Raw genomic sequence first — 266,053 nt, forward strand, 5'->3', positions numbered from 1 at the left:
GATTTTCTTCCTCTGTCCTCCATATTTCTTATGAATTGAAAGTAAGAGCTAAAGATTTGATTACATTAACATCAAAGTGCCTCTATTTTTGAAGATATCAATTTTCCGCCATTTCTCTATTATAAGTAATTGAACAAACCCCTGAAATTGACTTACAAAGAATAACAGAAAAGGCTAGCAGGTGGTGTGGGAAGAAGGAAGAATATCCCAATTACATCACTGCATTCCAGGATCTGGTATTTAGCTATGGTCCTCAGAACTTGAAAGGATTTAAAGAGACACACAAAGGGAATGAAATACAAACCAGAATGTTACCTTTATTATTTGTAATGAGATATGTAAGCATTAAACCTACTAGAATATTACCATTGGTAAGAGTGGTACATTTCCCCCTATAGGCAGTGGTTTTGGGGACTACTTACATATTAGAATTATCTAGTACTCTTAAAAAAAAAATACTACTCCATAGATTCTGATTTAATTGGACTTGGGTGAAATTGGGCACTGATACTTTTTAAAACCTCCCAAGGTAGTTCAAAAATGCTACTAGGGTTGGGAAACACTGCTGTAGGTAAGTCCAAACCAGAAGCCAAATTGTTATCAGAAAGTTGTTTTGGAAACATAAAATTAGAATTTGGGATGTTAATGATATGAATAAAGAGAGTTGTAAGCGACAATACCAGGGGCACCTGGGTGGCTCAGTGGGTTAAGCATCCCACTTCCCCTGGGGTCATGATCTCAAGGCTTGTGAGTTTGAGCCCCACATTGGGTTCTGTGCTGACAGCTCAGAGCCTGGAGTCTTCTTTGGTTTCTGTGTCTCCCTCTTTCTCTCTCTGCCCCTTCCCCCCTCAAAAATAAATAAACATAAAAAAAAAACCCAAAAAACAAAGAGACAATACCAGTCAGTTGTATCCAAACATCTGAAAACATAAGAGTCATTGGAATATGCTTACATTTAAAAAAAGAGAGGAAGAAAGAAAGAAAGAAAGAAAGAAAGAAAAAAAAAACTAGATCTCTGCTTCCCACTTCACTCTCATCTTCTCCATCCACATTCAGATTTTGATTAAAGAACTCTAGGGTGGGCCCCCAGATGCTATGGTAGCAAACAACAAAGGTGATTCTGATGCAGGTAATCCATGGTCCCTGCACTAAGGAATACCAGTCTGTAACCTCTGGGATACACTTGCCCTGAGGAGTAGAGAAGACCAGTGTTGTTCTCAAACTTAACTACATCAGAATGAATTACAAGGCATGTTGAAACTCACCTACCTCCTAGTTTCTGACTCAGTAGGTTTGGGGTGGAGCCCACAGTTTGCATTTCTAACAAATTTAAGGAAGTGGTTCTCAACCAGGGAGATTTTGCCTTCCAGGGGACATTTGGCAGTATCCAGAGACATTTCTTTTTTTAAGACTTAATTTTTTAGAGCACTTTTATTCACAGCAAAACTAAGTGGAAGGTACAGAGATGTTTTCACACACCTGTGCCCCACACATGCATCACCTCCCCTATGATCAGCTACTCCACCAGCAATATTTTGTCATTTCAAGCTCCTCCTTCTAATTTTTTTCATCTACTTTTTGAATCTCAGGGTATTGGAGACCTCTTCAAGGAACATGCCTCCATTTCTCCCTTTTGAGAATCCTTTACAGAACCTTTATGTAGAAGAGGTTTGTGTTTTCTGTACTTCCTCTCAGAAGCCAACTCCCTCATAAGTCCTGATCCTGGAATAACTGCTAGTTTTGTTCAGAACTGTTTGGAATGCTTTCATCTATATAGCATATAAAAAAGAACTTAAGACAAAATTATTTAGAGACAATAATAGTATTTATAATCGTATTTATTCTTTTAATTTTTATTTTTTTTCTTATGCCACCTGTGCCACAATAGTGATTTCTTAAAGATAAAAAACATCTTCTTAAAAGTCTAATGCACATATCTATTTTATGTTAGAGCATGATATGAGGTTTCATAAAATAAGAAAGGGTGGAACCTCTTTTTGAAGTCAAGAGCTCTTTTCACAGAGACGGGAGAACAAGTCCTACAGGTTTGAAGACAGCCCAGAGGGTGCACAGCCTCAAAGGAGCACAGGGTTTGAGGGTCATAATCATGACCTGAGTACTCCAAAGTGCAGGAGCAAGGCCTGACATTTCTTGTTTCACCTTGAGTGAGATATTCCCATTATGATTTGTTATTGTTCTGATTTAGTGTTAATGCTGGTTTATTATTGTACCCACACTTCTCATAGTGCCTAAGAAACAGGTATTATAAGAGCTTGTGAAATCACCCAAAGAAAAACACAATCTAGTAAAACAGACTGACATGTGCCCAGTAAGAAAGATTGACCATTACACCAATAACTCTGAAACAGACAGAAAACTCAAGGGTTCTAGTAGACACAAGCTATGAGCTGTGGTTACATTTGATTTGAATAATTACAGGAGGCTTCACAAAGGAATTGTCTTGAATGGTGCCTGGGATTTGAAAAGTAGAACTGGTAAAGAACATTTCAGGCTAAAAGAACACTATAAGCAAAGATCTTTGTGTATCTGTAGCTAGACAATGCAATAGTGCAAGAGTTAAATGCATCTTTTAGAGCTGCTGGGGCTCCAGTGATGAATAGAAAGACTTAGTGGAGATTAAAATGGAATTTCTCATTGACCTGAACTAAAGAGAAACAACCATCTGGCCATTAATTCTCATTTTAAGAATGACTTTGAGTCCAGCTATGCAGTAAGGATTTGGGGGGAGGGTACCTTGGTTTAAAGGTCTCTAGAAACTGTTGTTATTTTCTGTGCTGCCTCCATAGGGTAGATAGGAAGGGAGTGAGATATTGTAGGCCCAGGTCTACCTACCCTGGAAATCCAATTGAGCTCACTCTTAAGGAACACAATAAAAGCCTCCCCTCTGGGTTGGACTACAGTTTGCACCATTGGTATGCCAAGAAGCTTCAAAGCACACCCTTGTTATCTTCATTATTTGTTGGATTTTTCATTTGGGAGTTGTTTTCTTTTTTAAATGTTTTGCCTACATATGCATATTACATTATGTGAAATGTAGCTAAATTTCCAGTTCCCAGCTGTAAATAAATCACTACTTATGAAACTTTTCAAACCACTGCCTGTTGACTTCTATCCCAAACATACTTTCTATGACAAGGATGGGAATCTTTTAAGAAAGAGAAAGCTGGAGGACATTCAGTCACGTATTTCAAGAACTTCTAGTAAGCAATTGAATTAGGCCTTCACCTTACGATGTAAGCAGACTCTATGGTCCAAGTAGCCACCCTGAGGCAACCGAAAGAAGCCCAGTCAGCCACTGGGTTTGAGCAATTCCAGGGTGACTCCCTTATAACAGTGGTATTCTGATGATGGAATCAGTGAAGAATGAACTCCCAGAAAGATCTCAGAAAGTCTGATGTCATTAAAGATCTCAATTATCTAAGTAAAAGAAGAAGAATGTAAAATGGGAATTTCCCGTCATCTCCTTGGCACAGACCCAAAGGATCTGAATGTGCCACAAAAGGAAGCAGTTCTTCCTTTAATACTGTGATATTTCCTTCATCAGGCAGGGCCATGTGAGTGTGGAACCTTGGATATATAAGTCAGTCAGAAAGGATTCCTGGAGATCAGAGCTGGTTTCAACATGGGTCCTCCTACAATATACTTGGGAGTGTGAGGATGGAACAGAAGAGGTTTGTGATGGAAGAAGCAGACTTTAGAATCAGAAAGCTGACATTGAAACTCCTCAGCCACCACACCTAGCCATGTTACTCGGGCTTAACTTCTCTGAGTTTCATTGGAAAATGGCGTGTGGGAGGGAAAGGTATTGATTAACACTGTTTGTAACAGTACAGTCTCAAGAATCAAATGGATCTGAAAATGCCCCATAGGCCAGTCAGTCTCACACTTAAATATGTACACAGATCACCCAGAATCTTGTTAAAATGCAGATTCTGATTTAGTAGCTCTGAGGCAGGGCTGGGGAATCTGGATTTCTACCAAGTTCTCAGGTGATGTTCCATGAGGCTGGTCCATAGAGCACACTTTGAACAGCATGGTGGTAGAGAGTAAAGCATCAGATGGTAATGGGTTGTTTTTAGCCAATTTTAGCAAGTTTTCTGAAAAGGATAATTTCTAGTTTTTATACTTTAATTTTTTCCCCATCTTCACCAACTCCTATCCCAACCCTACATATCAGCCTACACTCTAGTAATCATACAAATGCTCACTTAATACCATTCCTGCTCAGAATGATAACCAACAGTTATCATTGAAGTACTCTCATCACTGAAGAGTAGGATTAAGGGAAAACTGGTTTTTCACAGAGTATTTATGTAGAATTATTCACAGTTATCTTCATAGACAGCAGATATTTGGGAATTATGATAAGGATAAAAAATTTTTTTCACAACTGCTTGAAAAGTTGACAAAAAGACTTGGAGTGGATTTTATAGAAAAGATCCCTTGTAAATCCTATAATATTTGTATACCATGTATATTTGTATAATCTATACACTTGTGTAATATTTTATATAATATTTTACCATTTTCAGGACACTTTCACATATATGGCTTCACTTATGCTTCAGAAAATGGTAGGATGGATAGACACCATTAGGCCTATTTTACGGATGACGAAACTAGAACTCAGAGAGATGAAGCGAGTTGCTCAAGGATATACTCAGCCAGTTGCTACAGCACTAAGACACAGTCCCTTTCTTCTGATTCCTAGTGTCGTGCTCTTTCCTTTGTGTCCCCGTCCACAGAGCTTACCACCCTGACTCAAAAAAGTTATGGTTTGGTTTGTTGAACTCTGCTTATGAGTGAGGCTCTGGATAGCAGAACGTGAAAGGTGTTGGACATCGTGGATTTGGCTACTGTGGGTACACTGTCAGCAGGGAGCCCGGGAACATGGGTATCTCTCATACTAATCGCATGAGAACTTACTCCAACCCTGCATTTTCAGATGATTCATTTGCTTGTTTCATTTCCAGCCAAGAATGCAATGTCCTATTCATTTTGGAATGCTTACAGATGAGAGTTGTAAGTGCTGGGGGTGGAGGACAACTTGATCATTACAGTCATCTCAAATGGTGCTTGGCTTTCTACTCTTCAAAAATATCCTTCTTACCTTCTCTATGATATGCCTCTGACCACTCCAACTCCTAGTGATCTCAAACTCCTTTTTTCCTGTTCATTATTAACTCTGTTGTGAGTAACACTTGTCAGGCACTTGGCATCATATACTGGTATTTTGCCTGTAGGGATGTCTTACTCAGGGATGTGTGTGTGTGTGTGTGTGTGTGTGTGTGTGTGTGTTATTTCCTTGCCAAATGAAACTGGGGTTTCTTTGAGGGCAGGGACAAACTTTTTTTTTACATTTTATCTTATATTGAATGCTGAAAATAAGAAATGGAGATACATGGTGAAACCTATATTGAATTTGAATTCAGATCATGTGGATCAACTTCCCATTAGCTATGCAATGCTGAGAAAGACGCTGGAACTGGGAACTTTGGCCGCCTCTTGTAGAAAATGAGACTATTAGTACCTATCTCATACTATTGTCATAAAAAGTACATGAAATAATCTGTGTGAAAGTAACTTACAAACTCATAAGAGCTGTACAAATGTAAAGAATGTGTTTGTACTTACTTTCAGGATAATGTACACTAAAGGGAGGAGTCAGCTGGCACCACCAGTCATATACAATGCATTGGCTTCCTCCCAGAGGCAGTTCACATTTTTATGTCCTGCTATGCAAAGAAATATAGCCACATGGAAACGATATTATTAATTTGTTTTTGCAAAAGTGGGAAAGATAAAAGATCTATGATTCAAGGAAAGCTGATATGATCCAGATGCCAAAAATGTTCATTAACAGCTGTCAACATTGTAGTTTCATGGAACCCAGATCCTAGAAGTTCAGCTTTCACTTAGGAAATTATCTTTTAAATTCCCAGTATTTGGTGGGAATGTTAAGAGAAATGGCATGATGGGGAGGAAAATGATTCACTTTCCAGAATGGGGATGCTAACCTAAGCATAACATATACCTACTAGCTTCCCCAAAAGTGATTCTAAAAACCCAAACCCACCCTTCCCTTCCTACTTAACCACTTTCTACTTAACCACTTTCTGTTGGTACCACATCAAAATGCTTCCTGTTTCTGGTCCTGAGACCATTCCATAACATTCCCTTGTCCTCTCTTACCCCACCACTCATGTAATGACAGTTGCCACATATTTAATACCTACTAGGTGTCAGGAGATACACGGGTGATCTTCATTATTTGAAATCTTCAAATATACCTTGCAATAAGTTTTTCATTGTTCCAATGTTGTAGAAATCAAGATCTCAATTATCAAGTATGTTGCTTATAGTCCTTCGTGGATCAGGTGGGGCCAGAGTTCAAACTGGGTCTCTATGATACATTGTCCATGTTCTAACTCACCACATCCACCAGTTCACAAATTTAAGACCAGTTTTTCCCCTAATACTCACAAAACTTACAGCATAACTTAAAAATGTCTATCCCTGTACCCTGTACCCCAATCAAACTTTGGGAAACAAGTTTTCCAAAGGCTACTGGTGCTCTACAAGCAAACCTGTCCCCATAACAGAGAAGACAAAGGCAGCCTGTGAGGGAAATTCCAAGGGAGAATGAAGCCAGCACTGTGTCTGTCCTCACTTTCCACCTCCCAGTTTCCCTTCAACACCCGCCCAACTCACCAGGTCTACCCATCTACTCCATTCTGGAATTTCCCACCACCATCATCTTTCAAAGTCCTTTTCTGTGTGCTATATGTGGACAATTTCCTTTCATGTCCAAACACATGCAAGATAAAACACACACACACACACACACACACACACACACACACACACACACACATTAAGGAAAGACTTTAAAAAGCATGGGGTTTTGGTTGTGCCCAGTCCACAGTCTGTTTGAAGTAGGTGCTTTCTTTTCTGTACTGCATATTCTTCTAGATATCAGAACATTCTACACTGCTCACTACTAGAAGTCATTCTGGCCTTGGGTCCCTGAGCAGCATGATGTTGAACAAGACCTCATTTTCTCTTTCTGGTTGCTTGGTTGGGGAACAAACACAGTTGGGGATCAGACTGAACTGGTTACTTTTCCAGCCAGTCCTGTGTCAGCAATTAAGTGATTTAGCAGCTCTATGCCCCAGTTATTTATATGTAACCTGGGGACATTTTTTAAAGTGTTGTGAGGTTTTTTGGTGATATTTAAATGGAATAACATGGGTAAATGCCTAACATAGCATTTGTAGAATTCTTATCAAACATCCTTTCTCCTTCCAGTATCTGAAACAAAGTTACTATCTGGCTGTTATTGCTGGTTCCACTCTGCAAGAATATTGTCTTCTTTAGTTACACTTAGACTATACTTCTTTCTACGCCCAGTGAGAGGCACTGGCCCCATTAAGGTCTCTCTGCCTTATGTCAGCTCCCTGGGGAAGACCTTCATACCAGAAATCTGATTTCTGAAGGACTTGCCATTTTGTTTCTGTTTCTGGCCTATGGCAAGCTAGTTTAAAAGCAGAACTGATTTGACTTACCATGAATGTTTAAACCTTTTCTGGCTTGAAAATCCATAATTCCTTTCTGATAATCTATCCAAGTACACACTACCACTCACAAGAGACAAAATAATTCACATGTTCCGTAGCAATAACAAATACCCACTCATATATTTGGCAAAATGTTGATATTTATCGGCAGGCATATGATGGGCACATGGAGGTTCGTGGTACCACTTGACTCTGATGTAGGTTTGAAAATGTCCCTAGTAAAATGTAAAAGAATGATTCTTTTTCATAAGTTTCTAAATTTCTACTTGAATCAATCTAAAACTACAGGTGTTTCTCCTACCACTTCCCTCAAAATATCTCCAAAATAGTTTGCTTTGCCCCAACTCCTATTGTTTATTCTGACCAGCAGACTTATTCACCTTCCTATGTAAATGAAGCAGTGGAATTGTCTAGGGAGCTCATACGTATCCTTTCTCCTTTGCATGACCTGCTGCCCACATTCCTGGACAATGGATTGAACCACTTTTCTTCTGAATGCTGCTAATGGCTTCTTCCATGAAGGTTTTCGACTGCGTCCTATGGACTGAGTCTATCTCTCTGTGGTCACAATGTAAAAGGATGTGTGCGACGTGTCTATGACAACCTCTGTCTTCTTTTTCCAAAGGGGTCAGTTCCACCTTCACTTTGGTTTTAAGTTCCTCAAGAACAAAACGGATGTTTTCTACTTCCTTAATAATTTGCCACAAAATCGAATGCAGTATCTTTTGCAATGAGAGCCCTCAGGACATGTAAACTCAAGTTTTTGTTTTCCTGTTGAGAGATCTAAAGAAAGCTATGACTTCTCCAGGGAATCAAAGTGACAAATTTCATAGAATGAAAACCAGAGTAGAAGTGATGTTGGGGGTCTGATATCTGGATAGCTTACATGAGAAAGGCCATTTTTTGACCTCATCTTTCCTTTTACTTTAAATGTGCACATTTGTTTTTTATCCTATATCATTACTATCGTCATCCGTCGTTCCTTTTTTCCCCCCTTCCCACTGACTTAATAGCTGCGAGTGGAGAAAAGGAGAGAAACATTTAACATGCAATGATAGTACCTTGAAGGTGCTTAGGAGGTATTTGCTGAGCAAAGAATCGAATTGTCATCACCATCACCCCATCCCCCATTTTTTTTTTTTGCCCCTTTGCAAAAAGGTGAGTCTTCTGTAATGGCACTGAGAAGTAAAGTTGTGTTTAGTATATTGAATATGAAAAGAAAAATACTCTCTTGAGAGGGCAAGAAGCAGTACAGCTTATAAAGGAAAGAAATAAAACTTTTTTTTCCCCGTTAGGATCCTGTGACATATGTAGTCAATTGGGAAAGAAAAATTTCTGATGAACCCTGAAATCACCAAAACTTTAGTTTCAAAAATCCAGGCAGAAGGGACTAGAGTAGAGCATCACAAGGATCCTTTCAAGTATAAAAGTCAGACTCATATTTTAGCATAAAAATATATTTCAGCAATACATTTAATACTCTGAAGGAGAAGGGAAAGAGAAAGAAGGAAGGGACATATGGAGAAAGAAACAAGGAAAGACAAAACAGAAAGAAAAAGAAATAACCAAAGAATGGTAAAGAGGAATTGACTTCTCTGTTAAAGAGAAAAAAAGAGAGAGAGAGAGAGGAAGAGAGAGAGAGGTGTATTTGCCTGAGGCATGATTTAAGGTTAAATAAATAATTAAATGAAGTAATTCTAAAAATTATGTTCATGTGGCTCCACCTATAGGCATAAAGATTGTTTTTCAGATCCTCAGTCATTGAGGACTTTCAAGTGACAGTTGAATTCTGACAGTTTAAACCTTGGAGCAGAGCTGAGAGGGTTATAGTCTTCTAGGAAAATGTGTTACACACTGCCCTGAATAATGAGATGAGCTACTTAGCTTATAAATATCTGTGAAATCATTACTGATTTTAGTTTTAAGAGCTACATTAAAAGGCCTTGTATTATTGAGACACTGTAATAAAATTTTAACAAGACCACATGCTCTAGAGGCCATATTAAAATACAATTTTTGTTATGATTTCTTTGGAGTCCATTTTCAGCTATGCTGGAAATAACCAATAGCCATAAATATTTATAACAAAATAACATCTTCTATAGAATGAAGATTTTATGAAGCCATTTTTTATTAGTTAATCCTTTGAATAGAGCAGAATTAAAAGATTGCCATCCTTTCAAATGAATAAATGTCAAAACCAAAACACAAAGAAAGACCATTATACTAATTTGAATGCAAATTAGTAGCTGAAATTCAGGTATCACAACACTTCAACACAGAGTTGAAGAATTTCCTATTGAAGAATCAATCCCCTTAGTTTCTTGAAAGTGGTTGAAATGTTTTCCTCCCATTTCTGCCTCTGAAAATTATGATGATACATCAAGGCTCTGATATATTACAGCCTTTCCCTGATTGTCAGACTCAGGAAGTAACATTTGTTTTTCAATTCTTATATTCCCATCACATTTTACTTTTACCTATTTTATGATCCATTTAGTATTTACATGTGAGAATTATTGAATTTATATCTATACAGTCATCTCCTTGTAGGCAAGAGCCACATATTCTTATTTTTTGACTGGCCCAAATTTTCACTAGGTTGAAAAGGAGTATCGTTAACTAACTATAGGTTAGTTACTTCATTTACCTTAAGTATTCCCTACAAATACATAGCTGTCTCTTCTCTTCTTTTTTCTTCATCTTTTAAGTGTTTGTTACATGGTTAACCAACTTGGTAATAAACTCATGTTTTACATTTCTTTCCTACCTACTGTATCAGTCAGTGTTCTCTAGAGAAACATAGCCAATAAAATGTGTGTGTGTGTGTGTGTGTAGACATACATACTAGAGGAGAGGGGAGAAGGAGATGGGAGAAAGAAGAGTAGAGATTTAAAAGATTTGCTTTTGTAATTGTGGGAGTTGGCAAGTTTGTATAATATAGAACAGGCCAGAAGCACGGAGACCCAAGCTGGATTCCTGTTAAGGTCTCATTGAGGCAGAATTTCTTCTTTGGGAAATCTCAGCTTATGCTCTCTCAAGGCCTTTGACTAATTGGGTGAAGCCCACACACATTATCAAGGATAATCTCCCTTAAAGTCAACTGACTGTAAAAAAGTTAACCACCATCTACAAACTACCTTAACAGCAATATCTAGACTAGTGCTTGACCAAATAATTGGCACTATAGCCTACCCTGACACATAAAATTAGCCATCATATCTACCTTTTCTCAGGCTCTGGTTTTAGAAGAACCCAGGCTCAGAATGTAGTAATTAATTTAAAAAGAAACCCATTACCTTTGGTTCTGTGATTTTTCTCCAGCAACAGGTGGTCAAGGAGCTGGCAGATGAGAGCTTTGAATGTCTACTTGGATCCTGAAGACATCAAAAATAAGTCTTTATACTGAAAGACAGGATAAGTAAATAGTTTAGAACATAGCTCTGGAGCTAGACCACAGGGGTTCAAATGCCAATTTTGCCACTTACAAGCTATGAGACTTGAAGCAAGTGGTTAACCTCAGTCTGATTTTTTCTTTTCAAAATGAGAATAATAATGATTTCTGCCTCTTTGGATTTTGTGGGAACTGCATTAAAACCTATAAAATGCTTAGGGCAGTGTATGTTACATAATAAGTGCTACAGGTATTATCTGTGACAATAATAATGAGAATGAGCATGATGTGATGATGGTGATGGTGATGTCGATAATTACTAGCACAGGAAAGATGGAAAGGTAAAGAGTGATCCAGAAGATAAAGATTTCCATGAATAAGGCCAGGAGGTGATAGTTTTGTGGAAGCCTTGTGAATGACACAGACAGATGGTTTAAACTTGGGAAGAGCTGAGCTTTTGAAGAAGGAAGAAGAAATCTTTAAGTTACGGTTAAGAGGAGGCAGGCAAAACACCTGTCTTCACCTGAGCTTCTTAGAACATATACTGAGACAACACTTTAGTGTTGAGATAAATAGGAATGTGAGATATATTGAAATTAGCCGAGACTGTTTTTCAGAAAATAAGGTATTAGATCAAGAACATAGCATTCTGAGGACTTCAGAATGATTGCTTTTTATTTAAATCTTTCTTTGTGACTTCCTTTAAAGTAAAGATGGAGGATAGAATGATATGGGACAGGAAGTTAGTGTGTGTGTGTGTGTGTGTGTGTGTGTGAGGGGGGAAGGGAGCTACATGTACAAGAGCATAAAGTAATGACTGTCTCAAGTAATTACTGTCATTATATTTTAAAAATAAAATTAAAATAATATTTTCAACTTAAATCTTGCCTTTTTCATTTAATATTCTGTATTGAAAATTATGCCATTAAGTATTCCTCAAATTTATTATTTTACTGAGGATTCAATGTTATATTATACCAATGTTTCACAAGGTCTTTAAGCCATTTAAATATTTTATCATTTTAAGTCATATAATTGATAATAAATAAACTCCATTGTTTAAATTTTGATTACATTTACAAAGTAATTTTCTTTAGTAGTTTAAATTGTTTCCAATGTTTTATGTTAAAAAATATCTTGATATTTTTATTGAATTTTGATTATTAGAGAGATTGAAATTTTATTTCACGTGGGAATTGATATGTCATATTTCTTTTTTTTGAGTTTGTATCTTTTGCTTATTATTCATTTGGAGAGAAAAAGTATTTTTCATTGATATAAATGAGACTTTTGTGTGTTGATTATATGAACATTTCACCTGTCATATACAATGCAAATATTCATTCCTAGGCTGTCTCTTCTTTTTAATACTATCTATGAAGTTTTGGTACCAATATTTCAATTGTCTGTCCAAATTGAGTGATATTTTTACTTGCTAATTTAATTTATTACTTTCAGATTTAGTAGAGCCTCCTTTATCCTGTAAGGGTAAAGACAAAAGTAATTGCAAAAGATGAGTAAATACAATTTTTAAGACATATTTTAAATTTGCAGTAATTAGAATAGTGTGAAATTTTTATAAGACCTTAACATTTCACTTAGTCCTTAATATGAAGATCTGATTGGTGTATAAAGCAGTTAAATTTCTGGTATTTTGTTGCCATTTATCAAGATTTTTTCCCCTAAATTTTCTGGCTTCTCCTGTTGGGTCTTTCCTATTAGAATAGGAGGATGTATTCCTGGAAAATTTGGAATTGATTATTATATTTCAAATGAGTAATGCAGTCTTTTTTTTTTAAAGAAAAACTATAATATTGTTTTTGAACTGGACCACACCTGTTAGTCTAAGGGTTCTATAGTGAAGGTATAATAGTTCACCTTCTATTCATTCCTATCTCTGAAATTATTACATTTCTTTCTGTATTAACTTTAAATAAATGTGGAAAATACCGTACTAATTAGAGAAGTAGAATATTGTCTTAACTCTGCATCTCATAAAACTTTGTAGTAATTTCTTTCTAACCTAGAAATGGCTTTATTGCTTCTATGCAGAGGAAATTTTCTATCTCCAGGGAGGCAGGGAGAAGGGTACTGATTTCTCTGACTGATTATCTTACTTCACTTTGTTATTTTGTTTTTGTTGACATTGTTTTCACTACTGCTGCTACTAATATTCAATATCAAAAGCATGACAGAATTCAAACACAAATAAAAATTTCTCTGCTTTTGTAAATTTCCGTTTTGATAAATGTGCATGCATGAACACATACCCATGTCATAAAAACAGCCATTCTCCTTTTTCCTTTGGCAAATATATTGTGATGCCTCTTTCGGGTATTTTTAAAAAAGATTTCAAGTACAGCTAAGGGCTACTTTATATACTCTTAAAGAAACTTTCTAAAATATATTTTAATAAATTATATCTAAGGTACTAAGGAAAGAAAGCCCAGTTTCAGACTTCTTTTCAAACATCTACTAAATCTCAAATATCATGATGTTCTGTTAGAAGATCTATTGGCCAAGTACTAAACTCATCCATGGCTCTTCATGTTGCTAGATCAACACTTACAACCTAATGTCACAGTGTTTGTGGCTGTGTATTTAGAAAGACACTTTCTATCTGTGGGATTCTACTTCTCTATGTGTAAGCTGAGTCTAGGTCTACCCAAGGTTCTTCACAACAAAATGGGGAAGAAAAATGAGATAATGTCTGTAAGTGTGTTAAAAGTCTAGAACTCACTGTCCAATACGTATAGATCATTAGGCATGCAAGATAAAATTTTTTTTAAAAAAATTATTTGTTTTTTAATCATTGAGATAAAGAGGAGGACAAGGGTACAGAGCATATACTTCCATCCATTTATTCATTTATTAGTTCACTCAAAATGTCATTGAGAGCCTACTCTATCCGAGGCATTGTATGAGGACTGCTAAGTCGAAATGGTATAGCCCTTTAAGGAAAATACCATCTAGGGAGAGGAACAGAAATAGGTACAAAGAGCTGTAACAGAACACGTGACGTGATGAGGTTGAAAGTGACTGTCAACAGTATGGGATAAGAAAATAGCAATTGTATAAAGGGAGAGGCAAGTTTGCTTCAACTGACTTTCATTATGTAAAGCTATTGGCAATATTCTATATTTACAAACTGCTCTAAGAAAAAAACACAAAAGATGATATCAGCACTATAATATCAGAGTCTGCAAGTACTTCTCTTAATTAATTTTTCTTACCTCAATAATTTTTCTTAACTAACGTATAAAATTTAACCAGGAATTTAAGTATACAAAATTATCTGAGCAGACTGTGAATCCCTTATTCCATGTCTCCCAGCCACCACTCCTCCACCCCACCTCAAAGGTACCCACTATTCATGGCTTTGTACAAATTCTTATAGCCCCTTTCTACGAATTGATGCACATATGCAAATATATTCAATACATATTTCAGAGATACATAAGAAGCATTGTTAAGCAGCTTGTGGGTTGTTTTCAGTTACAATTATTTCTTGAAGAAATCTGCATTCTTTCATCATCTTTTTAAATCACTATTGTAATAGAATTCCACAGTAGAATTCCACAAAAATAGATTTATCTTTAGAATTGGGCATGGGCATCTGAGTGCCCAGGGTTGTTTATACCTAGACTTTCCAAGAATGTATGGGAATGGAAAAAGGAAATGATTTCCAGATCTTCAACTTTCAAATGAACGTTTACCTAAAATTGATTTGCCTGAGAATGATCCTATTGACTGAAAGTTCTCCTTTCCTCCCTCCACATTTGCAATCAAATAATCAATCGATCAGATCAATCACCATTCACCCATTTAACAGCAGAGAAGTACACCTCTCACCAATCCTTATCTTTCACTATGATGCAATTGCCTCAAGATAGAAATGATTTTGGGGTGCAAATCAAAAGACAGTTGGAAAATGCATAGCTTCTTGAGCAAAGGGACTGGAAGAACAAGGGACAGAAAGTTTTAACATATTGAGAGATAACATTGATTTTATTCAGGCAATTGGAATAGCATAGAATTGGAAATGACATGGTTGTCCCAGCTATTTGTATGCTGTTTAAACTGAAAATGAAGTCAAATGTTTTTGACACAAATGCAAGAACTATCTTTGCTATTTGGATTATATGGCAGACATTTTCCATAAATTGAATGAGTGAATTTAGAACACCTAGATTTGGATGAAAATATCTTTAAATCATGTGCACAATATTAGAAACATTAGAAATCATATATTTTGCAATAAAACATTGTGATTAAAATAAAGTTGAAGTCATAGTTTCTCAAAGTGCTTTTGAAGAATAGGTAAACAAAATTTTAAAGATCATTGTCTAATGATACTCTCCTGTTGATAGACTTCTATCATTCCTTCAATCAACAAATCCTTACTGAACACCTACTGTGTGCCCAACAATTTATTTTAAGAGCTGGAGGTACATTGGTGAATAATAAATTACAAAATTATCCAACTAACCAAACAAAAAAAACACTTAAACACCAATGTTAGAGGAGGCAGGAAATAAATACACAAATTCATAAAAAAATAAAATACACACTATGTTAAATGATAATGATGAAGTGTGCCCTTTTATATAGGGTAGTCAGGAGAGGCTTAGTGACTTTTGAGTGAAGGCTTGAAATAGGTCAGGGAAGAAGTGATAAAACACAGGCAAAGGGAACAGGAAGTGAATGGGCCCTATGCCAACATTATGTCTGGAGTTAGAAGATTTGAAAGGATAGAAAAATGTCTCGAGTAGGGTGAGCCAAGAGAGAGTGTTGGTTGGCGGTGGGTGGGGAGGGGAGAAAGGCAAGGAGAGGGAGCACTGGGAGGAGAGGAAATTATATTGAGGTAAGGTTTATATGACATTGTAAAAATAGTGGCTTTTGCTGTGAGGGAGAGGGGAAGCCGGTGAAGAATTCTAAGCAGGAGACAGACAGGATCTGATTTTCATTTTCAAAGAATCACTCTATCTGGCCTATTAAAAGTAGACCACGGGAGGGAGTGGAAGTCTGGAGACCAGTTAGGAGGCTGTTTCAATCATTCAGGTAGGAGATGGTGGTGGCTTAGACCAGAGTAGTTAGAATGGAGGAGGTGAACAATGAGTACAATTTTCATGTTTCTAAACTTTGTCTAAATAGACAAAATAGGGCTGTACAAATTTCTGGCAAATTAAATAGAGATAACGGGTTTCAAATATGCCTTCTAGAATTTTGGCCTGAGCTCCTGGAATGATGAAATTTCAACTTACTGAGATCTAGAAAATTGAGACAGGAACAGATTTGGAAGAGATCGATCGAGAGGTTTGTTTTTTGTTTTTGTTTTTGTTTTTTTTGTTTTTGGGGTTTTTGTTTTGTTTGGTTTGGTTTTTTTTGCATGTTATGTGTGGGATGCATACAAAATACAGAAAAGGAGACACCAGCAGGCATCTGGAGGTCAGAGGAGGAATGTATGAGGAAGAAAGTGTGGAGTGGAGAGCAGCAGATGTTAAATCAGAACCAAGAGGCCAGATCCAAGAGGCCAGAGGAGGTCACCAAAGAAATGAGGATAGATGGAAAGAAGTCTTAGGATTGAGTCCTGGGGACCTAAAACAGGAGAACTGACAGGAGATGAAGAGGAATAAAGAAAGGAGACCCAATCTGAGTGGCCATGGAAGCACGATGTTTTGGAAAGCGAGAGAAATTATTTTGCTTTAAAGTACTTCCTATTTTTCACTATTATTTTAAAAAATGAAGCAATGAAGATATGTGTTTGTGAACATATGTGAATATTTCCTGAGGATTCATTCCAGAAGTAGAATTGCTATGTCAAAAATATGTACATTTCGAAATTTTATAGACTCTGCCAAACTGCCTTCCAAAGCTGCTTCCACAGTTGATTACCCTTCCAGAGTGTTTGAGAGTGCTCACTTTCTCGCATTATTACACATTCTTAGTATTTCCAAACTTTAAAAATAAGTAAAAATATCTGATTTTGATTGTGATTTGCATTTTTCTGATTAGTGTTAGTGTGAGCATATTTTTATCACTTTATTGGCCATTTGTATTTCTTCAATGAATCCTGGTCCACACCAATGGCCCAGTTTTTATTGACCTGTTTTTTAATCGATGCGTAGATGTAGAAGCAGTTTTATATTCTGAATATAATTTCCTGTCTGTCACTTGTTGTTCAACTTTGTTTACGGTGTCTGTCAGCACAGACAAATTAAAAAATTTTATGTAGTTAAGTGTGTCAAACCTTTTCTTTCTGGCTCTGGGGTTGTGTTTTGCTTAGATTTTCCCCACCATATGGTTAGAAAAATTACCCTGCATTTTCTCCTTAACACTTTTATAATTCTGTTTTTTTTTTTAAATTTACCTCTCTAAGCCATAAGGAATTTATACTGATATGTGGCTTGAAAATATTTTTTTCCAAATGCTTAACACATTTTGGCAACACCATTCATTGAATACTTGCTCTTTTTTCCCACCAATTTGAAATGTCATTTTAATCATCAGCTTAATTTCAATATTTTCATAATTCTGTTTCTGGACTCTGTAGCCTATTCAATTGGCCTATATGTCTCTTTCTGCATAATTTTACATATTTTAGTAACTATTATTTTATGATACTTTTTTACATTTTAAACAAGTTTTTTATCTTATCTTTTGGGAGGTTATTGTTTCACATTTTCCCTTTCATTTAAACATTAAAACCAATGGGTGGATTTTCCTGGGATTTTATTTGACTTATACCTAATCTGAAAAAAGTGTGCATGTTTCTAATAATGAATCTTCCTTCAATAAGCACAACATACTTTTCCATTCTTCTGTATTCCTTGATAGGGTTCTAGAATTATCTTAATGAAAGTCTTACTCATTTTATGTTAGGCTTATTCCTAGTTAATGTATGGTTTTTCCTAGAATTTTGTGAGAAGGAATATTTTGAAAAGGTGGCCAATCTCAACATTAAGAGTCTACCTCGGATTTTCATATTCGTAGCCCTATTGACTCGCTTTCAGTCAATACAATTACATAGCATTCTAAGTCTTTATGGGGTGCCTGGGTGTCTCAGTCAGTTAGGCATCCAAGTCTTGATTTTGGCTCAGGTCATGATCTCATGGTTGTGAGAAAGAGCCCTTGTTGGGCTCTGTGCTGAGTGTGGAGCCTAAGATTCTCTTGCCCTCTCCTTCTCCCCAACCCACACTCTATCTCAAAAAAAAAAAAAAAAAAAAAAGTGTGTTTGCTAAAATGTTTTGGGTTTTCCAATCCAGTACTTGTCAATTTATAGCTGACAGTGTAATAAAACAGTCCACTAGATGGCAGAACAAACCGTCTTTCCTGTACTCTTGTAACCCTTTTCCGACAAGAAACTTGATTCACGACCCCACTGAGAATAAATTATTTTTAGCCCACAGTGCACCAGCATACACTGGTGAGTTATTTAAAAAAACAACATAAAATAGATCAATAATCCCTGATTCCAAACAATTGCCATAAATTATACTTTATTAAAGTCCTCAAATCAACATTGTGTTTTTTTGGTCTTTCATTCAGCTTTCTGCATCCAGTGCAGAACTGTGGGTATTCTATACAGGTCAATTTTTTACTTTCTCCTTAATTCAATTTTTTCTCCCTCCAGATAACTACCAAATTGTTTCAACCATCACCCTGTGCCCAAAACCCCCAAACTGCATTCTTGACTCTGAACTCGCTTTCATCCTCAGGTCTCATATACTTTTTTTTAATGTTTATTTATTTTTGAGAGAGAGAGAGAGAGAGCGCAAGTGGGAGAGGGGCAGAGAGAGACGGAGACATAGAATTTGAAGCAGGCTCCAGGCTCTGAGCTGTCAGCACAGAGCCCAATGCAGGGCTCGAACCCACCAACGGTGAGATCAGGACCTGAGCCAAAGTCAGATGCTCAACCGACTGAGCTACCCAGGTGCCCCTCAGGTCTCAGATTCTTAATAATGGACCAGCATGTCTCATAGGCTAAGGAAGATAGGTTGCTAGTACTTACCTTCCCTCAGTGACCTCTTGGCAAATATTTTTCAAACAGCAGGTTGTGGCCCATTAGTGGGTTGGGAAATTAATGTAGTTAATTGCATCTAGCAATATAAAAAATGAAATATAATAGAAAAATAATGGGGACCTGGGTGGCTCACGCTAATAGATCAGAGCCTGGAGCCTGCTTCAGATTCTGTGTCTCCCTCTCTCTGTCCCTCCCCAGCTCTCTCTCTCTCTCTATTTCTCCCTCAAAAAATAAATAAAAGCCAATAAAAATTTTAAACAAAAACAAAAAAGAAAACTATCAAAACATAATGACATAGTAAACGAAAATATTCCTTCTATGAGATAGTTGTGTTAGCTAAGTATATGCATCTATAGGAACGTGAGTACTGGATTGTGATTAAAATGTATTTTTTACTGTGAGTCACAGTCCGAAAAGTTTGAAGAAGAAAAAAAAATCCTACTAGAATCTCTCAGACTTTACCTTACCTAATATAATAGAGAAACCCAAGGCTACCCCTTCTGAAATTTAACAGGTCACTTCGTGTCTAGACCCTCAGTCTTTGCACAAATATGAAACTCCTGCAGTATATCTCCAGGTGCATGGAACCATGAAATCTACCTAGAAGTCTTTCTAAAGTCTTTCTAAAGTCCCAGCCTGTCCATAGGTGCTCAGGCATCAGGTTCCTTCCACTCTTTTGCCATAATCAGCTTCAGCGTTCCTGCAGGCTGTCCTCTAAGCATCTGCTATCTCTTTGCCTGGCTTGTTTGCAAGGGCAGGTTTAAAACCTACTCATGCTCGAATCCCATTGGACATTCACATTCACTTACATGTCTTACTGGCACTGAAAAGTGAACACGTTTGAATCTTAACTCATTGTATTTGTCCCAATGAATATCTTGATTTTTATGGTATTTTTAAATTTTTTAAGTGTATTTATTTATTCTGAGAGAGTGTGTGAAAGTGGCAGAGAGAGAAAGAGAGAGAGAGAGAAAGGATCACAAGCAGGCTCCGCACTGCCAGCACAGAGCCAGATGCAGGGCCCAAACCCAGGAACCACCAGGAGATCGTGACCTGAGCCAAAATCAACAGCCAGACACTCAGCCAACTGAGCCACTCAGGCGCTCCTTGAGTTTTACGGTATTAACGGTTTCATCTCTGGTAATTACTTAGGCTTGAGATCTTAAAATGACTATTAGAATAGACGTTAATAGCATTATCTTTGGACTTAAAAGAATCTGCCTTTGAATATCAGCTTAACCACTTTTTCTCCTCATGTCTTTATGCAAGTTACTTAGCATCCCTAATTCTTTGTCTTCCTTATCTAGGCACTAGGAATGGTGCCCATGTCACAAAGGCATTGAGAAGACTAATGTGATGCTTTCAAAGCTCTTTAACACTGTGTTTGGCAAAAAGTGAGAACACAGTAAAGGTGAATTATTGTTTTTGCTGGTAGTAGTAGAGATAGCAGCAGCAGCAATCCTGAAAAAACTCAGCAGAATCTTTCATTCACTTTGGTATGATCTGAATTCCCCCTTTTTTTAAAAGCTGAATTCTTTTGAGTGTTTGATCCTGCATAGTACCTAGCTTAATGTCTGCTACGTGGAATGCACTCGGTAATAAGGGATGCCTGTGAGAAATCTTTTTTATCTTATTATTCTCTAATTATTCATTATATTTAACTAATCTTTTAATAGTATGTTCCTCAAGTATTTATATTTGCCTTTTATATTGGAGAATTAATATTTTCTAAAAGTGCTGTTAATACTCTACAATTTTGTAGTGAAAATTGTGAGGTATTAGTGTCACTACCTTAAAAAAAAGAGAAATATATGTATGCTTTGTGTTTATAGAGACGAGACTAATAAAATACATTTTTCCTCATTATGAACTTCATGTTTAAAACAATTTAATGTTTATTTATTTTTGAGAGAGAGAGAGACAGAGACAGAGAGAGAGACAGAGCATGAGCATGGGCAGGGAGGGGAAAAGAGAAAGGAAAACACAATTTGAAGCAGGCTCCAGGCTCTGAGCTGTCAGCACAGAACCCAATGTGGGGCTCGAACTCACAAATAGTGAGATCATGACCTGAGGCAAAGTCAGACACTTAACTGACTGAGCCACCCAGGTGCACCTATGAAGTTCATGTTTTAAATGTAAAATAAGAATCAGAGCCTAAATATTGGAAAGCTACTCTCAAATGACTTTGAGGTCTTCCCCCAAATATTTGATGTATTTTGAAAAATTTAAATGATCTGGCTCCTTGAAATTCTCAATATATTCTGGAAAGAATATGCCTTCAGTGTAGCAGAAAAAGAGATAAGATGTTTGGAGACACTTTGTTCACTATGACACCCCTACATCTAATCCAGTACCGAGCACGTTGCTCAACTGTATTTATTGAAGGAATGCGTAAATAAATAGAAGCAGTCACATTCTGAACTTGCTAAATAATATACTGATAGTAGTTAAGCTAGTAATCTCTAGGACTTAATTTTACTCTTCCTAAAATGGAGAAGGACTAGCTTACAGGACTAGCATCATGTGCAAGGAGAAATGTATGAAAGTGCATGATAGATAGTAAACGTATCGTTAGTTTCCTCCCCCTTTTATTGATGGAATGATAAAACTTACCTACTCAAATGGCCATGTTGGTCTTATTAATAGAGGTTTTATTGTTTTGGTAAGGCTATAAATGCATAGGACCAATTGTAATTAAAGACTGCAATTTAAGCCCTGAATACCACAGCTAGCCCTAGAAAAGATTTTAGGCCATCTAATCTTATTACTTCCTTTTATAGATGAGGAAAGGAAGGCACAGAGAGGTGGAGATATATCTTTCCCAAATTCCCTCAGTAAGTTAATGGCTTTAGTGAAACTGCATTTCAGATATCTTAATTCCCAGTAGCACACAACACAATCTCTTCTTTCTCTCTCTCACTGTCTTTCATTTCCCCTCCTTCCCTGTATTTATTTATTTATTTTAACATTTATTCATTTTTGAGAGACAGAGAGAGTCAGAGTGTGAGCAGGGAGGAGAGAGAGGGAGGCACAGAATCCGAAGCAGGCTCAAGTCTCTGAGCTGTCAGCACAAAGCCCCAAACGGGGTTCGAACCCACGAACCATGAGTTCATGACCTGAGCCGAATTTGGACACTCAATTGACTGAGCCACCCATGTCCACCTCCTTCCCTTTCCCAGGCAGCTTTCCAGGATTGGCGTCAGATGATCATCGGCCAAGAGGGACCCACCAGAAAAGCCAGTGAGACAGCAGGCAACGTTAAGACACAGCATCTGTTAATGTTTTATTCTCATGTAAAACATCAGCTAGAAACTTAGGCAGAGCTCTCTGGGGTGGCCAGCTCACGTGCACATACGCCATCCACCATGGCCTTTGAGACTCTGGAGAAGTGATGGGAAGCTATGAGGAAATGCAATAGTGAGCAGTTAGTCAAAGGACTTCTCCATATGTGGCTGGCACCTGTGTTCAATAAATCTTTAGTTCTTACATTTGTTAAGTACTTAGATATTTCGTTAGCTGTTTTTCCAACTCTTTCTGATTTACTTGTATTTATGTCCAGTATTTTAACAATATGTTCCTATATTACAGATGAAAATATGTCTTTATTTATAAAAATAGTTTCTAAGAAATAAGTAATTATTTAATAAAATTATTCAAAATTTATCTTCTTAGGAGCGCCTGGGTGGTTCAGTCGGTTGAGCATCCGACTTCAGCTCAGGTCATGTTCTCACAGTTTGTGAGTTCGAGCCCTGCTTGGGGCTCTGTGCTGACAGGTCATCAGAGCCTGGAGCCTGCTTCGGATTCCCTCTCTCTCTCTCTGCTCCTCCCCCATTTGTGCTCTGTCTCTCTCTCTCAAAAATAAATAAACATTAAAAAAAATCTTTAAAACATTATCTTCTTAGAATTGCATTGATGTGTCAATTGAAATATGTTTTGCTTATGTAACCATTTCCCTTCTTCAGATTTTCAAAAAAATGTTGACATCTATAAAAAAGGTGTCTGTAAAATTGTTTTAATGTTTATTTATTTTTGAGAGAGAGAGAGCATGAACAGGGTAGGGGAAGAGGGAGAGGGAGACACGGAATCTGAAGCAAGCTCCAGGCTCGGAGCTGTCAGCACAGAACCCGACGCGGGCTTAAACTCAGGAACTGCAAGATCATGACCTGAGCCGAAGTTGGGCGCTTAACCGACTGAGCCACCCAGGCACCCCAAATAAAGGTGTCTGTAAACAAAAAGTATAGTTCACATCATCTTTAAGTTTTAACTTTTCTCTTTAAAAAATCAATAAATTATTACCTTTAACTGATTTTGAATAAGTCGATAAAATCAGTACCATCATTTTGAGAATTTTTAACCTCATTAGGAACTGAAATTGGATCTAAAAAAGCAGAATTAATTATATTTTCAAATGTCAATCATTTATTCAATCTATAGTTTATTATTTAAAAAAAAATTTTTAATGTTTTTATTTATTTTTGAGACAGACAGAGACAGAGAATGAGTGGGGGAGGAGCAGAGAGAGAGGGAGACACAGAATCTGAAACAGGCTCCAGGCTCCGAGCTGTCAGCACAGAGCCCGATGCGGCGCTCCAACTCACGGACTGTGAGATCATGACCTGAGCTGAAGTCAGATGCTTAACTGATGGAGCCACCCAGGCGCCCCTCAATCTATCATTTATTGAGCATTTCTTATTTTTCAGGCCCCTGCAACCATATCTCCTGTTGTATCCCTTGTCACAAAAAGGCTTCATTAAGCCTTTTGTGAAAGGCTTCACAAAAAGGTATTATTGGTTCCATATTCCAGATGAGTAAATGGACATGTAAAGAGGCCCAATCATGTGAGAGGCAGGGTAAGATTCAAATGCAGTGTGTTTGGGGCTTCTCTCATTGTCCCGTGAAGTGTCAATCAACTCAAAACATTCAGCATTTATTGAGCAGTGGCCATGTGTCAGATGCCATCGTAGGTATTGTCTGTTTCTCTCATGCCACCTCACACACAGCTAAGCATTACACCAATCTGAAACAGAATCTCAAAAAGATCAAATTTACTCTCCCTAGAGAGATGTTGATAATTTGATTCTCAGTCTGATTCTCAATACTCCACATTTTTCTAGGAGTTGTCAAGGATGTGAGATAGAATTCAAAACGTCCATCAACCTGGATGGGAAAAAAGTAATCATTTTCAAGCTAATCTTTAATAAAATTTAACACTGTCATCAACTATGAGTGATGACAAAAAAAAAAAAAAAAAATCACAATAGTCCTGGAGTTCAAGGTAGCCGAAGGTATCCAGCATGTAAAAATGATTAAGATTCAAAAACTCCCATACTGGCTTTCAAAAAAGTCATTAAATGCCTACCATATGTCCAACGCTGGGCTTCATGGGTCAACAGAAGAACTTACCCCAGTGAGCTCAGAGATTTATGAAGGAAATAGGCGTGTGAACGTTAAGCATATATAGAGGGCTTAGGTGGTAATGAAGATGGTTGGAGAAAGATAAAATCACCAACTTCACCCCAGACAGCTCCTCAGGGACAGAGGCCACCAGGAGGCATTTCTTCAAAGAAGAGTTCCTTGAGCTACAACTTTGTGAAACATAGCAACTCACCTTGCAACAACAGTTCAGGCAATGGGTGCGAAGTCTCGGTAAAAAGAACAACTTGTGCAAAGGCACTAAAAGCGATCGGCGAGGTGTGTTTGGAGACCTGAACACAGTGCAGGACGAGTGGGTGCAAGATGCACGTGAGGCTGTAAAGCCAGGCCGGGGCGGTCATACTGGTCACTCCACCTTAATATAGTGCCGAGTTTCCAGAAGAGGGAAAAGCTTTGAGAAATATCCATTTCCCATGAGAATTAGCCATGTGTTTATCAAACAAGTGGTCAGGGCTGATTTCTACAAGTCTTCATTATTCCCTGACTGTAAGCACTGCTTTGCCTCAAACCTGCCTTGAGTTTCAGGTGCTTGATTTCCTGGAGGTGCAGCAGAGACAGCTGAGGTTGACGAGACGCCAGAGAGAGAGAGAGAGAGAGAGAGAGAGGCGGGCGGGGGGTGGGGGGATCAGGGTCCTCTTAGTGTGGGGTCCTGGGCTCTGGAATGTTAACCAGATGTTCAGACAGAGCTCCAGTTTGTTTTCCTTCTGAATGTGGTTCTCACTTTATCTGAGAACAGGGGCTGGAAATGGGGGGGGGGGGGGGTTGCAGGAGTTCTAGGAGCCGCAAAAGGAGGAAGATGAAAGCATTAGCTCTTCAAATCTTGACTTCTGTTCCAGAGACTAGTGCGAATCTTCTTGCACTGCTCCAAGAGGAGTCCCCAGCTTCAGTTGGGAAAAATAACATTTTCCAAAGCTTTTGAGCCGCACCAGTGGGACTAAAGTTGGGAGAGCATTGGGCTTGTGCGGCAGTGGGGGCCAGAGATTAAAATTTATTGCAGTAACAGCCCTTTCTGTGTGTCAAGCACTATGCTAAACATTTTACAAATATGAGGTCATTTTTTTCCTCACAGTAATTCCACAAGGTGGGGATTACTTTCCCTAGTTTGTTGATTAGAAAGCTGTGCTTTGAGAGGTTAAGTGGTTTCTCAGACTTCATCTTACAGTTTGCCTGTGTAAGAGCCAAGATTTATACACAGGTCTGGCTGACTCCAAAAGCCCATGCTCTATATGTAAAAAGGCAGTTTTACATAGTGGAAAGAGCACTTTTTAAGGAGTCATTTTGGATCTAGCTTCTCACTCTGCCACTTAAATTACTGTGAAATCTGGGTTAAGCCATTTACTCTGTCTCTTGGTGTCCTTAGATGCAAAATGGGATTAATAATGATTTTATTTGCTACAGATACTTGTGGAATTCGATTGGATTCATGTCTGTAAAAGGGCTTTTGATGTTGTGAAATCCTATGTAAAAGAATTTATCCATTTGTATTTCTTGCAAAGCCTCAGTTTTCTTACCTACAAATTTGGGATAATAGCGGTGCTGCATATCTCACATGGATGTTGGAAGAAACAATGAAGATGATCTATGAGGAAGTACTTTTATAAGCTGTAAAGTATTATACAAATGAAGTAATGTGCAAGCAATCACCTTATAATTCTAATAGTCTGTAAGGGATTATAGTGATTACTGTCAGTTCCTCTGAGACTAATAACATGTATCACTAGTTAATATTCTCTCACTTTTATTAGGTTCCTTCGATTGCTGTGGCATATATTTTCCAAGTAACTTGGCATAGAACTTCCTCCTATCCAATTCTCCTCCTCCCAGCCTCTCTGCCACTATAAAACAAGATGACGCCATTATAAAAGCAACAGCCTGTTCTTTGAATGACCTGCCCAACTCAGAGCCTCATGCATTACGTATCCTAAGATCTGCACATGCATTAATACTATAAAAGAGGTTTTGTGAGAGAGACAAATACAAACACCATGAGGTCACTTCTTCCAGAGTATAACAGGATGCAGACTCTTGGAAGAAAATAGTATAAATGTCCTTTTGGAAAATTTTGTCTCTGAGCTCAGAACACATTATAAATTTTTCCAGAACCCTCCAACATACAGTACATCAAACAGTGTGCCTTTTCTTTTCTTTCTTTTCTTTCCCTCTCTCTTTAAGTACTATATTCAGAGAATGGAGGAAAAGCTGGGAGGAGGTTTTAGTGGTTAGTGATTTCCAATGTCAGTGCCTGCTCTTAAGGCCCCAGTCTGTTTGCAGAGAGAACAGTGTTGTGGGTCCAGAATCAAGGTCTCAGGCCCACTTTCCCAGCTGGGTGAATAGTTCAGTTTTTCAGCCATCGGCATCTGCCAAGGAGGTCAGTATGACATGCCATTAAGTAAATACTGAGGTGGAAATCAGGACTGCTGGCTTGGCTATTCTACCAATGATTGTAGTATGACAAAATCACTGCTTTTAATGAGGTCTACTGAGTTCCTGACACCACTTGGCAGAGGCGTAAGAAACAGTTGTTGAATGATGGAAAAAAAAATATATATATAATAATATATATAAAATAGGTAGTAATCAGTGAGCAAAATTTCATTGGAAGCATTCTGGTCACTGTACTTCTAGACTTCTGACAGTGCTGGCTGTAGTGTATGGCTTGTTTTTCAGAGGATGTCTCCAGAGAGAAGGGGTAAGAGCTTTGAGGCGAACTCCCGTCTTTTGTCTCCACTATACTGTACTACCTCCTATGGTGAGTGAATTGCCCTCTCTGAGCCTCGATTTCCCCATGTATAAATGAATCTAGATAATCTAGGCTACATCCAGTTCTGGAAGATCACTTCTGGCTCTGTGAATCTCCTTCGACCGTACAAGTCATAACGATTCAACCCTAGACCTAGAATACTCAGTAAACCCTCAAAGCTAAATCTCCATTCTCAGAAGAGATCTCAAACACACAAGAAGTTGTATAGTCTCTTCTGACAGACAGAAGTACCATGGTTTCTTTTGGTGTCTTATTCAAGCATTTGGCTGCTTGATTAGCTATCGACTCCATATTCAGAAAGGCTAGGTAGTAAATTTACATCTTTTGCTCTCACAACAATTAATTTTTATTAATTAGTATTAATAATTAATCAATTATTAATTATTATCGATAGATAATTAATTATTAAATTGTATTAAAAGACTCAAAGACAATTGCAATTGTTGATCTTCAGTCTTTTCTCTAGACCAATGGCTTTCATTCATCATTGCATATTAATGTTAACTATGGAGCTTTTATTTTTTGAAAGTTTATTTATTTATTTTAGAAAGAGAGTGCAGGGGCGCCTGGGTGGCGCAGTCGGCTGAGCGTCCGACTTCAGCCAGGTCACGATCTCGCGGTCCGTGAGTTCGAGCCCCGCGTCAGGCTCTGGGCTGATGGCTCGGAGCCTGGAGCCTGTTTCCGATTCTGTGTCTCCCTCTCTCTCTGCCCCTCCCCCATTCATGCTCTGTCTCTCTCTGTCCCAAAAAATAAATAAAAAACGTTGAAAAAAAATTTAAAAAAAAAAAGAAAGAGAGTGCAGGTGGAGGAGGGGCAGGGAGGCAGAGAGAATCCTAAGGAGACTCCACATTGTCAGCGCAGAACCTGACATGGGGTTCAAACTCGGGAACCTTGAGATCATGACCTGAGCCAAAATCAAGAAATGAACGCTCAACTGACTGAGCCACCCAGGTGCCTTTCCATGTAACTTTTAAAACAGATGGATTCAGGGTGTATTCACTGAGATTTTGATTTAATTGGTCTGATTTAAGCAGGGCGGAGTACAGGCTTTTTTTTTTTTTTTTTTTAAGCTATTCAAGTGATTGTACTATGTGGTCAGGGTCGAGAAATACTATACTAGAGCAGTCTCTCTTAAATATGAATGTGCAAATGAATCACCTGGGAATCTTGTTCAAATGATGATTCTGATTCTATAGATCTGAGGCAGTGTCTGGGATTCTATATTTCTAATAAATTCCCAGGTGATGCTGATGCTTTGACCCTTGCCACTAGAAGTGTGGTCCATGGACCAGTAGCATTAGAATCATCTAGAAGGATGTTAGGATGCAGAATCTCAGACCCCACCCTGACCTACTATATTACAGTTAGCCAGAGAAGCAGAACCAACAGGAGAAATATACAGATAAATAGATTCATTTATAAGCAATTAGCTCATGTGACTTTGGAGGCTGACAGATTCCAAGACATGCAGTGAGCCAACTGGAGACCTAGGAGAGTCAATGGTATAGTTCCAGTATGAATCGAAAGGCCTGAGAACCAAGAGAGCTAACGGTGCAGTTTTTTTGTTTTTGTTTTTTTTTGTTTTTTTTTTGTTTTTGCATATTTTTAAAATTCTTTTTTAATATTTATTTATTTTAGAGAGAGAGAGAGAGAAAGAGACAGGGCATCAACAGGGGAGGGACAGACAGAGAGGGAGACAGAATCTGACGCTGACTTCAGGCTCTGACCTGTCAACACAGAGCCCGACACAGGGCTTGAACTCATGAACCATGAGATATGATCTGAGCTGAAGTCTGACACTTACCCAATGGAGCAGTTCTAGTCTAAAAGCCAACAAGCTGAGGCTTGGAAGAACAAATGTTTCCCTGAGTTAAAAGGCGGGAAAAACCAATGTCCCAGCTCAAGGCAGTCAAGACTGGAAGAGTTCACCCTTACTCTAGGGAGCGTCAGCCTTTTTGTTCTATTCAGACTTTCAAGTGATTGGATAAGGGCCACTCACATTAAGGAGGGCACTCTGATTTGCCTAGTCTAGGAATTCAAATGCCAATCACATCTGGAAAAACCTCACAGATACAGCCAGAATTATTGGGTATTTGACCAGATGCCTGTCCACTACTGGGCCCCATCAAGTTGACACATAAAATTAACCATCACATCTACTTACCCAGAGTATATCTTTTAACATATAATGTATATGCATACATTTAATACACAAATGTGAGTATGAGAAATAATGTACTACAATGACAATTCTCAATCTTTTGGTCTGTTGACTCCTTTACGCTCTTAAAATATTATGGATCCCAAAGTACTTTTGTCTCTATGGTTTTATCTATTGATATTTCCTATATTACAAATGAAAAACTGAGTATTTTTGAAATTATTTATTAGTTTGAAATAACAATTTACTCTATGTTAACATAAATAACACATTTTAATGAAAAAGTAAGCACATTTTTTTTAAAAAAACAAAGACTTGTGAGTAAAGTAGCATTGTTATACATTTTTGCAAAACTCTTTAATGTCTGCTTTAATAGAAAGCAGCTGGATTCTTGTACTGGATACTTGCTTGTGAATTTAATATGTGGCAGTATTGTACATCATGTAGACTCCAGAGAACTTTACTGTATTCCCATAAAGTAACGAGTGAAAAAAGGCAAGTAGTACCTTAATATTATCATAAAAATGGTTTTAATCTTGAATACTCCGGGGCTGAAATGTCTCCGGGGCTTCCAGGGTTCCCTGGAAGACACTGTGAGATTGCTGTTGTGGAGACAATCTAGAGAATCTATATAACTCCTTCCAGAACAGTCAACCTTGGATTCCATCTGAAAACTTGCCACAATTCTACTGAAATCTGGGACAATTACAGCACTTTCTAGAGGAAGCCAGCTCCTTTTTCTACCAGCAAATTGCACAGTACTGCCAGGAGTTTCAAAGACCAACAATTAGAATGTCAGTTTTGCAAGTCTACTAACCCCTCACTGTACACAAATTTTTTCAACCTTAGCACTGTTGAGATTTTCAGTCGAATAATTATTTGCTGTGTGTGTGTGGGGGGGGGGGGGTGGTTGTACTATGTATTGTAGAATGTTTAGCAGCATCCTTGGCCTCGATCACTAGATACCACCACCTTCTTACTAATGTGACAACCAAAAATGTCTCCAGACATCACCAAATGTCCCCTGAAAGACAAAATTACACCGACCTGAGAAGCACTACATAGACCAAGAAAAACAATGGGAGGGGGTGAGGGTAGGAGACAAGAGTTTTGGCTTTGGTTTTGTCTTCTGTGTGGATAGGGAAGCCTTTAACTAGAATAAGGGAATAAAGGGGGAAGAGAAGTCTTGAGAGGAAACACAACAAATTCAATTTTGTGATGTTGATTTTGAAATATCTAAGGGCTCTCTCTTCATGGTTAGAACGCGGATAGAGTCATCAGACGAACTGCCACCAAAAGACTGAAAGCAGAGGTTCTCTAGTCACGATGTAACTTTCAGAACATGTTGCGTGATTTGATTAAAAAAATTTTTTTTCATTTGTTTATGTTCCAGGAACTTCATAAGATCTCTTATAAATAGCTGTTATTCTCTCTAGAGGGACCCTTCTACTGATGAGACACTGTGATTGAGAGAAGTCGAGTAACTACGCAAAGTAAAAAACGCACAATGGCTTAGTTTGGTCTAACTCCAGAATCTAAGGGCTTTTTATGACCCCTTTCTCTCCTTCCTCTCTCTCTTCTTTCTTTTTTTCATCAAATACAAATGGCCACCATGTTCCAGGGGATATGTATGGTTCTGGTATACACTAGGGTAATGGAAACATATAGTCTTTTCCTCCTATGGAGCTTTTGTTCTAACAGCAAAGATAAAAAAACTAAACAAGAGATGCTAAACTGTATTAATTGCCTTGGCGAGAAATCACAGTGCCATAGGATCCCATGGCAAGATCATCTATTCTAGTCTCCAAAGGGGGAGCGGTCAGAAAAGGCTCCCTACAGGAAGTGATGTTTAAGATAAAATCTTAATGATGAGTAAGAATTAGAAAAAAAGGAGGGGAATGAAGATTTGAATGTGTGAAGGATGCCTCTCTCTATTTTTTTTTTTTTTGCTGTTTATAAGTCTAAATTCTTCTATTTTCTTTCATCTTTATGCCCAATGACATTAATAGCATTTGGCTAATACATAACATAAATATGTGGTTGTATTTATTGAAAGCACCTTTCTTTGAATTTCAATTAAATTACAGCAGGAGCAGCAGTACAGCACAGTGAAGCTTTGAAGCCTAGATTCAAATCTCAGATCTATAATATTCCAGGGGTGAGACATTCAGTAAGGCATTTCCCTCTGGAATTTCCACTGGTTTTCACTTGTAAAACGGCAATGGGCTATTGTAAAAGCCATATAAAATAATATATATGGAGATGCTTTTGCAAATGTAGGCTTTTATTAATAACTGGACTATTATTCTGCCAGGTCAAAGGATCAACATAAGGAAAGTCATGGCCCAAAGTCATGTTTGAGAAAAAACAAATAATTCATATTAGCTGGAGCCTTGAGATTTGATGCAAAAGACCAAAAAGCAAGTTTAATCAGTCTGGTTGTGGGTCTTAAATATCAGAGGGCTTACTAAATTTAATAGATGATCTATCCCATGTAGATTATCACTCTTTATTGCTTTGACACCAGAGCAAGAGCCAATATTCTCTGAGAAACTTTATTGCATCTGGCAGTATCTAAAAGCTTTTATAAATGACAATATATTTATATGCTGTCATTTTCACAACTGATTCAGAAGCAGTGTAAATATTTCTTCAATTTCCAAGTATGCTTGATTTGAAATTGGGTTCCAGAAAACTGTCTAGTAGATGAATAACATTTCTAGGGTGCAAAAAGAAATATAAATAGTAGACTAAATTTAGAAATGTTTTGGGATTTTCCAAACTGTGCTATGTAGATGTCCAGCCAAGCAGCTTGTGTGTGCGTAGGGGGGTGAGAGGGTCACAACAACCAGAGCTACAGGGACCAAGAAGTGGCCTTGGTGAAGTTGAACGATGTAACGTAGGACACTGAGGTGAGCAAGGGGGGAAGATCTGGAATCAAGAGTCCCAGAGAGAGGACACCTAGAGGCCACAGGATGTACTGGTCTCAGACACAGAAAAGATCTCTTTGGGGAATCAACAACAACAACAACAACGAAACACTTGAAAAAATGTCTAGTACAGAGGGAGACATTGCCATTGCCAAAAGTTCCAGGGTGGTTCTGGGAAGTCTCCAAGAGACCAGGAATGCACCTTATGTTGTGTAAAGAGCCTGAACAGATGCTTCTCAGAACACATGCTTCTCAGGCCCAGCTGGTAACTATAAGCCAAAATCTTCCACAGGTCACTTCACCAACCTGAGACTTAGTCTCACCATCTGTAAAATGGAACAGAACTAGAACCTTATTCATAAGCTTGTTTTGAGAAAGGAAAAAAAAAATGTTACATCTGTAAAAAGTTCTATGCATATGAGGTAGTATTCAAAATATAATACATAAAATATAAGTTGCAGACAAGGGAACTCAATAAACAATGTTATTAAAACAGGAAATGATTAATTTTGTTTGAACTTTTTAATAGTATATATGGTTTTTTTTGGTATTTGGAATACCTTGGTTTTTTAAGCTCTAAGCTACCTAAATTTTATTGTAAACACCTATAGTTTCTAATAAAACAAAAAGAAAATTCCCCTTTGAAAAGTATGCTAAATCTCAAATAAAAATGTAATTTAGTAATTAAAAAAAAGAGGAGCATGATTTGAGGGTTTACAGTACATAACAAGCCAAACACAGGGTTAGATATGCCCAACATATAGTCTTTGCACAAAGTGCGGTTTAGAATTTAGAATTCTTTCTTTTTTTAAAAAAAAATTTTGTTTGTTTATTTATTTTTGAGAGAGAGAGACAACATGCAAGCAGGGGAGGGGCAGAGAGGGAGACATAGAATCTGAAGCAGGTTCCGAGCTCTGAGCTGTCAGCACAGAGCCCAATGCGGGGCTCAAACCCATGAACCATGAAACCATGAGATCATGACCTGAGACGAAGTCAGACACTCAACCAACTGAACACCCAGGCGCCCCTAGAATTCTCTTTCTAATGAGCGAGAGAGGAAGAGCCTAAAGTTCAGAAAGTATTTAAAATCAACTTTAAAAGACCTTTCCATTCCAGGGATGTACGTTTCGTGCTGCACCTCCTTCACTGTGAAATGAGTTCCTGGGACAGTCAGAACATGGGGCCATAATATTTTCCATCTAGAAACTAAATGTCTGGAAGTGAATCTGAGACAAAATGTATGAGACACTTACTAGAGTTTTACGTACATAGTCAAACTGATTACTAGGAAGCTTTGACTATTTTAAAGTCTCACTAGTCCTAGAGACTGTCCATTTCCTCACTGTCTTGCCAACATGGGACATTAAAAATCTTTCTTTAAATTTTAACATTCTACTAGAATATAAACAGAATCTTACTATTGTATTGTGCATTTCTTTGAAAATAAATGGATTTTTAGCCTGAAGAATTTTGCTCAATGTTGTGAATAAAACTATTTGGTCAGTGGATATTCACATACTTCATTCATAAGATATTTACAAATCTTTCCTCACCCTTTTGCAAATAGTGGGAAAGTGTCTGTTTTCACGTATCCTGAGTATTATATTTTTCAGTCTGCACCTGAAATATTAAGAGGAGAATCTGACAAGAAAAAATGGTTTAATTTCTTTCATTAGTAGGTATTTGAAGGAAATTGGATAAATATCTCTAACAGTTAACTTATGAGAAATAAAAAGGGACAGGATTAGACTATCTGCAGAATGAATTTATGGGGTGGGTAGAATGAAAGTAAATATAGATAGGAATTTCAAGGTGAATTTAAAAGCCAGAACTTTTGTGGGGCACCTGGGTGGCTCAGCCCTCTGTCGGTTGAGCATCTCACTCTTGATTTGGGCTCATATCACCATCTCATGGTTCGTGAGATCAAGCTCCGCCTTGGGATTTGCACTGACAGCACAGAGCCTGCTTGGGACCCTCTCTCTTTCTTTCTTTCTCTCCCTCTCTCTCTCTCTCTCTCCCTCTCTGTCTGCCTCTCTCTCAAAATAAAGAAATAAACTTAAAAAATGAATAAAAGCCAGAACTTTTTAAACCAAGTACACATCATATAATAATGCAAGAAGCAGAATTGAGGAAATACAAAAGCGGGATTAGGAAAAATAATAAAACTGACCATCTACAATTTATTCCATGTGCCCGATTACCAATAAAAGAAAGGTACAATATTCCAATAGTAGTTTCCAGGACCTTTTCTTCTTTCATGATCTGGTGCTAGGCCACTTTCCATTCTGCACTTAACCCTTGATTTCGTTTCCATCTTGTGACCTCTCTCCTGCCCTTTGGACCTGGCATGGGAACTCGGATTCCTTGGCTTTGTCCTTGGTTGAACTCTGCAGACTTTGACTCATACCCACCTTTCCAATTCAATGCTCTCAGATTCCTTGGGTAATATTCTTTGGGTAATAACTTTGCCCTTATTTCTGACCACAACGTTCAAATGCAGCACTCACACTGGGGTACTGCGAGGGTATATCTGGATAGTTTGGGTAAAGAAGGTAGTGATAGGTAAAAGTGTAGGTGTTGTTGATGGAAACGATTACCTAAGCCTTGAATCTTTTCTTCATTTTTGCTTCTGCCTATAGATAGCAATGACTCTTAATAGTAATAATTATGTCTCACAATCCCCCAGCATGACTCTGTATCTTCATCACATGAAATGATGAAGATGAAATGAAAGATGTTTCCAAGTGAAAACAAAGGCCTTCAACCACCCATTTACTCAACCAGATCTTTAAGATGTAGCTCGAAAACGACCTCCTTTATGCAGCCTTCCTTGATTCACCGAGGATGTTCGATTTTCTCTTCTTTGCCCTTCTACAGTTGTTTACAGAAATGAATAGTAAATGCAGTGTTATTTAGTAATGTTTCCAATTAAACAAGGATCTCCACAGCGATACTACAAACTCCTTCTGCTTCACCAAACCTAGCAAACTGCCCTGTCTGTCGTAAGCCCTAGGTAAATCCTTCTAAATAAATGTTTGGTGATGCCAGTGATGAAAGCAAAACAAGAAGTGCCATCTTCATTCCATAGAATGGATGAAGTAATTGAGCTGTAACAGACACAGAGGCCTACCCAAGGGTCAGCTAAACAGCTAGGAAACATCAAATCAGGGGCTCAAGTCCAAATTCTCTGATACCAATCTTGGGAAGTTTTTTCCCCTCAAAATACTATTTTCAAATTGAAATGAGATATTAGAACACCTAAACAGAGTAGTCCTGAGGACCAGGTGGCCAAAAGCTTAGACATGCTCATCAGGACATGAAAAGTGCTCTGTGTTTCGTTTCTAGTTCCTTCTAAGGTTAACATTTTACTTGCTTTTAATTATGTAAGAAAAAATATTATATTCTCCCTGAGCTTATGCTGAGGGATAAGGTAGGAAACACTCAGTTTGTAAAACTCAGGACTTGCGGCTTCAAAGAAGTTCCAAACGGGTGAGGAGTTTCACAGATTAGGAATTTTTTCTTTTTTTATGTTTTGCAAGTCTGTTGGTATGCATTCATGGTTATGTTCAATCTGTATAATGTATTATGCATATTTTAAATGGACATTCTTTAGGGAAGCTGTACAAAGAAGCTGTACAAAAAACATAATATTTTTCCCACTTCACAAATTCAGAAAAACATGCAGAGGTTATAGAGCAACTCAGGGGCAGAGTCTTCGTGTTCAGAGCTTTCCTTGGTTCACTGAGCTGGATAACGGGACAAAGGGCTGTTTTATGACTATGCTTCCTCTTCAATCCACTGTGCCTTGCAGGCTCTTGTGCTATGCAATGGAGCATGTTCATACAGAAATGTCTGTGGAACATTCAAGCAGAGCTGGTGCTCTCACAGCATGCCTTTGAAGAGCAACAGACCCCTGGCCTTCAAACCAAATCCCCACATTGAAGCTAAAACTCCATCACTGATATCTTTCACCCACCGCTGCCCATTCTTTGACTCCCCACCCACATCACACGGCATCTCTTACATTTCTTCTCAGTGAACCCACACCCATAGGTTGTTCCAAGACCCAACTTAGGTATCATCTTAGACTTTTTTTTTTCCCATCCTACAGCCAATATTATATCATTCCTGCCACTTCTCAGCACTTAGCCCCTTGAAGCCATCCTTCCTTCATTCCCCTCTGGGATTTGGTTCGGGACACAGTGCTTCTGTTGGCCCTTCCTGCCTCCATCCTTGTCCCATTCCAATCAGTGATCCACAGGCCAGCCAGACTAACAGAAATAAGACTGTGGCCATTTTGATGCTTTAAGCCTCTTCAGCTCTTTCTGGCTGACACCCACCTCCTATCCTCCTCTTCACCCTAATTTCGTTCACCCATTTTCTAGGATAAATTTCAGACACCTTAATATGGCTCAGGAGGCCTTTGTGATTTGTCCCTGTCTCTCATCACCTTTATCTTTCCTCACTCCTTTTGTATTCTGTGCTCCTTCCAGACTGAACAACTTAGAGTCCCATGCAAGCACCTTGCTACTGTCCTGCCCTGTTCCCTGGCTCATGGAAATGCAATTTCCTTTACTTGGAATATCCTCTTATCCTATTCCCCACTCCATTCCTTCTCTTTGCACTTTTAGCCTGAATAACTCTTGTACTTCTGGCCTCAGCCAACATACCATTTCCTTCAGAAAGCCTGCTAAACCCTGTTAGCCGAGTTAGGGCTCATATGCTGGCCTGGTTGACAACTGGTGTTTACTCCTAGTTAATACAAATGGCATAGTTTTAAAATTGCACATTGTTTCTCCTATTACACTATCAGCAATTTGAGTCCAAAGACTGCATTTTAATTCTTTGTGTGACTCCACAATAGCATAATCGCACATAGTAGGCCTTCAACAAATATTAGTTGAAAAAATAAAGGGCTGCTATCATGGAGATCTCAGTAAATTAAAACTATACTGGTTATATATATATATATATATATATATATATATATATATATATAAAATCTAGTAGGATTAACATATCTAGGAGGATTGACACCTCCCTAGCCCTTGCTGACTACGTATCAATATCACAGTATAGGGGAATTTGATCACATAATGGAACCTTTGCAAATGTTTATTTTTTGTGTTTTTTTATTGGGAGTGGAGCTGAAGACCACACTGGAGCTGTGATGAACAAAGCAGCTCAAAAGCAATTCTTGGCATTTCTCTCAACTTCATCAATGCTCAGGTTTTACTCTGACTTTGTCTTTAGATGGTATCAACCTATGGAACCCCTGGCCAAAGTGTTTTGGCACTGGTTAAATAGCCACATTTTTATTAAATGAAAAGTGAGTCGGAGTCTATAAAGTAGTTTCTGGTAATGGTTTAGTGACATGCTTCTCAAACTTTAGCATGCATAAGAATTCTGGAGAAGTCTGGACATCCTCTAGTCTGCACACTAAAAGATACTTGGGCTATGTCTCGTGAATTTTTATTTCTAGCAAGCTCTCAAGTGAAGCTGATGCTAGGAGTTCACAGAGCATTGCCTAGAACAGGTTAGGCAACAATCAACAGTTATTTATTAAGGCTCACAGTGTGAGAGACACAAGTAGGGCAAGATCCTACCCAAAGGGTATCCAATCACTTCCACAAATATTTATGGAGTGTCTAGTGTGCCACCAAGTACTGGCATACACATTGGGGCTCCCAGTGTAGTGACAGAAGCTGACACTGGTAACCGAGATTCTGACACAGACTGAGGTTGTTGAAATAAGTAGTTTGGCTGATGTATATGATGGACAAAAATAGAAAGGGAATTTCAGACCAGAGGAGAAGGGCTTTGAATCTCATCTTAAGGAACCTATTCATGTTTATGTTTGCCATTGGGAAAACAATATTTTTTAAGAAGGAGAATAATATTAATATTTTCTTGGAACACTGACAGTAATTTCTAATAGCATTTTGCATGGCTATATGGATGGACTGAGGGTAGAGACAAAGAGACTAGTGAGGATTGCTCTTGTTCCAGCAATAAGTAATGAAAACAAAGTGGGGAATGGGAGTAAAATCTCAATTTGAATACAAATATATAGCCCCCTGGAAGCACAGTGAGAGAAGTCCTGGGGCTTTCCTGCTCCTCGAGAATATTTCAGGCCCCGTGAAGGCCTTATAAACCAATTTGTTGGCTCTTTCTTCATGCTGAAATAAAGGGAGAAATCAAATTTATTTTGTTTATTAATGTATTCCCGGCACATGATAAAGTTCCTGGTACATACTGGTGCTAAATAAATACGGATTGATTGCCAAGATGGAAAAGCTCTAAGTGTTATCTAAACTTACCCATTTATTATTTGTTCATAAACAGTGAAACCAGAGACCAAAAAAGAGGAATTGACTAAAATCATACATCTGGTTACCAGTAAAACCAGGACTAGAATCAACATGTCTTGATTTCTAGTCCAGTGCCTTTAAACATCACACCAAGCACCAATCAGGCTTCTATTAAAACTGATATTATGTTAGGGATAATGAGTTACTCCTGCATGACCTCATTGTTTTCTGTTTGTCTGCCACATGCTGTGGTCTGGCAGACAGCAATCCATTTAAGTCATCTGCTTCCAGCCAATGGCATTCTTGACTAAAACAATAAAATGTGTTTTTCTCCAATCTGTATCCCACTTCGAGCAGTTTGTTTTTCTCTACTCTGTATTTCACCAGAAGCCATTGCAACTTAATTCCACAAGTCTTTCAAATAGAGAAAATAAAATGGTTTAACAAGCAAGAACTGCGGAGAGATATTAAATTCTCAAACCACATCTTCGGTGAAAAAGTATCACACGGAAAATGCGCTGGAGTCTTTCGGCCAAACCTTGTAAAAAGTCTCTGTTGTGAATGTCCCTTGCCATGTCCCCGCTTAAGCTCTTCAATAAACACATTGTCCTCCCCTACAGTGTGTGTCCTGGAGATAATAAAGAGGAAGGGAGTAGTGGTACTAGAACTCCCAGGGGGAAATTGGCCAGGTTCCTACCATTTGCAGTCCACCATCTGTGCAATGGCATGGCCATATACGTGCTTCAGAGTAATACAGAGCTTCTTGTGTCTAAGATAAGAAGAAAACACTGGGTTTTAATTCCAAAGTCATAGATGTTGGTCACTACTCACAGAATGTGTGGCCTTAAATCCACTTGAACTCTTTGCGTTAAATTTTTCGAAACCGTAATCTCTCACTGATTCAGAAAGAGCATTTAGGAAGAAAATGTATCTGACAGTAACAGGGAAGTTCTGAAACAGTCATGTGTTTATTTTATTTTTTTTATTATTTTTTTAAACGTTTATTTATTTGAGAGACAGAGAGAGAGCATGAGCATGGGAGGGGCAGAGATAGGAGGAGACAGGGAATCTGAAGCAGGCTCTAGGCTCTGAGCTGTTAGCACAGAGCCCAATGCAGGGCTCGAACTCACAAACCGCGAGATCATGACCTGAGCTGAAGTCAGACGCTTAACCGACTGAGCCACCCAGGTGCCCCTATAGTCAGGTGTTTAAACATTTACTAAGACCACCTGGATCATTTCTATGTGGTCTTATCATTAATTGTAGAGCGTGAAGGTGAATGATCTTTGTTAGTAGTAATGTGTCCAAGGCTTTCTAACAACATCACCAGCTTATATGTTTATATTTCCTTCTAACATGAGTGTTTAGTGCTATAAAATTCCCTTTAAATATTGCTTTCATGACATCTTGTAAAATTTGAGGATGTTTTTGTTTTTATTCAATTCAAAATACTTTCTAATTCCTTTTTGAAATCTTTGACTCAGGCTATTTAGAAATGCATTATTTGGTTTCCAAATACGAAGGACTTTTGCAGATATCTTTCAAAACTCTTTCATATCTAATTTAATTCCACATTAGGTTTAATTTTATTCCATATTAACATATGCTGTAAGGCTTGCATCCTTTTAAATTTGTTCATATTTGTTTTATGACCCAGAATATAGTCTGTCTTAGAAAATATTTGTGTACAACACATAACACATTCTGTCCTTTTTAAGTAGAGTATTCTACAAATGTCATTTCAGGGGCACCTTGGTGGCTCAGTTGGTTGAGCATCTGACATTGACTCAGGCCATGATCTCAGTTTGTGAGTTTAAGCCCTGCATCAGGCTCACTTCTGTCAGTGCAGAGCCCACTTTGGATCCTCTGTCCCCCTCTCTCTCTGCCTCTCCCCTGCTTGTACTCTTTCTCTCTCTCTCTCCCTCTCTCAAAAATAAATAAACAAAACAAAACAAAAACAAATGTCAGTTAGATCAAGTTGGTTGATACTGTTGTTGAAGTCTAATATACGTTTACTCACTTTGTGTCTATTCTATCGCTAATTGAAAGAGGGGAATTAAAATTAAAATCTTCAACTAACTGTAAATTTGCTGACTTCCCTTTACCTTTCTATCTTTTTTTTCTTTCATTTTGAAGCTATGTTATTAGGTACATAAATGTATAGGATTGTTATGTCCTCTTGATTAGTTCAATCCTTTATCATTGTGAAATGGCCTTCATTTTTCCTGATAATATTCTCTGTTCTGAAATCTACTTTGTCTGGTATAGATATAGCCATTACAACTTTCTTCAGATTTGGTATTAGCTTGTTACATATTTTTCTATCATTTTGTTTTTAACCTTTTTTAAAAAAAATATTATTATTATTTATATTTTAGCTAATATACAGTGCAATATTGGTTTCAGAAGTAGAATTAAGTGATTCATCACTTACATACAACATCCAGTTTTCATCACAAGTGTCCTTCTTAATACCCATCACCCATCTAGCCCATGTCCCACCCATTTCTCTCTCCATCAACTTTCAGTTTGTTATCTACTATTAAAAATCTCTTGTGGTTTATTTTTCTCTTTCCCGCTCCTTTTCAATATATTCATCTGTTTTGTTTCTTAAATTCCACAGATGAGTGCAATCATATGATATTTGTCTTTTTCTGACTGACTTATTTTATTTAGCAAAATACGTTGTAGCTCCATCCATGTTGTTGTAAATTGCAAGATTTCACTTTTTGATCACCGAGTAATATTCCATTGTATATATATACCACATCTTCTTTATCTATTCATCGGTCGATGAACATTTGGGCTTTCTCCATAGATTGGCTATTGTTGATAATGCTACTATAAATATTGGGGTGCATGTACCCCTTTGAATCTGTGTTTATGTGTCCTTCGGGCGAATACCTAACAGTTCAATTGCTTGATTGTAACGTTGTACTATTTTTAGTTTTTTGAAGAACCTCATTACTATTCTCAAGAGAAGCTGCATGAGCAGTGCAAGAGTTCCCCTTTCTCTGCCTTCTCGCCAACACCTGCTGTTTCTTGTGTTGTTAATTTTAGTCATTCCAACAGGCATAAGGTGGTATCTCATTGTGATTTTGATTTGTATTTCTCTAATGATGAGTGATGTTGAGCATCTTTTCATGTGTCTATTAGCCATCTGGATGTCTTCTTTGGAAAAGTGTCTATTCATGTCTTCTGCTCATTTTTTAACTGAGTTGTTTGTGTTTTGGCTGTTGAGTTTGTTAAGTTCTTTATACATTTTGGATACTAACACTTTATCAGATATGTAATTTGAAAATACCTCTCCCATTCTGTAGGCTGCCTTTTAGTTTTGTTGATCGTTTCCTTTGCTGTGCAGAAGTTTTTCATCTTGATGAAGTCCCAATACTTCATGTTTGTTTTTATTTCCTTGCCTTCAGTGATGTGTCTAGTAAGAAGTTGCTCGGGCCAAGGTCAAAGATAACCTCTGTTTTTATACTTAAAAGCTTTTTTTTTTTTTTTGGAAGCATATAATTGGCATGTATTTTTTTTATTTAAAAATTTTTTTAATGTTTTTATTTATTTTTGAAGGAGAAAGAGAGACAGAGCAGAGAGAGAGTGGGGGAGCAGAGAGAGAGAGGAGGAGTGGGGGAGGAGCAGAGAGAGAGAGAGATACAGAATTTGAAGCAGGCTCCAAGCTGTCAGCACAGAGCCCAATGCGGGGCTCAAACTCATGAACTGTGAGATCATGACCTTAGCTGAAGTCGGACGCTTAACTGACTGAGCCTCCCAGGCGCCCTGGCATGTATTTTTTTTAATCCAACTTGAAAATCTTGCCTTTTAATTGGTGTGTTTAGACTATTTACATTTAACCAGATTGTTGATATTTTCAGGCTTTTTTCCATCTTGCTTTTTGTTCCCTGTTTTCTCATCTGTTCTTTATTTCTTTCCCCTTATTTTTCTACCTTCTTTTATTTGTTATGATTCCATTTTCTCTCATTTGTTGTCTTATTAACTACAAAATTTTGGTTATAACAGTAGTTTCTTTACCTCATCACAATCTACACCTCTCAGTGATGTTATACTATTTCATATGTGAGAACTTTATAAAAGTATTACTTTCATTTCTCCCCTCCTGGCATTTATGTTATTGCTGCTATACACATTACTTATATACATATTATAAACACCAACCTATATTGGTGATGTTTTTGTTTAAACAGCTAATTATCTTTTAACTAAAATTAAGAAATAATTTCACAAAATCACATGTACTTAACTCATACAGTTATGATTTCCAGGCTTCTTGATTCATCTCTTTTAATCTAGTATCATTTTTTTTTTCTTCTTGAAGAACTTACTTTACCACTTCTTGTTCAAGTCTACTAGCAATGAATTCCTTAGGATTTTATATGTTTCAAAAAGCTTTAATTTGTCTTCATTTTGAAAGATACTTTCATAAATATAAAATTTTAGGTTGACATTTTTCTCTAAATACATTCAAGATGTGGGGCATCCGGGTGGCTGTCGGTTGAGCATCTGACTTCGACTCAGGTCATGGTCTCACACTCATGGGTTCGAGCCCCGCTCTGTGCTGACAGCTCAGATCTTGGTGCCTCCCTTCAGATTCTGTGTCTTCCTCCCTCTCTGCCCCTCCCTCACTTGTACTCTGTCTCTCTCTCTCTCTCAAAATAAATAAACATAGGGGCGCCTGGGTGGCTCGGTCGGTTGAGTGGCCGACTTCGGCTCAGGTCATGATCTCGCAGTCCTTGAGTTCGAGCCCCGCGTCGGGCTCTGTGCTGACAGCTCAGAGCCTGAACCCTGTTTCGGATTCTGTGTCTCCCTCTCTCTGACCCTCCCCCATTCATGCTCTGTCTCTCTCTGTCTCAAAAATAAATAAACTTAAAAAAAATAAATAAACATAATAATAAAAAAAATGTTTTGAAGACATTCAAGATGCTACATCATTGTTGTGCTTTTTGCATTGCTCCCTACAAGAAATTTTCTGTTTTCCTTCTTTGTTCCTGTGTACATAAACTGTCGTTTTCCTCTGTATTTTATGAAAATTCTCTTTTTTTGATTGGTTTGGTGCAGTTTGATTTTTATGTATCTCAGTGTAGCTGTCTTCATGATTCTTATGTTTGAAGTACACTGAGCTTATTAAATTTGTTAATTCATAGTTTTCATCAAATTTGAAAAATTTTGGTTATATTTGCAAATATTCTTTTTTAAATATTTCTTAAAATTTATTTTGGGAGAGAGAAAAAGACTGTGAGGATGAGCAGGGGAGGGGCAGAGAGAGAAGAGAGAGAATCCCAAGCAGGCTCCACACTGTCAGCACAAAGCCTGACTCAGGGCTTGATCTCACAAACCATGAGGTCATGACCTGAGCCAAAATCAAGAGTCAGATGCCCAACTGACTGCACCATGCAGGCACCCCTGCAAATATTCTTGTTTGTCCTACCTTTCTTCTCTTCTAGGGCTTTGAGTTATATGTCAACTAAGTAGCCTGACATTCTCCTACAGCCCACTGATGCTGTGTCCTTTTAATTTTTTTTTTACTTTTTTTCCCCCTTTACATTTTATTTTGATAGTGTCTATTCTTAAGCCTTAAGTTCACTAATATTTTACTCTGCCATATCTGATCTGTCATTAATCTACACAATGTATTATTTTTAAATCTCAGACACTATAATTTAATCATTAGAAATTCAATTTGGGTTTTTAAAAAATATCTTCTTTGACTCTAACTAATATAACCAGGATTTCCTCTAACTTTTGAACATATAAAACACAATTATAATTATTTCAATGCACTTTTTAATAATTTTAAAACCTGTTTCTTTTCTGGGTTGGTATTGACTGGTGAATTTTTCTTTTCATTACAGGTCACATATTCCTGCTTTGTTTTGTTTTGCATGCCAGGCAATTTTTAACTGGATGCCAGACATTGTAAATTTTACACCATTGAGTGCATGTTATGAGTTTGTCTTCCCCAAAAAGGATATGTTGAAGTTCTAATCCTTAGTACCTTAGAATGTGACCTTATTAGAAAAATATTTACAGAAGCAATCAAGTTAAAATGAGGTCTTCAGAGTAAGCCCTAATGTTATGTGACTGGTGTCCTTATAAAAAGAAGAAATTTGAGCACAGAGACAAAAATGCACAGAGGAAAGACAATGTGAAGACACACAGGGAGAACACCATATGAAGACAGATTGAAGTGATGCATCTACAAGCCAAAGAACACTCAAGACTACCAGAATTGAAGAAAGAGTCATGGAATAATTTCTTCTCTATCACCTTCAGAGAAAGCACAACCCTGTTGATTTGATTTCAGACTTCTAGCCTCCGGAACTATAAGACAATATTGTTTTAAGCCACACATTTTGGCACTTTGTTATGGAAGCTCTAGGAAATGAATATAGTGCTCAGTGTTTTGTATTCATGTAAAGATTCTTGAGCTTTGGTATGGAATGCTAAGTGACTTGGAAGCAGTCTGATCCTTTTGAGTCTTGCTTTTAAGCTCTTCTAAGAGAGTAGAGCAGTACTTACTCTAGAGCTAATTTTACCTTGCTACTGAGACAAGACCTGTCTTCTGAGCATTCCATCCAATGCCCCCATAAATTAGGAGTTTTCCTAGTCTGGCTGTGTAGAAAGATACATTCTTCTTGCCTCCTGTGAGCTTCAAGTACAATTATTGCTAATCCTTTCAGGTGGTTGTTTCCCTGGCCTCAAGCCATTTTCTCATAACCATTCATTTATTTGTACTCTCCTGAATACTTGAGGGAGACTGCAGATTTCTGGAGTTCTCCTGCGTATAGCTGTCAGCAACATGGCTGTACTGCCAACATCTTCCCAGACTTTCAGTTGGGTATGTCAGTCATGGAGTCTGAAGGCTCCTTCTGTGTCATAGGCCAGAGCAATAGTAATGCTCATTTGCTTCTCCCTAAGTGATTGCTGCTCCTTGTTGCCTGAGGTCCAGTGTGTTGAAAACAATTGTTTCAATATTTTTTGTGTGTCATTTTGTACAGATGTTTCCTTATCTCAGGTGTGTATGGTAGAGGGAGGAAAAGTAAATTTAAACTTTGTAACTATACTGGCCAGAAGCAGAATCCAATCATTTCTCTAGCATAATTGATCAAACTTTGTCTTCTTTATTGAGTTCTAAGAAATGTTTTTCAACCTTACAACTCAGTATTGGATATGTGAACACATATTAAAAATTCAAATGCTTTGGAAATTGCCTGATGTGTTATACTGGGTTACATAATTGTATGATCGCATAATTACTATATTGCATATACTGACTTATTGATGGAAAAATGCAGGGGATTTGTCACAGGAATACTTTTTGCTTCAGTCCATTTCACTGGGTCAAAGGCAATTTTGCATACTATTTCATCTGGAAGCTCCAGACTTGTGAGGTCAAAGTGAGACAGAAATGCTAAGACATGCTTCCATATGTTGGGATATGTGACATGAATATTCACTCACAGATGTACTCACTATTGTAGTAGTGCTACAGATTTATTCTACAATATCCAGATATTATATGGCACATTCTGTTTTGCATAGTTCTGAACTGAATTTTTAAAGAAAGATGATGTTTATAATTGCATATCCTATAATATTAGATATATTTCTTTTTTTTAAGATTAGGTTTATTTCTGCAAGGAGAGGTTTCCTTTTGTTCAGGTATTGATGAGAACTTGAATGGCTGTCATAGTTTACATGTTTGATGTCTAGAAGAATTTCCTCCACACTATCTTCTGAATCAATGCATTTCAAACCTTGTTTTGCTTTCCATTACCTTTAGGCCATTTGCTGGCTGTCACAGGACCTATTTTTATGACAATATGAGCTCTGGTCCTGCATCTATATTCTCCATTGCGAGATGGATGGACACAATGGCTGTAGGAGTATGCCTGAAAATTATTCCTAGGAAAATATTATCACTAGACTACTTTTTCCTTTAAAGCTTTGAATTTGGAAATAACTAAATTTACAGAGAAGTTTCAAAAATGAAACTTGTAAAAGAACAATTGCATATAACCTATGCCCTAATTCCCTCATTGTTAATATTTTATCCCTTTTGCTTTATTGTTTTTCAGCCTTTCTCTCTTTTTCTCCAATCATTTACTTATTTATCAGCATGTGAACTCATGAATTTCTTGAACCCACATTCTTATGTGTCCTGGTACATGACTTTATACTTTTTTTAGCACTTTACTCTCAGGACTAACAAATCGTTCATCCAGCTCATTTTGACCTGCTCCGACACTGGTCCATCCATGACTTTGGCATCCTTGATTCCTGTCAGTGGAGATGGTATTAAAGGCTGAGATCTGTGTGCTGCGTATGCTCAGTGCTAATAGTTTATATCACTTGAATCCTTTTAACTTAAGTAATTGCATGCCACATAAATATATTCCACTGAACCCAAATTAGATGTGTTCCCTCCCAACTCAAAGTGCTTTCTTCTGGAAGTATGATAAAACGTGGTGCCTGTATTTTGTAGGCCCTGTTTCCAGAAATTCATTTTGATTTTGTTTTTCTGAGTATCAGTATTTGACAAATGGGCAGTGAGTTGAAAACACCAAAAACTTGGTCCTTTCCGCAGAAACACAGAGCCAAATGGACCCCAAAGAGGCATTTTTATTCTAATACACTCTACCACTTTATGATTCTAAGACACTTCTTTATAAAAACAGCAATTGTCTAACTCTCACTTTCCTCTAAACTAAGCAATTTATAAGAGCACAGGAAAACACATCTTTCGCCAAAGTTTTTGCCGTTTGCCAACCAATTTTGATTATGAAAGACTGTCTAGGCTAGTCATGTAGTAGCTAATTTGGACCTGTCCAGACAAAATCAGAAAAGGAATTATGAGGCTGGCTTTGGTACGAAGCAATGAATAGAACACGTGCTATGTTTCCAGTTATTTCAGGAGAAAACTTTCTTTAATTCTAGTTCAGGAAGCAATGCCAAATTTCCGAAGGGATCTGCTCATTAATGTTTAATGCAGAAAAATTGGAAAGATATTCTTGACTAAATGCAAGAGACCAAGTTGCTCACATACTCTAGCATTCAAGAAATCAAAAATGTATGGATACTTATGCCTTTATGGTGTCTTCTCTGAAATATATATAAAATAATCTTATTTTACTGTGTAAATAGTCTGTAGATTTCTAGTTGGCATAGGTATTACTGAACAGAAAAATCACAAGACTGAAATTAAAAACAACTCTAGCTCCATTTCTGTCCATGATAATCATCTACCTCTCCAAGATATGGAGGAAACATAAGTTAAATGAGGGAATTAAGCAGATAAATCTACTTCCATTTCTAATAATTGGTGTCCCCAAATCATTTTCTGTTTCTCATTTTTTATTAGGAATTAACAAGCAATTTACCCATATGTTATTAGAAAATGAGTAGTTAATACAACAACAACAAAAGTAGCTTAATCGTTCTATTTTTAATTCTTTCTAAATGGTGAAGCCCAAAATAAAAATACCAGAAAAGTGGTCTGTTTTTGTGATTAACGATGACGTTACTAACCATTGCTTGCAGGTAGCGTGTACATTCTTATTGTAGAGATGTGTTCAAACAGATGTTAGAACGGGGGCAGCTGAGCGTCTAACTTGTCCCTGGAGTTCTCCAGGAAGCCTGAAAAAGCCAGAGAGTCCACTATAGACTGATGGGAGAGTCACCGGGTGCCGTGTTCTCAGATCCTTTGGAATCAGTTGAGTTACACTCATCTTCGTCTAAATGGACCCTTGACCGGCTGCCCTCTGCCAAATCCTGTGAAGATCAGAGACCGCATTTGGATCATCATTCCCCTCCAAGGCTAGAAGGCATATAGGAGTGTTTTTGAGATCCCTCAAAAACACTGCACTCCCTTAGCTTGAATTAACGGAAGGGATTTGAAGAAGGACACTGAATTAGCAAGTTAAACCAAGCTATTAAGTACTGTGGATATCATATTCCATGCTCCCAGACCAAGTTACAATTAGAGAGGTAAAATCTATTTCTAGATGAGGGCCCCGGAACCCAGAAAGGCGAAGCAGGTTTATAAATAATTCATGGGATAAAAAAATGTAACTAAGGCAAGCTCAAAGGCCTCTGACACCCAGAGCGGTGCTCTTTCTACAGTGTGGGGAGGGAGAGGAGGGCGGGGGCTGAAGAAAAAAAAAAATCTGTCTCAGCCAAAATGTCACTCCAACAAGTACCAATACCACTCAACAAGTGCTCTCAGGGTCCTTGATTGTTTATTTCAAATCCTCAGTTTTCCTGTGGAGGAGCCAATCTTGTTTCTACTCCAGCCAAGGTGACCCACCCTTTGGCAGGTTCACCAGAATCTTAAGGGTGCAGTTACAAAGGGCTCCTGTTTACAGTAGAACCATTCAAGAAATCTGGTTTTGCTTCACAAACAAATAAAACTTTTTGCCTAGAGAGTGTGGATTAAATATTTTTTATTTACTCATTATAAATGAGGAATAGTCAACAGAAAGCTTTCTCTACTGGGTGAAGAGCAACTTTGTGCTCTACTTTTCTGGTTATTTTGAGCCTCACTGTTGACTTCTTGCTGGGGTTGCCATGAGCAGACTAATCTTTCCACCTCTGACTTTCAGTTCACCTCTGAAATTTTGAAGCTATATTTATAGTGACTGACCTGGAAGTGAGTCTATCTAAATACTCTCGATCATCCAGTAATGTATGGTGAGTATCTATTATTTGGATTCTTGCAATCCTTCCTCCAGATTAATGTCAATTCAATCTATCTTCCATAGCATCAATATTATTTTACTGAAATGTACCCTTGTACATCAAACTTCTTAATAAGGAATTCTAAACTCTTTATGAAGTAGCCCCAATTTATAGGTCCATTTACTGCTATTTACCTCTACAATCCATAGGGCCCAATAACACAATACTAAGCATTGTTATTAAAACTACCCTCAGGTTTTTGTTCTTTATGACTTTTCATTCACACTATTCTACCTTCCTGAATACTATTTCTTCCTTTGCCTGCTATAAAAACTACTCTTCCTAATGGCCAATCTAAAAGGTCCTATCTACACTGTATGTTTTTTTGGGGGGGGGTTGTTTTTGTTTTGTTTTGTTTTTTTGCCCCCCTTCCTTAGCAATCTTCCTTTGTATCTCCTTTACATGTATTTCCATAAGAGTTTACACTTACCTTAATAAGTGTGTGTGTGTGTGTGTGTGTGTGTGTGTGTGTCTGTGTGTGTGTTCTTTAGATATTGTGTACTCCTTGGGAGTATGAACCAAGTCTTGTTGTCTTTGACATTCTCAATGTTGTATATGATATTTGATAAATTGAGTTAATAAAATTCACCAAGTATTGTGAAGAACATCTTGTGATTAAACTTTTTTGTTTGCATATTTATTTTTTGGTTGATTTAAGATCAGTGAAGCAAAAATATGTGTATTAACAGCACCCATGAGCCTACAAAACTCATAATAAATTATCATATATGCTTCAAATTTTTCTTTTTTAGAGACAGAGCAAGCATGAGCATTAGAAGGAGAGAGGGAGGATCTTAAGCAGGCTCCATGCCCAGTGAAGAGCCCAATGCAACCCTGAGATCAAGACCTGAGCTGAAATCAAGAGTTGGATGCTTAACTGACTGAACTGGCCAGGTGTCCCTATGCTTAAGATTTAAAAAAAAAAATACTACACATCAAATTGTAATGCCATCCCAAACCTCAATTCTCTCTCCAGAGGCAATTGTTCTTATGGATTTGGTGCATATGCAATTTATGTTTTCATATCTTTTCTAAATACATATATGCATCAATAAATGAAATCTATGACTCTTTTATATGTTTTTTAAAGTATATATAAATAGTACCATATTGCATGTATCCTCTTTCAACTTGCTTTTTCACTTACTATCTGTAAATACCAATTCTTAGAGTCTAATTTTTTATTTTGACATATGGTATTCCCTCACATGAATGTATCATAATTAATTTGGTAATTCTTCAAACACTGGGACTATTTCTAACTTTTTGCTTTTACAATCAACAGTTTAATGAGCATCCATGTAAATTTCTTCCTGTATATATATATATATATATATATATATGCAAGAATTTCCCTAGGGGTTATCCCTAGAAGTGGAATTTTCAGGTCATTTTCTGAGCCAAATTGCTCTTCAAGGGGATTTTTATAAACTAGCAGTGCATGACAGTTGTGTCTCTATAATCTTGCCACATCAGTATTTGTTTTATTGTTATTTTATTTATTTTTGGTCAATATTATGGCATATCTTCCCTTCTAACTTTCCTGGCCCATAAGTAATAACTCCATGGATCTGATGCCATCAGATCCCTCCCTGAGAATAATGACTCTCTGAGGTATTCTTTAGTCATTTGGCCTCAACAAGTTTTGTTTTTGTTTTTTGTCTTGGTAACACTGAAGGATTATCCCTTTGCATTTTCTGCTACTAATCCTCTATTTTAGGCTAGCCGTGATTGTCATCATATATAATCTTTACAGTTCTACCTTTGTCAAGTAGCCTGAGATCAAATACCACCAGCATCTATCCCTGGACTGGATTATTTTTTTTCTCTGCTAAAATGTGACCAAATTTTTTTTTTTCTGATGCTGTCCCTGGTGCCTCAACTCCAGATCCTGCTCTGCTTGTTTTCCTCACGAAGAGAACCATGGGATACATGTCTCGATTCCTGTCACACTTCTTCTGTGCCCTATCAGGTCCCTAGCCAGTCTCCCACTTCTCCAGTACCCCGATGTTTCCCATAGATTTTTCTGACCATAATCTTGCACTCCATCACTGATTAGTTTATTCATAATATTTTCAGTGTGTCTTTTCTTTGGAACCTCTGGGCCATGGCCCAGGCACAACAAAATTCCCTCTGCTGCCTCCACGCACTTTTAGTCATCAATATCAACCATGATTCTTGGTATATCCAGTCTACACAGGCTCCTGACACACTCACGTCCTGGCAGTTTAAACTCCGATGACTTCCAGGGGTGTTGGCTTTTTAACACCTGGATAAAAAATGTGGGTGGAGTGCACATACTGTGGTTTGTCTTTGATCAGGCACTCCCCATGACAAATACCTCTAGGAGACTCCAGTTACCTGCCCCACCCAAAGTCCCCAGAAGGAACAATGTTATATTTCACATTTCCCGGCTTCTTCTTCTCCTCCCCCACCATCACAGATGGATATCTGCTCAAAAGTGCAAAACCACTGGATGGACAGATATATAAGACTTCTGTGGCCTGGTTTCAAAAGGTCATTTAGATCATTGGTTTACTGCCCTGGCTGAACATTAGAATCACCTGGGAAACTTTTTATAAATTTGTCAATGCCCAAGTACCTTTCCTCAAGATAAACATTTAATGTCCCAATGTGTGATAAAGTTTATATTTTTAATAACCTCCTCTACCAAGTGACTCTAATGACAACCAGCACTGAGAACTGAGAACAGAAAGCCATCTATAACATACAGTTTATTGTCTAAATTAACATAATTTTAGGAAAACCCAGGCCAGGAAGATGAAGTTCCAAATGCCTTTATTGTTTGTTTTAATAACTATCCCCCAAATCCGTTTATGTGAATAGCAGACTACTCAATTAGCTCTTCTTACCCCTTCTTAGGACAATAGGTAACTTTCATAAGTTCATCAGAAGATTGTTTATTCAAGACTCTTAGAAATCCTTGCTCCTCTATATCCACCAACCCTAAACTGTTATGTCACAAACTTATTCAATCTCAAGTTAGCTCCAGCATTGAAACATTTATCCTAAACTATACTCCCAAATCCTCATATAGATCCCACCCTTGCCCTCTCTGTCTTTGAGATGCTACTGAGGCATCCAAATATGCCCCTTACCCATGTTGTGTTAAGTAATAAACACTGCTTTCTTTTTCCAAGAGGTTATTTTTGTGGTCAACAGGTTATCTTGGTGATAGTTCCAAGAAGTTGACTGTAGACAGATCACTATCTGGGGCAATCTAATTGTCTCTCTAATCTTAGACACCCAGAGACTATTGTCAGCTGAAGGTAGGTGACAGACCTAAGACCTGATGATGGATAGCCAAGAATCATGTTTTTAGCAGATTATGTGCAAGATGAATATGTTGAAGAAGCTGGTAATAAAGAGATCTGGTAAAAAGCTGATACTAAAGAATAAATAGATAAAGCTGATAAGCAAAATTATGCAGAGAGATAAAGCAATGGGGGAAAAGAGTGTGGCCTCTGAGAGATGGTCTTCTCAGTATATGCCATTCTGCTGTGAGTGAGGCCTGTGTGCACACTACTTTATTTCCTCACTTGGAAATCTGGTTAAGTGCTTGTGGTATTATGGCAGGGCAGGTAACTGCCTGTTTATGTATTTACTGATTTTTGCTTCTTTATCATGAAGCTCTCATTGTCAACTATTGATGTATCAAGAAGGAAAAAACAAAAACAAAACACTCTTCCTTCCTCACAGATGACGAAGAACAGCAGTTGTGTCTCTAATGATTTGACCCCATACATTCAATGAGAATGTAAAGCATATTTTGTGTTGCTAAATCATGAGGCTCCACCTGGTTGGCCATTAAGCAAATTCTGATTAGTTGTTAAGCCCATGCAGGACAAGAAATTGGAGGAGAGTTTCTAAAAGAGAAAGCCTAAATAAAGAAAATGGGTCACGGGAACAGAAAAAGGGGTTGGATGCTTTGTGGCCTCCAGCCTTTCGAGTGGTCCATAGGTGGTCTGTGGCTTATAAACTATCAGGGCCTGAGGATCTGGAGAAGGAACATTTAACTGATCAGGGCTGTTTTCAACCAAACTAACTCCACATCTTGACCAGCTGTTGATCACTTAGGAAAACTTGCCCTTGTGTAAAGAGGAACAGCTTCTCACCTATAATTCTGATTCAAACATCCAAAGTGTGAGTGAATTAAAGAGCTTCAAGTTTTCATATATCAAGTAAGTGTGCCTATATTTGCTCAGTCAAGGGGTAAGTACCTCTGAGCTGGACTCGAATGCATTAGTATATCCCAAGCTGAGAAAACGGAGAGTGGAACCACTATTTTCCACCATGAAGACTGTTGCCCACCTACCCCTTATTTAAACTAGTTTTTGTTCCTTGCAATCAAAATCTATTACTAGAAGACTACTTGTATAGTTATAGAATATGCAGAAATTTCTCAGGCCCTTAGTAAAGATTGGCCTTAAGCTTTAAAATAATCCTAGGAAGTGGGGTCACCTGGGCAGCTCACTTGGTTAAGCATCAGACTCTTGATTTTGGCTCAGGGTATGATCTCACAGCTCTTGGTATCGAGCCCCGGCTTGGACTTCTTTTTCTCCCTCTCTCTCTGTACCTTCCTCTCAAAATAAATAAGTACACATAAAAAAAATTAACCCTAGGAAGTAAGTATACTCATCTCCAATTTACCAATAATTAAACAGATGCCCCATTTTATTACTAAAGCTTAGCTTAAATAACTTGCCCAAAGTCAGATAGCGAGGTGAAGGCAGAATGAGTTTCACCAATTCCCCAGTCCTCATGTTATCAACCAGACCTTCTCAAGACTGCTTATCTTACAAGGATTGAAGTAGACAGGATAGCAGTTTCACAAAAGGATATATCCAAAGTTCCAGCATGGCTCCTACGGCAGTTTGTAAAGCCATGTTATAAAGAGGAATTCGTGGGGAATTATGAGGGTTAACATGTTTATTTTTCATGGCTCGAAACATCCCCAAAGTCTCAGATCTGATGCAACTAAATAAATGGAATATTTTGGCTTAAATAGTAAAAACAAATAAAAAAGCAAAAAACGTCATCACTATGACTTTCTCTTAATGATTCCTAATGTTTTTAGCAGCTGCCTCTACAACTGCAGAAAGTATCCATTTGAAAAAATAATTGAGTTGATTTTGAATGTCAAGGAAATCAGTTCTTTTTCTGTTAGGGTGCCTTTCAGTCCCAAATTAACTATATTAACATATATATATATATATATATATATATATATATATATATAAATAATATACATTTATATATATAATATATATAAATAATATACATTTATATATATAATATATATATAAATAATATGCATTTATATATAAATATATTATATATATAATAAAATATATTAATATAGTAATTAATTAATATATAAAATATGTAATAATATATAATAATATATAATTATATATAGTTATATTATTTTTAAATAATTAATTTAATACTAAAACTTCTTTATGAATCAAAAGAAAAAATAAATGTCATTGCACTATGTTTAACTCTATTGTAGCCTGTTATCCATAGACATTGTAAGTACTATAAGGTGATTATAGAAGATTATTTCTAATTTTAACCCTTTCAGTGTTAATACTCAACAGTTTCATCATCTAGCTGCTATGATCAATTGTGAATTTCTATTTTCTCTCTTTGGGGTTTAGAGCATAATGATCAGCTAGAATAATCTAATAGCAATAGGGAGCAATGGTTACCTCTATTTTTTAGACTGATATTCTTTCGGGGCACCTGGGTGGCTCAGTCGGTTGAGTGCTTGACTTCCACTCAGGTCATGATCTCATGAGTCTGAGATCCACATCGGGCTCTGTGCTGAAAGCTCAGAGCCTGGAGCCTGCTTCAAATTCTGTGTCTCTCTCTCTCTCTTGCTGCCCCTCCCCAGCTCATGCTCTGTCTCTCTCTCTCTCTGCCGAAAATAAACAAACAAACAAAAATTTAGACTGATATTCTTTCAATAAATTGCCTACATGGAACGGTTATAAAGATATTTGCTTTTCTTTCTGAACACAGCCTGGTATCATTAAATGTCTACTAGAATCCAATGTTTCCTTAGTCTGTTTTTGTTACAAATTCTTATGGCTTTAATAGGAAAATATTGGCGCAATCATGTGTAAACTGTGCATATTTCTGTGCTCTTTTCGAGCTTTCAGAGACTTGTTTGCTATTCAGGTTTTATCTGTTCATTCATCTACCTCAGCAAAGTTGATCATCTACTGACGTTATTTATTTTTGAGTGTTTAGCCATCCTCTCAGTCTTGTCCATTTGTTCATCCATCAAACATGCTTAGGAAACAAAAATAAATGATCAAAGTCCCTGGCTTGAAGAGTTAAAGGGGAAGAAATGCATATAAACATCTATTTGTAAGAACGTGATACATGAATTTGAAAATACAAAGAGACAGAATTTACCTACAGTATTTGGGAAATACTGAGGAAGGCATGCTTAATACTGACAGGATAAATTAAGAAAAACTTGTTGGAGAAATGTTAGTCTAGTTGAATTTTTCTTTTATGTAGTTTCTTGTTTTTTTGTTGAGGTGTCATTAACATGGAACATTATATTAGTTTCATGTCTACAGCATAAATGATTTGATGTTTGTATATATTGCAAAATGATCACCAAAGTCTAGTAAACATCCATCACAACATATAGTTAAAACTTTTTATTTTCTTGTGGCTAGAATTTTTAAGATCTCTCTAAGCAACTTTCAAGTATGCAATACAGTATTATGAACTATAGTCGACATGCTATACGTTATATCCTCATGGCTTATTGATTTATTTTATAGCTGGAAGTTGGAAAGAGGAATGATAACAGCTGAAATTTACTGAATTCTTAAGACAAGCCAGATATGTTTTAAGCCTTTGCATGTGCTAACTCATTGAATCATCTCAACAACCCTATGATTTCAGTAGTAGTGTTAACTCATTACCTCATTCAATCTTTATCTTAATGTGGGGAGATGGCAGAGTGGGTAAACAATCAGCCCTGTGTCACTTGGTCAGGTACCACAGGAAATTAGAATGGGATTTTCCTGGCTTCATTTTGACTGATAGGCCAATAAGATAAATTTTAGTTACCAAAGTATAAAACAAACCCTTCCTACCAACTTTTTTTTTCTTATCTTTTCTTTTTTCTTTTCTTTTTTTTTTTTAAACATGAAATGATACCTGGGCTATGGAATCTCTGAGACAGAGCAAAAATAAAAACACTGGAAGAGAAGGTGTGATCATGGGATTTGCAGGGACTTTTCTTTGGAAACATGTTATGCTCTAAATCTTTATCCCATCCATTTGGTGTAGGGAGGCTGTTAACTTCTAATTGCAAACACAGCGGGAGGGGTTTCAAGAAAATATAACTAAAAGAGCTTTAGCATGTGTTCTCAAAAATGGAGCATTACAGAACACTGGCTGTCTCTGTCCTGAGAAAGCTTTTTCAGGCTGTAAGTTAGGAATTCTAAAGAACAAAAGCAGGCCTGGGTTTGGGATAGAGACTGGAGAGGGCTTCTGCACTGTGATCCATCACTGCCCAATGGCTAAGGGATGCTTGAATGTTTCTAAGGCTCAGATTAAGGGCCACGTGAAACAAAGCCAGCAAAGAGTCTTCTTGGTCCTCTCCAAAAGGGTTGCCTGGACGAGGGAGAGGCAAGAAACTGTATGTGTAACCCTGGATAACCAGGTGCAGGAAAAAGGATTACAGATAACCACCTGGAATAAAGGTATCCAGGGAATTTAAGAGAGCGATTCGGCAAAGAATCTCCACAGAATTCACAAATACATCACCAAGAGAAAGATTTGACTCTTAACATTCAAATCCATGGAGCAGAAAGCCACCCAATCAAGTAAAAAATGTCTGACTCATCCTCTTTCCTTCTTTCTTTTTTTTTTCTTTCTTAGACTCCAGTAGAAAAAGAAACATGAAAACAGCTAGTGAGTAAGTGAAAGAGACAGAGCAGAAGGACCTTAGCACCCTTAGTTCATCCCCTTCCCCACTGCAGGCCTGCAACTTGAGGTAGAACCAAACTTGGCCAGGAGAACAATTAGCTGCTATATCAGGTGCAGGAATTTGGCTAGTATCTTGGACAGACATTACGGTGTCTGAATTCAAACTGTTTACACTGAAAGTAACCATAAAATTATAAACTAAGAACTGAAGCCATGGGGCCTATAGCTGTGTCTTCCAGGGCCTAGGAAGACTTACTTCACTGATTAAAATTCAGAGAATAGTGGGAGACACACATACAGTTATATCTCATTACGTCATGAGTTCAACAAGCAAGAGATACTAGTAAAAGTTAAAGTCATTGTTTCCAACTCTCCTGGTCCCTGGAAAAGAGGCAAATCTCCAGATGTTCACAAGGGCAACATCAAATGATAACTATTGATGAATTTTCATGTTTTGCGTAAGTTCTGGCTTTTCTATCTAAAAATGCTTTTCATCAGAGAAGGAATACTGAACACTGAACTAGGATTAGAGCAATTTCAGTTAAGCCTTGTGCTGTACTTCTTGGTAACTCAACGTCTTATCTGTAAGGTAGGAAAAAAAAATCACTGTTTTGCCTACCTTATAGGATTATTTTGAAGAGCAAATGAGAATAAAAATTTGGTAGTTTACACAGTGCAAACATGTGTGTGTATGTGTTCAAATATGGATAAAATTTTAAATATAATTTGAAATAAAAATAAAAGGCAATATACATAATATAAAATTATGTATAAATTAAAATATCCCCCCCACACACACACAAAAGAACACTATGTATTGTTCATGGAGAAATATGTGTATATACAGAAATGTGCATACATTCAAGATACATGTGTGAATGTAGACGAGGAATATAGTCAAAGAAGACTTAAGTTTAGCCAGAGGGTGTTCATTCTTTTTTTTATAAAAATGACAAAATGTTAACAGTTATTAATACCAGGTTGTGGGAACTCAGAAGTTTGTTATTCTTTGTACTTTTTTGATTTGGGGGGAACTTTTTTTTATAAAATCCAGAATCATAAGAAATATACACGAAGAATGAATTAGAAAACAGATGTGACAGTTGTGGGAAAACTGCAAAAGGCTTTAAAAATGTACAGCAAGTTCCAAATATATTGTAACTTAAAAAAACATTTTTACTATATAAGTATAGTTGACATACAATGTTATATTAGTTTCAGGTGCACAATACAGTGATCCGATAATTCTGTCGGGTACACAGTGCTCACCGGGATGAATGTAGTCGCCATATGTCACCACACAACGTTATTACAACATTATTGACTATATTCCCTATGCTGTATTTTTCATCCCCATATTGTGAGTTTTAATTTTGAGATTTAAATGTTGTCTAAGGCTCTTTTTACATTCCATTATAACAAATAAAAAATGACAGCAAAAACCTTGAAATATATGCTTGAGTGACCAGTCAACAATGTCTGAATGAAAAGTATTTTCATTTAATTGCAAAGACTAATATACCATTTGTGACTTAATCAAGTCTGTGCCATGCAAATATTTGTCCAAATGTCTAAGCGTGGGCCTCTGTTTTCAAAAGCTCTTTTCTGAGCTCAAATCATTAAAAAGATTTCAAATTTTGTGGCTAAATAGCACGCCCTTTCTTCTGTTTGTAAGGGTAACACACGATTTGAGGAAGATCCATGAAACACAGGAACGAAGTTTTGAAAAATTAAAACAACCCATAATTCATTTTTCAGAGATAATAATTTCCTTCAAGTAGTTTTTCTATAAATATAGAGTTGGTATTATTGTTCCAAATATGCTTATGTGTTTTGCTGTTACCTCAATTCTGGAAGCTGTCATTCAATTTCCTCGAAAGCATGCTCTTACCATGATATTCCAGCATATGTTAACATCCATCATTTATGTTACATTCTTCTCCTGATGAATATACAAGTTATTTTCAGTTTCTTAATATTAGGTTTAACACTTTAATGAATGTCCTTACTTATAAATATTGTTACATGTTACTGGCTAGTTTTCCTTAGAGTAAGTCCCTAAGTGTATTATTATTAAGGGAATGTAAACTCTTTCTAAGATACTAGATACTGACAAATTTTTCTCCTCCCCAAAATTAAAGCCCAGGTTGGAATTTAGAAATGTAGGGATTTTGGAATAAAAATAGGTTGTATAAACCAGACAGCAGGTAGAATCCTTAATCAGTCATAAGGAAACACATCCAATCAAACACAATCAAACACAATATTTCCTTAGCAAAATGCATTTGTTGTTATTAAAAAGAATAAACAAAAACTGTAAGTAGCCTCTCATCAGTTTAAGTCTGTTTTGTTACAAAATAAGCTATGAAAAACTTTTAAACTTTGGAAGTGTAGACAAAGGATTACAGACCTGTATCAATTGATATGCATTTACAGTGTGAATGAGTATAGTAATTCATAGAATTTTTAGCCAGTATTATTTTTAAATTTAACAATTTGATAAACAAAAATAGAATCTTTTAAAAATTTCAACACTTTTCTTATATGCTATTTATTCCATTGTCTTTCTTTTGGTATTGTTATAATGTCTTTTAGTCTTTTACAGTTGAATTCATTGTATTGATAAACTTTCTATTAAATTAATATTTATATTAATTATTAATATATTAGTACAAGAGATCTTGATATTAAAGATAACACTTTAATATATGTTGAAATTTTTCACAGTTGATTATAATTTTAATATTTAATTTTAATATTTAAAAGTCTATAGTTAAATCCACTAATCTTTTACTTTGTAACATAGTTACTTTTATGTTCCTGAAATTCCTCCTTACTTATTGATAAAATACTCACCTTTATTTTTTCTTGTTCTCCTGATGACTATAGGTTTTATATTTAACTGTGATTCTGTTGGAATTTTATTTGGCGTACGTTTAATAAAAGGAAGGGATTTTATAATCTTGCTTTTGCTGTTAAAAATGGAGCTATTTCAGAAGATCTTTGGTATTCAACGTTAGGCTGTGTTGGTATGTGTGTAAACCAGAGCCCTCAGATGTTTGAGCTTTAATGGGGACAAAAGAGTGATCAACAACAAAACTTGAATGCACAGATGTAAATTATTTGCAGTTGTTAAATTCTCATAATTTGGCATCAGTTACAAGCCTTTGTTTATCATATCAATTCAAATGATACTTTATGTTTTGCATGGATTTGATTCAATTAAGTATGGATAATAATAAAAATTCCAATGCCACTCAAAATATCAAAAATAAATTTTGATCCTTTCCTTCTGCTTGCTCTAATTTTTATGTTTTCTATTATTATTATTAATATCATCTGACTTAGGCTGAGTTTTCCCAGAAATAGTCTCTGAATCAAAGATGTGAATGCAAGTAGCATATTTGAGAGGTGATTCCAGGAAGAACTGGAAGGGAAGTAGGGAAGGGAAACAGAAAAGGAAAGGAAGCCAGTGAAGGACATGTTAGGGAGCATATTGCTGCAGTGGCCAGAGGAGGCTCAATTCTTCTGGGGACATCTCACAAATGGAGAACATACCTGAGCTTTATCACAATCAAGAGCTAGTTTTGCTCTTTCCTTTCCTTCACCACATCTTACTTTTGGTCTGAAGTACCATTTCCTAAGCAACTGCAGTAACTATCTCAGTAATATCCCCTCTTCCAGGGGCCCAGGGTTCTTAATACCATTGTTTTTTTATGCCTTAGTCTAATATATTTTTTTTAATTTTTTAATGTTTATTTATCTTTGAGAGAGAGAGAGAGAGAGAGAGCATAAGCAGGGAAAGGGCAGAGAGAGAGAGGGAGACACAGAATCTGAAGCAGGCCCCAGGATCTGAGCTGTCAGCACAGAGCCCCAATGGGGGGCTTGAACCCACCAACCATGAGATCATGACCTGAGCCAAAGTTAGATGCTTAACTGACTGAGAACCCCAGGTATTCCTCAAGTCTTATCTTTCAAATGCACAATTGCCATGCACAAGAGGTTCAATAGATGGCCATTCTCTACGAATAGAATATAAACCCTGAGAATCAGTGGCCTCAAAAATTGCTATCATATCTCCTTTTTAGCTATACCTTACTGCTTTTCATAACATATGGTCCAAGAAAACTGGGCTCCTTTCTATTTCTAAAAAATATGCCATGTTTGCTAAACATGTACATCTTGTTACATTCTTATCTCCCTAGAATGAGGTTATCTTTCCCTCATATCACTCTACTGAAATCCTGTCTGTTGTGCAAAGTGCAGCTCAACTACTCTCTCTTTCAAGAAGTTCTCTGTAACTCCTAAGCTACAAATAACATGGTCTTTTGAAATTTCTTAAAACACAAGCCATCTTTTGCTTTGAACTGTGTTTGCTTCTATAACTCCTAGGTTGTCTTTTGGGGGCACAGGGTCCATTATTCATTCTTCCATTCTCCATTAAATCAAGCAAGTACTTTACACATAGCAGACACATAAAAGAAATCTATTAAATCCATGCAATTATGAATCTTGCTAAAGATGAAAGAACTGAGAAACAACAAGAGTTGTTTTCAAATATTGTCAGAGATGTCAAGTAAATTGATTTAACTTTTTTCTCTTGTCATAGGGGATGATGAGAACAAATTGATGTAAGTTACATGAGCCACGGAGATTGATGAAGGGGCTTTCCATGAGTTTTTCAGGGATATATCAGCTGAATATTTGTTACATTTTTATTTATTGTTTGATTTATTGGTTCTTCCAATTAATTAGTCAATTAAGAGTATTGATATATATCAAACACTGTTCTAGTTTCTAGGTATACAGTGGTAAACAAAATATCTGATTCCTAAAGGAATCCCTTTTTGCTAAAGAATAAAGATGAAATCCAAACATATATTTATTGTGGCCAGTGCCATGAAGAAAAATGACAATGCACTGTGCAATAGATTATGACATGGATTTGATATTAAAAAGGCAACAAAAATCCATGTGAGAGAGTAACATTTAAGTTGATAACTGAGGGATGAGGGAGAATTCCAATGAGAGAGAGAGAGAGAGAGAGAGAGAGAATTATGGGGAAAGCATCTGAGATCTGGACGAGTTTAAGAAAGTAAAAGTTGTCCTGTAAAAATAGAATAGTAAGTAGGAGGAAATTTGCAAGAGGTAAGGCTGAGTTTGGCATTGGCTAGATCATGCATTACCTTGCAGAAAAGCCAAAAATTTTGTATTTTATCTCAACTACAGTGGGAAATCATTGAAGAATATTTGGCTGGGGAATGATATGATCACACTTACATAATTTTAATATAGATTATTTTAACTGTTGTACAGAGAACAAATTGGAGGAAAACAATCATGAAAGCTGGGAGAGCAGAAAGAAGGCTATTGCAATTTACCAACTGAGAGATTATGATGTTTTGCTTTAGAGTGGTGGCCTGTACTAAAGAGAAAAAAAGTGAATTAGAGATATATTTTTAATTTTTAATGCAAAAGGGTAAGTGATTAGCTATTAGTATAAGGAAAACAGATCTCAAGAATAATTTTAAGGTTTTTGGTTTGAGCAACCAGGCGAATATTGGATTTCATGATATGGGGAAGACTAGAAAAGTCCAATGAGATTGAGGGGGAAGGCTTGAGATAAAGAGACACTTCCTCATGTTTCTGGGGTCCCCAAAGCAATTTGGTTGGATCTACCCAATGGCTCTGTCTTTGCTGTCTCAAGTTTCTCCGGTTTGCCCTCTGCGTATAAAACTATTCTTCAGAGTTTCTCTCTGACCCTTTGCTGAATTTCCACTGTGTTTAGATCCATCTCAGACTCTACAGACCTGCTGGATTCAGATTCAGATCTGATTACAGTAGCTCTGTTTGTTTCCTTTGCTCATCTTGACATGTTGCCTAAGAGTAAACAATATCCTCTTCTACAGAAATCTGAGCACAGCATAAATAAAATGGAAAATAAAAGCAAAGCCACTTATAATATCTTGTGCAATTGAACAATATTGATATTTTCAACTTTGAACCTTGAGAGATTTTGTATGTTTTCTTTGTTCTCAAGAATGTCTTCTCCCCAGGTCTTTGCTGGACTTCCATGAGGATATGTTTGTTGGAACTGTGGTATATTTGAAGTTAGGGTTTTTCAAAACTTCAGAGATGCAGTGTTTTTTTCTAATGCATTACATGCAAATAAAATCCAAGAACTTTACCTGATGTGGAAGCAGGTTTCTAAAAGGTCTCAGGGTTTGTAAAGCACCTGCAAGGATTTCACAGATTGCATTTCAATTAAGGAATCAGCAAGGAAGAGTTTAAAACTTGATAAGGTCATTCTCCCCAGAAAAAGGATTTTATTACAAAAGTGTGGTTTACATGCTAGTTAAGTCACCAAATCACTGTATGCTTATATGCTGACAAGTCACTTTCCAATCTAGGCCTGGAAGTCTTCAGCTGAATTGGGGATCTGCACTAGAAAATTTTAAAATGTTCTCTCATCCTAAAACATCCCATGAGTTTAACTATGCAAGGTTGTCTCTGATTCATGCTCATGGTGTCCTCTTCAGCCTTCCCTTTGAGTGGTAAGTCAGTATATGATTGTAGGTAGTGGGAAGTTTGGATATGCATGGTAGTAGGAGGATATGGGATTTGGCTCACCACATCAGAAAGCTAGTTACGAATCTCATTCACTGACTTAGTTCCAGGTTTACTGTGGGATTGACGATAGCACAAATCCTTGGGTCTTGATCTGTTTCCTTATCAGAAAAATTTGAGAAGTTTTGACCTACATTCATGGGAAAAAGAGTGGAGATTATGCATAAATACATAATTTGTCTTCATTGTTCTGTTTTTAGAATGTCAGATGAGAAGCCCTCTTAAAAACAATGTCACTGAAGAAAAATGAATGAATGAAAACATCTATATCTGGCCCTTAATATCCTTGAGGCTTGTCAAAAGCCTTAGTATTATAGTATAATTTTCCATGGAAAGGGATATAAGTTTTGCCAATAAAAATGAGGCGGCAAATGTAATACAAGGATAAACTCCTGTTTTCACGAGTTCTTTTCTGTTAGCCTACAATAATACAGAAACAGATCTCTAGAGAATTTCAAATTTTGTGCGATAGGATATGAGGTCTGGCAGTCTTTCTGAGGGAGCATGGAGAAGTTTGTTGATCTTGTTTCTTTGTGGGTGTATGAGGAATGAGGTGGGGGGAAACATAGAAGAAAGGGGCAGTCGACAGAAACTCTTTCATATATCCCCAACTTTGAGAAGGATTTTGGTATAGCTTATCTCTCAAAGTGCAACCATACTTCTGGAAAGTTAAGTATATTGCTTTAATAAAATTGTTTCCTGCCTCGCTAAAGTCTTCCATCCTAAGGGATATCAGATGGGATTGTTGAACAAGAGGAGGGACCAATTAGCTTGAAATATCTCGTCCCTGGGTATGGATGAGCAAATTGTCTATGGTTTGCTAGTGGTGAGATCTTGACTCTTCCATTTTGCAGTATAACTTTAACCCTTTGTACAGGGAATGCCCAGGAGTCCAGACCAGGTGTGGAAACAACATCTATTATCTTACATGTATGGAAGGGCTTTCAAAATGATGAAGTGCTACAAAAATTAAAGTGATGTTATTTTTTTAATAAAAGTTTTTGTTTATTTATTTATTTAGACAGAAAGAGCTGGCAGGGGAGGGGCAGAGAGAGAGGGAGAAAGAGAATCCCAAGTCTCCATGCTGTCAGTGCAGAGCTCATTGTGGGGCTTGAACCCACAAACCATGAGATCAAGACCTGGCCCCAAACCTAGAGTCAGAAGCTTAACTGACTCAACCACCCAGACGCCCCAAAGTGATGTTATATTCTGAAAAACAATGACTATTATTGTCTATGAAATAATTCACCATTCGTGAATCAAAAGGAACACCTCTGACTGCTTCAAAGACTGGCTTCAGTACCTGCAATATTTTTGAGAAGGGCAATTCGTTATCTTTTTGACTTCAGGAAACATCTATGCCACCTGAAGTTGATCCTGGGAAATAAGTCTAGGAAGGCTCTTTTTTGGTAAAAATTCAGTTTTGATTATAAAATGATATGCAAAATATCTCTGCAAATCCTTCCCAAAGCATTGGTGTCCTAAATGGTATCAGCGCGTGGCATCCCAGGGTGTTTCCTTTGAAGGAAGCTGACTATACAATTTCTTTTATGTTTATTTTAACAAATCAACATGTGATTATACTTTGTGTGGTAGAGCCTGAGGTCTGGCAGTCTTTCAGATGCCAAATGTCAAGTTAACAGTCCATGTATTCTTGTGGATATGTAAAGATTGAAGTGGGGGAAAAATGGAGATTTTATTTATACAATTTGCATCATCAAGTAAGAGGAAGGAGGTGTCTAAAAAGTTTTGAAAGATATACATGCATATTTTTGCAGTACTTTAAAAGTCATTATTAAAAATTTGAATGTGGTTTGAAGATAATGTTAATTTTTAAATATAAAGTGTTCCATCCTCCAGAAGTAAATAAGTCCAGGTCAGTTTACTACTTACAATCTGAACTCTTCCAAGTACATGGTGGCAAAGGAGCCAGATTCAGCAGAAAGAGGAGTTACAATATCAGTTTGGCTAATTGTTTATTTATTTTGTTTTCTCTGTTGAGTCATTTCATCGCTGCATGTGTCTTATCTTCTCCATTTATCAAGTGGGGTGGGAGAGTAGGGTAGCTAAACACCTACTCCTTATTTTCCCTAGATCCTGGATTCTCTACATGATTCCTTCCTGTGGGTAAAGACAGAGGGCAGAAGAATACATATGCTGGACAGAGTGAGCGGGAGGTTCCCCAGGGATCTGGGGCATATGGATCAACTCTGCAGTGTCTGGAATCGTTACTACGCTACGGGTTGTCTCAAAACAATAACGCCAGTCTCCCGCTCTACTGGCTGAGGCTGGCTGATATTTCTAGGCAAAATCAACAAGCTCTCAGTAAGCTGAGACTTTTAATGACCCCCAGGGAGCTTGGAAATTTGCTTGGGAACCAAAATTTAACTGTATCCCAGAAATAGATGTGGGTGAGGGGAAGTAATGTTTTAGGGGACTATGAAAAAATGTGATGACATCGTATTTTTAACATGAAAGAATCCAAGGCATACTTAGAGCTGAGAGGGATTTCAGAAGTTTTGTTCTACACTTTCCTTCACTGATGGGGGTAAAAGAGACCCGGGATATCACAATTAGTCCATGGCAGAGGCAGAACGAGATTGGGAGTATTCTGATTTCCTGTGCAGGGTTATTTTATGTGCATGTCTCTTTTGAAATACAGGTTCATTTTGTTCACTCATCCAAATAGCATTTTCTAGAACACAGATATGGTGTTGAGATCTAGTAAGTCTCTTTCTTCCCAAGAGGTTAAGAGGATGATGATCATGAGATATCTCCTTGAGTAAGTTTCCATTTGGATGATCTGAACATGGTCAGGTAGGGCAAATGAAAGGTAATTTGGAAGTGAACACAGCAGAAGTGGGCTGGACATGGTACAGCATGGTTAAAAAAAACCGCGGACAGGCCCCCAGCCAGGTTGGTGAGGAGGAACAGGTGGCCAGGTAATCAGGAAGCTGGAATCTATTTTCAGGGGAGTTAAAATGAGTAGTGAAGTCAGAATCTAAAGTACTCAGGGATGATGAGTGACAAGTTCTCCAGCAGCGGCACATTGCTGGGTTTTGTAAGAGTACTGCCAATGTATTTGTTGGAATGAATTCCTTAAAATTACGATGGTAAGCAAAATAATCAATTTTAAAGAGATATTTTTGGTATTTTAGTTTTGATAGTTTTATTTGGATCACCAAGTTTTTTTGAAGAGTTTGAAAATTTCTGTGGAGAACACTTTTCTTGATTCAAAAGTGAAGCAAAATTATTTTTCTTTCTTTCCAACCTTTTCCACACACACACACACACACACACACACACACACACACACATACTTTGTAGCTGATAGTAAATCATATGAGTTGTTAATCTCTGTGTCTACAAGTGAGATTTTGGTAAAAGACGAAGCATTAATTTATATACATATATATATTTAAACTATATATATATATATTTATATTTATAATTTTCTTACCTCAAGAGCAATTTTGTCGAAGATGTGCCAAGGCAAGGCTCTTAATGAGATGCTGAGTTTTCTGGGGCTAAGAAGGGGAAGGACTATGTATCTTCTTGAGACTTGGAGAGACCTCACCCTACAGCAGGTTGGATGGGCTGCTAGTACTTATCAGGCACTAGAGAACAGAACATAAGAGGCTCAAAAGTCCTGGTGGAGGGACATCTAGATGCTATCTGGAGAAGCAGGGATGCTAGCATGCAGGGTACCACAGGTTTGACCATCCATGATGGAAACGTTAGAAATGTCCTAAAAGAAGGATATGGTGATAAGTGTGGGCAAAACAGACTAGAATAATAAGAGAGACAGGCACCTAGTTCTAGAATTGAGGGGTTCTTCGTAGCTTAGGCTTTACTGCCCTAATATTTGGCTCTTTTTATTTCCCTGTGATCCCAATAGAAGATGATCTGGAGGCCAGGAGAAGGTTGGAGAAATTGGATAGAACAAAGCATCTGGTGGCAGGTGCTGAAAGGAAATCACGTCTGGAATTCCTGATGAGGGTCCCCATGATCAGGGATCATGAGAAAAATGGGCTCTGGACTCATATTCAAATCCTGCCTCCATAACTTATTTCCTCTGTGGACTTTTTTTTTTTCTTTTAAACAAGCAAAAACAACAAAAAGTCAACCTCTTCTACCCAAATTACTTTATCTGTACAGTTTTTACAATATTATGTCCTTAGTTTTTCCCCATTTCCTAATGCCATAGATCAAATAAAACCACAAAATGTACCCAGCTCAGAATCCTCAATTGGTTTTATTTAAACTTGAACAATGGTGAAAGTCCAATGCTGTGAGGGAATTTAGTGTAAGTTCTTTACCTGCCAAGTAATATCTTTTTTTTTTTTTTTACTATTTTTTTTTAAAGTTTACTTATTTATTTTGAGAGAGCAAGAGAGCAAGCAGGGGAGGGGAAGAGAGAGGGAAAGAGGGAATCCTAAGCAGGCTCCACTGCCAGTGCATAGCCTAACGTGGAACTCAAACTCATGAATCATGACATCCTGACCTGAGCTGTAGTTAAAAGTAGGATCCTTAACCGACTGAGCCACCCAGGAACCCCAGCCAAGTAGTATCTTTACATTTCTTCCAAAGTGTTCTGTATTCAGCTTTCCATCTAGTAGTCACCATCAGGGGTGGCTGTAAGATGAGACAGAGGGTGCCATGGCAGAAAAATGAAGCTCGGTCCCCAGTTTCTGCCAACAAGAATTAGGTGCTGATTTAGGTAGTTTGCTGTCTGGCATTAGGGATGTCAGACAACTGAAAACAGGGGCTTGATTTAAGAAGAATCTCAGTTACAGAGAGAAGGAGCAAGGTGGGGCCCCATTCCAGAGTAAGTGGGATGATCATTATTCTATTTAGATAAGTAGAATGTTGGAGGTAAGCCCCCATTTTCCTTATATGTCTTGCTGTGGGAACTTCTCGAGTAGTTCTTCAGAAGTTCCCTACCTTGGCCTGAGAGTAGGCAGGTAAGTTTGATTTCAGGGTGTGAGTGGCAAAGCGATAGAAAAACCATTTATTACATATAAAAACCCACAGCTGGGGCGTCTGGGTGGCTCAGTCCGTTGAGCGTCCAAATTCGGCTCAGGTCATGATCTCACAGTTGTGAGTTCGAGCCCTGTGTCAGGCTCTGCGCTGAGAGCTTGGAGCCTGGAGCCTGCTTCCGATTCTGTGTCTCCCTCTCTCTACTCCTCCCCCACTCATGCTCTGTCTCTCTCTCTCTGTCAAAAATAAATAAACATTAAAACAAAACAAAACAAAACCACAGCTTCCAAACCTGCTTTTTAACAATAAAGGTAATACTTGGATATTCATTGCTTCAATTTCTGCATCCACTCAAGTGGTTCTAAAATTAAAGTTGGAAAGGAGAATTGATGAATTATCAGCTGTAATACTCTAATAGGAGAAGAGATGGGTTCAGTTTCTAAACCAGATTTCAAGGGTGCAGTAGGCCAGTAGGAGAAAGTGAAGCTGAGTTTGCTGTGGGAGGAAACCTTCTTGAACAAATAGGTGACTGGGCCCAGATTTGGTCTCAAGAGCCTGCAGCAGGGCTGAGCCTGAAATGTGAGGTCAGGGAGTCCCTGCTATGGAGAACTCAGAGAGGGAGATGGAAAGGGGGTCTCAAAGATAGGCAGAGCATGAGGGTAATCTCAGAATAATGGATCACCCATACGTACAGAGTAATCTCTCCCAGCGTTTCTCAAGAGTAAGGTTTTTCTCTGCATCCAAGCACAGTGATCTGGCATATCTTATGTAGGAATGAATTACGACCTATTTACTTATGGTCATGACTCTTGCTATATGCATTGTGTCACCTATCAAGTTGAGTTCAGGGTCATATTCAGCTTCTGGCTAATACATATAGTTTTACACACATGCACCTTGTCCGTATTTATTTTGCAAAAAAAAAAAAAAAAAAAAAAAATCATGAGTCTGTGACTCTAGCTGAATGAGGTACATAAAACAAAGCTGGTGACTGAAGAAAAAAATGTGCTTCGTACCAATTTAACCAAAGCAGAATTTTGACAGGAGCTTTGAAGATATTTGAGGAGTAGGGAGTGGCCATTAAGTACAGCAAGAGAAACAGTAAACAGACTTCAGCCCTGGGCCTGCAACTTGTAAACTGGCAGCCTTTGGCAAATTGTTCCTCTTTTAGAAGTCTCGTTTTTCTCACTAGTAAAATGACAGGACTACTGTCTTTCCCAAAAAGGAACTCGAAAGTGAAATGACTGCATGTTTCTGGCACGATACCCAACACAGAGGATATACCCAGTTCTCTTGATCTTGTTCTGAACTGTTTTTAGCTTAAATTATTTGGGGGATAATTAGCATTCCTATGTCACTTTTTTCTCATTCAACTAAAATGCAAGTCTCAGGAGGAATGAATTTAGAATGCCTCCATGACAGGAGAGTGGGGACTGAGAGTTTGCAGTGTTTTGTTTGATTTGGAATTGTAGAGCTCGATTAGGAATTAAGGTAAGCACAGAGACAGAGCTATTAAGGAAATTGGAAGGGAACAGAGAGTCCTGGAATGTGGCAACTCCTGCTCGGTTTTAAATGTAAGTTAAATATTAATTTTTCTAAAAAAAAAAAAAAAAAAAAAAAAAAAAAACACCTCTCCGTCCATGGAGGACTTTTTTTTTTCTTATGGTGATAGATTGTTGGTGGTTTGCCTTTCACATTAACTTATTTGGAGGAAAAAAAAAAGTCTTCAGATGATCCTATTTGTGTAATAAAAAAAGTATTCCAAACAGCTCCCTTGTCGCCAGCATCAACAGCAGCTGAACAGGGTTGGGTTGTTGCATAGTGAGAATTATTCCTTTCATTTTAAAGGAATCAAAAATGTTTGGGGCAAGCAAGAGCCCCGGTTACACATGATCAAAACAAACTACTATGAGATTTGCTTACGGAAAGTGTTGATTAAGTCTGCTGCTGAAGTCTGAGTACACTTTTCATTGTACCATAAGGATTTTGCAGGAAAGAGAGAAGTCAGCTTTGAAAAATTGAGCTGATTTGGGGAAAATAAGAAGCGTTTGAAGATCTCCTTTTTTCCTGAATTCCTTCCTGCTGGGGGTTTCCTAAAGCAAGTGGGTACGATAATACTGTCAACTTGTAAACAGAAGTCAAAAGGAAATTCAAGCTTCTGTCAAGATTCATTCCAAATATAATAAAAAAGGAAGTGATGGAATCCCTTTTAAGGCTTTTGGATGGATTCTGTTGTGCTCTGGCTGTCCTCTGAATTGTAAGGAATGGGGAACAAAAGCAAAATTGCTCTCTACCAGTGCCCATCTCAGCAGAAACTCCAACATCTGTCACTTCCAATGGGTCCCTTTTCCACCTCTTCATTTTTTCTTACTTTCATGCATTTTTGTTTCTTTTCCCTTTTTAAAAAATTTACAAAGCTACTATCATCCAGTGTCCCAGACATGCAGCAGGCATGTTTTACTTTGTCAATATATCAAATGAATCCTGCTGTTCCTGCCACTGCCTAGGTATGTGACCCATGGGCCTAAGTTTCCTCATTCATAATGTAAGGAAACTGAGTAAGATTTGCTGTGCTTAAGCCATGTTCTAGCCCACGGTTTCTCAACTTGTGCACTGTTGATACATTAGGGTGGGTAATTCTTGTTGTAGGAGGCTCTCCTGGTCATCATGAAATAGTTAGCACCGCACCCTGCCTCTACCCATTAGAAGCCGGGTGTACAACTGTACTCTTCCATAGTTGTGACAACAATGTCTCCTTGGGGATGGGGGAACAGCACTAACTAAATCGGAGGTTCTCCAACTTTGGTGGATCTAGAACTCCTGGGGGACCTGGTAGAAACATTAAGGTCCATACATGATTCCACTTCAAAAAGCCAGGGCCTCTGTGTCTTTTACTAGTTTTTGGATACACAATTTGAGAATCACTCTCCGTAAGAAATTGTATTAACGAAGTGATTCTCAAAGTATGATCCTTGCACAAAAAGCCTCAGGAACTTATTAGGGTTCAAGGAAGGAAGGAAAGAACCAATCACCAAGGGACTTGTTAGAAATACACATTTTGGAGCCCCATCCCAGTCTTAATGAGTCCAAAACTCTGACATGGGACCCAGTTGTCGAAGATATGATGCAGGTAAAGGGAAAGTGCATTCTTGGCACACCCAAGACATTCCAGAGTGTGAGAGACCCAGAGAGGACTGCCTTCCTCAACACACGTTGATGCCATCAGTTAGAGCCTTGCCTGGTATCAATTTCTCCATCTTACATGGCTCTTATCCCAATATGGTCGTGAACATTTGTTCCGATCCAGCCTTAAAGGGGAGATTAGAATGTCCTTCTGGGGGAACAGATATCTGAGGATATGAGGACTGGCACATCTCGGACTCATGAATCCTCCATGGCACCTGGAGTCCTGACCCATGGGCTTACTCTTTGGGCTATGGCATTGACACTAGGCTGGTAGTTCTCAATCTTGGATTCATCTTAGAATCACTTAGGAAACTTAAAAAAAAAAAAAATCTCAATGCTGAGGCCATACCCCAGACCAATTAAATCAGAATCTCTCTGAGTGAGAGCCAATTATCAGTTTTTTTGTCTTTTCAGTTGATTCCAACGTTCAAGCACCTCTGAGATGTCAATTAATGCTTTCTATAAAGACACACAGGGTTTTTACAGAGGGAGATAAAAGCAGAAGGATATGCAGAAGATTCGAAAGCACTTGCTCAGATTTGGGGATCAGGAGGAAGTTTGGTATGGCTACAGACTCTAAGCTTTTGACTCTGTGCCAGTTCTTCTCTACGGTTTTCCAAGATTCTTCTACCAGAAGCCACCTTTGCAGGATCTTCATTTCTACACTACTTTGACTAGAATCTAACATGTACCACATTCTACCTTGTATTATAGTGCCATATATTAAGTTTGTGTCCTGTACAACATTGTGAGCTTTCAGGAATAAGAACCCTGGCTTATGCATCCGCCGTTTTCCCCAGAATACCGAATTGAGAGCAGGCATCCAAAGACAGGAGTTTAATGGACATTTATAAAATGACGTGGGAATGACATGGAACCTAAGGATGATCTATAGCAAAGCCTCCTGGCACTTTGCCCCAGCCACACAGCAGGACTGCCTCACCTAGTGTGCTTCAAAACCTGCCACAAGTGCACTGATTAACTCTGGACCCTGAGTCTTATCTGAAAAGAGAGTCAATCCCTAGAGAAAAAGTCTGGGCGGGTGACCCAAGTGCAAATTCTGGCATACTGAACATTTAAAGCATTCAGTACACACTCAGCTCCAAACTGGAGATTTTCCATCAGTGGAATGAGCCAGAATGAGAGAGGTTTGGTAGAGAAAAATAATAACAGCATGATTCTTTGGGGCGCCTCAGAATTACAAAGGCAAGGCTGTTCACGGTCAGAGTGGTCAAACCCAGCAAGATGAATGAAGGAAGGACCATAAAATTCTGGCAACCTCCTCAGCAGAGTGGGGATTCCACACACAAGACTTTTTTTTTTTTTTTTTTTTGAAGATTCATTAACTAGATGATGTGGTTCTTTCCCATCACCCTTCCCTCTTGCTCACCATCTCAGTGGCGGAGGAGACTTCGGAGACATTGCCACAGGCACTAGGAGAACACAGGAATGTCTTCAGGAGGCAGGTTGGAGTCAAGGGTCCAGTGAGTAAGCTCTCTGGAATCTTTGGAGAGTTTGGAGCCAACAAACAGGAAAGAGGGGAACACCTTGACTCAGAAGGTATTTATGAGAGAGGAGAAGCAGAGGAACAGGAAAGCCCCCAGCTAAAGTGTATTGGAGTCTGGCAGCCAGCCCTTTCTTTCAGCTTTCTCATTCCTAGATGGATGCTCATGGCTTAAGTCCTGGGGGTACTGGAAGTTTAAACTGCCTCTTTGTTCAACTCCTACAATAAGAATTTCTATTTGAAAACCATTGGCTGTGTTGGGACATTTGCCTGTTGCAGAAGATGAGGAAGCTGAGGCTTGATTGCACAAGATACACGGGTGGTACACTAACAGGCAGAATGTTAAGGACGGCTTCGCCTTTCCAATGGTCCTCTAGGTCCCGTGATACCACCTGAGCACAGAAAGTGGGCTATTTGGCTCCTCCCTTGCCCCCACCCCCGCTCCAAGGCAGACCACACACCCACGCAAAGTGGGATGAAAAGGCAAGGGACGGACCCTCCCTAAGGGAAGGCGCAGGAAACTCGGATTCCATTGACCCAAGGTTGAGTCCTCCCTTTGCCTTTTCACACTTCTGTAAACTTGAACTCATGCCTTTCTCCTCAAGCCTCCGCACCTGGGCCAGTTGGTCCCCTGGTGCTTTCCTCCCAGCCTGAGATGGAGCTTCAGTGCTTCCCCTGAATGTGACGGGCTCTGCCAACTGCGAGGCCATGCACCAATTCCAGAAGAGGATTGGAGTCCTAACCTAAGCCGGGGTTTCCTCCACTCTAAAAAGGGAGCATTCCCATCCATTCTGCAACGCAGAAGGGAGCCCACGTGGAAAGCACCGGTCTCGGACCGGCCCCTAGCGGCGCCCGCTCCCCGGCTGGCACTGGGCGGTGCGGCACCTGGCCTGCGGACGGCGGCGGCCGGGGCCTGCAGGGCGCGCGCTGAGCGCCGGCGAGCGGCTCGCGGAGGCTCGGGCAGCAGGAGGAGCGTGTGAGCTGTGGGCGTCCCTTTAAGAGCGGCCGGCCGACCCGGCCTCCGCCTCTCAGTCGGCGGAGCGCCGGCGGCCACCTGGGGCTTGCGGGGCAGCAGGATCGCGGCGGGGCCGGCGCTCTCACCGCGGAGGTGGGAGACGGGGCCCTGACGCCAGGTGCCGGAGCCGTCTGTGAGCGTGGCCGTCCCGCGCCTCTCCGCGCCGGAGGATGCGGGAGCGCATCTGGGCGCCGCTGCCGCTGCTGCCGCTGCTGCTGCTGCTGCTCCCGCCGCCACTGTGGGGCGGCCCCCCGGACAGCCCGCGCCCGGAGGCGCAGCGCGAGCCCGGGCCTCTGCAGCCCTTCGACCTGCTCTACGCCAGCGGCGTGTCCGCCTACTACAGCGAGGACTACGAGCAAGCGGTGCGCGACTTGGAAGCGGCGCTGCGCAGCCACCGGCGTCTGCGGGAGGTCCGCGCGCGCTGCGCCCGCCACTGCGCCGCGCGCCGCCCGCTCGCGTCCCCCGGCGCGGGCCCCGCGGCCGAGCTGCCCTTCTTCCGCGCGCTGCTGGAGCGGGCGCGCTGCTATCGCAGCTGCCAGACCCAGCGCCTCGGGGGCCCCGCGTCCCGCCACCGCGTCAGCGAGGATGTGCGCAGCGACTTCCAGCGCAGAGTGCCCTACAACTACCTGCAGCGGGCCTACATCAAGGTACCCAGAGCGCGCACCTAACGCCCCCTGCGGCTCCGGGACGCTCTCTCGAGCCCTCCCCCACGGCCCCTGTCCCTTGGCCGGCGCTCTCTGCTCCTTAACCTTTCTGCCCGCGTCTCCTTTTGCCTGTCTGTCTTCTGTTTGTGCATCTAGGTATCTGGTGGCCCAGGGTGTGTCACCAACACTAGATGAACCCGGCGCAAGCCATTAGCTCCACTGGCATCAACTTGTCTCTCCAAAAGAGGACAGCATTGATACGATGAGGTTTAAAGGACCCGTCCCACGCTAAGTTTTGAGACTTTGGCACGGCTGGGTCTAGTATAAGGTCTTCCCTCCCTTCGTTTCTTGATCCAACCTCACCCCCATTTCTCTTCTGTCTCCACTCACTCATCCCTCGTGTACACCTAGTCTGCAGCTTTTCTCTGAAGTTTAAAAGAAAACGACCTCAGAACAACAGAGTTAAAAGTTGCCTTGCTCTGAAACAAATTTCTTTTCTTCTATTTCCCCCTGCACCTACAAAGCAGTAAAGATCAAAAGTTAAAGAGCAGGTACGGAAGAGGTGAATCTGTGTGAGGCAATCTGACTAAAAGTATCTACCCAAAGTGCTGACTTACTCTCCTTTTACAGAGAGCTTCTGATTTCTGGAGGTAAGCACTGGAGTGAGTTATTTGACGTCAGATGCCCAGTAGTCTCCTTTGGGTTTTATTTGTGTGTTTTCAACCTGCCTGAAGTTAGTGTCGGCAGTATACGGTGTATGTGGGCATTTTATCCACATCCGCAATTTTGACGATCTATCTGGATGCTTCAGCAGAGAATTTAGTCTATTTCTGGACACCATCCATGACACTCTGAACTTATACTTTTCTCCTCCGTCCCCCACTTTCTGGCTTTTTATGTCAAGGTGTCAGTGTCTCTTCTACACCTGTTGAAGTGACAGCTTTGTGGGTTGGCCCTTACTGTTAGCCGGTAGACCAGGCTGAATTTCTAGGGTGGCAAAAATACACACCATGTACATCCATGTGAACACCATCCCACAAGGTCTGTGCTCTTGTGGGAAGGGCTCTCTGGAGATTTGCAGTTGTTTGTGGAGTTCAGGAAATCACAACTGAGACTACCAGTGCTATGGCTAAGGGGCTGGAGTCCACTAGACTAATATCTTGGGTAAGAAATAAGGATAAAGCCTGAATCCTTTCCAAGATTTGTCTTCTGCTTGCTTGTGCTTCTTGATGAATTTGCTAAAGCATGCATGAAGTATAAATCTGCTTTCTTTCGGATGAATGGCATGATTTTTGGTGGTCTTAGAGAAATCAGTCAATAGCAGAGAGGGAAGAGACCTTAAGTACCTGACAGCTGAAGATAAACTGAGCCAGTTCCCAGAATAGAACGTGTGGGTGGTCCAGTTTGGTCCCCATAGCACAGTCTTCCCAGGAATCTCAGATGTGAAGTTGGCAGTCCCGCTGATACTTCTGTCACACACCTTGGGGAGATTTTCCTGAAGGAATGCGTACTCGTCTCCAGTCCTAGAAAAATAAATAACCACGAGGTAACTTTTGAAATGTCGGTTTCTTTGGTTCTCCAATGAAGCGTGCATCGCTGTTAATGTCACATTTAGCAGTCATTCTGCTTCAGTCCCCTGGCTGGAGGGTCAAAATGGTGAAGCTATAGGTTTGACACGCCTCACATTTTTGCCGTGAATTGATCATAGGAATCAGCTACTCCTGGGCACCTCTGTGGGTGAACTGTTGGGTGTGACGGATCAACCAACGAAGTTTAAGACGTTCTCTCAAGAAAATGAACCCGTGTGCTAATTTCTGTTTTATCAGCAGTGTTTCTGAGAACGGAACACGTATCTTCTCCCTATTCACCTCTACTCTAATAAGCAAAGTTTCTTGGATCTACATAACTGATAATCTCTTGGGGAGATATTTGTGTTTCTTTGGAGATTCATTTTTGATGGCTGGAGTTTGTAGGGGTGTCTCTGTGATTGTGTAATAAGGTGTAACATGGTTCCTCCCTCCCTTCTCCCAAGAACTCTACAAGTTCAGTCTCTGCTTGGCTTCCTGGGAATTTTAATCATAAACACATGCACGCACACACACATGCACCCATGCATGCAGACGCCATCCTTTGAGAGTAAAACAAAACTCTCAAATAATAACAAAGTATGCTCAGGCTCTGACAAGTGTGGGTCCAGAAGTGCTTACTCGCTGATGATAGAATGAGGAGTTCTCTGCATGTGCCTGGATATGAGCATGGCCCATATGTTGTTGGATTATTCATGTTGTTGAATTATTTTTGACTTCAGTGAACCAGGCTGCACTTGAAAAGGAGAGTCCTGGGCCAGACTGAATTCAATGGCAAGTTCACAACCAGAATTTGAGAACCATGAAGCCTATAATATAGTCAGAACTAGTGGGCTTCCTAGAGATAAGGGAGTACCGTTCTTCTCAGTTCAGGATTTACCAACTATAGAAGCTCTCAGGAGCTGCTGTTCCTCTACCATATCCCAGCTGGTGAGCCACTGATGGAAGCAGATTTTTTATACCAGTATGTTGGAGAGGAAGATGGGTTGAGAATTGCAAAATCTGAGTCCCATGAAGTCCAATTTCTCATTTCACAGCTGGGGAAAGGGAGAACCCGAGAGGGAAAGGGGCCCACATAAGTGTTACATATTTAATGGCAGAGGCAATAGGATTTGATGAAATGAGCACAGGACTGAGAATCAGGAGTCTGGGCTTTGTGGATAACTAATGCCCTTGCCTGTGCTATGCCTGCTGCCCGCTGGGGTCGCCTTAGGTCCCCCGGCATCCTACAGTCCCCAGGGCTATCCTTCTGCCAGATTTGGACAGCTCCAGGGATGAGTAGGTCCTTGTCCTGTGGTATAACAGACACTCACTGCATTTATCTTAAGTGCTGCTCTGTAGAATGTTCCTTAAGAACTGGCATGTTGGGAATTTGTCTGGACAGCTATGAGGCAGTAGTCCCACTTGGTATCTAGCCACACCTTTTTGTTTAAATGCAGGGTGAGACTCTTCAAACTTTGATTTTTATCATTTCAGATTGTTAGATACGACTCATCAGTCATAGCCCAAAGCCTAACATAGAACTTTCATTATAGTATTCCCTGCTCAGAAACCTTTAGTGGCTTCCCCTTGCTGCCTTATAAAGCCCACATAGTTGAATCCAGTATCCATGGCCCGGCTCCCCCCTAACCTTCCTGGTCCTATATTCCCCTCTCTGCCTCCTTCCAGCTAGAGGGGGCAATGGATGTTTTGTGTATTTGATACTTTTGCACATCTGGGCTTTGTTTATTCTCTAGGTGGTGGGTAGGTTCTAGAATGGGATAGATCTTGAATTGAACTTTTAGTTCCTCAGTCTTTGGCTGCTTGACTGTGAGAAAATTATGTAAACTTTCTGAGCTTTGCTTTTCCCATCTGCAACATGGGGAAATAATAGGACTTATCTGATTGGTTTAGGCTAGGTTTAAGAGAAGATTTAGGTAAAGTGTCCTATTTCTCACTAAACACTGGAGATATAACATAATAAGAATAAACATATAAACATAGAAGAAATAAACATACTTCTTCTTCTTACTAGTTTAATAGATTTTTCCTTCTTCTGTGCATGTTCGAATGGTAATTATCCTAACACAAATATACCTCTTTCTCTGAGGCCCTCCTTCCTTCTATCTGGAGCTCCCAAGAGAACACAGTTTCTCCTTCCTTTGAATGTCCACAGCAAAGAATTTCTCCCTCTCATAGCATGTTTTATTTTTAGCTTTGTTTTCTGAGAAATTCCTTTATTTGCCTGTCACTTATGTGAGCTTCTTGACATCAAGAACTGTCTTAGTCATTTTTGCATCTCCTAAAGTGGGAGTTTCTAGATCTGGATGATTATTAGGTGGATGATTATTAATCATACAGGCATTAAAATATGATTTAAAATTAGAAATTTAGGTATAATAGATCTCACTTGAGTCCTCAGCTTCTGTATCCCCCTCAAATATCAAAAACAGAGTGCAGTAGCAATAAACCCTCAGTGTATGTTTGTTGAATGATAATAGCTTGGTTTCTTGTGTAGAGATACTGTTGAGAAAGATCTTCGTATGGCAACCGGAGGTATCCTCATACTAGTTATTTGGTTTCTTGGCTGGTCAGTTGCAGCAGAAACTTACAGAAAGACTGCAGATTCCTTGACTTCTCACTCTTTTCTGCTTGTGAGTTCTGGCTAGTGTTGCAAACCTCAGTGTCTTTTTCTTCCATCTTTTTTTTTTTTTTTCCCCTAATTTAATTATTACTTAAAGCTGTGCTTCAGAAAATCTTTGACACATTGTGCCTGCTTTATGTATATTTGTTGAATGTAAACAAACGTTAAGAGAGATACTTTTTTCCCCTTATCTCTGTGCTTTATATTCAGAATACTCTGACAGTAGCTGTTTTTCTCCCACTGTTCCCAGCCTTTGAATAAAAAACAAAAACAAAAAGCAAAAGACCAGTGCTGCTTATTTATTTTTTTAACTTAAAAAAAGCTTGCCCCTGCATGTTTTGTTTCTGAGTTGGTGCTTTGGGCCATTTGACCTTTGTTTTTCTTCTCAGGATTAAAGGGGGGTTGGGGGGAAACGGAAATAGCAGTTAAGTTAGGCAATCCTATCTCCCTCCTGGAGTCATCTCTTGACCATAATCTATTTTATTAGGGGTTTCTAGAAAAGAAAAAAAAAGTAAACCCAAGGAACTTTCTTAATCTGCTTTATCAACTTCTTTCTCTTTCTAGATGAATGCCTTAACAAAACAAAACAAACAAAAAATGGAAAGCCTAGGTCACGACTGCTAGTTATTTCTGAACTGTTACTTCAGAATAGAAACCTTTTTTGTGTCCCTTTTTCAAAACTTTTTTAGCTCTATGTAGACAGTGTACATTTTTCCCCCAAATTATTTCAAATAGGAAGTTAACTTTATGTCTTCTTGAAATAGCTTTTCTGAAATTGCCCTAGTGATTATTTCCTCAAGGATATGGCTTTTTTTTTTTTTTACAACTGGGCCTTTTTTGTGCCTGAATCATCAAAATCCACTAGTAGAATCTTTGTGTCCCACTTCTTAGGGAGGAAACCTTGGAGATTCTTTGCCTAGGAGCTTTTCAGTCCTATGAGCCAAGGAATCAGAATCTCAGTTGTCTCCACTGGGGGCTTGTCCATTTGGGGCCTCCCAAATGGAGCTCAAGTCTTTATTAGTCATCCATTGCGATTACAAATAGGAAGTGCCACAGAGGCTTTAATATTCAGCTTGATGAGAGCAGGAACTGCTTATAAGTTTTTCTCCTCTCCTAGTCTGGTGAATCAGGGATTCCTTTACAGGTTTTAATAAAGGAAAGCAATACACTGCTTGTCTCTCTTCACAGATTCCATCTCTGAGAATCAAATAAATGTATTCTGTCACTAATATCATTAGCTCCCTGATAATTTCCAGAGGGATAGCAGTGTGGAATTCCTCTGGGAATGTTTAATAAAATGTCAGCTTGCTTCATGGATGGGGCTTGATACATTCTGAAAGATGGCTGGGTTCACCTAAAACAAAAAGTCCTGGGATTCGCTGTAATAATGGTTCTTCTGTATTGCCGAGGAATTGAGTAAACAGGATTTCTTAGAATCACATACAGATATTAGAGCTGGGGGAGAGAGAGAGAGAGAGAGAGAGAGAGAGAGAGAGAGAGAAGTATTTTGCTCAAGAAATGTGGTCTAGCAAGGGCGACAAGTGAAAATGGTTGCAACTATAACGATGCTATAGCTTGAAGGATCCTCAGTGATCATGAAGTCCGTCCCTGTCACTTACTAGCTGATGACACTGGCCTCAGAGTTTCCATGACAATTCGAGGAGGGTCACTAGGTGAAGCTGAGTTCAAAATGTAGGTGTTCTACTTTCTGGCCAGTGCTTTTCCCAGACTCTGTGCAGTGGCCATGGCTACCTTCTGAAGGACTGTCTGGTGAATCAGTGGTGTGGCGGAGGTCTGCAGGGAACCTGTTGCCTTCGGAGACAGAGCAGACACAAGGCAGAGCTTCCTGAACTGCCCTGCCCACCCTGCATTTTCATTCACATGATGCATAAGCCACTCAGCCAAGAGTCATAGTTGTCTGGTGGAAAATTTTGCATTTCTCATTAGGAAAAATAATTTCTCCTGTCTTTTTTTCCATTCAGCTTTTCTCCTATAATTCTTGTTCTGTCCTTTTATCCATCCCTCCTTTCCTGCCGTCTGACTTCCTAGCTATGTAATTTCCATGAGGCCTAGCCCTCATTTGCCAAATGGCCCAAACACATCTTTAAAAAATGATTTGGTATGCTTTAGTCCTGGAGAGTAAGATTTTTGGTTTTCAGGACGGAAGAAGTTGCAGACCATTGTCAGAAGAAGCTGGTCTCACTTGACCACACCCCTTTCTGCTTTACTTTGCTTTCTATACTCACTTCTCTCTTTCTTCCTCTCCTCCCTGATTCCTGGTCCCATTGGTGATCCACACAGTGCAATTACATGTGAAAAGGAGAGGGTTGAGGGGGTCGACAAAGGAGAGAGAAAAGCAGGTAGTGGTAGAAGCAATGTCAGATTTCTGGCTCTCATGAAATGAAGGCCATAAGAGCTTCTTGTTTAATTTCGTATACAGACATAGGTATCTACTTCTGTGAGACTTCTTTTAATGTCCCTTTTCCCCATATGCCTTGTGCAAGACTTGGACATATGTTGGGAAGATGTTCCCCTCCCCTCCCAGCTCCCCATCTTTCTGCAGCTGCTAACTACCACATTCATGGAACATCAGTGTTCCAACCATCTCATTTCACAGATGGGAAAATAAAGCCTGAAGGAGAATCAAGTTGTCCAAACTCATCCAGCAATTTAATGGAAAATCCAGGATTAGAATTCAAGAACCCTGAGTCCCACCTTTGTGACATTGCAGATGACCACTTTGTTTATAAGGCTTACCCTAAAAACACAAACTCAACCCAATTTAAATGAAACGCATTATTTGCTAAATGGAAATAAACCCTGAAGATAAAAGCTACCTTATACGATGCTATTCCCTGAGCTACTATTCTGCCCACTTTGGGAAAAACTCAGGAATAGGAACCTGGGTTATTGCTGTTCCCCAGTAAGCCTGATGAAAATGAATGAGGCGAAGAATCTTCTTTGGAAGAGAAATGAAAGAGTAGAGCCAGAGAGAGGGAGATCCAAGATGTCAGATTTTCCAGAAGTGTAGGGGTATCAGAATGATCCTACTGGAATTCATTATCTGCAAATAGTGGATTTCAGTTTTTGGACAAGTAATGGGATACTCCTGAGGACTGCAGCGTAATTATACTGGAACTCAGGAAGGGACTGGAGAAAAGCAAGAGATAGAATGAAATAAACAAATCCAAAGCAAAACAGAGGAACTGTTAACAAACCCTCAATCACAGAAATGTTAAATGAGCCAATTTTGATTTATTTTTCCTGCTTCACTGCTAAATTTTTAGCTTTTACTCTGCCAAGATCAAGAGGCTTGCATGAAGAAATCAACACATAATTAGGACTCCAGACACAGTGAATTACCTTAAAACCAGATTTGGCTGTTTTTAAAAGAATGACCTCAAATTATAGTATCAAAGACTAATCCGGAAGACCTTACTAATTATTTCCCCACTGAAGCAAGAGCTGTTTCTTAATAATAGTTTTTAGATTGAATCCAGGATCAACAATCAGAATTTGATTCTAGAATATGGCATTTAGAAAAGTCACCAGGGACAGAGACTTTCATAGTCAATCATTGTTTCCATACGATTACCGAGGACTCAATTATACGGTGAAGTCTACATGCTTTCAGGTCAGTAGGCCTTAAGCTGGAGTGTCCAAATTTTTGCTTATTGATATTTTGGGATGAATTATTCTCTGTTGTGGTGGGCTGTCCTGTACACGTTATGATGGTTACCAGCATGCCTGGTCTATACCCACTTTATAGCAGTAGCCACACCTTCAGCCCCACTCCAAGCTGTGACAACAAAAAACGTCTTCAGACATTTCAAAATGTTTCTTGGGTGTCAAAATCACCACACATGGGAATCACTGATTTAAATATTTAGGCATATTTAAGATAACTGGACATCACGTTTAGACAAGTATAAATCAAGTTTTTGACAATATATTCTAGATAGCAATGTGCTTACTGATGAACCATGATATTTATGCAAATGTTTGGCTGTAATGTGACACCTTTTATAAGGGGAAACCCATTGGAAGTTGGAAGTGGAGCTTCATTCTCTAAGATGCAGATCCCTGGGCTCATGTCCTATAGCTGGTCCTCCTTTGTGGGTGCGCTAAGTTAGCTTGTATGAAAGCCTGGGGGATCTGGCTTCTCTCTACTTCCACTTGTCAACTGAATGTGATAGGGCAGGTTACTTTAGCAATACAAACTAACACTCTTGGTTCTAAACTTCAGACTCCAGAACCAACTTACATCTCTTTCAACTTGGAATGTAACCAAACTCATTCATGTAAAAGTTACCCACTGCAACTGTTAGTTTTCTTGGGGTTAGCTCTGTGTCATATGTAATCTTAGAAAACAGCTTGACTCGAACCCTAAACACCCACTTATAGAAGCCTAAAAGTAGGGAATATAAATAAAAGGGTTTCAGAGGAAAGAAAAAATGACAAAGAGATTGAGAGAGAGAGAGTCAGAGGGTATCTCAGTCTATTTGGGTGCTATCACAGAACCCACAGGCTGGGTGGCTTATAAACAGCAAACATTTATCCCTCGCAGTTCTGGAGGCTGTGAGGCCAAGATTATGGCACCTGTAGATTTCAGGGTCTGGTGAGAGTCCTGCTTTGCTGTAACCTCATGTGGCAGAAGGGGCCAGGAAGCTTTCTAGGGCCTCTTTTATAAGGTCCCCAATCCCATACATAAGAGCTTTGCCTTCACAACCTAATCACCTCCTATATGCCCACCTCCCAATGCTATCACCTAGGGGACTAGGTTTCAGCATATGAATATCAGGGGGACACAAGCATTCTGACCCTACCAAAGAGAGATACAGAAATAGAGGGAGAACGATGGAGAGATGATAGAAACAAGGAAAGTGAAGGCAATGAAATCAAAGGCCAGGCAAGGTCCCATGTGTATAAGGAGGTTTCATGAAGCAACACGTGGGTGTCACACTCTGACATCCATGTCTGTCATAAAGCCAATCATTCAGAAGCAGATGTTGGTCATTCTGAAAGCCCTCCAATGCCACAGGCCTGTTCTCAGTAGAGACGTTTCTGCTTTGAGAACGCCTGGGGTAGGAGAGCCACTCAGTTTCCTCCGTGAAACAGAGAAGGAAGGAATCCTTTTGGGGGAGATTGTATATGCACAGCACTGAATATTCACCAAGTGATATGATCCCCCTCCAATAAATAAATAAATGCCACAGGAAACCAAACAAAAAAGAGATTCTTAGTAAAAATGTTCCCTTTTAATTTATATTAAACTACACTGCTTTCCCAATCAGCAATTAAAGAATTTTCTGAGCACTTTTAGGGGTAACATTCTCTTTTGGGAATGTGAAGATGAATAAAGCATTTCTTCTACCTTCAAATAGGTTCATTGAAGGAAACTCCTATGAGATTATGTGGACGCTGTTCAGGAATGTTCTGTATCCACGTGATGGAATTAAGTATGAAAAAAAGACATGTCTTAAAGATTTGTAGTATATGAGGAATGCCCTTTAGAAAATGCTGGTAATTTTAAACTTTGAGATAGGAAAACAGGACTAAAAAAGAAAAACTTTTGGAAGCAGAGATGGTGGAAAAGCCGAAGAATTAATCAAGAGTGCAGGTTGTTTTAAGAGTACATTTGCTCTATCGTATGTTTGAGGCTTAAAAAAAAATCAATATATGGTAAGATATGAAATGCTACCTTTTAGGAAATTTTACTGATAATTAGAGTTACAAAATATACTGCCTCAAAGCTCAGTCCAAGTGAATTGTGGTTTCAGTGACTTTTAGTTTGTTGAGGGAAATGCCATTTTGCTGCTTCAGGTTTCTTTGAAATCGTAGGAGTAGCTCAATCTTTCCTTTTATGGCATGCCTGGTTACTCACCATCTCTGTGACTCTGTGTCCATCTCTGTGAAAAGATAATAAAATTACCTTAAAAAAAAAAAACTCCACAGAAATCACACATTTGGACTGAGCTTTGAAGCGGTATGTTTTATAATTCTTAGTAATTATAAATATTATTGATTTACTATTACTGTGTTTCAGGTATTATGCTAAAAGCCTTAAAAAATTTTCCCATCAAATTCTCGTAACAACCCTAAGATACAGATCTTAGTACAGCTGACCCTTGAACAACACAGGGGTTAAAGGCACCAACCCCCACACAGTTGAAACTCCACATACAACTTTTGATCCCCCAACAATGTAACTGTTAATAATTTACACTTGACCTGAAGCATCACTGATAGCATAAACAGTCCATCAACACATATTTTGTATGTTTACATGTGTCATCTACTGTATTCTTATGTAAAGGAAGGTAGAGGAAAGGAAATGTTAGTAAGGAAATTAGAAGGAAGAGGAAATACATTTACAGTCTGTGCTGTATTTCCTGAAAAAAAAAAATCTGTGTGTAAGTGGACCCATACAGCTCAAACCAATGTTGATCATTGATCATTTAATTGTCATTTAATTGGTAATTTAATTGTCATTTTGCTATAGGGACACTGAAGCTTAAAAGGTTAAATAATATGTCTGAGATTGGGGCGCCTGGGTGACTCAGTCAGCTAAGCATCTGACTTTGACTCAGGTCATGATCTCATGGTTTGGTTTGTGAGTTCGAGCCCCGCATCAGACTATGTGCTGATGGCTCAGAGCCTGGAGCCTGCTTCGTATTCTGTCTCCTTCTCTCTGTGCCCCTCCCTGACTCATGCTTTCTCTCTGTCTCAAAAATAAATACAAAAACAAAACAAACAAAAATAAAAAAACAAAAAAAAAAATCAAAAATATGTCTGAGATCATACAGCTAGTACGACATAACGAGGCAAAATCTGAACACAGGTTTTTCTGATGACAAAGCCAGAGTTCTCAATTACTTCTCATGGCTTACATTTTGACATCAAACAGACCTGTATTCAAAAAGTCCTCTCTTTTATGCATTGTAGGACCTTCTCAAAGCTCACCTGTATGAACCTGAGTTTCTTTTTTCTTTTCTTTTCTTTTCTTTTCTTTTCTTTTCTTTTCTTTTCTTTTCTTTTCTTTTCTTTTCTTCTCTTCTCTTCTCTTTTCTTTTCTTTTACTTTCCTTGCTTTTCCTTGCCTTTCCTTGCTTTCCTTTCCTTTCCTTTCCTTTCCTTTCCTTTCCTTTCTCTTTTCTTCTTTTCTTTTTTAAGTTAATTTATTTATTTTGAGAGAGAGAACAAAGTGGGGGGGGGGCAGAGAGAGAGAATCCCAAGTGGGCTCCATGCTGATGCAAGGCTCGAACTCATGAACTGTGAGATTGATGAGGGACCAGAAGGCAAGTTGAGAGCCAAACACAAATTAGCACAGCCCTTCACCTGCCTCTCCCCCTTCCAAGGTGGGATATGTGTGACATTCCTCAGGCACTCTTGGCTGCCCAAGAACAAAAGGACAGAGAACAAATGGTTAAAGTGAGAGTCTCCATCAGTTTACACATATTTTAGTAATATTACAAGAAAAGGGCTTTATTATCAATAGCTTAATCTCCAGGAACTCCCTACTGTCTTAATGATAATGCTTTGCTAGAGGGGAAAACAACCTTAGTTTGACAATAGCCAGGCCTCCAGTAATCTGTGAGTCTTCTTTAGCATATGGAAATCCCTTTAAGAAACTCCCTCTTGACTTTACCTCCCTCCCCCCAACTGCATAGTACATAACCACTCTTCACAACCCCAGTGCAGCTCTTCCTGCCAATGGATCCTTTCCCCGGGCTTTAATAAAATCACCTTTTTGCACAAAAGATGTCTTTAAGAATACTTTCTTGGCCATCATCTTCAAACCACCACCACTCTTCCAAAATTCCATCAAGATCATGACCTGAGCTGAAATCAAGAGTTGGTTGCTCAACCAATTAAACCACCCAGGCACCCCTGAACCCGAGTTCTGTCTGGCAAATGGAAGTAGTCATACCTACTCTACTGGGTTCTTGTGAGAAGTTTTTAAAGAAAAGTTTGTGGGCTCACCTAGGTTGGCACTGACAGAAAAGTACTTATTTGGGGTGTCTGGATGGCTCAGTTGGTTGAGTGTCTGACACTTGATTTTAGCTTAGGTTGTGATCCCAGGTTTGTGGGATGGAGCCCTGCCTTGGGCTCTGTGCTGAGCAGAGAGGCTGCTTCAGATTCTCTCTCTCTTTCCTTCTGCTCTCTCCCCTACTCATGCTCTCTCTCTCTCAGGGAAAAAAAGAAAGAAAGAAAGAAAGAAAGAAAGAAAGAAAGAAAGAAAGAAAGAAAAGAAAAGAAAAGGGAAAAGAAAAGAAAAGAAAAGAAAAAAGAAAAAAGAGAGAGAGGGGAAAAAAGTACTCATTCTTTGTCTTTGAGTGTCTGGGCAGAGGACAAACTTGTGAAGGAAGGTGAAAGGCAAAGGGAAAGTTAAACCAACATATCATGATCAACTGAGAAGATAATTACATGTGCAGAAGGTAGAGAAAAGCTTAGAGACTCAAAAAAACCAGAACCTGACATGCTCAATTTGAGCTACTGGCTTCAAGTTCAATTCTCTGTACAATGGAGCACAGACTTACCAGCCTCCTTTCACCATTGGGCTAAAACAAAAAACATCTTCTTACTGGGCACTTGGGATTGTGTTGCAAAAAGTCCTTTTGCTCTCTTCCCCACTATGTTTTCTGACTCTCTGATTTCACAATTTCCTTGAGATTGTGGCCTCTTCTTTGTATTTTCCCAAAAAAATGGACTCTGTTCAAACACATTCCAAACTTTCTCTGTTTCCTATTAGTAGATAAAATCTCTTCCCACAGACCAACACATCTTGGGAATTTTAAACCCCTTTAAGCCTCTTCCCCACCCTGGTCTTGAGTATCCCTGGGGGATGGCCTAGGTTTGGGAATCAAGAAACATCTCTTTATCATAGACACCAGTGATTTAGACAGCTTCTTATATAACAGTCAGGTAAATGGGCGAGTAGCTCAAATAACAAAGTAGAGGGTAATTAGTCTAGGATCAAATAATTCAGGCTCTGTCCCTGGTTTTATCACTAATGTTTCTCTCTAGGCCTTAAGGTGTCCTTTTGGCCAAGGGAAACACTGGACCAGAGGGCTTAATAAGAGCCCATTTATCTCTGCCAGCCAGAGATTCTAAAATACTTTAGTGGACTGGTACAGCGATTCAACCATCTACCTGTGGAAAAGAAAAAAATGATGAGATTATAATGGAATAAAAAGTAGAATGAGATAAAAGGCATTTGAAAGGTCACAAGAAAAGAAGTACTTCCAGTGTGTCTGATGCTGGTCCTCACATTTGGATAGTCAATCATTGCAAAGGAGAACTTGAAAGAAGGTTGCACTAATATTCATTTAGTGGTAGCTTAAGAGGTATTAGATAAACTTGGGCATGTGCAGGAAAGACAAAGAGATAGAAGACTCAAAACTATGTTTTATAAAAGTTGAAATAGGGATGAAGAGACTAAAGAAACAAGGTTTTAAAAAGATCATTAGCTGAGACAATTAATTATTCTTGATCTTTATGGCATTGAGGAACTGAACAATTGAGACCAACTAACAGAAGTTACAGAGAACAAAGATCTCGTCTCAAACACAGAAGACTTTTCCTAATACTAAGAGGTACTTAGATATAATTGGGAACCACAGAAGAAGGTGTTTGAAAATGAGTCTGACAAATGCTTCACAGGGAGGCTGCATTTAAATTTCAAGCACAAAACTGATATTGAGATAGATAAGATTTAACATTTTTTTTTTACAATCCAGAGTTAATAAGACTCCATGATCTTATGAAATGAAAATCTGTCTTGTACCCTCAGATGCGGGAATCATTAAGTACTTTTTTATTAGGAAAGTCCTACAGCTCTCTCTCTGTCCTGCTTCTTCATTCTGGTTAAAATAATCTTAGACCAGGGTCACCAGCACATTCTCTGTAAATAGTTTACAGAAATGTGAAAAAGTAAAAAGAGAGAAAAAACAAAACAAAACAAAAAAAACCCAAAACACAGTACCAAGCCTTAAAACCCTCACGGGAACACACACTCATGGAATATTTAGCAGTAACAATATCCACATGTATAATCCACATCAGTCCTCTGGTTTCTGAGGACTGTGTCTCCGAGGTAACATCTGAAAAGGATTGAGTCGCGGTTACAGAGTACCACTGAAAGTTTTAAGTTGGATGTAATACAACGGATCAAAACATCCATGCTTAAGAATGGAAGGTGGGGAATACCTCTCTTAGCAAGTGCATCACCATATACTCAGAAAACCCAATTTCATTTACACAGTCTTTGCACTGCTATTTTTTTTTCTTAATGTCTATTTATTTTTGAGAGAAAACGCAAGCAGGGGAGGGAGAAAGGATTCTAAGCAGGCTCTGCGCTGACAGCAGCAAGCCTGATGTGTGGCCCAAACTCACAAGCCCATGAGATCATAACCTGAGCCAAAGTCAGAAGCTCAACCCCAGGAGCCCCTGCACTGCTATTCTTATTTGTGTCACTTCTGTGCTATCCAGAGACCGGTCTGAAAACCTGGCCTTATTCCACACTATAGTTTCAGTGCTTAAACCTTTGCCAGTGTTATTCCTGGTCAGTTTCCTATGGAGGTTTTTAGGGGGTCTGCCCAGGACTTCATATTTAAGAATATTTAACATCCTTTAAAGGATTTTATATTTATAGAATTTTATATTTTATAGATTTTATATTTATAGAATTCATAAATATTTATAGAATCCCTTTATCTGCCTCCCTCCTCCCTGAAATTTCTGCCTTACTCTCTAGATGGGAAGAAGAGTCATGGCTGCTTCTCCTGGGGAAGACGGGAGTGGAGGTCCAGGCCTTCTGCTCAACCAGCTGACCATGGTTTTTTCCCTTGTGTTTGGCTGGAGCAGGACACTTACTGTCAGAATCCTTTCTATTCTGTTATGACTAGCTTGTCTGGTCCTTTAATTAGAGAGAACATGCTTTGGGGGGCCTTTTTCGTATACCACCATTGGTATTACCATATTGTAGGCTTCTCCAGAGTCCTATCTGAGATATCTGGGAGACAAAAAGAAAATCCAGAACATTCACTATTATGTTGGAATCCACCTAGCCTGTCCACCTCCTTCATGCCACCTTTCAGTCTTCCTGTCTTTGTCTGTTGTAGTATGTCCAGAGTTTTTAGGTGTACTTCAAAAGAGGTCTAGGGAGAAATGAGTTTATTCTATCTTGTTCAGGGCTAGAAGTCTCCATGCAGACTCTTTAAATTATCTTTCAATTATGAAGATGATGATGATGATGATGAATACAATTTGGAGTGGACGTAATTTCAAAACTCTGGCAGAGCTATTACCAATGCTTTACTGCAAGAAGCTACAGAAAAGTCCTTCTGATCTCTAACAAAAGTCTCAGTCACGCTTCTCTCTCCAACACTAAACCAAACCTACGTAAATCAACTGGATTTTGCCACTGTTCATTGTTAACAGTATTCTTTCCTACTCCTGATTTAAAAAGTCCTGCTTGTAAAAAAGTCCCAACACTTTTGCTGAGTTGCCACTAGCCTGCCCTTTCATTTGTTTATGGACCCATAGAGGAGACCCCTCTGGAACACCATGATGTAACTCTTCACAGATACATAAATATTTGATAATCCTGGTTCATCTTTCCAATAGGACACATAATAAAGATTTGCCTACTAGGTTATACATGGGAAACCAATTTACATAGGACTTAAGAAAGAAAAATGTTCCTAAATGATGATTCCCTTTTCTCTTTCCTATTGTCCTAGAATAAATATTACATTACCATAATTAATACCTCTTTCATTCTACAGATTATTACATGTGAGTCTTTGACCTGACATTGATGCATAGCTGATATCACTACTTGATTCTTTGTACTTGGTCCAACCTTATAAGTCATTTTAAGATTAATAACATGAAAAAAAAGATTAATAACATGAAAGTTATTAGGTGTGATACTAGTTATTGGTTATTGGGTGTGATACTTTGGAAATAATGCTAGAGGAAGGTGTTAGAATATTGTGGCTCTAATTATAATATGCCACTAAGTCTGTGTGGCTATATGATGATGTACTTCCCTTGTCTTGGTCTCAGTTTCTTCATTTATAAAATGAGGTGGCATGCCTGAGTGGCTCAGTCAGTGACTCTTGGTTTGAGCTCAGGTCATGATCCCAGGGTTGTGGGATCGAGCCCCACATCAGGCTCCATGATGAGTGTGGAAGCTACTTGAGATACTCTCTCTCTCTCTCTCTCTCTCTCTCTCTCTCTCTCTCTCTTTCCCTCTGCCCCTCTCTAGTGCTCACACACTCTCTAAAAATAAAATAAAATAAAATAAAATAAAATAAAATAAAATAAAAGGCAGAATATTTCCTCCTATTAAAAAAGTCATTAACTGTTATTAAATTGTGAAACTTTTAGCAACTGAGTTGTTTGCTCCTTGATTTGGTCATTATAAATCCTAACATTTTACCCTCAGGATGAAAAATTTTGATGTTTAGTCATGAAAATGGTAGGTCTTGGCAACATAAAATGCTGAATATATTAGAAAGGAAAGTCAAATGTGTAAGCCCTCTGGCATCCTAGAAATAGGCCTTTGTGAGTCCTGAAAAAATACTTTGACCTTATCACTCAGTTCAGTTGTAACTTCAGTGTTAGAAACAAACAAACAAACAAACAAACAAACAAAAAAAGTTGTATTTGCTACACAGTTCTATAGACTTCCCTCTGAAATTTTGTACGCTAATAGTTAAGATTCAATTTTATTTATAATTTTCAGTTGATTAGTAGCACGAGATTAACTCTACCCTAGTGTCATTTAAAACCTTAAATGGCACACAGTCTGACTATAAAGCAGTAGACAGATTCCACAGATCCCTGAGAAAGACTTTAACATCTTTGAAACTCAGTTTCCCTTTATGTAAAATGGGAAATGGGGATATCACTAATATTATTCTATATGTGGAACAGATTTACTTTTATGGTTGAGTAAAGTATTTTGAAAATGTTCAAGTTCTATACAAATGTACCAGCAAGGTCATTATTTATTCGTAAAAGAATATATACAGTTTATAAAATTGTTTTAATATATACATATTATATAAATATAATTATATAATATATATTTATATAATTATATAAATATAATTAACCACATTGAATTGCCCATTTTTACTTGGACAATGGCAGTATCATACTGGTCATAAAGCTCAATAATATGGCCTAAAAGTATTTTTCCAAATGCTTTCAAGCTTATATAAATCAAATGTGGATAGTGTGGACATAAGAGAACATATGTAGAGATTTGTTTTCGTCCTTGCAATTATTAAGATCTCTGACTTCCTTTAATACATTCCAGACCCATGCATGCCTTTACCCCTGGGGGGTGGGGAGTGGGGAGTGGAAGCTTTTGCTTAAAACAATACTTGGAGCAGGAATAGTTTGATAAGGTCAGTGGCTAGAATATTTACAGCTTCTTGTTTTGAATTCTTATGATAACATTAGCTCCCAAAGACTATCTGGCAATGTGTGGGAGATCTAGCAGCAATAAAAATTGGGCCTTCAAGTGAGACTTCTAGATGTGATACATGAAGTAGAAAGAAATGAAAGAATGTGAGCTTGTGAGTGTGGTCTCCTTGGCCCTATAGTATAGTAAGTGTGTGTGTGTGTGTGTGTGTGTGTGTGTGTGTGTGTGTGTGTTGGGGGGGGATCATTAATTATCAGATCAATAACTGTCATGATCCTAGAGCTGAAGTTATTTCAGTGCTGTGCCTTCTTAGGTTTTTTTGTTTGTTTGTTTGTTTGTTTGTTTGTTTTTATCAATAGCTTGTTTGTTTTATGGGTTGTTCCCTTCTTGGCTTTTTTCTGGAACTGTGTGTGAGAAACCAGCATCATTATCAGAGCAATTCCTTCCTTGAAGTCATGCAAAATATCAGTGACAGAGTCAGGACACGCGTGATAGGTAGGTTGCAGTGCTTAACTTCCTGATCTGGTTGTCATTGCTTTTGAGTGGTGAGGACTACCAGGGAAATGAAGAGAATTGCCTCTCCTGTTTGCATCATGCCCGGAAATTGATGAAGTACATTCACACACATGTCTTCACTTTTTCGTGGGAGCCATGTGAGAAAGCCCAGATTCTCTGGTCTGTCCAGTCAGACGCTGAGAGAATGGCAGTGTGACTCAGTAGAGGCTGTCTCACTCCAAGGCCAGTGTTCTTGTGCCAGCATATCACAGCTGCTGTCTGTTCAGATTTGAAGCATTCTTTGTAGCCACAAAGCTATAAACTCTAATTAAAGTTTCCATTCCAAGGCTCTCATGATGGCATTCTTCTGTGTCTTTATCTTTTCTGATATGTAGTATTTCCAAGCTAAAAAGACTATAATTCAGTCATTTGCCTCTCTCTTTAATATATGGGAGCTTTTGGCCCCTGTTGGGTGTCTGTACTCACTGATCTATGACAACATGAGAGGGGCTGGGTGTGAGAATGCTCTTTCCAGCCAGCAGCTAGCACGATGGCACAAATGAATGTCAGATCACCGAAAGTTTTTCCCATCAGAGATGGAATCCACACCGCCCTCCTTGTTTCTTGAGCCCTGTGGGTAATACTCCCAATTGTCCATTTCATATAAATGAAATCATAGTTATATAGAACTAAATTAATTGGCCAGTTCTTGGTGTATATTTTTGTTCCATTTCTGAACATTCTATTTGTGCTTCATATAAGCACTGATATACAGTGTTAGATCCCATTCTCTGATCAGCGATAGGGCTATAGGATTTTTGGAATCTAAGATGGTACATTGAAAGAGATGGTTTACAATTACATGTGTTTTTATTGTTGTTGTTTTGTTTTTTCTTTTGCCCTTTATTCTATATTTACATGTCTTTCCCTTGAATTGTAGAGTGAGGATTATAACTTGTTTTTGTTTTCAGTTTTCCCCTAAGTTGACATATCTTCATGGACTTAGCCCTCTCTTATTGTTGCCACTATGTGGCCCAAGAGAAATTTCAACTTAAATCTCAGCTCTTAAACTTTTGGGTGGGATTTGTTCTTTCATATTGGGAAATTATAAACAATATGTTGAACACTGTATCATTCTGTGGAGTAATGCTTACTATTTTATAGACTTTGAGAGAGTTTGTCTTTGAGACACAACTATTTATTTATTTACGTAATCTCTACATCCAGCATAGGGTTTGAACTCATGACCCTGAGATTCAGAGCTGCATGCTCTACTGAGTGAGCCAGCCAGGTGGCTGCGACACAGTTCAACTTCTAGCTCCTGTGTATATCTTTATAGCTTTGGGCAATTTATTTACTGTATTTATGAATCAGTTTTATCATCTGGCAAATGAGCATAATAATAAATCTGGGTTTTTTGGTCTGAATGAACAACTTCTAGAAGTATAATGAGTATTAAGTGAGCTAATTCATATAAAGTGCTTAAATATGCCCAGCAAGTCATAAGCATGAAGCACATGTTAGCTTTTCTGTTAAAACTAATGGATCACACTTTGAGAAATACTGATTCTATTCTTTTAGTAAGTTTTCACACTTGTAATATTGATTAGGTTTGGCCTGGGTGGTAGAATTGGCTTGATATAACCAAACAATCATGGTGGATATATTGTGCATCCAAGTGCAACCAAAATATTTGTAATATCCGGGATGTTGACCTTGAGTCAACCTTTCCAAGGCCACCGTTGTCCCAGTGTTTATGGAACCGTGCCTGGGTCCCGTGGAAATTGCAGGGAAAATGTGAATCAGTGGACTGTTTTGCTTGGCTGCTAAATTTGGCTTACTGTTTCATAAATTAGGACATATCTGTCTAGAATGGTTCTTGTTGCCACCAGTAACCAGGGTCACAGAATTGAAGGACATCAGATATGCAAGAGAAACGGAAAATAAGTTCCCAAAGTAATGTTTTCTGCAAGAATCCCAAGGCGAGTGGCAGTGCTGAAGAAAGCTAAATAGGAAATGTAGCTTGAGGCTTGAGATTTCCTGCTTTTAACTCAAAACGGATGTGGATATAGACGTGAGGATGTGGTCCATGATTTTGCTTTGCTGGGTGGAAGGAATAGCATCAGTATTAGATTGTTGATTAGCATTTGTGGTAATGTATGTAGTCCTAGAGTTGCAGGCAATAGAACAGAAATTAATCTTCCAGATCAGCTCATTCTCAATTCTGGTTATATAGTATACTGGATTGTTAGCCATTGCTCTGTATCAATGTTTGTGAAACTCTCAGAATTAACCTAAATTCTTTGGTTTATGCTACGTAGCACCATGTTTCTTCTTAAGTAGAGATGATAATGGAGAAAGAATATGAGATTTTTTATCATGTAAAAGGAAACATAAATAACATTGGGATCTTTCAGTGAAGTGTATATATATATATATATATATATATATATACACACATATATAAGTATATATATATTTATATATATATGTATACTTATAATGTTTAATCATATATAAACTTATAATATTTAATATTCAGTTGTCCTGGAATTATCATTAAAGATGATTATGGTGAGTTTTGCCAAACTTAAACAGAAGCCATGACTTTTCAATTATTTTCTGTGTATCTACTATTTATTCTGGTGACATGGTGTTAAACTAAACCAAAACAAAGACAGGCACTCCTTTTGTACAGCTGCTTACTTTAACTTCCATACTCTGTCACATTCTAACCAATGCCACTACTGATCCCCCTCCTGGCTCCTGGACATCTTCTTTGAAGACTTCAGCTTCCAGTTCATGAGGCTTTGGCATGGTCCTGGCTTTTTGTTCGCTTTCCAACTACCAACCTCTGCGAATTCAACAACCATGAGGACATTGGTTTGACAGCTTCCCTTTAATCTGCTCAAATTTCTGTATCTGATTTTGCCCTGACTAGTTATCTAGTATTTCAGAAATTCCCTTGATGCCCCCCCTCCTATATTTATTTACCATTCTGTCCAAATCATCTCCAAGGCTTTCCTCTTTATTCACTTGTATAGAGGCAGATGGGCATTTGCATTACAATAAAGATTGACTGTCTCTCTTTTCCTTAACTTTCCCTCTTGTCAAGCTTTGCAGTATTTAAGCCTTGAACATTGCAAGATGAAAGTCACACAGCCATGCCTTTGGGATCTACCACTTATTGTCACCACAGGCTCACAGCTAGGGTTTTAGTGTTTTTTGGGAGTTTCCTGCTGTTCCTCAATATTTTTTTGTCAGAGTTGATGTTCAGAATCTTTTAGAGTCCCCAGATCTGTAATTCTTCATTCTCTGCATGACTTTATTTCTTACATTACTAAGTCATGTTTTAATAAGGGATGGAATTTAGGATGGTATGTTGGGAAAGGAGAAGAGAGGGCATGTGTATGAGTCCCTAAGAAGGTGAAATTAATAGGCATTTGTATCTTTTTTTTTTTTTTTATTAGTAAAGTAAAGGTAAAAGAGAAATATCAGAATTGACCCAGCAGTTTGGAGCCTAGGTGACTGATGGATTGTGATTCATGAACAAAAATAAGAAATATAGGAAAGAAAGTAGAGTAGGGGAAGGATGTGATTTTCCTTGCCATTTCTGTTCCTCTTTGCCCTTTTAAAAGTTTAATTAATTTGTGCTTAATTACCTTAAATAAAACAGAAAAAAAAATACTGCTTAAGATGAATGAGCTTTCAAAATAAAAGAGCACATACCAGAGACCAAATAGGGTTCAGGCCCTGGCTTCCAGAAAGAATAATCCTCTTAATAAATCAGTTTTAAGCCCTCTAATGTTAGATAACTAGGACAGTATCCTGCCTTTGGGAAAATGCCATAAGTCCTTTGCCCTTACTTTTTTTTTTTTTGTAATAGCCATGTAAGTGAGATGCAGCTCTTAATGGGACTATTTTCTAGATTTTATGTCTTGTCTTAAGCACCAGCTCTTTTGCTAAGCTGACTGTTTGCTCCGAGGGTTTTATCTTTTAGCAAGTCAAAGATAGACAGAATTGGTGAGGAAGTGACACATGGCACTGGGGTTATTCTAGTAGGAGCTTGGCTGGAATATCTACATGGCCCTTGTATGCTATTTCAGCTGAAACATTTCCTCTTTGATAGAAATATGGTATGGCTAAGACCTCCTGGAAACCATGACTGTACGTCCTTAATGATACGTTAGCAGCACCAGGGATCCTGGTGGTTCCTACCATACAGTTCAAGTTAGGTTCTCTCTTCCCTTTCTCCAGTGTTTTCCTTAATGTTCTAGCTTCTCTGTGTCTCATCTTCTCCACTTCACAGAGAATGTCAAAACATAAGAAATAGACACTGAGTTTCCAACATCTCTTTGCTCTCATCCTGTCAGAATGCTGTTTTCCTCTGCCAGCCTATAGATTCTTTAAAAACTTCATTTGGTAGGGGTGCCAGGGTGGCTCAGGTGGTTAGGCCTCCCAGCTCTTGATTTTAGCGGTGGTCATGATCTCACAGTTTGTGAGTTCAAGCTTCACTCACATCAGGCCCACATCGGGCTCTGCACTAACAGTGTGGAACCTGCTTGAAATTCTCTCTCTTCCTCTCTCTCTGCCCCTCCCCATTCACACTGTGTGTGTGTGTGTGTGTGTGTGTGTGTGTGTGTGTCTCAAAATAAATTAAAAAAAACACTTCATTTCACTTCATTTGGTATAAATGTTTTTAGTATTATCCAAGTAGTGTATATACTAGGGGTCTGGCATCTGCCATATTTCCTTTTAAACTTTTATAGATTGTCAGTAAAAAAAAAAAAGAAAATAACTTTCTGGCATAGGTACATAAGGCACATATACTAACTACTGCCAGATACCTGTTTAACGTGTATCTTTTCCTAACCAAGTTGTCAGTCATGCTGCACACGTTATAATAACATTTCCTTTCTTTTCTTAAAGTAGGAATCAGCCTGGGCAGCCCATTATATTATTTCATTAACTGAATTAAGGAGAAGCAGGAAGCTGAGAGTATGCCTTCAGTAAGTTAAGTCACTATTATAACGTGTATTTTTTGTTTCCACTTGGAAGATGTGACTCCTAGAACTAGTTCCATCAGCTTGAAAGCTATTTCAGACCAGAAGGCATTCAACAGATTTAAACTTAATGTTGTCTCTAATTTACCTAGAAGGTAAATTTGTGTCTCCACATCAGAATTACTATGAAAGCCAACAGGCATAATTTTTGGATTACCTGTTTTTAAATTTATTTGTGGCCAATATTCCTCTTTGTTTGTATCATAAAAACTAGCTTCATTATTTAATTCATGTATAGAACAAACATCATATACTAAACATGACAGAATCCCAGTTTTAAAGGTTCATAGTTTTGGGGGCGTGTAGGCAGGCATATATGTCAAGTTTTAAAAATCGTCTGTGGAAAGGACCATGAAAACGTGGATCAGGGAAAGGACAACTTGGGTTAAGTCAAGGAAGACTTCTCTGGGAAGTTGACATCGAAGTTGTGCCTTTCAAATGAATGAGAGTCCCCCAGACAGAGGAAACAGGGTGGGGCTTTCCAAATTGGAAGAGAAACCTGGTTAAATACTTGGTGGTGGTGAAGTGCTTGGAAAGAATTCTACTGGGTAGTCCCTATTCTAAGGTAAGAGTGGAAAAGATTTTTTGAGTCCATAATCTGCCCAGTGAGAATTGCAGAAGTAGGTCTGTAAAATGTTTGTCTTTTTACCAGATTAATATTTTGTTTTTAAGAAGCACTTTACTCAAGACATTTTTTTAGTGCCTATGATCTAATCGACCCCAGAAGGAAAAAGAAATGAAAAGGAAATAAATGCTCTCTTCTAAAGAAATGGCCAATGATTTGAGGACACAACCATGTTTATTTAAGTAAGAAACTGGTTTGACCGGATGCATAATGAGGAATGAAAAGATGCTGTTGGGGCACAGAGGAAGGAGCAGCTCTGAAGACTCACCCACAGGGTCCCGGATCATCTACCTACAGAGAGGATTCATTGACTTGACATTCTTTCCACTTTATGGCACAGACACTGACCACAGGCTTTACCTCACCAACCACTGAGACTTTGCCAGGCCCAGAAAGCCTTCCCCACAAAGGCCCCCATTCATCATTTCTTCACTCTGTGATTGAAATGTGATGTGGTATCAGGCAATACTAGAGCTAAATATGGGATTGAAAACCCAAATTGCACTAGGGTGGTAGCTTTGTGGTTTCCAAGTCTTTTTTAACAGACCTCACAAATTGGACACCCATCGTGTCCTGCCCAGATGATTATGACGCCATGGGCTGGTAAGGCCCAGCCTGAAAGCCAGCACTTGTCTCCTAGTTTCTGACGTGCTTCTCCTCACACTCTCAAAGCCCTCCATGGCTTATTCCTGTAAATACTGCATCCTCGCCCTGATAAGATACAGAAACAAGGCCAGTAGAGGATGGGGCCTAAGGGGAGCACTTGTGATTGCCTCCTAGAATTGGGAGAGACCATTTACTTTGTCCTGCCTGTGGTTGGCAGGGCCGAAGCAGAAGGTCACAAGGAAGGAGAAATTAGGCAGTTCTTAATAATCTGGCCTCAGGACATGGAGGCCCATCCTCTATTGTTCTTGTTTCAAATGGCTACGTTGGAATTTTTAATTAACCTCAACATCTGAGTCACTCAGTTGGAAGCTGCTTCAGTCATTTTGTATGAATGGTGGTGGCAGGGGTCCTGGAAGATAAAGGGATAGAGCACATTGTGTGACTGTGGGGCTCCTAACATCTGCCTAGAGGCACAGTAGGGGGTGTGAGGAAGACTTCTAACTAAAATAGGTCTAGTTCTTTCTCCCTCTGGCTCTCCTGCATGCTGAGTACTCAGGGTGTTTTAAGTGTAGGGGAACTAAAGGGTGGTATAGGTGAGAGTCAAATATTGTACATTTCAAAACAAAAACAAAAGCAAAAAATATGGGGTGCCTGGGTAGTTCAGTTGGTTAAGTGTCTGACTCGGGATTTTGGCTCAGGTATGATCTTGCGGTTCATGAGATCGAGCCCCACATCAGGCTCTGCACTCACAACTTGGAGCCTGTTTGTGGCTCTCTCTCTGTCTTTCTCTCTCTCTCTCTCTCTCTGCCCCTCCCCGGCTCATACACTCTCTTTTTCTCTCTCTCTTTCCCAAAATAAATAAATAAACTTAAAAAATATATTCCATGGGTGGAAGGAGGTTCATTCCTGAACATTTTCAAGTATTACAGGGACTGTTTTCATGCCAGTCACATATGTAAAAATGCTAAGTAAAATTTATCATTTTAATAAAAATGAATCTCATTACTATATATATTTTTTTAGTTTCTTATTTTTCTAAAAGTGAGAAAATATTCAAGCCCAGGGATTTTTCTTTGGATCAATGTTTAACGTTCTTACAGGTCCATAGTTATTACTCAGGGAAGAAAACCCAATCTTCCCTATACCTCTCTTCTGATCTGGTCTCTTGGGGTGTGCTGAGTTTTACCCTAAAACTGCAGGTATCAGGTAAGAGCCAAGATAAAGATGTGTTATTAGACACAATTTTTATCCTTCCATTGCCAATTCTGACTCATTTTGTTTACAATTCAGTCACAAGGGAGACCCACATTTTTTTTTGTTTGTTTTTTGTTTTTTGTTTTTTGTTTTGTTTTAGACATCAGCAGTGTACAAAGAAACACAGACTTAGTTCATACCACTTTTCAGATCAACAAAGAAATATGGACCTTTTGAGATTAATGAATAATCTTCCATCTTTCCCTTCCTCCCAAGACATCTCAAAAGTTTTCGGTGTGGTTCAGGACAGTCATTTCACTCTGTATTGCCAAAGGATTTTACCCCACTGCATAATTATCCAGATGCAATTTTAAGTATCTTTATATCTGAGGAAATAATATTTTTTGTGATTCCAAAAGTTTTTGAAGGAAATGTTAATTTTAAGGACCTAAGAAAGAACTCCTTTAAAAATGGCATTAAATTTTATGTTCATCAAGTGAGAGTTCAGATCTATTGAAATGAGGATTATTTCCATGTGTTCCACAGGAAATTTTATGTTTGGTCTCTGTTAAACTTGCCTTGCATAAAGTCAAATTGGAAACCTAGCACGTAAGTTTTAATAAGAGAAACTTTCATTGTATAATTCATGTGTTGAGGAGTCAGCAGACATTCACTTGAAGAGCTTGTTAAACACTTGGGCTGATACTTTTATTTCTAATATTTGTTAAATGTGTGAAATATAATAAGGCATCGTTCAGCTTCATTATCAGTGAAACTGTGAGGTAGTCACCTTTGCCTTTAATTTACATTAATCCAGCAAAGTTTGTCTTTGTCTTCTTTCTTTTACCTACCTGCCCTTTCTTTCTACTTATTCCCTACCCACAAATCGTCATCAAAAATAAAACAAAACCCATGAAAATTGGGGGCATTATAGAAGTTCATAGATCTGCATTTGGAATAACTAATCTATTTTTAATCAAATATTGAGTTCCTACAGTATGTACTAATATCTTTAATTTACATTAAATAAGAGTTCAGATTGATAGATAACACATTGACCTTTCCCTGAAGGATCTTACATTAAAGCAGGTGATACAAATGTTTAAACAGTGATAGAATTTGAAAAGTATTTGTATAGAGGTAAATAAAAAGTGCTGTAGAATATGCATAGGAAAGAATTTGTTTTACCTGGTGGCATTTGTAAAGCTGTGACCTCATAAGAAGTGACTTTAACTGAGTCTGGATAGATGGGTAAAAGTGTGCAAATCAAGTTTTCAAGATAGAGTCAATAGCACTGGTTATCATATAAGGGTTACAGATTTACTTACTGCTACTCAAATGCATGAATAAGTGAAAGCTTATGTTCTACAGATTTAACCTTCATAAATATCCACCCTACTAAATGGATGGGCCAGGGGCTGGACTATGGAGCAGGACTTTAATTTGTCAGTTAATTATATTTCATTCCTTCCTGGTTTCTTTCTTTTTTTTTTTTTTTTTTTTTCTGTTTTGAATGGCTCAATCTCTTTGGGAAAATACTCAGTTTTTCGGATTTCCTGTCTCTTCCCATGCTCCTTTCCATGAAAAGAGAATTTCTTTCTGGATATTTGAGAGAGCTTATGTGACTTCTTGGTAGCAGGGAAGTTTTGTCCAGGTCCTCATGGAGTTGTCCAGGTCCTCATGGAGTTCTCCAGATCCAGCCCCTGGACTGGCATTCACTGAGGTACTTTGGTCCCATTTGATTTTGTGCAGAGAAGAGTTTGGATTCATGATTTCCCTCGTCCTAATCTTTTATAAAATTGTGGAGTCTTTACCCACTGCAATCTCATTGCATCCCCAGGTCTCTGTGTCAATGACTGGGTCAATTCTGAAGTTTCTACCGTGGAAGCAGGAGTAGTGGATCCCCTCAGGCTGTGTGCAGCCTCAGGAAACCCAGAGCACTACTGCACGCTGGGAGGTAGAAAGGAGAGTTGGGTATCCGGAAGCCAGAAGGGCACCCAGTGACACCAACACCTCATATTGTGGTTCTTTCTTCAAAATTTCCACTCTGAGCTTTGCTCTTCCAGGGAGAGGATATTCAGTAGCACCATGTCAGAGATAATGAAGTACGAAAATGAGACAGTGATTTTGAGGAACAAGAGGAGACAGTGGGTCCAAGATGCATGAAGGTCAGAGTCAAACAGATTTAGTCTGAATTTGGGGGATGAGTCGTTGAAGATGACCTCAACATTTGTTGCTTGGGTGATGGTGTCGTTAGTGATTCCATTGGTCAAAATAAACAGTATAGACTGATGAGTGTGGGAGTTAACTTAGTGACTTAGCTAGTCTAAGTTAACTTAACTTAGCTAGTTTTGGTTAATTGTCTTAGTCTGTCCAGGTTTCTAAAACAGTACTATAGACTGGATAGCTTTTAAGAAAAGAAATTTATTTCTCATAGATCTAGAGGGTGTGTAAGCCCAAGGTGGAGGCACTGACGTATTCTGAATCTGGTGAGAGCCCACTTCTTGCTATGTCCTCATGTGGTAGAAGCAGCAAGGGAGCTTTCTGGGGTCTCTTTTCTGAACCAAGAATACCATTCATGAGGGCTCCACCCTTGTGACCTAATCACCCTCCAAAGGCACCACCTCAATTTACCATCATATTATGAATCAGGTTCCACCATAGGAATTTTTTTGGCAGGGAGGGGCACAAACAATCAGAATAAGCTGTAGTGAATAACACATTTTGTTTGATTAAATCTTTTCAGTATACTTTGCTTTCCTCGACAGAACAATTTTCATCTCTCTTTACCTGTCCAGTGGAAAGTATTACCCTGGACATTTAAAGATCAGGCCATTACATGTTATTGATTTTGTAAAATTACTGGGAATATATTAAAGTGTGGACTTTTAAATTTAAGACGAAAGTAAGGTAAAGAGGAAGTTATCAACAAAGTAAAAGTGCACTGCATTTCTATAATCTATGTTGACGAATGCAAGGAGGACATTCCCAAACATATCGAATATGCCAATAATTCAAAAGTTAATTTTGTACGTAAACATTCTTATTTCCTCCACCGAGGTTTTCTAACCTGTTTCGAACAAAGAGTTAAAAGTAATTACTATTAAACAATGAAAAATATGCTGCGATGAGGAAAAATGTCGTCAGCTCTAATAGGAGTAATTCTAAAGTGTCATTCATTTGGAAGGAGCATGTTGAATCTGTTAGACTGTGTCGAGCTGCAAAGGATCGGATAATGTGCTTAGGCACCTGTGTAACAATTGGGAAATCAGTCATGTTTCTGCTGTGGCAACACTTCTGTTCTCAATTCAGAGCCTGTGTATTTAACCCCGCATATCCAGAGACTTGTAGCATCTCAGGGGGTTAGTTATCTTTAAGTGTGTCTGTATGGACAAACATAGGTGTTTCCTCATTATGGCCTTCTTGGTTGACACCATGCTTCTACTAAAAACTCTCAGTCAAAACAGCAGACATCACAGGTGACTGCACCAGTAGATAGTGCTGTGCAGCGGAAAGAGCACTGGGTTCCAGCTCTTTCTCTTCCCCGTGACTCCCTGTGACCCAGAAAAAGTCACCATTTCTCTCTGGGCCTCAGTCATGACTTCTGTGAAATGAGAGAATTTCATGAGGAGCATCATGAGAATCATCCAGCATCTACTCCAAAAACGTCTTTAAACCAAGCCCACATATACTGTCTGAGGCAACGTTCGTGGTTAATGCAATCCTAATTGTTTTCTCCAAAAGCTACATTGTTGTTGTTGTTGTTTTAATCTCAATTAAAGCTGTGAGCGATCTCACTTCTGCTCTAGGATTGAGGAGACTGTGACTCAAAAAGTCCAACTGAGAGAAGATTAGAGCTGAGGTCTGTCTGACCCCCAAACTTTATGTACTTTGCATTGTTTCCTATTGTCTCCTGGAAAAAAAAAATAAAGAAATGGAATAAAGGCATTTCACAGAGTTGGCATATTTTTGTATATTAACATTTTTTTTAATATTTAATGTAGTTTTGAAACTACAAGACCACTGGTAAGAATAACAGTTTTACTTTTAGCATCTGTGGCTATTCATTTACTCAGTTGACATTTGGATTATAGGGTCATCACAGTAGGGCTTCCTTCCCTTTCCAGTATGCTTTCAGGACTTGGAAATCCTGTGACTAAGACTATAGTCTTAGGCATTCTGGCCAAAAGATAGAGAAAATTAAGGCAGCTTTCTGAATAATTTAGACATAAAATGATTTTGACGCAAAATAATTTAGACACAAAATATATGAAATGTAACTGCAACTCTGTCTTAAACGATGGGAACGTTTGGTTAAAAGCTCATGAGATTAATTGCCATCCATATTCCTTTTTGGTAGAAGAGACTTCTTATTTTTGTTCTCTTCCTATTCTCAAGCTTGTCAGCTACAAAGACATGGAAGAGGTCTTGGTGTAGGATAAAGGAGGTGAGTGGTGAGGGGATATTCAGGAATTCTAGCCATATACACCGAATGCATAGTATACACAATCAACTCACTTGAGTCCTAACCTATCATGGGTTGATTCAAATGCCAGCTCTGCTCTTTAATAGCTGTTTGACCTGGGCTAAGTCTTTGAGAGAATACAACACTCTTTATATCTCCTTTTCATTAACAACTCAAGTTGCTTTGACGAATGCCTATTGAATTTGAGAGAAATTCTTTTTTTCAAAATAATGAGCATGGGGCACTACATAGGCCCTTAACCTATTAATTGTTCCTATAACAAAAACATCCAAATTTTCATTGTAAAAATCCAACCAAGTTTGTAGTTATTATTTGTTCATCTTTAAACAAGGTTAATTAGCTGTTTTGTCTGAACATTGCTACAGGCCCAGTGGAAGCCAGAAGGCAGGGTTCTCTTGTGTGGAGCCCAGGATTACTCTTGGGTGCAATTGGCAAAGGGGAAGAAAGGTTTGATGTTAATCCAAAATGTTTCTGAAAGGCTATACATGATTTGAGAATGGATTAGATCTCTAGGGGTGCCTCGGGAATTTTTATACTCAGTTAATTTTAGAAAGAACTTTTATTTAAAGCTTCTTTTATGTCTCTGATGGGGCAGGCCACACCACAATTACACATTTTTAGATGGGTGGATCCTTTGATGACAGATATAATTTCTACCCCCTCATTTTTCCCCAGTTGAAAGATTACCGTTTAAAAATCTTTTGAAAACCCTTTGAAAAAGGGTCTGATCCTTTTTGCACATTGAGATTTTTTTTTTCACTCTTGAGGAGATTTATGTAGGCTGTAGTTTTTAGTCGAAAAGGACACACAAGGGAATTGAATCCTTTCCTCATCCAAGTTAGAACGAATGGGTATGGGTTTTCTTCCTTTGATGTGGATGAGACACACCTCCTCCCTAACACTTCTGATGATTTTAGTGTTTCCTGCTGTTAGGACTTTACCCTGAGCGTCCCATCTTTTCTCCCTGTCTTTCCCTTAAAATACACAAGATGTTTTGTGCCTACTCATGCCAAATACGATCTTGGATGGGTTATGCTGAAGAAACAAGGCCATAAATTATTTTCATAACTGGATTTTCACATTTTTAGAAAGTCCACTTTTTTCATAAGAGGAAGACCTGGACATCTTTACTCACTGGTTGGTTTTTATGACTTCAGGTGAATGCAGGTAAGTACCATGATTCTCTGCACTATGGGATTCTGGTTAAATATACATATTCACTTACTTAAACTTGGAATGTTATGTTCTTTAACTAAAATACGATTACAGTGAAACTTCGATTTGTGTTTTTAAAATGTGTGAGTATATGACCTCTTCTCAAAAGTGATTCTCTATCTTCCTGTATGATGTATTGATATTAGTAATGATAATTAGTTGTTATTGAGCATTTGTTCTATGTAAGGCACTCTGCTAGCCACATCTCCTGTATAAACTAATTTATTCCTCATAAGAACCCTGATGTAGCCATTCTTCTTCTTCTTACTATCATCTTTTTATAGATGAGGAAACCAAGACTACCTTCTGCATAGTCATGTAATTAAGAAAAAGCAAATTCAAGATTTGCATCCAGGTTCCTCTCACAAGGTCAATGTGTCAGCCATGAGTTGTTTAGCCTTTCAGCTAAATGCCTTAAACTGGATGTCTCCAAAGCCCTAGCAATTCAGAACATTTTTGTTCCCTATGAACTGTAATTTTGTTGGCATGAGTGAGTGGCCTGAGTCTCGTCACATTATTCTTCCTACTGCGCTGGTTCTATCATTGCCTCTTTGAATCAGTTCAGCTTTTCTGCATTTCATGTTATAAACTTAGTTTATGTTCTAAAATAGCGTTGGCTTAAAGTAAATTTGTTATTTTAAGATCTTGAGGCAAATAACACAGTGCAAGGTGATGGTACCTCAGGCAGGTATATGGCTGATGTATAATAGTGCCTCTCCTCTAAATTAGATTCATGGACTGAGAAAGGGTCCCTTGATCTCTAAGGCCTGAAGAGGAGAAAATGGTCAAAGTAGATGATAGTTTACTTTAGCAATCAGACTCATTTTCCTGAAAAAATTTGAGGCCCTTTCCCTTTCTCCAAATTACTCTTTTTCATTCCATTTGTATTCAGTTTCAGTTTTGTAAAGATACAACATACAACTTAATGTAGGAAGCCCTTACATTATAGCTACTTATTTTGACGTCGAGGGTAACATGAAGCTGTATTTTTTTACATATTAATTATATACTAAAGTAAGAAAAATAGGTAAGAAAATCTTAAAGACTTCATTTAAATGGATATTACTATAATCTCTATTCCTAGTCTATTATGTGTCAAAGTAATTTACATACATGAACTTACAATAATAATAAATGATGCCATAAAACATGTAAAAGTTTTATAATTTGCAGATTGATTTTTATTCATCATATTATTTGACAACTTCTGTAGCTTTATGGAAAAGAGAGAAATACTTATGCTTTGCCTATTATGGAGAAGGGGAAATAGAGGCACGTAAGCGCCAACTGTTTGCTTGGAGACACCGTAAGCATTAGATGTCTTAACTGGGTGTTAATGTTAGCCATAGCTGTAAGGTTGGTAATGTAAACCCTGAACTTCTTTTGAAGCAAATTATTGTTTGTGTGGGGATGAAACATCAGCATGTTTCTTTTTGCTTTAATTAAGAGGTTCTAGAAGGTGTTGGTGAATTCAACAGAGGGGAAAGCCATTATTTTTATTCCATTCTCTCTTATTTTTCCATCACAGAAGTCTCCTGGAGAAGTGTTCTTTTTTTTTTTTTTTTTCAATTATTTTCCCCTCAAGTTTTACAGAGACCACATAAGGAGGGGTTAGAAAATTTGCCCAAATCTCATTCCCTTTCACCTTTGCTAACGAGATCATCTGGAGACAATGAGATAAAGACTAAAACTCTTATTATGATACCCAAGGTCCTTCATACAATGCAGCCTTGCTGACTGGTAGCCTCATTGCCTACTCCTTATGCTCTTAATCAAAATATTGGCATTGTGTGAATTCATTCTGCCCGCTTATTTATCTGTGATTATACTTATGGTCCTTTTTTTTTTTTTTTTTTTTTTTTTTTTTTCCTGGCAGGCCCTAATGCCATCCCCTGAACTGATTTTCCAGATTGTGTAATCACCTCCCTAATTCGTCCATGCTTGTGAATTCTCTTATTATTTGTTTCTTCTGCCTTTACTTTGAGCATAATATATAACCTGCCTTTCTATACCCTATTGTAATAACTGTGAAGTTGTTAACTGAATGGTTTTATGGTCTAAGCACTGTCCTAATTACTTTTCACGCATTATTTAATGGCTTTTCATAAATCTCCAAACTTGCTATTAACACCCTTTCCCCATGGATAAGAAAGAAAAGTAGACCCTGGTAGGTTGATTCTCTAGGTCACACAATTAGTATATGACAGACAGTATTTTGAGTTCAGATCTATCTGCTTTAAAGCCAAAGCTTTTTGTCGTTAAAACATACTGCCTCAAGTCAGTGAATTAAAAAAGAAGTTCAATGCCTTATTGACTTCTGTGTGCCAGTTCCCAGCCCCATGTATGGTATTGATAGTCAGTTAAGCAGGTAGAAAGTGTAATGCAAACTTAGGCAGTGTTTCTGTGTCTTTGAGACACTAGTAGACTCTCAATCTCAGGAAGATCAGTTATCAAGGAAAGGTATTATGAGCTGTGGGCATCTAAAGGGATGCTGCCAAATCATATTCTACTAAAAACAAAATTTAAATATATTTATTGCTCATTAGTTGCTCATTTATTGTTCATTAACTTATTATATATTATTTATGTATTAACTCAATTCTCAAAATAATCCCTTGTGGTAGGTACTAGTATGTCCCACCGCACAGATGTGGAGTATTGAGGCACAGAAAGGCTAGGTTGATGTCAGTGGTTCCATAGGTTGTGGGTGACTGAGCTAGGACTGGAGAATGGCGGACATTCGGGCTCCAGTGCCCATGCCCCCCAGTGCTGTGCAAACAGCCTCCATGCAAACAGTGCTCCCATCCACCTGAACCCCCAGCAAAGGGCCCACAGGAGCTGGTGACCACTCTTGCACCTTGTGACTATAAACATTAATGTGTACCTACAGCTTTCTTTGCAGCTTGTCTGAAAGAGCAGAGTCTTAGCTTGCAGGAAGAAAATGCTGATCTTATCGAGAGTAAATAAAAACAAAGAGAAGTTTGGGCATACTCTCAAAAGCTGAAGGAACTGAGCCTAATTTTTCCTCGCTGTGAAATTAAGAGTGAGGAGAGTAACACTTGGAATTACTATAGCCCTTTCTAGTCTGTGAAAACATATGTCATCTGGTCTTAAAATAAGTTTCCCTGTCGAATGGAGCTATTATTGTTTGCCGTTCTCCTTTGCTAGATTACAAAGTTCCTTGTACATAATTCCCCCTAACCACTTGCCTTTAAGTAGGTGATAATGAATGATGGTTGCACTGGAGAGTAGTAGAAGAGGAAACAACAGCATCTTCCATTTACTGAGATCTTGTAAGTGCCAAATAATCGACATGTATTTTCTAGTTTACTAGTAGTAATCATTGGTTTTTGTCAAACTCATCATAAATATAATCAAAACTGCTAAAATGAGCAGTTTGACTTCCCTGACTACAGAATTTTTTCATCTTTCAATAAATGTTTATTGAAAGGTTACCAAGTAGTAGAGCCTGTTCTAAGCAATGAAAACAAAGTGATAATTTAAAAGAACCATATGTAAACAAAGAAAAGAACCCTTGATCTCTGGATTCATGGAACTAGGTTACAGTTGCTAAGTTCTTTTCCCCCTTAGGTATTTCTCTACTCTGTCTACCTACAAACGCCGGTTGTACTTTATTATGTCTTTTTTTAATGTTTATTTATTTATTTTGAAAGAGAGCAAGGGAGGGGCAGAGAGAAACGTAGAGAGAGAGAATCCCAAGCATGCTCTGTGCTGTCACCATAGAGCCCAATGTGGGGTTTGAGCCCACAAACCATGAGATCATGACCTGGACTGAAATGAAGAGTTAGACATTAATTGACTGAGCCACCCAGGCTCCCCTACTTTATTGTATCTTAAGAGGATTGAGAGGACTTAGAGTATCTCTCTGTCAGTTCTCACATGAGGTTTTAAGCCATGTTGGAGGCAATCGGAAGGACCCTTGATTGATTTGCCTTGGGCCAACAGGAGCAGTTTTGAGTCATTTGAAAATTGTTAGGTTGAATGACGTTTTGTTTTTTCTGGTCTCCTATTTCTGTAAGATGCAATCAGTACTTGAAATTTGGGTGATGAAGAAGGGATAAATTCTAATCATGTTATGACTGGAGTCAAACCTTAAGTGAACAATTACTGTTTTCTTTCTAAGTGTGTGTCTAAAGGGTATTTCCTCTTCTTAGTGTTAAAATTAATACCATTAATGTAATAACTGAAATCTCTATCGTTTCAAACCGTTTATCATTCCTTATGTCTTTTGAGCCTCACAATAACGAGCTGAGGTGGGTATATAACATCCCCTTTTACATGATGAAGTAACCAAAGAGTGAGGCAGCATTCCTAAGTTCCCCATTAGGCAAGGAGGATTCCATATTTCTTGCTTTTTGTTTGTTTGTTTGTTTGTTTTTGTACTAGACAATATCGCCATCACTCAGGAAGATTGCAAGACCATTCTGTTTGCTGGTGTGTGTGTGTGTGTGTGTGTGACAGAAGAGAGAAAGGAGAAAGGGGGAGAGAGAGAGAAACCTAGGATGGGAGAGAAGAAATTCAATCTCAACTGATTTTCCAGATCAGGATCCAGACCTCAAGACCCCTTTGCTGGCATAGAAAGTTTTTCCTATGTCTGGACAGGAGATGAGAGAAGGACAACCATGAAAAAGAGCCAATTGCTACAGATGACTAGGCAAAGAAAATGTTGAGAGTTGCTAGGAGACCAGTTGTGCTGTCAGGCTCAGGAATGAGAACATGTCGGATGGAGGGCACTGGGCTGGAATTTGTGTTATACACAAAACGTTCAATCACGCATGCCAGTGGGGCTGAGTCAGAATCAACCAGAGCTAAAAACAGTCAGGAAAGTTTTCCTACCTCTTTTTTGTTTTTCTCTCTCTCTCTAATTTTTATATTTTTCAGATACAGACTCCTGGTTAAAGATTCCACAGTAGGTATGGGACGCTTCAAAAATTTTAGTGCCTCTTGGATGTAGATGGTACTGTGTTTTAAACCACCATTCAGAATGAGAAAAAAAAAATACTAAGCCCAAGGGGAGTTTTAGCTTGCTTGTCTTTGGAGTTCCTTTGAGGTAGTTGAAATTATTGATTAAATGAATCATCACTGCTGAGTCAAAGTCAAGTTTCCTCACACTGTTTACAAGAGAAGACAGGATGGTGTGTCCTTACCTGTAGTCGAAAGACCTCATTGCTGATTTCTGTGTTTGCACCAAGCAGCTGGTGTAGCCTTGAGCTTGTCATCTTTTTTCTGTGAATTTCCTTTCTCCTCAGACACATGAGGACAGAAATTGTGGATTATAACACCTTTTGGATTATTCAGCTTTATTTGATTCCAGGACCACAGACAGGTGACAGCAACCTGGAACAACTTCTGTTTATTCCACCTACGTGGGTCACAAGGTAAACTTGAAATGGGAAACTATGTGGATCCGTAAGCAGATACTGTCACTTTGTAAGAGTGTACCCCTCTTGGTGAATTTATTCTTTTCTACCTTGCATGGCAGTAACTTCTTTCATGTTCTAGTTGATGTTGCTGGAGCTATGATAGCTACCTCATCTTTGCACGATTAATGCAGCAAGTCACGATATTTTAGAATTGCCCAGCATTCCATTTTCTAGAGCCAGGAAAGAACTTCAGGGAATGTTCTGGCTTTTGATACTTTATGGTCAAACACATCCTCTTTCTTGTCAAGATTCCAGGAAGCAGGGAGCATTTGGCTGTTGACATCCAGAGTGTGCTCCTTCCAAAGTACATAAATATCTCAAAATTAAGGACACTTGTCCTTAATTGCTTCAATTTTAACATATATATGTGTGTGTGTATATACATGTGTGTGTGTATATGTATATATATATATACATATATATGTGTGTGTATGTGTGTGTATATATGTGTGTGTGTATATATATGTATATATACATATATATACATATATATATGTGTGTGTGTGTGTGTGTATATATATATATATATATATATATATATATATATATATATATATAATTCATGTCTTAAAATGGTTGGAAGACACCACTGCTGACATTAAAGGTTAAGCCCAGGAAGAAAGTTGTCCAAGAAATATGAACTGAATAGATGAAATAAAATCTGTTTAATTCACATCTAATACCATGCAGAGCAACAGTTGACGCTACCACAAGCAGTATAAGACTAAACTGGGTTTAAATATCCTTGGGGGATTTTCTCTGAAATGTAGCTGAAAAGTAGTTTGGAGACGTTGAACTATGAATCATTGCAAAGTGCATATTCAGTCATATTGTTCCTCTAATATAAAATCTGTAATAATCCCTCTACAGCATAAAGAGTCTGCCTGCCTTAGCCTGGAATTCAAGGCTCTCGAGTTTGTCTGACCCATCCTATCATTCAGCCTGATCTTCCATTACTTCTTTTCAGGTACCCTAAGTACCAGCCCAGTCTCTCTCCTACTTGTCTCTTCCTGGTGTCTCTCCCTTCCATCTCTACATGGGTAAATCTGTTCAATTACCTACCTTTTCTTTAAGGCCCTTCAGGAAGCTTTCTCTGACCCCTGAAGTTGGAAGAATGCTTTCCTTTGTGTCCTCCTCTTAGTGCATTGATTCTTTTTCTGCTTTGCATGACAGTAACTTGTTTCACGTTCTGGTATTCACTGCTAGATTGTGAGGTCCTTGGGTACAGAGTCCCTCTTTGTTTTACCTCTGTATTGGTCAAAGGATCACCCACATTATGGACTAACAAGTGATAGCGGAGTGGATGAGCGGTATCTGGAGGAAGTGCTGTTTGTCTGGTGTCCTCATTCAGTGTGAGTGGAGAGTAACTTGTGCAAAATTAAAGGAGAGGAGGTTTTAGAAAGAAGTGATTGTGATCAGAGTCATTCTACTTTTCTCAGAGTTTGATGCTCTGTGTACGTTTCTCTGTTTACTTTCACATCTTTCCTTTCTTTATTTTAGAAGGCTGCTAAGACTATGTGTGAGGAAGGGAGAGAAAAAGACATGGAACAAGAACTGACAAAAGAGATGCTGGTTAGGGAGACACTAGCTTGCCTTCAGTTGTGCACCACTGTCTCTTTTCATCTTTCCCCTGTCGCTGTAATGAGATGCGATTGTTCTAGAATACTCATACAGATAGACCTCTTGTAAATGTGAGAGTTAAATTGTGTTTGGAAAAGTGAGACATCTCCTTCTCTTTCCAGGGAAGCCATAAGTGTGAGATTATAAATTTAGAATCATAGTGCTTAAATTTAGATTTGGACTCCCTGGAATGAGTGAGATTTTAAGATGAAGTGGTCCAATTATACTTTAATGAATAAATTGAAACAGTAGAAGATGGAATGTTTTAGTTCGAGTCACATAGCTTTTCTGTGGAGATTCGAGAGTAACCCAAGTGTCCGAACTTGTCGGTTAAGTGTCCTGTCTTTTGTCTGTGCAGTAGTATTTCTTAACTTAATGATAAACATTCATTTTATGATCTGTTTCATTAACTGACCCATCCACAAAGAGTAAACTGTGCTCAACAATATTCCCTGTGAGTTTTGTTTGTCAATTTAAAAATTCAGGCAAGGTCCCTACATCTGCAGATACGATTCACCAAACAGTCTTATTTGTAGCTCATGTGAGGTATGTTTCCACTATCACAAGCACCTCTTCCTTCAGCTCCCATTTGTGGGGCATCCATATGCCACTGCACCACTGGCTTTGAAGCAGAAATTCAGTTTGCCATCAGCGAAGCTGTAGACATTCTGGCCCCACTCTGCGTGTGTCCTACTTTTCTTGACCGCACCACAGTTTCTGGCCACGCTGCTGTCATCGTCCTTCATTCACGGCCACCAGAGCTGTGGGGGCAGCGACAGTTCTCAGGCCAGATGAAGGAGTGCATCCTGGGCCTCAGCGCTTGATGATCCTCTTAGCATCTATAGTCAAGCATGTCTGTAGTTGATTAGCTCAGACTTGACTGGAAGTTGAAAAAAGGCATATTGTTTGTAGTTCATTGTGAAAAATAAGGTTTTATCAAACCTATCTGACAGTGGAATGACATCCAAGCCTTTGCGGCATCTCTTCTCTGTAGCTCTGAAGAAGTGGGCTGAGAGGTTAGGGTGAGTGACCTCGTGGGCTTCCTTCTAACTCCCTGTGAGCCTGCATGGAAATAGCCAGCATTCAATGGCTGGAATTATTTTTAATCTTTTTCATTGAAGGATAACATACACACATAAAAGTGCACAGCTCATAAGTTGCAACGTATGCATCCTTTTAACAAAGACCATTTACCATCACCCACACTCCATTCAGAACTCTAGATCTCTCTTTCCAGTAGTGTTAATGGAAATTCTGATAATCAGTCTTCCACAGGGTTGATTATAAGCTATTGTTTATATTGTCTCTGTATATATGATGTGATTTTGTTCTTGCTATTTGCAGAGTGATATAAGTGCAGCTTAAAAATAGTACAGGAAGACACTCTGATATGAGACTGTTACAATAGTGGTTTAAGAATAATATTTACTTTTTCTGGAATAATACATGTTCATTGCAGATAATCTGCAAAATACAGAGAAGCAAAGTACAAATAAGAAATTAAGCAATCAATGCTCACTCAACATCATCTCCCATACCTAACCATTCCTAACACTTCAATATGTACCATTTTAGGTACACTTCCGCTAAATACATATGTACATTTAAACAAAATTTGAATCATATGGTGTGTGTTTTTTTTCTAACTTTTATTAATTAAAAATGTATAAAACGAAACCTTTATGTTTTTAAATGGCTGTAATGTAACTATCATATGACTATATTATAATCTGTTTAACAAACACTTCCTCTACTTTGAGCTGTGTACAGTTTTGCACTCTCGTAAATATTGCTTCATGCTCATTGGTTTATTTAAATATTCATTTCTCATCATTTCCTTAAAGTACATTCCTAGGAGTAGGCTTACTAAATCAATAATACACACACTTTAAGGCATTTGAAACACATTGCCAAATCATTGTTGAGAAAGTTGGTACCACTTAATACACTAAACAGCAGCAGCTGAAACATGTTTCCTAGAATTACTACCAGCTTTCTAGATTATATTTAAGTAAAGGAAACTGGGATAATTTGATGGATAAAAAAATTCATCTTGTCATAATATGCATTTTTGATTATCAATATGAAAAATCTTTAAAAATTGGGGTGCCTGGGTGGCTCAGTCGGTTAAGCGGCCGACTTCGGCTCAGGTCATGATCTCGCGGTCTGTGAGTTTGAGCCCCGTGTCAGGCTCTGTGCTGACAGCTCAGAGCCTGGAGCCTGTTTCAGATTCTGTGTCTTCCTCTCTCTGACCCTCCCCCATTCATGCTCTGTCTCTCTCTGTCTCAAAAATAAATAAACATTAAAAATTTTTTTTTAAATATGTTTATTGATCATTGTTCCTGTCTTTTGTCCATTTTATTGAGGCATTGATTTTTTCAGTTGTTTCAGTTTATTTATTTATTTTTGAGAGAGAGACAGAGAGAGTGAGAGGGGAAGGGGCAGAGGGAGAGAGAGGGAGAGACAAAATCTCAAGCAGGTTCCGCACTGCACTGTCAGCAAGGAGCCTGATGTGGGGCTCAAAGTTACAAACCATGAGATCATGACCTGAGCCAAAACAAAGAGTTGGACGCTTAACTGACTGAACCACCCAGGAACCCCTGATTATTTTTCTCATTGCTATATGATAGGATTTATTTTATGGCTAAGGATATTAACCTTGCACATACTTTTCCTAATTCACCATTGTTCCTTAAATTATCACCCAAACTCAGATCTGAGATGAGAAGATTTACCCAGTACTAATTTGAAATAAATTTTAAATACTAGAAAAATAAATTCTCTTTTTAATCACTCAGATAACTTTTTCAGGTTTGCAACTGTTTGTTGCAACATTTATGTGCCTAGAAAGACCCATGAATACTACAAGAAGATGATAACTATAATCTTTCCTGGAATGGAAAGTAGTGAAATAGCCCAGTAGTGCTTTTAAAATTCTCATTGGGATAATTTGGAATAAATCAAATTATTCTATTTTTGACTTTTCTAATAAAAATTCATAGTGGCTGTCAACCAACATTTGCCCATTGATTAGGATTAGTTAGGAATTATAGAAGTAGACTGGATTTATATGTCCCTAGAACTGTAAGTAGATTTAACTGATTTGCCAGGAAAAAAAAATTATTGAATATTTTAATTCAGTATTTCTAGATGCAAGATTCCTTTTAGGGACTGGTACGAAAAAAGCCTGTTTATTGTGGTTTATAATAGAAGGATTTAGAAATTAGTATAAGCCCTTCAGAGGACACTTATTTCAGCATTTACTTTGTAAACATTTGGATACCGTCTGGATGCCTAAAACAAATCACGATAGCTAGAGCCAGTGTCATGGGATTTTGCTTAGTTCATGAATTTCAGTGCAAATATGTCATTGTGGAGCATGTTGGAATTTACTGAGGAAATTAGGTACTTAGATTTGATGTATCTCTTGGAAGCTAGTGGAAAAAATGTTCTAGAATCCAGAATTAGAGCCAAGATGATTTTACTTTCTAAAGTTTCTCCAATAAATTATTTTCCTTGATATAATTTACTCTGCTTGTAAATCATTTAAGAAGACCTTGAGCAGTCTATACATAATTTGATTGTGATGTTCTGCTCTGGCCAGATTAACAATGAGCATTTTAGACTCAATTAACAGAAGTTAAAGAAGTGAGGGCAACATACAAGTGTGAAACATAAAGCTATAGCAAAAGCATGGAATTTGAGGCTAGTTTGAGGTGATGGAAATCCCTGCTTCAGGCAGACAATGTGTTTTTACTAAAGGTAACTTTTTTGAGAAGCTGGCTATTAATATGGCTTATTAGAAATAAGAGTGTTTAATGTGGGGAGGAGAAATGGCTATGTAGATAATCAGGATTTTTTATCTTATAAACTTTTGCCTCCTTGCTGTAACTGTTAGTACTCCCTCCTTGGATTGGGTGCTCTTGGTTACAGCTCTTGATTATGCTGGAGAGGAATAGGGGAGGCAGCATGACTAAGGCAAATCATGCATACTCCTTCAGAGGACACATTCAATTTTTGTAACTTTAGGAACTTGATATTCCTAGAACTTAGTTATTCCAAATGCAAGACAAAAATTGAACCAGATACCTTCCAGAACCCCTTCTACAGCTTGTAATATACGATGACCTCTAAGAAAATGAGATAGATGTCATCAGATGAGAGTAATCTCATATTCTCACCATCAATTCCTCCAGCCCACTAGCTTCTGAAGGTATATAGACATGCTGCTTTATTTTCTATCTCAATAATAATAATAATAATAATAATAATAGTAGTAGTAGTAATGGTAATATGAAAAAAAGTAAAGTAAAATAAATCTCTATAAAGATTAATAGGTTAAAATTTTGACTAGTGCCTTGGATCTAGCTTCTTCCCTGTTGCTTTCCAAAGGAGTTCATGCTTGCACTTCTTTTATTTATTTATTTATTTATTTATTTATTTATTTATTTATTTATTTCTGCATCATCAGTATAGCTATAGCTACAAGGTGATTGCTGTCAGTTCATAAACCTACATTAAAGCACCCATCTTGAAACAATAAACCTCCTTTGGCTTCACTTTTTTCTCCAATATCACAACTTTCAAAACTAGTCTGGTCTTGCTGTCTCTTCTGCCTCTTCCCCCTTTTTCTCCACAACTCATCCTAATTGGGTTTCTGGCTACACCACCACACTGCAATGGTGCTCATAAATGTCCTCAGTGGTCCACATCTTGCTAGAGCCAATGGTCAGTTATCTGCCTCCAGCTTTCTTGACCTGTCAGCAGTGTTTCACTTTCATGATCTTGCATCTGGAACCCTAACTTCTCTAGGCTTCCCTTCTCTTATTCTTGCCAGATTTCCTTCTTTGACAGGCTGTTTTCTATCTCCTTTGTTGGCTCTTCTTTTTTTCTAGATCTCTGAGGGTTGCAAGTGCCAGACCATTTCAGTCATTGAAGAGAGAGGCAGATTTTTTAATTTTATTTTAATTTAGAAATTTTGTTTGTTGTTTGTTTATTTCTGGGAGACACACACACACACACACACACACACACACACACAGCATGAGTGGGGAATGGGTCAGAGAGAGAGGGAGACACAGAATCTGAAGCAGGGTCCAGGCTCTGAGCTGTCAGCACAGAGCCTGATGTGGCGCTCGAACTCACAGACAGTGAGATCATGACCTGAACCGAAGTCAGATGCTTAACCAACTGAGCCACCCAGGCACCTCAAGAGACGCAGAATTTTAACATACGGGGATAAAGACTGGCAAAGCAGGAAAGAACTTGTTGCAAATTTTACAGGGAAGAAGTTCTGTCGGGTTGGAGCTTAGGGTAGGTGAAGGGGACATTTATTTATGGAAGGAGCTTAAAATGTCCCATCAAATATGTAATAGCTACTTTGAGAGTAGGAACAGATTTCTAGGGACTGTGTATCCTCAATTCTCTCTAGCCTTGACATTGGTGACAGTCAAAAGGTGCTAACTCAGTGAGGTTGGTGAGCTAATTAAACCCCATTTTGAAGGGGGCAGTTTCCTTTCATTGGAAACCAAGGTCTTAGCAATGTGCCAGAAGAGAAGCCAAGAGTGTGTCACCATAGACTTTCTTGTTCTTCTTGGTGTATTTTCTCTAGAGGGTACTACTCTAGGGTCTGGGGCCAAACCACATTGAGGCTGATATTCATTCCTTAATTCACCCAAATATTTTTTGAGCTCTTATTATGTTGAAGGCACTGATGGGTTAAGCTGTCTTAGACAATATACCAGAGAATGGAGTTTTTGTTGGAACTAATAATTAAAGTGCCACTGACCTCTTCACCATGAAGTACCTTCTTTCCATAGTTTCTCAGGATACCATTGGGCATGGGATGGCATATATAGCAAGGGTTTAGAAAGTCATAATAAGGGATTAAATCAGTTGATTTTTAAGAAAATATTTGGAACTTTTTCTGATAAAAGTCTTAGAAATTATACTTTAATTTCAATTTTTTGGATGTGAAAGCATCAGTAAGTAGGAGAACTGAAAATTGTTGCTAAAGAAAAAAAAATATATTGTTCAGATCAGCAAATTTCAGATCAGACCCATTTATTTATTTATTTGTTTGTTTATTTATTTATTTATTTATTTTTCTATTTATTTTGCAGACATAGGTGATCTTTTTAAGTGATGAGACTTCTCATTCAGGAAATTGCAACTCTGGCCATTATAAAACAGCCCTGTCTGTGCATCTTCCTTCCAGGAATATTGTATTGATCAAACAATAGATTTCCAAAGAAAACTAATCTCGTACATAGTATTACTCTATGTGGCTTTGCCAGGTCTTGAGAAATGCTAAAAAATAGGAACTAGTTCAGTTTTGACATCAGTTAGGGTTTAGAGTGAGCCCAGTTTACCCAATCTGGTATGTCTAAGACCAAACAACTTTTGTGTGAGAAAAAGATGAAGCTAACTTCCCATCAACATCTGTGTGTGTCCAGCAGAGTCCCAGTGTGGCTAGAATACCGGAGGACCGACAGAGTGACAAGCAGGGAAGAGTACACCCCAGTGTGGGCAGAACACCAGGGGACCCACAGAGTGACCAGTAGGGTTGGTTATGGTATCTGGAGTTTTATAATGTTTCAGAGGATGGGACAACGTTGTCAATTCTTGTTATTTAGCTTTTTTTTTTTTTTTTTCAATTCTTGTTATTTAGCTGTTGATTTACTTTTAATTGCTTGTTGCAATTCAACTAGGTTAATTTCCTTCTTAAAGATCTTTCAGAATGTTTGCTGACAGTATATTCTCTTTCAAGTTCTGAGAAAGGATTTTATAAGTGATTTATAAAATTTATCTTAGACATCTTTCACAAATAGTTAACAAGAAACCTTTTTATCAGATACTTATGGGTGGGAAGAATCATAAGTATATACTTATGGTAGGTAAATGTATCCATCCCACATGTAGACTAACATTAAATATCAGAGAGTAATGCAAAACCATTACTTATCCAAAAGAAAAACCCTAGAGATTGAAATGACAGAATGATGGAAAGGATACTGAGGATTTGTCACTAGGAGTTTTTGTGTCATTAATTCTTTCTTTTTTCATTTATTTGGGTAGTGAGGGAAATAACTAGTGAAAGGATATAGAGTCACACAAGTATTTGTGTCTTTGCTTCTATGGAAGAAACATGGACCTCAAGTTTCTAGAATGTAGAGAGAACCTCAAAATAATTTGTATTTCTTCTTCCTCCCTCTCTTCTTTCTCTTTTCTCTTCCTTTACTTTATGTTCAATAAATACTTCTTGAATGCCATATATTAGGCATTGTGCTGGGTGAAAAGATGGCTCAGACTCCAATCATGTCTACTAAGAGCCAAGGATCTGATAATGGAGACATCTACAAAAAAAAAAAACCAACATACACACACACACACACACACACACTCACACACTTTATAGTTAAATGTAAAGATAAACTACTTGAAAATATAGTGGAGAGAATTACTCTTCAGTTAGTGACTGTCAAAGAAAACATTATCCAGAGTGACATTTGAACTGGATCTTGAAAAGTAAGAAGGGGAGGCATTTGGAAGACATTCTAGACAGGTGGAATGCCATAAGCGAAAGCACAGATGAGGGGCTCTATGGTTTTTTTTTTGTTTTTTTTTTTTTTTTTTTTTTTTTTTTGGAAGCTCTGAATAGACAAAGCCAGAGATATAGGTTGGAGCCAGATTATGAATGAGTTTGAACGGCATATTAAGAATTTTATATTATAGATGGTAGGTCTTAAATGATTTTAAGCAAAGGAATTTGACTGTCAGATTTGTGAAACTGATCGCAGGAGGACAGACTGATGGAAGATGGATGGAAGCTATTGTAATAACCCAAAAAGGCTTTCGCCTTTGGTGACAAAGGCAGATATGACAATCAAATATTGTGTGGGCATTTTATATAAAATTAAGGACATAGCATTATAAAAAAAAAAACAATATTTCTTTTCAAATGCTGTGTTGACCAAGGTTTTGGCTGAAGATAGGGAGAGCAAGAATGAGCAAGCCATCAGTTAGAATGGCGTAGGTACAGAAAAAATAATCTCTGTGTCTTTATTGATATAACTCTGGCTGTTATAAAAGAGAAACTCCTAAATATCAGTGGTTTAAAACAACAAGAATTATTCTCACATAAAATTCAAGTGGTGGTGGGTGGTCGTGGGGAGTACTTTCCTCGGCCATCTTCAACAAATGGCTTTCAAGGTCATTCTGGGTATTGACATCTGTCAGCCAGTAAAGAGAGGAGAAAGAGTCCACGATTACATGGGAGGCTTTTCTGGGTCAGGGCTGGAAATGGCATAAAACATCTGCATCCATGTTTCATTGTCTAAGTCAGTCCTGTGGCCACAATTAATTCAAAGGGGCTGAGAAATATACTCTATCTTTGTGCCCAGGGTAAAAAGGATGTAGGTTTAGTGAATAACTAGACATACTCTGAAATACTGACATCTGTGCTGACCCTGGGAGAAATTGGATTCTGTAATGGAGGCCATAATACTCTTCTGGAAACCTTGGACATCTTGCATTCTGGGACAAGGGGTTTTTAGGCATGGGCATCCTATTACTTCCCTCTGCCAAGAACATGCTCAAGATACTGTGTTAATTTAGGGGGATGGGGATTTACAAAACTGTACAGAATTTTATCTTTTTAAAATGTGGACAAGCTTTGTGTTTTTAAAATATATACATTTAGATGGTTACTTCAGTGAAGTCTGGGAATGTGCTTGCCCTGTACCTATTCCTCGTGCCTATCAGAGAGCCCCACACACTCTGAATCTCAATAAAGAGAGGTCAAATAAATATATACATATGGGAATGCACAAAGACTAGAAATATACACGAGCTGTTAATTGTATTTATATCAAGCTACAAAATATGTGCCTGTTTAAAACTGTCTGTTCCCCTCTCTGAATATCCATATCCAGCTCATCTAGCATTGATTTGTCTCGTGACTCACGCCTCAGAAAGGATCGGAAACCAAATGACCTAATTGTGTCCTAGTATTTTCTTATTGAGAATGTTTATTCTAAGTTTATTTTGTTTTAATGTTTATTTAGGGTCAGTTTAAACTTAATTGTGTAAATTTAAAGTCAATTGTGTAGTTGAATATAAGCAGTTTCAAATCTAACTCATCACAAAAAAAGAATGGAGGCGCCTCAGTTTCCTTCCTTGCAGAAAATAGTTAAGTCTTCTTTAAGGTCTCTGCTTTTCTCTCCTCAATCTCTTTCCCTACACTCCTTGGGTGACGGGGCTTGAGTTTTAGAGGCAGCTCAGAGAGTGTCTGCTGGTCACCACACAAGCTTCATTCACTCCACAAGTAATATTAATTATAATAAAACAATCATGACAATGGATGGGAGGAGACTTGGGCACATTTGTATGTCACTGAACATCAAGGTTGGAAACTTTAATGGAACGTTATTATTTGAATCTCTAATAAAACATATACCTGGTATTTAATAGAACATTAAATATGCCATGAGAACTTTTCAAGTTTAAAAATGCAAAACAGAAGCCTGGAAGCAACTGCAAATATGACTTCTAAAAATAACTTTTTTTTTTTTCCGCCAAACAGTGTCTGCTAGAGGACAGCTGTTAGTACTACAATATACTAGTCAAATGCATGGACCAGAGCAAGAGTTTAGCAAAATGCCTTTGTCCCCAAAACATTTGCTTTTGCCTTTGGCATCCTGCGAAGTAGGATTCTAGGCTCAGACATGGAAATGATTAATTCTGAGTCTCTCATGTCAGAATTACTGTTTTACATTTGACTACTCCCCATCTCATGATATCTGCAGACTGTCTCTCACTGACTAATTAGAAGCAGCCTGTCCTTTACCAGCAGCTACATTCCATACATGGCACATTTTTCATGGGTTATGAAGTAATCTGTAAAGGTAGTTCTCTTAACTTTAAAATAAGCCATTTCACAAACCATCCATTGGAGAATGTGGTTTAGTACCAATATATTACCCTAATAGAATAGCTTGACATAACTTCCTTAAACAAATAAAGGATCCTCTTCATGGAAGCTCAGAACTAAACATAAACAAAATTATGCAATAGGATTTGCACATGGTTCCAACTATGCCTGCCTTCACGTACCTATTCTGGTATTCTCTCATGCTGGTATTCTCTTCTCACTAGTAGATTCCTTCTGGGTCTTGCTCCCTACTGAAGTCATTGCTGATGGTTGGGGTGGAAGGTAGGGTTTACAGATATAAGAGATGTTGGTATTAATAATGGAAATAAGGACTCAACTGGGAGCAAGATACTATTATTAGCCCCATTTTACAAATTACAAAGTACAGGGTGATTAAGTAACTTGCCCAAAGTCACATAGTAAGCAGAAGAGCTGGGATTTCAACACAGATAGTCTAGCTTTGCTTTAATATGCAATGCCCATGGGGTACTTGGGAGGCTCAGTTGGTTAAGCATCCGATTTTGACTCAGGTCATGATTTCATGGTTTATGGGTTCAAGCCCCGCGTCGGGCTCCGTGCTGACAGCTTGGAGCCTGGAGCCTGCTTTGGATTCTGTGTCTCCTCTCTCTGCCCCTCCCCCAACCCGTCTCTGTTTCTCTCTCTCTCAAAAATGAATAAACATTAAAAAAATTTTAAAAATAATAAAATAAAATTTAATGCTCACACATGATACTCGTACCATTAATCAGTAAGTATTATTGGAAACCTATCAAGTCCATGGCATGCAAATATAGCTATTCTGCATAATGTGATAGAACAATGGGTGATATATGGCTTGTGGGGTTTCAGTTATTAGAGCTAGTTATTGGGAGTGAGAAATGATTTTATTTATTCATTTGAATTTGTTAAATGTTGCCTGTAAAACATTTTGAGACTAGAGAGTTAAATAAGGTGACGTTTGTATCAAGGATTACGGCATGAGGGGATATGATATGTCATATGCATATGTTTATGGCATAGGACACAGAATTAGGAAGTGCCAAAAGACAGATAAACCTAAGAAGCTATGAGCTTCACAGGGAAAGATTAAGGTTCAAGGAAATAAGGAAGGATTCCAGAATAAAAAGATAGTATTTCAGTTGAACTTCGAAGGATAGAAGCATTTGAATACAACTGACAGGATCCCTGTGCTGAGGGATTGGAGGACATTCCAGGCAGGGGGTGGGGGAGGGGGAGAGGGAGGGGGTGGGTGGGTGGGGTGGAGAATTTTGCGGAAAAGAGCATCATTTTGTTCTTAGTGCACATTGAGAAGTAAAAGTATGCTGAGATTGGAAAAGAAAATTGGCATATTATGGAGAACCTTGAGGAAAAAGAAAGTCTATCTGCCATTTATTGAGTATGCCAGACATTTTGACGTTTTTCTTTTTTTTCTTTTTTTTTTTTTGTCATGTAATTCTCACAACCATGAATAGTTGTTGTTTTCTGTATTCTACCAAAGGAAAAAAACATTGAAGCCTATCAGACTAAGAATCTTGCCCAAGGTCAATTGGTGATATGCTAGGATTCAAATCCATACTTGCATGAATCTTAACACATGTTGTTTTCATTCCATCATACTCTGTTTCTTCCAAAGGCAATAAGAAATCCTTAAAGATTTCTCAAGAGAAGAATACATGAGTATATTTACTCATTAGGCACTATTTTACCCAATGATTAGGAAGGAGACAAGAGTAAGACGTACTGGTGGCCTCAAGTAGAAGATGGGAGAACAAGAAATGGTTTGTAGGACATTGTGGAATTAGACTTTGCAAGGCTTAGTATTGTTTACATACAGTAGGAGGGGTTGGTAAACATAAACTGGGTGATCTATTTCTGTCTTTGAATTTTGTGGTTAGATCTACATTCCTATCATCCTGCTGCTGGTCTTTGTAATTCCTGACCTTTCCTTGAGCCATTGCCTGCCCGCCCACCTCATCACCAGAGTGTTTCATTAAGGACATAGAACCATATTGCATTAAATGAAATCTACCCATAAGCTCCTTTCATCAGCCTTTCAATGAAATATGTGTTCTTTTGAAACATCACATCTCCCTCAGTTGAAATTTGTACACAGTAAATTCCCCAACACAGCATACTATGTGAGTGCCGTCCTGAGGCCTAAGGAAATAAAATGGATAAGGGATTGTCAGGCAATTGTTGGGGAAGTAAGAAGAAAGGCAAGCAGTGAAAGAAGCTTTTTTAGTTTTGTTTTTGATTCCAGCCCAATGCCTTTATGAATGCCTCATGTTCAGAAACAATGACACTGGGGCACCTGGGTGGCTCAGTCCGTTGGGCATCTCACTCTTGGTTTCAGCTCAGGTCATGATCTTATGGTTCATGTGTTTGAGCCCTGCATTAGGCTCTGCACTGATGGTGCAGAGCCTGCTTTGGATTCTCTCTCTCCTTCCCTCTCTCTGGCTCTCCCCTGTTTGTGCTCTTTCTCTCTCTCTCTCTCTCTCTCTCTCTCAAAATAAAATAAGTAAACTTAAAAAAAATTTAAAAAAAGAAACACTGGCACTGATGTGCTAAGAGTCCTACCATTAGAAATGAAGCAGGAACTCAGTATAGCATAGGAAAATCAAGATGTCCAGGTAATCATTCCTGCCATCCCTCTCTCCTGTTCCCTACATTGCTAACATGTTAATAGGTGGATTTTGGCTTATGATCCACTCTGAAAAAACTCCCAAGTTTTTATAATCAGATTCACCCATTTGTGAGACAGAGGGACAAAATGGCACAAATTATAGTTTGGTGTGAAATCTTTGCTTTGTCCCTTGGGGATATACTACATCTCAGGAAATAGAGAGCATAGTCTAAATTAGGCTATTGTGACTAAGGTACAGCGTATCATTCAGTTACTTAACAACAGAGAAATGATGTCTTGACCAAAAGCACGCACAACTACCGAAAAAAAAAAAAAAATACTAGCTGGAATTAGAGCAAGTGAGAGGGAAATACTTCCATGACTCACTGACTGTTTAAAATATCCAGGAAATTTTTCTGATTTGGCATTCATGGTACCTCTAATTCCCACAAAATTAATATGTGAGCTTGAATAGATTTTGTGTTCACTTGTAACTTTCAGAAACTTGGCAGCTTTGGTTGTTGAATGACTTACAAGTTAGATATGAACTTCCTTACACATCTTAAGCCTAATTTAAAAATAGATGCCTTGGGTTAGGATTTAGCTTTATAGTTTATTAGTGGTAGTGTTACTGTAGTTTTTAAATAGCTGCTTCTTTCCCTTAACCTTCAGGCATTTGGTGAACCTCAAAAGCAGTGAATTTCAGTGAATTTGATGCCTCCCTCCAAAAGCTGCTTAAGAGCAAAAATTTCCAGCTTTTTTTTTTTTTTTTTTTTTTTTTTTTTTACAAAACCCATGTAGTTTTCTCAGGCATTGTTTGAGGCATTGGATTCTATTTAAGCAAAATGGTCACATCAAAATGTTCAAAACTCTGAAGCTAAACAGATTTTATATATACCCAGTTCTTTTAAAAGAAGTTTCTTGATTTTGTCCAAAGCCTTAATATCTGAGTAATCCAAGATTATTACTTTGAATTTTTTCTTCATTGATCTGTCATAACTGGTGAAAAAAAAAAAAAAAAAACCTTTACCTTTGCTCTTAAAAATGGAACCATGCCTTGTAGAATTTACCAATGTAACTTACTTAGAATCATGATGGCATTCCTCGGCCTTACAAAATCTGTTGATGAGCAGAAACCTGCACTTTCATGGTATGAAAAGAAGTCAGTTAGGCTTACAAACAAGAATATGTGATAAAGGGAGTGTGGTTAGGGCTCTAGCAGGATACTAAAGGAAGTTCAAGAATATATTTGTCCCGGTTTTGTAGTTGGCATCAGTTTGTCTTTCACATCCTACAGTGCTAGCAGGACAAGGACGTCAGCATTAATGGAAGGCGGCCAGGGTTGTTGGAGGGTGTGATACAGTGTATGTGAATGGTCCTGGGAGTGCAGTAGAGCAGTGAAATAAGGATATAATGATGAATAACAAAATGTCACTTTTTCCATTTCTGGCAGTTAATGGCTCTCTCAGTCCCTTGGTCTTTGTTTCTTTCATGATGACACCATGGCTGGAGATACAGGGGAGGACACGGCCTCCATGACTGAGAACAGTGACCTTTCCACTTTTCCATTCTCTAGTGTTGGATGACAGTGTATGCTTTTGGTGTTGCCTGGTGCAGCTGGGCTGAGAGTCCCTTACTCCCGGAAATTGTCTTTACCTGATACATTGGCCAAGCACATACTGAGCACTTACTGTGTGCATTAACTTTATAAACGTGCAGAGGGCATAGACCTGCTGTTCAAAGGACACACAGTCAGTGGGGAGAGGCAGCCATGAAGACAGTTAATATGCTAATGTGGCATGTTGGGGGGCGCGGTGAGAGAGGCATGCCCACAAGACTACAGAAGCACAACGTAGGAAGCCACTTCAGCCTCACCAGCTGCCAGGAAGCAGGTGCTACCTGCCTGGGCCTGCTTCCCCTCTGGTTCAGCCTTTGTCCCAGGGAAATGGTGGGTACCAGCAAGCAATCCGGAGAGGTGGTTATCAACACAGAACTTCTACAACTGGATGTTCCTCGTTGGTAGCTAATAAAAATGCTCTCCTTCCAAATCCATTAAGCTAGTAACACAGCAGGAGAAGGAGAAAGCCACAGAATGTCACTACAAAGACTCTCTGGTAAAACCCAGATTTCTCCCTGAAAGAGATCTAACCTTTGGTGAGTTTTCTTTGCATGTGTGCCCTCTCTGGTCTTTTCTCAACATCCTTTTATTATTGGGGAAGAACACTCTGACCCTTTGCACAAGGTTAAAATAACAGAAGCAGCTCAAATGAAGGTTGGATTTTGCTGACCCTTTTTTACATCCTCCCTGTAACTTGCTGTCCGTATCAGTAAAGTGGGGATATGGAGGAGGAGGGATCTTCTCCCAGCTTCAAGCATGTTATTGAAGCTGTCGAGGCAATTAAGTCTCTTTTGCTCTTTTAAGTTGATATAAACATGTCACCCTTTCTATTCCTGGCCACACCCCTTCTTCTCCTCAGTCCAACTGTGTTACCAACTTGTTTCTAGCATTCTTGGGATCATTTACCACCCATTCCATCTCAGAACTTTGACCCATGTTTGAAACTCCAAGAGTCTGTCTCTTGCAGTTCCTGTGGGTCCTGACAGTTTTGGCCTGTGTTCAAGGCATACTTTTACCTTCTAGGGGATTATTAATATCCATGATCTTTATTCTGAGGTTAAAATAAAAAAATCCGTAAGAAATTTTATAAGTGCTGCTTGTGCACAGAATATCACTTACCATCATCTTATTGGAAAAGGACTAGGTGTTCAACAAGCCGATTGACAGACATGAGCTAAAATTTTCTTTGTCCAAGGCGTTGTGCAGGCCCCTTAAGGGTACATGTGGGAGAATATGCACTCTCCTAAGTGATTCTAAGTCAGCAACTGCTGAGGTGATCTGAATAGCTGAAGTTTGGTTTTGTACTGAAATGTAGATGAATGAAAAATTCTGCCTAAAACAAACACCTCACGCCACACGGTCTCTGGTTGGCCCACCTTTCCACAACTTTGTCTCCTACGGGAGAGACGTGTGAGGTAAAGTGTGGCAGCTTCTTTCTTCCTCTTCAGTGTCCACATCACTGTGGCCACTATAGGACACCTGTAGGAAACCCCTAAAAGAACAAGCATTTGCTTCAGATGGAGGCAGGATACAGGATTCTGCCCCCAGGGGAAAGAAAAGGGGCAGCTCTGAGGAAGGGGGCCCCTGAAGAGAACTGTGAGGGAGAGCAAAGGCCTCAGCAGGGCCTGAATGGTGGGTTTTAGATATTTCCCCAGGGACTTAGCCTCCTCTGCCTCTCTCTGAACCTTGAGAACCAGTGCTTCTCAGACTCTCTTGTGCATACACATCACTTGGGTGATTGTGTTCAGATGTGGTTTCAATTCAGGAGCTCTGGAGTGGAGCCAGAGATTAGCATTTCTACCAAGTTCCCAGGTGATGCTTTTGCTTCTGGTCTGAGGATCACACTCTTTGTGGAGCAAGACTCTAACCCACCCATCAGCGTGTAAAAGGAAGCAGGATAAGAAGATGTTTAATAAAGTCAAATTGTCCGAACTTTTCAAAATTGATTTATAGGTGGTGCTGAATTCCATCTCTTTCTGCTCCAGTTCCCCTCTCCCCCTCCTCCCTTGTCTGAAGGTTGGCAGCTCCATCAGGCCTCTCTGCTATAAATGAACCCAAGTTACCCGGGATGAGGTCACATTTTCCAAAGACATGTTTCTAGTCTGTGGTGAAGGATGGGGGGGGTGGCGGTCTGTCTGAGCAGTTGAGGCCTGGGAAGTGTAGCCTGTGTAAGATAGAGCAGAGTCTGGGCAGAGCTCAGATTCGAGGACATTCCCCGCGCAGGGAAAGTGGGGGGTTCTGAGCAGCTGTGTGGGTTTCTTTAATCCAGTCTTCTGGACTTGTGGAAATAGACTCTGTTCTGGCATGTTTCAGGCATCCCAGTTGCCTGCTGCTAGAGAAAAGTCTCTGTCATTTCTGTTGGTACCTACAAGTTTAGAGTTTAAGTCTCTTAAAGAGGAATGAATTAACCCAGATGAATTAATCCACGCCTTCTTGAAATTATGCTCCCTATAGATTTGGCCTTTCAGTGTCCAATATTGTGATTTATAAGCAATATATATTTGGTCATTCAGATGACCAAAATATATTTCTCATACATATTTGGTCTTTGTCCAAGGATCCTGGCTGATAGCTCCTAAAACCTTGGAATTTCCTGTGATAAAAGCCAAAATGGTCTTCTGTTATGTTAATGCGATGACTTTTAGAAGCCCTTTGGTAACCTAAGGATGGGGACTGGTTGCCTGGAGAATCCACCATGTGAGTAGAGGGTTGGAATAATTAATCTCACCTCCTTGGGAGGGGGAGAGGCGCTATAATTGAGCCTCAAGTCAATTGAGAAGAGTTCAATTGCCAGTGGACAATGATTTAATCAGTTATGTCTATGTATTAAAGCCTCCTATAAAAAATCCAAAAAGGACTGGGTTTCTAGAGCTTCTGGGTTGGTGAATGCATGGATGTGTGGGGTGAGTGGGTTATACCTAGGGAGAGCATAAGAGCTCTATATCCATTCTTACATACTTTTCCCTGTGTCCCTCTTCCATCTGGCTATACTTGAGTTGTATCCTTTATAATAAATTGGTAATCTAGCAAGTAAACAGGTTGCCTGAATTCTGTGAGCCACTGGAGCAAGATAATTGTACTCAAGGAGGGGATTATTGGTACCTCCAATCTATAGGCAGTAGGGCAGAAGCACAGGTAAACACCTGAATTTGAGATTAGTGTCTGAAATTCAGTGGTGGGGGGGGGCACGGTGGTGGTGGTGGAATCTTGAGGGACTAAGCCCTTAACCTGTGGAATCTGATGCTGTCTTTGGGTAGATGCTGGCAGAATTGAGTTGAACTATAGGACACCAAGTTGGTGTCTAAAGAATTACGTGTTGGTATGGGGGAGCCCCCCATCCCAATGTCAGAATTGGTTGCAGAACCATTTTATAGAGTCCCAATATCAAATAGAATGAGAATTTTTTTTTAAATTTCCAAATTTCATTTGAGAAAAATCTAGTTAAAGTTACATAATTTTTTGTAGATATTTATTGAGCAACTGCTATGTGGAGTCTCTGTGTTGAGTACTTGGGAATATAGTTGATAACCAAAGGGAGGTGGTAGCTGCCCTGATGGGACTGCCTATACTTTAGTTGGGGAGATAGCCACTTAACAATTCATATTGGTCTATTGGGGGGGGGGGTGTAGGGGGCTGCATAGCAAAATACCATAGACTGGTGGCTTAAACAACAGACATTTGTTTTCTTATAGTTATAGATGCCAGAAGTCAAAGATCAAAGCTTCATCTCATTCCATTTCTGCTGAGAACCCTCTTCCTGGCTTGCCCACAGCTACCTTCTTTCAGTTCTCAAATGGTCTTTCCTCAGTGCATACACAAAGGGAGAGATAGAGATAGAGATAGAGATGATAGAGATAGAGATAGAGAGAGATAGGGATAGGAATAGAGCTAGAGATAGGAGAGAGAGAGAGGCAGAGAGGGAGAGAACACTCTCTGATGTCTCTTCTTATAAGGACACTAATCCTATAGATCTCATTTAACTGTAATTATTTCCTTAGAGGCCCTATCTCCAGATAGAGCCACATTGGGGTTAGGGCTTCAATGTAAGAATTTTGGGGAGAACACCAACTTTTAGTCTACAATATAAACAAATTAGACCTAATTACAAACTATGGTACATACAAGAAAGAACAAGATAGAGGCTCTTTTTTTAGAGCTGTATTCTATGTAATTGGTTTATAAAGATTATTTTATCCATCAGAATATAAATCAGTAAAACTAGGAACATAAAATTGAGAATAATAGTATATTCTGTGTGCCTTTTTGGAAACCAGGGTTTATTTTTTTCATACTTGCTCCAGTGTCCACATGGTAATCTTCAGCTTCCTTCAAGAGAATGTGACTGGTTTGTGAAATATGACTATTGCCTGATTCTTGAAATGTAATTAACAGATACCTTACTTATGTAAATACTGGGCATTTTGATTTTTAGTGAAACTAAGAAATGGGAAAAATAACATTTTCTATCTGACAAGAGTGCCTATCCCAAAATTTTTCTTACATTTTGCTTATCATCTAAAGTCTTCATTACATGAATTGAAAACGTTTTTGTTATCATGGTTGTTATTCAAATAAAAGGGTGTAATTTAAAACACATTAATATGGGGGTGCTTTGCTGGCTCAGTCAGTTGAGTGTTCAATTCTTGATTTCGGCTCAAGTAATGATCCCAGGGTTGTGGGATTGAGCCCCAGGTTGGGCTCTGCACTAAGCATGGAACCTGCTTGAGATTCTCTCTTTCCTTTACCCTGCTCTCCACTCATGCATTCTCTCTCTCTCTCTCTCTCTCTCTCTCTCTCTCAAATAAGGCTTAAAAAAAAGAAACAAAACACATTAATGTGAATTTCAGTTTTTCAGACTTGGTTTTATAAAATTAAATATAACGTCACTCTTTGGCTGAAGAAAAATCAAGTTGAGAAATTTCTAGTTTTTATCCAAACCAAAACAAACTTGGATGAGTAAGAAGACTACTAAAAATGAGACTGTATATTATGTGCACCTTGTTATTATTCCTAACTCTAAAATGCACTATTAAGGCTTGTTTACGAGCACAGAGGTCAATGTTCTCTTTACCATGTAATGTTCCTGTCACACATCCTGTTTCTACTGGGGAACATATGGAATCCCCTGACTGACTGAGGTCCCTCTTTCAGAAAGCAAGGAAGGTGTGTATTTCCCATGCCCCCCACTGCTGAGGAAGGGGAGAGGGCTTGGGGAAGTCTAAAGAACAGTATATTTGACTTTCCTGCTGTACTGCTTGCAGGACCACTCTTAGAGAAATGTGTTCAGTTTTGGGCTAACCATTTAAGGTAGATATTGAAGAAGAAAAACTATTCAAGTTAGAGAATGAGATAGTATGGGAGATATAGCTCTATCATGTGAAGAGAGAAGACTATTAAGTTTAGTTCTCTTGGTTCTTACCCATCATACTGGGTGGGATGGGGGAATTAGGGCAGTACCTGAGAGCATCTCCACATGCCTGGTGGCCAAGAAGAATCCTTGTGGGACTACAAAACTTGGATTGATAGGTGAAAATTTCAGGATCATAGAAATTGTACAATGTGAGAACCAGTTTTGAAGCAGGGTTCATAGATGAATGGGCTGCTTTGGGTAGAGGGAGTGATGTTGGCCTCACTGTAGGGATCCAATCCAAGCTTGATGAAGAGTAAAGATATTTATACACGATAAAGAAGATCCTAGTGCAAACAGCTGACTGTGAGTCAGTAGCATCTCTCCCAGGGCTGCAATTCTATGATTTTTCCTCCACCCTTAAACACACACCCCAAAGATAAGACAAAGCCAGCCAGATGTCCCTTCTGAGATGAGCTCTCAAGTCATTCTGAGTAGCAGGTGATGACTTCACCAGATCCTCAGAGAACAGGCGCCTACTTTTAGATTATTCATAATGTAGTTCCTCTGACTCTGATCTTCTTTAGACCACCATAATTATATAAGCCAGATTCTTTCATTACCTAAATAGCTTTCTTGATAATAAAGTAAACATTTAGAAATTAAAGTGTGGATGAGGGACTCCGATTAGGCATTATTTCAGTGAACTCACTTTTGCATTAGTGGTTTCAGAGTGTAATGTAGTGTTAGTAGTTGAGAACATAAGAGAATGAAGTCCATTTATAGCCCTCTGCATACATGGTCAATTGATTTTCAATTAAGGTATCAAGGCAATTCAGTGGAAAAAGGATTTTTTTTTTTTTTTTTTGTAGCAAATGGTGACAGAAAGATTAGATAGCCATATGGCAAAAAAAAAAAAAAAAAAAAAAAAGACTCAATCTTTTATCTCACATACAAAAATTAACTGAAACTGGGGCACCTGGGTGGCTGAGTCGGTTAAGCGTCCGACTTCAGCTCAGGTCATGATCTCACGGTCTGTGAGTTCAAGCCCTACATCAGGCTCTGTGCTGACAGCTCAGAGTCTGGAGCCTGCTTCAGATTCTGTGTCTCCCTCTCTGACCCTCCCCTGCTCATGCTCTGTCTCTCTCTGTCTCAAAAAAAAAAAAAAAAAAAATAACTGAAATGGATTACAGAGTAAAGTATAAGAATTGAAAATATAAAATTTCTGTAAGAAAATATAGTAGAAAAATCTTAGTAATTTTAGATTTGGTGATTATTTCCTAAATAGGGAATGAAATGCACAAAATGTAAAAGGAAAAAAAAAAGCAAGAAATTTGACCCCATCAAATTTCAAAGGATTTCTCTTCAAAAGACACTTATAAAAATGAAAAGGCAGCCATGGACTGGAGGAAGGTATTTGCAAAATATTATCTGACAAAGGACATGTATCTACAACATATAAAGAACACTTATAACTCAGTAAAAAGAAAACCAAGTTTAAAAAACAGGAGAAGATTTAAACTGACACTTCACCAAAGATGATGTATAGTTAACAAATAAGTATATGAAAAGTTGCTTACTATCATCAGAGAAATTAAAGACTTTTATCTGAATGTTTTTAGCAGCATTATTTGTAATTGCTAAAAATTAGAAACATATCCATTAATAAGTATATGGTGAAACAAATTACAGTATTGACATACAATGGGATACCACTCAGCAATACAAAGAAATAAATTACTGAGATGTGCAACAACATGGTTGAAGCTCAAGCTATTTTTGCTGAGTGAAAGAAGACAGATAAAAACGTATATGCTGGGGTGCGCCTGGGTGGCTCAGTCGGTTGAGCATCCAACTCTTGATTTCAGGTCAGGTCATGATTCTAAGGTTGTGGGATCGTGCCCCACATCAGGCTCTGTGCTGACAGCATGGAGCCTGCTTGAGACTCTCTCTCTCTATCTCTCGCTCTCTCTCTTTCTTTTTTTCTCCCACTCCCCTTTCCTCTGCTTGCTCTCTCTCTCTTTCTCTAAAAAAAAGTATACACTGTTTAACTCATTTTATAGAATTAAAAGAAACCTCAAAAAACATAAAAATGTAGGAAGCAGATCAGTGGTTGCCTCTGAATGAGCAAAGGGAGAGAGATGGATTTTACAAAGAGGTGCAAGGAAACTTGTAGTGGTAATGGATATATTCATTATCACGATTGTGGTATTCTTTCATGAATGAATACATATATCAAAACTCATCAAGTTGCATTCTTTAATTTATACAATGTATCAGTCATCAGTCATATCTTAGTAAAGATTTATATGTATGCTTGCATATGCACACATCCACACACATATGTAGATACACACACTCATATAAGCGTGTATACACACAGATAATTTAGTTACATACACTCACACATACATAACCATATATTCTTAGTCCAGTTAATAGCCTCTCTGCCCTCAATTTAATTTTGTGTAAAATAGTGATATAATATTACTTCCCTCCTGGGGAGAACAACAGTGCTGAGCACAGAGCAAGAGCTCAATAAACATTAGCCAGAATTATTACTCTGTGGTGATCATTTTGAGTCTATTGATTTCATTCTACCTCTCATTTTTTTTCCTTTATCTTTATGAGCATCTGTACTACCAGGAACACAATGGCGTTCCTTCATGAACTATTTTTTTTGGAACTTCTCGTTTGTTTTTTGTTTGTGGTGCGTTTGTTGGTTGCAAGATCGGACTCTTGTGGAAGACTGAATAGAACAAATGGGTGCAGAAGACTTTCAGATGGCATTCCCAGGCCTGAGAAAGGAAAATCTTGTGCTCAGAAACTTTCCATCCTCCTCCACAGCTGAAATGCCTCCCTTGGCTGAAATGCTTCCCTCAGCATTTCTGCTTTGAACACCCTTTCTTGAGGGATCCTAACCCAGCTGCAAAAATTCACTGTGGGCTGAAACCTGGCAGATTAAATCTTGGGGAGGGAAAATGATTTGAAAGTAATATTTGTTCTTAAAATGGCAAACCAGTATTGCACATTTTTATTATTTTCTGTGTTTCAGTTGAATTGTTGGGGATTTTGCCTATCAGCGGCAATTAGACACTTGAATTTGCCAAATGGCAGATTTCTTTTGCTTCTTTTAATTTTGTAAAAGAATATAGTCCAAACTATAATTTTTCAAAATCAGCTCTTCTTTAGGTAACATCTCATTAGTGCAGCTACTGAACACCCACAGTTTGTATCCATTTTTTTTAACTGTGTCTAGTGGTACAGAAGGTTAAGCAAATTATGTAACCTATTTCATATTAAATTGCATTAGTTGAGCAAAGAGCGAAATGGCATTGTTTATTTTAATGCCATAAAATTCTATGTCATTCCCCCTGCCCCGTTTCCCATTTTATTATAGAGAACGAAAACAGAAACCTTGCTATGTACTGATTGCCTATCATTGTGACTAAGGTGATTTTCTTCCGTTGCATCTTTGCTCTTCTGTCATTCAAAGTGACCACTCAGCTAATGACAGCCTGCTTCCTTCAGATCCCAATCTGCACCTACATCAGTTTTGATTATCTTCATCCTGTACCCGCAACATTCATAGCATATCATGTCACATGAAGGCATTATTACTGATGTGATAGATGTGGATTAATATAAATGACATTATCTACAACTATGAACTACTTACTTGGGCTTGCAGGTCAGGAAATTGCTACCGATTAATATCTTAATTTCAAAAGACGTTTGACAGTGTCCTTCATTATATTCTAATATTCATGACCAGCTAGAGAAATGTTTTCTGATTGGTATTACATGTGGGTTTGTAACTGCTTAAAGGGTGTCAAATAATGCATCAGTATTAAACCAGAAGAAGGACTCTAGCTAGTAGTAAGCTTTGGGGTAGCCTAGAGTGATAACATTTGCCTAAAACTGAAATAACTTGGTAAGATAACAGAAAAGAGAGCCCACTTATTGTACAGCAGAGTCTCTGCAATGGAGGGCAATTGGAATCCAGCCAACTTTTTCTAACATTTTCCAAAAAAACTCACATATACACCACACTTAGCTACAAAGCTTAGGAGAAAGACTCAAAAGTTGTAGTAAAGTAATGGGAATCAATGATAAGACATGTCCTCCAGACAAAAACTAATGAGATCTAGGACTGGATCTGAAGAAGCATATTAGAATTTCCATGTTCACTTCTGGGTAGCTTCTCTTAAAGAAGACATACAAATAGAGAGAATTAGAATGTGTAATTTGACACATTCATTTAAGAACTGGAGATTTTTCTTCCTGCAGAATAGAAGACTGTGTGGGAATATAATTGCTGCCTTCATATGTCTGAAGAGCTATCACAGGAAAAAGGGATTACGTTACTCTTTTTTCATTCTTCCAAAGTGCAAAATCAGAGGCAGTGGTGGTAGTGATAGGGAGGGAGATTATGGTTCAACCTTAGAAAAATTATGTTTTGACTTAGATCTTTTGTAGAATAGAGTAGACTTTTTTGGAAAGTAGCGATTTTCTTCACACACAAAAGTTCAACCAGAGACTGTACAAACACTTTGGGTTCATTTAGATAAGCATTTCTCACAGCTAGTCAACTAGCTTTGAGAGATAGTACACAGAATATTGCTCCCATGGATATTCACAATGGATGTCAGCATATTAGTGGCTCTGAAATTCCCACAAAGAAGACACCTATTTACTTGGTTTAACCCAGCATGTTTCAAATTTATTTAAGTCCTAAAAATGTCCACATATTGTGGAACAGATATCCTCAGAACACATATTGAGAAATACAATTAAAGCAGGTAGATTTGATGGCTTTGATTCCATGAAAACTATTCTCTACATATTTATTAACACATTCATATGTTGATCAGTGTGTGTGTGCGTGTGTGTGTGTGTGTGTGTGTGTGTGTATCAGAGGGTGGGTTTTAAGGCATGTTTATATATAACTGACAATTTTGAAACATAGTTTTCGTCAAGGTTGATAAATTAATGGCATGATGAATAAATAATGTTTTAAGGATCCCAACTGCCTCAAGAAAGCTACAATTCTTAACTCTCCCTCAGAGAGGTCATGAAAGCCAAATATATTCACCACACATCATCAACTGCTCATCAACAGAAAAGTAAGGCCGTAACCCCAGAATTATTTTTTTCTCCTCCCCTTTCCTTCTCTGCCATTTAGGCAAAAAGCCAATTTCTTGAAAGTGGTGAGGGAGGGCAGGGAGAGATGTGAGAGAATACAGGGTTGAATCATATCTTAAACATCTGGTTTTATTTTTGTGCAAGCACCATGCACAGAACTTAATTAATGTGACTGAAAATAACCGTGTGTCTGTTGAAACATTGGGTAGACCTTGTATACGCGTGCTTCTCTTTCCTAAGCGCTCTGACCCTGTGCCCATTATCACACCGTCAGGATTTAGTTTTGAGCAGGAGTTATGAACATGTATAGCACTCTCTTTTCCTCTTCTGTTTTCTGACTTTCTGGGTTGTTTTTTTTTTTTTTCCTGTAGTTTTCTTTCTAGAAAACTACTACTTTGGCAAGGGTTGAGGACTGAGTCACGGACGTGCCCTTACTCACGTCTTCTGTAATTTGAAACCAGAATCTGAAGCAAATTCTAATACAGCTGTGACAGGCAGCCTTTCGGCTCTTGAAATGCTATCCACACACATATGCACACACCTGCAAAGCTGTTTTTCCTATTCCTCTGGAAGCTTCTATGGGACGACATGTAGTTGGGAAGCAGCAAGGAGAATCCCCTTCCTGTCTCTTACAGAACTTTTTTTTTTAACTTGTGAATGTTATGCTGATCAAAACAACAACAACAACAACAACAACAACAACAACAACAACACTTCTGGAATATAGAATACATTGTAGCTGATCTTCGGCTCTTGTCCCTGTAGTCCAATCAGATACTATAAGTCTTCAAATCTAATAAACTACTCTAAGAGAATATTGGTGTGAATATTTTATGTAAATATTACATATAGAAACCTCAGTACAGCTAGCCAAAGATATGAAAAGTACTAGCTTTAAAATAGGCCAACGACTTGGTACCAAGCTTAAATTTTAGCTTTTCCTGTCTCTCTCTCTTTTTAATGTATTTAGTTATGAATGTCAGAGCCCATATCTACTAGGTAAAAAGGATCTCTAATGAAAGGAAGCAAAATCTAGTGTTATTTTCAAACCATTTTTCTTAACTGAATCCATTTTTCAAATGAAAACTCTTGAGTGATCGTGATTTTAGGAAAGAGAAAGAGAGAAGGAGAGAAGGAAGCGAGGGAGGGAGAGAGGGAAAGAAGAAAAGGAAGGAAGGAAGAAAGGAAGGAAAGAAGGAAGGAAGGAAGGAAAAAAAGGAAGGGAAGGAGGGAGAGAGGGGAAAGAAGAAAAGGAAGGAAGGGATGAATAGTATGAGAAAGTGTATGGTTGGCATGGGTTTAGCCTTCCTTTGCCCATCTTCCACAAAATTGAATCCATATTTTGTGATCTCAGAAGTGAAGGAGTATGTTTATCATTATGTCTTTGGTGTTTGGCACAGATTATCTTTAAGATATTACTTTAAAATAAGTGTGATCTTGCATGGTCAGGTTCAACCAGAAAAATGGAAGCAGATGTATATTAAGAGATATTTATTGCAAATAAATGGCTTACATGGTTGGGGGGGGGAGCTATTCTGACAAGTCTGAAATCTTTAGGACAGACCATCAGGAAGGGCAGACTTGAACTCTTGGCCATGAGCTGAAGCTGCTGTCTACAGAAGGAACTTATTTTTCCTTAAGGAAGAAGGAATTATTTTCTTAAGGCCTTTCAAATTATTGAATTAGGTTCACTTGTTATCTAGGATAATCTACTTAAACTGTTGTGGACTTTAATTACATCTACAAAACACCTTCACAAACGTCCAGATTGGAGTGGGGACTGTAGCCTAGCTAAGTTGACATATGAAATTGGCCATGACACTTCAGTATTTAGTTTACATTAGCTCTCTCTGTCACTGTCTCCCTGTCTCTCTTTCTCTCCACTGTGATTAGAACTAGAATGTATGAAGGAATTTGGGGGTGGGGTGGGGGAAGGATAAAATCCAGTAAACAGGAAAGCAAGATAATGGGAAGAAGAAAATTTGAGTTGATTTTTCTTTTTTCTCCAGATGCCTTTTCTTACAATGACAGTCTTATTTTCCCTTGTTGAGGAAGAAGCAAGTTTAGAGGTTTTGGCTCCCAGGAGGCTCAGACCTAATTGTGATGCCCAATTGTGTTAATTTTCCTATCATTTAGAAGTAAATCCAAGTTTTTTACCTTGGCCTACATGCCTTTGCTGCTCTGGACCTTGCTTGATTATCAAGGCTTAACCATATATTATCAGGTTCTGGAAAAGCTAGAAAAGTTTTTGTATTCCTCAAAGATGTCAAAGGCATCCTTTTTCTTTTGCCTTGAATATTTTCTCCCAAGTCTTCTGTCTCCAGGCTTTGTTACTAAGGTCCCATCTCAGTTATTACCTCCTCAGAGAGGAGTAAGGACCCTAAGGAATCCCCTCTTCCCCAAATTACTCTATCTCACTATCCAATTTTAATTTTAATTTTGAAGAGTTATATCTGTAATAATTTTAGTGATTTAACAGTTTTCTTAGTTATGTAACTCTATCTGGATCGTTTTGAAAACAGAGACCCCTTTTTAAAAATTTTTTAATGTTTATTTTTGACAGAGAGAGGGAGAGACAGAGCATGAGTTGGGGAGGGGCAGAGAGCGAGAGAGACATAGAATCTGAAGCAGGCTCCAGGCTCCAAGCTTTCGACACAGAGCCTGATGTGGGGCTCAAACTCACAGACCACAAGGTCATGACCTGAGCCGAAGTCAGGAACTTAACTGACTGAGCCACCCAGGTGCCCCGAGACTCCCTTTTTGTTTTCCACTATATCACAGTGACAGGAGCATCATCTGACATTTAGTAAGACTTTACACCATTCTTTCTTTCTTTTTTTTTTTTTTTTAATTTTTTTAACTTTTTTTTTTTAGAGAGAGAAAGAGAAAGAGAGAGAGACAGAGTGTGAGTGAGGGAGGGGCAGAGAGAGATGGGAACCGAATCCAAAGCAGGCTACAGGCTCTGAGCTGTCAGTCCAGAGCCCAACTTGGGGCTTGAACTCATGAGCAGAGAGATCATGACCTGATGACCTGAGCCAAAGTCAGACACTTAACTGACTGAGCCACCTAGGTACCCCAGCCATACACCATTCTTATTGAATGAATGGATGCATCCCAATTTACTTTTCAGATACAATTATTTACTCATCCCTGTATATTCTTTTCTTTGACCTTTCTCCTAACACTGTATTTTCTCATTATATATATTTTTATTTTAAGCTAGTTTATAATATTATTTTTGGAAGTTGTATGTATATATTCTGTTGATAAATGTGTGGCTTTGCAGAATTAATCAAGTGTCCCTGGTGAGGTGTCTGATGCTCCAATCCTGAGTAGAATGTATCAATGTCTTAGAATTCTTATAGAGACCACAAGGGAGACAAATGTCAGAACTGTATTCTGTGTGTGACGAATTCTAAGAAGAGGTGTGGCAGCTGTAAGGGAATTGGGAGCCAAGAGAATGTGCCTTGGCTGAGATTTTCTGTATCTTTCCACCGCACTGACTTTTCTGTACTGTAAAATCTCTCCCTTTTGGCATCTGGTTCAGCCGAAACTAATATGTCATATGTTAGGATTATGAAGTGTGGTGAGAAAGCAGTGAGTATCTGGGGGGTAACTTCTACTTCTGCCTAATTCTGTAGAAGTATTAACTGATAACTATCAAAATCTTGAGAATGAAGTTGAACATCTATTCATTCCCTTATTGGTACTTTTGTTCTGCTTTTATTTTGAAAACACTTGATTGACCCTGTGTATTATTTAACAGATGTGCAAAATCCTAACTAAATTAAAATAAAACACAATTTTCTTTTTAATTTTATACTTGTTTGCACAGTGTTTACTATTACCTGGGAAGTCCAGTAAAGCAAGATATTTCTATTGTTCTCATTGGATTTCTCCCTGGAATTCAGCCAGATAACATTCCAAAAGTCCTATTTTAATAACAAAGACCTGATTTTAAGGAAGATTTGCTAGGAAAAAAAAATTAAGGTATGTTTTTTACTCCACCATGTGTGCATTCAAAATATAGCACTATTTTATGGGCAGATTATAATTTCAAACTTTGAATATCATAGCATGCAGGGAATAACTTTGTACTCTGTTTTCCCTGTTGTCTACATTGTTCTCAGCTAGGAGGATATGAACTTATGTGCATTATCAGGATATCGTTAGGGCAATTTTTGGTAATGGATTAATAATTATGTCTTAAGAATATTTCTGAATTGGAAATACACTGCAGAAGACTTCACCAGCTCTTATTATGATAGACATAAAAGGATGTACAACAAGCCAGGGAGTGGATACCGAGCAAATTAGAACTCAAAAAAGAGCATGATACTTCCATGAGTATCAAAAAATAAATACTTGTGATTTGTGATTTCCCTTCTTCAGATGTGCATGTTCTAGTTTCAGAGGAGAAAGTTTCCCCAAATGTCATTTGCTTTTATGAAGTCACTTGTAAGAATGTAGTTTTCTGTCTGTATCTCAATGCATTAAGACCACCTACATTGTCAGTATTATTTGAATTATGAAATAATTTAGTTGACTGGATTTTGTTTCTTTCTGGAAATATCACCAGATATCACTTAGATAAAAGCAGACAACTCATTTATTTACATATGCTTACTATTTAAGTGATTGACCTTGACCCACAGTCAGTAGCTTTGCTCATGCTCATAAATTACAGAGGGAATATCTTCTCTAGCTGAAGTTGGTTTAGTAAATGTAAACCTAACACAGTAAATGAGAGGGCTGTTGCAAGTGGAGGCGCAAATTCAAGCAGGTTATTTATACAAATATTTGGATTACCTTTGGGCAGGGTAAACAAATTGCCATCTATTGACTACCCTCCAAGTGTCCCATCTCAATGGTTCGGTGGGATGCCGAGTTGGCTTTGTGTCATCAGTGGCTTATCCTGGACCTACACTGTACACTAAGCATAGACCATAATAGTTGCCAAAGGGGGGAAAAAGACAGAATTCATTTTGCTGTAAGGAATGGACAAGTTCAACTTGGAGGAATGATGATATGGTTTGAGAACTGTCTTTGAGTTCTGGAATGACTGTAAGGTAGAAATGAGATGGGGCATCTTAGAAATAGCTGGAGAAGTCAGAACCAGTACCCGTGAGAGTATTTTACAGGGTTGCAATGCAACACAGCCACATCTACTCCAATGAGCACCTTATCCCCGGAGGGGTTCCCATAAAACCTGGACAGTCCAGTGGCAGTGGAGGTACAAACAGACATGAGGAAATTGATGGATATTTGCAAGGCCATAGATTTGTTTTAAGGCTTCACATCTTCCCCAGGCACTGCTATTTACTATTTACCAAAAGCAAAATGTCCAAGAAACTAGAAAGGGAACAGATATGTATATTTTAGTTAAACTTTAGATAAGCAAGTAAGGATTATAAAGGCTTAGTATGTTGCCCAATAGTTGATAGAACTGGGAATCCGTGCGAGGTCTCGTTGGCTTCAAAGCTTACTTTGTTTTAATTTCCTTTTATTGTTTCCTCTTCCTTTAAAATGAACTTGCTGACTTGGCAGTCAAGTTAGATTAATTAGCGGTCAAATTCTTCACTCCTTCCTCTTCTGCATTTGCTGGAGATCTAAAGGAGGACTGTGAGTGTAGTGGAAAGAACATTTTACTAAGGGTCAGAAAATCTGAGTTTTAGCTCTGATTCTGCTACTGACCCTCAAGAACCTTGTAGAAACCTCCCACCCTCATGCCATTCATCTTTGAGCTGTAGTTCCCCATGAGAAGAATGGGCTTCTGTGACCTCTATGCTGCTTTTCAGCCCAGGCACTGTGCCTCCTGCAAGTCCAGGATTCTCAACCTGACTTGGGGAGACACTCCTGACTGAGGATTTGTGGAAGCCTGTCCAGATTGATTACCATTATTCTCATTATCATTCAGAATCATGGTGGATGTGCACCTGCTTAGTATCAAGAACAGTAGAAGGGCTTGATAGAAGCATAGTACCTTCCTATTAAAAATCAATAGGAAATTCCTGCATAATTAAATTGGGCCAAGCTCTCCCAGGCTTCCTATATCCTGGTTTCTTCCCTTCCACCAACATCAAACAGTAACTCATTCAAGGAGAGTAAGACGATGCTGAGACCTGTGAATTACCCAGAGCAAACTAGCACCGTTTTACTCATCACTATGGTTTCATCACCTCAGGCATCAGTGAGTTCCACAGGCCTTCTGGATGACAGAGAGCTGGTGCCTTAATTTTGATTTGCTGCTTTTGTTCTTAGAGGAAGAAAACTGCCTGCATTTCCATTATCTGCAGTAGGACTCAGATGAGGTTTTACTATCATTAATAGAAATGTGATCAATGTAATGCTGCATCTTAACCCACACACATACACATATACATACACATACACACATATACACACACACGTTTATTCTCTTATAATAGTGATGATATAGGAATGGTTTTGAAATTGTTTCATTTTGTATATTTCACTTTCCTATGTTTACTTTCGCATAACCTTTTGCTAATATGCTATGTATCCAGCTCTATTCTATTACTAGAGATTATTTTAGGAAGGAAAATGTAATGACCATCTCTAATGGATACATTTCAAATGAAAATATCTATCTGCCTTCATTTTCAGCGTTAGAATAGATCAGCCTTCTTTCCTACTCTGGCTTCCTACCAAAGTGTTATTTTATTTGAGTGAAAAACAAATACAAGGGTTCACCAGTATTCTCCAGAATGTGGAGCTCTGGGGACACATTTTCACAGCTTCTTGTTACTAAGACAGTCAGCGTACTGGAATCCCACTTACCCTTAAAAGGGAACAGTAACTGCACCAGTGTAAAATAAAAACCATTCCTTTGAATTCGGGCCAAAAGATTTAGTTTAGGGACTGAAAATGGTGCAAAATAGAAAATATGGCATTTTTGTCCATACTGTTGTTCTGAAGGAAGAGGTTAAATTAATCTTTAAAATCTTCTCTCACAAATCTAATAATTTCTTACTACATTTTTATAATAATAATGATAATAATAAAAATAATATTACAAGATAGTATTACAATATTATTGCAACAATGATACAATGTAATAAAATGACATTTGCAGGGCATCCTGACCATGGACATACAGAGTGAACAAGTAAAAATTTTTGTAATCACATCATCTGATTTCTAATACCATGCTCTTTCTGCTGTCTACACTGCAATTTCATGGAAACTTGCAACAAACTCTGGACTGGATCAATTAAAAAAAAAAAGCATCCAACATGCTGATGACCCACAACCCCCAACACAGTGCAGAATCTGAGATTCCTATTCCTGTCAGGTTAGCAGGACATCAGGGGATCCTACTCCAGCTAGGTCTTAAACAAAATAAAAAAAAGTCTTCCTCCCCATCTCTACTCCTCTACCATTGCATTCAGACAATAGGGGCCAGTTTGAGATATTTAAAACAGCTAATTGCCAGATAAGATACAGGCAATTATAGACTTTAACCATTAAGGTATTTCCCTCTGGGGAATGTATTTGTGTGTGTGTGTGTGTGTGTGTGTGTGTGTGTGTGTGTGTGAGAGAGAGAGAGAGAGGGAGGGAGATTCCAAACTAGGTAAGAAAAATGGGGTAATTACTTTCTTACATGTTGAGAAATATCACAAAGTTGAACTTCCCATGACCATGAATTTTTTAAGTTCTGTTTACAGTACTGCTTTGCACTTAACAATTAAAAATTGTCCTTGTGGCCAATAAAGGCAGTTTGTCCCTCTCCCTGTCCTTGGGGACATCTAAAGTCACATAAAAGCAATTGAGAGAAATTATTTAAGTTTTAAAATGTTAATGGAAAGCAAACAATGGCCAGACCAGATGTTGAGCTGTTGACCTAGGTCTTTGGGGCCTTTCAGGTTGCAGAATAGCTATTAGTGGCTTTCAGCATTTGCAAGTCAGGCATGGAAAGTTTTGAGCAGGCTCTGACAAAAGTACTGGTTTTAGTTCTGTAATTGCACTAAGTTGAAGCCAGCTGTGAACCTCTTAGGACCTGTTATTGGACTGAGATTTTAAACATTTTGCTGATTAGGCAGTAGAATTTTCTTCTCTTCATTCCCACCCTCTTTGTGAAAATGTACTCTTAAAAAGCTTAAAGGAAACAGGATATGAAAATAACAAATAAAGAACTTGTGTTGAGCACAGATTTTAGTGCTTACCTAAAGGTCACATAACCCACCATATGGAACTTAATTTATGACTGTGACATATTAGCTTTGTAGTATATGCTCAATAAATGTTTGTTGAATGGGTCACATGTTGGTCAGCCCACTTTTTGTGTGTGGTATAATGGAAATGTATCCAATCTGTCTACAAGACCAGTAGCTTTTCCGCAGATAATAATTCAGTTTGTCCTAACTCAGGGCCACTTTATGTAAGGACAACAAACTAAAAAATGTGGATGACTTAAGTCAAAACCATCACCACTCCTGGAAAAATACTACTTTACCTATCGTGATCAGGAGGATGAAAGCATTGACTCTTCATAAGGGATAGATATGAATTTGTTTATTCCATACATTGAGTGTCCTTAGATGACCATTCAGATCAGATTCTACTGGTGATATTATGATTTATGAGAAATATATATTTGGTTATCTAGATGACCAAATACATATTTCTCAAATATTTGATCTTACTCTATGGTTCCTGTCTCATGGCTCCAAAACCCTTGGAATTTCCTGATTGATGAGAGCAAGGGGAGCATCTTTTGTTATAATAGTTGGTCTCTTTTCCTCAGTTCCTATACTCACTTCAGAGCCATAAAGGTGAAATGGGTGTCTTGCTTTTCATAACAAGCCCCTTTCCACCAAAACTGAGTTTATGTAAATGAAATGACTTCTGGAAAGCACCTAAAGACAGGGGCTGATTGCCAGGAGAAGCAACCTTAGTTAGAGGACTGGAACTTTTAGTCCCACGCCCCTGATTTCTGGGAAGAGAAAGGGGCTAGAGGTTGAACCAGTCATTAGTGGCCAGTCACTGAATCAATCATATTATATATTATAACTTTATAAGATAAAGCCTCCATAAAAACCCAACGAATAGAGTTTGGAGATCTTCCAGGTTGATGCACACATGGAGATTTGGGGAGAGTGGAACAGTCCAAGAGAGCATGAAAGTGCCACACTTTGCCTCGTACGTCTCTTCCATCTGGCTGTTCCTGAGTTATATCCTTTTGTAATAACCCAGTACTCTAGTAAGTAAAATAGTCTTCTGAGTTCTGAGAGCCACTCTAGCAAAATAGTCTAACCTGAGGAGGAGGTCTTTGGGACCTCCGATATGTAGACTGTAGGTCAGAAGCACAGCTGATACCCTGGGCTTACAATTGATGTCTGACATGGCGGACAGTGAGGTCAGTCTTGTGGGGCTGATCCTTAACCTGTGGGATTCATTTGAACTGTAAGACACCCAGCTGGTGTCAGAGCAATGCTTGCTGGTGCAGGGAAACCCCCTCACTCCCCCACCACACATAGTGGAACTGGAATCAGAATCGTTACCGTGTCTTATGAGACCACGGTCCACATTGAATCTTAGCTCTACTTTTCCAAAATTATTCTGCAAGGGACAGATTCACTAACAATAGTTGCCATTCTCTTTTACAAGCCTGAAGTAACTCCTTTATGCGTACGAGGTTGAACAACATAATCATTTATAGACCCAATGAAAACTACTTAAATGTTCTGGCAATTCTTTGCAAACAGCCCCATCCCAGAACTTTCAACTCTCCCTGAAATCTATGCTGCCAAACATGCAGTTGTTCTGTAGTTGGCAGTCTCCAAACATGCTGTCACATGCACTTTTGCAAGACAAATTTCTACAGTGCCAGTTACAGTGAACATTATGACACACATATTGAATCATTAGGTAGAAAGAATTAAAAGGCTGAATATCCCTTCACAAAATATCTAATGCAACTGTGGTCACTCTTCTCGTTTGTCAGTAGTTCAGTGAGTTTTTGTTCCTGTTCCTTCTTCCTAGAACACATAGTAATCATTTTAGCTATATCATATGAATGAAATACAGGAAGCAGACAACTTTCATGCTTTCACTGTATTTACTCCTTCCAACCAACCTATGCTGAATACCTACAGAGTGTTCTAGACTCTGGGGGAATAAGAATGAATAAGTCTCATTTTCTATACTTGACAAGTTCCAATTCAATAGAAAATCAACCAAAATAATTTCTTTTTTTACTTATTTTGAGAGAGAGAGAGAGAAGGAGAAAATCTCAATCAGGCTCCATACTGTCAGCTCAGAACGATGTGGGGCTCCATCTCATGAACCATAAGATCATGATCTGAGCTGAAATCCAAACAGTCAGATGCTTAACTGAATGAGCCACCCAGGCACCCCTCAAATAATTTCTTATATCAATTCCTCTCTCCTGTAACTCCCATGCTATTTTGGAAGTCTTTGGCGGAGAGGGGGGTGTTTACCACAGTCTACTTTACATGAGAGTCTTATGTGTGTTACTTTTATGCTCTTTGGTGGACTCAGAACATCTGGAAGGCAAAACTGTGTCTTCTTATCTTTGTATCCGTGATTTCCACTGTAGTTCTTGGGACATACTATGAGATTAACATATTTCTAAACTGACTGGAGTGATCCAATGGGTATCTTCCACTAAATTTGTAAGACTTTTAGCTAGTAATCTAGTATCTCTGGGTCCCTTTTCCTCATCTGTAAGTAAGGAAGTGAGGATAATATATGCTATATCTTATAAAGTTATAATATCAGATTTAGGTGCATTAAATGTTGCAAAATGTGAAGCACTATACTAATGTGAAGGATCACTCCTAATAAAATTAAATATGTGCTTTCATTTAACTGTGAGTTGCCACTGACGTATAATTGGCAGTGATGTTTGAAGGAATCTGATAGGCCTTATAATTAGTGGAGAATTCAACCATCATATGTCCCATAAAATTTTCCTTCCTTATAATACTCATTTGTTTAAAAAAAAAAAAAAGGAAAAAAAAGGTTAAAATGAAGCATACTAAGTCTAGTTTATTTTTCTAAATTTTTAACCTCTGTCTTGTCTATATAATGTGAATTATTGTGGCATATGGTTCTATTCAGAGTATGATAAATACTGTATGTACTTTGGGAAGGAAACTATACGGTATGTATCTGGCTTGTCTTAAGGAAAAAATAAATGACTTTTCAGTTACTTCCAATTCTGGTTTCAGTGATTAACGCATCCTAGAGGAACAACTTTCTTTAGGCTACAATGCCAGGTACTATCCTTATTTCATCCCTGGAGTTTTAGATGGAATGTAAACTGAAAAACATTTAGCTTTTATTTTGGATGACTTTTTTTTCTTCTATTCCTGCTTGTGTCTTTCACGTTTTTCTTTTTCTTTTCCTCATTCTGGAGTGAGTTCTTCTTGTTTATATCTAGATTTTTATCCAGAAGACACCAGAGGGCATTGAAATACTGCAGGGCCATAACTAGGGTTTGGGGGTGGAGTGGATGCTCAGGGGGTCAGGAGAGGCCTCAGCAGCTCTAGTGCCAACAGGTTCTGTGTGTCTTACACCATGTTGCTCATCATAGCCTCTAAGAGACTTGGGACCAGTCAGGATTCCACGTTAGTGCTGGGTCTTTTCATTAGTATAGGGGATGAGCACGTTATGAAACGTTTGGGTGTGTTTTGTATTCTTGTAGGAGACAGTGAGTCCAGTAAAACCATAAGAGGGGACAAGGATGAGGTTCAGGAAACTAAAGTGTTGTATTCACAGATCCTAGAGAGAGAGACTCACTGCCTGTAATGAGAAGGGAGCACCAAGGAAGCTGACTCTATTAAGTAGTTGGGGAGAGGGAGGGAGAGAGCGAGGACCCATGGGCAAGTGCTTTTATTGGGTGTCAGGGTGGAGTACATAAACAGAAGGCAGAAAAGGATTTCATTGGTGTATTTGAATGTCACCATATCATAATCAGGGGAGGGCAAGAAGGGAAATTTTTGGCAAGGGAAATCTTATCACACTGGTACACCTGGCCACCTGGGCAAGTGTTCATATCCTCTTTGTGGTTTTGTTGAAATAGCAGGAGTATTTAAAGTTTTAAAATTCATAATGTGGAGGGGTGCCTGGGTGGCTCAGTTGGTTAAGTGCCTGGCTTGTGATATCGGCTCAGGTCATGATCTCGCAGTCATGGGATTGAACCCCAGGTTGGATTCTGCATTGGACTCCGTGTTGGGTTTGGCATTGGGTGTGGAGCCTGCTTGGGATTCTCTGTCTGCTTCTCCTTCTTCCCCTCCCCTGCTATGTGCTCATGCTGCCTTTCTCTCTCTCTCAAAATAAGTAAACATTTAAAAAGAATAAAATTCATACTGTGGAGTGTTTGTCAATAAATATTTGCTCTAGTTTGCTCTTGGGTTTAGACGTATCTCAATACCAACTCTAATTCAGTTTTATTTATCCTATTTCCCAAAAGGATAGTTTCTATCACCAGTGTGAACTAACTATTCTCAGGCGTGTTCTTAGATTTGGAGGTCTTTGAGATCTGTGGAGAAGTATAAACTTAGCACAGACTGGAAGATGGCTTCATTATGAAAATAAATGGTAACAACTTATAGATATTATTTAAACCCAGATATTGATCCTCACACTACTATGGGAATAGTCCATTGTCTTAATTTTTAAGAAAAATCATTTCATTGAACAAACATTGAGTGCAACATGTGACACTAAAACAGATGCAAAAAAAAAAAAAGAGTATACACAGTACCCATAGTTCAATTGCTATGACTTGATCTTAACAAAATGCCTTACCATAGAATCAGCATTCGTATTTCAAATGATTAATGAGCATCAGCCATCCAAAATAACTTTAAAACCATGCTGATTAATAACTATACAAAGAAAGCAGTATCATGCAAATAGGATCCATAGGTGTGGGAGACTGAGGTATTGAGACTGAGGGATAAAGATTAAGAGTAAAAAAGTCCATTTGCTAAAAGCTGAGATCTCAGTATCTTATTATTTTCTGCAGTCTCTATTCAGAGTAGTGATTCTTTCTTGGAGTCCATATTTTTGTTGAGGCTCAGGGATCTATGAAGTCCCCCAAATTATATGCAAATTTGTATATACATGATCATTTTTATGGGGAAGAATCTAAAGCTTACGACAGATTCTAAAAGTAATAATCCAGTAATATTAAGAATCGCTAATGTGAATTTTGGCTTATAATTAGCTTCCCTTTTAGGGAAGATAGTGTTTGGTGGAAGGATTCTAGAACTGGGATGGAAAAGTGTAAATTATAGTCCTTAATTCTTTCCATTCTAGCAGTGTGACCTCTCATGTGTGTGACCTACAATATCTTTATCTCTAAAATGGTGGATACTCCCTTTCTGAGAGTCAAAAGATGTGGGGTATATGGTTGGCTGAAGTAAATAATTAATAATACGCAAACACAAAGATAATTATTATTGTCTTAAATTGTTTGGGCTTCTACAACTGCTAATCCATGATAACTTTTGTTTGTTAGTTGAAAATTTCATTATATTACCAAGTAAATATATCCTTCCTATCTTGCCAATGTTGTCAAGGTAGTTTTTCAACGATTGTTATTCAGCTCATAGGTTTTCCATGTATCTGGAGGCCTTTGTCTTTAAATGAATCAATATAAGTATCTAATATACCATGGTCATTGCCTGGTCTACATCATAGTGGGGACGGTGGGGTCAGGTCGACCACAACTCTAGGGCAGAGCAAAGGGTATCCCTGACCTGTGGCAGGCTACTAAGGGACTTTGGGAGAACTAATTTTGTTTTCTTTGAATAAAGATCAAAGATAGGTTTAGAGAATGAGACTGAGGAAGAAGTAAAAAATAAATGAATGTGATTTGACATAAGGTTATGAGTTGAATTCTCTGCCTTGTCTCCATGCAATCATGCAGATTTGCTAGAAACTGCTAGAATTGTTTCTGAGACTCAATGTTGCTGTTTTTTAAATGGAGATAAAAAAGAATAATCTCATAAGAATATACTAAGCATGAAACAATTGTATCTGTAGGATGCAACTTCTCAACTACAAAATGATATACCACTTTAAATGTTATTAGTCATTAAAGAATAATCATTGAACACAATTCCAAAGTGCAAAATAATTGGATCATTCCCTTGGAGTTTGTTCTGATGGGATTTCACTAGTATTTACATGTAAATATATAGTATAAACATATATATATATGTAACTGTAAGTACTATAAATATATATAGTACTTACATATATGTATACACACACACACACACACACACACACACACACACACACATATATATATATATATATATATATATATATATATATATATATACATCATTTACTATTTGTTGTTTGGGGACCCATTAAATATGTAGGATGCATCATTAGTTAAGAGCAAACTTCTCAAATGAGAAATCAGAGACAAAATAAAAAATGAGAAAGAGTTTGGAAGAAAAGGGAGAGTCATGGAGTAAAAAAACAGAAACCACCTACCAGTGAATATTTGAGAACAGCAAAAGGGAGGTGGTGACAACAACCAGGACTTTCAGAAGTAAATTTTGTTCTGAAGGTAGAAAAATAGGAAGCCAACCGATTCAGAGATAGAACAGGACAGACAGTGATTGCAAAAGAATAAAATAATTAACAGGAAATAGTCACAGCACTGATAGTTTCAGGGACTCTTTACTGCAGCTTACTATATATTACTTAAACTAAAGTACCTAACAGTTGGGCACATATCCTGTTTGTACCTTTCATTCCCTGCCCCCATGTCAAATCTCACTGCTAATTAACAGCACATGTTAAGGGAAAAAGTCCAATAAGACATTCCAATGTGAGATTCGGGTTTGCTTCAATTCCCCAAATCCCCTCAAGCTCAACAGATGGTTCTTGGTCATTTGCCTTTTGTTCAAATGGGGATAACTTTGAGCTATCAATAGCTCAGTACTCCCACCCTGCTGTCTTTTAGTGTAAATTAAGGCAAAGGGCATGAAAACAGCATCAGTAAGATAGCAGAAATAAAAAGAAAATGTATAGGATCCTTGGTGGGTGACAAAAAATTGATAACATAGATTGTAACTGGTAGATCAAAACAGAATGACACAAACGATATCCTGCAAATTGAATCAAGTGTTCAAAACAGAAAATAAGTTCTTTAAGGATTTAAGATTCTGTAGTCTTTAGAAAGTTACAACTTTTTATATATCTTCAATAAACTTTGTATTCATATAGCATTTGATAATTTTAATGTTATCTATGATTGGATGTTATATAGGGTAATTCACCCAATTCCCAAATATAATGGGGTGAGTAGGGTGTCAATTATCCTGATACCTGTTTTATATATAATGACCCAGAGGAGTTAATATGTTTTCTTAAAGTCATTCAACAAATTATGCAGGAGCCAAGGCTCAAATGCTTGTCTTCTGATGCCAAGCGCTTTGTTTTACCAACTATTCTTAATTGCCAAAGAACCACATTAAAAACAAGGGAAAAATAGTCATTCTGGCAGATATTTCCAAATCTTTAAAATTTATTTATTTATCTTTTTTTTTATTTGTTTAAATTCAAGATAGTTAACATACAGTGTAGTATTGGTTTCAGGAGTAGAACCCAGTGATTCATCACTTACATATAACACCCAGTGTATTTATTTATTGTTAATTGCATGCAGTAAATTGCAGCTTGTGGTGTAGAGTTCTGTTACTTTTAACAAATGCAAAGGGTCATGTAACCACTACCAGAATTAAGAGACAGAGCAGTTCCATCATCCCCTCAAAATTTCTTCATGCTGCCCTTTTATAGTCTACACCTTTCTTGCCCCCAGCCCTTGACCACCATTGATCTCCTCTTTGTTCCTGAAGTTTTGCCAACTCCGGAATGTCTATAAATGGAATCAAAGAGTGTGAAGGTTTTTGAGTCTGGCTTCTTTCTGTTTTCAAATATTTTATATGTGTGATTGGAATCACATGGAGAATATGTGATTATTTCCCTATTTTTTAAAATTTGTATCTGGAACTGTGCAGTCTTGTAGAAACTGCTGAATTCCTATGTTTATTGTGAAACCTGATGTCCAATTTCTGAAGCAAATCAGTATTCAAATTACATCACTTAGCCTAACATACCTAAAGAAATACCAGCACTGAGAATGTTAGTTTGGCTCTCACTTTCTTTGAGTGTCTCCAACATTACTAATTCCGACTTGAAATTGAAATTATGAGGATAATTACTGACATGTAATTTGGTATACCAACTACCTCTTTAATCAGACTTCTGCACAATTTTATTTATAGAAGAGGTCCATGAAAAATTTTTAGATGCCTTTACATCATGCTGAATCTTGTGTTGGCTGGCATTTGATAGGAGACCATATTAAACCTTTTTAGAACATTGTGTTCAGTTTGAATATTGTTACAGAAAGTGTTTTTAAACATGAGCTTGAAATTGTAAGGAGACCTATGTCAGGAAAGTAAATATATATCCAAAGGCAGAAAATACTAGCTTCACTGGTTGCTAAGGCATTGTATTCAAATTCTGTTTACTGAATGTTTGACTATAAACTAACAACAATATTGAAAGGGAGAGGACCTATTTATCTTGAGTGATAGAATAGTAATATTGCTCCCTTCTGCTTGGAAAAATCATCAAAAACATGGGATTTCAGACTAGATGGCTTCTGCAGTCTTTTGTAAATTGCTTAAACCATGGGAATTAAAAGGCAGGAAAACCAGGTGTAGGTAACTCGATAAGAATAGTTTTTCTTCCTCAGGAACTTTGAGTTAGAGCCAAGTGCCACATCCCAATAACATGGATTGAGAGATGGTTTGCAGATGAAAATTGAAATGTTCCTTCCAGAAACAGACAGAATGGATGCAGGTGATCCAGAAAGCATGCACTGAAAAGCACCACAGCAACTAGTGAGATAAAGCATCTTAGGTTTTCTCTGCATAAATAGCAAAAAGATTTTAAATTATTTTTAATGTTTATTTTTGAGAGAGAGAGAGAGAGAGACAGGCAGAGAGAGAGAGAGAGAGAGGCAGAGAGAGAAGGGAGATACAGAATCCAAAGCAGGCTCCAGGCTCTGAGCTGTCCAATGCCAGGCTCGAACCCACTGACTGTGAGATCATGACCTGAGCCAAAGTCAGACCCTCAACCTACTGAGCCACCCAGGAGCCCCAATAGAAAAAGATTTTAAAAGACCAAAAACAAAACAAAACAAAACAAAACAAAACAAAACCCCAGGTGATTTGCCATAAAGAAGTATGAGAAAATTACCAAACTGGACTAGATATTTACTTTCTTTAATGAATTCTTCTGTATGCGTTTACACATTTAATATTAATTTTTAATAAAGATTTATATTTTGATTATTTTAATTAATAAAAGGCAAATATCACATTATTGCTAGCTCAGTTAAATCACATCTACAAAAAAAAGTGAAAACTTAATAGTCTGTCTTAGTAATTAGGTGCCTTCTGTAATCTGGTGACAATTAATCTAATTGTAGACAATGTTTCTTGGAGGAAATAAGAAAGCCTAAAATTTTGATCTTGCAAATTCAAAGCTCCAAATGTACCATGTAAATGTTAAAGTTATGCTACTCTTTCTCGTGGCTTCTAAGTCAGTGTCCAATGTTAACTTCTGTGTATGTGAGCCAATGCTCTTCCCTTCCTTCCTCCCTCCCTCCCTCCCTTCCTTCCTTCCTTCCTTCCTTCCTTCCTTCCTTCCTCCCTTCCCTTTTTTTTTGATTACCAAAAAAATCTTGCTGTTACCAAGAAATTTAATATTGATTTTTATCCCAAACTTGTTAAGGATATATCACAGAAGTTATGGAACTGGAATCTTCACATGTTTCTTGAGGAAAAAGAATTTAGAATCTCCTCAGAATCTTAAGGCAATCCACGTATTCTGTTAGGGACTTGAGCAGATCAATCAGCATTTTGATACCAGACCACAGGATTATAGTGGCTCGAAAGAATTATTTTATCCTTAAGAATGAACCATGTGGACCAGGAAGTTCTACCATAAACATTTCTAGAATTGAAGAGATGAGGAATGATTTATACAAATCCACTTCAGAATAGAATGTGGGGACAAAAGACATCCTCCATCACTTTGGGCATAGGTGTCCAGGACATCAGTGACTGTTTTTCCACTCTTGTCATTTTGTTTCTGCTTTAAGATCCAGTCTAGGATCCCACATTAGATTTAGTTGTGTCCCCTCAGCCTCCTCAATTCTGTGACAGTTTCTCGGTCAACACTTGTCCTTAGTGACCTTGACATTTGTAATGAGTAATGGTCAGTTATTTCTGGTTGAACTTTTAAAATCTGTTTCTCCCAAATTTTAGCTGAAATTGTGAATGTTCATACCTGTCTGCCTTTTGTCGTTTGTGACTTATCTGATCATATAAAATCCCCTTGTATTTTAAGATATTAACTTAAATTATACTTGCTTAAAAATATTTTTGCCACCATGGGTATGTCATTCAATGTAATGTAATAAGGCTTTATTTTGACTTTATTTTATTAGTTTATGTGTGTTAGCATTGACAGACTTTTTCCTTGTAATGTCCTCTCTAATTTTAAACATGAGAAATTCTCTCTTATCTAGAAATCAGAAATATTTTATTTTAGTTGCTTTATAATTTGATTATTTTAGGGCATTTAGTATTTTAATTGATTTATGGTTTACTTGTAGTGTCTTCCATCAGGTCTCAGCATAAGATATAATCTTTAGGCAGGTATCAGAGATATTCATACATGTTTTATTCTAGCTTTTTAAAACATATAATATGATAAAACATTTTGATAAAACATGTAACCCTTTAACCCATCCATAGTTTATTAGTAGTATAATATAGGGCTAAGATCAAAGTGATGTTTCCTAAAACCAATTTTTCTAACACCATTTATTAATTTCAGGTACTGTTCTCATCTTTTGAGATCATTTTTACCTCACTTTTCCTATATGAAGTCCTTTCTGTTCTAAGATCTATTTATGGGCTATCTAGTTTGTTCCACTGATACTCCGATTAATTACTGTGACTTCATAGCAAATTCTCTCTCATTACTTTTTTATTTTCCAAATGTTGCCTGTGTTGCCTTTTCATTTTTTCATGTGAACATCAGAATCACTTGGTAAAGTTCTAAGAGAATCGTATTTTTCTAATTATTAAATCTTTTCTCTTCGTGAAATTTTGTGGTTTTCTTCATGTAACCATAACACATAACTTAAAATTGTCATTGTCTTAAAGTTTTGTCTTCATCATCTGTAGAGGTTTTCTTTTCCTATTATATATTTAAATGTTTATTAAAGGAATAGAGGAAAGCTAAGTATTTTTATATAATTATCTTTTTTATACAGCTACTTAATTGAGAAGATTCTCAGTTGTGAGAGACTGACCTCAACTTGGCACATGAATATACAATCCTCATCAAAAGAAATTGTCAGGTTGGGGTTATTTAAGAATAAATGCAGGCAACAGTATGCAGTTTTTAAAAATTCCTGGGTTTCTCTGATCTAAGACTTTATTTTCTGTAATTATCGGTAAGAGATTAAATAACAGGTCTACTTCTGGTATAAGGACTTCATAGTGAATTGAATCCCAGCTATGGGGATCATGAACTCCTATTCAGATATTGAGAGCTCAATTAAGTCAGATAATATACATGAGATACCTGTAGGATGCCACATTTACCATGGACATTCAACAAATATTAACTGCCCCCCACTATGGCTCTTAAGAGATAATCAAATATTTACTTATGAAACACAGGCCAGCACTTTAGTGCAAAAACCTAAAAAATTTAAAAGGCCTGTAAATGACTTCATGAGTAAGTGGTAATTTCAAGCTTTCTACCTTCCTCTTTGCTTCCTGGAAATTTCTCTCTTGCTTCCTCTCTCCTCTCCCTAGACATTCTTAGCCAAGGTCCAGATACATCATCATTTCCTTCTCTCATATCAGCAGAGATACATTTGGGCTTTTAAAGAATAGACTTTGTAAGGAAACTAAAAGAAAACCAAACAAAAATAAAAATCACCATAAAATTGCAACAGAACACAGGGTCCCCATTCTAAGAATCATAGAATTTCAATGAATTCTGGAGGTATTCACTGAGTACCAAACCTTATGCAGGGCCCTACAAAGATTAGGTCAAAAATACCATTGGTCTGAGCTGTGACTGCTCATTTGGGTACGCCACTCACTGTGAGGACGTCTCAACATGGAAACATGGAGCAATGAAAATTCCCCTTTGGGTGTGTCAACTGGAAAGAAGAAATGGAGGTTTCTGAATTCCGGAGCTTGGCTGGAAAAGCTCTTCAAATATGAATCTCCATTCTTCCAAATCCTGACTTTGCATTAAGTCCTTCACTCTGACTTTTCATTCTGTAAGAATAGGAGTCAAAGGGAATACCAGTCATCTGTTTTTGCTTTGGGGTATCCTGGGTGAGATGGCTTTCCAATTCTTCTTGCTAAATATGATAATTATCCCTCTGAGGATAGGGGTAACATTTCTCTCTTATTGGGTATGGTACTGTAAATTTTGGTTCCAGATGATGGGAATTGTGAGAAATCTGACTCACTCTTCTAGAAATATATGCAAATAGAGGGAACCTGCTGACAGGAATAGAAAAGCCACCTCAAATGAAAGGCAAGGAATAGAGTACAGGGGCCTCAGGGAACAATGTGGGTAGAGAAGTTGGAAGAAACCTGGTCTGAGAACTGTATTATGTGATGTCAGATTGGAGGGTGGATGCTTAGACCCAACACAGAGAATGTCTTGTGCGCAGAACACATGTACCAACATGGGGAGAAGGATCAGAGTGGGAGGGGGAAAAGCAGCAAAGTCAAATCCTGAGAAGAATGATGGATGAAATTAGTAGTATAGTCTATTGTGCATTTAAGATTCACTAAATATTAACAGTACCTACTATGGAGATCTATTTTATTTTAGTGAAAATATCATTAATACTTATAGGCACTTTTATAGGTCAAGTAATGACCTCCTTCATATAACCTGATATTACATTATAAGGTCAGAATGAATTATTTACTCGAATACTTTTCAGGTACCCAGCCATTCTCCCCAACATTGGTTAAAGATGGATTATTGTATTTTACATGGGGGGGGGTTAGCTGGTTGTGATACCGTGTTTTTTTTTTTTCTTTTTTGGGTTGTCTTTATGGAAGAATACAGAAGAATAATACCACAAGGCACGTTTATTTCATCCCTACTTCTAGTAAAGTATTACCTATTTGGTCATTTCTCTCTTCAGAGCTAAGTAGCAGGAGTTTAGTTAGGCATCATAGCTTAAAAATCACATGCCTCTGAGCCAGAATGCCTGCATTTGAATTATACTCTGTTGTTTCTAACCCCATTAACTTGGGCAATTTCTTTTTAGTGCTCGGCACCTCAGTTTCCCCAAATAGGTATGACGATTCATTGATAATATTACCTACTGACAATAGTCCCTAGTTTATCAGATTGTTATGTGGATTAAATGAGTTAGTGCTTGTAAATCACCTAAAACACTGCTTGACTTATGGAAAGTACTGATGTTTGAAATAAAAATTTAGAGATTCTCTTCTCACTGACATTTTTCATTTTGCAGTTTAAAACACCCGGCAAATATTCATTCAGCTTTTCCTAAGGACATGCATTTCACTGATTGAAAAACCAGACCCAGGGGCACCTGGGTGGCTCAGTCAGTTGAGTGTCCAACTTCGGCTCAGGTCATGATCTCACGGTCTGTAAGTTCGAGCCCCACAGTCGGTCTCTGTGCTGACAGCTCAGGGCCTGGAGCCTGCTTCGGATCCTGTGTCTCCCTCTCTCTGTCCCTCCCCTGCTCATGCTCTGTCTCTCTCTCTCTGTCAAAAATAAATAAAAACATTAAAACAAAAAAAAAAAAGAGAAAGAAAAAGAAAAAACAGACCCAGATAATAGAACAATTAATGTCTATATGATCTGTTCAGTTTACCTAGCTATTCTCATTTCAGTTCGTTATAACAATACTATGAGAAAAGAATGGCAAGAATTCTCAAGAATCTCATTTTTAAGTAAACAGGCTAAGAGAAAGAAAGTTAATGAACAGTTGGATGTATGAATGGCTGCATGGAGAGATAGAGGGACAAGCAGCAGATGGAGAGCTAGGGGATAGACATTTGTTGGAATGAATATTACAGATTTGTACAATTTGAGCTTTAAGTATGGACTTCATTTTTAAAAACTGTGGATGGGAAAGATTTATACATAATGTAGGAATAAAATTTTTATAAAGAAGAGAAAGCCACTTTTTAAAAAAAAGGAAATTATAAAAGAGAAAATGTGTTTTCTTTGGATTCAGGCATTAAAACAGTGTTGAAAATCTAATTGTTATAAAACAATAACAAAAAAATTCAAAAAAGGAAGACTTTAAAAACAAAGTGAAATAGGCCAATTTAATTTTACTTTTCCAGGCTTAAAAAATGCCAAAAAATAAACAGAGCCAGAGGCAAATTATTATTATTTTATAAGCTGCAAAGATGCATAAGAAAGGAAATCAATCTTGGTTTTTTTTCTGATTATTTCTCCACCAGATTAAAGCATTTACAAAAATAGTATGAAATCTCTGAAATCACCCAAGTGTTTTGTTGTTGTTGTTGTTGTTATGTTAACTTTTTAACTGCAACTTTTGATTATTTGGAAACATTTCATGTTGGGTGTTGTGTAAGCATCAGTTTCCAGATGCCTGTAGTTTGGCATTGTTTAGACTAACCATCTGGAGGATGCTAGCCTGGTGTAAGGCAAAGATCCCTAGTTAGGGTCTTGAGGACTGAGGTTTCCAAGTGACTTTAGGAAAATCATTCTCCCATTCTGGGTCTCAGTTTCTTCTTTTATAGAATTGAGGGATTTGGACTAAATGATGCCTAAAACTCCTTCCAGTTTTATAACCAGCCAATCTTTGCTCTAGCATTTTAACTGGGATTTTGTAGACATTGCTTCCTTTTGTCTTGCATTTTTGACGCAGCCCACTCTTCCTTGGAAAATGATTCCTTAGAACGCTTTTCTGAAAGGCCAGTTAGGCTTCAGGCACTTCAGCAGACTTAAAATAATCAACATGTGTTTGTAGCAGCCACCCAGCCAGACCACGCACAGGAAAAATCACCCCACCCCTGGATGGACTTCACACTAGAGACCCATACTTAACTATGACCTTATTTATCTTTGCTATGTATCTGGGACTGATCAGACATAGCAGGCTTTCATGAAAGGGGAAAGCTCTGACTTTTAAGATGAGTCCTGAGGTCAGGCCTACTCAGCCCTAAAAAATGATGCTTATGAGAGAAAGTCCTTGATGGACTCATCACAGCTTCTTTAGAGTTATTGCTCATGCTATATTTGGGAATCCAGTAAGTTGCTTTAAAGAAGGGTTTGGATGAGTTAGAAAAAAGAAGAGGCAAACTTAGTTAGTTATTAAGAAAGTTTTCCAGGTCTTCCCCCCAAATAATATTTTAATTAATTTTAATTTTTCCTAAATCTCTTTGACGTTCTCATTATCAAGATGACACATTTGTGTGCTGATTTCATGTCCAATGCTATCAAGATACTTGATGCGGGCTTCTTAAATCACTCCCTTTGTTTTCACCAGCAACCTGGTATTGAATGCCATAGCTTTTCTGGAGGTGGCAGCTAATGGAAAAGACTTTGAACTGACTTGGTAGCTTCTTACTTGTTTTATAGAAGTAGACCAACTGTGAACCTTTCCTAATCAGCAGGTTTCTGCCACCTCCTGCTCCCAGTGATGGTGACTACTCGCAGAATTGTGTCTACTGGACAAGGCATGTTAAATTCCATTTTCGTCACTGTCATTAACATCCAGGGAATGCGTCCCTTCCTAAACACTCAAGGTAATAAGAAAGATATGACAGGTTCTTGTCATCATGGAGGAGAGAAGACATACTTAAATAGAAATAATGATAGCAACATTAGTTGTGGGTTTGTGGTATGCGTGTGTGTGTGTGTGTGTGTGTTCATTCTCAGTAATATCTTCCATTTGTTCCTTACAGAAATCCTTGAGGTAGACCATGCAAGGATCATCATTGCTATTTCATCAATGGGGTTATTAAAACTAAGAGGGCAGTACAGCTACTTGACTGAGGTTGTGCCAGTAGAAGATAGACTCAGGTCATTTGTCTGCTTACTATTGCAAAGTGTCAAATTAAAAGTATTGTAAATGACTGTAAGCATCACGATATGTATGGATGTAGGGATAGAGGAACATTTTCATGTAAGAATAAATCAATAAATCATTGAACCAATACTGTTGAGTATTTTGACAATTTTTCGGTTCTAGAAACTAAGCTTAACCTCTCCAAGTATTCTGAATATGGAATACTCACATTGTACTTCTGGGCTTAAGTATTTTGGCTTAAAAATTGGTATTTATTCCAGGGGAACATGTGGTTAAAAGTAACATCAGTACCATTGATTTCTGTTGTTTTAGAGGAGTCTGTGTTCATAGGCACTGGAAGGACCAGGCCCCTTGGGTTTTCCTCTCCTCTGTTTGTCTAACTAGCCTTTCCTTAAATGTGAGGTCAAAGAAGTGACTGTGTTGAATCTTCCCAGTTATTGAAATGAATGACAGTTATCTTGGCTTTCTTAAGCGAGGACTTGGTCAAACTGTATTCCAAGTCTCCCATGTGTGTTTTGGATAGGGATGAGTGGTATAGAATCCAGTAGTTTCTTCCTACATAAGTCACAGTGGCACTAAGGTTTCTGCATCTATTTTTATAATAGTCTGGCCCATTACCACATAAGAAGTTTGCAGATGTCTGTATTAGAGGAAAAGTTAAAAATGTTTACTCTGTCCTAAAACAATGAACAATTTACAGAGAGGAACGCAACAACCTCAAGTGATACATGAAGACGTATATCCACAACCACGTATAGTTCTTTCCCTCCTTATGCTTACATAAAAATAAACTAGCAGTGGGAAGGAGTAGTGTTAGAAAGGCCTGAAATCCTTATCGAAGCTTGGGTTTTCTCACCCAAAATGAGATTATTAGCACCTGCCTTAGAGTGATATTAAGAAGGCTAAACATGACAATTTATTTAAAGTGCTTAGCACAGTGATACAATACCTGGTAACCATTTTATTATCGTTATTACATTGCAGAAATCTGCATCGGTGTGCAAGTGATATTGAACTGAGAAAATGTGAATAGTTCAGTATGACAGGCCACAATGTTTAAGGGCATAACTTGCTTAAAGTAGCTTCCCTCTTATTAGAAATTCTCTTTGCTGAGTAGAAAATTTTCTGATAAAGTTTCATATAATTATTGAACAACTACATGTGAAATAATAAGAGGGTCAGTCCATAAATATCTGTAGAATTGACCACTGTATTGTCACACCCTGACAATTCATAGGAAAGATAAGCTAAACACATTTATTTTCACTGATTTGTTCAAATCTGTTGTGCTTAGGTTAATGTGTATGTGTATAAATGAGGTTGCATGTCTATGGCATTTGCAAGTTTTCTCTGGCATTAAAGCACTTTTCTGATTTCTTAGGGCCAATTTGCACCATTCCGATGTCCTGAGTCATTTGGCTTTAATCACAAAGACAAGATCATTCAAGTCAAAGAGAGAAACCTTTCAGGAAATAGGCTGTAGAGAGATATAATGTTAAATTTTTGGTTGTGAATCCACAAACAAAACGTGCCTTCTGTTCCAGAATAACAGGGGCCATAGCACCCTCAACATACAATATCTCATACCACCTGCACAATGCATCATGGCTTAGAGATGTGGCTCCATGACAAACACATAACTGTGTACTGCTGGCAATGAATGTGCTAAGGAGAAATCCAGAGGATAATTTCTTTTAAAATCTATTTCTCATTATCCAAGCTGTCTTAGGGACTTGTTTTGGTTATTGTCAGGAATCAGATATATTTACCATGCTGTTGCTGGCTCTACAGAATCAACAAATCTTTTGCATCCCATGTGTGTGCTATTTATTTAGCCTTTGGAAATAATGCCTCTTTTTGAAATATTTTTTGGGATGATCCCCAAGCTTCTGTAACTAAAGAAGCAACAGTAAAAAAAATTTTTTTCTTTCCTGAGAGAGCAGCTGAGGTGGCTTAAATTTATACTACTAAGTAGAATTTCACTGCAGCAGTCATGGCTGTCTGATTTATGAAGGAACAAGAAATGACATTGCCACATGATACACTACTTCCTTGAACAAAATCCTTTAGACTATGGAGGGACCACTCCTGACTGACAGGACAGCTGGAAAGGATCTAAAGAACAAAGCAAGGGACACACAGAGAGAAGATGGGGGCAGATTCCATGAGAGAGAGTGCTGCCACCTATCTGCCTTCAGAGCTAAGACATCTGAAGCCCATGATGAAACTATTCTTAAAGGAACAACATTTTCTACTGAAAAGACTCATTGATTCAATGTGCCTATGTTTGAAGGGTTACCTTACGCCTATTTGGAATGGTCATGACCAGTGGATTGAAGACCAGTTGCTAGAAGTTCTAAGACATATTCTAGTTAGCACAATCAAGGGCACTGGAAAGGCCAGAGCTTTCTAAAGCTAGAATGGGCTGCTCAGGAAGATAGTGAATTTCCTGTCACTGAGGTATTCAGTCAGAAGTCACATGACCATTGATGGAACTTTGAAGAGGATTTAAGCAACAGAACAGAGGATGGAGATTTGGCCAGGTGACTCTTAAGATCTTTTTGAGCTCTGAGATTCAATAGAAAAAGCAGTGGGGATGTAGTAAATATATATTAGATTTGTAATTTAGAAACTTGTCATTTTTTCTACAAATTACATTCTGGATTTAAAAATTAAAATAAAATAATAACAAAATAAGCATTGCTATTATTCCCCTTGTACACATGAGACAATTACATTAAGACAGATTAGGATTTATCATATACTGAATCCAACAGAATATGAAATCCCATAAATGATCTATGCTGTGAATTTCTTCTCCCTTCAGGATAAATGAGCCATACATGTAGTGACCAGCGATTGAGGCAGAGGATTGAAAGACCAGCAAAGTAGAGAGCAGGAGCATATCGTAGAGACCTACCATCACACCTGAACTCTAAGGGAAAATATTCGATCAAGAAGCAGAATGCAAATACCCCACCTCCCCTCACCACACACACAAACACACACATACACACACACACACACACACACACACAAACTTCTGTATTCAAATTTTTCTAATTGCTTACTTCCAGTGGACTTTTTATCTGTAGACTTAACCTTGGGGCAGAGTTTCAGGCCCGGCAAGAATATAGCAATCATAATCTTAACCAAAGGGTTTTCCAAAGGTACTGGTTGTACCCTAGCTCATTCCAGTAATATCCAAAAGATTGAAGTATTGACTTCTAGATCACTGCTATTTCTGCTGTAGAATACAATCTCTTATTGACATGTGAGGAAGATCCTGGAACAGGAATGAATTATTCTTCAGTGAATGAAGCAAGGTAGGGATAGCCAAAGGATGTCTGGGTAAGGCTTGTTATATACTGAAGCACCCTTTAAAAATTTTTTAATTTAGAATCTAAAATGGGTTGACTTGATTATATCATTCTTGGAATTTATATAATCTAGATATGTAAACATAGCAAGCCAGAAGTCACCCAGCAGAGAAAGTAGCAGATTCAGAAATATCGATTGGTCAGCAAGATGCCAGCAGAACCAGAACTAGAATCTATGGCTTTTGTCTCACATTTCCCTCATTACATGGGTAGCTCCTTCTTCATATGTCTAGTAAAGAATATTCTGTACCTCTGAAGACATCAGCTTCAGGGCATGATGCTGTCTATTGGAAAGAGTGATGCAGATCAGAATGATATATAAAGAAGGCCAAGGCCTTGGAAATGCCACAAGACCTTCCAAAATGGCAGAGAAGACAGTGAGCCCCTCGTTTTGACTCAAGCCACAAAAGATGTTGCAGGTCAGGGTTGGTGTCTATGTTCATTCAAGTATGTTCACAATGTAAACCTCTTCTCTAGCCCAATTTCCCATTTTCCTATGGTCAGCCTCAGTTACAGCCAACTGAAACTCCTTTCCCAATACATAGCATGCTATTTTCAGTCATGGTTACTTCACCTACAATGCCTTTTTCTATCCATCCTCAGCTGTCAATCTTATCCGTCTGTCAAGATTAAAACCAAATGTCCCCTCCTTTATGCAGTCTTACTTCCCCTTCCCCAATGATATGCTTTCTCACATAGCCATACTTGTTGGTGCCCTGTCTACTTTTCTCTCAGAAATAATAAAAATTATGTGGATAAAAATTAGAGAAATTCCAATGACAAGAAAATACAAGGAATTCACTAACTTCATGAGAGTATGAAATAGGTATTCATTTTTTATTTCGTTTTATATAATATTAAACTTATTGTATTCATTCATTATTTTAATTTAATAACCTTTGATTATGTGAGCACCCACTCCTCATTTCCAAATCACATCTTTTTTTTTCCAAAGACCAGCACAACTATTATAGTCTTCATGAATCTCTCCCTAATTCCTGACCTGTAAGTAATAAATGCTTCTCATAAATCAGCTATGCTTTGTCTATATTTTGCCACCAAACATTCCCCCATCCCCCAGTAGAGAGTAAATCCCCAGAAGAGTATTTTTCTTGGAGAAAAATATGAAGAAAAGATAGCACATATTTTTTTTTCCTTTCTTAATAAGATCAAATCCGGTTTGCTGATATCCTACTCACACCAAATTCTTGGTCTCTCGGTGTAATATTTCATATGCAAAAATTATGAGGTGATGATTTAATTGACTCTTTTTTTTTTCTCTATGAAAGATTTCAAGCCATCAGCATTTGGCAGCCAAGACCATTCCATTTACCCTCTGGTTCTGGAAAAGATATTTGAAAACGCAACAGCATGAAAGCCAGGGTTGTTAAAACTATCATTTCCCTAAAGGATGTCAGAAGTCCTAAGGGGAAATATTTACAAGGAGAATCTGTTTTCCCTTTGGAATTTGCAGATTTTATTTGTCTATTTTTCTCTTATAACATGTCTCACCCTTGCCCCATCCCACGTGGCTAGAAGACAGATCTGCTTGTCTTCCCACTGATGAATTCATCGTTCCGTAGCTGGTTGTAAGTCTATGCCTACTTAAGTAGATGTCTTTCAGTTAATCAAGGTTTGCTAACAGATCCTCAACGTTACCATTAGTTTATTTTTATTTTTAAAAAAATTCTTTAGAACGACCTACTAGTTCCAATTTATAACCAAACTCTTTTTGAAAAATAGTTATCTGGAGAGTGCTATAATTTTAACAGGCTACCATAATTTTAGAAACTTGTCGACCTAATAAATGCCACCATTTTGAGTTAAGTGTTCTTTCTGTGTATTACCACATCACTCTTTTTTGCACTTAACTCAATGTCTGATTATTGTCTGCTTATTTACTGGTTGTAGCCCTCACAATGCTATAGTCTCTTATTATATACACGTATATGCAGAGACACACTGGTGCCCTATGTGCCTATCAGGTGTAATCAGTGCTAGCCCACAATGACAATAAGTGTTTGAAGAGTGGAAAACTACATGAACAGCTTCTGATAAAGTTCTTATTGACAACCTAAGCTGTGCCAAGGAGGCTTAATCACTAGGAATACAACAACCAGTCAGAGAGACAGAAACATAACTTTTTGTGAGTTGAACATCCCTTCAAATTAAAAAAGAGAAGATGGTATGGGGCGCCTGGGTGGCTCAGTCGGTTAAGCGGCCGACTTCGGCTCAGGTCATATCTCGTGATCTGTGAGTTCAAGCCCCGTGTCAGGCTCTGTGCTGACAGCTCAGAGCCCAGAGCCTGTTTCAGATTCTGTGTCTCCCTCTCTCTGACCCTCCCCCGTTCATGCTCTGTCTCTCTCTGTCTCAAAAATAAATAAACATTAAAAAAAATTAAAAATAAAAAAAAAAGAGAAGATGGTTCTGTTTTGTTTTTCTACAAGTGAGTTTATTCTTTCTTCCTCCCTCCCTCTTTCTCTTTTCTCTCTGTCCCTCCCTCCTCTTCTTCTTTCTTTCTCTCTTTCTTTCTTTCTTTCACTTGCAATATCTCTTAATCTTCTGTATGCTAGTTAAAAAAAAAAAAAAGGTCTTCAGAATTCGGTCTCCAGAGAACCAATGGAGTGCTCAAATATGTCAATGGGTAATTATGATAATACGAGGGAAGTACTATGACAAGTTCACGGATCTATCTGGCATGTGAGATTTGGTTATTCATGGAAGACATAGCAGAGGAAACAATGTCTAAGTAAACCACTAAAGATAAATAAGAACTAATCAGAAAAGATTTGGAAGAAGAATTTCCCAAGAAAAGGAGCACTGTAACCAGAAAGAGGAGAGATGAATGGAACTGACACAAAAGTTAACAGGCCCATGTTTAGAAAGTAACAGAGAATAGTGTGAGGTGAGTCTGGGCAGGTAAACCAGGACCAGTCAGGCAAGAGTTTATGAGTCACTTAAGGAATTTGAACTTTCTCCTCATACCAGTGGAGGAGCCTTTGAAAATTTAAATCAGAGAAAGATAAGATCAGATTTGTATTTTAGAAAGGATCATTCTGGCTTCAATGTAGTAAATAGACTAAAGGGATTAGGAGTTTACAAGAATGTTTCCCACAGCTAATGGTTCTTTGTGTATTTAGACATTATGCCCTTTATGCACATGTGCACACATGCGCTCACACGCACATGTACATGCACACACACAGAGCTTTTTCAGAATTTCAGTTATTTAAATTATATAAATCAAATTCAGTGGTGACAATAACAAACCTTCTTCCAAGATTAAACCCTTTCTTGAAGGAAATATTTCTTTATTCAGAAAATCATGATCAACCTAGACTTTTGCTTACTTCTCATTCTACTTCATTTCTTTTCCTTCAAAACACCCATATACCATATATCTGTTTTGGAAAATTAGAAAACAAAATAAAAAATAACAATTGTTAAGCCCTAAATGAAGTTCCCTGACTCTGCTTGAACACAGCTAATATGAACATTTGGTCCATAAACTTTTTCTAGTGAATTTCTGTTACATAAATGGATTCATACCATACACACTACTATGCAGTCTGCTTTTTTCTTTCAAGGGTATATTATGAACATCTTTGCGTGTCTTATTATCCTCAGTGGGCGTATAATATTCTACCATATGACTGTGCTGTAATTTAGTCCATCCCTGTTGTTACAAACATCACTATTAATTTGATCAGATCAGTTTATATGGAATCTTAGAAATTCTGCTTCACAGAATTAAGATGACATTTCCCAGGCAGACTTCTCTGGTATTATGGGTTTTTAGCATTTTTCAGGAACTTTACCAGCTCATTAAAATAATACCAGGAAAGTATCTTCCCTTTGGGAGTTTTCTATGTTAGGAAACTTTTTACCTAACAATAAAATGAAAGGAGATGCTTAGAGGGAGAGAGTCTTGATCAAACTCCTTTTTGGAATAAGCCAAAATGGAGGTTTAAGTACCATAAATAAAAACATATGTACCGCTCCAGAATGCCGAGGAGAGAAGATTAATTTGCCCTGAAATTTTTAGTTTTATCCTGAGAAATAATAAAAGAAACCATGTATTTTAATTCTCATTTGGAACTCTGATTTTTCTTAATCCTGTTTCCCATCCTGTTTTAATGTCCAATGGGTCTACCAAGGTAATTTCATGATACTTTTGTGGAGAGAACCTGAATTAAAAGTTAGAGTGCCCTAGTTAGGTTGCTAGTGTTTTCTTGATCAGTTTATCACTTGGAAGAATATAGCTGAGAGATTATGGGCCTGAGTTCTGGTATAAGCCATCACTGGGTTTAGAGTCAGATTCAATTCCTTATGGTTTTTAGTTTTCTCAATTGTAAATGAAGTTATTGACTTCTTCCTCACTGTTATTTTTATGTTTAAAATGTGCTGTGTTTGTTTGCTAAGGCTGCTATAAAAAGTACCACAGACTGGGTGGCTTGAACAACAGACATTTATTTTTTCATGGTTCTGGAGGCTAGAAGTTCAAGATCAGCGTTGTCTGCAGGATTGTTTTTTTCTGAGGCCTCTCTCCTTGACTTGCAGATGGTTGCCACCTGGTTGTGTCCTCACATGGTCTTTTCCTCTGTGTGCCAGTTACACTGGTGTCTCTATGTCCTAGTCTCCTTTTCTTATAAAGACATCAGTCAAACTGGATTAGGGTCCACACTAAAGGCCTCAGTTTAACTTAATTACCTCTTTAGAGTTCTGATCTCTAAATACAGTCACATTCTGAGGTACTTGGGGTTAGGGTCTTGGCATATGAATTTTAGAGAGTACAATTCAGTCTATAGCATGTAGTAATATATGTTTATTTCAGGTCTCTGGCATACTGTACGCTCAACTATTATTATTTAGCTTCCCTGAGCTTCCTTTTTCTCATGGGATATTAATATCTGCCCAATCTATATATGACAATGACTTGAGATAAATTATGTTAACTTTCTTTGTAAAATAACCGGTAGATGGCTGTTGTTTATTTTAGGTACACACATCCATACATACTTTCTTCCCTCTGAGAATATGCACGTCACATCCAGGCATTTGCTCTTAGCTTCTTTTCCATGAGAGCTGGCAGTAGGAAGGGTTAGGCTCCCATTGGTTTCCCTTTTACTCTTATTGATCTCAGCAGGATTGATCTCTTATTGATCTCTTTTCCTCCTGAAGAGGAAAGCACAAAGTTAATAATTGTCAGTTCATATAGCCATTCCCATAGAGACTTCTGCTGACATGAGGGAGGTGGCAAAGAGGAATGAAAGTAAGACTCTCTCTGCCTTGCTGTCTACAGGTAGAGGCAAATGAGAATTCTATCATGGGAATGTTTTTAAATGAAAAGAATGAAAGCTGCTTAGATTATTTTCTAATAGGTCCATATGTTCTTCGGGGTTGAAACAGCAGAGGTGGAAATCGGAATGCAGAGGTGACAACTCACGGATGGAAGATATGTTCCTTGTCATGACTTGGCTGAGATTTCTTTCTGGTTGAAAACTGGACTTGCTATGGAGTCTGTAAAACATAAAAGGCTTTAGATTAACAGAAAGTGGGTCTTCCGGAAACGGGAAATGTGGCAGTTTCGCACTTTATTGGCATGCTTGACAACTACTCTGGACATGTGAGTACGTGGTCTGGTTCCATAATGTTCATGATTCAGGACCAGCTGGAAATCGGATTGCAGGGAGTCAGGTTTACTGGCACCTGTAGCTCAGAAGGATTGATTAACTCTGTCTGGCTGCAGACCATCCTGTGTTACTAATATAACTTAGTAAGGTAGACTTACTCCTCTACAGTGACATAGTGATGTTTCTGGAAGATCGTTTCAAAAGATTCAGACTATTCCAATGCTCTGAGGTTTTCAAATCTCCCTCAAATGGGACACAATATGTTCTTAGCTCCAAACCCACATCACTTTGGCCCCAGCCTACTTTTTAAGTATTCTTGACTACTCCAAATCCCACTTTGAACACTTGCACTCCCAACAAATTAATCCTCACACACAAATAACACTTTCTTTCTTTCTTTTTTTTTTTTTTTTTGGTATGCCATTCCTGGCATCTATGCCTATTGAAATGCCATCCATCCTTCAGGGTCTATTACAAAAGCCATATTTGTAAGATTTCCATAAAGACTTCCTAGATCCAAAACCATCTATTTAGAGGTGGTTTTTCCTAGTTTGAACCTTTACAGTGTTTGTTTTTACTTTTTTTATGGTCCCTTACTCAACCCCAAATTATAGGTATTTTCTTCCTCTGATTTCTCACCCCTTCTCCCAGATTAGCTGCTAAAAAGCAAGAATTATCACAGTTTTCTGTCCACCATTCCCACCTACCCAATACCGAGCACAGGACCCTCATTGAATGTTGGTCAGGTTGAACTGAAAGACAAAGTAGAGTATCCTGAGACTCACAGTTCCTAGAAATACAAAGCTTATAGTACCCTCTGCAGACAAAATGGGAACATTGGACTACATTTATAGAAGATAATAGTGGCCCTCTATTTCTAGTACAGACCAAACATCCAGCTGCTAAACTACAATATAACATTTCCAGGGGAAGGAAGCCAATGTAAATCCACAGTATGTGTAAAGTCAAAATCAGAAAGCCTGAGTTTTTTAAACCACTGAATGTAATTTTACAGTCTATTTGATATGATTTTTCTGGGCTGTGATTCAATTCAAACCAGTCTCTTCATTTGAACACAGTCTCATAGTTCTCTTCTGTACTTATTAGTACCTACTTTGCAGCATTAATTTAGTTTATTCTGGGTGGCATAGAGAAAGGTATTCCTTTATGATTTTTGGAGAGATGTATTTTGGGTGTGAGTTTTTTATATGCACTTGTCAAAAATGGTACAGTCTTTATTTTCCTGCTGAATGAGGAGGATTGGCCACTTAGTCTCAGACACAATGAAATTTACTAGAAAAATCAGTAACTTAGAAGACCAGGTTGTGGGGCCCAACACTTCTATTAGGATCCATGTGGCCCTAACAAAAATTTCTTACTTGGGACACCTGGGTGGCTCAGTTGGTTAAGCATCTGACTCTTAATTTTGGCTTAGGTCATGATCTCATGGTTGGTGGGACTGAGCCCCATGTGGGGTTCTGTGCTGACAACGCAGAGCCTGCTTGGGGTTCTTGCTCTTGCTCAATCTCTCTCTCTCTCTCCCTCTCTCTCTCTGCTCCTTCTTGCCCTCAAAATAAATAAATAAACATTTTTTTTTAAAAAAAGAAAAATATCTCACTCTGTATTTTAGTTATCTTATTTACATAAGTATAACAAAATGGGGAGTCTTATACCAAATTATGTCTAAAGACAATTTCAGTCTTAGCACTTTGAGATTGCCATTCTTTCATCAAAGTTAACAAAGTTTGCTCAAAGTGTGTGTGTGGGAATATGCATGTGTATGTATACAACAAAGTAGAGTCTCAGAGAGCTGATTAGTCTTTTGAGACACTCTGAAGCAGAAGGATGGTTCTTTGGTCAAAAAAGGTGGAAAAATGTGGGATACAATATCTGACTCATGGAAATTATCTATCATAGTAGTTGAAAGTCTAAAAAGCCTTACCCTAGATAAATACGTTTAGCTTTTAATATAGTTTATCTTACACTTAGTTAATTATAAAAGCTTTTTTTTTTAAATAAGTCTTTTGGCCATTGAGGATAATATACTTCTTAACAAGATAAAGATTAATTACAAACCCACAGACATTTTCCCCTGTCTTTCTAGGTTGTTATGAGCCACTTATAATAATTGTTTATGCTCTCATTCTTGGAAGTCTGGAAGTCTCACTTTATGTGGGCCAAAGACCTCCAGTGTGCCTCAAGTATAGACTTTGCCCAATGCTCACTCCAACTGCTCTCTAGTCATCAGTTCTCCAGTCAAGTTTCTTCAGTGCTAAGATGTACTCTTTTGCATTATATCACATGTAACCTAGTTCAAAATGAAATGATTATTTTCTCTATCCCATAATCAAATTTTGGAACCACCTTTAAAAAATAGTGATTTCCATTATTCTATCATGGAATATTCTATCAATATTCCATTATTCTATCATGTTCTTAATTGACTGACTTTGAAATTTTAAAGATATCCTTAACTTTTATATTTTCTTGATTAATACATAGACTGAATTGTGTCCCCCCAAGTTAGTATGTTGAACCCTTAACTCTCAGTGTGATGGTATTTGGAGATAGGGCCTTTGGGAAATAATTAGGTTTAGATGAGGCCATGAGAGTGGGGCTGTCATGGTAGGATTAGTGCCTTTATAGAAGAGACACAAGAAAGTTTTCACGCTCTCTCTGCCATGTTAAGACATAATGAAAAGGCAGCCATCTGCAGACCATAAGAGCACTCTTGATAAAACCTGACCATTCTGGCACACTGATCTCAGTTTTCTAGCCTCCAGAACTGTGAGAAAACAAATATGGTAGTCTCTGGTACCCATTCTATGGTATTTCACTATGGTAGCCCATGCTGACTAGGATAATAAACTTGCTTCTTCTTTATGTGAGAGAGTATTATAATGTTGCCCCAAAATTTTTCCTCTTTTCCAGTCTTCCCTTACTCCCAGTTTATCCTGCAACAACCAGACCAATCTTTTCAAAGAGAGAAGATATCAAGTTGATAATATACTCCTATTCTCATACCCTTCTTCCTTCTGAGAAATTTAAAGTATTTCAGACTTACAGCTTCTTGTTCTGTAAGCAAGGAGCTTGGATGTTGCTATCACATCCTAGCAACAAGTAAAAAGCTGAACGGACTGAGAAATCAACAACTATTCTAGGATCCAAAAAAGAGGTGGGGACACAAGGCAAATCACTGCCCTCAGGATTGAAGAGATAGGTGAATAGTTGTTATGGCTTACAGAGCAATGGCTCACAAGTAGATATCACTGTGGGAACAAGTGCTGGGGTAGGGAAACTTGAACTCTAATTGTCCAATTGCTGTAAGCTCAGTGTGGACAATTCTGAGAGTTAAAATGTCCAGGGGGACCCAGTCATAGAAGCCCCCTCAGTATTGTGAGAACAATAGGAGCAAAGCAAAAGGGCAAGAAATATTGTGAATATTCATCAACCTGTATCAATAGTCACTTTCAACTTTAATGGTCCAAATGCACCAGTTAAAAGACAGAGACTGACAGAGTGAATAAAAAAGCAGGACCCAAATACATGTCGTCTACAAGAAATCCACTTTAAATTTAGAGACACATATAAATTAAAAGTAAATGTCTGGATTAATGCTAGCATTAATTAAAAGAAAGTAAGAGTAGCCATATTAATTTCAAGAAGAGCAGACCTTGGGACACCTAGGTGGTTCTCTCGGTTAAGCATCTGACTTGGGCTCAGGTCATGATCTCAAAGTTTGTGGGTTCTAGCCCTGCATCTGACAGCTCAGAGCCTGGAGCCTACTTTGGATTCTGTGTCTCCATCTCTGTCTGTCCCTGCCCAGCTCATGCTCACTCTCGCTCTCTCTCTCTCTCTCAACAATAAATTAACATTAAAAATTTTTTAAAAAGAGGAGCAGACCTCAAAGTAAGACATTATGGATAATAAAGGGGGATTACCTAATGCTAAAGGGGTTAATTCTCTAAGAAGACACAAAAATCCTTAACATGTATGTACCTACCAACAGAGCATCTAACTCATGAGCCAAAAGTTGATAGAACTGCAAAGAGAAATAAATGAATCTACTACTATATTTGAGACTTCAACACCCCTCTAAGAGAAACAGACGGATGCGTCAGGTAGAAAAATCAGTGAGGGCATAGTAGAACCCAATACCACTATCAGTGCACTAAATATAATGGGCATCCATATGTTACTTCATCCAAAAACAGGAGAATTCTTCTCAAGCTCTTTGGATGATTCACCAGAATAGACCACATTCCAGGACATAAAGATACCTTAATCATTTAACCAGGTGGAATTTATTTCAGGTATGCAACACTGGCTCAACAATCAAAAATCAATTAATATAATCTGTTACATTAAGATAAAACAGAAAAAAATCACATGATCATATATAATAGATATGGGAAAACATTTGACAAAATCCAACACCCATTGATGATAAAAATTCTCAGTAAATTAGGAAGAGAGAGGAACTTCTGCAACTTAATCAAGTCAATCTAACAAAACCCTACAACTAACATCATTTTTACCGTTAGAAACTTGAAGCTTTCCCTCTAAGAACAAGTAAACAGGTGGATCACAAGGATGCCCCCTCTCACCACTTATTTTCAGCTTCTAATTGGAAGTACTTGCTAATGCAATAAGGCAAGGAAAGGAAATAAAAGATATATGATTGGGAAGAAAGAGATAAAACTACTCACAGATGATATGATCATCTTAGTGGAAAATATGAAAACATTGACAAAAAATCTCCTGGAACTAATAAATGATTATAGTAAGGTTACAGGATACAAAGTTAATGTACAGAAGTCAATCACTTTCCTGTATACCCCAATGAATAAAGTGGTATTTGAACTTTAAAAAACCCCACAAAAACATTTACATTAGCACTCCACAAAATGAAATACTTTGGTGTAATTAAAACAAAATATGTACAAGAAATGTGTGAGAACTACAAAACTCTGATGAATGAAATCAAAGAACTAAACAGAGATTCCATGGTCCATAGAAAAGGAAGATTCACTATTGAGTCAGTGGAGAAGATGTCAGTTCTATAAATTCAATATAACCCCAATCAAAATCCTAGTTTATTTTACAATTACCCACAAACTTATTCTAAAGTTTATATGGAGGGGGAAAAGACTCAGAAGAGCCAACATGATATTTATGGAGAAGACCAAAAGTGAAAGACTGACAAGATCTATTATAAAGTTGCAATATTCAAAATAGTGTGGTATGGCAAAAGAATAGACAAATAGCTCAATAGAACAGATAAAGAGCCTAGAAATAGACCCATATATAAATAGTCCACTGGTTTTTGACAGAGAACCAAAGGCAGTACAATAGAACAATGTCTCCTACAAGTGGTGCAGGAACAACTGGACATTCACATGCTAAAAAAAAAAAAAAAAAAAAAAAAAAAGGAAAATGACCCTACATACAGAATGTATGTCCTTCACAAATATTAACTCAAAATTTATCATAGACCTAAATGTAAAATGCAAAACGGTAAAACTTATGGAAGATAGCTTGCATGAACTTGGGTATGACAGTAAGTTTTGGATACAACATTAAAGGCACCAGCCATGAAAGAAATAATTGAGGGCTGAGCTTCATTCAAAACAAAAACAAACAAAAAAAAAAAAACTTCTTTTCTGCAAAAGACAATGTCAAGAAAATTAGAAGACAAGCAACAGACTAGGAAAAAATATTCACAAAAGGCATATTTGAGATAAACAGTTGTTATCCAAAATATAAAGAACTATTAAAATTCAAAAATAAGAAAACAGCCCAATTTAAAAATGAGCCAAAGACCTTAGCAGACATATCACCAAAGAAACTGTACAGATGATAAATGAGTACATGGAAAAATCCTCCACATCATATGTCATCAGGGGAATGGAAATAAAAAAAGCAACCGTGCTATACCACCATTCACCTTGTTAATGACCCAGTTCCAGAATACTGACATCAGTGCTGGTGAGGATATGGAGCAACAAGAGTTTTCATTCATTTCTGGTGAGAATACAAAATGGGGAGAGCACTCCAGAAGTTTGGCAGTTTCTTGCAAAATTACACCGTTCTTGGTATACTCATCTAGCAGTGTTGCTCCTTAGTATTTGCCCAAAGGAGTTGAAAACTTGGGTACACACAAAAAAAGCTACATGTGGATGTTTCTAGGAGCTTTATTCACAATTATGAAATCTTGAAGCAACCAAGATATTTTCCAGTAGGTGAATGGATAAATCTGGTGCATCCAGATGATGGAATATTATTTAATGTAAAAATAAATAAACTGTCAAACCATGAAAAGACATGGAGAAACCTTAAACGTGTATTACTAAGTGAAAGAAGTCAATCTGAAAAAGCATGCTACTATATGATTGCAACTATATGACATTCTGGAAAAGGCAAGGCTATGTGGAGAAAGTAGATAAATCAGGGGTTGGGGCAGGGAAAATGAATAGATGGAGAACAGGATTTTAGGGCACAAAATTGCTCTGTATGGTACTGTAATGATATATACCTGTCATTATACATTTCTCCAAATTCCACAGAGTATACAATACCAAGAGTGAATCCTGTGGACTTTGGGTGATTATGATGTGTCAGTGTAGTTTTCTTGGTTGTAACGAATATACCACTCTGGTCGGGGGTGTTGATAATGGGAGAGACTATCTTCATGTGGGGGTAAGGGAGATACTGGAAATCTCCATTCTTTCCTTTCAATTTTGCTGTGAACCTAAACTTACTCTAAAAAAATAAAATAAAATAAAATAAAATAAAATAAAATAAAATAAAATAAAATAAATAAAATAAAATAAAATAAAATAAAATAAAATTAAATTAAATTAAAATAAAATAAAAATAAAATAAAATAAAATCTGAAGAAAAAGTTTTCCATTGCTACCTCAAATATGGTTTTTATTTTTCAAATCCTTTTTGGAATGAGGCAGGGGAGATGTTCACGACTACACTCACATACATACACACATAGGTGTATCTGTTTCTCTTTTTCCAACAGTAAAAATCGAAACACCTCACTTTAGTGTTCAGAAAGCCCCATAATACAGCCCTGTTCACCTTTCTTCCCCATTACTCTGTAATCTAGACCTTACACATGAGCCAGTTTAGCCATGCATCTGAGACATCCACATGGTTTTCATTCTTCATCACCCAGCCTTATTCCCACTTTCTCAGTGAGGCCTTCCCTGAACCTCCCAGGCAACTATGATTTCAAATGTCTCTCAGTTTCTCTAGTGCTGTGCTGCCAGTTACCACTTACTCTGCCCTCTAATCCTGTAGAAACTTAGTTCTTGATATTAATAGTCTGTGTATGTCTTCTTAACCTACTGGACTGTATTTAATAAAAGATCAAGGACCATACTGAAAATATTTTATATCCTCACAGAACACCTATCATGTTCTTTCTATGGCAGGGGTGATCAGCAAACACTTGTTACATGGACCAGATATATATGAATTTACCTCTACTTTGAAATAACAGGGATTAAAATCCCAAACACATGTTTATGAACATCTTAATAAAAGAGATTCTAACCACAGTCTTGCCATTTGTTTTCCATTCACAACCTTTTTCTACTTGAGACAGTGGTACTAAATAACTTAAAGGGCCTTTCTAGCCCTGCTTACCTATTGCTAATGGAAGTTCATATCCACAGACCAATGCAAGTACCACAAAAGTAACTGAAGAAACGGTGCTACCTGATAAGTTCAGTCAGTAAGTGAAATTCTCCAAGCTTTAACCTCCTCAGACATTCAGATGGACTGGAACTTCTTTCCAGTATAGTCTGTTGGCTGAGGTACAGAGAAAATGCTTGTGTTTATAATTTAGCTTGTGTATGTGGCCGGGATATTTAATTTACAATACAGCCTGAAGGTTACTGCTGTGGCTGAATGCTTTAAAAAGTGCAGGTGTGATGCCAGAGGAACTTACGGAACACTGAAAGAACTCTATCATCAAAACCACCTCTTTAATAAGAACATGTGGCCTGTCAGGTTAGGAACACCCATTAGTCAGCTTGATGGGTTGAATACCTGAAGGGACCTTAGTCTCCCCTTGAAGAGCCCTCCAAGAGGGGTGTTTGGAGTGAAACTCCCTTTGGCTTTCAGCCATGGTACATTCCTTAACATGAGGTGAAGTAAAGGTTTTGAAATACATTTTGAAGTAAATCTCCCCACCCTTATAGGGGCTAGAGAGAGTTTGTATTTCAAAGAGGAATGTGGCATAGTTATACCAAAAACGTCCAAGTGGAAAAGCTTTTGATTTGCTTGTTTGCTTTTCTTATATTTCTTACAGTGGAGTGGTTTGGGTGGAATGTTAAATTTGTTTCATAAACACAAAGTAGAAGGGAGATGTTGGGAATTACAATGCCAGCATTTTCCTATACGGTCGCTAAACTCTAAAGCTCTCCCCAAGTCATCAGTTTTGCCAGGCTATCTCCGATGTTATCCTAGCACTGTTACACTTTTTAACAAGGCAAGGCCCAATTTATTACTTCTTTTCCCTGACTGTGCGCCTCCACCCGCAATCCACTCAGGAAAGGCAGTTGCTTGTGAGAGAAATAGGAAGTAAACCTGGGTTTTGATTCTCAGTCCTAGGGGCTCCCATCCCTCCTTGCCCATGACAAGCATTTTATACCCACTTTATTACTCCACAAAACAATGTTGCAGGCACACAAAAAGCTTTGAAATTCTTTTTTTTTTTTTCATAGTCTCAAAAACAGAAAGGTCAGCGGCAAGTCTACATGAAGCTATTTTATCGCTGATCTTTAAAGCCTATCTTAGAGAAGCGCAAAGTCCACATCCATAGTTAATTGCCAGTTTGCAATGTATTTGACAAATGAAGTCAAAGTTTTGCAACTTTGTACAGTTTGGGGAGGGGGAATGTGCTCCGGCTGCTGCTGATTGCAGAGACATAACTCTGGTAGTAAGCAATTAGGGAGCTGGCTGTTGGCTCCAGGGAAGTGATGGCCAGCGAGAGCTTTTTTAATGGGTCACTAGGGAAAGACAACATTCATCTCCATTTATCATAATGAAAACCAGGCAGAAGCAAAGCATGAGTGAACTGTTAGAACAACAAAATTTGTTTTGGTACCAGGAAGTTCATTAAGGGCAACTCAGTCTATCCCAGCACTGGCTTCTATGTGGTGCTACAGCTCATTGTTTGTATTATAATGTGCGCTTGTAAATAATGATCAGGTACTTCTGCCCTGGGCCCGATGTGAGGTAGGAGAACTCTCTTTTAGCTTTTTGAAGAATGTCACAATAGGAATTGGGTAGACAGTAAATGATCATTTTTATTACTTTTATTTTTATTAGTAGTATTGTGAAGTGCCTTGCAAACTATACAACAATACACAGGGTAAATTCTTATTAACAACCTCGTGAACAAGATTGTGCTCATCAACATGGGGATCCCAGAGGAACGGAATCCAGTTCTGAGCTCACAAAGGAGGACACTGGATTTCTGTTTATTTTATTTTTTTTTTATAATCAAGACACAAATAAGATTCTTTACCAGTTAAAATGATGACTTCTGAAATAGCCATGAGATGTTGGCAAAACTGGAACAGGAAATGAGTGACATCTGCCTTCCAAAGAAATTTCTAAAGAGGAATAAAGCTGTGATTCCAAAAACAGTAGCAGGAAGCAAATGTCAGAGAGGTCTTGGCCCAAAACCTTCTTTTCGGTAACCATTAGTCATCCTCTGACACCTCAAGGGAGACTTCTGGACAATACTTCAGAGGTTAAGATCCTGCCCAGTTATTCAATCTTACCCTGTCCTAATGTTTAGAACAAAAAACAACAGGCACATACCAGTAAGCCACACACACTAGTTTCATTGGATCTGTGACACATTCCATCCCTAAGACAGTACTCTCTCCTTACCCAGAGAGCATCCAAGCTTTGGCTATCCTCTTGTTAGGGAGTTAGACAATACAGTACACAGATGGCTTGAGGGACTTTGTCCAATTAAGCACACACATATTTTTTGGCTAATATTTTGAGGTTTTCTTCTTTTTCAAAAGCTTCGAGGGCTTTTTGTTTTAAATAGTTTCTAATCGGAAATGGTACGTTTAAAAGTTCTGCTTCTTCACGTTAGTGTTTTCCTTACCCTGAAAGATGGTTTTTATTTAGATAAGAAACCTTCTAGCAAACTTAGCTGATAGGATCTGTTGTTGCCCTGGGCTCATGAGGTCAACCTCATTTGACTGTAGCTACTCAAGAGTCAGTGTTTAACATTAAGTTGTAAACATCAGCTTGAAACTTACCAGAGTTCAGAAAGAGCTGGAGTCTATTAATCAGGCCGAGAACCATAAGTAATTGAAGGAAAGAGTATAAGCAGTTTGGCAAAAGAAAATGCTTTAAAAATGCATATTCTTCCTTTCCAACTTACTCCACAGAGAAAACGTTACTCTTTAGAAACGCCATTCCCCATCTAATCCTTACCAAATAGCATTTTGAAAGTTATAAATATTTACTTATAACCATGACTACATTTTAAACTCACATTCTGTAAATGCAAAGATAAGTTCATTTTCTACATTAGCATGAACACCTAACCTGTGAATTAATATATATTTTTTAAAGCTACAAATTTCTAAATTTTCTACATTAAGATGTAGGAAAGAATTAATTACTAGAAATTTCCCTTACCATGGGGGTTTATCTTTTATGCCTTTCCTGTGTCCAAAAGGACTTTGAATTACCTAAGGTAATTATTTATATTGTTAGGTTTTTGAAATGGAATAAAAACAAAACAAAAAAAAAAGATAAAAGGGAAGTATACGAGTTTCAGTCTAATATACTAGAAACCCACTATAATACAGTTACTGTATATGAGAATAAAATTAAGCTCAGAGCTTCTTAGTAGTCAGAACAAAAAGGGCAATGCACTATATTATACAGTCTTCAATATCTGGTAAAATTTATTTTATTTTCATTTTAAATGTTTACTTATTTTGAGAAAGGTGGGGGGTAATGTGTGCATGAGCAGGGGAGAGGCAGAGAGAGAGGGAGAAAGAGAATCCCAAGTGGGCTCTGTGTTCAGTGCAGAGCCTGACATGGGGCTTGATCTCATGAACAGTGAGATGATGACTTGAGCTGAAATCAAGAGTCGGATGCTTAACTGACTGAGCCATCCAGGCGCCTCGGTAAAATCAATTTTATAAATTTGTCAAGAGAAGCAAGAAATTACTTCCTGAAGTATAAAAAACTAAAGTATAAAAATAATTCAACACATTGGTATTTTTACAAGTTATATTAACAACATAAAGGATAGTAACACCATCAGAAACTGTGAAATAAGAATGCAAAGTGGTTTTCTTTTTTTTTTTTTAATGTTTACTTATTTTGAGAGAGAGAGAGCATGAGCAGCGGGAGGGCAGAGAGAGGGAGACACAGAATCTGAAGCAGGCTCCAGGCTTTGAGCTGTCAGCACAGAACCCAGTGTGGGGCTCCAATCTATAAACCTTGAGATCATGACCTGAGCAGAACTCAGACGCTTAACTGACAACTGACTGAGCCACCCAGGGGCCCCCAAAGTGGTTTTTCATCTAGTTATTTTTTGAATCTCTCAAATTCTGACCACATTATATGGAAATGTTTAGGAATTTTCTAAAATAAAATTGAATTCTTATTAAACAGCCTGGCCTTTACATTTGAAATACTATAATCCATAGGATTTAGTTTAATCCAGTACTTAAAAAAATGCTTTCGAATTTTGTTTCAAAACTTAATGGATCTTTAAGACTATTCTCTTAATATGTTGTTTGTTCAATTTTTAAAATTGTTTGCTTAGTTGGTTTTGTAAAGAAAAATTAACTTTGAGTTGGCAAAAATTTGAGGTAAATTTGGAGATATTAGCAAATGCTACAAAAATGTCTGGTGTCACCATTATGAAACAAACAAAACAAAACAAAACATCTTATTGTTTTGTAAAAGGATGTTTATGCCTTTTAGCCAATGAATTTTCAGTGTTTAGCATGATGTGCATGCTATTATCGAGTGACTTCCTTTCCCTCCAGCCAGTGTGTTTCTGCTGCTAACTAAAATTTAAAAATTCTGCTGTGACCTAGAAACAGAAATGCCTTCAGTGTCAACTTACTTGCTTGTCGTTCGGTAAGAAACCTCCTAGTGGGTTAAAAATTCTCTAAAGTTGCTATATTGTGAAATTTAAGTAAAGAGCCAAGGCAAAAAATATAGCACTTCATCAGAATGAAATGCATGATGTTGGATGCATTCCCAAAGTTAGGGTGGTGAAAGCAGAGAGAGCGTTCCCTTCTTTATTGAAATATGAATGTTTGAGTAGAAGAATGGAAATTACTTATTTTGGGCTTGCTGATTTATCCCGGTTGCATAAAAAGGCTTCAGAAGATAGAAAGCGATTCTAAATAGTCTATCTCAGAAGTACAGTATTCTTACATTTTTAAAATGTGCTTTAGAATTGCCTTTCTTGCATATGTCTTACAAGCTGTCCTAAATTTCATATTCAAACTATTTGAGCTTCATATATCTCCTAATTCAGAAGACAGGGAGCTTACATATGACCCCTAAACTATGTTTGGGAAGTTTAGAATGGTTTGCTTTGTTCTATGTGTCTGAATTGAAAAACATCACTATAGAAAGAATAGGCAAAATGGAGAGGGAGAGAAAGGAATGGAAGGGGAAAAGACAGGGCACTGACCCATGCTTGTCCTCTTTTTATTTTAAAAGTAAAAGCATTATCTCTCACCTGAATTACTGGCATGTTCTCTTGCTCATTACCAAAGATCTATTCTCCACACATCGGTCTGAATTGTTATATTAAAATGTGTTTCAGAAATTGTTTAAAATTATTTAATGGTTCCCTATTGCACTTTGAATAAACTCTCCCATGATCTCTCTTTCTCCAGTTCTTCCAGTGTCTCTCTAGTCTTTGCTCTGCTTTAAAAACATGTCAATACCTTTTCCACTTGACTTTCTTTTGCCAGGAAAGGGCCCTTTCAGTTCACTTCCTTTTGCCTGGAATGTTCTTCCTCCTGTTCTACACATGATTGGCTTCTCAACATTTAGATCTCAGCTGAAAAATACCATTACAGAGTGACCTTCTTTGACTAATTTATCTAATAGAGTCCTGCTTCCATCCCAACCCCAGGCAGCTCTTATAGTATGGTTTGTTCATTTATTTCTTTATAGCATTCAGCACAATGTGAAATTAAGTTCATTAATGACTTACTTACTTTAGCCTCGTCCCCTGGGATGAGGCTGTAAGTAGGTAGAAAGCAGAGTCTTTGTTTTGACCCTGTTAGATACTCTCATCAACTATTACAGCATCTAGCACTGATTCAATACAAAACATATATTTGCTGAATAAGTGAATGAATTAAATGAGGAATTTGGCACTGACTGGAGTGCTTTGCCTTTGTGTATTTTCTTGAATAGAAAGATGGTAAATTATAAAACATCTAGAAGTTCCTCTAGAACTTTGGTGGGAAAAGTTTACATATGGCAGAGATGAGGAAGTTATATTAGGAATTTAGTTAGGGCCAAATCCTGGAGGTTTTGAATGTCATAGTACATAGTTTCTGGAATCTCTTTTGTGGTCAATGGATAGCTACTGAAGGTTTCTAAATAGTCAATGCGTACTTTTGAAATGCTTCTTTATTACTAGCTATGGAAAACCATTAGTGAGTCAAAAGGGTTTCATTCACTCACCAGTGGACAGAGTAACTTCTGAATGTCAGCAGGGCATTGATTTAATCAGCATTCATTTCTTTTTCCGTACAGAATGACTGCCACGTACAGTCATGCTTCTGGGCTGGCAGGAGAAAATGTTCACTTCACAGCCTGAGTTGAAATGGCCCAGTGTGTCCTGAATGCATTTCTGGCCAGAATTTTTCATATCTCAGTGGGGCGGTCGGCTCCCTGAAAAGTACCATCTTGTTGTCAGATCATTCCCCTTTCCTCAGTTGCTCTTTATTCTGCAGGGTTTTTTTTCTCCCTAATGTATAGAGTTACCCTCTCCTGCGGCTTATTTTATTTTGGTCTTAAAGGAGGTCCAATGTGGAGCCTTTAAGGGCAGTTTGCTTTTTCTTTGTTTCGACGATATTGCCTTAGTTGAAACCTAGTACTTACGAGGCCTTATAATAATCTCCATCCCAAAATACAGCATTATATGCAGCACACACATGTTCACTTGGACTTTTCCTACCATTTCAGATGTGTATATGTAATTTCTAAAATTGAGTACAAAGATATCAAGCTTCCAGTTGAAATAATGACTTGTTTTATAGACTTTGGAAGCCAATTCCAGTTTCCTGAACTGGTTCACAATGATTTAAAAGTCATGGCCAGTTCATGAATAAGTTTTATGGTTTAACCTTAAGTTATCAAGTCTTTTTAAAAGTTTTCTTTTAGGGGCGCCTGGGTGGCTCAATCAGTTGAGCGTCCAACTTTGGCCCAGGTCATGATCTCACAGTTCATGAGTTCGTGAGTTCAAGCCCTGTGTCGGTCTCTGTGCTGACAGCTCAGAGCCTGGAGCCTGCTTCAGATTCTGTGTCTCCCTCTCTCTCTGCCCCATCCCCATTCATGCTCTGTCTCAAAAATAAATTTTTTTAATGTTTTACTTATTTTTGAGACAGAGAGAGACAGAGCGTGAGCAGGGGAGGGGCAGAGAGAGCGAGACACAGAATCTGAAGCAGGCTCCAGGCTGTCAGCACAGAGCCCGATGAGGGGCTCGAACTCACGGACCGCGAGATCATGACCTGAGCCGAAGTCGGATGCTCAACCGACTGAGCCACCCAGGTGCCCCAGATCTTCTTAATATTTATATTGGTGAAGATGGTATTATGCTCAATACTGGCTTATAAATGGGGAAAGCATCAAATAGGAAAAAAACAACAACAATGTGCCAAAATTTAAGAAAAAGAACCAATTTGTCAACATCAGTTTTTGAGAGCTACTGAATCATATTCAGTGTTGTTAATCAGTATTGAAGCTCTCAGTGTGAATGATGACTTCAGAAATGTTATTAAACTGACATCCTTTTAATACAGTAGAGCTTAGGAAGCACACTCACATGTAATACACTTTTTGATGTGTGTGTAAAAGATTGGCTTGTTAGAAGTTCTTTTTTTCCTCTTTTTTTTTAGACATATCATAGACATCCTCTATATGTAAAGTAGGTGGAAAACAAACAAACAAAAAGAAGTCATATGACCCCTATTCTCAAAGAGCTCTACCAGAAAAAAACGAATATACTCAGGTAGGCGCAAAGCACAGAAGAGTCTGATAAGTGCTTGTAGAGGAATAGGGATAAGATGATATTGTTGTACTTGCCTGTTGCTGGAATGTTGAGAAAGGCTCTGTTAGAGAAGACAGGATTTAGGCTTGGCCTTATGGGATTTGTTAGATTTCAGTAAGAAAAGACGAAGACTCTCTAAGTCAGTGAGTGGAATAGCCTGAGCCAAAGATGAAGGTAGGAAAGTAAAAATCATAAATATTTATTTATGTTCTGTCAACTTTAATGGCTTGTGCTATATAGAATCAGAGTGTGTCAGTGCTAATCTGTTTTGTTCATAATTTATAGTTTGGCTCTTGACTAAAGACAGTTTCCACGAACCACGAAGACCTTACTATATTCTCGTAAATTATGTGTCCATGGGAGCTATAGATTATACCATCATTATTGAATACATATTTATATCTTTGAAACAGATCATCTATAAATTGTATTTTTGTTTATTTATTTTTTTAATTTTTGTTTTAAAATATGTATTTTTGTTTTAAATTTATTTATTTAAATTCAAGTTAGTTAACATACAGTGTTGTATTGGTTTCAGGAGTCGAACCCAGGGATTCATCACTTATATATAACACCCAGTGCTCATTCCAACCAGTACCCTCCTTAATCACATCTCCCATCTAGCCCATCCCGCCACTTGCCTCCCCTCCAGCAACTCTCAGTTTGTTCTCTGTATTTAAGAGTCTGTTATGGTTTGCCTCCCTCTCTGTTATTGATTTGTTTTTCTTTTTCTTTTTTAATTTTTTTAAACGTTTATTTATTTTTGAGACAGGGAGAGACAGCATGAACGGGGGAGGGTCAGAGAGAGAGGGAGACACAGAATCTGAAACAGGCTCCAGGCTCTGAGCTGTCAGCACAGAGGCCGACGCAGGTCTCGAACTCACGGACCGCGAGATCATGACCTGAGCCGAAGTCGGATGCTTAACCGACTGAGCCACCCAGGAGCCCCTGTTTTTTTTTTTTTTTTTTTTTAAGGATTTTTGTGATTTATGAAGCACATTTATATACATTACACAATTAAATCCTTCCAAAATCCTATGCAGTAGATGGTGGTATGGGGTTTTTGTCTTAAAGGAGAACTTTGTTTGTCTTAAAGGAGAACTAAGGCACAAATGTTTAAAATGACTTTTTCCAGGTTTACTTGACCAATAAGTGTAGCCACACCCAATTTAGAACCTACTGTTTTTCCTCTATATCTATATCCTCATCACTGTGTAGATGTCCATACAATTCATATTTATCTGTGTTGGTATGTAAGAAGTTGAGAAAATATAAATTAAGAAAGAAACCACATCCCAAATTAGTGACAAGCGAAATCATTCTGTGAGTACAGAATTGAGGACAAAGGTAAAGGGGACAGGGAAAGCAAACAAGACAAGATTTGATGGAAGGAAGGCCAATAGCTAAGAGTAGGCACATTCAAGAGGAAAAGAGATTTAACTATTATTAGACAAAGTTAAGGATCTTAGGTCTTAAAATAAGGCAGTTTATGTTTTCTGTGGTTAGGATTAAGACTATCGCGGAACGGCAGTAGCTGGTCCTTGGGAACTCAGTACTTCTTTTTTAGTAATATCTGTGTAGCAAGACTGTCAAAAGCAGACTCAATTGAATCTTATATGTTGTTCTGTGATTTTTTTGTGTGTACTTTTTAATAACAATGGATTTTCATGTCACCATACTCCAAAACAGATGAAACATAATTTGAATTTTGCCATGAAAAAGACTGCTAATGTGAATATTCACTTTTCTGTTATGGAACAAACAGGTCTGTCTCTAGACATTTCTGTGTCTAGAGCATAGGGCAAAATGTCTCAGGTTGAGTAAATTTAATCCTATTTTCTTGGAAAAAAAATGCATCATTGTGTTTCATGGAGAGCAATGTATTGTGTGGTTTAGGAGAGGATTTTGTGGTGTCTATGGAGTGGTTATTAAAAATTCTTCTTTTAGGGCGCCTGGGTGGCTTAGTCGGTTGAGCGTCCGACTTCAGCTCAGGTCACGATCTCACGGACCGTGAGTTCGAGCCCCACGTCAGGCTCTGGGCTGATGGCTCAGAGCTTGGAGCCTGCTTCCAGTTCTGTGTCTCCCTCTCTCTCTGCCCCTCCCCCGTTCATGCTCTGTCTCTCTCTGTCTCAAAAATAAATAAACGTTAAAAAAAAATTAAAAAAAAAAAAAAATTCTTCTTTTATATTAATGAGAATCAAAGTTATATGTCTGGAATGAAATATTTCAATCAAAAAGGAGTGTGGTTGGGGCGCCTGGGTGGCGCAGTCGGTTAAGCGTCCGACTTCAGCCAGGTCACGATCTCACGGTCCGTGAGTTCGAGCCCGCGTCGGGCTCTGGGCTGATGGCTCGGAGCCTGGAGCCTGTTTCCGATTCTGTGTCTCCCTCTCTCTCTGTCCCTCCCCCGTTCATGCTCTGTCTCTCTCTGTCCCAAAAATAAAATAAACGTTGAAAAAAAAAATTAAAAAAAAAAAAAAAAAAAGGAATGTGGTAGAAAGTTTTATGTGCTGTATTCAACATTTCTTATGCATTGGTTTCTACTACTCTTAGTTTTGTATTCTTCACATTCTAGAGCAGGCTAACAAATTTGGTGGAGTGAGAGGTATATTCATTCCCATCCTCTGGAAAGTCATAGGTTTGTTTATACTCCCATTGTCAGGATGAAAGGCAAAAGGAACAAAAAGAAAAGAAGAGAAAAATACAAGATAAAAATGTCAAAAATATGAATTAGAGGTGGCACCACACTGGCAGCTTTTTGCGTGTTTTTTTTTTTTAACGTTTTTACTTATTTTTGAAACAGAGAGAGACAGAGTATGAATGGGGAGGGGCAGAGAGAGACGGAGACACAGAATCAAGGCAGATTCTAGGCTCTGAGCTGTCACCGCAGAGCCCTACGCAGGGCTCGAACTCAAAAACCGTGAGATCATGACCTGAGCTGAAGTCAGATGTTCAACTGACTGAACCATCCAGGCACCCCGGCAGCTTTCTGTTTTGATCAATTATGAAACAAACAGAAGCATAAAGATTCAATTTCCCTGAAAATGCAGATGGCTCAGCAAAGAGCAGGAAAAGAATGAACTTAGAATAGAGCATGTGTATTAATTTTCACCAAAGCCCAGATTGCCACATATCATTTTAGGAGCCCTGTTTATTACCCTCCCACTTTTCAGTATGGGGGGTTGTGTATAGTGAATATGAACTAGAACTTGGCCCTGCCACTTTAGCTGTTAGTCCTTGGGCTAGTACCGAGCTGGGTTAGAAATGTTTGTCTTCATTTGGTTCTTTTGTTTTTTTTTTCCCTCTGTAGCTTAACCAGCTGGAAAAGGCAGTGCAAGCAGCCCACACGTTTTTCATGGCCAACCCTGAGCACATGGAAATGCAGCAGAACATCGAGAATTACAGAACAATGGCCGGTGTTGAAGTACTCCAGTTGGTAGACCGAGAAGCCAAACCACATCTGGTGAGCGCTGGGGACCATTGCCCTAATCAGAAGGTGCTCCTGAGTTTCATTTGACTCAAAGCAGATTCCTGTGCATGGGGGTTTCAGGTTGAGTCTCGGTTTCCAATACAGTGATAGTTCTATATTTTCAGAGTTCTCAGATGAAATATTGTCATTATCAGGGCTGAAAAAAATTGAGAGAAAATGAAAATACCTTTAGAAAATAAGTAAGATATGATGAAAAGTAGAATGTGATATAAACATCTGTCACCCTCTCTGAACGTCAGTGCCCCCACCACCCTTTGATTTTACATATGGGAGTTGAAGCCAGTGTGAATTGTTCAGGTCATACTGTGGTTTCCCAGCTCCCAGTCCAGGTGGTTTTCCATCATACCTATACTTTTAAAATTCTGATTATTTTAAAGCTATGTAATTATTCATTTAAATGAAAGCTTACTTAAAATCACAGTAAGTTGAAGGCTTTTTTTTTTTCAACTGGAGATGTCACCATTCTCAATATGTGACCTCCAAGATAATTGAAGAATAGGGTAAGAGAAGAAGATTTTCAGAAGCCTATTATCATCACCATCATCATCATCATCATCATCATCATCATTATTATTATTAAATTGGTCCAGCCCTGGAAAGTGGATGCGTCACAGCCACCCACATCAATCTCCCTGGCCTTTGGTGCATGGCCATAGCTACATGCAGATGGGGTTAGAAAATATTGTCTTGCACGTGCTCAGGAAGAATATGAAATTGGTGACACAGCATTCAGCTTGCTGGTAACTCCCATCTCATTTACAATTACTTGAAGCCACAGAAGTTACCTTTTGTCTTCCAGTACAACCCTTCATTATTCTTCCACAGCACAAGAGCTCAGTGCCCCCTGCCCAAATGATCCTGAATCTGTCTAAATCCTGCTATTCAAGCACCCCAATATTTTTCTGCTTCTTTGCAGGAGAGTTACAGTGCAGGAGTTAAACATTATGAGGCTGATGACTTTGAGCTAGCTATCAAGTACTTTGAACAAGCTTTAAGAGAATATTTCAGTGAAGATATGGAGTGCAGAGCCCTGTGTGAGGGGCCTCAGAGATTCGAAGAGTATGAGTACTTAGGGTACAAAGCTGGCCTCTATGAAGCCATTGCAGGTAAAGCTTACTTTTCCCTTTATTTATTTCCTGATTATAGAAATACTACATGCAATCTGTAAACTATTCTAATAATACAGAAGTATATGTTGCAAAAAATGGAAGATATATTTAGCCCATCCTATCTCCAATAAATAAATCTACCTAGTTTAAATGTTGTTGACTGTGGTCCCAAACTTTTTCAGATGCATATGTAAATGTTTATGTACTTATCAATAATTATTAGTTCATTTTTTATAAAAATAAGACAATACTATGGGTACTGATTTTCAGCATATTTGTTTTTTTGTTTTATTTTATGCTTAACAAAGTAGGTGGACTTCTTCTCATGTAAGTACATGTATATCTACCTTATTGTATTTAATGGTTGTTTAATGTTCCAATATATGTGGAAAGCATAATTGACTGGTTCATTTACTGATGAATATTAAGGACGTTGAAGGTTTTCATTATTGTAAACAGTGTATTAGTGAATACTTTTGTGTAGTTTTCTTCAATTAATTAAAAGAGCATTTCATTATATATGAAAATTTAATATATTACCAAGTGGCTTTTAAAATAGGTAATATGAATTATAATTGGGGAGATTGGCCAGTTAACCATTTGTGGTGGGAAGCATATGCAAAAACACAAAAATAAATTCTATTTATGTTAATGTAAGTGTGAAAATAAAGCTATCTGATCAAAATGTGAAAGAATATTTTTATAATGGAAGGAGAAGAAAACCACTTCTCAGCATGACAAAAGACAAGAAATATGAAAAGACAGACTTTACATAAGATTTATAATACAAGAGATACAATAAATTAAGCTGAATTACAAATGACAAGGGGAAAAAGTTGCAAAATATTTAGAGGCAAATAGTTAATATTCATAATATTTGAGTAGAACCTGTAAATTATTATTATTAGTGGTAATTTATTTCTGATTTTTCGATAGTCATAATAATAAGCAACATTTATATAGCAGTTACAATGTAGAAAGCATTTTACATATTTATATATCTTTTAATCCTCTAAACAACTTCTTGTAGGTGTCTGAGGAATTTATACCTCATAGCAATGTGATTAGGGTGAAGCTAGAAATCTGGGGTGGCTGGGTTCAGCGGGTGGTTCAGCGGGTTAAGCGTCTGACCTTGATTTCTGCTCAGGTCATGATCTCATGGTTCATGGGATCAAGTCCCAAGTCAGGCTCTGCACTGACAATATGGAGCCTGCTTGGGATTCTCTCTCTCTCTCTCTCTCTCTCTCTCTCTCTCTCTGCCTCTCCCTTGCTTGTGCATGGTCTCTCTCTCTCCCTTTCTCTCTCTCTCTCAAAATAAATAAATAAACATTAACAACAAAAAAAGGTGAAGTTGGGAATCAAACCTAGGCTTATCTCACTCTAGAGCTCATATGTTTTAGGTCTTAATTGAAAAATGGGCAAAGGATAACTTATTCAATAATAAGTGTTTAACAAATATCTGTTGAGTGCATATTGTGTTCCAAGTTATAAATATATAAAAAACAATGCTCCACTTCACCAATACTTGTAGAAAGGCAAATTATGGAAGTGAGTCTGTTCTCCCTAAGTGCCAACAGTTTTCGGTCTCCACGAAAAGTACCACTCACCTAAGGAGTTCAAACCAAATCCCAAATGTTACCTTCCAATCCAACATTTCCCTTAATTGCTATTCTCTTCTGATTTGTTACCAAACTATGATTGCTAGCATAGTTACTAAACTATACTACCTCCTAATAGAATGTAAGATTCCCTAATTCTCTCCACCCCTTTTGTTGCCACTCTGGTTCAAATCAACAGTATGTTTTAACAAAGCCACTGTGATAGCCTCTCACAGTGAGGGCCTTTCTGGCCCTCATGTCCTGATGAGGTTTTACTCTGTAGGCAGACGGAACAGTCTTCTTAAAAAAATGAAAGTATGTTCACAGAACCCCCCTGCCAAAAACTCCCATTGCACTTGAAATAAAATCTGAAACCTTTAATAAGGACATTCATCCTTATTGTTGTGCAGTTGTGTATATTTTCATCCTTTCTCTTTTTCTGTCTTTGATCCACTCCTAGGTTCATTTTCACTCACAGACTTTGAAACTTGTTGTTTTCCTCTATTACTTGCCTAATGTTCTATATTGTTAATTGCTTGGTCCTCAGCACCTAAGTACACTGGCTGGCAGATAGTAGGTGCTTAGTAAATATTTTTAAACCAATGAGTGGAAGGAAAAAAGAGGGGAAGGAGGGAAGGAGGGAAGGAAGGAAGGAAGGAAGGAAGGAAGGAAGGAAGGAAGGAAGGAAGGAGGGAGGGAGGGAGGGAAGGAAGGAAGGAAGGAAGGAAGGGAGGGTGGGAGGGAGGGAAAAAGGAAGGGAGGGAGAAAAGAAGGAAATGAACTTTCCATCATCACACTGCAGATTAAAAGGATTATTCATACTCTATATTTTGAACATGTAGGTCATAAATTGTTAAGGTCTTTGAGAGGGACATTTAGGAAACATCTTTTAAAATTCAGATTAAGAAGTAGGCTGAAAATCTGGGTGCCTGGGTGGCTCAGTTGGTTAAGCGTCTGACTTCAGCTCAGGTCGTGATCTCCTGATTCCTGAGTTCAAGCCCTGTATCTAGCTCTGTGCTGACAGCCCAGGCCCTGAAGTCTGCTTCAGATTCTGAGTCTCCCTCTCTCTCTGCCCTCCGCACTTGTGCGCTCTCTGTCTCTCTCTCCCTCAAAAATAAGTAAACATTAAAAAAAGTGAAAAAAAAAAGTACACTGGAAATCAATTTGTTGGATGAACTCTTTGCCTCATTATCAGTTACTCAAAACCCAACTCAATTCACCTAAAATCAGTAAAAATATCTGAATTATTGAGGATTTTTTTCCCCAAAGGTTTTGTTTTGCTAGGCCTCTGGTAGAGTCATCTGCCTACATTTTTGTGAGCACTGTTCATTTGAATGTCAGTTTTATATGTGTTTCACATTTCAATTGTTCAGTATTTGTTTACACTTAATCTTTTATTTGGAAATCCTTTTCCTTTATTATAGTTTATTATCTTATAGTAGTGTAAGGAGGATATGTATCCTGTCTCCACCCCCACAATCTCCTCTACACCTGCCTCCATTAATAGCTACTGAAGAGCTCTCACAAATGTCCTACATCTGATTTAGGAAAATTAACTGATACTTACAGAAAAACATTTAATGATTTGCTCGAGGTCATCATAATATGTTGGTTGCTGAAAAAAAATAGAGATCTCCTAATGTAGGCTCTTAATGCTTACTACACCTATCACCAACATTACCCCCACTTCCAGTAAAGACAAGTGATTTAAAAAGGCATGGTTCCTAAAACTCAATCAAATATTGTATATTACAGAAATATGGTAAGTCTTTTAGGGAATTCGATGCATATCCAATTTATTATGAGAAGGAAATTTTAAAAAGTATTCCCATACAAGTGACTTAGATCTCAAACTTATTAAAACATAATAATTGTATAATAACATGTGATATAAAAAGGAGAAAAGAAATACAACTAATAAAATACAGCATAGCTGTATGTAAATTCTTGTCTGCTTCAAAACTGTTCTAAATTAAGACTGAAACTGGCTTTTAAAATACAGAATGTATTTAGGAAGTCAGAATATTTGAGTTTTTAGAGTTAGAAGAACTTTAAAAATTGGAGAAAAATACAAATGGCTTCTCAATGCAGTTGTTTATGACTGTGCTTGTTGAAACTCTAAAGAATATCCTTGCGTCACTCTCATTTTGTTGCTATTTATATCTTACATTGAAAAATACCTCCATTCAGATTTGGCGTTCTTGTTGGGTGTGTTTTCCACCTCTCCCTTTTGCTTGTCATTTGGAATTAGGAGGAGTGGGTATTAAAAGGTAAGAGACATGCCAATGGTCAAGTAACTAAGAACAAAACAGTTGAAGGTTGTTTGTTGTTTTCCTAAGAAATAAAACAACTATTTATTGGATTTTTATATAGCTATTTATTTATAAGATGCTAAACAAATAGAACTCATTCTTCCCCTCCCAGCCTCCAACTGTAGTTAAGAACCAGTGGGCTCTAGGGATTCTGTTTGCTGTGCCACGTTGGGTTGAGTTAGCCAGACTGTGCAAAAACTGGCGCATTTTCCTACAGACCAGAAAACACCCTTTTTGTTGTGTTCTGAGGTCCCTCTTCAAGTCATCAAGATACAAGCCAAACTCCGCCCAACAGAGAACCTTTTTGAAGGAGATATTTGTGGTAATAAAATATAAAGTCATGATGTCAGAAGGTTTTATCATCATTCTCATGAGAATCTGCTCTGCACAAGCATGAATAAACTCTCCTCTATCTGGAAAAGATTGTCTCCATCTTCATTGCAAAAATAATTGGGGCAAAATGTAGGAAATGTCTGCTTCTCTGGGACATTAGCCACTTGTGTTTCCTCAGCTCATGCTTGGATGAGATAGAGCCCAGAGCTAGAGGGAGTGTGACAACCTCTACACTGGAGAATCCTATTTGTAAGTGAGAAGGATGGGAGCAAATAAAGGGGAACAAAGAGTCAGAGTGTGTATCCAAATTCTTTAGTTTTCCTCCTTATCCTATTTTACCAGTCCCTATGGTATTAGAATTTCCAATGTTCAAGTGATAGAGCCTTTTGTAAGTGAGTGGAATAGGTTCCTGACTAATAGATGTAAATTATATATATATATATATATATATATATATATATATATATATATATGTATATAACTTGGAAAAGTTAAGGAGAAAAAGCATCTTTGCTTCTCTTCTGTACACAAACTGTGTGGCAATTACTTCCTGTCAACTGTTCCTTAGCATGACCAGGATCTGAACATCCGATCTCCACCCAGAACACTTCAGGCCACCCAGTATCCAAAGAGAGGCCCCAGAGTTATTAAACAGGAAAGATACGTCAGCAGTAGGGCATGGGTGGGGTGAGATGGCCTGTGTCACTCTCAGGAGATGTAGGGAAAAGATACACGGAAGGGGAGAGTGCAGTACAGAGAAAAGATCAGGGTCTAGAAGATTTGGAATCTACTATTAGTTACTTTAGTGATCACTGATCAGGAGGCCTTGGCAAGTCACTTACTTCCTTGGTGAAAACGATTTCTGCTCATAAAATGAAGATAATAATGAGATCACTCTAGCAGTGTGGTGAAGTGAGGAATGCCCTACATTAACTATGGCTCTGACCTTGAAGTCTGGACACTCTGGCAGACAGGAGGGACCCACCTCTTACTCTTGTCTTCCAGATCACTATATGCAGGTGCTGGTTTGTCAGCACGAATGCGTCAGGGAGCTTGCCACCCGCCCTGGCCGCCTCTCACCAATTGAGAACTTTCTTCCCCTGCATTATGACTACCTACAGTTTGCCTACTATCGAGGTAAAAGCATGGATTATCCTGAAGACCTTTGAGGGAAGGGTGTTGCTCATCATTACAGACATTGCATTTTCTTCTGTATTTCTCAGTTTACCATTGAGGCAGTGGGGATTAATGTGTTTTTGCTCTCAACTCATATCACTGCATCTCAGGCCAGTGAGAGCAGGTGAAACCACAAGTGGGCAAATGCTGTGATAATGCCCTGCAAGTTATACTAGGCTGACAGTTTACATGATTTTTAAATTGAATTTTTCTACTTAATTTTAAAAGGTCATATATTGGAGCGCCTGGGTGGCTCAGTCAGTTAAGCGTCCAACTCTTGATTTCCTCGCAAGTTCCTCTCACAGTTCTTGAGATCAGGCCCTGCGTTGGGCCCTGCTCTGACAGTGTGGAGCCTGCTTGGGATTCTCTCTGACCCTCCCCCACTTGCACTTCTCTCAAAATAAATAAGTAAACTTAAAAAAAGTCATATATTCATAGGTCCAAAGACTAAATATCATAAAAGCCTCCTTCTCTTCCTTTTTCCCGCAACCCAATTTCATGCCCTACGACCCAGTTTCTGATTTATCTCTTTGAAATACACACACACACACCAACTTATTTCCCCCTCTTATACATAGAAGGTAGCACATTATTTACACTGTTATTTACGATGCTTTCTTCACTGAATAATATATATCAGCGGTGTCTGGCCGGCTCAGTCAGTGGAACATGTGACTCTTGATCTTGGGGTTGTAGGTCTGAGCCCTCTACATTGGCTGTAGAGATTATTTATACATAAAATTAAAAAAATGTATATATACACACACACACACACACACACACACACACACACACACACATATATATATACACACACCAGATTTTAAAGCTTTTTAGTAAGTTGGGCCTATGAAATTGCCATTTGCTTAAGTTAAAAATGGTCAAATTTTGGCAATATTATATGGTTTGACCTAATTGTGTCAGTACATGGAGATCTTCCTCACTCATTTTTCTTTATAGCAGCATATCATTGTCCTATAATTTATTTTATGTGTCTCCTTATTCATGGGCATTGTGTTGTTTGTTACAGTTTTCTATTTCAATCAAGGATCAAATGAATAACATTTTATGTAAGTTATTTCACATTCACACATAAATATATATATAGGACAAATTTCTAGAAGTATAATTGCTGTGTTGAATGGTTTATTCATTTAAAATTTTGATAGATGTTGCCACATTTTCTTCCATATGGAGTACATTTTTCATTGCCCATCAATAGAATATACTGGGGAAATTTTAGATATTTCACCAATCCATTAGGTGAAATTTTTTTTATCTCTAATTAGTTTTAATTTCTATGTATCTAATTGAGAAAGAGAGACTGAGCATCTTTCCTTATGTTTAAAAGCAATCAAAAGACTTGTGGTTGCTGAAATTGGTTTTAGATATCATGTTGTCAAACTCAGTACAAACACAGAATTCACTCCCAAAAATTCTGCTCTGTTTATCTCTATTAAATGATATAAGTTGTAGCAAACATCTTCAGGTGGAAACTTTTAATAATTGATGCAAAACATCTAGCACCAAAGCAGACCAAAGATAGTACCTTTTAAACACCTGAAATCATGTCTTTCCTTTTGTCTGTGGCTATTTTTTTTTTAAATATAATTAACATATGGTGTTACATTAGTTTCAGGCATACAACCATTCTATGCATTACTCAGGGCTCATCATGATAGGTGTAGTCACCATCTGTCACCAAACAACATTATTACAATCTTATTGACTGTATTTGCTGTGCTGTACGTTTCAAGTCTGTGACTTATTTATCGTATACCTGGAAGTTTGTACCTTTTAATCCTCTTTATTTATTCCTCCCATCCCCCTCCTCACCTCCCCTCTGACAACCATCAGTTTTTTCTCTGTATTTGAGAATCTGTTTTAACTGGTGACTATTTTTGTGTGTGCTCTCCAGCCTTACCTTGTCTTCCCTCTTATTCATGTTGAATGCTGACCTCTAACAGTTTCTGGATTTCTTAAAAATCCTCTAGATGGACGTAGGCTAACTCTAATGCTGCAGCTCTCTGGCGTTTCAGTTGGCGAATATGTGAAAGCCTTGGAGTGTGCTAAAGCTTATCTTCTCCTACATCCGGATGATGAGGATGTACTAGACAATGTGGATTACTATGAGAGCCTGCTAGATGACAGCAGTGACCCAGCATCCATTGAGGCCAGAGAGGTGAGACCAATGTCCTGAGAGGAAACTGCATTCTGTGAGATGCACTGGGCAGAACTGGTAAAAATGTAGCACCGCTCTTAAAGCTATCTAGCAATTCAGTAAATGTTGTAGAATTCAGTTCTTTTGTACTTTGCTTATTAATGCCAGGAGCATATTTTTCTCATATGTGATAGCTTGTGAAAATCTGTTGAGATGGAGACTTTTTTTTGTAGCTGTGCATATTTTTTTAGCTCATATGTCACTGTCTAATGAAAAATATTTCCACTTGAACATTTATCCTATTTCTTAACTGTTATTTAAATATAAACTTTTCTTTCACTTTTTTTTCCCTCTAGGATTTGGCAATGTTCGTGAAGCGTCATAAACTGGAATCGGAACTAATAAAATCAGCTGCAGAGGGTCTGGGATTTTCATACACAGAGCCAGTAAGAGCAAAGAGGAACAAGAAAACGTTTTCTTTAGAGAACTATTTGATGGACTTCTTATTTATGATTTTATTTCCCAGCTTCAATTACTGAAAATTCCAATCTCTTGCCTTACATTGACAAAACCCAGGAAGTTGGGGGGGGGGGTGTTTATTCAATGTGTATGCTAAATGTTAAAAGACTTTAACAGATCTCCATAGCACTGAGACTCAAAGTCAAAAGCAAACTTTTCTGGGGAGAAGTGTTTTGTACCTGATGCATTTACCTCAGGATGGTTTTATTTATTGAACTCTGGATGCAACATTTTGTATTTCTCTTATACATTTTAACCATTAAAAGACTTCAATCCCTGCTGAAGAACAAAATCGATCTCCATTTTACTATTCATTGTGCTGACTTTCCTCCACTTGTCCGTGTTCGCTTCCGGTCATTCTGCATGTGAAGACACGCTTTTTGCAGAACCGGCACTGTGGTACAGAGAGATCTCTGTTCTGATTTCTATTTAAGGTTTCATAAGCAATTTCTACATGTTTATACCTTTTTAAATCATTTTTAGCTGCATATGTGGAATTGACACGCAATGAATGACGATTTTCTTGAGACTGAGCGTTTGTTTTGTTTCTGACTTTTTTTCTACCATATTTAACGCAGGAAGCATTTTTCTCTGTATTGAACTATGAATAAATTCCCAGGAGTGGGATTATTCTGCCATCAAAGGATATGAGAAGTTTTAAAGTTGTTGAAATTGCTTTTCTAAGAGAGTTTTCTCATACCTTCATTGGTCCTAGCAATTCATAAAAGTACCAGTTTACTGTGGTGCATAGGTGGCTCAGTCAGTTGAGCATCAACTCTTGATTTTGGCTCAGGTCATGATCCCAGGGGTGTGGGATCAATCCCCTTGTTGGGCTCCACACTGAACATGTAGCCTGCTTAAGATTCTCCCTCTCTCTCTTTCTCTCTCTCTCCCTCATTCTCTCTCTTTCTCTCCCTCTGCCTCTCTCTCCCTCTCGTGTCCTATCTCTCTCTTTCAATTTTTTTTTTAAGTACTAGTTTACTACAAACATCTCAGCAATGGGAAATAACATTTTAAAATCATTCATATTTCTTAGGTACAAAATGGTATATCATTGTTGTTTTAACTTGTATTCCTTTGATGACCAGCAAAAATAAATTTTTCACATATTATTATTAATTACTTTTCCTCTGATTTGAATTATCTGGGCATACCTGTTTTTTATTTGCTTACCTGTTGGTTAACTACGTATAAGTTCCTTATATAATGTACATTATCATATGTTTATAAAAAGCACTATTATGGGCTATGTGCTGACAGCTCAGAGACTGGAGCCCACTTCAGATTCTGTGTGCCCCCTGTCTGCCCCTCCCCCACTCACACTCTGTCTCTTGCATTGTCTCAAAAATAAATAAACATTTAAAAAAATTTTTTAAAGCACTATTAGTAATATATTCTATTTGTAACATATTTGTTTTTCATTTCTGTCTCTGTTATGTCAGTTTTTACTGGCACATTAAAAAAATTAGGATAATTTAAAGTATATAATAAACATTTCTTTTTTTTTCTTATTTTGAGAGAGTAAGAGAGTAAGAACAAGTCGGAGAAGGGCAGAGCGAGAGGGAGAGAGAGGAAGAGACAATCTCAAGCAGGTTCTGCATGCTGTCAGTGCAGAGCCCGACATGGGACTCGATCTCAGGAGCGGTGAGATCATGACCTGAGCCGACTTCAAGAGCCCAGCACTTAACCGACTGAGCCACTCAGGCACCCTTCTAATAAACATTTTTAACATACTTATAACCAGCCCTACTTACTATTTTCTTAAAATTTCATTCTCCGAAGAAACTTCAGAAAAAGTCATTTTATGATCCTACACAGATGATTAATCAAGCTGTACATTTCTGTGTGTTTGTTTTGTTCAAAAAACATAAGGGAGTTGGACTAAATGATCATGTAATTGTCTTCCTGACACCAAATTCCAAATAATTTCTTGGACAAAAAATATAAATGCTTAGGCTAATTCCATGCTACTTTAAAAAATCCATTGGTGCAGCATATTGTCTTTGCCAAAATAGCATCAACTTTAGCTGTTTTTTTTTTTTTTTTATTAATCTGTTTAAGTTATTTACTGGATCTTTATACAGTGTGCAAGTTTCCCAATGATTTAGGTCTTTTGTGTGTTTTAAGCGTATATTTTATTTTTGTGAGTTATGTTTTAGTGATAAAGCTACTGAAGTGGTTTTTATGTTTGTTTCTTTGTTTTTAACTTAAAACAGAATTATTGGATCCGATATGGAGGACGACAGGATGAGAATCGGTGAGTTCTTCATTCAGAACACAATCTGTTTATTTTTAATGAGGAGAAATACTTAGATTCATACTCATTATAAGGACCTTGTCTCTATGAAATAGGCAAAAATACATAATTAAAAGATTCCACACTGGGAATTAGTTCCTCAGCCTTCTGGTCCCAGCTCTTCCTGTACTTCTGTGTGACCTTGAGTGATTTATCTTCCTTCCCAGTCTTGTGTTTTTCCTCCAGTTTAAGGGGTTGGAGCAGGTGATCCCTGAAGGCGAAATATTCTGTGATTCTAAATCAGAGAAAATTGGATGCTATTTGTGATTTATTAACAGAATTGAGCTTAATTTTTTTCTTGTTAATGCTGAATTGTCTTACTGCATTTGAAAGCAAGAAGCTCAAAAAGTTTCACTGCAAGCTAAAATATTAGGTGGAGCTAATCTAACCAGAAGTGAAGGGATCTTGTTTTTCTAAATGATAGAAGTGAAAAGTCAATGTGTATGTTATGAACAGTTCAAGGAATCCTAGAACGTTGGAGTTACGTGTTTGAGATGACATGGTCTATCCTATTCATTTTCAAATTCAGAAACTGAGGTTCTGACAAGGCAAAGGACTCTCTCAGAGTGTCACTGCAAGGGACTGGCAGATTGAGATCTTCCTATTCAAAATTCTGTGGTCTTTCACTAGGCTTCAAGGCCTCAACCTCTGGGTGGCCTAAAATTATCAGAAGATACCCAAGAGTGCACCTGCATATTTGGGTTTATTCAATCCATGGATATTGAAAGGACATCATTGCTATGATCTGGATGTTTGCCAAGTTTAAAACTTGTGTCTTCTTTCTTGGAATAGTCGAGAATCACTACACTAGGTCTCGGTTTATTTCTATTCAGTCATTGTTCAGTGATGCACTCTGCTCCAGACAAAAATAAAACACTCTGAACATTACAAAGATTCACACGATAATTCTTTTCTCTCTGTTGAGACTTAATGTCTAATCCCAAGGGGATAAAGTTATGGATACAATTAACTGTAAAAAAAAAAAAAAAAAAAAAAAAAAAAGGTGCTAAGGAGATTTAGAGAAGTGAAATAGAGCACAGTCTTTGAGGAAATAGAGGTCTTCATGGAGGCAGTGGCAGTTAATTTGATCCTGAAAAACAGGTGGACTTGTGCAAAACAAAAATACACAATATGGAGTCACAGACTACCTGAGTAAGGTGGCTTTTGTCTTTGAGCATCTTTATGCAGTGAGAAATTCAATTCCAACTGTTTTTAACGGCAGGGTCCCTTCAGGAGTGAACGTGGAGGGGGCAGAAGTTCATGGATTGTCAATGGGGAAAAAATCATCACCCAAGATAGATCGAGACTTAAGAGAGGGTAAGTATCTGTGCACTTTTACTTATAGCAGGAGGGAAAGGAGATGAGACTTGGCTAGTTCTTACTAAAATTAAGGAAGAGCCCACTTTCTCTGCAAAGTAACGAGTTAGGACTAAGCTAGGACATTTATAAAATTCTGAAAGCAAGCCTTAAAAACAAGACTGTCTCAGATTTGTGTATCATTGCCTTTGATTTTCAATATAAATGCTTCCAAGGTCACTCCCTCATCTGTTTCCCACAGGAATCCCGTGAGCTGGGCAGGGATTGAATGATCATTGGGACCCTCGGTTAAGTACCTGAGGCTTGGACTGTTCCCAGGGCTTCCTTCTGTTGTGCAGGGAGTGAGTGCTAGATAGTGCAGAATAGACTGCATCAGGGGAACTTGAAGAGGCAGGTCATATGGATATACAAGAGTTAATGTAAGGTGCCTGAGGCACATATGCTTGAGCAGGGCTCTGAGTGATAAGTAGATTCTAGTGAATTGACAGAGGTGTGGAGGGGCCGTTCTGCTGGATAAAACAAGTGGAACAAAGGCACAGAGATAGAGCAGAACATCATATGCCTATTTACATCAGTTCAAAATTAGTGCAAACATATATAGAGTGTTGTCAAAAGTAGTTTATAAATGGAGCTAAACACTGTTATAATAATAAGTTATTGGCCCCAGTGATGGTACTCAGTTGTGACCCTTAACAATTATTATGATAGCTATCTATTTTAGAATTTTTCAAGTAAATTTACCCACCGTTTGTTTGAATACTGAAAGCATCTCATGTGAGAAAAGTGTCCTCACTTCACAGGCAAGAAAAGTGAGGCTCACAGAGACACAGTGACTCGCCTGGTGTCTCAACAGCTCTTAACAGGTTGAGGAGCCATTTGAACCCAGGCATTTGAATCCAAAGCCCATTTTCTCTTCCTTACCTGGAGATGGAACATAGAAGTGTCTAGATATCCAAAGTGTATCCTTTATTGATTAAATACGTGCACGATAAGAAGGCTTTAAAAACCTGCATTGAGAAGTACAGTTCTCCTTTCCCCAACCAGAGAGTATGTCAGCACATTCCTCTAGCTGATTTGAAAATTTCTGGCTCTCTCTAGCTCTCACATTTCCCAGCCCTTTCCTTCCTTAGCTTCCAAGTCAGTTTGAGGCAGTAAACAGGATAATATGCTCATCTAATCTGACCTGGACCTCAGTCTGCAGCCACAAAGCCCGAGCTGTTTTACAAATGCCAGAGAATTTCATGGTCAGCCAGAGTTCACATTGCTTTTTAAGCTGAGAAATCACCCAGGAAGTACATGCCAATAAGCCAGCACTTTTCTGTGGATGTTTGGGAACCTCCAGGATAGTTGCCAAACTTCAAAGCATTTTTTTTTTTCTGGCTACCAGGCACTCTGATGTCCAGAACCTGACTAGGAAGGCTGGTATAAAGAGTAGAGCGGGAGACTGTACAGGATGGAGAGAGACCATGATTGGCTGGCTACCAAATTCTGTCCTTTCTCTAGAATTTGCTTAGTTGAACGGGCTACCGCTTCTTACGATGTTCTCTGGGAAACCACTGGAAAGCCTTCTGTGTAATCACTGGAGATCTAAATAGTTTCTAAATCAGTGGTAGTGGTAGACAGAGGCAAAGTTCCCAACCAGAAAACACTTACATATCTTAGTCTGGCTGAAAGATGTCAGGGAGGCGAGAAAGGATGCATGCTTCACCGTGTAGAATACGTTTCAGCTTTTCTCATCGTCCACAAAGCCATCATCATCTATTCTGGTTACCTAACAGTTTTTAGTAGTATTCCAACTGGATGGCTCTTAAACACTGCAGGAGTGACCCAGGACAGCATCGCAGAGTGACACCACTCCATGGAACGTGCCTCTCCTCTCACTAAAACCATCTGTCACTTACCCATTCTCCTTTCAATACCAGTCTCCAAAGGTCTTGCTCCATAATAATCCCAGTCAGTATAGTAGAAATAACACTGAACTTGGAATCAGGAGTCCCACTTTCCAGGATCAACTAGTCTGATGTGCTGTGCTGTGATGGATGACTAAAGACTTGGTGTCTCTGGGCTGTATGACCCTTGGCTGTGAAAGAAGCCTTGCAACTTTTTGCAGAAGACCAGTGTGAAAAGTCTTTTGTAAACCGTAAAGGGCTATGCTCACATAAGGGCTTGTTACTCAGCACATCCCTGTTGTGACTTGTATGATGTTGTAATATTTACGGTCAAATGCTTCTTCCTGCCATGTGAGCCACAGGCAGTGAGCACAAAGGAATATTTTCCTAGACGATCCCTCTTTATTGCAACCGGAGAGTCAGAGCCAGGCACATACTTTATGAATGAGAGAAGAATTAAGTTGTTTAACTAAATCTCCTTGAGCTGTGGTTAAGAGTTGGCTGAAGCCATCAAATCAGGCCCCAGGAACCACAACTTATTGGACCACATTTTTATTTTTATTTCAATGTTTTCCTCTGTCTGGTGTGCTACTAGTCATTTGTAGGCTGCTAGATGTGCATTTTTGGATAGCAGGGTTTGTTTTGCCTATTTTTTTTTTTCCTTTTGGTTAATAGTTGGGTAGTTGGTTGTTTTTCTGTTACATGCATGCGTAGGAAAGCTCTGTATAAAACTCTCTGCTTAGTGGTGATTCTGTTAACTACGTGAAAAGCAGATATCTAGAACAGATTCTGCCTGAACCTATTGGTGTGTAGGGAGTTAAGACTCCATGCTGCATTTTGTCTCTTCACCTGATTTTTGTGTGTTCCATGTGGCATGCCTGGGGGAATTGTCGATATCCCAGTAGCACTTTTTAAAATATACTCTTTTATGCTTATTAAGATGCCTCAGTCAAAACATAACACAATATACCAGGCATATTTGATGATAATACTATAATAATCAACATAATAATACCAAATACTTATAGAGCACTTGATAATGGTGGACATTTTTCTAAATGTTTTAGTTTTAGTAACTGTTAAAGCCATATTTGAAAATAAGGTAATTATATTTAAAGTAATACACTCTCAGCATAGAAAAGGAAAAAAAAAATAGGACAAAGTACAAAGCAACTGAGCTCACTAAACCCTTATTCAGTCATCCATTTTTATTTGGGTTTTATATCAGAAAATGCTTTTCAGCAAACCTACAAGTATCTTGTCTTGCTTGTTGACAGACCATCTCTTTTACATTTCTAAATGGGAGTGGAATATCCAGTTTACTTTCCCAGATATTTGAGAAACTGCCTCAATTTGGCAACAAATGTTAATCAGCTGTAGAGATTGGAGCAGCCTTTCTCAAACAACCTGTGTTTTATGTTAAGAGGTTCTGCCGGGGAGTGTGGGGGGTCTACTGTTTTTTTATTGCTACCAAAAAATAACACAAATGTAGCAGCTTACAATAACATGCATTAACTATGCCATAGTTCCCACAGTTTCTGAGGTCAGGAATATGGGGATAGCCTAGTTGGGTCCCTTGCTTCAGGGTCTGTCATAGGGTCTGTCAAGTAGTTGATCAGGGCTGGGGTCTCTTTAAGGCTTGACTAGGGAATGATCTTCCAAGCTCAGATGATAGAATTTGGTTCTGAAAGTCTTAGTGGATGGAGGTGTGCAGTTCCTAGTTGATTGTTGACTGGGGGTTGCCTCATTCCTTGCCACATGAGTCTGTCTAATGCAGCCACATGCCTCATCAAACTGCAAGTGGAGAAGGCAATAAACTGAGTCTGCTAGCAGGATAGAAGTTGCATTCTCATGCAATGCAATCACAAAAGTGACATCCCATCACTTTTTCTATATTCTGTTGCTTAGAGGCAAGTTCAAGGCCCCACCCACACTTGAGGAAAGCAAATTATGCAAACCCATGAATTCCAGGAGGCAGTCATCATTAGGGGGCCATCTTAGAGTCTTTCTGCCTGAAGGAAGGAAGGAAGGAAGGAAGGAAGGAAGGAAGGAGGGAGGGAGGGAGGAAGGGAGAAAGAAAAGGAGGGAGGGAGGGAGGGAGGGAAGGAAGGCAGGGTAAGATTAATGGTGAGAACTGCTTCATATTGTTTTGATACTCAGGATATTCATAATGCCTGTGTAGATACTAAAAGTTCTAAGAAATTCTCTTAAATCTTACGTAACCAATGCTCCCAAACACATTTGATTAAGAAACTCTTTTTTCATCAAAAATTTTCTGCGAAACAAAGGCACTGAATTGTGTATGTATGTGTATTTTTTTTAACTCATCCAAAAGATTGGTATTGAAATTATAACTTGTGGTTATATTCCTGGAATCCCAAGAAATTCTGTATTTATAAGGTTTGATGTGGCCCCTAGTGGGTCATGTAAATAACGACCTTATAGCCAAGTACTACTACCATGAGATTTCATACCGCATTGGGTGCAGTTACTGTCACATCAACACCAGTTAGTAATACTTCAGTGGTTGAAGGCTGACAAGAAATGAAGTAGAACAAACTGGTAAGTAATGTATTAGGACCAGATAAAGGCCCAAATTCATCATGGAACACTATAATTTCATAGTAATTTCAACAGAGAAAAGTTGCAGTGGAATGAGTCATTACACACCAAAAATACTATGAAGCATGCTGGCTGAAAAGAACCTGGGCCAGATCAGTTAGTAGAATATTCACATGGAAGGTAGCTTTCTTGTTTCTGCAAAATAACATTAACCATTTCATTAAGATCATTAACTTGAATGTAGTTGGTTTTATGGTCTTGCTTTTATTTAATGTTGTGCATCAGTTTTGGAATTATAGTTATTGGAAACTCTGAGGATAAATATACCATTCATAGTTCTATCATATTGTAAGCACGGAAGCAAAATTGTGGCAAACTAATGTGTCAGCCCTGCCCCTCCTTGGGGGACGTTTCCTTAACAGATAACTGTGTATTACCAAAGATTGAGAAACACTGTCTCTTCACTAATTGTGGGCTGTGGGGACTCTTTCATCCTAACTAGACTAATGAATTTGTTGTTTTCCCAACTTTGACTGGTTTTGTTTTCAAGAAATAGAATAGAAACTTCGACTGGTTTCTTCCTTCTTTAACTGATGTGTTTTAGGCCAGTGGGTTGGTGACCATTGCTTGACTGGGGGAAGAAGGGAGAAGCTGTGCCCCTTCTCCCCCACCCCCCAGTGCCTCCATCCAGGCCAAACTGTTGTTACTGACAGCACCTGCGTCAGGTCCCTTTGGAGTACTATAAAGAGCAAAAACCTGTTTTTCTTTTCTGTTCGGTTTTCTGGTCAAGAGGGTTGTACTCTGTTACATCTGAAGATTTCCTCACCAGCAGAGGCTTTGTCCTTCAGTCATAATGTCTGTGAGGAAAGGGCTTTGTCAGGTCTAGATTTTGTAAGCTACCACCTAAAACATGACCCCAGAGCATCACCTTCTGAAAAGCCTATATGGGCTAATTTCATAAAGATGTGGGCTCTACTCATGGAGAGAGCAGGTGGCTATAGGAAACCTTCCTGTGCAAAGAAAATGATATAAAGATTTTCCCAGAGAACAGAGAAAAGCAAACATTCCAAAAATAAGACCATCTAGAGTCAGTTAAGTGGTGGAAGAAGACGGGGAAGGAGTTGGCTGGCTTGGGTGTGACTGTTCTGGTGATGGATTTACCAGCTGAGTTGTGGAGTGAAGACATTTCTCTACAAACAAGTGAGACTGAGGTGTGTATCTCATGTGTGGGTGCACAAACATGTAATCAAGTAATTGCATGTGATGTTGTAACAGAATTATGGACCAAGGGTTGTGGAGAAGGGTGGGTGCTGTTGCCCAGAGAATTCTGGAAGGTCTTATCAGAGTCATCACAGAGAATCCTGTGAGATTCAGAGTCTACTTTATAGGCTCATCACTGGAATCAGGTGAAAAGATGGTTTATCAAACCCCAAATACTAACAAATGTGTTGATATTATTGTGATGCCACGGAGAAGCCTGACAGTCAGACATCTGTCTTTTTTCCTGAATCCATATTGAATTTATCAGGCTTCCAATTTGTCTTTGCCTTCTTAAGCATTCATGGGCAAATGTAGTCTCATGAATTTCACATTGAAAACTGTTGGGTGCTGTGTGCTCACACCCTTGGGAACAGAGGTAACAGAGAAGACAATGTGTTCTGTCCCTTCAGGTGGTCCTCTGCTCTACGAGAACATCACGTTTGTCTATAACTCAGAGCAGCTGAACGGGACCCAGAGGGTTCTCCTGGATAACGTCCTGTCGGAAGAACAGTGCCGGGAGCTCCACAGCGTGGCCAGTGTGAGGACCAGAGAGGGAGGGGAGCCTGATATTGGGCTGGCCTGGCATGAGCCCTGGAGTTGTCTGGTCCTGGGCTCACTTGGAGTCAGGAACCGGATCTAAAATATTACTTTCTTTAGGACAGGGACATTGACTGTGGGAGCATTTTCATAGCCTTGTTTGGAATTATCTTACTTTTGTCTAGATCTGGACACAGAATGGATCTGGGGTAGTTAGTGGCTTCATACCTAGAACAAGAGCCATTCAGCACATGCCCTGGCTACCATATAAAGTCACTGGGAGAATCTCTTTATTTTAATCGATAATAAACAAATATATTAATCATTTATATTCTACCCATTTCTACAAAAAGTGATATTTTGTAAGGAAAATGTAAAGTTTAAATAAAGATATCTCTTTTGATTGGAAGAATTAATGATACCAGCATCGTGGTAAAAAATAGGGATGGTTCTGAGTATTGACTTTGGTCCTTAGCTTCCTGGCAGTCAAGGAAAAAAATGGAGACCTTATTAATTCATAGTTGTTATTAATAAAGCATCTTCTTGTGTATTGCTTCCAGGGAATCATGCTCGTTGGTGATGGATACAGAGGGAAAACTTCACCCCATACACCCAATGAAAAGTTTGAAGGTGCCACTGTCCTGAAAGCACTCAAGGTACAGTCATAGCTTCTTTTGGGTTTGGGTTCCTAAGTGTCAACCCAGGACCTTCTGTTTTAGATCCTTTCATGTAGTCACCAATTTATCAAACTTTATATCTCATCAACTTGCAACTGACAGATAATATACAGCACCCCTGTCTTCAGGGAGCTCCTGGTCCAATGGTGAAATCATACTGAACCACGTGATTATCCCGTACCTCAAGAGGCATCATTGGGGAGAAAGAGGATAGTTCTCTAAAGGAGAGAGGATGAAGAGATTAGCTTTCAGTGTTCCCTCTGTGATTAGGAAGGGTGACTTTCAATGGCTCATTTTACTATCCCAAATCCACAAGCATGTAATCGTATTCCCACTAGTCAATGCAGACATGCCATCCCTCTGTTGCCTTACTGAAACCTAGCGTCTGTTTTTCTCAAGTCTTCCAATCAACCCAGTGCTATTTAGTGTTCTTATTTTTCTTCAGTTTGGTTATGAAGGCCGAGTCCCACTGAAGAGTGCCCGTCTGTTTTATGACATCAGCGAGAAGGCTCGAAAGATTGTAGAATCCTATTTCATGCTGAACTCAACCCTGTATTTTTCCTATACACACATGGTCTGCCGAACAGCCCTGTCTGGTAAGATTCCAGAGTGTGAACTTGTTCTCTTCCACCCACAGTGACATGAGAAAGAAAACAATGTAACACAAAGCTCTATTACATTTTAGACTAATGGTTTAGCAAAGTTCCAAATTCCTAAAACAGAAGAAACTTGCTAATCCTTATTTTTCCCTTCCTTCTTTTACTCCTTTTTGGTCACCTAAAGTTCCAAACGACCATTGTTCTGCCTATCTTTCCTTTCAAGTCCATTTAAGCAAGTAGCTTAAAGTCACACAGAGAAATACTTTTCTGCTTTAGGCTTTACCTTCCAGGGAATCAGGAACCTGAAAATCACGGTCCCCCTTCGCATCCAAAAGCATTAAGTAGAAGCATGGAAGATGAAGGGATTGTTGAAAGATATGTTCTTAAAAAGGCAGAGACTGCCTCACTCCCTGCTGTCATTATTTCGTCCCTAGATCTTCTCTTCCACACCCTCCTGAGCAGGAGGGAAGGGACAGTGTCATGGGAGAAGACTTTAAGACTTTAACATGTGAACTTTCAGCTGAATCTTTTTTTTTTTTTTTTTTTTTTTTTTTTTTTTACATTTTCATTTCACCCCTCCCCTTTTTCTGCCCTACATGAAGTACAACCCATGGAATGCAGGGCAATTCAATTATGTATGTTTATGTCAGGAAACTTTTATAGCAGAACAGGCAGATGTGACTTGCCCAAGGTTTTACATCAAGTTTGCACCAAACCAAGACCAGTCTCTTGACTGCCTATCTGGTTCTTAAATCTATCTGGGTCTACTTATGTCTCCAAAAATTTCCAAAAGGCACCAGCGATAGGAGAAGACAGTCCGGTTGTCAGCTCTGCTGTTAGAGGTTACTGCTCTCCTGCCATTCTCTCCTTCCATTTTCTGGCAGGTCAGCAGGAGAGAAGAACTGACCTCAGTCATCCCATCCATGCTGACAATTGCCTGTTGGATCCTGAGGCCAATGAATGCTGGAAGGAGCCTCCCGCCTACACATTCCGGGACTACAGGTACAACCAGCACAAGCTTCTAAAGCAAGCTTCTGCCCAACAGTTATCAAAAACCCATGGAAACTAGAAAACTGATCTGTTTTGCTTGTCATTATATCCATCTCTGTGAGGCAGAGATTCTCAAATAAGCTCCTGAAGCAGCTGCCACAACCAGGAAGCGACGTGATCATCTCATATTTTTGCCATAAAATTCCAAGAACGTTTTGTTGCATCTTAATCCACAACGTGCCCATTTTGTTTTCATGTAAAAACTAAAGGGTTTTTCTTTTGTTTTGTTCTGTTTATTTGATCGTTTGGCTTTCACCGAAACATATCCCTTGTCGTATGTATAGTTCAGTCTGAGAAGACCGGGATATGCTGTCTCAATGCACAAAGGGATCTTACAATGCCACTTACCTAGGTCGGCCTTTTATACATAAGAAACTGGAAAGTCAGAGGAAGAAATGGGATGTTATGTAAGTGTGTAAAGAGAATTGTCAGGAGTTATAGCCCTCATGTATATAGTAGTGTGTTAATTATTACCGCAGCGTGCTCCAGACAAAAACATTTCTTGAGCACCCCCTATCTTCAAGGCAAGACCACACCTCCTGGAGTTCTGTAGCTACTTAGGGGAAAAATGCATCCTTTAGAGTTACAAGCATAAAAGGGAAGAAGAGAGTTGTAAGTAGTGTGGGCAGGTGCAAAGGGGTAGATTAAATCTAGTTAGGTGTTCTTGGGAAAAAGTGAAATGTGAGTTGAAGTTTAAAATAGAATTAAAATTTTAGCATAAGTGAAACAAATAAATACTTTGGGGGTAGGGCCCAAACTATATCTGTCCTTACTTACTCTTTAGGGTTAGGAAAGTTGGTTATTTCAATGTCTAGTTCAAAAGAAACTTACCAATCAGGCTTGTCAGTTTACAACCATTTGTCAGTATTCTGTGATGATGGTTTTGTAAACATATAATAGTATACATTTTTTCTTTTTTTTTCTTATAGCGCTCTCCTATATATGAATGATGACTTTGAAGGAGGAGAATTCATATTCACTGAGATGGATGCCAAGACTGTGACTGTAAGTAAACCTATGCAGGCAAATTTATGTAGCATTTATCTCAATCTTGCCATTTTCCGAGGACTCACAGACTATTGGATTTCAAATATCTGAGCTTGAGAATTCAAGAGGTATAAAGGGGCCCAATAAATGTATACATCATAAAATGTTAGAAATGGAATCACCATCTGGGGTGCCTGGGTGGCTCAGTCAGTTGGGCATCTGACTTCAGCTCAGGTCATGATCTCACAGTTCATGAGTTCGAGCCTCGTGTCAGGCTCCATGCTGACAGCTCAGAGCCTGGAGCCTGCTTCAGATTCTTTGTCTCCCTCTCTCTCTACCCCTCCCCTGCTCATGCTCTGTCTCCATCTGTCTCAAAAATAAATAAAAACATTTAAAAAAAAATTTAATAAAAAAAAAAGAAATGGAATCACCAATCATATATATTCTTTAAATTGCCCATCTGTAAAATGGACTAGAAGATATATATACACATATATATATCATATATATTATATATACACATATATATACTATATATATTATATATACATATATGTATATATTATAGATAGTATATATATTATATATATTAGTCTGATGGAAGGATAAAAACACCGATTTTTTTTTTTAATTTTTTAATGTTTTATTTATTCTTGAGAGAGAGAGAGCATGAGTGAGGGAGTGGCCAAGAGAGAGGGAGACACAGAATCTGAAGCAGGCTCCAGGCTGACCTGTCAGCACAAAGCCTGACATGGGGCTTGAACTCACAAGCGGTGGGATCATGACCTGAGCCAAAGTCGGACGCTTAACCAACTGAGCCACCCAGGCTCCCCAAAAAACACCAATTCTAAGTCATCCATGCCTAGGGCTAGACAAATGATTCTACGGAATAGCTTTCAAGCAACGTGGTGTTCTATATGCTTGGATTGAGCATTGGGCTCTAGACCTTTAGTTATCAAAATGTGTGTGTGTACACACACACGTATGTATATATATGATTGACTGTAAGTAAACCTATACCTGAAAATTGATATATATATACATTCATACACACACACTTTGGATGAGATTCTAAATACGCCTTCATAGGTAAAAATCAACAGTTAATTTCCATCACTCTCTTCCTAAGCAAATCAATGCCTCTGGAAAGCCAGTCTACTGAGTTAATAGGCCATATAGCCAGCATCCTTTGGACTTTAAGCCAGAGCACATACACCATGGTAGGGAAACATGTTTTCCAAGGGAAGAGATAATTGAATTGTAAATGGATTATGTAAATGGTATCTTTCTTCCATACAAAATCTAAATAGTTGAGGCATGTATCTGACAAACTTCAAGGATTTTGCATTATCCAAGCTATTTCCACAACTTTTTCTGAATTTTATGTTTTTAATTTCCTATTTTGTACCCTTTACTCATAATGAAACATCCATATATCATTCATGGCATACCTACTGGGGTATAAGCAGATGAGGGGGAACCCTATGGAAATTGTGGTTAAGGTTGTCCAGAAACATTGGAATAATTAAGAAAAATTATTTCATACAGTTTCATGCAATGATGTATATCTAAAAGGCTATCATGACTCACACTTTTTTCTAACAGCTTAAGTATCAACAGAGTATTTTAGTGCTTCATGATCTGGGAAATTAAATCAAAATTGATGATCCGGGTTGTTTATAATCCTGACACAAAATTATCTTTTTTTTTTAAAGCTTCTGTGCAGAAAGCATTTGTTTTCTGAGCTCTGCTAACACTAAAACAAATTTTTAAATGCTTGCATCTCACACAGTTGGAAAGAACATCAGACAGGTGGTTGAAAAGATTTCTTTACTTCTCCTCCATCTAGTGGCCATATTTGGAAATGCTCAATGTTTGAAAGTAAGCGATGCCTGGACTACAATGTGAGAATCAGTCATTCATTAATTATCGAATGCAAGGTTAACTGTAATTCTGCCCTTTAAAAAAAAAAAATTAATGTTTATTTACTTTGGACAGAGAGAGAGACAGAGCATGAGCAGGGGAGGGGCAGAGAGAGAGGGAGACACAGAATCCGAAGCAGGCTCCAGGGTCTGAGCTGTCAGCACAGAGCCCGACGTGGGGCTCGAGCTCACAGACCGCAAGATCATGACCTGAGCCGAAGTTGGACACTCAACTGACTGAGCCACCCAGGCGCCTCTGTAATTCTGCCTTTTAAAGATGTAAAAGCAGATAATACTGCTGTTTAATGTAGCTATACTTTTAACAGAAAGTTGTAACTATTTTAAAAAGTACTGAATCTAACCACCACTACCCCCCCCAAAAAGAAGAGAAATCGGTTTAAACAATGTTTTGATTCAAAAGCTCCAGGTTGACAGATTCATTTTCACAGATTAACTCTACTTCAGATGAACACATATGGTGGAGTTTTTAAGGCATTTTGTGAGTAATTAAAATTCTTAGGTAATCAGCCCAAATAAAGAGAAATGGATAGTGTTACTTTTCGTTTCTTTGACTCTGAAGGGAAAAATGAAGCAGAGAAATGGCTCAACTTAGGGCTTTATATAAGGAAGAAAAGTCTTCTAAGTTTTTTACTTTGGAAAAGTCTGGGAACTGCATGAATAACTAAATGGTGGCTAAAGATTTACATCTACAAGCACAACACAAAGGCTTCTCTGACTTTTAATCATCAGTTAGATGGAAAGCAAAAGGAATTTTCTTTTATCATACTTGGAAGATACATGGATTATTTTCAACAGCAGCATGTTTGTAAAACATGAGTATTTTGGGATTTGGGTTTCTCTGCAAGTTTGAAAGAGATGAAATTTAATAAGTTCTATTTGCTTCGTGAAAAGTTAAATTCAATATGAAACTGTGTGCCAAAATTATGTTTACAGTCATCTAAATTTCTGAACATATTTTCCTGTAGAAGTAATGTCATAAATGAAAATTGTTTATTCCTTTATGTGGCTGATATATATCAGGTGACGCACTCCATTTGATAAAATTAGTTGTAGAGACTTCTGTGAGCCGACACACCTATAATCAATTCCAAATGCTTCAGGCAGCTGATAGCTTCTTTTCCTACACTTTCCCAAGTTCTTCATGTATAAAAGTACTTTCGATTCACCCAATTCCATCAGGGAGAAAGCATTAAATTGTCCCCACACACTTTCTTCAATATTGTAAAATGTTACTGCTGACATTTGATAATCACACAGAAGCATTGGCAACCACGTGTGGTTGAGTGAATCCTTACCAGTGCCAGGGCATAAGCCACTCAGAAAACTGGAAACTAGATCTCAAAGCGGTGTGTCTAAAAAGGCTTTCCACTGGACTTCATATGTTCCAAGTATCATTTATGTTGCTGTTTCTATGTGGAAATGTAAAACACATTCTTTCTCCAGAAAAATGAAATCAGGTTGATGCCAAGGGCACCAATACCTAGCAAACTCTCTAGATTTACCTTAGAAAAGTCACCTTGATGAAGCTGCATAAGGAATCAACTCTCTCGGGGCGACCGAGTGGCTCAGTGAGTTGAGTGTCCAACTTCGGCTCAGGTCATGATCTCACAGTTTGTTTGAGCCTGATGTTGGGCTGGGCTCTGTGCTGACAGCTTGGAGCCTGGAGCCTGCTTCGGATTCTGTATCTCTCTCTCTCTCTCTCTCTGCCCCTCCTCTGCTTGCCTTCTCCCTCTCCCTCTCTCTCTCTCTCCTCTCTCAAAATAAATATTAAAAAAAAATTTTAATGCATTTTAAGAAATCAACTCTCTCCAGGAAAAACAAATCACTCCTCAATTACTGTGAATAGAAGAGTAACCAGCAACTGCTTTTCTCTGCTCTCCCCTTTAACACACACACACACACACACACACACACACACACACACACACACATCTCAGACTTTCTGACTCCTTAATACACCTCCCTCCACCTTTTCATATGTAGGTTATAGTCTAGGGGTACCTGTGTTAGGTAGTATCCAAGGGATTCAGGAAATTTTGCAAATATTCCTCCTGAAGCTGGCAGTGAAAAAATATAGCCTCCCATTTTAAGGTGAAGGAAACCAAAAGTTCTTCTAATGGGCATGTATTCAGAAAATAACTAGTTAAAATGAGCCCCTCTTATCCAATAGTAGAATGGTAACATTTTTTTTCTTTTACTTTAATGTTTTTAATGTTTTTTTAAATTTATTTTTGAGAGAGAGAGAGAGTGGATGAGGGGCAGAGAGAGAGAGAGAGAGAGAGAGACAGAGACAGACAGAATCTGAAGCAGGCTCCAGGCTCTGAGCTGTCAGCACAGAGGCCGATGTGGGGCTCGAACTTGTGAATCATGAGATCATGACCTGAGCCAATGTCAGACGCTTAACTGACTGCTGAGCCACCCAGGCACCCCTACTTTACTTTTCTAAGCTGTAGTATGGAATGAGTAATGTTTCTGTGTTTCTCAAAAAAGAAAAATTAATTCTACTGACATCAAGCACTTCTTAAAATACAGAAGCAAGGCCCCTTATATTCTGTTGGTTAAGTTCACTCGATTTGGAGAACCTGCTCATTTGATCTAACATTTAGGCTCCCCTAGCAGTGTCCCTTTTCTCTCTACCCTCTTCTACTTAAACATTAGTGAACAGTTTCATCTGAGTGACGCACAAGCTTGGAAGGACTATGTCGATCATTTCAGAGCCCTGGAGGCCATGGACTAGGTCTCCTCAAGGGGTAGAGTGTTCTCATCACTGGAAGGATTAAAGCACATGCTGAGGACCATTGGACAGGCATATTGTAATGGCAATTGAAGCATCATATGAAATTAGACTTGCCTTTTATTGTGAAAAGTTCACAAACCATAAATGTACAATTAAGGACAGAGGAGGAGCGCACCCATGGAAAGCCTACCTAGATCAATAATAAAAATCTACCACACTCTAGATGTCCCCTTGATTTGTTTTTGTCATCCCACAATTCCACAAATATGAAATAGACATCTACGTTATGCCAGATACTGTGTTAACACTCAAGGCGGGGGTGGGGGGTGGGGGTGGGGGTGGGGAGGAATAAAAGAGACTTTGTTTTCGTGGAGTTTGCCGGCCATAGGATAGCACATATTGAACACTTGTTCTGTGCCATGGACTGTGCCCGCCATTCTCCCTGAATAATTTTGTGACTCAATTAGATATTATTTTGAACTCATCTTTGCTTTACAGATGAGGAAATTGAACCAATCCATGTCTATTTCAACCCCAAGATTCCATTACTTTGATGCAAAACTTGACCTAAATAATCCCATAGAAGGGTAGAGAAAGGGGTCGTAGAATTCCCATGATACGATATTGAGAGTCTAATTTTCACTTTCCTACTCAGGCCTCTATCAAACCAAAGTGTGGGCGCATGATCAGTTTCTCTTCCGGAGGAGAGAATCCGCATGGAGTGAAGGCAGTCACCAAGGGCCAGAGGTGCGCTGTGGCTCTGTGGTTTACCTTGGATCCACTTTATAGAGAATTGGTGAGTATGTGATCCACTCAGAAGGCCAATTAGATGCCCGAAGACCTGCTTCCTGGATTGATTTCTCCGGAAAGTCCTTTCATTGTTCCATACCCATCAGGGATCTTAGAGATCATAAAAATCAATCAATCAACCAACCAGGTTATTACAGAGTCCTTTATTTCTGGTTTCCAACACTGCCTCTGTTTTCCAAGCAAGCTCAAATTTTCTTGTTCAGATCCATGATGAAGCAATTATACCTCTGATGCCTGTAGTGTGAGGTTGAGAGAAAGATGAGGGGCTCAGAAGGCATTTCTTGATCAGATGGGTTCTAATAAGTGAATGTTTGTGGAAATAGACATCAGAGTGATAGCTGGCAGTCTCTAGTTAGTCTTGAGCTTAGTTACAAACTGTGGCTTCAGGAGAAAGTAACTGCTTTCTGCTGGGCACCAGAAAACTGATTTGTTTTCTCAACAAATCGTTAAAAAGAGCACTGAATAATTTATGAGACACGTGTGGAAGATGATGAGTGAACCTGGAAGTTTATTATTATTTACTATTAACTTAAACATTACCTATTAAAATATTATTATTACACTGGAAGGAGACAATCTGAATAAGGGACCGTGATCCCGTCCTTCTGGATGCCCTGACCAGAGGTAATAGTCTCTATCTGTGAGGCTTCAGAGGAATGAGACCAATGGGTAAAAGCCCATGAGAGGAAAATGTTGGCTCAACATAGGAATGACTTTCAAATTGTCACGACCTTTTGGTGGAGTCGCATGCTTCGGAAGCACCAAGCTCCTTGTCACTAACTGGCTCCAGCCCAAGCCTCGGCAATAGCTTGCCATGGGATGCTGAAATGGAAACAGAAACTTCGTAGTCTTCCATCCCCTCCAGCCCCGAGTACTGACAAGCTCTGAAATTCTAGTCTTTAAAATGGCATTCTGTCCAACTTTCTCTTTAGAGACCTTGCTTGGATTCACTTTAGTCAGAAACTGTTTAAAATTAATTCCTCTGCCTCATACTTTTTTGCCATCAAGTCTGACTCACACGGCTTTTAGGCCACGTTCTGTAAGCATTCTTTCACATACTTCATTTACAGAAGATCTACTTCGTGCCCGGGAAACTCTGTTAGGGGCCCTGGGGGTGCAAGGGTGACAGAACATAGTCTGTGACCGTGAGGAGCTTGGAGAAGTCAACAAGGAAGTAGATCGAAGACAGCAGTGTGGGTTTTGTAGGGGGCATCAAGAAGCTTACTCCTGACCGAGATGATAGCCATCAGTCAGGCACTGAAAGGAAAAAGAGTGGTCCTGACAGGGTTGGGGGGCAGAGCACATAGTTCGAAAACTACAAGGGGGCACCGAACAGTCTCCCTCAGGTGTGATTCTTTGCTCATGCTTCTCTACTCCGAAATGCCAACACTGCCCGCCCCCCCTCATTCCACGGCCACTAGACTCCTGCATCAGGGAATCTAGACAGATGAGTAGACAGGGAGGGTCGTATGTTATTGGAACATCATCACACTCCTTCCTTTCTTTAGTGTTCAATTGAACAGACATTCAGTCTGTTTCATTCCTGAGTATCCCAGCCCTCTCTTCCAAGATATTTTCTATCAAAATAAACTAATACAAAGAAAATTCTTGTGGCTCCTTCCTAATCCAGAGAGCTTTGGGAAACTTCTCCAGAACCCGGGCAGTAGCGGCATCTAGTGGTCACAGGAGGGAATGAGCAGAACCTCTTGAGCAACTACTAGAAAATTTAGCCTAGGGGATTCTCAGGCTCTGCTCCGCACTGGAACCACCCAGAGAGCTTTACAAACTACTGGCATCTGTCTTCCATCCTCAGACATTCTGGGGATCTGGGGATCATTTACTGATACAGAATGTGATCTGGGTGTGGGGAGCTTTAAAACTCCCTGGGCAATTCTAACATGCAACAAAGTTTGAGAGTCCTGAGTTCGGTGCGTCTTCTCAGACTAAATCCCCGAGCAGGGAGAGCCTATGGAGGAGTCGTCAGAGCTTGCCAATTTCTGCATGTGCTCTAGATTGTTTTGAAGGTATCAATTCCCAAGGAGTGGATAGCATCATAAATTCTTAAGGATGTACAATATCAGAAGCTTCAGTTCCCTGTACACGCAGTTCCAGCTCACGAACTTCTTTCCGTTCAGGAGAGATACGATTTGGGATGTCTCTCGTGGCAGTCAGATTTGAGAGTCTGTGCCATTTTTGTACATCAGTTTGTTAAGCAGCAAGTTATTGTTTCCACGTTCATGAAGTAGCGCTCAGGCATCTTAGCATCACAGCAGTTTAGTTTCTGTTATTCCGTACATTGGGTCCTTTGGGTTGACTTCATGTAAGCGTCATTTTCAATTCGGAGGTCTTGAATGGAAAAAGGGCTTTGTTTTCAAGCCACCAAATAGTTTTCCCGTAACTTGCTGCGCAAGGCGTTGTGCTAGGGGCCGGCAATAGGCAACATGGACTACATAAGACATACTCCTGTTTTCAAGGAGCTGGAGGTCAGAATGAAGATTGAGTGCAAGAGCTAAAGTAATTAAAACACCAGGTAAAATTCAGTAAGAATTATTAGGGGCAGTTGCACATGTTAGGGGACATAAAGAGGAAACGAGAAAAGCTTCGTTGAAAAGATGGCATTTAGCATGCAGCTGAGAGAGACATACTTGAAGCAGAGAAGGGACCCTTCATCCACTCATGTGTTTACTCATCAAATATAACGGAGCCCTTGCCAAATGTCAGTGGGTTTTCTGGGCACCTGAGATACAAGGATGACCAAAAAGACGAGCTCTCCTGCTTTCATGGCACTTAACTTCTAGTGGAAAAAGAAAATAAGGAAAAGAGGAAATAATTGAGAGATGTCCAGGTGGTGAGAAATGATGTGTGGAAGAGGGAGCAAGGTAACTGGTTTGAGAGTAAAGGGGAGGTGACAAATCGTGAGGGTGCTCCAGACAAGTGACATGCGAGTTGGCATCTGAGTGACAAGAAGAAGCCAACTGTGATAAAGGTCCTGGGAAGAGTATTCCAGGCAGAGACCAGGTTGCAAAGGCCCAGAGATCAGAGGTGGCTTGGAGTGGTTAACACACCAAGAAATCCAGAGTGGCCAGAACATGGTAGGCAAATGCAAGATGGACAGTGGTCTGAAAAGGGGACACAGAGGAGGAGGAGTCAGACATGACAAACTAGTTAAGAATCATGAATTCTATTCTAACTGGGGTGGGGAAGCCATGTGCCCTCCTCTGCTCCCCACTTACCCCCCAACCTAGGAAGTTACAGAATAGGAAAGGCATTGTCATACTCTAGTACGTACAGGAAAGGAAGCATCTGGCCTACATGTTGTGGGCTAGAATAGTGATAGAGAAGGTGAATGAACATGGAAGGCTGCAGGTGCCATTTGGAAGTATACCAACTGGACCTGCTGACGGTTTGATGGATGGAGAAGGGAATGCCTAGGATATGATGGAAGCATCCAGAAATACCTTTAACCTAGACTAGGGCAAGGGATTTCTTGGAGAGTGCTGCATTCGGGGACTTTGAGGTAACTCAGGAAGTTACAGAACAACGTGAGGTGAAAAGAGAAGGCAAGGAGAACCAATGAAGAGAGAAAGTTCTGACTCGGGCAACTCCTTATAAGCACATCAAGAAGATAGGGCCTGAAAATTCAAGTAAAAAGAACCCAAGTAAAGGTTGTGAGCTGTGAACCAGATAGTGACAGGGTCCGAATTAAAGTGCAGAAGGCCCATTAGAAGCATGTGTGAGTGGGTGTGAAATGGGAATATGATTTGGAAGCTGAGTTTGATGAAGAGAGCCTAAACCTGTGGTTCTGAGGTGGGAGCAATTTCGCCTCCCAGGGCACATTCAGCAATGTCTAGAGACGGAAGGGAGGTGCTGCTGGGTACCTGGAGTGGGCAGAGGCCAGGGATGCTGCTAAACATTCTACAGGGCACAAGCCTACCACCACCACCAAAGAATCATCTGTTCCAAAATGTCAGGAGTGCCACAGTTGAGAAATCCTGCTCTAAACTAAGGCAGCAGTAATGTGCACTGAAAAGGAGTGGAAACAGGAGGTAGAACAGAGGGGAGTAGGTGATTTATCAGACCCAAGGAACCATGGCTGGGCTATTAGGGCAAATGGTGAGCAGGGGCAGTCTTCACTGACAGAGAGAACTTATGTGGAGGACCAGCATAGGTGTGCGGGGCAGAAAACGCTGACTCCAACCTGAACACCGGATTGAGAACTGAGTGGGAGACATCTATGGAACCACAAAGTAGAAAGGGTATGGATCAGTTGAATACACAAGACTTCTTGGCCAAAGAGAAATCTTGGAAAGTAATTGCTTAGGGCATGAGGCAGTCAGCAGAAGGCACCAGTCGAGGGACAGAGATGAGGTTTAGTCTTTAACTGGATCTAGCACCAATCTATGCACAGATGGATGCCTGGAAGTGTTTGGGAAGCACCTGCCACTGGGGCTGATTCTGATTCTTGTAAGAGAAATGTGTAAATTATCTTTTTTTGTAGGAGCGAATACAGGCCGATGAAGTGATCGCAATTCTGGATCAAGAACAACAAGGGAAGCATGAACTGAATATCAACCCCAAAGATGAGCTATAAAAATGAGGAAAGAAAAAGTTCTATCAGATATTTATTTAAATTGTTAATCTTATGAGAACCTTTTTATTTTTGTACAGAGCCATGGTATAAATTAACAGGTTAATCCGAGTCACCAGAGCCCCCTTTTGTTCTCGAGGATGCTTGCTTTGCCTCACTCAGCCTGTCTATCTTGGTTTTTCATCGGGTCATCAACCCTCCCCCACCCCAACCCCCACACATGTGCATACACACACGCACCTCGTTTGTTGCACATGCGAAAGCTGAAGCAGAAAGAATAAGCGCATTCTTGGCGAAACCACACCTCTCATGCGTGCTCCAGTTCTAAAGTTAGCGTGTGATTTGGACGAGAAGCCTTTCTGGCCCTGTGCCCTTGAGCAACACCCTCTCCCAGTCCTGGCAGCCATGAGCTGGAGTCTGAGGAGCCCCCAATGGGGTCTGCACTGCCTCATGCGTCACTGATTGGCTCTGAAAAGCATGGCAGAAGACGGAGGGCCCCAGCCTTCGCAGGGCCTTGGTGGAGTTAATTGGCTCTGGTATTTTCACCTGAGAACAAAGTGACACTGGAAGCTTCGATTCATCCTCCACAGTGCTCCAGAAAGGACTGCCCTCAGACTTGCGTCTTTTAAAAGGTGGTTCAGTGGGTTGAAATAGAAGGACTCTTCACCCCGGTGACTTGGGAAGAAAATCTTCAATCCTGCCTGAATCAGGGCACCGCCCACACATTGCCTGAGTGTGGGGTCCTTTGGCCAGAAGGGGCATTTCGTAAGAAAGATGGATTTCTGACTGATTCCAATATTCACCTGCATGTATTTCGGTGTCCCCTCATCTTTGCTGCTATCCAGTTCACAGATTTGTGCTTGTGTCTGACTGTTTAATACAGGGAGCCTTATTCTAACATCTGGCATTTATTTGTCTTCTCCCAAATGTTTGGTTTGTCTTCACGGAATGGCTTTGTGGCTTTGCGGACAGCCCAGGGACACCATTGGGCCATGACTAGTTCTGCTGGCAGGTGCTTTGGGGCCACAAGGAAAATGGAAGCACTATTTTTGAAGGAACAGAAATGGTTAGCAGCGGTGTTAGTCTGGAGAACCACTGGTCTGCGGCCAGAATTCTCAGGAAGCTCTTCAGAGACATTGTTTGGGGTGGAGCCCTGGGTGGTTCCGGCCTGGGGGAGCCTGTGCCGCTAACCAGTGGGAGATTCTCTGCCTCTTCTGATGGGCACTGGTAGAGGAGTAGTTCTTAAGTGAGCCAGCAGATCAAAACGTTTTCTGAAAATCACATTTACTCTTTTGCCGTTTATGATCGTGGTTGACAATAAGCATATTCATCCTTTGAGACTGAAAAACTGAGTCATAGTGAGTTATGTGCCGTCTGTTTCCCACCCAAGCTCCAGTTGGGAGAGCCCAAGGAGCATTAGATTATAATCCCAGTTGGATCAAGTATGCCTGTGTGACCTGGAGCTACTGTCTTTCCCTTTCTGGGCCTCAGTTGCCTTTTCTGAAAGCCACATAATTGGTTATAATCATTTCCAAATGCCCTCCACCCTCTCACTCAAACTACAAAGCAGATAAAAGACAAAAACAAGACGATCTTAGAAATGTGTGCAAATACAATCAGATTCACTTTGACAAACACTCGGAGAATCGGGAATGGGTTCGTTATGTACACATGTGATTTCAAAAACTTTAAACCCAACTTTAGGGCTAAAACGTCCTGAGCTTTGAAAAGGTAGATTTCTGTTTGCTTGCTGTCTCGCTGAGAAGCCGGTGCTAGCACTCTGATTTGCTGATAGGAGAATCTGGGAAAGATCTAATTTCTGTTTTCTGGCAGCAAGGCATCAACGAAGAAAACAGTCTTTGGCTCCTTGTAGCTCCCACTTCCTGGGTGCTGGGGGAGCCCCAGGAGGGGCAGGGACTTGGGCACTGATGCTGAGACGCCGCCCCGCATAAAGTGGGTGATGGCCTCCATAGATGTCGTGTGGATCTGTGTCGTGAGCCATGTGCTGACTGCACAGAGGAGTGATTCCTGTTTTTCAGGTTGCCCATGTCGTTTTACACCTGGAACATCATGTATCCACTAAAGCGTTTACTGTTTAATCTGCTCCGAATCAAACCATACACGATTTTCTTCAGATAGTTAGGGAGTGTCATCAGATGACTTGAGACAAACCTGAGCCGGGGCTGCTGAGTCGAGTGATGTGAGGATGCCCGGCCAGGGCGTCCACTACAGGGAGGGGTGCCTTTTTCGATTTAGCCCGAGATGGTACTTACTCCCCAGTCTATGGACCTGGACGGCTGTGTCGATCCAGAAGCGGTGCCTTTTTCTGATTCACTCAGAAATGCTGTATGTGCTGGAGACAGCCCCGACTGGAAGGCCCGCCCACTTATTATGACCTCATGTCCGGGCCTCTGCGGCTATACCTCTTGGGGAACTACCACTGGTCTGATGACCATCCCTCCTTTGGGTGAAAAGCCTGCAGTTTCACAAAGCTTTTATTTTCATCGTATTATTGCATTGGATGCTTCTAAGCAGAGCTTGCTCACACACTAGCACCCCAGGACGTGTTCTGGGTACAGATCATTATGCCACTTCCCAGATGAGGAAATGGACGGCAGTGGAGGGAAACTGGAGGCTGTGATCACTTAGCTTGGAATGTCTGTGTCTGAGGTAGAAGCACAGCCTTTTGAACCGGAGGGGAGAGGGGCGCCTGGGTGGCTCAGTCGGGCAAGTGTCCTACTTCGGCTCAGGTCGCGATCTCGCTGTTCGTGAGCTCGAGCCCTGTGTCAGGCTCTGTGCTGACAGCTTGGAGCCTGGAGCCTGCTTCAGATTCTGTGTCTCCCTCTCTCTCTGCCCGCCACCGCTCACACCCTGTCTCTCTCTCTCACAAATATAAATAAACATTGGGGCGCCTGGGTGGCTCAGTCGGTTGAGCATGGGGCTTCAGCTCAGGTCATGATCTCACAGTTCGTGGGTTCGAGCCCTGCATCGGGCTCTGTGCTGACAGCTTACAGCCTGGAGCCTGCTTCAGATTCTGTGTCTCCCTCTCTCTCTGCTCCTCCCCTGCCTCTCTCTCTCTCCTTCAAAAATAAGTCAAAAAAATTTTTAAAATACATAAATAAACATTAAAAAAATTGAACAGTAGGGGAGAAAATTTAACGGGGTTGTTTGCTCCCTTGGCCATTCTTCCAGGTGTATTAAATATGAAATAATACATTAGCGTGAAGAGAAAAGTAAGATGTTTAGAAAATCTGAACTTTTGCTCCTCTCCTATTTTCCTGCTGAGCGATGTATGTTCCCCTTCTCTCCTCAGAGATACATCGAATGCAGGTTGCATAATTCGATTAGATCAGCCCCACTTTTGAAAAAAACACTATGTACCAGGCACTGCCTTCATGAAGCTCACAGAGAGGGTTCTTTCAGTCAGGGGTCATTTTCCTCTTCCTCCAAGGCACAAAGAACCTGGAAGGTCAATTTCTTCTTGAGAAAACACTGACACGAGACAGAGTGATATTCTTGGATGTGCAAGGTGCTTTCTTCAGAGCCCTGAATAAAAATTATTTGACAAGAAATTTTAGTGTTAATGCAGTCTTAATCATTACTGCATACATAGCACTTTTTGGCGCTTATTCAGCTGAGGAAAAGCCACGGAATGAGTCACTACCGTTTAATAATATATACCTGTGAATTTTAATTGAAGTACAAATGCTGAATGATTTCACATAAGACCGCCACAGGGAAGAACTGACGTCAAGGAAGGAGATGATGGGGGCCACCTCACCAGTCCCTTCTGCCAAATAATTAAACATTCTGGGGTGACTGACGGTGGTGTGGCTGAGAAGTGGGAGAAAGTTGAACTGTTCCCACATCCAGAACTCTTCAGGGAAACAGGAGCCATTTGGCAAACACTCCAGACCACAGGTTAGATTGGGCCCATGGTAACGATCCCTCTCTTCCTCTTGCCAAGAAGCCTGCGATGTGAAGTGACCTCCCCACCTAGTCCCACAGCCCACCCGCAAATCCCCTACTCCCAGATAATTTGATGTTTCCAGCATGAGACATAGGGCTGTTTGTTTGGGACCTGGTTGATTTCCCCAGACCCACTGAGACAGGTAACGTCAAGCACTCTTTGAGCTCACTGCTGGGTTGGAGCTGCAGACTGATGCTGTCAGAGCTTCCCCTTACAGCCTATCCACGGAAAATCACCACGTTCTCTGTGCCCCCTACCGACCTTTGAAGCCAAACAATGTCAAGTCTGGAACAATCTGATCATGGATCTTGGCTTGCTTCGCAATGGATGGCATCAGCCATGTGAAAAGTTGGCATGGGAGTCACCTCTGCCCTCAAAAATCTTGTTAAGGGCCCACAAGAAAAATAACCAAACAAGATGTCCCTGCCCTCTCTTTTCCTGTCACATATTTGCCAGGAGGAACGTCTGAATGCTCCTTTCATTCACTCTACAACATACCTTTTCTAGCCACTTGATAGGATACACCTGAGAGGAAGGGGAACCGAAGGTAACAAGAGCAGACTTTAACAGCCTTTCCACTCTATCTTCCTTCTCCTCAGGCTTTCTTCATTCCAGTCTCCAACAATGAACTGGGTGTCATTCATCTATCTGGGAACTCTTGCCCTTCAACCCTTTGGTTAGATTTAGGTGCCTCCTTTCTCGATGGTAGTGTGATGGCCTAGGCTTTGGAAACCCTATCCAACTTCTAGTTAAACCTTCCCTTCTTCTCCCAAGTTGGTGCTTCGACCTCGGAATTACTACCTCATGGTGGGCGGGGGTAGAAAAGAGGACTAAGGAAGACACATTACCTGCTATGTCTCATCTTTTTCCACTTGTAAATCATATATGCCATTGTTTCAAAGGGTTGTAATCATGGCTGGCATTTATAAAGCTTTTTTATGGACTCGAAGCACTTGGCAATCATACATAACTACACAATTATCTTGAGAGACACATCAGTGCAATCTTCATTTTGTAAACAGGGAAAATGAACAGTTGCGGGGGAGGGTTGGAGTAGAGCTCTGGTCGCCCCTGAATTCATTAATCAGACAGTTTTGAGTGGCTGCTCCATGGTGGGTTTAAGGAGTTATTCAAAAATTACTAAGATCCCATCCCTTCCTTTAAGGAATTCAAAGCAAAGTGGAAAAAAAAAAAAGATATAAACAAATGAAACAATGCAAAATGAAGGAAGTGCTGTGATAAAGAGTTACAATAGAGGGCACCTGGGTGGCTCAGTTGGTTGAGCCTCCAACTTTGGCTCAGGTCATGATCTCACAGTTCGTGGGTTCGAGCCCTGCGTCGGGCTCTGTGCTGATAGCTCGGATCCTGGAGCCTGTTTCCGATTCTGTGTCTCCCTCTCTTTCTCTGCCCCTCCCCAGCTTGTGCTCTGTCTCTGTCTGTCTCTCAAAAATAAATAAACATTAAAAACAGAAAATAAGATAAAAAGTTTCAATAGAAACAGGGACAAAAAGGCCATGTGAGTTGAGAGAAGGGAGTGGTTGCAGAGACCTTTTTTCACCAAAAAGGCACCAGTTCATTGGACACTGGCTCTGCCACCCATAAGCAGAAATGAACCACGTGACCTCTCATCACAGCACAGTATCCTCCACTGAAAAAGCACAGGGTGTCGCCTGGATGATTTCTTGGGTTCTGAAATGTCAAACTGTCAGAAAAAGAGTTCACATAAAAGCTGGTGTTTTGGAGGGGGCGCGGAATGGGATCTTTATTGCAGTTTGCCCTGGGAAAGCACTTTAATGAATGCTGTGAAAATCCGAATAAATACCACTTTATAAGGAAGTTGTTTCTTATTACCCTGTGAGGAGGTATATTTAAGTGGGTGGGGTGAAGCCGCCTGGGACCATGCCTCTTCCTGAAAAGCAGAGGAGCAGTGAGTGTCAGGGGGAGCTGAAGTAAACCCCCTCCTTCAGTGAGCTCTTCCAATGGCCTTTTCTTCTGCCCATTGGTCCACGAATCTGGACTCACATGCATCTGATCTCACATGCCCTGGAGCCAATCCACTCACTCAAATTCTTAACCTTTCATCTTAGAAATGGGAATAATGAGCATATCCCAGCCCACCTGAGGACAGTCAGGTGTGTTGTCTGAAAAGCCTCAAGCATTTGGTAAAATTAGTCAAGGTGTTAGCAAAACCAGAAAGCTGCGCAATGCTTTAGTAAGGACATCTCTTCCAATGACAAGCAGGGCACGGGGTTTCAGAGGCTTTGGGAATCTTTGGAAGCAAATCATTTCCAACAGGAGTTAATGGGATCCATTTGCCTCATTTCAAACCCAAGGGCTGCGATAGGACCTCCTTCAATAAGTGTTCAATCATACTTACTGTGTTTGTTCTCTGTACCTGTTTTTGGTTTATTCAACTTTGCAAATGCCTTTGAAGGTCTTAGGTAATTATACTGCTTAGATTTAAAATAAATTATAGAGCCCCGAGGCTTAGAAGCTAACTTCAAGGCTTCTGGTCAGAGGAATATGCTGGGGTCTCCTGATACTCCGGTGTTTAGTCACATTTACTGAACAGACACCAGTATTTCTATTGGATTTGAAGTTGAGAGTTTCAGGACATGATATTCTCACAAGATCATATGAATTAGAATTATACTTCTTTAAAGTTCATATTGGTAAGTAAATAAAAACTTATTTTGCCCCCCCATCTAAGATAAAGATGTGACAATATGTTTTAGCAAATTGGGTTCTGAGTGGTCTTCGTTTGAAATGTATTCTGCTTTTAGGTACTTTGTACAAGTGAAAAACAGGCGTGAAGTCATTGTTGGACCTCCCTTGACTGGATTCCTGGAGGAATGTTCCATTTTCCTTCATCGTTTATAGCATTGTGGTCACTGTTTTGCAACATCCCAGTAGACAAGGTCGTTATTCACATACAGGGAACAGGAAGCCCGGAATAGATGAATACTTTGCCTTAAGTCAAAGTCACAAAGACTTCAGCTTCCCGAGTGAAAACTAAGTGGTTGGATTCTCTAAGGACACGCTGCAGTTCTGGCCATTCTTTTGAAGAGGTGGGAGGGAGGCGGAATTGTAAGGAGCCTATCTGACCCCAGGACTCACTGCTCCTCACACCCCAGTGGGAATCTGGAAGGAGGCTACTGTCCTCAGCCAGATGGTTGCCACGGCTACTCTGAGTGTGCCAGGTGTGATGAAAGCTCTGCTCAGACATGCTCTGGGTTCCTTGCAGGGAGCTCTTTGAGCCTCCTCTGAACTTCCAGGCCGCAGGGCTGAGCATAGGGTACAGATTTCTCTTCCAGACATTTGGCATCTGTGTAATGATTTTTGTCTCTACGGGTAATACAAGTACATCAGATGCTGCTCCCTGTACCATGAACTTTGCTTTGAAGCGCCAGCGAGACACTTCAAAGGCTCGGCACCATGCAGAGATTCTGTTCCTGGGGACTCTGCTCTGTCGAGGTGTGCCCATCAACCTGGGACACATTGCCTACTGAGGCACTTACAGCTAAAGACCGGTTGTCAAATATGTCACAGGTGACAAATTGGCATACTGAAAGCTTCAAACCGCACTGCCTTCAGAATAAGCATAGAATGTACATCATGCTTCGAACTCTGTGCAGGGAGAAAAGTGTCATTTACATGCAGCATGATTTACAAACTACAGAAAACGAGACTGAGATTAGAGTGGGCTGCAAAGCTCAGCACAGAGTTCTTTGGGTCATTGTTTCAAGTCCACATTGAACTGTCCAGAGCTATTTAGACTGGGAAGATCAAGCAAGCCTGTGGTGGAAACTCAAGGGAGAATCACAGACACAATAAAGTTCTGTATTTATAATTCAGCAAATAAAGGCCGCTGCAAATAGCCAGCTCCAGGTTGGAAGGGGTTTGGAGAGCATCTGGTCCTACAACCCTTCTTTCAGAGTTGGGGAAACTGAGGCCTAGAGAAGAAATTGATTTATCCGACTTTACTCCAAAAGCTGCTGGTAGAAACTGGACTTAAACCCAGGTTGCCTGACTCCTGGTCCATCCAGAGCACTCTCAACAGAGTCAGGGGAGAATAGCTGGGAAGAACGCAGGCTTTGTGCCACCCAGACTTGGAATATTTGCAGCCTTTTACCAGCTCTCTGATTATGGACACATTTCTTGTCCCCTCATATTCGATGCCTTCATCCATAAAAGAAGTAGTAATAACGATCTGTTGAGTGATCAGATTTAATTGGGACAATAGAAGGAAAATGTCAAACACACAGCAGGCAAACGTTAAAAGGTAACCGTTGTTTTTACTACAGGAGAACAGTTTTGTAAAAAGAAGAAAAATGAATATGATTATGATTTCTCTAGCAGTGCTTTTTCAGCTCTCATGATTTTTTTTTTTAATGCATGCTCCCATGAAGCATCTCGAAATCTTCTAAGTTAATTTTCATACAGTTAGATTTAAAAATTATCTCTGGCCATGAACAGCACGCTTCTTGCTGGGGGCAGGGGCACAGGGGAGGAGAAACTGGTTATACAATATTGAGAGGCTGTTTTAATTCCAAACTAGTTGTCAGCCCCCAGTCTAGAAGGAGATCCTGGCTTCCCTGCCCACCTCATCTGGTCCTCTGATGCCCTAGCCTCATGCACTGGGATATTTCAGCAACGTTTCTTAGTTGTCCCTGTTCCAGCTCGTTGGAAGGCACAATTTTTTTTCTAGTCCTTTTACTAAGCATTCTCTCACTTTCATTTCCATGGTGTAGAAAACACAGAATCAAAGCTTAGCAGCAGATGGCACTATCAGCATACTTTGCATTAAGGGGTAAAAAAAAAAAAAAAAAAAAAAAAAAAAGAAAAGAAAAAAAGTAGGATACCTTCATTCATTCATTCATTCATTCATTTTGACAAGAGTCAATTTAACATCGAATATGTGTTCAATATTGAGAAGGATGCTAAACAAACATAAGAGGTGGCCCTTAAGGTTCGGGGGGAAGACCGTGTGATATGAGAGGATACGCAGGGGACCTGTGTGAACACAGAGGATGTATGTTCTGGTGGTTTTTGAAGAGAACAAGATGGCGGCAGGCTTAAACAGCAAAGGTAGAATTTTTTGAGGGAATTGGTCTAGAGCCGTTCCTTCAAGGATGAGTAGAATATAGAATGGCAAAAATGAAAGGGGGTACATGAAACAAATTGTCAAAGCAGAGTTACCCGCTGTCCTGACCTTCAATAGCACTATATCCCTGGCAGCTACTGTCCCAAGTCTGACCCCTATGGCTTACAGAAATCCTCATGGCTCGGGGCGCCTGGGTGGCTCAGTTAGTTGAGGAACCAACTCTTGATTTCAGTCCAGGTCATGATCCCAGGGTTGTGGGATCAAACCCTGTGTCAGACTCTGTGCTGAGCATGGAGCCTGCCTGAGATCCTCTCTCTCTCTCCCACTGCCCCTCTCCTCCCTCCCCCTCTCAAATAAAAATATTAAAAAGATATAAGAAAAAAAGAAAAAACGAAATCCTCATGGCTCACATGGGTGGCTGCTTTCACAACCATGATGCCATTTGACTCTTACTGCAATCCTATGACTTTAGCTTTACCCACGTTGTTATCCTAATTTGATTAATAAGAAAATTGAGTCCCTCAGAGGGAAAGTGACTTGCTTAAAGTCACACAGCAGTCTCTGGCAGTGCTGGGATCCAAAACTGGATTGCATCCCAGCTCATGAAGTAGAAAACCAAGGCTCTTGTGACACAGGCCATCACAGCAGAGAGAGCTTGGGACGCAGAGCAGATCAGTTTCAGCTGTCAGTCTGGGTTCGGGTTACTGAGGGCTTGACCAAGAGCTAGACTAGACTGTGTGGTGTGGGGCTGATCCTGTAAACCTCAGGAAGGATTCTGAGGTTTGGGGAAGCTAGACACGGATGTTACACGCTGCAGCTGCATATGAGGCAGTGGAAGAAAAAGGACAGGAATCAGGGAGACGAGCGAAGAAACTGTTACAGAAATCAAGGCTGGGACTGGGGAGTAAATGGGAGTGCTCTGTTCTAGCAGGGAGATTTTGTTATTGTCATTAATTCCTCTCTTGTAGAAGTAAAACAAAGCAGACTGACTTTAAAATGGTGGTTTTGAATTCCCTATAGACAACATGTCCCCTTACTCCCTGCACCCAGAGAGGTCTAATCCCACTCCCCTCTACCACACACATACACACACACACACACACACACACACACACACCTGAGCCCACTACTGCCAAGGCATACCATGAGGACAGCCCCAATCAGGCTGGGGACCATGGGACAAGAGGGAAAATGACTAAGGAGAGCATATTGAAGAAAAAAGAAATAAGGACTTGGTGGCTGACAGAGTCACCAAGGAAAGAAGATTAAAATCATGAGTCTGAGCTCTGGAGCCTAGGAAAAGAATGCCATTGATGCAAATAGAGAGATGAGGGGGAAGAGTAAAAGTAAACTGGTTCCATAGAGAGCATGACCTTATTGGACATGAGGACTCCTAGTAGCTGCTGGACACTCAGCTGAGTACAAACTTACTTCCTACTCTGCTTATTGATTTCTTGCTTTTCACTTTTTAAAAAAAATTTTCTAATGTTTATTTATTTTTGAGACAGAGACAGAGCACAGTCAGGGGAGGGGCAGAGAGAGGGGGAGACACAGAATCTGAAGCAGGCTCCAGGCTCTGAGCTGTCAGCACAGAGCCCAAAACGGGGCTTGAACTCATGAACCGTGAGATCGTGATTTGAGCTCAAGTCGGATGCTTAACGAACTGAGCCACACAGGCGCCCCATTGATTTTCACTTTTGAGTAAAAACTTAGAAATGATTTTTTTTTAAAAAGTCTTTTACAAGTAGGGAAATGAGGGATAGAACTGCCAAGTTATTAGTGTTACCACTCCTTGTGCAAAACCCTTCTGCTGACATCAAAACAAAGCCTATGGCCTTTTTATTCTTAGGGCTCACAGAACTGTGCACATCAGGGCCCCTGTCTACACCCTCTCTTCCTGGTTATCTCGTCCCAAACATAGTCCCCCCTTTGCCTCTCAGATGTTTGCCGTCTTTTCTCTCTACATGGAGCACTCTCAAGCTCTCAACTCCCCCAGCTTCACCAGGAAACTCTCACTGTGGGCCAGTGTCACCCGTTCCTGGGGGAGAAGCTGAGGCTAAAACCAGGATGGCCCCAGACAAACCTGGACAGTCTGCTCTAGTGTTGGATGCTTCTTCCTCCAGGAAGCCTCCTCTGACCTGCCATAGCCCTGGGCTAAGTTCAGTCTCCCTGCTGAGGAGTCCGGCTCTGACCTTTGTTGCCTTCTCACTTTCCTAATTACTAAGTGGCCATCTTCCCTGCTTTCCACAGCGGCTGTCTTAGTGCCACCTCGTCTCTCCCTGCGCTGGTCCAAGCAAACTTTGTCTCTCTGTTGAAGGAATACAGCAGCTTCCTAACTCCCACTACTTCCCTACTTCCACCATTGTCCCCCTGTCAGTGTATTCGCCATGAAAAAAACCAGTCATCCTTTCAAAACGTAAGCCAGATTGTGTCTCTCCTCTGCTCCAAATCTTTCACTTGTTTTCCATCTCACTGGCTGAGCCTTTACAATGGCCCACAAGACTGAGCCAGTTACCTCTCTGCCCTCACCTCCTTTACACTCCCTGCTTACTTAGCTTCAGTGGCACTGGCCCCTTACTGTCCTAGACCGTGCCCGGGATGCTCCTGCCTCAGGGCCTTTGCATACACTGTTGATGCTAGTACCTTTCTCCCTTCAGGTGTTCGCAGGGCTCATCCCTCATGTCCAGCAATCAGGGTCAAAGCTCACGTTCTTAGGGAGGTGTTCCATGACCTTGTTTTATGCTTGAATTCCTACAGCTGAAATCCCCTCTCTGGTTTATGTTTTCACAGCACTTTCACCTCATTTAATTTATCTGCCTATCTCCCTCCTCTCCAAATGTAGTTTCTAGGGCGGGAACTGTATTCGTTACGGTATTTCCAGACTTTAAAATAGTACGTGGCACAGAGCAGAACTTGAGAAATATTTATTGAAAGCGTGCATACGTTGGGGCGCCTGGGTGGCGCAGTCGGTTAAGCGTCCGACTTCAGCCAGGTCACGATCTCGCAGTCCGTGAGCTCGAGCCCCGCGTCAGGCTCTGGGCTGATGGCTCGGAGCCTGGAGCCTGTTTCCGATTCTGTGTCTCCCTCTCTCTCTGCCCCTCCCCCGTTCATGCTCTGTCTCTCTCTGTCCCAAAAATAAATAAAAAACGTTGAAAAAAAAAAAATTTAAAAAAAAAGAAAGCGTGCATACGTGATTCAGTGAAGGAGTCAATGAACACAGTGGAGAGGGCAGCTGACGGAGCCTCAGAGTTTTAGTGTAGCCACTCTGGGTTTGGGTGCTTTTCCCCTCTAGCTCTTATTTTCTCCAACTGGTTTGGGTACTTTTTCCCTCTAGCTCTTATTTTCTCCAACTGCAGAATGAAGGATTTGGACTCGGTGCTCTTTAAGGACACCACAAATAGTGGTATTCTCCTAACCTACCAGTCAGTGCTAGGGAAGCAGCAGGCTCCAATGTTGTTATCAACCTGGGCTTGAAAGCAAGGAAACATTAACAGGCAAACAGAAGCGTTGTGCACGTTACAAGTGATAAAAATATATATACGAGAGACAGGAGGATTCCGTACATGAGGAAATTGTCAAGAAGACGAATGATGGAGCTGAGCTGACACAGACAACTTATTATGGGGCTAGCATTGTACCTCACCCCAGGGACAAATTGCCCTAGCAGCCTGGAAAATGACACCAAGGGCGGGCCAATCCCCATCAGATTACAAAGCCCGGCACTGATACAATTTGTGATTAGAGCACTGCTTGCAAATCTTTCCTCACACCCACCAAATGGCCCCCAGAGTGGGTGGATTCTCAAATTAGTCATATGAGAACAGAGGGTTTAACAGAAGAGGGATTCTAGGAGGTTCTAGGCTGTTCCATTTTCAAATGCAGCAGCCCTTCAGAAATGGGAAGTAATTCAAGATGCACATATTTTCTCTCTATTGCTACGCTGCCTCGGGTGGGAGAAACAAGTCGGCCGCCATCTTAGGGCACTTGGAAAGACGGTGGAAAGGGCTGGAGCAGTTCATGTAAAGGAGACACTCAGAGTGCTACAGCCGCCACACCCTGCGAGTGGGGGACCAGACCGGTTATTCAGCTTCTCCTGTACAGCTACCTTGTGGATACAAACCTGAGCCCAGGAAGGTCAGCCAGTTATTCTGCAGTAACCGAATCCACCATGTTGCGATGCTTATCAGCAGGATCGCCCTCTGCAGTTGTGGTTGAATAAGATTTTGCTGTTGTCATCTTGTTTGGTAACACCGAGATAGCAAGTGTTGCAAGTGTAATTATTACTTCTGAAATGCCCTCTTGGCAGTTGCTGGTGGTGTACCTCTATGTGGTGTGTGTGTGTGTGTGTGTATCTACCATTCTCCTCAGTCTTCTCAGAGCGGTCTGGGAACTTGGATTCCACCTCAAGGAAGTAACCGTGGATTGGATTTATATCCAACTGATAGATAATGACAGAGATTGTGTTGAATGTTTCCTTGTGCTCTCAAACCTTTTAAGCTAGTACCTTTGGTTCCATTTTACAGACAAGGAAATTGAGGCTCAAAGAGGTTAAAACCATAGTGAGAGCAGTTTGCTAAGCCCGGAGTTAAGGATTTTAGGATTTGTTCCCTAGACATGGAAACATTTTTTTTTTTTTTTTTTTTTTTTTTTTTTTTTTTGAGAGAGAGAGATAGAGAAAAATAGAGAACACCATCAGGGGAGAAGGGCAGAGGGATAGAGAGAGAGAATCCTAAGCAGGCTTCATACTGAGCATGGAACATGACATGGGGCTCAGTCCCCCGACAACTGGGATCACAACCTGAGCCAAAAACAAGAGTTGGATGCTTAACTGACTGATCCACCCAGGACTGCCTTGATACAATTTAAAATTGTATGAAGTAAAATAAAAATGAAATCTTAAGAGGAACATGACTGTATAAAACAGGAAAAATCAGGCTTCTTGGGTCGAAGCAGGACTCTGGACTTTAGAGCCCTGTCCACCTGCCCCCCTCATCCTCCTCTGTGGTCTCCCTAGAGCTGTGTGGGGCACATTCCAAATAGCCTGCTGGGTGAACTCCAAGTTGCCCCCAGCTTGAAAGTGCTATGAATCTATGATTCTGAGAAATTCCTACTCAGATCACATGCAGACTATCAACTCCTTCCTCTGGACGACTACTGCAACTAGCCAGACCACAGATACAGGATGCTGAATTTCTTCAGGAGTTTACATAAGTTTACAAAAGCATAGAATGTCATAGAGGGAAAAGCATAGAAATCAGCAAGTCTAAAAACCCCACATACCTAATAATAGGATAATAATTTTTTGTTTTATTTAAAGCCCAGAAAGAAGCCCAGAAAGAAGAAATGATTTGCCCAGGGAAGTCAGTCAGTCACTTGTCCAGTTGTCTTGTCTTTTAGAGAGGTGATATTTACAATATATGGCAACTAGTGTCCCTTAAGCAATCAGAACAAATAACATGCTGGGACAGGGTCTGAGGGAGGCCCACCATGGCAACTTTTAACCCATCAGTTGTTAGACTGTGAGGTTGCCACAGGGGTTCTAGAGGAAGGATTGAGGGCACCAGGGCAGCGAAGTTTGAGATGGTCTAGGGGCTGGGCTGGGGGAAGTGGCTTCTTACAAATGACCCAGAATTGGGGCGCCTGGGTGGCTCGGTCAGTTAAGTGTCTGACTTTGGCTCAGGTCATGATCTCACGGTCCATGAGTTCGAGCCCCGAGTCGGGCTCTGTGCTGACAGCTCAGAGCCTGGGGCCTGTTTCAGATTCTGTGTCTCCCTCTCTCTCTGCCCCTCCCCTGTTCAAGCTCTGTCTCTCTCTGTCTCAAAAATAAATAAACGTTAAAAAAAAAATTTAAAAAAAATGACCTAGAATTATTTAGCGACTAGTCTACCCATCATGGTACAACATGGTGGAACAACAGTCCTTGCCTTCATGCATTAATTCAACAGAATACCCAAAGCTGCACGATTTCCTTGCAGCTGCTATTAAGGTAACTGTGACTTTGTCCCAGTGCTGATGCTGCTTCCTTTCCAGGAGAGGAAAGAAGAGGCAGAGAGGAACAGAACTTCTGCCAGCCAAGTGTCACATCAAAGCATTCCACCCAGATCCACACAGGTGCAGATACCTGAGGGCCATCTCCAAGCAGATAGTGCCATCTCTGGTAATTGGGTTGACATCATCTTGCAGCCTTAGAGGATTTGAATCCCTCCCATGACTCCTTCCACCTCCCACCTGGTGGTGAAAACCTCCGGCTGGGAGCTCATGATATGCAAAGGCAGATGCAGGGAAACTACAATGTCATACTCCTCAAGGGAGAGACTTCTCTTAGGTTCTGATCCAGACGCCTAAAGGGAAAAGGGGATGAAGGCCCCGGTTGCCTACAAGTGGGTGCAAAGAGGGAGCCAAAGATGGTCATAGAAACATATACTCATGGGATTAGAAGTCTCCTTAATAGTCATCAGTGCTCCCCACCCCCGCCCCATCCCTGGGCCCAGACTTGAATCTTCAAACCGGACCAGCCCCAGCCAGACTGAAAGATGTGCTGTTCCTAAATGAGCCTTGGTTTCCCTCACTTCCAGATCTTTCTACATATAGTCTCCTCAGCCTACATTTCCCCCCTTGTTCCCCTGATGCTTCTTGGGCCCATCTCCTTCTTGTCTTCTAAATCTCATTTCAGAAAATATTTAAGTAAGGTCTGTATTAGATGTCCTTTAGAAATGTTTCCACAGCCACTGGAATTTCACACATGTAGCACTCACTACACGGATGTTTTCATCTCTGTCTCCCTCCCTAGACTGTGAACTACATGAGGACAGGGATTGGCTCTATTATGCTGATCTAGCAGTACCTCCAACAGGACCTAGCACAACAAAGGCATTACAAAATATGAATGGGGGCGCCTGGGTGGCTCAGGCGGTTAAGCATCCAACTCGATTTCAACTCATGTCATGATCATGAGATTGAGCCCCGCATTGGGTTCTGTACTGACCGCACAGAACCTGCTTGGGATTCTTTTTCTCTGCACCCTCCCCCTCTCTCTCTATCTCTCAAATAATAAATAAATTTAAAAAATGTGAAGGAAGGAATGAATTAATGAATGAATTGCTACATCTTGATCCCTGGCAAAGTATTTGCATTCATAAATATTATCATTGCACCAGACTTATGAAGAAGAAAAGACTTGTTAGGTTTATAAGAAGTAATATTTTAATTCCCATTTTATGGATGAGGAAAAAAAATCCTCTGAAAGAAGAGGAAAAAAAAACGTTATATATATTTAGAATATATATGGGCCATTCATTGTGCTAGGACTCTCAAAATTTTTATCATTTTTATCCTTGTACCTGACCTGTGAAGAGTTCAGCACATTTTTAAAATTTATGTTGGGGCGCCTGGGGGGCGCAGTCAGTTAAGCATCCAACTTTGGCTCAGGTCATGATCTCCCAGTTCCTGAATTTGAGCCCCACGTTGGGATCTGTGCTGACAGCTCAGAGCCTGGAGCCTGCTTCAGATCCTGTGTCTCCTTCTCTCTCTGCCCCTCCCCCACTCGCGCTCTGTCTCACTCTCTCTCAAAAGTAAGTAAAAATTAAAAAAAAGAAATTAATGTATGTTGTCAATTTACACACTCGTTTCAGCGTACAGTTCTATGGGTCCTGACAAATGCATCGGGTTATACCGCTGCCACCTCGATTGCAATACAGAACTGTTCCATGGCCCTCCACATGCTGCCCTTTGTAGCCATGCCCTCCCCACTGCACCCCCCTCCAGCTCCCTGCCAAGCCCGGCTGTGTTCTCCATCACTGTAGTTTGCTTAAAATCCGAGAATTGAAGCAACTCACTCAAAGTGAGCAGCTAGTGGGCGATTAGGTTTTGTCTTTGAGCCCAGGATTCTGATTCCCTGTGAGGGTGGAAAGCGAAAGCTCTGCTCCAAGGAAAACAGCTGTGCTATTCCCTGGCCCACCTCCCACCTCCACCGACAGGGCCCTGTCCTTGGTCCGTGTTCCACGGAGGCAGGGCAAACATGGCCTCATTACAGAAGGCAGAAATCTGATAAAGCTCCACCTCTGATCATTCAGTAGGTTCTGAGGGAAGACTGTGTTCCTACCCAATGGAATGAACTGAAAACCATTATGATCAGCAGGCTGCTTAGCCGACTGTGGTGTAAGAGATTGGTCTTTTTCCAGTTCCCTCACTTATCTCCAAGACAAGAGGGTTCTGAGGGAAGGTCACTGCTAAACATTTACCTCCCCACCAAGGCCCCAGGGCCCTTTTCCAGACATGGATCGGACTGCAGGTGAGCCTTGCTTGCACAAGGTGGGTGCCGCTGCTAATTGGGCTGATGTAATTAACCGTCGCGGTTGTGCCCCTGGGAAGCCAGCCACAGTCTCAGCTTGAGCGGCCTCCCTGGGCCAGCCTGCGGTGTGGGCACGCATCTTGCCGGAGCTCTGAATGCAAACAGGTTTAGAGGCAGCTTCAAAAGCAGAGAGCTGGACTACAGCTGGGAGAGGGCCATTTCCCTTGGGGACGCTGGCTTCATGGGACCTAAGGGATCGAGAAATCATTTCATGTTCATCCTGCTTTTAATCAGGGTGGCAGGATATTGGTGCCACTTTTGTCTAAAGATAATCTCTTTTCTAAATAATAATAGAACAAGTACTTGTTTTGGGCTGAAGGAAGATAAGTGAGTTCTGATCTGCCCTGACAGATACAGGAAATAGCTGTGGGCCTCCAGCATTTAACCCAGCCCCCACCCCCCCCCCCCCAACTGCTTCCCTTCAGTCTGGGACCCCGCCCCTGCCTTTCGTCCCTCCCTGGATACCTTAGGAAATAATTTGTAATTTACTAGGGCTCCTGCTCTCCCTCAAGTTGCAAGCCTGTGCTGCAAAACGCCATCCATCTCTGCCACCCAGTGAAGCTGGATCTGCTCCTGAGGGCTTTGGAGATAAGTAGCCCTGGTGCTTTAGGTGTGGAAGCCTCCAGAGACCCCAGCCTTTGCACCCTGTGTTCTCTGCTGACAGGCTGCAGCAGCAACAGACCAAAACCCTAGGCTCACACACAAAACCAGGGACAGCAAGTAATGGAAGGAAGTTCACAGGCTATGAAAACCCCACCTTCTGGCCAAGTTACCTGCTGGCTGGGTGATCTTGGAAGAGTTGCTCACCTTCTCTATGAACATCATCTTCCTCCCCTGTGCAACAGTATAAGTGATACTGATCCTTGTAGGGCTGTAGACAGAATAGTGCATGTCAAGTGCATACAGAACACGCTGGATAGTAGTAATTATAATCACCCCCATTATCATCACTGTTCCTACACAGAGTTTGGTTTAAAACAACGGTGTTTGGGTATTTTTGTAAATTATATACTCGATGTGTTCTCGGTCTTTTGCTACCAATCCACAATATGATACAACATGAAGAACGTCCCAGCTAACGCCTGGCCTTTATTACTGAATGGAACTTCTGCCCTGAGAGCCTGTTGCGTTTCACCTTAAATTTGGATATACACCAAGTAGTAGATGGAAAAGTTTTCTCTCTCCCTGAGCCCAGAGCCCAGAGCCCAGAGCCCAGGACTAAGCCAACACTGCCAGGCTTGGCCCTCTGCTTCCACATCCTACCCTGGTTCTTCTGCGCCCCCCACCCCACCACTACCCCAACCTCAGAATCAAAGCTCCTCCTAAATAGGATGCAACTTCTAGCCAAAATAAATACTTGGTAAAAGAAAAAAAAAAAAAATCTCAAGAGATCACAGACCAGCAATGAAAAGAAGAGAATGGGAATCCTCTTCTTTTCCTACGTCTGCCACTTTCCCAGTCTGGAGACCTATGCCCTGAAGTTGGGCGTCATTCCTCTGACTGAGAGTGGACATCCTCCCATCTCCTTCAGACTTTGCCTATTTCAGGGGGTGTTCCTTTGCAATGATGTCTGGGCATCAGAGGAGAGGGTGTGAGCCCCACAGAATACGGGGGTTCAAGTCATGAGATGTCAGGTCATTTGAATGCAGAAAACTCCCTTTAACACTAGAGGTATTAGTGCGGGGCTAATGATGTCATGATCCATTCATTGACTATTTCCTGGACCAAAATGATAGCCGATACCCTCCTTTCACTGTCTTTTGAGGTACCTCCTGCCTCCTCTTTTTAGATCTAAAAATTTGGGACCAAATGAAAAAAAGACGTGGATTAGGTAAATAATTAATCCATAAAACAACCCCTTAATTCATAGGTTCCCTGGTAACATGTCTAAAGTTAAAGGTGAATTTAGCTTGTGTCTTTGTCCATTGAATATATATGAACTTTCCATCACACTAATATTCAGAATTTAAAGATCAACTTTCCAGGATGCCTGGGTGGCTTAATTGGTGAAGTGTCCAACTTTTGGTATCAGCTCAGGTCATGGCCTCACGGTTTATGAGATTAAGCCCTGCATCAGGCTCTGTGCTGATAGCTCAGAGCCTGCTTAGGATTCTCTCTCCCTCTCTCTCTCTGCCCCTCCCTCCCTCCCTCTCTCTCAAAATAAATAAACATTAAAAAAATAAAAATCAGCTTTAATCTTAGGGCTTTGAGCTAGTACTGACATTGGCTTTGAAATCTCTTATCTTCTTTGGAGAGAAAAACTGAGGATCAAAAGAAATTTTCAGATATAGCCAGTATCACAGTAAATAATCACATGACTTAATCTTTCCATTCTTAAACTACTCTTCCAAGGACCTTACAGGCTTAGTTCCTCACCCATAAAATGAAGATTATAATTATCCATTTTCTATGCTATGAAGAAATACGCCAAAAATATCTAAAGTAGAAATCTCTAAATTCAACAGTAGTTTTTTATTTTATTTTATTTTATTTTAGAGAGAAAGAGAGAGTAGGAGAAAGGGACAAAGGGAGAGAGAATCTTAAGCAGGTTCCATGCTCAGGGCAGAGCCTGACTCGAGGCTCAATCCCACAACCCTGGGATCATGACCTGAGCCAAAATCAAGAGTCAGATACTGAAGCAACTGGGCCAACTCGGCTTCCATCAGTAGTTATTTTTAAACGGTGGGATTACAAGTAAACTTATTTTTTGTTTTTTTTTCATGTTTTGCAGTTTTTAGCACAAAACAATGTATTTTTTTAACTTTATTTATTTTGACAAAGAGAGAGAGAAAGAGAGAGAGAGCATGAGCAAGGGAGGGACAGAGAGAGAGAGAGGGAGAGAGAATTATAAGCAGGCTCCTCACTGCCAGCACAAAGCCTGGCTCAAGGCTTGAACTCACCAACCATGAGATCATGACCTGAGCTGAAGTCCAGAGTCAGACACTTAACTGACTGAGCCACCCAGACACTCCAAACAACTTATTAATTTTATGCTAAAGAGATATTAGTTAAACATCATATTGCATAAGGCTGTATAATGCATAAGAGTTGTGCTATAACAATAGTTACGTTATTCAGTTATTACTCAGCTTCTCTACCATTTTATAAATTCTTAGGCCTTGCGGTACCCTTTTCCTGGGGAGTAGTCCCAAGCAAAGAATCTAGGGGACTCAGAGGCTACTCAGTGAAGCATCCTGTACCCTTCTAGCCATTTAAAGACAAAGTCATTCAGCCTGCGTATCCCTGTACCAATGCAGAATGTAGCCAACAACTCAGTCATAGACTCACATCACTCTGTTCCATGTTCCTGAGGTTCAGGCCCGGCCAAATGAAGAGCTCCTGGGTGAGGACACCCAGGGTGGGAAACAGAGCACTGAGTCATTCCATTCTCACCACATGTTAACTGCGAGGCCTCAGCCCACCCATTAGCCTCAGGCAAAGTCTGTTGGCCACTGTTTCTCCATCTGTGGGCCCCAATGCTGACCAATCGTCCCCTCTGGCACCTTATAAGGGAAAGCTAATTAGAAAACTCACCTTGTAAGAATGCTGCAGAAAGACCTTTCACACGGAGTAGAACCACAGTGCCCAGAGGCACTGTGACTCAGTGGTAGAGCTGACTTCCAACACCCAGGTCTGATCACTCTCCAGCCAAAAAAATAAAGGGAAGATGTATCTGGCAAAGGCCAGGCCAATTCCCACGGGACCAGCCACAAAAATAGTGCACGGGAGTGGCAGGTCCTCAAAGCACTCAAGAAAGTACTAGTTACATGTACAGTGACAGAAAGAGAAGGGAAGAGATCAATCAGCTCATTTACTCATTTGTTTATTTTATTAGTGTATATTGTCTGCCCCTAATGTATCAAGGGCTGTGTTATTTGTTATGGGGAAAACAGAGATGAATCAGATAGCCCTAGCCCTCAGGTCTAGTTAGAGGGAAAGATAGACCATAAAATAGTAAAATGCCTTACAATTTTATAAATTAAAATATATACAAAAGTCATGGAATTACAACATCAGAGGAGGTTTAGGCTGAGAGCAAAAAGGAAAACTTCACATGGGAGTTAAAGCTGAATTGGGTCTTAACAGAATGACTATAAGTTCACCATACACTGAAAAGCATACCAGAAAGACAAATGTGCATAAATAGATAGGAACAACAAAGACAGAGTACATGATCCAGCTTTTGAAAGTTACTACTGTTTCCTAAATAGTCTATAGCACTCCATAGCCATCTCATTCTCTAAAATTGTCATGGAAGTTTCTCTGCACCTAAACCTCACCGGAAGAGTGGTATTCGTAAAGTAGTCCAGTGAACTGAGAGAAAGAAAGGGGGGATAAAGTAGGAGTTGAACAATATGAGGTACCCCCCCCAAAAAAAACTCCATCCATATCCTTTCAGTCAAGGCTCTAGAATGCTCTTTCTTCAAGGCTGTCAGAAGCCTAGCCTAAGCTGGCTTTGGGTGATTCTTCCACTCCATCTGCCAACTTAATTATTTGGTAGAGTTTTACACTACGCTGGCTGGGAACCACTCAACAGCCATCTGTGTGTTTGTGTGTTTTTTAATGTTGTTATTCTTTGTGTTTTATCTTTTGTTTTTGTTTTTCTTATTTCCCCACTTACTCTGGCCTTGCGTATGTAAGGAGGTGTAAACTTTCCTGTTTGCCATCTTGGGAGATAGTTAAATGCTTGTCACTACTTTGTCTATATTCCCTCCATTCCATTTCTCTCTCTCCTGAGAATAACCATCATGAGCAGAGTTGTGATCTCTTCTACTCATTCTCCATGCTTCCCTCTTATTTTTTCAGCCTAAAGAGATAAAAAATAATAATAATAAGGTGCAGAAACAACTGCTGAGATGAAAAGGAACTAGATACTTGGGAGACCACAATGCCCTCCCTTTTCTCTGAGGCAGATATGAGCAGAGAGGTAGAGTCATCATATTAACACATTCTTCTGGGCATGGACCCATTGCTGCCCATGACTCAGTAGATGGTGGGGACTCTGAAGTCATCCTCCTAAATGATTACTTTATTGCCTAGAGAAAGTAGAACTTTATAAAGGTCAAAGTAGGCATTGATGCTTTTCCAGAATATTCTCCAGTATCTTGGTGCCTTTTCCAAGATCACAAGCTTTGAGGCATAGCCCATGGAGGCCAACATCAACTTTGGTTCTTAGATTAGAACAGGCCCACATACACGTTTATTCACTGTTTTATTTTATTTTTTTTTAATGTTTATTTATTTTTGGAGAGAGAGACAGAGTGGGGGAGGGGCAGAAAGAGAGGGAGACACAGAATCTGAAGCAGGCTCCAGGCTCTAAGCTGTCAGCACAGAGCCCGATGCGGGGCTCGAACCCATGAACTGTGAGATCATGACCTGAGCCAAAGTCGGACGCTTAACTGACTGAGCCCCCCAGGCACTCCTTTGGTGTTTTAAATGAACAGAAAGATACCTTGGCTTCCAATTCCTTTCTCTTGTTCTGTGACAATAGCATATCCATCTTTCTGAAAACACTATTCTGATAACATCATTTTTCTGTTTCAAAATCTCCATTAGCTTTCTTCTGCCTTTACACTTGGCCTTAGTCAAAAGGCCGAGAAGTGATAGCCTTCTTCTGCCTTTAAGACAAAATCCAAGCTATATAGTCATGCACTTCATGTCCCTAGGTTCTCAGGTAACTCTGCAACTTTGTGTCTCCATATTCCCAGCCACATACCCAACCCACCCAGCCACAATAAAGGCTTGACAATCCTCGACACACGCACCTGCCTGCCTCATGGAGGCTGTGACTCACTGTTCTTTTCTGCTTGAATTGCATTTCCTTTGAATCTCCAAGAAAGAAAAGAAAACAACACAAATTGGGACTGTAACTGCTGGCTCATCCTCCTTGACTCTCCCTAATTCAACGTAACTGCGCTCTCATTCCTAGGACACGAGTAATATTTTACCTGTATTTCCCATTTTATCTGCATTAGAATTTCTCTCTCTCAGTACCATTAAATTTTTCCCCTGTCAGAAGAGAAGTAATTTGGAGGCTGGTACTTTTGTCTGTTTGCTTTAATGCTGTATCCCAAGCACCTAGAACAGTATCTGGCAAGTGACGGATGCTCAATCAATAAGTATTGAAAGAGCACCTCTGTGATCCTAGACACTGCTAGCTGTCTATGTGTATACCTACACTTTTCCACTGACTGTGTGTTCCATGAAGGCATGAAGGCCATGGTTTATTCATCTCTGATGTACTTAGCATAAGGCCTAGCACACACTAAGAAGTTGGTAAACATTTGTTCGGCAAATGACATCCTGAATGAGGGCATATCTTTATAACCAGCTAGCTCCACCCATTATCTTTTTAATTCTTAAGTAACTACTTTCTTTCTGCCTCTATTCTTCAGATTTCCGTGACAAGGCTCTTTATTGCCCTTGAATTGCAAAAACCAACAATGGACATTTGTCATACCTTTGTTGCTGCAAATACTTATCAGAACTTTACCCATATTGTGAGTATCCCTGTCATTGTTTCCTATAGAGTTCAGAGGAAAGTCAGTGGTGAAGTGGGGAGATTGGGAAAGAACTAAATTGAAATGAGTGATGACAAATGTAAAGAAAAATCCCACACTCATTTCCCCCACTAACTTCACTCTCTAATCCTTTTATTTCTGTAGTAGATACATATAATCACTTATAATTTGTGCTATTTGAATAACCTGAATACCTACTGGAAAACTTGCTATTTTACTGTAGAGGATTAGCTTTGAAACAAGGATTTTGCTGATTGGCCCATTTTTATAATACTCTGAAATTAGGATATTTTTCACATTTATAATAATTCTAAGTTACTGTGACTCATACAATATCAGGTGATGTCCATTAAGACAGAGTCCAGATTTATTCACCTTTGAGTCCCCATTAGCTAACCCAGTTATAGGCATAGAATGAGGTCTAAATGTACTTAATTATAATATGATAAATCATTCAGTTGGTCAAATGACTGAATGAATATCTATTAATGCATTACTCTATGTCACACATTTTGCTGCATTCTGGAGTAATCTGAAACAAGCATGAGAGTTAATTTCCTGAGTTATTCACAGGCTAATGGATAAACACATCCACAATGAGTTGCAAACTACTTGAAATAATTTCGTGATATAGTTACAACTGCAGTTTCAAATTTATGTATCAAAAGGTAGTTAACATTCATGAACGAAGATGCAAAAAATTTCGAGATAATATCAGCAAATCAAATCATCATACTTTTATCCCCAGTTTGCTGTGAACAGTGCTCTGACAGCATCTGACTAGGATGAATAAGATGGAAAGATTCTGGAGCCAGGGAGATCTAACTGTGTCTATGCAGTAATCTGAGGGAGAGGTAGCGATGATATAATTAAGTTTTTTCCAGGGGGAGTACAGAGGAAAGAATGTGTCTGGGAAATATCATGGAGGAGACATTGTCAAAATTTGGCAACCACTTAAATTAAAAATGCATTTACAGCCTGGAAAACTGTAGGAGCATTAACAGAAGAGCAAGAGGCGAAAAAAGTCAGGGTGGGAGAAGATTCGGGTTAGGCATCCTGAGCGTTGTTTTATGCTTTCATTTACTTATTTATTTTAGTGCTAACAGAAATTCTAGATGTCTACCAGGGAGTTTAAATTGTGGGAGTAGAAATAAGGAGAAATTAAAATACTAAAGATGGGGATTTAGAAGTTACTTGTGTATAGCACAAGGGCTGTTATCTTCCTAATAGATGCGTATTTGGTCAAAGCTATGAAACTAAGTAAGCATCTCATTTTAAAAAGTGTAGAAAGAGAAGAATAAAAAGATTAAAGACAAAAGCTTGTGTTAAAAATTACTTTCATGGAGAAAAAACAAAAATAATGTCAGAGAAGAAGAGATTAACAGAGATGATGGAGAATGAGGAGTGTGTCTTAGAAGCAAGGGAAGAAGGAGAAACCCAGACTTGGTGAAGACAGAAGGTATGCATGTCAGTCCATGAAGGTGGGTTTGGAACTATTCAAGGGTGACTGACTTTGATTCTACACCACCCCAGATCTGGATCCTAAAACTTCAATATTATAATCACCCAAATCCAAATAGTTGAAATGATTATCTCAGAGATTGGTCTGGTCATCCTTAAGCAGAATCATCATGTTTAAGAACCATTATCCTGCATGGTAATCTGATGTTTGCATAGTTTTAAAGTATTATTTATGAGCCCTTTCATATACATTTTCCCATGTAAATCCTAAAACAGGTGGTTCAGATAGATCTTTTAATCCCCATTTTCTCAGGTGAGAAGATAGGAAGTCAGAAAACTTAAATTAGTAATAACAACAAAGAGTAAGCCACAGATCTTCTGACATTATCCAAAGTTCTTGTTCTACATGGCTCTAACTTCACCTTGCACGAAAGGGGCCATAGGGTTCTGAAGACAAATGTCATTCTATTTCAGATCCTGACACACCGGGGCCTCTTTAGGAGACAAGATGAAAGGATAATATTCCAAATGGAGAGAGAAACTCCTTGGGCATCTGTATGTCTTGATAGTGATAATAATCAGCTCATTTGGAACAGTTTTATTGTTTAGAAAGTGGCTTCCTCACTTTAGCATGACAGTCTAGGCTCCCAATACCTTACTGAATCAGAATTGCTGGGTCCATTTTACAGATGAGGAAAATGAGACTCAGAGACAATATGTAAACTACTAACAGTTATGTAGCTGGATTAAGACTATACTCAATGTCAGCTCTTCACATTCCTAGTAAGGAATTACATTTTAAGAGAATATGGAAAAGAAAGTGGCCATTTTGTGATGTTGCAATGAAAATTAATGGTGGTGGAGTTGGTGATAGAGGGGGTTGGGGATGTTTGCAAGCTTCCAGAACAGCAAGGGTGGTGGATTGTAAAATTGATGCTCTGGTGGGGGTGAACACAAAGGAGGTTGGAGCACTGCTGCAAGTCCTACTGGTCTTTGAAACTCTCAGAAGGCTGACCAAATTCTCCTGCCAGGTCATTCTGGTTGGACACGCTCCTTCAGTCACATGGTGCTTCTTTTTAATTTCAAGATAGGGTTGGGGATTATGTGTTGATCTCTATCAGAAACAAACCATTCCCTCCTTTAAACTTAAATGAATCTTTTATGAGGTAAAGGACCTTATCTAGGCTGGTGCCTGAATAATTTAATGGTTTTCTGAACTAATTGTACCCAGAGGCATGTACATTGAATAAATTAAGTGAGATAAGCTATCCTTATCCTCGTGTTGGTAACACATTTCTTCTTACCGCCATCTTCTATTGCTGTCATCATTCTAGAAAAGTGACTCAGTCTCACCTGAAGGGAAATGGAACTGAGCGGTTGGTAAGGCTGATGACATGTGGTTTGTGACTAAGCGTTCCCAGAAATGAAGGGTTGATCTTCTCCCCTGTGGCAATATACAGTATGGCAGCTGTTTTCCTAAGACTCCACTGACTTGGTTGCCAATTTCCTTAATCCAACTTCAGTCAGTACCTAAAACTATGAGAAAAGACAATGAGAAAATGGGCTGTTTGGCAGCTGTGCCTGTGCCCATCATAAAACATCGCTGATTTGTGGTAAGAATGGAGTTGGTCCCAAGAATCCAATGAATTGATTTTATAGCAGTAATTTATCAATGCTTGATAATTTCTAATGAATTTGAACTGTGCAAGAAGGTAAAAATGCAAGATTGATCTAATCTACTCTCCTTGATCTTGGCTGCACTTTGAAACCACCTAGGGACTTTTTAAAAATTACTAATGCCTACACGCCAGAAACTGAAAGATTTCCCAGGTTGAAGCAGAGTTTGAGAACTAATTCAATGAATAATCTTTCATTGTAGGAATTGGTTTTTAAAGCTTTTTCACTTCTATTATCCAATCTCATTGCCATAACTGCTGTGTGCACTGGTCCAGGTAGATGATTCCCTTCATTTTACTGAAGGTATCAAGGTCACACAGCTAGTCTGCAGCCAACATCCTCTTTTTAAGTGGACACCTTATTCTATTTAAGCTAATGCTCTCCCTGCGGTGAATGATGGACAGCAGTTAGACAGTGGTGTCCATGCTTAAAAGGACATGATTATGCAGAAGTTAATCTTTGTGGGTGAATGCTCGAACTCTGAAGCCTTTTTACTACTTTGTCAAACATTCCGTATTAAAAATAAATCTAGCAGAGAACTGTTTCTAATGAGTACCTGCATTAAATCCATCTGGAGATCTTGTTAAAATGCAGATTCTAAACCCAAACCCAAGAGAATCTGATATAGTCAATCAGAGATAGTACATTTGAATCTGCATTTCAGAGCTCTTTAAGGTGATTCTTATGCCCATTGAAGCTAGAGAAGCATCGCATAGTGTAATTTTCAAAGTGCTGTCCATCGTCAGATTGACAATGTAGTGACTTCTTGCACTGAGACTTAGAATACGATTCAGCAATCTGTTAAAGCTTTTCTACCAGTTCTGTTGTAAAGCAAGAACCTACAACACTCTTGAATGTATGGCAGTGTAGGTATTAGAAATATTCCCCCTAGAATTTCAATATGTCTGAGGATCAGCTAGACAAACTTGGTAAAAACCAGAACTGCCTCAAAACCATAAGTCTTTACGTTGATATACAAGTACTGGTTCTGTATAGTCAAGAAATGCTCTATGCTTCTTATGCAAAACCATTATTGGTGTTTTCTATTTAATATAGAACAAAACCATAGCAAATCACAAGATAATAGTGAAAAAAAACATCGATTGAATTTTATCGTCAGAGGAAGGGAGCCATGATCCATGTGACTTTGGGTAAGTCACTTCTCTGATCTCAGTTTTTCATTTCTAAAGTGGGATTAATTACTATCACACCAATGAAACAAGGTTATTGTAAGTTTCTAACAATATGCTCAGTAGAAAAGGGCATTGTAAATTCATTCTGTACAATTAATTCTGTGCAAATACGATTATTTTATAATAGAGACAGTGGAGTCTTCTTTGGTGGCCTTGGAGAGTTAGAGATTTGCTTCCCAGTGGGTTTTTTTTTCCCTTTCTCTCTCTCTCTCTCTCTCTCTCTCTCTCTCTCTTTCTTTCTTTTTTTCTTTCTTTCAAGACAGATGTGAATTTTGAGAGAAAATCCTTTTGATACTTTTTAACAATATGGTAGAATCTGGAAAAATGTTGGCTATATATTTAACCTAAGACCAGCATGATATATTTTATTGTAGTTAGTCTTAATTTCTTTACTAACATATAATGAAATATCATATAGTCCCTTGACAGTCATGTTTTCAAAGAATGTTTACAGATATACTCAAGGCGATTAATGGAAAAAAAGCAGCATACAAATTGTATATGTAGTATTATGCCGATATTAGAAGATACATGAAATAAGAAATCAAATATTTTTGAGCATCTACCATACAGAATAGTGAAAATTTCTCCCAGTCTTTGTTCATAAACGTAACTGTTGTATGAAAAATATTCTATTCTACAATAATACTGCAATTTGACCAACATCTCCTTAGTAACTATTTTGATTACTAGCATTTGTTGTTGCTATAATTTTAGAGTAAGATTTCCAGAAAAATTTTAATACCTCCGAGGATAGATACTGAGTCCTTTGAGCCTACAGCTCACATTAAGTGATAAGCAATGCTATAAAATTAACGTATGTGTGTGATATATTATTTGATATTATAAAGTTATAAAGTTATTTTATTCAATAGACTATACATATCTGTAAACACCCTAAGATGATGGAAAGAAAATCATTAGTTAAAAATGTAAGCCACTATGTTGAGATAGTGCCTAGAATTTAAAGAAGAGAGACAAAATGGTCCCAAGAGCATATGGAGAGAAAAGGACCCTCATGTTAACCAAGAAAGTGCAACTGGTAAAATCTAGATCTTAGCTTCTGGTTAGCACTTGTCACATCAATGCTTTAACTGAACTGAATGGACAAAAACTTTGATCAAGCTACTCCAAGCTACTTCTACTTTCATAGAAGATGGTTCTCTTTGAAACTCCTGGAGAAGCATACTTGTCCTTCTGCTTAGGAGCTGTGAGCCTCCCTGGACCAGTCTTGCCACCTAGAGGGAACTTTCTTTGTCAGTTTAAGGATGGAACTGGAGGGTATTATGCTAAGTGAAATAAGTCAATCAGAGAAAGACAGGTACCATATATTTTCACTCATATGTGGATCTTAAGAAACTTAACAGAAGACCATGGAGGAAGGGAAGGGGTAAAAAAAAGTTACAGAGAGGAAGGGAGGCAAACCTTAAGAGACTCTTAAATACAAAGAACTAACTGAGGGTTGATGGGGGGTGGGGAAGAGTGGAAAGGGGGTGATGGGCATGGCAGAGGGCACTTAAGATGAGCACTGGGTGTTGTATGGAAGCCAATTTGACACTAAATGATATTAAATAAATTAAAAAAAATAAACAACAGCAACAACAAAATGACAAGTAAGAAAATTGTTATACACCCTTCCTTTCTGTCTGTGGAAGGAGGAGGGAATAACTGAGTTTCTAAATAATTTTGGAGGTAAATTGTGTTCTCTGAAGGGAAGTTTAAGGAACCTTAATTACCACAGTTTTAAAGTTCAGGTTCAATATATGGTTCTATGAATAAAAACAAATGATTCAGTGAACTTTCCTACACATAAATATTTGCCTATAACTATGATAAGATCCTCTAGTAGATTCTAGGATGTGAAAATTCTAGGTCAAGGGGAATGATCATTTTCAGTCTCCTCGAACATGTTGGTTAGCTGATTTCCTGATTGATTTACATCAGTTTATATTCCCAGTGAAGTAGATAAAGTGTTCATTTGGCTTTAACTACAACAGAAGCTCATTGTTGTCAATTTATATGCAGAAATTTAAAAAAAAAGTTTTCTTCAAATATTTTATAACCAGTGCAGTTTTGTCAGTTTCTCCTTTACCATAAAGTATAAAATTATCTTCTATTTCCATTGGACGCCCTTCATCAAATTAAAGAAATTGTCTTCTATTGCTAATTTGAGAAGAGTCTGTCATGAATGGGTGTGGGATTTGTTGAATGCTACCTCTGAATCTGTTTAAATGACAATCTTTTCTCATTTATTCTGTGTATAATATGAATTATACTGATTAAATATCTTCAACCAAACTTGTATTTCTGGGAAAACCCCTTTTCATATGGCATCTTGGCATTTGTACATATTGTTATATTCCTAGTGTTCTAAGATGAAAATTTAAATTATGATGTACAGCCTTTCTTCCTTTTTAGTTCATGCCTTTAAAGCCAATTTTTCTCTTTTGTCAGCGTTAGCTGCATACTACAAGTTGTAATATGCTGCATTTTTGTACACCATTAAAGAACTTTGTAATTTACATCATGATTTATTCATTTAGTCCATGAGTTGTGTGAGAAGGACATCAATTAATATAGAACCATATACTATGCAGTATCTTTTTCTAGTGAACATATCCTATATTATAATTTTAATACTTTGAGATATTAAGGTCAAGTTTGTTAATTATATGGTTCAAACCTCTATTTGGACTGACTTTTGTCTGCTTATCTATCAGTTACTGAGAAAAGGTTTTAAATCTTTCACATTGACGGTAGTTTTAGAGTTTGTAGTTTGTAGTCTTACTGCTCTTGGGTACAGACAGGTGTATAATTGTTACAATTTTTATGTCTTATTACTTCCAATAATGCTTTTTGCCTTAAAGCCTGATTTGTCTGATAGTAATAGAATAAGATTAGGTAAATTTTGGTTAATATTTGCATACTATATCTTTTTCCACTTTTTATATTTTTAACCTCTCTACATATTTATGTGTAAGGTGTGACTCATAAATTGAATGTGGATCTTTATTTTTATCAGATCTGAAATATGTGGTTTGTTTACAGACAATTTATCACTGATATTTTTAAGTTTAAATCTACCATTTGCTATTTGTTTTTTTGTTTGCCCCATCTGTTCTTTTTTTTTCTTTCTGCCTGTCTTCTTTCTGATTAATCGTTTTTAAAGTTATCATTTTATTTTCTCCTCCATTAACTTCTGAGCTACAAATTATCTTTCTATTATTTTAGTGCCTACCCTAGGGATTACAACATGAACTTCTGAATTATTAGTGCCTACTCAAAATTTGTGTTTTGTCCATTTCCAGAAAATGTGAGAAACTGAGGCCACTAACATTCTATTTTCCCCATTAAGCCTTTTTAAATATACATGTCAAGTATTTTAATATATTTTAAGCCCCGCCTTATATTACCAGTATTGTTTTATATGATAGTATTCATTTCTACGTACCTACATAGTTACTTTTCCCAGTGTTTTTATTTTCTCCTCTTTACGTTTCTGTCCAGGATAATTTCCTTCCTTGCACTTGAGTTTATGATCGTTTTTCTTCTGCCCACAGGATGCCTGTTAGTGTATCTTTTAGTGCATGTCTGCTGCCAGTGAATTTTTGCAGTATTTATTTGAAATTTTTTTCTGTTTTTAATGTACTTTTTAAAGGTACTTTCATTGGTGTAAAATTTTAGACTGTTAGTTTGTTTCCAGTACTAATCATTCTCTGGTCTTCTGGCTTTCTTCATTTGCTTTGAAGAGCTACCTTATCAGTTTTTTACTTCTTTGAAAGAAATGTGTCTGTTTGTCTGGAAGCTCTTAAAATTTTCTTTCTGATTTTTATTTGTTTTTTTTTTTTAGTTGTTTTCCTCTAATGTGATTGAGGGTGATTGTTTTTTGTTCTTATCCTGACTAAAAAACAGAGCTTTTTGATTTGTGGCTAATTCCTTTTGTCAGTTTTGCAAAATCCTTTTTTAATCTTTTTAATTTTTTTAAGAAAATACTTTTTTTAAATGTGATTCACCTGTTGGCAATTTTTTTACAGTGTTTTTTTTCCCCCCTCTCCCCATTATTTTACCATATTCCTGGCCTGACCAGTAATTTTGAATTGATTGTTTGACATTGAGTGTTAAAATTATTGTGTCTCTGTATATATATTTTTTATTCTGAAGGGTATTTATTTTCTTTTAGCTCATAGATAGATGTTAGGTAGATTATTTCAAGTCTCTGAGGGATTGTGATAACTTGAGGCTCAATTTCAATCTTTGTGAGGACTGGTCTAATTCCAATTTCCTCTGACTCCTAAGCAAGTCATGTGAGTAATGTAATCCTTAGTTCTCTTTTTCCACTGGTCACCAAGAAGTTCATGTTCAAGTACAATAACTATATTGACCTTGGTCTGTATTTTATTTCTTCTTATAGCAAATATTTCTTGTTTTTAATTTAATTATCTTCTTGTACCTTTATCTAGTATTGTAAAGATTCTCAAATACTTTTTAAGAAAAAATTTTTAATGTTTATTTATTTTTGAGAGAGAGAGACAGAGCATGAGCGGGGAGGGACAGAGAGAGAGGGAAACACAGAATCTGAAGCAGGCTCCAGACTCTGAGCTGTCAGCAAAGAGCCCGATGCAGGGCTCGAGCTCACAAACTGCGAGATCATGACCTGAGCCGAAGTCGGACACTCAACTGACTGAGCCACCCAGGTGCCCCTCAAATATCTTCTAGAATCCATTCATTCATCACTTAGTATCACCTGTCAACATTATTTAGGGCACTAACTGGATTGTAGGTAGGGCCATGCATATGGACTTTTTCTGACTTAAAGAGGCTTGCAGTCTAATAGCAGGTAAATAACGAACAGATGAGTGGAATGCTTGAGAGTAGGAAGACTGGCTAACAGTGCATAAACCATGTGCTATAGGAAAGAAGACAAAGGAATAACACAGTTTGCCTAGAATGATATTGGAGAACACGAAGGTAGTATTTGAAGGAGCAGGTAAAGAACGAGTTAGATTTCCAGGAGAGTGCCACTGCTAAGGCATGAATAAAGGTAGAAGAGGTGAAAAATGTATTTGAGAGAAGAGTCTGGTAAAGAATGAGATGAACATCGTGGAGGGTACTGTTGATTCGAGTCAGCGGGGTCGGGTAAGGCTGGTTGAAACCCTCGTTTCTGAGACTCTTAAGCCAGCGATAGGATCGAGTGTTCTTCTTTGGTGATCTTAAGATTAGTGCCGGTTCTTTAATTACCTCCCAAGAGATGTGTTATTAAATCAAAAACAAGAAATAATCGGTGCCTCCAGCGCTAAGAATAACCAAGGAAAGAGAAACACACCTGCCTTTTTGGTCACCAATACTAATATTTTACTTTCTTGGGTCTTGAGCGGTAAGCTGAAGCCACGAGTTGGAACAGAATGCAGGCTGCTGTCGGGTGATGATTCAAGCTGTTAGATTTGCAAAACTGAATGTGGGTGGTTTTGTTGTGTAATCCTTTGCCTTAATCTTTCTGCCTTTAATGAAGTGCTTTGACTGTCTCTTTATGTGTATGCCTGTTAGATGTAGGACATGCATGGAGTTTCTTAATGGAACCTCATCAAATTTAAAGTCATGATTGAAAAATTGCTTGCCCTAGGTTAAAAAAAAGTCCTCTTTAGTTATAAACGAAAATAAAATTAAAAAAGAAAGAAAGAAAAGGAAATACTGATAATCAAAGGCAGGCTATGCCATTGGTATAATTTTATTTGGGAATTTTAAGTCCAGAGAATAAAATAATTTGGTCAAATTTGCTTCTCATTTCAAGTGAGTCTCAGAGTGAGAATTTAATGTACTGAACTAGTGCTCACATGCAGTGTTGAAGGGAAATTTGGGATCTGAAGGGGAAAAATTGATTAAAAAGTAATTAAATCACAGACTGAATGTTTTGCTTAACATTTTGAAAAACAAGAAAAGCCAAACATGTTCCCAAGCAGCATGCTGTCAGTTCAACCGTTTCTCAATATTTCGGTCAATATTCTATCAACAAACATTTATTGAGTGTCTACTACATGCCAGGCTTCCTGTTCACCTGCACAGACAGTGATGACCAAATACAGGCACAAACTGCTGATCTTGTTGAGATTAGAGTCTAGGGAGGATCATTAGACAGTGGTCAAATAAGCACACATGTGAAAGAATAATTCCAAATATGAGGAAAATGCTGGAAAGAAAAAAAAAAGCACAATCCTACAAAAGCCAGTAACGAAGAGATGGGCCATAAACATCTCTACTGTTTGTGGACATAAGTGGATGGCATACAGGAAACAGTTACCCTGAGCTGCTTGGTGCTATGGACAGAACGGGGGTCAGAGTGAGATTCTTGTTCTTAAGACACTTAGGGCTTTCCCACCACGTCCTGCAAGGGCAGAGGTTCTTAGGAGGTTCCTGAAGTTAGGTTTGTCCCTCTTCTCCCCCCTCGACTAGTACCTTCACCAGTCCCCTCTTCTCCTCTACTCTGTCTCCACAAGGCTGTCAGAGAGACATTTCTCAAACTCGGCTCCAAGAGGGCCTCACTCCTTCCAGTAGCTTCCGAAGCTTCTCCTTTACAGGCTTACGTTCCGCTGTTCTCTATTCATAGCGAATTCGAGGGCCTGGCGGACAGGCCCCTCTGTGATCTTAGCGGCCTTCAGCTTCACAAGATTTGCCTTCTGTCACTCTTGTCCACACCCACGCACCCCAAGATCCAGCTTCAGTTAGTGTTTGTCACGGCAACATTCACTTCCCTGAGAGAGGCAGGTTCTGTTTTCTTCTTCTGGGAAGCATTCCCTCCCTTTTTTGCCTGGAAAGTCCCCACTCATTCCATAGTATCTAGGGCAAATGTGACTTCCTTACCAAAGCTTTCTCCCACCTCCTCAGGCGGAGCTAGTCACTTCTTTCCTGGTGCTTCCCAAGCAGTCTGCACTAGTTATTCCTTTCGTCACATAGTGCTCTATTTGTCTTTGGTTATTTTGTAAATCAGATTATGAATGTTCTGGGGGTGAATACAAGGTCTGATGCAGTTCTAGAATCTCACTTTGGCTCCTTTGGGTAGTTACCTAATACCATGTTTTGTATAATTCTATTTTATTTATTTTATTTTATTTTATTTTTTTATTTATTTAGAGAAAGAGTGCAAGCAGGGGATAGGCAGAGAAAGAGGGATAGAGAGAGAGAATTCAATCCCAAGTAGGTTCCACACTGTCAGAGCAGAGCCCCACGCGGGGCTCAAACTCACAAACTGTGAGATGACCTGAGCCGAAATCAAGAGTCAGATGCTTGACCCTCTGAGTCACCCAGGTGCCCCTTATTTAGATTAATATATGATTGTGGAAGGAGAGAAAAAGTGAGGGGTCCCTGGTGTCTGTTTCTGTTAGTTTTTAATTTATAACTAAATTATGGCTCATGGTGTATTCTTAATGTCTGCTGGTAGGAATAAAATCAAGAGCTCAGGTGGTTGTTAAAAGTAAATTTTGAGGGTCAAATTAGAGAGCTTTGGTGCTTAGGAGGAAGAGTAGCCCTCAGACCATACGGCAACTGTGTAAATTATAACATGCTGTCCTTTTCTCAAGACGCTTTACTTCTACCTGTTGAAGAATTATCATTATATGCGAGTTTTGTTAGAACAAAGCCCTTTTGGGGTGCCTGGGTGACTCAGTTGGTTGAGCGCCCAACTCTTGTTTGGGCTCAGGTCATGATCCCAGGATAATGGGATCAAGCCCTGTGCTGAGTGTGGAGTGGAGCCTGCTTAAGATTCTCTCTCCTTCTCTCTTTCTCTTTTTCTCTCTGCCTCTCTGCCCCTCCCCAGCTTGTGGTCTTTCTTTCTCTCTCTAAAATAAAAAATAAGAATAAAACATTTTTTAAAAAGCACTTTATTTTTCCCGCTGTCTACAATTGCTGTGAAAAATATACAGGTGTATGATATCTATAGACAAGGATATGAATGCTGTGCCCATGTTCAGTGCTCGATCTGTAGAACTCTAGGCAGTGGGCTTTTGAAAAGACACTATGCTCCGCACTATAAACACCACCAGATTCCTGCTTTAAGGAAAAACAGAAAATTACAAGTTCATCTTCAAATGGACACCAAGGTCATTATCATCACGAACAAATGCCTACTGATTATGTAGGCAGTTGTGTCTGCCTTACGGAAGACAAGAAGCTATGCTACGGGATTAATTTCTTCCTCATATGAATGTCTAGATCATACTATGTCTTCTCTGTTTAAAGTTTATCTCCGTCTACTTTGAATTATGTACATGTATAATACATGTATTATTCACACATTTCTCTCAAGCAGAATCTTCTGGGGCTTAGTGTTAATATTGGACCCAATTTTAGGTCACAGAGCTATCTTTGGTATTGGGTTTATGCACAAGACCAATGTTGATGGGTAAGAGGAAAAAGTCTAACTTAACTCCCAAATTGATGGGTTAAGTGAAAGATAAATGTGTTGTACTTATTAAAATAATTGTGATAACATAACATTTTATACCCACAATCATTTTTTTTCCCAGCAGTTCATCCATATGTTCACATACCTACCTAATCAAAATAATAGGTTTTCTAGTCTTGCTGACTTAAGATAGAGAAGTTTCAAGGTAGAATTAGAAATGATGTGTTAGTGTTTTCCTGGATTTGGGTTATAAATCTCTAAGAGTAACTTAGAGATTTTGGACAGGGACAAAATTTTGAAAAACAATAAGATTTGGCTTCCTTCAGACCATAGCAGTTTTCTTCACCAAGAGATCAAGAATATATTCCCATCCAGAGCCTTTTCTCTGACTATGGCTTCTTCCCAGAACACTACTGCTCAGATCTCTCTGGGGCTCAGCCCTTCGACTCATTCAAGTCTCTATCTATTCTATTGTTCTTCCCTGAGAGGCTTTCCTCAATCATAATGAGGTGCAAGAGATGAGAATATAGGCGTTGGTGGGCTCTGAAGAAAGGAGCTGTACTTTCTGCTCTAAGAACAGAGCCCTGGGAAAGTAGCAAGACTTCAGTATGAATGCTGTGCATGAGTCTGGTAGGTGGAGCCCTAAACAGCATGAGAAAGGTTACCATGTTTCTAAGCCTGGTATGGAGACAGCTGTGGGTCAGGGGTGGACACTGGCATGACAGAAAGAAACCTCTCATAAGTAACTCATGGATGGTTGAGTAAGGGCCAAATGGGATCATGGAATCCTTAGTGAATATCTGACTGGATAGTTGACTGAATGCCCCTGAGTACCACACCTTCCCGTCCCCACCAATACAACTTAGACTAAGCACCAGGTAAAGGAAGAACAAAGCCTGAATTGTCTGAGACTGTTCTATACAGGCAAAAGTAGAGCTTGAAGTAGAAATTAAGTCAAAGTTTAATAACAAGAAAGGAAAATAAATTTCTTACACACTTAGGTTTGTGGGCTTAGATTCGTACATTCTACAAAAGGGAAATAAAAAAGTGCAGGTGTGCTGACAGTGGAAAGAGGTGTGAAATTAGCATGACTGAAAAATGATGAGTTTGGTGGGAAAGTCAAGTGATATACGCAGAGGGCTTGGTGTACAAAGACATGTAAAATGTGATCTCATCTTCAAGAAGATCACAGATGGCCCGTAGAGATAAGTGTGTTCTTTAGAATATCAGAAGTAATCCGAGGGATTATATGCTAAGTGTAGCCACTGCAGAAGTTCAGATGAGGAATAACTAGTGAAGGTTGTTTTGTCAGGAAAGGCCATATAACAGAGGGGTGGGACTTGAAATTGGCCATGAGAGAAGCATAAGACTGAGACAAATAATAGATACAAACAATGATGTGGTAGTAAAACTATGTGTGTTGTGTTTGAGAAACTGGAGAATAGCTATATTATGGCAGGTGTGTTAGAACATAGCTAGCTAAGGCACATTGGAGACATCCATCTGGTCCAGGTGTAGAACGCTCAGCGAAAGACTGAACTTCAATCTGTAATCAGTGAGGAGCCATCACAAGTGTCTGGATAGAGGGAATTTCTGTCAAATGGAATGCATCAAAAAATTAATTTCCAACAGTGTGCAATTTTCCTTGTAGCAAACCAGACAGCCTTATTACATAAGATCAAACTAAAGCGGTTGGATAGGAGAGACAATACTCCAAAAAGGCAGAGAAACTAGAGATACAAGCTGGAAACCAGAAACATAAGAGGAGCTAAACATTAAAGATGCTCTGACGGTGCAGCCTTATCTTGATGTTAGAGATTGTCTATGTAGACTTGCTTTGCAAATATTACACATCATTACTATTATTGTCTGAAAGGCAATATAGCAACGCGCGAATGAATGAGTGACCCATGTTTACATCTATTAGAGTTTAGTTTACTCACTGATCTTGGGGATTGTGTGAGGTCCAGTGCTGTCCCTAGGAAGTGATTTGCATAGATGCTCCTGTGCCCTATGTGGGAATATGGAGAAAAGAGTACCCTTATAGAAATGTAAATCAGGAGACGGCCTGGGTGGCTCAGTCAGTTAAGCTGCCCACTTCAGCTCAGGTCATGATCTCGCGGTTCGTGGGTTCAAGCTCTGCGTCGGGGCTACGTGTTGACAGCACACAGCCTGGAGCCTGCTCTGGATTCTGTGTCTCCCTCTCTCTCTGCCGCTTCCCTGCTTGTGCTCTACCTCTTTCTAAAATAAATAAAAATGTAAAAATATTAAAAAATAATAGAAATGTAACTCAGATTTGTCACTGTCTGTGTCACTGTGACCCTACACTGATTTCCTATTACAGTCAGAATAAATAAAAATCACACTTCTTACCATGGGTTACTTGGCTCTATATGATCTGGCCTGGTCCTTGCCACTGTTTGATTTGATTTCCTAGTACTGCTGGCCTGCTTCACCCCACTGCAGCCACACTGGATTCTTCCTATTTCTTTAACAAGACAACTATATTCCCACCCATGGATTTTGCTCTTATTGTGGTCTCTTCCCAAAACACTTGTCCTCAGATCTTTCTTCGGCTCAGCGCTTTGACTCATTCAGGTCCCTGCTCAATTGTTCTTCCCCAAGACATGTTCCTTGACCGCGGCATCAAATAATCACCTCCATCTCCCACCCCACCACTCCTCTTTATTTTTGTCTAGCTTCAGTATTTTTTATTGCATTGATTAGTAACTGACACTGTAGTAGTAACTTATTTGTGTGCTTATTATTAATTTCTCTTACTAGAATGTAAGCTCTGTGAGGTCAAAGCCTTTGTCTAACACCTCTGTTAAGTCCTGGCCTGGAAGATGCTCTGACGTCTGTTGGTACTTGTATAAATGAATAAATAAATGAAAAATATATCATTATTGCTATCATCATTCTGTTTTTTTTTTAAACTCCAATTCCAGTATAGTTACCATATATTGTGATATTATCAGTTGTATAATATGACAACTCAACAATTCTATACAATTGCTATCATTCTTAAAAACCAATATTGACTGAGATCTTACCCACATGCTATGACTGGGTGATTAAATGTTGTACTTGGTTATTCCTCATAACCACTTCCCTAGTCCCTGAATCACTTAGCAGTGAGGTAACTTTTGTAAAGTTACTCAGCTAGCAAAAGGATGAATCAAGAATTAAACCTGGGACTGCCAAGCTCCAGTAGTCTTGTTTTATCATATGCTATATGTGGGAACCACCATGCCGTACAAGTGTATGTGTGCGAGCATTAGTTCAGTGTCTGTAAATTAGTAACTGAAAGCAACTAACTCTCTTGGACAAAAATCTCTAAGTCAAAAGAAAACTTTGGGGAATGTAGCTGGCAGCATGCCATTGGTTTAAGGTCTCGATACCCTAAACACAATGTTTTGCTGTTGTTGTTGTTTTGTTTTGTTTTGTTTTGGACACCCGGAATTACCAATGGTATTTTATTTCATTTATACTTCAAGTTTTTATTTAAATTCTAGTTAGTTAACATATAGCATTATTGTTTGTCGTTTGTTTGCAGACTTAAAAAAATGCGTTTTTTCTTGGAGCACCAGGGTGGCTCAGGGGGTTAAGCTCCAACTCTTGATTTCAGCTCAGGTTACGATCTCACGGTTTGTGGGTTTGAGCCCCACACTGGGCCCTGCACTGACAGCGCGGAGCCTCTTGGGATTCTCTCTCCTCCCATCTCTTTGCCCCTTCCCCGCTTGCACTCTGTCTCTCAAAATAAATAAACTCAAAAAAAGATGCCTATTTTCTTAAATGTATGCCCTGGCCTTTGGAATATTTCACTTCCAACAGTCTGAAACTGTGGCCGTTTTGGGAGTACTACTCTGATTATGGGGCCCTTAATTCGAAAACATGGGTAGCTGGAAGGTCCTGGAAGTTTATATACTCCTTGGATTGCCCTTTACCAGTAACTGATAGGTACAAGATTATGAAACTCAAAACCCATGGCCTCAGGTTGGGACCTCTTTGAGACAACCTAACATTCCAGAGTTCACCTCCAAGTTCAAGCTAAAGCTGCTCTGCCCAAGACTTTGCCTAATACTGCACCCTTGCCTGGTTGGCTTTCTCCCCTTTCCTGTCCTGCTTCTCCCACTCTCTTGCCATTTTCCGTCGGAGCACTTTGTCAACAAATCACTCATATGTTAAAATTTTTTCGGTTCTGGCTCTGATAGTAGAGAATCTAACCTAAGATAGTGATTCACCCAATTCCCCCCTAGTGCAAATGAGACTAATTTGGCCACACCTAAATTGCCTTTCCCTAGACATCCATACTTTTCTCACCACTCATGTTCTTCCCAAACTTGTAAAGGTGAGATTCTTACTCATTGGAGCCAAATGCTAGGGAAGATCCACTGTAAAGAAATAGCATTTTATAGAAGAATCACCTTGGGCGTGTATAGATCCTAGTTCTTTGCTTCCTGGAGCTCAAGCATAGATTTGACCTAACTCATTTCCTCCCCACATTCCTGGCTAGTAGACAAGTACAGGGAGGAAAGAAGGGCTGAGTCACTGAGGCTTAATTCACTTGTCTATTTCTTTGCCCTTAGAGCTTGCTTTAATTGAAGAAACATTCAGTGGGATTAACTTTGCTACAAAAAAGCATTCTGGGTCTCCTTTCAAGGCAGGCCTTTGGCTGTATTAGAACAGCATGAATACTTAAAGCCTTTGAACAATGCAGATATTTTCTAGTTCTGAGTGAACTGTCTTTCCAGTTGGGTCCATAGAACTGACCTTCTCCTGTGTCATCTCTGTGCCTGCAACCGAAATATAGGAGCAGCAGTATATGGATGCAGTGACAGAAGCTAACTTCATCAGATACCTGGGCCAGGCCTTCTCTCTTGAGACCCAGATAGGGTTCCCAAACATCAAGAAAGTTTAGGAAAGAACAAACTTGCCTCTTTACCATGGAAGACAGGAAAACTGAGGAAAGATTGCCCTCATCTAATACCTTGCATTGTAATTCTCAGGGTCTTAATAGAGTGCCATTGTTTGGCTTAAGCCAAACTGGGGCATGCTTTGCATAAGAAAGTCAGAGAAGCAGTTAGGAATGCTCTTACCATGGAGTGATAGGAAGAGTACTGCAGTGGACATGAAGAAGACCCTTGGGAAGTTGCTCTAGGTTGATCACTGACTGGTTGTGTGACTTTGGGAGAGTGACTCAAGTTACCTGAGCAATGGTGTGTCCCTACTGTAGAATGAGGTAGTCTCTACTAGCTCACCATTGTCAGTTTTCTATGATTTTGTCTTTCTTTCAGCGGTATTCAGTGTTAGTATGGACATTGGGTGTTTCCTGTATCGGCTAGCCTTGGTGCAGAAGACTGGTGATTCCTCACGTGGCATTCTCCCCAGGAAATAGAGCTTTCCTGCTCCTTGCCCCGTATCTTGGAAAGTGCAAAGACTGCAAGCTGACCCAAGAGTCACTGAGCAACTGTCCAAATGTTCTGAAGGGTGGCTACCCCACTGGCAATGTTTTTTTAAAGTAAGCTCGGGGCGCCTGGGTGGCTCAGTCGGTTAAGCGTCCGACTTCGGCTCAGGTCACGATCTCGCGGTCCGTGAGTTCGAGCCCCGCGTCGGGCTCTGTGCTGACTGCTCAGAGCCTGGAGCCCGTTTCAGATTCTGTGTCTCCCTCTCTCTCTGACCCTCCCCCGTTCATGCTCTGTCTCTCTCTGTCTCAAAAATAAATAAATGTTAAAAAAATTTAAAGTAAGCTCTACATTGGGGTGCCTGGGTGACTCACCGTTTGTGGGTTTGAGCCCCATGTTGGGCCCTGTGCTGACAGCTCTGAGCCTGGCGCCCGCTTCAGATTCTGTGTCTCTCTCTGTCTCGGGCCCTCCCTTGTTCAAACTCTGTCTTTCTCTCTCTCAAAAATAAATACACACAAAAAAATATTTAAAACAGTAAGCTCTTCGTTGAATGTGGGGCTCAAACTCATGACCCCAGGATCAAGAGCCACATGCTCTACTGACTGAGCCAGCCAGGTGCTCTCCCATTAGCAATTTTTAAATGTTTAAGCTATGGAGCAGCAGGAAAACAGACTTTTTCTAAAATTCTATTATCCTTCAGGGGCAACAGTTTCCTGAAGTAGATGTAGTGGCCTCTCTTTCCTGGTCATATATAAATGTGACATCGCAGGACCCGTTCATGCAGGACCCCTTGATGAAAGCCCCTTATTGACAGTCTCCCTATATTATTAGGCTATTACGATTTTGCTTGTGACACGTATCCCACAAGAGAGTCCAAATGCTGCTTCTCCAACAATGCCTTAGGTCTCTCTAATCAAAAGCATCTCTCTACTATCTACTCTCCTAAGTAATCCATGCCGTAATCTCTCCCTGCAAGGCCTTACTGACATTTGTTTGTTTCTTCATCTTCTACTACCTTCTCCCTAAATTCTAGACTATATGCACCTGAAGGACAAGGGCTAAGTCTTACACCTCTATTGATCCTTGAGCCCAGAACACATTAGAAATGATGGCCTTTCAAGCATTGACACCGGTTTTATTCAACCATTTCA

General features: G+C 39.0%; 1 protein-coding gene across 1 annotated transcript; it reads left to right on the top strand.

Moving 5' to 3' along the window:
- The first annotated feature begins 74,716 nt into the window (after positions 1-74,716).
- Positions 74,717-223,724, top strand: P3H2 (prolyl 3-hydroxylase 2). The gene is made up of 15 exons (XM_060639523.2): positions 74,717-75,308; positions 190,187-190,339; positions 191,283-191,472; positions 196,724-196,855; positions 198,934-199,076; positions 199,412-199,501; positions 201,791-201,831; positions 203,093-203,187; positions 209,309-209,436; positions 209,996-210,091; positions 210,558-210,708; positions 211,596-211,713; positions 212,691-212,766; positions 218,084-218,224; positions 222,737-223,724. The coding sequence occupies exons 1-15, from the start codon at positions 74,832-74,834 to the stop codon at positions 222,827-222,829; spliced, it is 2,124 nt and encodes a 707-aa protein (XP_060495506.1). The 5' UTR covers positions 74,717-74,831; the 3' UTR covers positions 222,830-223,724.
- The last annotated feature ends 42,329 nt before the right edge of the window (positions 223,725-266,053 follow it).

Source organism: Panthera onca, chromosome C2, assembly GCF_046562875.1.
Source record: "Panthera onca isolate mPanOnc1 chromosome C2, mPanOnc1 haplotype 2, whole genome shotgun sequence".
In the NCBI taxonomy this organism is placed as follows: Eukaryota; Metazoa; Chordata; class Mammalia; order Carnivora; family Felidae; genus Panthera; species Panthera onca.

What these genes read in the sequence shown, in the direction of transcription:
- P3H2 (XM_060639523.2), top strand. Translation starts at nt 74,832, where the DNA reads ATGCGGGAGCGCATCTGGGCGCCGCTGCCGCTGCTGCCGCTGCTGCTG. An exon ending in GATTTTCATACACAGAGCCA is followed by an intron (nt 199,502 to 201,790) that starts GTAAGAGCAAAG and finishes AACTTAAAACAG; the next exon opens with AATTATTGGATCCGATATGG. An exon ending in GGACGACAGGATGAGAATCG is followed by an intron (nt 201,832 to 203,092) that starts GTGAGTTCTTCA and finishes TTTTAACGGCAG; the next exon opens with GGTCCCTTCAGGAGTGAACG.